Below are 229,567 nucleotides of genomic sequence, written 5' to 3'. Positions count from 1 at the left end.
TTTATACTAGATTATATTTGTGCATATCCACAAACATGTTGATACCAAATGTTTAAAGTGATGATGGAAAGTAGGTGTGTTTCTACCTCCAGTCACAAATGTGAGAATTTCTTTTGCGCATGTATCTCTACCACAGTCCTGCAAAATGTTGGCTGTTTGGTTGGTTTACAGCTCAGATCAGAAGAGGCTGTGTGTCACAAACTGTTGTAAAAACCCCAAGTGAGACACATATTCTGGATTTGCTGTCTACATGTCCAAAGAATGCTCCTAAAATCAGAGCAAAATCAGCACATCCCACATGTCTTAATCAGAAGATGCTCCATTCAGAATAAGCTGTTTACATGTAAAGTATCTCACTTTAACTTAGATGCAAATATTTTATACCATGTAGATACATCAGATCAGATAAATTTATATCAGATAGGACGCCCATCTGACGTCTTGTGATGCCAGATCGTCAGATAAGACACCTGTCTGGGTTCATCTCATCTTCATTGGAATCAGAGCAGATTGACCAGAGGTGACTTGTTTGTTTCAGTCAGTGCACGTACGGCCGTCAAGACAGCAGAAACTGTAAGATAGTAAAAACAGTGTAGATAACTGGACTCATCACACGCACATTCCACAGTAGAGAGAGTTACCGTGTGTCGATAAATATAAGTCAGTTACCACCTTTCACCTTGACTGAACCCTTCTGCAGTTTAAATATCAAAAATGACTTTTACATGTACGACTTGGCTGTTTACTGATACTAGGGAAAGTATTCAAATCCTCCACTATTTTTCACATCATCTGAAAACAGATTTTTTTTATAATGAATCGTCCACTAACTGACACTCAGCAAATTTCGGGCAGACTGAATCCCTTGCTACTGGCGGCTATGGGAATGTTTTTAGGTGTGATGACAGCAAGAACCATTCATGGAAGCGTTGATCTGATTGGTTGAAGTAAGCCCATGTTAGACGTGATAGACAGGTGGTTCATCCAATCACCAACAAAGTTTTCTTTGAAAGTGCCTGCCCTTTTCCAAATGGTCTCTAAGGATGACTTTCCAGGTGGTTCTGTGTAATAAACCATCTGGCATGGACAACATGTCCACAACATTGCAAGAGACTCTTGTCCCCCTCAAAGCCACCCCAGGTCACAACCAACATAAGTTCTCCAAGATGCTTGGAGAGGGAGAGTGAGACAAGGTGTTTGCAATCAGCAAGCTCTCGACTAGATTACACTAAATCTTACATAAAAACACTATTAATGTTAGTGTAGAATCAACTGCCTGCAGGTACCATGTGCAGACACTTGATGGCACTGTTGACATGTGGTTATAAAGCTGCTGATTGATTGCTATGGCCTCTCTGTGTGTGTGGCCTCTTCTCTGTGTCTTGGTCCAACAAACCATATCGCTGCTTTGCATTTTACAGTCTGCGCTCGCAGCTGCAGTGTCATGCCGGCGGAGCTTGCGTTTCTGAGGACTGTCAGCATAAATGGCTGTCAGACAAGCTGCTGTTACATAATAGAAGAAGCTTCACAACTTTGTAAGGGCCCATATTGAGTTTCTCCAGACTGTATTGTGTGCGGCCCTTTTGAGGGCCACATTTAATGCTTCTTCAACGTACGTGTGTTAATGAGGACAAAGGACGCGAGGCTGTACGGCTCAGCGACCCTGTCACTCGTCTGTGCTGCAGTTTGAGTCAAGCTGTGCTTTTCATTAAAGTGACTGACCTTGCTGTAATCAGTTTCATCTCTCTGCATGCTGGAAATTCACCCTTTGAGATTTTCTTAGAATGAAAATATCCTCACTGTCTCCGAGGAAATTTTGAGATCCTTCTTTCAGTATCTTAGAGTTATAAAGAAACCCATATCTTAGCATCCTGTAAAACTTCAATCTTAATAGTTATTATCCTAAAAGCAGTACGTGCTTCCATCTACACTTGGCTCTTTTGTGTGGGTTGGTCCTCTCTTACAGTTAGAGACCTACACCCCTCATAAAGCACTTCCAGGAGAAAAGCCTATAAATACTGCAGCTCTTACAGTAAACGTAACCTCTGTTTTATAAAAAAAAGGTCTTTAAATGCTTTGCTCACATGATTTCTTTGGCAGTCCATCACTGACTATAACTTTAATGCATCTACTTTGGATAGATCTGAGTGACTTGCAGATGTTTAAGGTTACTGGACCCCGTATTGTTGCATTTAAGATTTTAATTAAATTAATGTTGATTTTATGCAGTTTCTAAGCTTAAATTTAAATTTTTAATGTGCTGTCAAAGGGCGAGAAATGTAGCTTCATAAATTATTGTATGATGGTGGCATCTGCCTTTCCATCTAACTTTTAACAGCAGAGACTTCTGGAGTCAAAGCTAAGTAGTGATGATGAAACAAAAGTTCCATTGAATTTAACACTGAAAGCAATTTTGCATCTTAATTATATTCTGTCCAGCTGTTGCAAAAAAGATAGATTAAATTAAATTTTTGTGCTTTGATGATCTAATTTGAAATTAAACGTTGCAGCGAACACTGGGAACTGCAGTATAAGTTAAACATGTGTCTGCAAGGATTTATGCAGTTCACAGGCAGCTCAGCCCTTCTGTTTTTCTGACTGGTGAGCGTCTCATTTCAGAGGAAATGCATTACTGAGTCACTCTGGAAAAAAGTCAAACCAGGAGTCATTAAGCACCTGGTGTATTAATATTGCATCTAAACAAAGACAAGACCAGTTCAGAGACAAATTCAAATGGTTTGCAAATGCTCCCACAGTTCCATAAAAGGCTCTGTTGCTTGCAGTGTGTTGCTTCAATAAATGTCTGTGTTTCATCTGCTGGTCAAAGTGACTTTATGGTATTCTTATGAACAGTCATAATGTGTCTGATGAATGACAGTCAATGTCTCAGAGCCTCTGAATGCACTGCAAGCATTTTCATTTCATCATAGAAACAGAAGGGGGCGAGCGGCTGGATGAGCAGCGCACTGTTGGACTGACAGGAAGGAACGACGTCAGCAGCAGCAGGCCGACATGAGTTACCTCCATCAGACACTGTGTGCTGCTTAAACTTGGCTTCGTGTAGTAGATCTATCTTGTTCATGTGAAGTTCTTCATGTTACTCAGGGGTCTCAAACTGGCAGCTCTGGGTTTTTTCCTGACCCCCTCTCTGCCTGCCTCTGTTCCACGACATGTCTAAAATATAATATAATCCAACCCACTAAATAATTTTATTTAATGATTGTTTTGTAGTTGTTTCATACATCGTCTGTTTCAGCTGTTTCAGGACCATAATTCCATCCTCTCCTTTCATAGTGGTTGTATTTGCAGTCTTGGTTTCTCTCTGCTGCCCTCTGGTGGTGGCAGGTGGACTTGTCAGTGCAGCAGACTAACCTGTGTTATCACCTGGCTGCAGTACCGTGACACCAGAGCTCGAGTTCCTCAGGATTCTCTGCATAAACGGCTGTCAGACAAGCTGCTGTCTCATAATTAATGAGGCTTCACGACTTTGTAAAGACACGTATTGAGTTTCTCCAGACTGCACCGAGTGTGGCCCCATTAAGGACTGTGTTTAACCTTAAATGTTCCTTTGCCCTGCCTGTGGTAACAGAGACAGAGGATGGAGGATGTCAGGTCGCCTCTGTCACAGTCAGACTAATCTTTAGTAAGCTGTCAACAATTTCTGAAATACATTATTAGTTGGTCTAACATTTACTGACAGTTTAAATTAGGAACGTGCAAAAATATCAAAACATGGGACTTTGTGTTGTAGTGTTTTATTTTCTCTGCAACAAACATGTTTCTCCCATACTGTAAAAACTTAAAAAAAAAAAAAAAAAAAATCTAAATTTCAAGGCAACTTACTTCAACAGATTTTTGAGCCAAACTCAGACTCTTTAAGTTTTGAAAAATTTTACCAAGAGCTGATTGTATGAGTTTTTCTAGTATTATTGTTAGGATAGGATTATTATAATTTGCAGACTGCTGAATGTTTTATTTTTATGACTGGTAAGCATTTCATTTCAGAGGAAATGCTTTAATTGAATCACTCCAAATCAAACCAGGAGTCATAGAAATGCATCTCTATCTGTGCAAAGACCAATTCAGACACAAATTCAAATGGTTTGCAAATGCTCTCATAATTACATAAAAGCTTCTGTTGCCTGCAGTCTGTCGCTGCAATAAATGTCTGTTTTTATCTGCTAGTCAGAGTGACTTCACAGTATTCTTCCTGTGAACTGAGTCATAATATGTCTGATGAATGAAAATCAGAGCCTCCAGGACTGACGTTGTTTCACGTGCGCGGCCAGTAGTTTTCCTTTCAGAACAAAACGCTGGATGAGCAGTGAACTGTTGGACAGGGAGGAAGAGATGACGTCAGGACCAGCAGGCTCACATCAGTTACCTCCGTCAGACACTGGGTGGTGCCCAATTGCCAGTAACATGTGGACAGGTCTTACCAAAGTCACATGATAACACGAAAAAAATAACAGATCAAGGGAACAGTAGATCAGCAGCTTCTGTGTTCTGAGAGCTAAAATGAATCATTGACAGTTATAATCAATGACTGATAATTGTGGTGTGGGGGAGCATGAACTGTTTTCAGCTTCTGAAACAGGACATAAAAGTTTGGTAACCACTGCATTAGGAGTCTCAACACTGTCATTACACCAGTGAGACAAATTGCATAACAGAGTTGGATGATCAGGCAGTCTTTCCTATTTAGAAACCCTTCTAACCAGCTACTGTTATTCAACATTATGCAACTTAACGATATAACTGAACATTAGAGAGGAAAAAAAAACACAAGAATGTCTCAGTCATCAGCTGACCAGCCCTTTTCCACTTTCCTGCAGCCAACAATAAAGGTTTCATAATGCATCATAATACTAATGCATGAATCAAAAATGTGTCTGGATCAATCTGGCCACAGGGGACAAGTGACAGTAATGTGCCTGTAAAATGCTTTAAGACATCTTGGTTCTTAAAATAAGAGACATGTGAAAACAGGATATCATCTTTATTAAGGCTTTTCAAGGACAAAAAGAAAAATAAAACAGAGTTGGATCACAGTGATTTATCTTTTGTAACATTACAAGATGCTGTGATTAAGAAATAATTTAAACCTTTATATCACTAACATGACAAACTGTTTTTGTAATTCTATGAGGACAGGGTTTGATTTAATGTGAAATGTTAGACCTTCAGTCTTTTTGAGGACCAGGGTCACTCCTTTCAGTCTGCCTCTTGTTCTAAGTCGTTGCAGGCGGCAGTCAGAGCAGCAATCATGAAGACAAACTCCTGGAAGTCCACTTCACCATCTTGGTTTTCATCCTGGTCAATCATAATCTCGTCGACCACTTTAGATTCTTCGTTTCCCTGAAACAGAAGCGTTAAGACGAAAATCAAAGCAAATAGTACATTTGTCTCACAAGATGGCAACACATGGGGTGTTAAAGAACAGCATCCTTCATTCTGTCCTGTCTACAGAACAAGACAAAGACAGTGATCGCCTGGAAGAAAATGTTACAGATGAGTGACATCTTCTTCCAGGCGATCAGTGTCTTTACAATCAGGTAAACCTGTTTCATCCCTGTCAGCCTCCCTGTTGCCTTCAAACTTTTCCTGACCAGCTATGCGGATAAAAGATTTTTGAAATATAATTTATGGACTGGTGTGTGGAAAATGTCTGTTTTCTTTTGGAAAACAGTCAAGGCACTCGCCTCCAAGAGCTGGGGAAGTTCTCCCTTTATCAGGTTCTTCAGCTCAGCTTTGCTCAGCTTCCTCTTGTCACCTGCTTTTCCAGAATAGGAGTGGAAAACTCTGATGAGGTCATCCATAGCTTTTTGCAGGGTGGTTGTCATTTTTCAGTCCTGCGATTAATGCCTGGAATGAAAAATTGAGAGACATTACATAAAAAAAAAATTAAAACACCATTTTATTAATGACTAGTTGAAGCTAGGTCTTAGCTTAGCCTTTAATATGGAAAACAGAAAAGCAGTCGTAAACGCAAATTCTGATGTTGATGTGTCTGATGGTCAGTTTCATTTCAGAGCTATAATTTTCATTAAACTATATACTATTAATACTCAGTTCCATACTGTATTGTATACTCTCTTATAGAGTAGTGTCACCTTGTAGTAGCAACATGTAGGAACAGAAGAGTGAGATGATCATAGAGACACACTGTCTGTTTTATTCCTATAATATTCTTATAAAATGATTGAGTAAATTAACCTGCATTGACTGCACCACACTGCTGCTATAGCTACATAAATTGTGATAAAAATTTATATATAAAAAAAAACAATAAGCAAATCACCAGCTGCATGGAGGGATGCAGCATCGCCCTGGTAGTTCAGCCTTAAAAGTGATCCTGACTGTGAAAGATCTACATAAATGTTTGGTTTATTCAGTGCAGGACATCACATGATCAGTAATGTGGACCTGGTATCTTCAAATGTCATTTTAAAATTTTAAACAAACAGTGAAGAAATAATTTAATTATGTTGTTGAAGGCAGAATAAGACAGAATAAAATGGAAGATGCTGCTGTGATCGATACATCATAGAGTTGAATACCAAAGGTGTGTTTGAGGTCATTCTAAAACAGTGTTGCCAACCAGAGAGCACTAACTAAACTGAAATAGAAAGAAATAGAAATAGAAAGGAAGTCTAATTGTGTTCATTGATGATGTAGCCTATAAAACAAATAGGCCTGTTGGTCAAAAAATCATTATCTCATTTTTAAAGCTCTCAAATATTGTTGGTGACCTCAAAAATCAATCAGAAATGTAGTTTGTCAGCTGATATAAATGTTTCCAGGGCTTCAGCCTGACTTCCTGGAATTATTCACAAATATGTGATAAATCATGCTATCTCATATCTACATATACTTCATACTGAAATTAGAAAAAAGAGTCTCAAATGTTCCTTGTTGAAAACGCAGTTCCAAATTGTACCTCAGGATCATATACTCACCTTGACAAAGCTGTTCGGGAAAGATCAAAAGATTTCAAGAGAGAGAGATGACTTTTCACCTTCATCTCTTTACTTTTATAGTGCCACCTGTCATGACGAAATCCGTCCTTTCCCTCTGATGATGCCATCAGTGGGCGTGGCTCCATCTGCAAACAGGACAGTTACTTAATGAGTGCATCATTTAAAGGTTTGAGACTGTCAACTCAATTCCTCCCATATTATTTCTAAATATTCACATCATAACATGATCATCTCATTTGCATTTGCTTAAATGTTTAATTCAAACTGAACCCAAGATCTAGATTATTTATTAATTACATGAAGTGATGTTGTACGTGGTACTTATCAGCAGGACAGGGTCAGCAATAAAGTGTATTTTAGCCACTTAAAAAAAAGAGAAAAATCTATTTCAGTTGAAGTGCATGCAATATTAAGATTTTTTTTTAATGCTTTACTTGCTGTCAGGCAGCCTTTTCTGACAGAAAACTATAAGCCAAATATTGCTTTCTCCAAACCAACCAAACGTTACAAGTAAAATCAATAATTTTCCCAGTTGCAGAAGACAGGAGTTGCTGATCTACAACTTCACTGTCCTGTTAGTTTGTTCGCTTTATTGTATGACTTCCATGTTGTGAAAGGATAGTTCGGATTCACCAAAGTCACATGATAACACAAAAAAATAACAGATCAAGGGAACAGTAGATCAGCAGCTTCTGTGTTCTGAGAGCTAAAATGAATCATTGACAGTTATATTCAATGACTGATAATTGTGGTGTGGGGGAGCATGAACTGTTTTCAGCTTCTGAAGCAGGACATAAAAGTTTGGTAACCACTGCATTAGGAGTCTCAACACTGTCATTACACCAGTGAGACAAATTGCATAACAGAGTTGGATGATCAGGCAGTCTTTCCTATTTAGAAACCCTTCTAACCAGCTACTGTTATTCAACATTATGCAACTTAACGATATAACTGAACATTAGAGAGGAAAAAAAAACACAAGAATGTCTCAGTCATCAGCTGACCAGCCCTTTTTCACTTTCCTGCAGCCAACAGTAAAGGTTTCATAATGCATCATAATACTAATGCATGAATCAAAAATGTGTCTGGATCAATCTGGCCACAGGGGACAAGTGACAGTAATGTGCCTGTAAAATGCTTTAAGACATCTTGGTTCTTAAAATAAGAGACATGTGAAAACAGGATATCATCTTTATTAAGGCTTTTCAAGGACAAAAATAAAAATAAAACAGAGCTGGATCACAGTGATTTATCTTTTGTAACATTACAAGATGCTGTGATTAAGAAACGAAACCTTTATATCCCTAACATGACAAACTCTGTTTTTGTGACTGTGTGAGAAAACGATTTAATTGATTGATTGATTTAATGTGAATCTTTCTCAGAACCAGGGTCACTCCATGGAGTCCACGAATTTGAAGAATTCGTGGTAGACGACAGTCAGAGTAACAACCAGTGTGACGAACTCCTCGAAGTCCACTTCACCATCTTGGTTTTCATCCAGGTCATTCAAAATCTTGGTGACCGCTTCATTTTCGTCCTTTCCCTAAAACAGAAGCATTATGATAAAAATCGAAACAAATAGAAGTTTGTCTCACATGATGTCAACACGTCCAAATCTGGGGTGTTAAGGAACAGTATCCTTCATTCTGTCCTGTCTAAAAACCCTACAGAACATAACAGACCTGAAACATGATCATCTGAACTGAACAATGGCCTCGTGCAAGAACCTTAAGTGGCATGTACAAGTGATTTAAAAGGGACAGTTCAAATGAAAAATACACATTTTCCCTCATATCTGTAGTGCTATTTATCCATCTAAATTTTCTTTTGGTGTGAGTTGCAGAGTTGAGAGCTCCAGACCAAGTCATTTTCAGGTATTCTGCCTCCCTTCACAGGGGAGCAAAAACTTCTGAATGAATTTGGAGTTTAAAGGAGAAATATGCAAATCCAGTCCACATAGTGAACTGCAGCAATAAACTGTATATTAAATAGGTTGAATCCCTTTTTAATACATAATAACGGCTGAAGTGAGTTATTTTCCTGACTGGCTTTGTGTGGCTATGTGGATAAGAGGTTTGTAATATATATATACTATATATATATATATATATATATATATATATATATATATATATATATATATATAATTTACAGACAAGTGTGTAGAAAATGTTTTAGTTTGGAAAGCAGTCAAGATACTCACTTCCAGGAGTTCAGGAAATTCTTCCTTCAACAGGCTCTTCAGTTCAGCTTTGTTCAGCTTGTACTTGTCACCTTCTTTTTCAGAATAGGACTGGAACACTGTGATGAGGCCCTTAAGAGATTTTTGCAGAACGCTTGCCATTTTTCAATGTTAAGATTAATGTCTGGAATGACAAATCAACAGAAATTCTATAAAAAAACAAACAAACAAAAAAACCCACCATTTTATTACTGGAATCTTTTTTTTAAATTGTGTTTTTGTTTATTTGTCTTTATTAAATTTTTTTTTTGTTCTATTGTTTTTTTTGGGCTTTTCTTGCATTTATTGATAGGACAGCTGAAGAGTAGACAGGAAAGGGGAGTGAAGGGAGAGGGGATGGCATGCAGCAAACGGCCATTTTAAATGTCACTTTAAAGTTTTAAACAAATAATGAAGAAATAATTTAATTATGTTGCTGAAACTGCAGACATTGTTCCTGAGAGGAAATGTTGTGCTGTTTTGCACAGGCTCAAATATTTTACAAGAAAGATCTGAAGATCCTGACATGAAAAATGAATATATTATTTTAATCTTGGATATGCCATCAGCCAGTTTTACAAGTTGGAGACATGGAAATACAATCAAACTGGTTTCCATGACAATATTGTTCAGTAGAGTACAATCAAAATGTCCTTGTGATTGAATCATGACAATATTAAAATGGTGGAAGATGCTGCTGCATGAAAAATTCCCTCGTGTCTCCAGGTGCTCTGATTAATTCATCACAGAGTTAATAACAGACCAGTAAGAAGATGTAGTAAAAATATACCAAAGGTGTGTTTGAGGCCATTCTGAAAGTTTTCTCATTACACACTTTGTTAACTAGAGAGCACTAAAACAAATTTAAATAGAAAGAAATTCTAATTTGCTGATGGTCGATAAATCATTATCTGATTTTTAAACTCTGAAATAATGTTGGTGACCTCAAACATCAATCAAAAATATATTTTACTGTAAGTATAATGATTTTGTTGGATACCAGGTGCAGATTTGTTTTGCATTTGCATCCTGCTGTGTTGTGTCAGCTGCTATAAATGTTTCCAGGGCTTCAGCCTGATTTGCTGGAATTATTTGCAAATATGTAATAAATTATGCTGTCTCATATCTACATATTTACCTCAGAATCATATACTCACCTCGACGAAGCTGTTCAGGAAGATCAGAAGATCTCAAGAGGGAGAAGTGACTTTTCACCATCATCTCTTTACTTTTATAGTGCTGCCTGTCATGACGAAATCCGTCCTTTCCCTCTGATGATGCCATGAGTGGGCGTGGCTGCATCATTTAAAAGTTTGACATTGTCATCTCAGTTCTTCTGTGTCTCTGTTTATGTCCCATGTTATTTCTCAATATTCGCAGTATAACATGATCATTTCATTTGCATTCCCTGAAATCTTTAGATCAAACTGAACCAGATTATTTATTAATTCTCGGAAGTGGGGTTGTGTGAGGTTCTTATCAATAGCCAGTGTATTAACTACACTAAGTCCCCAGTTAGAGGAAGCAGAGAGATCCAGAACTCTATTTCAGTTTAAGTGCATGCAATATTTAGATTTTTTTTAATGCTTTACTTGCTGACAGACAGCCTTTTCTGACAGACAGAACACTGTTATATAAGCCAAATATCACTTTTTCCAAACCAACCAAACATTATAGTTAAAAACAGTAATTTTACCAATTGCTTGTTCTGTTCTGTTCTGTTCTTGTTCTGTCAGTTTGTTTGCATTATTGTGTAACTCCCATGCTGTGAGTGGTAGTTGATGATAAGGCCTTGATAAGAGAAGGACTGATTAGAAGATAAAAGACAAGACAAGATAAAAACACAATCGCTCATGCTAGAATGTCTGCATGGCATGTAGATATGGATCTTGTTCATGTTGCATCATAGCCACTGTCTGCTGCAGTTAACACTGGAGTAAGCAACAACAAACCAACAAACAGTGTATATAGTAGAAACGTCCACCTTGTTTCATTGCTGAACATGGGACTATTTTGCGGGGTCACTGTATTTGCATTGTTTCTTTTACTCTGATAAGGACTGTAGAGCATGCAGCAGGTTACCATGAATTTCTCTACAAAATCTCATGGCAATCTCATCCAGTAGTTAATGAAATACTTCAGTCTGGATCAAAGTAGACCAACTGATGGATTTCACCATCTGAAGAGGTGCTGCTTCTTCTTCTTTTGGCTGCTGGCACTGGCATTTGACAGAGCTATTTTTAAAACTTTCTTGTAATGCCAGATGTCCTTCCTTACACATCCCCCCATGTATCTGAGCTTGGGACCAGCAGTTTGTGAATGCACTGGTTTGTCCATCCCCCGGTGGCTGGGGAACTGGGTTACGGTGGTCAGGGGTAGGTGAGGATTGAATCCCCACCCCTACGATCTGAAGGCATGCTCTACCACCTGAGCAACAGCTGCCCGCATAAACATGCTGCTTCTAGTAGTTCATATTACAAAGAGTAATAATGTCTTTTGTGTGACGGTGGTCTGTTTAAAGGTAATTTTTACGTCAAAGAGAAGTCACCTCCTCAACTAACTGTCTCTCTGTTGTGACCTCAGTGCAAAATGACTCCTAAAATGGCTTGACACTACGCTACTTGTCATTCAAAAATCTCTTCTCACTACAAGCAAAAGTTCCAAACTTTCCTGTCAAGCTGACCGACTTTCCGAGACCTAGCTTAACTGTCCATCGACACGAGCGAGAGTTCCAGCCAATCCTGGCTGGCAGAGAGCAATAGGAGCTTCTGATGAGGTCACGCTGAGGGCGTTCCCTGATGTGAGATGACCACTCATGTTACTCAGAGAACTGGGGTTACGCAAGTAACCTAATGTTACCATGTGTTGATAAATACATGTCATTCTCATTTGACAGTTTTCACCTTTCAGCTTGGCTGAACTCTTAACTCTAACTCTTGAACGCTAAATACTGTGCACAAGGAGAGAAAAATAGAAGTAGGTGAAAAGGAGTGTCAATACAGGCCCACACAGGATTCCTATCTGAATTTTTGTGAAGCCAGAGCATCAGATAAGACACCTGTCTGGGCTCATTTTGTCTTCATTGGAATCAGAGCAGATTGACCAGAGGTGACTTGTCACTTTCAGTCAGTGCACACACGACCTTCCAGACATCAGAAGCTGCAAGTCAGTGAAAACAGTGTATATAACTCAACTAACTGTCTCTCTGTTGTGACCTCAGTGCAAAATGAATCCTAAACTGTGATTATGCAAACAGTCTGGAGTCACAAGAGTTCTTGACTCAGTGAACTTGCAGATCATCATTATCCAGCAAAAGCCATGAACCTCAGAATTTGTTTCGTTTCTTCAGCTAAATTAAAACCCAGTGGATTGCTTGTAACAAAGCTGAAAACAGGGACATTTTTCTTTGCTCCTGTAAAGATGATATTATAGAAGTACATGGTTGACACAGGACAGCTGTGACTGCCCTCTCAGCCGGTGGTGGGTGGAGTTTATTGGTGCAACTGGGTGAACCTGTCCAGTCCACCCAGAGTGCACTTAAGATCAGCGGTCCATTCCTGCTCCCTCCCTCCCTCTGATTCATCGCCAGTTCTCCCCTTGCACCATGTTTTGTTTGGTTTAGTTGAACTTAGCTTAATTCAAAACGCCACAACATCATTTCACACATCCACTCACAGACTCAATGGATTTAATGATTGATCACTCCACACACTTAGTTATCAACTTTTATCTTTTTATTTACAGATAAGATGTCTATCTGAAGTCTTGTGATGCCAGACTGTCAGATAAGACACCTGCCTGTGTTCATTTCATCTTCATTGGAATCAGAGCAGATTGACCAGAGGTGCCTTGTCAATTTCAGTCAGTGACCAGGGGAGAAAATGAATTCAAGATGTTATCATGCTGAACTTTATTTACTTTATTTTTTATTTTTGCAAGCTTTCATTCCCCAAAACAGCTGTTTCAGGACCATAATTCCATCCTCTCCTTTCATAGTGGTTGTATTTGCAGTCTTGGTTTCTCTCTGCTGCCCTCTGGTGGTGGCAGGTGGACTTATCAGTGCAGCAGACTAACCTGTGATATCACCTGGCTGCAGTACCGTGACACCAGAGCTCGAGTTCCTCAGGATTCTCTTCATAAACGGCTGTCAGACAAGCTGCTGTCTCATAATTAATGAGGCTTCACGACTTTGTAAGGACACGTATTGAGTTTCTCCAGACTGCACCGAGTGTGGCCCCATTAAGGACTGTGTTTAACCTTAAATGTTCCTTTGCCCTGCCTGTGGTAACAGAGACAGAGGATGGAGGATGTCAGGTCGCCTCTGTCACAGTCAGACTAATCATTTCATCAAGCTAAATGGCTGCAGTGTAATATGGTTTTTTTTTTAGATGTCTTTATATATCTTAAGTGTTACTTTTTGATTGTTCACCTTCAGTCTTCAGTAAAGCTCTCAAATGTACACATTTCTCTTTAAATATCCTAGTTACAGCATCACAAAACCCACTTTTTCAAGAATATATAAACAGTTTATTGTTTTGAAGGGATTTACCTGAAAACTTTTTTTTTTGTTCTACTTATTAATACTGGTCAGACTAAATGAACAACCTGTGCTGGACATTTGTCATCATTTCTGAGTTGTAATAAAAATGTATGTAATGTATACAATACTGTGCAATATTTTCACTCAGGTGCAATATTATTTCATATGAAACTGTGCAATATCTGATATGATGTCAACTACTGACTGTTTATATTGTTCTTATTGTCTTAAACTCTACTTAAACACTATATCTTGCTGTTTACTGTTTATTTATTATCTTTTTAATTGATGCCTGTTTTTATGCCAGTCCTTTTATACTGCTGTAACAATGCAAATGATTATTGTGTGATTAATAAAAGATCATCTTATAATATTGAATATATTTTAGTGCTGCACTGATCCATTCCTTAAGTTTATTGCGCACAGAAATTTCAAGGCAGCTGCCTTCACTAGATTTTTGAGTTTTGAATCAATGAACTCAAACTATGAAGTTTTGAGATAAACTAAAATTTTTTGTTGAGATAACCCACTTTTCTTCTTTAAAAAAATAAATTACTAAGAAATCAACATTTGTTGGTAAATACCTTTTTAAAACTTCTTAGTCTGAGTTGAGCTCAAAACTCAAAAATTTATTGAGGTTAACTGCCTTGACATTGGGAGTTTTTACAGTACGGGACAAACATATTTGTTTGTACAGAATATAAAATACTACGCTGCAATGTCCCACGCGTTGATATTTTTGTGCATTCCTCATTTAAACTGTCAGTAAACATTGGAAAAAGAGCTAAGTGTTTGTTTCTCTAGTACTAATTTTGATTATTATAATTTGCAGACTGCTGAATGTTTTATTTTTATGACTGGTAAGCATTTCATTTCAGAGAAAATGCATTAATTGAATCAAACCAGGAGTCATAGTAATGCATCTCTATCTGTGCAAAGACCAATTCAGACACAAATTCAAATGGTTTGCAAATGCTCTCATAACTACATAAAAGCTTCTGTTGCCTGCAGTCTGTCGCTGCAATAAATGTCTGTTTTTATTCTGCTAGTCAGAGTGACTTCACAGTATTCTTCCTCTGAACTGAGTCATAATATGTCTGATGAATGAAATTCAGAGCCTCCAGGACTGACGTCGTTTCATGTGCGCAGCCAGCAGTTTTCTTTTCAGAACAAAACGCTGGATGAGCAGTGAACTGTTGGACAGGGAGGAAGAGAAGACGTCAGGACCAGCAGGCTCACATCAGTTACCTCCGTCAGACACTGGGTGGTGCCCAAATGCCAGTAACATGTGGACAGGTCTTACATTACGCAGGTTTCATAATGCATCATAATACTAATGCATGAATCAAAAATGTGTCTGGATCAATCTGGCCACAGGGGACAAGTGACAGTAATGTGCCTGTAAAATGCTTTAAGACATCTTGGTTCTTAAAATAAGAGACATGTGAAAACAGGATATCATCTTTATTAAGGCTTTTCAAGGACAAAAATAAAAATAAAACAGAGTTGGATCACAGTGATTTATCTTTTGCAACATTACAAGATGCTGTGATTCAGAAACAAATGAAACCTTTATATCACTTATATGACAAACTCTGTTTTAGTGACTGTATGAGGAAAGGTTTTGATTTAATGTGACATGTTAGACCTTCAGTCTTTTAAAGAACCAGGGTCACTTCTTGCAGACTGCCTCTTTGAAGAATTCATTGCAGGCGACAGTCAGTGCAGCAACCAGAAGGACAAACTCCTGGAAGTCCACTTCACCATCTTTGTTTTCATCCAGGTCAGTCATAATCCTGTCGACCACTGCAGAGTCTTTGTTTCCCTAAAACAGAAGCATTAGGAAGAAAATCAGAACAAACAGAAATCTGTCTTACAAGATGGCAACACATGTCCAAATGTGGGGTGTTAAAGAACAGTATCCTTTATTCTATCCTGTCTAAAAAACCTACAGAACATAACAGACCTGAAACATGATCATCTGAACTGAACTATGGCCTCATGCAAGAACCTTGATTGGCATGTACAAGTGATTTATAAGGCATAATTCAAATGAAAAATACATATTTTCTCTCCTACCTGTGGTGCCATTTATCCATCAAGATGTGAGTTGCAGAGTTTCTGAGATATTAGGCGTAGAGGTGCGTGTTTTCTCACATATGGGATTAAATGGTACTAAGCTATCTTCGGCAATATGTCTTTCCAGGAATTATTATAGAGAGAAGGCAGACTCCTCCAAACTCTACCCCTCACACCAAAACTATCTAAATGGATAAATAACAGTACAGGTAAGAGGAAATATAAGTGGTTTTGATTTTGGGGTGAACTGTCCCTTTAGGAGAATTTGTGCCATTGAGCAATTCTCACAGCGTCTTAAGAAAATTCTGAGAACTCCAGACCAAGTCATTTTCAGTATTCTGCCTCCCTTCACAAGGAAAAAAAAATAAATATGCATAGACACTGAAGATGAAGGCAAGAGGAGCGCAACATTATATTTTAACACTGAAAATGAGTCTGATCAGCTGTTTATTACTGTCAAGTGTCCACGCTCCCTGTTGCCTTCAAAGTTTTCCTGACTGACTGACTATGTGGATACAAGATCTTTTTAAAATATAATTTACAGACCAGTGTAGAAAATGTCTGTTTTGCTTTGGAAAACAGTCAAGGCACTCACTTCCAAGAGTTCAGGAAGTTCTCCCTTCAACAGGTTCTTCAGCTCAGGTTTGCTCAGCTTGAACTTGTCACCTTCTCTTCCAGAATAGGAGTGGAACACTGTGATGAGGCCCTCGATAGCTTTCTGCAGAGTGGTTTCCATTTTTCAGTCCTGAGATTAATGCCTGGAATGACAAATCAAGAGACGTACCTTTTTATTACTGACTTGTTGAACCCATATGGAAAATGTACAAAACAGAGGAAGAAACCATTCAAAAGATGAGGCGACTCAAACGACAACAAAAAAATAAACCCTAAACACTGCAGCTATAAAGTTGCTAAAGATGCTACTGAAGGCACTGAAGGGAAAACAGTGAGACGGTTCAGTGAAGTTTTTATGTACCGGCACACAACAGATGCAAACTTTTCCTGAAAGTAAAAAGAAAACTTGGAACGGGAATGAGGAAAAGGAAAATACAAAACATGATATTCTGCAGACTTAGACTTGCCCCGAGCAACCATCAGCTCAAAATGTTTTCATCCCTGATGCTCGACTGCAGGCTGCACCAGGGTTTCATCTTAATTATATTTCAGCTTTCCGGTTCTTTGTCTGTCAAATTATCAACTTTTATCAGTAGAGGACATCTACGCTGTTAAACTCAAGCAGTGCCGGAAAACAAATTGCTTCAAAATATCTCTGGCTCGTCTTAAGGGTCCCACTTCTTCTCTTTTTAAAACTTTACTCTGGTAAAATGAAAGCATGCTAAAGCAGGTATTAGAGTTGGATCATTTGATTTCTTATGCTAAGGTTTAAAGTTGATTACATCCTCCAAAAGCTCAAACCATCCCATGTTGCAACGGTATACTTTAGTTTTAAAAGGAATAGTTTTACATTTGGGAAATACACATTTGCTTTTTTGGAGAGAGTTAAATGAAAAGTTTAATACCATTTTTGTATGCCAATAATGAAATTACAACACACAGCTAGTTTGCTTAGCTCAGAATAATAACTGGAAACAGGGGAAACTTCTATCTTATCTCTGTAAAGAAAATAAATCATTCAATACTGGATTTTTGAGACCAATACAGATAAAAAGAGTGTTTGCACAGACATCAAAGGTTTAGTCAGTGACCTGGATGTGCACTTTAAGCTGACCTGAGGATGTCTAAGCCACGGGAAAGTTCTGGTTACAGAGACGGACCTGGTCAGCAGGGAAGGGTGCCACATTTTGAGAAACTAAGGTTAGCAGGTGGTGAATATCTGTACCAGCTGGCTCCATCTTAAAATGACCGCCCAACAACTAGCTTGTTGTTTTGTTTTTTCTTGCCAAGTCTGTACACAGATGAAGACCTTTTAAAATGGTACAGAGGTTTAGAGAACCAGAACCAGATGGTGTGTGTGGATGCTGACAGCAGCTGAGCATCAGCCCATCAATGATGCCAAGGTAGGTGATTGACTGATCTTAATATTTAGGACATTTAGCTAAGACTTTTAGGATTTTGAGTGTCATTGTGTACTTGCACAACGTTTTGGAACAAACACAAGCTCACAAGCTTATATTTGGTTGACCAAAATTGACCACCTTGAGTGAAAACTGCTACTTGATAGTCTAACAATGGTATAGCTGTTGAATCATGACCTTAAAATCAAGGGTCAAAACCAAATTGTGGATTTGGAGAATTGTGACAGTCCCAAAATCCAGGGACTGAGATGGCTGCTGAAGGATATTCTGGGAATGTTTCTGAACCAAAATTTGATCCCTGAGCCAAACTTGGCCCAGAAGTTGGGATTTCAATCTCACTGATTAATTTAAAGAAAGCAGAAGCAGCAAAGAAGCCAAAGAATATTAGTGAGCTGGAAGCTTTTGCACATGATGTGATTATGGTTGCCTGGTAACCTCACAGTAATGGCAAGAATCCAGGAAGTCACTACACCTGGCCAAGAAGAAGGTTAGAAATTATATCATAAAATAGCTGACGGGAGCCATTTTGGCTGCATAATGACTAATCTGTTGCTAATATTTTAACTAATATTTTTTTTTTTATAGGTCCAGAATTATTCTTGCTGTTCAGACTAATCAAAACACACCATGTTATAAGTTTAAGCCATTTAACTCTTAATCTCCTATAGTAAAAGCAAACATTTTGAGGCATTTCCCATTCTCATGCCTCTACGTGTGTTAACTGTGTTAACGTTTAGCGTGAGATTTTAAACAAACAGTATCAACCTCTATATTGGTATCATTATCCATCTATATATTCCAATGATCTTACAGCCCCAAGTCCAAAAAAAATTGGGACGCTGTGCAAAACAACTAAAACAGGATTGCAATCATTTGCAAATCCTTTTACCAATACTCAGGTGAAAACAGACCAAATACAAGACATTTAATATTCAAAAGGATAAACTGTTTTTGTAAATATGAACTCTGTATGGGGTTATATTTATGAAGAACCAACCAAAACAGATTTAATATTATTCCCACAGTTTCCATTACATTTTATAGTTACAAATAATCTATTAGAACAACTGAGTTGTACTGATCAGAGATCTGTTTTCATGACCTGTCATCACCTCTTAATGTGCATCACAGCTGGTCGCTGGGTAATACATAGTCTGACTGTGCTTTAGGGTCATAATTATTTCCACCTATTAGGAGGCTTTTAATCTTAACTTCAGTGGTACATAATGATTGAACAAGTGAAATCTCAATAAAAGCAGACACAATGGTTCATGTGCATCCAGCGTCAGCACTGAATCCACTTAAAAACCGTGTTTTGACTGATTGGTTTATCGTGTCTGCACTTATAAAAAAAGTTAATGTTAAGAGACAACATGCGGGGACCAACATTCTGTCTTTTTGTCTGTGGGAGGACATCAATCATCAATCTGCTGGCTGTGATGAGTAATCGCACCAATACAATAGAAACTGAACTGAAGAAAAATTATATTAAAAGTTGGAATATATACATTTCGCCTGTATTAACAAATTAAATCAGCACACAAGTTTGACCATCTTTTGCAGTGATAAACAATTAATCCAAATCACACAAGTCACAATATCATATTAAAGCAATAATGCGGCAAAATGTGTGTCATATTTCTATTTAAGATTAAAGATTGTCATGCTGCAGAGATGTCATTCTACGGATTAAACAAAACATCTTTCTTTGGTACAGAGTTCTGCAGCAAAATCCCACCATAATACACACACACACACACACACACACACACACACACACACACACACACACACACACACACACACACACACACACACACACACACACTGCTTGTATGTGTGTCAAACTCAGCTTGTGGTAAAGTTGAGGTTTAAGTTTGTCAAAAGTATTCATTCTTCAATACTTTGCAATACTACATTGTTAAAAACAACACTAACGTTTATGAGTACAGAAAACACTGAAGCTCTTACAAAAGTAAAGATCTAAATACTTAAAGACCTCAGTTCAGGTCAGTCTTTATTACATTGTCTGAAATTTGGCCTGCAGCAAAATTACAGTGTTTTCTGTGATTTTTTTTTTTTGTACCAACACTGTGTGGTTGTTAATTTTAAAAATAAGCAAGACAAACAAATAACCTAGTTTGTTTGTCTGACATTTTTTCTTCTTTTTGTTGTGGTATGGAATACATACATATACACAATCCCACACAACAGTTAATATCTAACCTTACACCTGCCCTTCACTATCAGATACCTGAGCTGCTGCTGCAGGGGGGGCTGAGTCATTTCACCTCCAACCTCCATGAACCAGTGGAGGACAAAGGACAGACCCCCCCCACACACTGCAGGGCAGGCTGGGCATAAAATAGATTTAGATCGTGGCTTGCATTACCTTACATTAACTAGCGGATGGATTAAACTGCAGGTTGGTCATGTTTCATCCGTTTAGACTGATTCTTATCTATTAGAGGAGAGGCGCGCTGTCGTCAGTGACGCAGCCTGGGCTGCTCTCTACCTGTCTGTATGACAGAGTGTGAGTGAAGATCTCCTCCTGCAGTTTGAGAGCGAGATGCTGCATCACTTTTCTGAATGACACTGCGCCACATCCCCTTAATTAGTGTCGATAATTGCCGTTAATCATTTACTCCCGCTGCGATCAGGGAGCTAATTAAAAAAGACTTTCAATGTCAAATGCAAAGCTGGTGTTAATTAACCGCTGCAGACACTGAAGCAGGAACATTTTTGGAAGCGTTGAAAACAGACTGCAGATGAACTCCGCAAGAATAAAGTAAATAAAAACCGAAGATCTGACCATCTCATGTTTTTTCCCTTTAAATTAGGAACAAAATCAGCAGGAACTCACCTGAACAGACGCTAACAGGTGCTGGTGGAAGTGACTCCGGCTCTCATCTCATCAGTTATATGTGCTCCTCTCACCTGTGTGCAAATAACTTCCTGATCAGATAGGCGCCTCCCTCCGGACAGCAGGAACGTCACCTGCTGCTCAGGTGAGCCGCCCGGCCATGTAAGGTAACCACGGGAGGTTTATGGCCACCGCACAGCACAGCAGACCATTTATTTTAAAGCCTGATAACTTAGCAGGAGACACACAGCTGCAACTAATAGTACAGACACCTGCAAGGTATGTAAAACAGCACGTTTGATAGACCTCTTCTATGGCAGCCATTTTGATGACGTAGTCAGTAAACACAGGTGCTACTAAAGAATTAAAGCTGTAACATTTACATGAAACTTATAAAAATGCCAGACCCACTGTAAGCTGGTATTTGTTGAGTTGCACACTTGCATTATCTCACATGTTTTCAATAATGTGCAAATGCAGAGAAATTATTTTTTCAAGGTAATGGTGCAGCTTCTGCTAGCCGTTGCTAGCTAGCAGTTAGCTGCAGTAGAGCTCAGCCAGGTCACCTTTTCAGCAGGTCTGCTTCTGAACCATTCACTCCACTGACATTTGAAATCCTTATTTAAGGGGTTTTAAACCAACCAACAATAAGATGTATTGTGTGCGTATAGAAATTGTATTTTTCATCATAATAACTATATTAGTATGATTCATGCTAGCTATCTAGCCAGCCAGCCTGCTAGCCGTTCAGAGGTTGTAAACATTTCCAACAAGCTCTGCCAATCAGAGACGTTACTTTAGGATTGTGGGTATTCTAGTGCTTCTCTGTGACATTGTGAATAAAACATATTTTTCTTAAAACAAGTTTGATAAGCTACGGACTTGTGGCATACAGGAGCACATCTCATCATTTCATGATGTCATACCTCGTAATGTGAGACCCCCCTTTCTGGCAGAATTTACACATTGTGTGTTTAAGGTCCCATTCCATTTAGCATAGCCTTTTTAGTGAGCCAGCATGCACAACAGCAGCACCCTGACTCTGGCTGATTTTAATTAGTGTCCTTAGTAACACCTGTCATGTCCCGATGGCTGCTGTGAATAACGTCTATAGAAAGGAAGAGCTGGGCCGTAGCCTTTACCACCATCGATATTGGCTGCATGTCACAAAAATATTCAGAAACTCTTAAGAAGTTAGAAGCCAATGAACCTAAGAAATTACAAACTTATTCCTTATTCAGTTAGTTTGAAATTAGTTCCTATACCCTCTAAATAAACGGCGTTATTGCAGAAGAGGATGCTACAGAGGCAAATATTTTACCAAACCTGAATGATTAAATCCATAAGAATCTGCAAACTATGCACTAACAACTGGCCTAAGTTATGGCTAACATGTTAGTAAAGAATTGCCTGTTTGAGCATCTTCCAGACATGTTTAGTGATCAGATGTGTCTCCTTACAGTTCTGTTTCTTGTAATGTCATTATGCATACTTGCACTGTCTGTGTAGTTTGTAATATTTGATTTGACTGTTTACAGTGAATTGTGCAGATCAGTAAATAAATCAACATACAATTTAGCTTCTTGACATTATCTATATCATTTTGCAAAATATGCTTTTTGCCCTCGGTCTTAGAAAGGAGACAACGTGTTCTCATACCTTAAGTACAGTTTAGGGGCATGTTCAATCTGAAAATGCCGTACTACATTGTTTTGCTACAGTTTCCGGATTAAACAGCCTGTTTCCTCAACAGTGTGTAGCCGTGTGCAACAGACTTTGAGGTGCATTTTCTCTTGTTTGGTAGGTATGTCAGAGGTTTTACCCAGTCAGCAGGAACGTGTATCCAAACAGTGCCCTTGTGTGTGCAACAGGTTGTTCAACCCACTGCCGTTTCTATTTAAATAAAATTTTTTTAAACATTTCGTCTGGGCCGAACGTGACTCAGGTTGATTGCTAATGAGTTCCAAAATGGCAACCGCTGGAGAGTGGCAGCGCTGGGCGTACTGCACCTTCACGTGGCGTTGGCCATGTGATGTAAAACACATGGTTAAAGTTGTAAAAAGGCAGCAGTTTTGTAAAGTTTAGACATGCTAAACTACTTGGTTAAGTTCAGGAAAAGATTGTGGTTTTGTTTAAAGTAAGTAGCCTATATGTATGTCACACGATGGAAGTCATGTACATAATGAAACTTAAGTAGCTTAAAACTATAAGTTAGTTTGGTTTCACATGTGACACAAACCCTGGTCTTCTAGGTGACAGTCCTGTGTTTGTCCCTACATGGACACCCTTCTCTTTATACAGTAAACATAAATACAGTGAGGAAGAGCTGAACAGGACATAACTGACACTGCAAGGTTTTGTTGTTTCTAGGTGACACATGATTGAAGTTGAAACACACTACAGAGAAGATAAAGAAAACGAACTGCTTATAGTTTAGTTTAGGAAACAACAACACACAGTACCTTTTGTCATTTTATAGGTCAAAATATGTGTCAGTCATTTCACGTCCTTCCTTCTGGAAATGTTTTCAACACAAAATTCATTATTGCCTGAGCTCTGAACAGTTACCCTTCTGTGTGTACACACAGTTTTATCTTCAGCAGCTTTGCAAACCCCTGTGTACATCCTCAATGCAGCACTCTCAAATTTCTAGATTAATATTTGCCTACAATGATGTTAACTGTCTACTGACAAACAGAAGAAAAAAGGGCTGACACAGTTGATTCATTTTTCCTGCCATAACATTTCCCTCTGTTCATTTTATTAGGCCTTGCTTATGCTTATTAGGTGAGACTAATGCTTTCCTGCCACATCATTTGCAATTAAGGGAATGATTATGCTTGAATGGCAGTGCAACTTTAGTAGCAATACAAATTAAGTGCAGCTCAGTCAACTGAAATCCTCTTTTCACTGGATGCAAACCATTGGGGCTGATTTACATCAATATCTCCCGCTGACCAGTGTAGAGGCTTTATGGGTATTTGCATGCATCTAGTTAAGTATTAAACTTGGGGCCTCATTTCCCAAAACCAGCGTGCATAAGAAAGAAATTGTCATAGCAGTTATGAGATCATTTGGTAAGGCTCCAGTTGTTTTTTAGCTTTCAATCAGGGACGCACACAAGCAAAAATGAACTGTATGTACACAGCACAATACTGTATGTATAATATGTGAGATAGTTGCAGTTTGAGTTTAAAAGTAGCTTTTGTGGACCAGCATCATCTTAAAAACGTTATGTTTCTAAATTCAGTATTTGGCTGTATTATTATAAAAAAAAAACAGACATTTTCACAGACCAGAGACAGATTTTCCCTCTATTTGACTTGAGACCGAGACCAACTGGATGTGTTACATAGAAAAAGAGCATCTCATCTGCTTTTTGTGTTGCAAACCAAAGTGACCATCTCTAATCACTGAAAAAAGTTGGTCTAAAATCGACTGCAGAGATCCACAAGTAGTGAATGGACAGACACCCAACACAATCACTCTGACAGTCATAACCAAAACAGTTTTTATTTGATTATACAATATATACATACAGTAAATACTGCATAGAAAGAATGACAAATGTCCAGCATTTTTATAATACAAATTAGGCACATATTGTACTTTAGATATAACTACAGCAGGAAATACAGAAAGCATAGACAAACCAGGAGTCTGCATCACGTCTGTTTTGCATAGATAATAACTTAAAGAACTGTCATTGTATGTGATCCATACCACCAGCATGTCTTATATTCATAAAATGCATTCATTACATCCTAGAACACTTCTCGTATACAGTGATGCAGCCCATCTTCATGTCAAAAATGCAAATACATACCAAATGACCATTGATTTGTCATGTGTTTCACTGATCAACTGCTGGTATAAAAATTCAAATTCAAAGAGGCTTTATTGGCATGATCATGATGAAATATAGCAAACATTGTGAGATCACTCTTTCTCCTTTTTACCCTGTGTCTGTGCTTCTCTCTCTCTTCCTCTCTCCGTGATGAAGGGTGTCATCTTCTGGCAATTTGCAAACTATGCAAATGGCCTAAGGTCAGGGTTCAGATAGAATAGACGTGACTGTTTTTAAATTGTTGCACAGCACTGAGTCAATACTAAATATGAAAAGAAAGATGTAATTTGCAAAGTAAAAAAGTCTCTTTTTTTCCCCACAAGTCACAAGTGTGAGCTCAACTCCACTCAAATCCATCAATAAATAACACAACCATGCTGCTGTCCAAAGCGTTGTACAATAAAAATGCTTAAAAACAAGCATTAACATTTGCCTGCTGTACTTGGTATGCCTCAATCATTAACATAAATTATATTGCAAAAGCAACATATTTTTTTGGCATTTGGAAGACCTCTATCATTTCTAAGCTAAGAGATGTTTGTCCACTAGTGAGTTAAGAGCACAAATTCACCTGTAATTGTGCCTCATTATTTTGGTTGCAGGTCTGCAGACATACCAAATGAAGTTTACATTCAGCACTTTTACGATCATGTTCCAACTCTGTTTTTACTTGATGTTTGGTGCATTAGTCAAGATTATTATATATATTTTAAGGAATATCGGACTTGCAGTATATTGGCTAGATGGGCATAAACACAACTCTAAATGAATGTTGTTCCAGGAAGCTGGAAGTGCAAACAGGCAATTATTTGCTTAAATGTGTTATCCAAAATTCCTTTATAAAAGGAGACTGAACATTGGACTTCAGTTAATCAGATGGGCAATGAAGGTATGTCTCCTGGAAATGCAAGTAATGAGTAGATGAGTTTTGTTTAGCACTAGTGTGTAGGATTTACTGCCATCTTGCAGTGAGGTTGTAGATTGCAAGCAACTGAACACCGCTGGCCTCACCCTCGCCATTCCAAGGGAGCTGGTGACTGTAGAACCGGTGGAAAATGGAAAAGGCTGTATTTAGAGCCAGTGTTTGTCAGGTTTGGCCCTTTTGGGCTCCTGTAGAACACTGATGGTGCAATATGGTGGTTTTTATCAAAGAGGACCTGCACAATATGAAGATGTGGAGATATATTTCAGCATTTAATTGATTATTTATACACAATTTTGATGCTTTGAAGGCCTGATTTAACATGACTTCTGGTGTAAATTCTGTCTGAATACAGATACAGAGATAATTCTGTTGGCTGAACAGATACACCTACAAATAATGATGTCTCTGTGCACCTCTAGCACTGACTAAAAGAGCTGATACAAATATAAAGGTGCCTACACTCAAGAGCTAGAATGCAGCGCTGAATCCAATGATCAACAAAGATTCATGAGCGATTTTTATTTTGTGTTCCCAGTAACTGGGCCAGTCTCCCTGAAGAACCTAGTATTTATTTGAAGTATTGGCGTTATATGGTGTGTGTGGCTTTTGACTAGGCCCTGGAACACCTGAGTTGGATCTCATACCTCAGAGGGCTAAGAATGTAACAGAGTACAGCCTTTTCACAATGTGGCTCCTGTCACCACATCCTCCTGGCACCTCGCTTGTTATCCAGAGTGCGACATGGGAGATCTTATTCGAGCCGTTGAGTTTGTGGTCTTTCAGCGCCTGTCAGCAGGGCTCCCGGCCTGACACGCTCAGAGGGAGAGTGGAGCAGAGGGCATCATCTCCGCCCTCGGGGATAACATGACAGAGTGCCATGAGCAGAGAGGGATCGTGTTATTGTCTGTCATCTAAGTGAGACACTGGCTTTTGCTCCCATCTTGACATAACCTGCACAGATGAAAGGTCACCTGAGTTCAGACCTTTACTGAGACAGGCAATTGTACAGTCTTTATTTTTAACCTTTTAGTCAAAATGCAACCATAGGGATTTGTCTTTGATTTGACAGCTCATCGTTATTCCTCTTAATCTCATTTTTGGGTTCTGCTTCTTTGTCTGCATTAGGTGTCACTACTTCTGGCCTCCTATCCTCCACGGGGGGCCCAACCACCGAAACACCTCCCACAGATGAAGTTCTGCTCTTAATACTGTGCCTCCCTTCCCGGGTCATTGTTGGCTTTCCCAGAACGCTCTTCAGCTGCGCCCAGAAAAACACCTGCTGGTTGACCTGCTGTGGCCACTCCAGGTATGTCTTGGTACTCAGCATCTTCTTAAGCTTGCAGTACTTGCTGGGCAGGGAGCTGGGATCAATGGGCTCCTTTACCACCAGTATGACATCACTGAAGGTCTTTCCCATTGCTCTCTGCTGAGCAAAATACAGCTCGTAGTTGCACCATTCGCTGTTAACGAAGTGCCGGGAGAGGACAAATATTACCTGAAAAAGGTAAAAAAAAGTATTAAAATTGCACTAAGATTTTCTTCCACATATGATGAGCTATGGCTTTTGCTAGTTGGGGTGATAGTCTATGTAAGAGCGTGCCTCAAATGAAAGCTGTTATGTTCTGCATCATAATCCTTTTTAAAAAAAATTGTTTCAGCCTACCGTTACTGCTGTGTGTAGCATTATTTCTGTATTCTGACATGTATAAGTTAAATGCAAAACTACATTTTGGTACCTTGCGACTGCTTTCAATGTTGTCAATGATGTTATCAATGATCCACCTTCCTGGCATGAAGTCCCTCTCGTGAATACACAGGCGATAGGGGTTCCTGTTGTTCTCCAGACAGGGCAAGAGCTCGTCCCTCACCCAGTCTGCGTCAGAGTGGCTGTAGGATATGAAGGCGTGATAAGTAAAAGTCCCAGATTCCCCTGCTGCTTTTTCCTTGTGAGCTCTGTATTTGGCCCTGATGATCTGATACGTGGCTTTTGTGTACCAGGGGAGGTCGAAAATATAGCAAATCAGCATCAATATTAAGAGCACCGCTGCAGTGGTTGCAACACAGATGATGATAACTAGCTTGATATCACATGCCACCTGACCTGGAAAGTATTTGGATATGACTGTGTTGAGCAAGGCCTCTGGGTGGTAACACCTGTAGTTCCAAGGCCAGTCTGTGAGGTTAACTTTCCCCTTTGACATTGTGTCCTGGACAAAAGCGTGGAGCTCACATGTGCAATGGTAGGGATTGTTCCCTGCCCTCAAGCGAGACAGTTGAGGCATGTCCTGGAAGGATGCCTTGCTAATGAGACCAAACGAATTCCCATCCAAGGCAAGAGACTGCAGTGATGGGCTTTCCCACTTAGATGGGATGAACTTGATTTTATTCCCACTCAGCAGAAGCTCTTTCAGGTTGGTGGCTTTCTCAAAATATGTCATGTCCAGCTGGTCCAGTTCACAGTAGGACAGGTCCAAGTAATTCACTGTGGTGGGCAAACAACGGAGGGCTCCACTCACGAATTTATTGTGATGACCGATAAGCCGAGTGATATTTTTTTGCCAAATGCAGTTCCGATTGGTTTTAGCAGATCCCAATTTATTGTTGCTAAAATCCAACACCTGCAGCTGCTGGAACTCCTTTGTTAGCAATGACAAGTCTTCTAAGCTGCTCAGTTCATTGTTGGCTACGTTGAAGGTGTGTAGATTTGGCATGGCGCCCTTGTAATCACACCGCTGGTTGAAGATGAACTCATTCTTTAGACGATTGTTGGAGACATCCAAAATCTCCACACCTTCCATCTCGACCCAGGCATCGCAAGGCACGGAGTTGAAGTACACATACCGAATAGACAGTTCCTTCATTTTGTTGAACCAGGTGAAGCGCCAGTCAAATCGCAGCACATCAGGATTGCTGATATACCTGCAAAAAATAGAGATTTGTAGTTTTCTGTATGTGCAAATGAAAAGCTAATACTCAGTTACCCAAGGATCTTTTTTTTAAAAATCTTTTTTGATTATTGAAAATCATTAAATATATTGCTGCCTTTGTGCACCAAAGGGCTGTATGAGGAGTCTAGTTCAAGAGAAATAGTCTTTGTTGAAATAGATTTGTTATGAAGTCTGCAGCATGACTTTTATTTGACACTGGATACTAAAATCTTTTTTAGTTTTGAACTGAAATGTTTTTATATAGCTTGCATTCTTAAAGTTTCACTATTTTCCAATGTGGAAAAACTGCAATTATATGAGAAAACTGTAAGATTATGTATATGTTATGGGTTTTGGGTGAATTTGCATCAATTCTTGTCATTGCAAGATTGTGAATTCCTAGTTTATACCATACCTTATACCTTAATATAAACCTAAGCTTACACTTTTCAAACAGTACTAGTATTGCCAGTTAAGCTGCTTTTATACTGAACTGTCAGACATCATGGGGCAGTATCAACCTGCCATCATTTAAGTCTAGAAATATGTGATATTATGACAAGCAAGTGCTAACTTTCACATTAAATGAATTTCATTTCACTCTGGAACATGATGCCCCAAAATGAGAGGATACTCACCAAAGATCCAGTTTATCCAGCGCCAGGCGTGTGATGCTGGAACCTGCTCCGCTATCAACAAATGTGGGTGAACGGGCGAAGTCGATGTACTGAAGTCTCAGCCTTTTGATAGGGGCGATTTGTAAGTTCATTAAGGCCATCCTCAGGAGATTCTCATTGAATTTACCTCTGTGAAAGATGAGCTGATGCGCTGTGATGTCTTTTAAACCCTGGAAAATGTCCTCCTCTCCCATGTAGTACATGAACTCAAAGAGGTTGCGGAACTGGAGGAGGGTGAAGGTCTTGTTGGCGAGGTCACGTAACATGTGAAGGAGAGCGTTTGGTCGTTGATCTATGGCCATATCAAAGCCCATCTGCGCTGTCTGGATGACTTCTAAACTTCCAGGCTCGTAGTAACTTAGATTAGAGGAACATTTGATGGCAAAACCTTGTAACCCGATGTTCTTCAGGGGCTGAAAATCATCTTTCTTTAGACCCATCACCAGAGGGCCACCCATAGACAGAACTTGGAGTCTGATAAACTTGGAGAAGCTTTCAGCCAAAGTTGCATGCTTGTAAAGGTTATTGGACATGTAGAGCCTTTTTAAATTCAAGAGAGGAGTCAGAGCTGTGGCAGGAATTTCTTGCAGGGAGTTATTGAAGATGTCAAGATGCTCCAGTAATGTGTTGTTTGTAAAGGCATCATTGTCTATGTGTGAAATGTTATTGTACTGCAGCTGAAGGGTGTGAAGCTTAGGGAGGCGGAGGAAGTCATCAGCATGGACAGCTTGAAGTTTATTGAAGGAGAGATCTATGTCTTCCAGTGTGGATGGAAATTGCCTCCATGGGATGCTCTCAAGCTGTCTTCCCCGACAGTCTGCGGAGCGGCCAGAGTTGTAGATGTGACACAGTCCTTCATCAGAGTTAGTGGTGGGGACTGAGGATGGAGTTGGGGATGAGAATGCTCCAAAAATGAGAACACTGAAGTGAACCAATTTCCAAATCATTTTGACAGACTGTGAAGAAACAAGAAAAGGAGATATTACAAGTTAGCATTGTATTTTTTATTCCAATGAAAAAGCAGGATGTTGATCCAAATGTCTCTATGTGTTATTTCTTTCTGTTTTTCTCCCCTTTTATGTATTTCTCCAATTCCCACATCCTTTTGTTCACTTTATGCTGTTTCTCCCCTCTTGGTTTTTAATTCTCTTTTCTTTCTCCTTCTTACCTTTAATTCAACTCTATTGAAAAGGTTAACAATGGAAATAAAAGGTTGTCATCTGACAGCGAAGCTAAGCAGGACTCTTCCTTGCCCCAGAACTACAGGCCTTTTTCAAAGCTTGTATATCCAAGGTCTTAGAAAAAGAATTTGACAGCTGAGTTTTCTGTCTAGTTTCTGTCAGTTGCACTCAACAGCTCTTCTCAGAGTCTCAAATGATCTGTTAATGCGGGATGATGCAAGAAAATTTTCTTTTTTTGGGGGGAGGGGAATCTCAGTTCTGCTTTTGATCCTGTGGAACACTGTATATTGGCTCAGGTAGTGGGTGATTCAGCTTTGGATTGGTTGTCATCATACTTGTCAGACAGTTCATAATTATGCCTCATATACAGAAGCTTTATTCTGTCCTTGGTCTGATGCTGTTCGCTTTGCTCCTGATTTCTCTTGGGCATGTACTAAAGGGGTAGATAACCCCAAAAAAGCATTGCAGGAAAACAGCATGGCATAATCTCCCAAACAGTGGAAGTGTATGGTGACCCGTTTTCAAACATAAAAAAAACCCCCAACAAAATAAAAACATAAAATGCCTCCATACTACACGTCTGGTGTAAACCAAGTCTCTTAAAACATGCCAAGTTCACTAAAAAAATGTTATTGACACAATGTTTTTAGCCTGAATCTTCATTGTAGATCTTTATCTTGGAGCCATGTTCACATGCACACTGTCTGCACACCGTCACAACACACACACCCAGATCAAATGTCATGACAGGACTTTAGGAGACTTGGACTATGCCAGACAAGCAGTATGGAGACATTTTATGTTTTTTTCAGTTGTTTTTTACATTTGAAAACTGGTCACCATTCATTTACATAATTTGGGAGATTCTGCAACATAGTTTTCCTGTGAAACTCTGGCAGTGTTTTGCAGACTATTAAAATAAACCCGACTCTCAATCAGCATTGAGGGTGAGTAGATAATGACAGAATTTTCATTTTTGGGTGAACCATACCTTTAAGTTATTTTTACAGTTATCTCCTGTCATTGTTATGCAGGAGATATTCGATTATAAATTTAATTTGAGCCTCACAATGTATCAAAACTGGCTGTTCTTCTGAAGGAGCTCAGTTAGTTTGCAAAATCAAGGAATATGTGTCTCTTTACTGTAAACTGCATGAGTAAAAATAAATTGTGACCACAACAGGATGCCACTTCCCTGAAATAAGCTGCCCAGTAATTCCTGTAAACTCCCCAAAGCTGCATAAAGCCCTGAGAGACAACCGAGAAATCCTGCTGATAGAGCCATGATGTGACAGAGAAAAGAAGCAAATCATGATGTCTGCCTCTACAAAAATCTTTGATCAATTTTCTGTCAGTTCCCATTAAATCAGAAATGTGCCTTTGTAGAATTAACTGACATTTAGTTTCCTCCGTAGGGTAAGTGAAGCTTGCAAGAAACACAACAAATAACAGGCCTGTATACATCACTCTACAGTCATTATGTGCTCTCAGGCAGCAAATTTGCAGTGAAAAAGACATCAGACTCATCCATATGAAATAGACATTTTCATTGGTCCCTCCACTATACAACAGCACTTTGAGCATTACACACTTCACTTACCCTCTTAAGACCAGTTTCCTTAAGGCTGTTCGAGCAGACTCCTTCAAATCCCTTCCCCTAAATCTTTATTTATATTGTTGGTCCAAGGTACACACTGTTTTGTCCCTCACGTGCGGGAGTCATCAATCTTTATAACCTCCGTTAAACAAACAGTGTTAGTTTTATCTGGCCCACAAGTGACTTGAGTAAACATTTATGTCTGCGAGGATATGGGAAATGTTTCTTTATTTATTTTAGGTAATCTGTGACAGCTTGGACAACCACAAGAACAAACTAGAGCGGGAGATCAATACATTTAATTTAATTTTGGCATTTAACTAAATTAAAATCAGTTTACAACAGCTACAAAAACGTAAATATTGATGGGATGATGATGACTATTGTTTGTAGCTTTTCCAGAGAAGAAGAATCACGTTATAATTAAGATAAGCTGATGTGTACAGTGTTTGGTTGCTCATAGTCATTACATTATCAAAACCAGATTACATTCACATACTGTATGCTTGTATTACATATTTTCTTCAGCCTTGTGAGCAATAAGTAAAATTGCCACGTCAAAGGTCACTGTACATATGCACATATTCTGCACTTTACTACTTTTTGCACTTCTGGTTAGATGCTAAACTGCATTTCACTGTCTCAGTTCTCAATGACAGTAATGTTGAATCTAATCTAAATTAGCTATCACTAGCTAATCCATACCTGTCAACCCTCCTGCTCTTCCCAGGATTCTCCTGTATTTTACCTTTCTCTCCTGCTGTCTCCTGCTGTGTTTTTTTTTTATCTTTCTAAAAGAAATTCAGTAAAAAGTAAAAGGTAGGTATACCCTGCCTCTCGTAAAGCAGGTGGCTGTATGTAGAACACTATTTACTGATGAGAAATCGTTCAATTAAATGGAACCTGCAAGAAGAAGGCGAGAGAGGAGAAGAAGGAGTCTCTCATGTAGTTAATAAAGAGCAATGTCAGTCAAAGTCGTGCTTTTTGTAAAATATGCTGCACAGATTTTCATGTATGACACAGAAGGAAGAGCGATGTGAGCCAGCATGACAAATCAGCCAGGCATAATCACACCCAAGTCACTTATTCAGTGCAGGAACAATTTAACCCAGTCATTGTTGCACTGACATTTTAAAGAAAGCAGTTGCCTAGTGGTGATTTTAGGATTCACTGTTTACCCTTGTCTAAATGTGAGGGGTAAGTGGACAGTGGTAGGGATGGTGGGATGACCTGGTGTGGAGTGCCAGAAAATATCCCTTTATTTTCAAACCTTATTAATGGCACCCTGTGTTTAGAGTGTAGTGATCAGCTTCCTTCCTTGACATATAAATATTGACTGAGCGAGACAAAAGCAGACGTAATGTGGCTTTATTGAAGACAATAGAAACACTGTTCGGCTGTCTAATCTGATCAGCAGTGGACAGCTGGTCCTGGAAATTGACAGTAGATTAGATAAACATCAATAATATTTGCTCAGTGAAACTCCTCGCATAAAAGGCCCTGTTGTAAAATGAGGTTGTAATATAACCTGGCAGCAACAAAGCTTTTGGAATCGATACAGTTTTCAGGTTATTTAAAATTCATTTATTTGAATTTGAGGCATTCAACTGGACTTCATGGGCTTTTGCACAAAATGTAAAGATTATTTTTGTGTTAATGACAGTTTTTAAGTTTAAGTCCAGGTCTAGCGGTAGAGACTTATTGGTACTGTATTATGGGTACATAATTCCTCAGAAACAAAGATGAAATAATCAAAGAACTGATCAGAACTTTGATGCAGCCTACGTCTTTCTGATCTGCTGTTTAAGATCAAATGTATGGAAGTCAGACTGAAAGGAATCCGGTCAATTTTCAAAATAAAACACCCTGTGCAGACTTCCGATCATAAAAGCAGAAAAGAAAAGAAACAATTTAACTATGTAGCCCACTTTTCCATCCTGAAATCTGAGCAAGTCAACATAATCAGGCGGACAAATTTCCCCGCTGCTGAAGCACTTCTGAAACACTGCTGGTGGAACATGCAGCCGTGTGGAGGGAGGATCAAAACTGCGGCGCACGTCTCACATCTACATCTCTGACTGACGGACATTTTGGCATTAGCACATCTCAAACTGGTGACTTTTTTATCACTGGCAAGTCTGTATAACCATAATCTTCAAGCATGAGTGCATCAAGCTCTGAAGCGATAAAACTTCCACAAACTCTATCTATTCTTTGTAGTTTTTTATGTGTTATCTATTTATTTATTTTATCTCACCTTTATTTAACCAGGCAGGTCATCAAGAACAAATTCTTATTAAGTGAAATGAAATAAAAGCTGCCTCAGAACCTGCGTGTTCCTGACCCACATACGTCTTGTTGGCATTTTGAGTTCATGACCTCCACCTGGTTTGACATTAACCTGCCTGCAGTAGGAGTTTTGGTATCAGGACCTGATGAAGGATTTGTGGTTAATATGTGCATTTATTTGTGCATGAGAACCTCCCTGGTCTGTGCTGCGTGCAGTTTTATCTGCAAAAGGAATGTGAACAAGTGTGTTGGGAATGTTGCAGCCCTGTTCTCTGTTTCATTCATGAGTATTATTTTCCACAGCTTCAGCGATGTGTCGCAATCACCAATCTTAATGTCAACACACCGTTTAAGTATACAGGTTTTAGGATTTCTACGTCATACAATCTCGAACGCCTACACATGCGGCTCATTGTGTAAACATACAAAATAAACGGCCCTTTTCCTGGTCAATATTTTTCTCGTGCAAGTTGGCCCCTTGCCAGGTTCATATAGTATGAGCTGGAAACCCCCAAAGAGCATGTGGCCAGGTGAAAAAAAATATATTGTCTGCACCTGAGAGAGAACTTTCACAACTTTCCTGTCATGATTAAAATCTAGGTTGACAATACCTGGCAACAATGACACAGTTCATCTTTGGACCCAGTCGAACAGGTGTCACAGCAAAAGGATTTAAGTTCAAATTTGGCAATTGTTGTGTGGGAAGAATGAGTTCAATACATAAGTGCAAGTTTCACTAAGACAGTAAGTCTCATTGTTTGTAAGGTGCACTCCCTGAAACTGCTGTGACAACTTAATGGCTAATAATTTTTTTTACGAACCAAAGATGTTAAAGAAACATCTTAAAGCTTTCAAGCAAATTCATTAGCGAGGCAGACCCTGCATGGAGCAAACAGAAAAGAGTGTTTGGTCTTTCTAAGCAAATGGTATCTCAGAAAGGAAAGCTGTTAGAAGTGGGGCTTCTTTTGCTTTTGCAAAATCAAGTTTAGCAATGACATGCTATCAAAAAGAAACTTCACAGTAACACATGCCCGCCGTAAAACCATACACATCACAAGCCTCCATGAATGCTGGGAATTTCTCTGACTTTCAAAGCCGCGGCGTCCGTAATGTAATGCGGGCAATTTAGGACATCACAGGCTCAGCTTGTCGGACTCAGCTCTACATTGTCAGGCTTCGCTTTCATCATTCTGCTGTATGATGCTTGGCAGAACATTCATCAGCTTCAGGTGATTGATGTTAAGCTTGTCGGTCGTCAGCTTCTGCGAGAGTTTGTGCACCAGAAGTGTGGTGCAGTTAATTATAATATGTTTGCCACGATCATTAAGGGGGAGCGTTTAATATGTACTCAAAAAAAAAAACACATGCAAATGATTAGCAAATCTTCATTAGACTGTGACTTGTAGCATGACGTAGTACTTTTGTAACACTTTAGTATATCAGAAAGATACATCAAATGCATTAAAATTGAAGTGCAGCTGAATTTAGCTTCTATATGTGAATTTCTATATGTGAATTCTTAATTCCATTGTGCAATACTTAGGTGTATTATCATTATTCTATGTGCAGTATGAATGTTCCCTCCATGCAATAGTGTAAATTCAAGTACTATATTCCTTAGTTTAAATTGTTCATATTGTTTTATATATTTCCTCTTGCTTATATTTTTATATTTTACATTTGATGCTGTTTTATAATTTTGCTGACATTGTCGACTAATGTGGGGCTCTATGGCATTATTTTTTATTTTTTTAAAAAGCAGGTTAACATCCTCTAATCAGAATTGGGTGGCCCACCTCACACAGCTCCCTCTTGTCAAATTCATTTTCATTCACAGGAGTTTATTTTTTGCTAGCCCTCTACTTAGTATTTTTACATTTTGGCGCTGTTGTCGACTGTATAAGCTCCTCCAGACTGCAACAGAAGGGCCACGACTCACCGACACTGCCCCGCTGAAACACACAACCTGGACAGCGCGGCCTCTGTGCAGCTTCTCTGCAGCCTCTCTGAGCTGCTAGCGTTAGCTTTGCTAGCTACAACATTTCAAAAAGTGTGCTTCTGGTGACTGTCAAAGCTCCAGCGGACTCTCTGGTTTGAAGTGTTTCTCGGTGGGCACAGAGAGTCTGACTCACAGCAGCTGCTCATGGGTGGTTAGCTCTGACTACTATCTGAGCAGTGATCACGCTCTCTGGTTGCTGTCGTAACCGTAGTGGTTGTCCTGTGCAGCCCCGGCCTGCCTCCCTCCTCCACATCTTGGCCTGTTTTAAATTTTTCAAGATTGTGTCGTGGGTAGCATTTTAAAAAAGAGTACTCCACTGATTTTAGCATTGAATTATAACCCTGTCAGACTCACGATGATAGACAGGCTTTAAAAAAAAAAGGATCAAAATCAAGACCTCAAAATGAACCAAAGCTTGGCACGCATTCTGATTCCTTGTCAAAACCTACTGCCTGTATTATCCACAATGCAACAGGATCACCAGCAGCTGGGTTGGAGGTGTGGGTATGTTACAAGAGTAGCAGCTAATGTAGCCTTGAGCCCCTAGCCTCAAGCAGAGATGAGGTGTGGTCAGATCATTTCTTTGTATCTCAACATGCTGAGATCAGATTTGTAGTTTCATCCCCAACCGCCATCGCCTCGAGTGACATCAGTCGAAGCTGTTTTCACTGCTCCCTCTGCAGCTACAAAAGGCTTTGTGGAAAAAAAACAACCTTTTTTTTCAAATGTGCAGTACCACTCCTTAAGACCTGTAAACAGACTTTGATATGAAAAATCAGTGGCGCTCCCTTTCAAGTACAACTTCAAGTGATTATACTGTGATGTGTGCACATATTATGCGTTGATGTTCAAGTGTTGGATTAGCGAGCCGCGCATGAGCTTGAATTGTCTCACGGTCTTGGATGCAAAACTCATCCAGAATGATGATCAGTTCACTTTTATCTGCACAGATCTTATTTTAATAGGGCTAAAATGTACACTAATCACAGAATTGACAATATTGCTTGTCCAGCTAAACTCATAGCAACTCAGTGTAATGTACACGCTGCACTCTAGGCTCCATACTGTGAGCTGGTAGTCTTGCAGTAAATTACCAACCAGACAATGAAAGAAACCAGAAATGGCTCCATCATTGATTAAACTATGATATCTCTCTGATATGCCACGACTGGCGTCATCCAGGCCATGTCTGATATTTACACAGCAGTCAATAGTTGGTGGCAAACAGCTCTTTCATTGACATGTGTTGGCGGCACTTTGCCGACTGCCTCTGTACGACATATTAATCTGACAGCAGACTTATTTCAGCAGAGTTCCTTCCTCTACTTTAATAGAGCTCACTTGAGCTGTGAACACTCTTTCCCAAATCATCATGTTCATCCTCAGACGCTCCACATGTTTATGTGCTCAAACAACATTTTCCCATTTACCCCTAGTAGTATTTATCCATACCATGCAGATACAGATCTGTTTTTCCAGGTTTTGATACGGCTGCTTCTGAGATTTCTGCTGCCACCCCCATAAATTAAATGAATTTAATTTCTCATGATCAAAACATTTGTTGTTTTTTTTTCTCAATAAAAAATAAAAAATCAGCATTTGCTTTTTCTCTCAGCGGCAACATTACTGTTGATGAACTGGAGCAGTACCTGCAGGTTTTTATGAGAACTACTAAGCTATCTGTTAGAAAGTAGATTCAATGAAAACTGTCCACAACAAGAGAGACAGGTATATAAAACTGGACGAATGAAACCAAAACTATATGCATGGCTAGATTCTACTTGGGATGGATGAAAAATGGGTGAAGTGACCATTTAAACGTGCACCATGCTGTGTTTTAATTTAACATATGTACTCTTATCGCATATTATAGTCAAAAACGTGAAAAGAAATCCATCTTAACTGTTTTTATCTGTTGGTAATGAGGGTGGAGAGGAATTCAGGAGGAGCAGAGCATCATCTTCCAGAAAGGAAAAGAGTGACAAGGCAAAATCCAAAGTGTACTATCAAAACATCAAGAAGAACTTTAAGTCTGAGCATCTGACTCAGCCCAGAAGATATTTTGATTTGTCATAACAGGAAAAGCATAAGTGGAACTAATAACATTTAGCTTATTAGTCATCCTCTTTCAAAATGTATCCGCTGACTCACGGGGATGACAAAGTGAAAATTTCTCTAATGCTTTATCAGTGTATGGCTTTAGGAAATACACATCTGACATGCTGAGCAGGTGAAACAAACTGTTCAGGTGTCTCAGCTCTTGTGTTGCACATGCTGGCTCATGATCACAGCTGAGTGCTACACCCTACTGGAACAGAGCCATTATCGATGATTCTAGTTTCATCTGAGCCTTTCCTGCTATGGCGAGATAATATCTCCCACGAGAGAGATCCATGGGATTCATGGGGAATCTTATACTTTCAACTTTTTTGTTTCAGTTGTTCATATTTGTAAAATAAATAAATGAATGAATAGACGATACTTACGAATGCAGTTTCAGGGATAACCTTGTTTCAGGGATATCCGGTCTTGTATTCACTCAGTAACAGTTGTTCCATGGCTTCAACATTAAAAGAGTTCTTTATATTAAAAGTTTTAGTTCCCCCAAAATCTAAATATTGTTGCCTCCAAAAAGGAACAATGTTCAGCACAGAACAATGTGTACTGTATTAGTGTGATTTGACTCCACCTATACAGGGTACTATTGTCTGTGCTCTGTGATGTGTGACTCTGTCTAGTGAATGAGTTATCAATGAATGAGTAATACTAGGACAAGCGGAAACACTTACATCCAGTCAAGTGATTTCAAACTAATGTCAGACTAACCAAGCCAATGCTTTGGTTCAGTGAGCAGACTCAAAAATTAGGTGGGTTTGGATGTTTTCACACTTTGGCAAATTAAAAAGGTTTTCTTTTTAGATACAAGGCAGGTTTTCTTAATGTTTTCTACATTCAATGAACTGACGCAGCTGCTTTCAGACTCAAGGTTTTCCCTGTTAAAAGAGTTTTATGGGGAGAGTTTTCCCTTATCCAATCAAGGGTCTAAAGGAGAGATTGTACAGTAAAGCCCCCTGAGGAAAATTGTGATTTCTGACCAGGCTTGGGGAGTAATGGATTACATGTAATGGGATAATGTAATTAGGGATGTTCCTGTCAACTAATTTCACTGTCAATTAGATGACAAATTAAAATCAGACTAGTCGGCTAGTCTGACAACAAGAAAACACTCACAAAGTGGTTCAAATTGAGCACAGTTTATTAATTGATAATAACTAGTGGTGGGTGACATGATAAACATCAATGTGACAAATAGTTTAACCAGCTAATATTTCTGGTGCCGACCAGCAAGGGTGGCAATGTTTAATCGTGTACTTGACTAATCGCACACATCCCTAAACATAATCAACATACTAAAAAACTGCATTCCATAACATTTACAGAAAAACAAAGATGTAGTCAGATTGGGCTGTATAAATTAAAATGTTTTCTAAAGGTGTTCAATGAGACAAGTTCGGAAAATGCACCCAAATAAGTCTTGCTAACCCTATCTAATAAAGTCATTTTTGTAAAAGAGGAGTCAGACTCATGGCTTCAAGTTCTAAATAATAATTCATTTGGTCAAAAACAAATAGATTTGCTCCATGCAGTTACCCTGTGCCAAAACATGCTGTTCACACAGTTACATGATAATAAACTTTATCGCCAAATAATTAAAAATCTGTTCGTAGAGAAAGATAAAAAGAGACTCCTGACACTGATCAAATGTAGTAAAATGAACACAGTGGGTTAAAATAAGCTGATAATCAAGGGGACTAGATGTGGTTCAGACACACAGAAAGGGGATGGGGTGATACAACCATCACCACCACCCGTGCCAATGACAGAAGACTGAATGAAAAATAAATTCAAATCATGTGAGTGAGAAGGTTCTGCAGTCTGAAGGATCTTTCCCACTGTCAGCTGCACACTTCTCTAGGGAACGAAAAATAAAAAGGTTTGCCTTTAAAGAGATGAATGCGGCTCTTCTAAAACAACTGAAGCTACAACACATGAGCAAACGACTGCAATAAATTACGCTTTTCTAAATAACCTAATCTGAAAGCGCAAAACAGCAGCAGGGATTCAATGAGTTCAGGATGTAAGCAAACCCCCAAGAAACCAAAGCGGCCTTGCCCTTAATTTGTGCTCGCTTTCAATAAAGTCTGCAGCTTGTAACCCTCTAAAAAATATCTTTAGCCTTGCAAGAACATGTGCAGTATCTGTACCTCGCAGTGTTGCAGAGGAAACTCCACAGGCATTAACAGCCAGGCAGTATTTACACTGACAGCTGCTCAAAAACTGCCTGAAATTAGTTTAGTCACCATTGGAGCTGCACAGGTGCCAGAAATTAAGCAGGCTGATTGCCTGAAGAGACGGCTTGTCTTAAAGGATAAAACTGGGGTTAGTTGAACTTTTGATTATTACCAACAAATCCCAAAATAAGACCAAAATCAACAATCGAACTGCCAGCAAGTATTGCCTGTGTAGCAAAAGCTTGAAATAGATTACGCCTCGCTTGTCATCTGAAAAATATCTGATTTAAATAAACTCTTGCACAACAATGGAGTTTTAGGACACACAGTCATGAGCTCTGACAGGTTTTGGCAACACAATAGTGGGATGTTCATTGTTGGTTTTGGCCTTTTGAGGAAATTGGTTGATAAAAACAAGACTCTGAATCACCAATTACTGAAATGTCTTCTGCAGAAAACATGAATTTCTGTACCAGATTTCCTGGAAATCCATCCAGTACTTGTCAAGACATTTCAGTCTTGAGTAAAGTTGTTAAATGACAACTCAGCAGGTGATACAGATTAAATAAATACAGATAAATAAAGATAACACATAAAATAAGCCCTATGGATGTAAACCTGCCACAACGCAAATCTTTACCAAAATGGCATGTTTCATAGATGCGATGTAGCTCGCTAGTTTGATCCCTGAACCAGCAAGATAAATTTATTTTTTAATTTAATTATTTAAGATCCCCACTGGTTTTTGCCGTACCATTCTCTCTGGGGTCCACACAAAAGACAAGACATTGAAACATCACATTATACAAATATCAACAAGTGGAATTAAATAAAATAAAATAGCAGTTCCCTCACATTTGATAGGGTGACCACAATAGTGAATGTTAAAAACAAATAATGATAGCAAGAAAATCAAATATAGGAAGAAAAAAAAAATAACACAATACTAGTAGTGTACATTTAGGCATTTATCAAAATTAATTGATCACAATTATTTTAGAAACAATAACAACATTGCTTTTGGAAATTTGGCACATTTCAGTTGGGTTGATTCTTTTCTCTTTTTTTCAGCTTGGTCAGTGTAAACTATAGTCAATATAGTCAATATAACATGCAATTATGATATAAATTGTTTTAATGAAAATCAATTATCAGAAAGTTCTAACTTGCTGATAATTGTGTCAGCAACAATGAAGTGAGAGCAGGTTGCATATGTAAAAGATGCATATAAAAATCTAAATTTCCACTCTAAATGTATCTTAAGCTGAAATTTCAGTCTTAAATTAGTTTGTTTGATAGTGTATTTGTGAATTTGCTAGGAATAATTTATATCATATAACATTTGATAGAATAATGTCATTTTCAACATGACTTTACTTAAAATAAGGCACAAAAGGTTGTTTCACTAAAGTAAAAATTCATATAGAAATATTTTTAATAATATAACTATTATTTTTAAAGTGGGTTTTTCAAAAGTAGTAAAGATTTCCATGTCAAAAAATGTGCTTCTCATGGATTTTGCACTTGCGGGCCGGCCGCTGCCTGCAGTGCACTGATCGTCCACCAGAGGATAGAAGACATGTCTCAGATTACACACAACTGGTTTTTCAGGAAAGCGTCGATCATATTTTGTTGCAGAGGTCCAAATAAACATATAAATATAAATAAACCAAATAGACCTTATTCATTTTGACATGCAACAGGTTCTGCTCCTTTCAGCTCAAACACAGTCAGGATGCTGCTTTGTGCACACCGGTGGTTCACTGGAAAAGGCTCTTTTACTCTAAATAAAACTGGACCTAACGCCTGTGTTTACCCTACTATTTCATATCAATATGACTGCTGTGCAAAAGGGCTATGTTTAGAATTATCCTTTGAACTGCGTTTCTGTACTTCCCGTCAGACAGGTGGACTGCTGAAAGACAGTTCTGTGAAGGTACCGAATGTCCTCAGGTTATTTTGGCTGGAATATCATATGTATGTATGTTCCAGTAAAGGAATGAGAACAGTGACACACTTGTTCAAATCACCGGGCTGACACGGGCTGAGTAATACTCCCAGTTTGTTGTTGATCCAAAAAAAAATTCTACACTTTAAAATGACAGAAAAATCTTTAACTCTGGTCGACTCTACTTAGAACTGTTATTGTGTTTTGGCCTGATGTCGGGGAAGATTGCTGAACAGCTCTTACTGTAACGCTGCATGTGACACATTCCTGGCCAGTGATAATACCTCTGTTCACACAATGCCTCTGCTTTACCAGCACCGTATCTAAAACCTTCAAACTATTCACTCCAGCCATGTCATCATACACAAAAGAACAATTACTGTGTGATGCTTGTGAAGGTTGACTAGATGAGGATGGATGAAAGTAAGGGAAACATCAGACTGTAACTCTGATAATTTGTCATTAATATTTAGAAGTTGAGCCACAGGATGACATAAATGCGCAGTGTGACAGGTGTGTTGTGTCATTTTAAATGTCTTTTCAGCAGCTAAGATTATTATGAAGCTTAAGGAGCTTACAAAGACATTTTTATTACAAATTCATCCTGCAGTGGCAGCTGCACTTTCCATCATCTGGTTTAAAACTGGCTGAATGACATCAACAATCCATTAGTTATGATAGCCTACTCAGTGCAATAAAAACACAAGAATAATACTCTTACTTATTTTACAAAAAAAAAAAACCCAGAACATTTTAATAACTAAAAGCTGGAATTATAGCTTAAATAAATGATTTGATCATAATAATTTCAAAGATTCATGTGGTATTCATAGTAAAACAGGTGTTTTTCAGCAAATTTAAACTGAACTAAATTCAACAAGATTCATCTTCTATATTAAAAAAAATTAAAAAAGTTTCAAAAACAAACGTGAGAGAGAAAAAGTCTGTCAACTCACCTTGAGATGGACGGTCTGTTCTTCTTCAGTTTGACTTTTCAAAACACATTTTTAACCTGCGCTGTGTGTAAAGACGCTCAGTGAGGAGTGACTCAACGCTGGATGAGTCGGCCTCTGGCAGCTGTGTATGTGTTGCTCAGGAATGTGGAAAGTGTCAGGGGAGGAATTTCTTCTGCCTCAGAAACTACACATAAAAAATAAAAAACAGAACAGACTTGTAAAAAAGGATGTAAAAGGAAAACTGTCACTACATTCAGAAATGTCTTTTTTTTTTTTACATTGTTGGGACCTTGCAGACAGATTTGGTTTTATTTGTCCAGATTTCGAGTGAAGGATTTCTGCCTTTAATTCAGTAAAGTGAAAATTATGGAATGTGAACAGAAACTAATCTGTATTAATATAATATAAACAATAGAAAAAATCAGCAGCAATGTTCCTGACCAGTGTTGGTAAAATCAATTATGGATGGTGGAAAAAAGTCGTGGGTGAAAAACAAAAGAAAGGAAAATAACAAGAATAATGCATCAGCATTAATGTGCTGTTTTGCTTCCACTGCTGCTGTTCATGATTGCAACATAATTTTATCGAGCTCTGAACGCGGGTTTGCAGATTTGCTGAAGGTGGAAAGGTCCACAGCGATTCTCCAGATGGTCTTGCTGTAGAAACCAGGAGTCTTTTGGAGCAGCTCATGAGTATGCAAGGGGGGGCATTTTAAATCCTGTGTTGCAAGGCTTAAAAAATGAATGAATGTATCCATGCTGTTCCAGGTGTGCATAAAAATATGCAGGATTTCGGAGTGCTCTGAGAGTGCACCGCTGCCAACAAGTTGTTCTGAGCTGGAAGAGTGAGCATAATCTGTTGAGAGTATGGAGGTTGCTTTTTGCCTCTGCAGCTGCACAGCAGTGTTGTTTTTGATTTGTTTATCGTGTTTCCCTGCTGTTGTTTGCCTCTTCACAACCTCGATGCTGCAAGCTTTTGCTTTTGCAGTCGCCAGCTCTGAGCCTGTTTGATAAGGCTGAAGCTACGGGTCAGGTCACTGCTCTTACCTAACGGGTCTGGTGCTTTTTATTTTGTTTGTGTCACCTCAATTTAACCTGAGCCCAAATATAAGCTACTCCTAACTCCCAGTGGTTTTCTGAGATGCTCAGATATCAAATATCAGTATCCAGCAGCTATCATCTAACAATGATTTAGCCTCTGGGGACAACAGTCAATGTTTCAGGGCTTCCAGTTTAGCCAGGAGATATGAGACGTCGTCTATAATCGGACTGATATCTGCTTCAGGCCATCATATGTTGTTTTTATCATCAGCTGTTTTGCTTGCAAGCAGTGGGCCACATGCATCAATGTTTTATTCTCTCTTGTATATGTTCTTTCACAGAGCAAAGAGGAGAAATAAAAGAATCGCACATGGGATTCATGAAACATGCTGACAGCCAAGATGGTTCTTACCCACCCAAGTACGTTGAGGAGTCACAATAATTGGATGTGCATGCAAGGAAATTAGCAATTAGCTTGTGGAATTGCTCCAGTAAATCCATATAAGAGCGGCGGACTTGGGTTCCATGTGCAAACCACAAACCAACAAGCCGCTGACGTTTGATGTTGCACTCAGGAAAAAGGAGAAAAGGAAGAAAAAGGAAAGGGAATGTCACCAAAGAGCAGCGAAAATAAAACAAAAAACGGAGATAGACATTGGGGCCAGCCTCTCTGTCGTGGTTGCAGTCTGGTGCAGCCAGACTTTGTAACGGCACACAGGTTTTGATTAATCTATCCTGGTGACCTTATCATCTTATCTCAAGTTAAGCCTGTTATCCTGAAGCCCACTGCTCTTAAAATACACACACTGGACTTTAAGTAAAGTGGCTGCTTGTCTCACTGCTCATTGCTTGTCTCACTGCTCATGATTTCTTTCGACTCAGACAGACATTTACTCATTCGGTGAACATTCAGCATCAATTTTAACTGTAATTAATGTGAAATGGGCAAACTAGAACAGTTATTCTGGCTCAGAATAGAAATTTCAAAGGGGGCACTGTAGCTAGATATGCAGACATATCACAGTCTTTTTATGATAAATTACAGTAAATATATTGCAGACTTCTCCTTTCAATTTTGATCTTGCATAATAACAAATAGGAAGTGTGAAAGTTTTGATGAATGCCACAAAAGTTCTTCAACTGCTCTAACACAAAATTTAACATAAAATATGTGCCCACGCACAATTCATACAAATGATTAAAGTGTAAATGAAGATGCCTCCTGAATGGTTTTTCAAGATAAAGGTTGATTTTAGTGCAAATAAATTAAAAAATGCTGATAAAAAGATAAAATAATCGTCAGATGATAGTTAGTGGGTTCCAAGACTATATTTCAGTGAATGCCTTCCGCATCTTTTAGTCTCCACTCAGGCTGTTTAACTGTGAGCGACCAAACGTGATTGGTCAACACTCCTCAGCCTACAAAGAGACACCAAAACGCTTCAGGTATCAAAATCTTTTCCCTGCTGACAGATTCTGCATTCATATGCAGATAACTCTTTGTAGAGATTAACCTCAACCCAACCTTACTATATCCTCAGTCAGAGTTTGAAGGCTTGGGTAAGTGTCTGAGGGGCAAACAAACTTTTACACAAGAGATAACTGCAGATTGGTTGTGGTTTGCGATCTGTGCAGCCTGTATCCTCAGTGTGATTTTCACTGCAGTTGGCAAAAGGAGTCTGCAATGAGGCAGTAAGAGAAGCAGCTGGATTTCAGTCATTTCAAGTTAAAGCTCCTCCATCAGGTAATGGAACTTTCTCACAGTCAGAGTCTTCTTTTTTTTGTCTTTGAATCCATTTCAACAAGGACATTTCTGGCACTTTTTTTTGTCTTCACACCATTTTTCAGACAGGCAGCGGTGATCAAAACTCCACATGATCCCATCACGGTCGAACGGGGCCGACACACCATAAGCATCAGCTCAATTCAAGGGCTGCTCTGAGTAATCCGCAGAACGTGCCATCAGCAGTTTTCATACGGTTGATGACTGGTGTGTTTCTTTGGTGGGGAATATTTCCAATAAAAATTGTCAAGGAGAAAGATATTTAAAAATCTGGCCAAGTAAAGCTCAAACTGTCTCCATCGGTAGATATGGCAGGAAAAGGTAAATGAGAAAATGTTGTAATTAGGGTGAAACTACCCTTTAACACAATACAAACAGTTTATAATTCTCGGATTATTTAACTGCCTTTACTCCTCCGCACTGTGTTGAGAGACATGACATCTGGAAACAATTGCAATGGAATATTGTTTGGTTCATTTTGAGGTCATGGATTTAAAATCTATTTGTGTTTCTGCAATGGCAAACACTGAGAAGATTGACATGCGAACTTCTCCACTGGATGTGTGTTTATGAGTGTATATAAGAGACAGCCCTGATTTTGCGTTTTGTGTGTGTGTCTCCCTGATAACTGCAGTTAATTTAAAAGAAAAGAGGATTTATAGTTAATGACTCCTTGTGCTAATGCGTGCCTAATTTCAGCCAGAAAATATGAATAGAGATTCGGATGTAAACAGTGAGGTTGCAGAGGAAGATAGAGAGTCGTATTCACGGGTTTCGACAAAAGCACCTCTTTGTTCTTGAGTAGAAACTTCAGGAATTGATTGACTTGTGCAACAGGCCACTTTAACCTCTGATGCCTCTCAAGACTGTCTACGAGTCAACAAGATAAAGTTCAGGCTTTTAAATGTTGAAGAATGTTTCGATGTCTTTTATAATTCTGCAATTTTTTTTCTTCATTTTCATGTTAGATTGCTTATTGTTCGTCTTACGTCTGCAACTGTGCCGCTGTCTTTCTTGCACAGCCCCACAGATTTTTAATCCCATTTCAATCTTGAATCTTTTACTCTTAAAGGAAAAATCTGTGATATATATAATGACTGTAATAAATCATAAAATGAACATGATGTGTCATCAGAGATAAAAGAAATATGCTAAGTTGAAAGACTTGCTTCACTTGACATGATCGCTACAGCTGCGGTGTCCTCCTTTAAAACTTACATTATGGACAGGAATAACTGTTTTGTTATGTCTGTTTCACATTAATCAGAGTTCAAATTAATGCAGAACTTTCACAGAATAAGTAAGTGTCTGTTTATGAGCCTTAAGAGATCATTAATATTCTCGTAGAAGGCGTAGATGTTTATTACTGTTAAACTGAGCAAAATGTAAATGGAGTTTGGCAGACAGTGAGGCAGGCAGCCACACAACTCATCATCCAGAGTGTGTTTTTTTCAGAACAGTGGGCTTTTGTTTTCAGGATTACAGGCTTAACTTTACATTACATTGACAGACGGTTGACAGTTATAAACAGCTGATCAGTTTACAGCGGAGGGTTTGTTGTCACTCGTCATTGTCAGTTTACAAGGTTGAGCACAACCTGTGTTCCTACAGAGCTCCTGCAGTGGTCCTGTGTCTGCCGTGTCAGGGGAGGAGGGACCCGAGGGGAAACAACTCGCTTCAACCATAAATTGCATATTAAGCAGGATTACAGCCAATTTAATATACAGTCTATGGCTGCAACTCGCTAATTGAATGGCTGTACTTGTTTTTGTATATGCAGTTGCTACATATTGCTCATTTCAGCTCCTGTATTGAGTAACCAGGTCACGATCTTTGGAAAAAGACAATGGTTTTGATTATTTTCAGGTGTATTTTTTGGTGCTTGGAGCAACACATTACTTGAGCCATTCAGCCTGTCTATATTAGAGAGAAGGCAGACATCTCTGCAGACGATATCTCCAAAACTCTGCAACTCACACAATAAAAATCTGGATAGATAATTAGCACTACAGGCCAGGAGAAAACATGTTTTTTTTTTATTCTGGGGTGAACTGTCCCTTTAAAACCACAAATGTCAGTGTATCACCAAAGTCATTAGGTTCCATCATCATTAAAGTCTGTATAAAATTTGGTGCCAATCCATCCAGTAGTCATCAAGCGACGTTGTAGTTTCTGATGGTTTAATGATGATGTCTAATATTTAACGCCGTGGAAAAGTAGTTGCAAAAGTTGTCAAATTAGGACGTCTGTTTTATCAAGCTTTCTGTAATGGTGTTGGGCATACAGTATATTATGCTTTCTTTCTTTTTGCACTGTCATTACTCTAGGCTGACTCATTTCTTTTTCCCATTGTCATAGTTTCAGTTTTAAGGCTGATGACTCATTTTACTGCACATATTTTGCTGGGATTACACTGCTGTTATTTTAACATTGGGGAGTTTTGGAGAGCTACCTCTTGATTCAGCTCTGTTTTTGAGCTTTTCAGGGATTACTGCCAGCTGCTCTCGTGTTTACCTGTATGTACCCACTGAGTCACAGGTTTTCCTGCTTTTTATTAGTCATGATTGTCTGGATGTCTGTCATGCTGTTGTTTTGGGCCAAATGGGTTAGGTTTGTCAGTGAGGTGTTTTTCCCCTCTGGGGATTATTTTGCAATGGATTTAACAACCCATTTAATCCATTTTTGTCAAACACAGCCCTCTCTTTTCACTGCATTCAATGTCTTTTAAAGAAACACTTGTCAAACATTTGTGTTCACTTTGTCTCAGAGAGGAAGATGAGAAGATTGAAACCACTACATATTTGTGAGAGTTATATCGATCTTGCTTGCCGAAAGAACGAAAGTAAGCATATTTCCCAAACAAAAGTTATTAATTCAACACTGGATTATTGCCAGAAAGCTTGCTGTGTGTTTGAGGTTGAAATCAACAGTTTTACAGCAGTCACAAGCCCTTCGTTGGAAAAAAAAAAAATTAAATATTCAACTGCTCTGGCTGCTCAGCATTATCATTCAGATCTCATCGTCCTGTGGAGAAGATGGTGAATCATATTCTTTTGAACTGAGGAGAATGCTGTGTCAGCTCATAGCGCAGTTGGTTTATCTGATCGTTTTGATTACTGATCTAATTTAAGATCACTGGCCGCAGCCCAGAGTCATGCATTTAACTGGTGAATCTAAATTGCCTGTAGGTGTGACAGTGGCTCAGTTTTATTGAGGGGCCAGGTGTTTTGTCAGAAGGGGCACATTTGACCCAGGAAGTATAAAAGGATACAAAGTAATAAAAATCAACATGACTGGTATTTGTTTCGGTGTCAGTATTTGGTGTCAGCACCGAGCCATTGCAAGGAAATGACAATTTTATTACAACTGCAGACAGGGGAGGTACAAACTCAACTCAGCTGGCCCCTGTTGCCCCCGTCGAATGCTTCCACTAGGCTTTCACATGCTTTGAATGTCATGGGAAATAATAAAACCGAGTGACATGGCAAATAAATATTGAATCAGGATTTGCAGAGGAGAATGACAACTCGCATGACAGGCAAGTTTTCTATCACTCAACGTCATTGTTGCCCCAGTTATGGGGACTCGGATAAAGTTAGCTACGACGTTTATTTTAAAATGGCTACAAAGACTCTTCATATTCATGTTGAGAGTATTAGTGGATTTTGAAATTGCATAAAAAGCACAAATTGATGCATTAAAGTGGAGGAGGACCCCTGTGGCCTTTTTTTTTTTTCTTTTTTAATAAGGTGACAACCCAACTGTTCACACAAGGCTCACCTGGATTTCAGACAAGAATGCTGGCAGGGTTAAGTCCAGGCCAAAAAATGCAGACATTTGTGTTCATACATAAAGCTTCTCCAGTTTCTAGATACCTTCACAGTTGCAGTACATGTGTAGAAGGTGTTTAAGTGTTAAGGTTGCTTATTTGCATGTGTCAGCCTTGTGATAAACTGGTGACATATCTCTATGTGTAACCTGCCTCTTGCCCAGGTTTGGCTGGAATTTGCTCCAGCTCCACGCGACCCTCCAAAGTTTGGGACAATATACCACAATTATCACCTTAAAAATTTTGGTCACACTGTTATTGATGGTTAAATTGATCAATTTTCCAAAGGATAAGAGGCTATAGATAATGGATGGATTGATGTGTTATCTGGTCTTTTATTTTTCATACATTGGCGATCAAAATACTGTTTAATAGGTTTATTGTTTTTATCTTTTTTATGATCTTCTTAAAAATATCCAGATTCAAAAGAGTGAGATTGATTTAAAATGATTTTTAGTCTGATTCTGTCACCTCACATCCAGAAGTAGTTGTTTTTCCTGCCACAAGAGGACACTGTGCCCTCTAATTATACAGTCAACAACAGACGACAGCAAATGGTTAAACTTCAGCGCTGTGGTAAAATCTGTTGTTTTAATTGTTATCATTATCATGTGTTTGGTCATGTGTCCATGTCTTGGATACTACTGGATCAGTGTGTGCACCTCTATGACCGTATGCTGAGAACCTCTTGTGGCTGCGATGAGTCGCAAGTTTTTGAAGAAGCTATTTTATTGACAGCTGTGTTTTATACCACCACTGCTGAATCCTCACTTCTCCTGACCGGCCTGTGTAAGAGCTGCAAGTGATTAACTGCTGCTTCAGTTTGGAGTCTTGTGTTGGCATCGCTGATGTTTTGGAATTGTTCCTATCTAGATTTGCCGGCATACTGTCTCCCCTTCTTTCCACTACTTACGCCTGATCTGCACTCCCAGTTCTCCACCCACACACCCCAGACACACCTGGTAGATATCTGCACTCTTCAAGTTATTCATAATTTCATTGCTTCTTTTTGAAAAACTCTTTTTTAGATATTATTTAAAACAAAAACTTTTTAAAAAGTACAATAATGAGCTCTAATTCCTTTTCACAGCAGCCACAGACATGTTAAATATAAGGGTGAACACAGGTGTCACCAGTGATACTAATTAAGGTCCTGTTTCATTCAGTGTATCAGAGCCTTTCCAGTGACCCAGCATGAATAATAGCAGCACCCTGACTCTGTTTGAAATGACTGGAACGTAACCTTCATTAAAGTGTAGCTTGCAGGTAAAATTTCTTAATGGAATTTATATGTAACCTTGTGTAAAACGACAACTTTAAAACTTAATAAAACTTAAGATTTTTTTGGACATAAGCACAAAAAAATCTGAGGAAACAGTGGTCTGCTCTTAGAATTGCTGTCGTTGAAGTCGTTCTGCTCTGACCAAGGGGCAGAAGTACGTGGTGATGACTCTGAGTGGTCATCTTACAGTGAGTTGGTGTTTTTTAGCTAGTTTTCATCATTATGTATGCTATGGGTGCACAAACTCCTGCCTGTCAGGACATCTAGTCCATGGTTTTCCTGACAGGAGAAGAGCGGCCGCTGGCTCTTGCGTTTTGTGCAGGTGAAGAGGCGGGACTTCACTGCTGCCTCTGTAACTAAAACAGCGGTCTGACTGCTGGCTGACACTGACCACACAAGCATCTAACACTCAAAAAGTTCGTCAGAGAACTATCCTTCATCTCTGCCTCCTCCCCCTTCTTTCTCTCCTCTCTCAGTCTCCTTTCCCTCTGTCACTGTCTCCGTCACCCTCTCTTCCTCACCTCTGTGGCACTGTGTGGATTTAAAGGAGCAAGGAAATGTGTGTGTGTTCACACCTCAACCCGATGTCTGTCCTGTGACCGTTATCTCACCTAACCCTGTTCTGTTCCTGTCTCTTTGACACCTAATGGGCTCATAATGATGAGCTCGTGGTCCATCATATTCATAAGAATGTACATTTTCAACCTTTTCAGAGTCAAAACTCGCATTGGGATCCACATTTATTAATTTTAATTCTGATCTGATTCGGCCCGTTTGCATCGATCTACGTCACTTACAGTTTGTTGTTTTTAGACGTGGAAGTAAAATTCTCTCACAAAAACGGCTCCAGGAGTGACTGTAGTGTGTATAAATGTTTTTTTTTCTTTCTTTTCTTTTTTTGAAAATCAAGTTTCTACATCATTTGACTGAACATTTATTCACTGGAGGCTCCAACCTGAAAGTTACGCTTTATCACTCTGGAGGGAGTGGTGTTGTACTGAATATCATCACATTTACAGATTCGGTCATAGATAACTACAACAGCACAACCTCAAGTGTAACATTGCTTTTATACAACAGTCCTACAAGGGCTGTTTATTAGTTAACAGTAATAATTGACAACCGATTATGATTTTTTTTTAATATTTACTCAAAACAAATAGTTCTGCCACTGGACTTGAGTGTTGCCAAGCAACACAAACACTAACATTAACTTTCTAGCTACTTTGTGTGGGTCTACACGTTGCCTCAGAAGAGCTCTGCAGCTTAGCTTAGCTTCCTGCTGGATTGATAAAACTGCCTCAAGGCTTTATTCAGCTCAACCTTCTGAATGTGTGAATGACTGAGTGTCCGTGTTGAATTTGGTACAGGCCAAACAACAGGGCCGAGACCGCATGGTTCTCGGTTCACCTCGACTTTGGCGCAGTTTGTTTGTTTCTGAAAGGTTTCTGAACCAACCACAGGGTTATACAATAGCAGATGTGGTTATTTTACCTAATTTAAGAAGTTAAACTACAAATAAACCTATCTGCTGATTGTTAAAACTGTTCAAGGAAGGATCTTATTCATGCGTTTAAGCCATTTATAGACTATATTTATGCAAATAAATTTCTAACACTGGTAACACATATGCATATGAGCATGGATATTGTCACCACATTGTTCCTACGTCATTCACACATTTAATGAGACACTGGTGAAAGCGTATAAAGCCAAATGTTTGTGTGTCATAGACTTTTTTTTTTTTAAAGTCTAGTCATTAGGGAAACCATTAAAAGGTGGTACTAAAGTATTCTAAGGAAAGTTGTACCAGTGTGAAAATTCATCATCCTTGACAAACCTAATTAGCATGCATGTCATCAGCTCCCTAATAGACTTCATTTGGTGCGTATACTTCAGGTAATCAGAAAATTAAGAGGGATAGCAGCAGCTGCACGAAATAGTCCTCAGATATAAATTGACATTTCGGCTGTAAAACATTCTTCAGTATGAGTGCGTTGGTTTTCATTTTCAAGCCCTATCATATAGCGTACTGGCATGTATTTAATCATCTGTGATTATTGGAGCGGGCAGGTTTGACACCTGTGTTACCTCAGCGCTGATTGGTGGAGTCAATTGCTGGCACTAGACTCATAAAATGTCATTGATTGAGGAGCAGACTGCAACAACATGGGAGCAGCCAAACACACTGGTATCAGGCTGAGTTAATGAATGACCGACGGAGAGCGGATTTATGACTCAGATGATGTCAGTGGGTTTTAAATACTGCATAGGCTGTATATCCTTTTAAACATTCTTGTCAATACACCAAATACTGGCCAGCAGATGGAGACGAAACATGCTTGTCTTGACAGGCACCTCCAACTGAGTGTCAACCATTTTGTGATCTGGTGTGTGCAGATTTCCTACATGCAGCACGCACATTATCATTAAAACAACTTTAAACACGCACGATGGTCTCCAGCTTTATCTCAGATCTCTTAAACATGGAAGAGGAAGGAAGAGATTAATTAAAACCAGCTTAATGAACATACAATCTGGCACTTTATCAATAAACAAGATCATTTTACATCTCTCTCTTCACTGTGAAACATCAAACCTTTAATACGCCCTTAATTAATCCCTGATTTAACCCTTAAAACGTGATAAGCACAATACTCTAAATCATGTTTGTGGTACAAGAAATCCCTTCATACATCCGTTAATTTCACAAGGTGATGAGTAAATCCATTAGAGGCTTTCAAAAGCCCTTATTCAACAACTGAATTTGATTGTGAGGGACACTTTTATATTTATTCACAAATTAATTTCAAATATTTGACAAGTTAATTCATTATTATTAATTATTATTAGGATTTAATTTTCAAAACCTTTTCAGGTACAAACTGAGTTAAGTATTCATGTTTTTAATTGGTTTACCCCAGGTATGGGATGAAGTAATGGATTCTTGTGTTCTGAGGATTTTCTACATGTATTAATTGTTTTTTAAAAGGGGGATACCGCATTAAAAGGACAAAATAACATTACAGGTGCCCCTTTTTTGTAAAAATAAAGAAATAAATAAAATAAAGCCTTCGTAAGGCACACATTAAAGGGGAAATTCACCACTCTTTATGTATCCGATCCATGTCGATGGTAAATGTAGTCAATTGAAGCAATAAATTCCTCAGTGCTGCTATATTTCCCGAGACAGCTGAGTTCTCCTGCTTGTGGAACCAAGCCAGCAGTGCCTACATATACCAGGATGCTTTTGCACGAGCTTCTGACACCCACGCTCACACTGCTATACATCACCACCCTATTGCTATTATTTTGTTGGCCAAAAGATAGCGTTAGGTGGCAAAAATACTCATCTAGCACACCTGCTACCCAGAAGAGGAGAAAAGAAATCCAAGATTAAATAACTTGTAGTTCTTCCTGCATCCAGTGACATCATTGATCATGCCCTGAGGGATTTATTGCTTCAACTGACTACATTTACCATCAACACTGACAGAACAAACACATGAAAATGGTGGGACAATGGTAAATTTTCTTTGCATTCTTCACACTGTAAAAAGGCCCTAATCTGTGTAAAAAATCCCATCAAAAATTGGATATATCATTACCGACAAATAAATTAATCCAATTTAAAGGTTCATTAAGAGATTCAGCTTCACCATGTTTTCAAATAAACACAATAAATCATTCCTTTATACTTATATTTTATTAATTTTCACCGCACATGTTTAGGGAAACACATGTCAATATGGATTTGTTACATGAATATCTATTGCACTATAGATATCTGTTTTTTTAAAAATACATGTTATGAGATGGCATTAGACTGGCATGGCACCAATATAAATCTCTTTTTTTAATAATAGTTTGGCATGTTACTTTTAAAATTATATATATCAAGACACATAATCGTGGGCACACATCATGTACAGTACTCAACACTCAAAAACCCCAGAGCAAACAAAACATCGACCCGCTTCACTCGACATCGATTCGTTAACAGCAGATAGCGTGATCCACTAAAATGGTTTTCCTGAAGGCAAATCAAGAGCTTGCTTTGAAGGAGATTAGCCTTTATCGGACGGGCTGACGATGACGGATGTCAGTGAGCGATAAGTGAACTTTGATAAAGCAGCCGTGTGGATATCCATATCAAAGCAAGGACTTGAACACGGAGGAGACTGCGTGTGTTGGTAAATGTTGTAAATCGTAATTCCACACATTAGCCGGATATTAAAGCAAAGCCTTGCCGAGCTGAGGGTGATAACTGGGTAGTGCTGAAGGATGAGGGCTTGATCCCACCTCTCTGAGGACCAGAAGGAAGGGAAAACAATCCGTGCTCCTGGTGAGAAAACAAACCCTGTGTCCCAAATCCACACTTTAACGCAGACCTGTTCTGTGTGCAATGACAAAAATACACTATAACTCAAAATGCCAGGATGCAGGCAAAAGCTGCTGGGTTTTTGAGTTGTAGCAAGTTTGTCAAAAAGCTTCTCCTTGATCTGCTGTGGCTTGGATTGTACAATACGTCACTTTGGACAAAAGGCTAATGAACACATCATTAAAAATGCTAGACAGAAGTACTGTGAGTTCATTTAATGACATAATGCAGTTATTTATATCTTTTCTTTCTGAAAGATTGAATTTCACTTTCACTGCACTTCACTCAAGGTTACAATTTTTCTAAACTTTGTACATTATGATGGATAAAACTCTGTTATTAAATGTCAGACTGAACTCCACTCCGACCAGCAATTAAAATACTGTGTGCTGCATCAAATATTTAACACTTTTTAATATATGAATATGTAACATATCTGGATGTTCTGGTTATGTAAGATTTGAATTACTTGATTTAGTATTACTTTTACTAAGCCAAGGATTTGAGTACTTCTTCCACCACTAGTGCTGGCCTATACTTATTGGTATAAATCATATTTTAACAACAGAACAATGTTCTTTAGTACCTTTCAAAAATGCACCAGTGGATTAGAAAAGAGAGGCTGTCACCTCTATCCTTAAGGTCTGGTTAAGTAAGTTAATATTTGATTAATACTTGGTTGAGGAAGATACCAGTCGTGATTTAAATAAGCCAACGTTGATGGTACAAGACGAGGCGCAAATCATCTCAAAAGCCTTGTTCTGACTGCCAGTCCAAATACGTTTTTTGCAAATCGGATCCAAGCCACATACGAAGGTGGTTTGAAATACAATTCCAAACCGATTTCTTCTAATCCATCTCAGTCTGGCCGCTCAAATCTGATGTAAGTGTTGTGTGTCACTAATAATGCGCCACACAGTGAGTAAGAAGAGAGGCTGATCAGAATCCACGCTGCTGCAAGAAAAGCGGCAGGACGCAGAGAACAACAGTCTGTGGACAGATGTTGAACATCACGGAGAGCCAGGTTACCAGCATACATATTTAGTCATGCTTATGTTGTTGCCACAGCAACCCATGGAAATAAGTCGGCGACATCTGGACGCAGAAATCCGATCTGATCACTTGCAAATGACAGTGTGGACAGTCTGTCTTAAAGATCTGATTCGAGAAACAAATCTGATTTGCCTGCCGTCCACCCACCGCCCACTGTGACCTGTTATCTAATAGATTTTACAGCGGTGCCATCGTCATGCTACTTCCACATGACTGTAACCTGTGTAAAGCTAAAAATGTAAAGCTGGATAGCTGGATTTTTCAGGGATACTGGGAGCCTTTCCTTCTCCAAATACCTGCAATTCTGTTATAACTACAGATGAACGACTAGTCTACAATGATGCACAGTGTCGACTAGTGTTGTTCATAGTCATCAGTAGTCTGTGAAACCCCATCTAGATTGTGTTGGTGTGAGTTGCCAAGTTCTGGAGATGTCTTCCCGAGAGATTTCTGCCCTCTCTTGAATGTAATGGAAGTAGATGGCACTCGGCTTGTGCTGCTCAAAATGCAAAACATACGTTTGAAAGACTCAGAGTCACAGTAGGCTGTTTTAAGCCTTTGAACAAATGACCAACGCTGTAATTTTCTTGTTAAATACGCACTCTACAAGCCTGTATAGTATGGACTTGGGACACAGTGAAGAGTCCTATGATACCAGGTTTGTTTGCCTAATTAGCACCAGCCTCTCCTCTCATCGTAGCTTGTGATAACAGGCTTCTGAGTCTAATCACCATGGCACACACACAGCGGTATATAAAGGAGGTTATACAGGAAAATGCCTTGAGCACGTCTGAGTATGTTGAGTTAGTTTCCTGCCAAAAGTCTCTGGCAGCACGGACTTTGTTAACAGCCTCTATGAAATGTTTACCAGCACTTGGCTGGCGGCTGGTGTTAATTTCCCACGCCGGTGGTGACACAGAGAGACAAAGGTTATTAATATGCATGTTAGACCTGTAGCAGGTTTTGTGTTTGTGAGTTAAGTTGTGGGGAAGGCTGATGTTGGACACGCGCTCAGAGTTTGTCTTGGACAAAACGTTATGCAAGGTAAGGAGCGAGGGATTTTGCAAACGAACCGAAGAAGAAGAAGCAATAAGCGTCAGGCGGATGAGGTGGCTCAACGTAGCTTTGTACCGTCTTTCTTTTTTTTTTTTTCTTTTGGCACAGTCAATAGCCCGCGTCAGTGAAATGCACAAAGCAAGCAGATCCCCGAGCAGCAACACACAACCGAGCTGAGAAACACGACACGACTCCTTCACAGCTGAGAACATGCTGCTCATATCCCTGACGGTGTAAAATGAATTCTTTAATATGGTGCACGATGAGCCGGTTCCATTGTCTAATTAGCTATTAATGACATCTCTGCCACAGCGGAAGGCTCGGCACGGTCAGATTTATGTAACATTACTGAATGATAATTCGCAAAGCTCTGGAGAACATGCTAATCCGCTGCATAATTCATCACCGCACAAGCCTACTTCTTCAGTCAGCTGATCAGTATTCATAAGGTTTAGTTTTTGGCATTTCAGTGCTGTTGAAGTGCAGCTACATTCCTGACTAATCTGCTTTCTTAGTCTTAATCATTTTTGTGTTATTACTAGAGGAGAGGTTAATGGATGTTGCTACAGACGTAGCGTGATGCTGCCGCTGGTTGTGTGGCTGCTGTTGTACATCGGTGAAGCATCTTGATGGAATCTGTCGGGCCTTTTGTTTCACACCACAGAGATACAAGTATAAAATAAATCATTTTCTTGTATATTGGCACTGATATCCCTGGGGAAAGAGGCAAAGCAGTTAATGGTTACGTATCATGTTTTAACTGTGGCATAAAAACCCAAACAATCAAGACAAAGTTCCACATACATAGGCAGCAATGGTAGAAATCAGCATCTGCAGCGCAATAAAATACAGAACATACTTCACGGATCTACGGTACAAGCCTTTTTTTCCTCCTAGCAAACTATAAAATGCGAGCCAATTATGCAGTTCCATTTAGCTTCATCTGCCCTTATGATGATGTATGTGTTTACTGAAATTGCTATAGCGTAACACCTTGTTCACATCTTTACACATTGTCGGGTTAAAGTTGATGGAATTTGCAGCACAGTTGCTCCTCTTTGCACTGTCCATTTTGCAAAATTTTTTGCACCAATGACGTTACACCGGAATAAGCAAAAAGGTCACTGCTATAGCTCGCAACCACCGTCTCTCCGCAACTAAAAGAAAGAACCCAGAAGTTAAACTTTATTGATGGAGATTAATTTAATTATTTAATGGTTTTAGGATCAAGACTTTATTGTTGAAAGTTTCTGAGGGCGTTTTGCTCCTTTACTGCTAACGTTAAGTAACCTTTTTCCACAGGAGCTGTAGGCGATGTTGTGTTTTTCACATCTTGTAAAGAGCGAGTGTTTTGTTTCTGATGCTCTGGGGAGGAGGAAAGACGATGGCATGTAAAAAAGAACAAACAACGGACAAAGCTGTGAACAAGGCGTAATAACGATGTCTGATACCATCTGATAAAAAGATGCAAGAAAACTGCCTCGTCTGAGGAGGAGGTGCTGAGACACAGTGATGTTCGAGAATGAGCTCTTGCCCATCCGCCTACTTCCTGTCAAAAAGCTGACACTTCCTCCCAGCGATGTTGGTAGACTCAGCTGCACTAATTATAGCGCCAAGTTCAACCGAGTCTGCAGTATTCTGCCTTGACTGCAAAATTGTGCTTAGGAGTTTATGTCCCAGAAGTGTTAAGGCTTTTTAAATCTCAATACCAGACATTTTTCTAAGTACTAATGAGCTATACCGATGAAGTTTAACAAGATGAGTTATTGGATGTAAGAGCGGTATTAAAGGTTTATATATTCACAAATAAGCACAATCAAGTCAATTTCAAAATAAGTAGAGAAATGGTAAAAAGAATTGGCCTGGTATTGGTGTTTTTTTGCCCCACTCATACGATATGTTTATCTTTATGTGTCAGAGAGGAAAGGTTCGCAAAGCACCTACTTATGGTTGAGAAGAGACTGAACTCATGTCAATTCATGGACAGTAACTCCTAGTCACTTTAGTCTGAAGGTTAATGAATGTATTTACCTGTTCTGGTCTTATTAAGACAGCTGCAGCTGCAGTTGTGGCGCTTTATCCAAAAAAAATACAGATTTGAATCCATTCTTCAACATTGTCTGGACTCTTTCTCTAAAAATCGATAAGGAAAAAGGTGAATCTTTCAACCCAACCATGTACTTCAATGCTCTGCAAACCTAACCTCCTAACAGCGGCTCCTCGTCTTTCCTGTCATTGGGAGCCAGTAAGGATGAGGGGTTAGCATTAGTGTTAGCTGCAGTTAATGGAGCCACAGGGTAGCCACGGCGAGCAGGAGCGACGGCCCCAAGGTGGAGGCCAGGGAGGCGGCCAGGAGCCTGCCGTTGTTCACCAGCCTGAAAGAGATAACCTCCACCTTGAACCCGTCCTCGGTGGCCATGCAGCGGAAGACACCTTCCTTCAGGGGCGTGTCAATGACCGGCCCGAGGACGCAGAAGTCCCCGGAGAAGATGCAGGGGTAGTTCTTGATGCAGTTGTCCTTCTCCCAGCGGTAGGTGGCGTGGAAGGAGCGCACGGGGCAGGGGAGAAAGATGGAGGTGTTGGACGGAACCACAACTTCTTTGGGGGAAGTTCGACGCAGCTTCAAAGCTGTAGAAACAAAGTTATGAAGAGTTTATACTAAAATGAATCCTTTCATATGGCAAATGTAAATTTTGATTGTAGGGCTGACACTTTTTTCATTTTAGATTAATCTGTCAATTATTTGCACCAAAATCCGAGATGACATCCTCAAATGTCCACAGATATTCAATTTATTGTTATAAAAAAGTAAATAAACGAGAAAAAATTCACATAAGAAGCTGGAATCAGAAAATGTTGACTAATTTTTCTTTAAAAATTAAACATCCCTAATTATAATAACTTAATTATTGATTCATAATTGATTGATCAATGAATTATTGCAGCTCTCATTGACTGCACTTCTCTCTGTGAATCCTGATATAACTCCACAGTGTTTCAGCCCATATCTAGCTCCTTTTTAAGTGTTTGTTGATCCAAACACCAATTGCTTTGTAGATTTTTGCCAAGGCTATATTACCAAGCTGACAAATCAGGGAACCGCCTCAGGCCCCAGACACCCCAGGGACCCGAAGTCCCCATATTCATTATGTGTTAGTTGGTTTGCGGTTATTTGATTAGCTGTAATTTCATTTGGGAATATGCACCACTAAAGCACATTATCAACAGAAATGATGGAAGCCCTACGGCACGAAGTATCGCCTTGTCTTGTAGGGCAGCCTGTGCCAAGTTGCCAGTCGGGGCCCACAGGTCAGTTTTAGCTCGGGGCCCCCTAGCAGGTTAATCCAACCATGATCTCTGTGAGGGGACACAAAGTCACACTGAAGTGATGCATTTTACGTTTAGTTGGAATAAACAGAAGCAAAACTGGGTAATTAGGTCACTGTGGATGAACAGAAATTAGGACCACTACATCTGAAACTTTAAAGCAACTACAAGGAACTTTAACTGGTTGTGAAACAGCCTGTTTATTACAGATGCCCCTAAATGATCTATGTAAGTTAACAAGACCATCCACGAGAAGACTGGCTATTTCTATATGACTTTTCTTGATATTTTCCCAGACAAAGTTACTGTGAGAAGCACATTAGTCAATTAAAAGGAAGTAAAATGAGACATTTATTTAGGTAATTTTATATTTGTTTATATTTGTGTTATATTTTGTGGTTATTATGGTTTTTGGGAAGGGGGTCTCCAAAATCAACAAAATATGAAAGTTCTTTATCATAGCTTTAAGCCTTACCATCAAAAATTCATGAAAATCATCAAAAGGTCATGAAAAAGCCTATTTAAAAATGTTTTTCTCCAGATGATGAGAGTGTTATTTTGTGGACTTTGACATAACATGTTTTTTTTCCCTTGTGATTAAAAATTCATTATCCCAAGAAAACAATTTTTTTCTCCAACCCTTTCAACAAATAAATGCTTATTGATGTCGACATAAAAACTTGTGAAGACTGTGTTCAGATGATTACTCAATAATTGATTTGTCGGCTATGAATGTGCTTGACATCACAACACAAAATAATAATTGTTCAAAACAAAGAGCTGAGGGAGAGAAGTTTTGTAGAAAGAGAGGGTTTTCAGCAGCGCATCACGAAGGCTATCAGAGGCGGCCTCAAATGAGGAAGATAATACCTGCACACCTACTCCATATCACAAAGGCTTTTTCATGAAGTAAGTGTGCAGGCAAAACAAAGAATGATTGAATGAAGAATCATTAGCTATCTGGCTTTACACTGTGAAAATTTCATGCAACTTTAGTTGGTAAAACGAGCACTTGTTACATGGTGTGAACGTGTTACACTAGTTTAAACTAGTTTAATGCAACAGCCAATCAAAGTGCTGATAGCGTATCAGGACGATGACATCAAACTATGATGTGGCATCCTTCAAACCGATTTTAACTGACAACGGCTTCTTTTCACCAAAATGAACAAAATAATAGAAGATCTTTTGGATGTTTTCATACGGAGATTATCATCATAAATTTCATGCAATGTTGGTAACGCTGTCCGAACTGTTGTCGACAAACAAACATGAGCGAGGTGAAGTTTTTTTTTACATGGCAGTTAGCAGGTGACCACCATTACTGCTAGCTTAGTTATAGCTATGCTTTAATATAAAGTTTTGGAGAATCAGAGCTTTTATCTGAAATACTAAAATATATCAAGCTACAATTTCATGCTGAGGTCAGAAGGTGGCAACAGGGTGAATGCACTCACCGGAGGCTCACTGGATCAAACTCGTTAAAACAGAATGTGAAATGATCCGTTGGTCTCTCTTTTGAGTAGCTGCTAGTTCGCTTTTTTTTTCCTCCAGCATATCAGTAAGCATTTTTGTGCCAGTGGCTCTCTTTCTATTCTCCAAGACTGCCGTTATGAAATGAAGCAGCCAGCCAGAGCCAGCAGAAAAAGCACACAATATGTCTAAATTGATATTATCCAACGAGAAAACAACACTCTGTTTCAGAGATGCAAATGTAGTTACAATGGTACTTCCCACTTGATATAAACTAGAGAGAAAACAACAAAACAGAACAGACACATTACCAATCTAAGCAATTTTTTGTGAAACAGACCATTCCATTGCATGAGCCTGATTATTTTTGAATTACTTTGTTTAACTGTCAAGTTAAGTTGAAATTATATTTTAGGCCAACTGCAACCTGCAACTAGTTGCATTAAGTTTCTCCACGATTTTCATGTATTTGTTCCATTATGTTAGGAAGGAACAGAATAATCTTACATTTTTCTTTATAAAACTGCAGTGCTGCTCCTTTATTTCCATGTCTTCTACATGGATCATTAACAGACGAGGATGCGACATCGTTCCACAGTGCTGAGTTAGAATAATTATGTACATAAAATGTAGTTAACAAATGTACCTGTTACAAGCTTGTGATCATTATATAAGTCAGCTAGAGGCATTAAAAAGTCAGCTAAAGGTGGTTTTGGGAGAAGTTAGTCTTTGGGATTTTTGTCTGAAAGGCTTTCTGGCAGTAAGGCTTTGTGTTCCACTGCCTGCTTGAGCAGCGTGTGTGCATCGTTGAACCTGTTGGTTTTTATTTCAGTGCTCATAAGTAACAGGTTAAAGCAGCTGCAGCGATGCTGGTTTTCGACATCATACCAGCGTGGACTGACCAGACATCCTGAAAAAATCAGGACAGTCCTAAATTTTGAGCAGCTGCCCTGAATCCTGAATGTTTGTCCCAAGGTTTAAGTGTTAGTCTATATATAATATGAACAAGCAAAAGCGAGAGCTGCCTGCATCTTGTCTCAAATTACTTCGTCCCTGTAGTTATTCAAAATTTCGCCTTCCTTTTTGTAAAATACAAGTATTACTAATGTGCCTTGACTTGTCTATCATAGTGATTAGACTATCATAAATAATGGATTGTTGATGTCATTCAGTTTGATTTAAACCAGATGACGGAGAGTGCAGCTGCCACTGCAGAGGAATTTGTGATAAAAATATCCCAAAAATGTGTTTGTAAGCTCCTACAGCTTAATGACAAGCTTATCTGCTGAAAAGAAATTTAAAATGATGGAAACACACCTGTCAGACGTGCGTAATAGCGAATGTGTCTTGCAAAGAGCCAGAACACTGTGCTTCATATCTTTGTAATATCAGTGACAGATTATTAATGTTTCAGTGTGATTTTTATCTAAAATGTATTATTCCATACACTTTAATCTTTCTGACATGACAGGCTCACCCGCAACTCTCCTGTACAGTTTCAGTGTCTAAATCTGTAAATATGTCACAGACATGAGTGATCAGGTGCAGGGCAGTATTTTTCCTTTTCTTTCTCTCTTCCCCCCCCCCCCCCCCCCCCCCCTTCTCTCTCTGAATGGGGGGGGGGGGGGGGGGGATCACTGATTGCCCTCTAGATACAGCTTTTTACTGCTCTTCAAAATTGTTCTGCAAGCTCACTGTAGACAGAGAGGGCTTTCAGCAGCAGCCCTGCAACAGAACCGCTGCCTGTGTGGGGACCAGGTAGAAAGTGTTAAAAAGTCAGGAGATGTGGTGGATGAATGGATCAGAGGTTCATGTTCCAAGTGTCACATGTCTGTTTTGACTTATTATTTTTAGGCTTGCTGTTTTCAAATGATCATTTTCAGTTTTAAGTTGCTGTTTGGTTAGGCTCAGTCAACAGAACTACTTGGTCTTGGATCCCTTAGCAACGCAAACCACCTGTTTAAAAACTTTTCTGGAATAAATCAGTGAAGGCTAACTTGTATGTGTGCTGGAGGAGGCGATTACAACCCAGCAATGGAGATGTTATTGAGCTGGCGAGCTTGCAACAAATGAAATTAGTGACAGTTGTCATTTTAGCGGGACAAATTGATAGAAGCCCCTTGCTTTTTTTCTCCCTCTGTGAGAAATCAGAAACCAATTGCATTAAAAATGCTCTGATTTGTAAACTGCATACATGCAGCGCTGCATTGTGCAACTTGGCGTGCATAGCAGCACAGCTTAGGAAAGCATCATCATTTGTGTTTTTCAGTGAAAACTAAACTCTTTTGTTTAAGAATCCATATGTATTGTTTCTTAAACTCTAAAACAGAATGATGTAGAATAAAGATGACAAAGCATTTTGAATGAAACTGCAGTGTTCAGTGTTCCTTTCCTGTAAGATACCATTTAAAGATTGTCATTAAGTATTATTTTCTAAGGAAATAAATGGAAACTTGTTCTTGTAACCACGGGCAGGACATGTAGCACCGCTGATGCTACTGGAAATAAATACGGCGTTAAAATCTGATCACTTGAGGAGATAGCCTTCCCTTCAGAGGGGAGTAATTGCCCTGATCATTTGGGGTTATAACTGGGTTCTGAGCCTTGAAACAGGGCAAGCCATGATGTAAAAAATAAATCTCTCCCCTGCAGGTTTTGGACTCCGTTCAATTATATGATAATCATCTTTTTACTGTAGCTGCTCAGAAAGGTTCCTATTTTGGTTTAATTAAGAAACAGAGTGAGTGGGAGAGAGCAGATAAGGGCTCACCAGCAGCTTCCCCACAAACCGACGAGTTCGAATGGTCCAGATTCTGAATGAGTGCCCTGTAGGAAAATAATAGAGACGACAAATTAGCACCATTAAGTAGTTTCACAAATGGCTCGTGAGCCTCCACATCAACCTACTGTTACTTGCAAATTAAAACATGCAGAGACAAATCATTCAACAATGTCAGGGGGAGAAAAGAGAAAGGAGTCGGAGGCTTGTTACAGCACATGATTGATTTTCACATTCTTCCTTAAAATTGGAAATGTACAAGATGCATTCAAGCCGAAGCAGTTCTCCAACCGAGTGAAATGCAGTGTCAGTTCGACATTTTTTGGTGATGTCATGCTTTGCTTTGAACCACAGTTTCTTCCTCCTTAAAGCAAGTTTCATCACCTCAGTGCCACTGATTGTCAGTCAGAACATTAGGCGTTATTTCTTTGATTGCCGGTTCGCGCTTTAGATCTGGCAGCACTGATGCGGTGGTTTTGAAATTACATTTGCGGGAGCCTCCCTCCTCTCATGTAAACACAGACGATAGCTCTGCAGCGGTGACGTCATATCTGATCATACCCGGTCGTGACGTTGTATCCAGGCGGGATGGCGATGCACTTCCTCCTGGCTCTGTCCCAGCCGCAGTATGGATCCCGGGAAAGGATGCACTCTCTGCAAGTGTCGCCATAGCGACCGCAGTCAGCCAGCGGCAGTCTCTGGACCTCCATCGCTGTTCCAACATACAGGTGTCCCTAAGGAAGGAAAGATGAAACAGACCATTGTTGTGTTTTTCCTTCAATTACTGGAGCAAATCAGCCAGTGTGCCAGTATTCAGATGGCACACTTGACTACTTTTATAAAATAAAATATTAAAATAATTGCAAGCAGTCACTGTCTTCCCAATTTTTTATTCTTTGTAGGGAAGCAGAGCCTCTGAAACAGCTTTCAAACCAACATGAGACATGAGAGCCCATAACTAAAATCCAAAATGAGGAATTTTTATATGGATTACATGACTAGAAGATATTTAATATCTTACAAAGGCTTGTATAATCCCAAATGGAAGATTAAACAGCTTCATCCATCCATATAATCATATTCATTTTAGGGCTTGTCAGTGTATTGATAATATATTGATGCTGTGAAATTGTCTGAACTCACCAGACTGTCCACATTACTGATGATTTATCATTATCATCATAATTATTTATCAGAAATCTTCTTGCCTCCCCTTAGTTTACGTGTTTAGTTTCACTCAGTTCCTGGATGTCTATTGCATTGTGATTATGTTCTTTAATCCCATTTACACACTCAACATTTTAGCCAAGATATCCTCATATTGCTGTTTTACATAGACATACATAGACCAGGGCTGCACAGTCGATCCCAATATTATCGACTCCAAATCACAGAACCAGAACCAGAACCAAACCACAATTTTTTTTTAAAAAAAGAAAAAAGAAAACAGCGTTATAATGAAGTACAGCAGAACTGCAGAGATGAACTGCCCTGAAAATCTTGTTCTCCAGATGAAAGAAAACTTGTTTGTTTAGTACAGATCACAACAAAGAGAGAGTTGGAAAAAGGGGAGAGAGAGAGAGAGAGTTGGGGATGACATGAAGCAGAGGGCTGCAGGTGGGAGTCGAACTCACAGCAGCTGCAGAGGACTAAAAGCCTCAACACATGGGGTGCAAGCTCTACCATCTGAGCATCTGAACTTTATAACAATGGATTCTGAACAAAGGCTAAAACACACACGTCCCTTTTCTTCCCTTTCCCTTTTTTGCCTCTCTGATTGAGACTTCGGTCAGCTTATGGCTAAGATATACATTAATCTTCCATACATGTCTGAAGTGGAGCCTGCAGCCTTTTTCAGCCCTGATGTATTATTTATAGTAAAAGCAGGAATGCAACTGAAATCACCCTCAGTGTTCCCCACTGTGTACCATTATTCCTCATACCTTTTGGGAGTCGATGGCCATATTTAGAACGGGGCCCTCATTGTGAAACATTGAGTACTGAGATATGATGAAGACACCCTCGCTGGTGTGAAGAACTTTGAGAACTTTGCCTTGTTCTGTAGAGAAAAAAAAGAAAGAAGACATTGTAAATGGATTGGAAGGTTGGCTCATGCGTCAGCAGTCTCCTGCAAAACTACTGTAAGTGCACACATGCAAAAAAAGACATGAAAATCCTCAGTGTCATATGTTAAAATTTGTGCATTCTGTTTTTCTGTTGTTGCTGGAGATGCGGCTCTTGTTCTGCTGTCCAAGATGTTTTATAAATACAGGGATTTGACTTGGAGAGCTTCCATTCTTAAGGGAGGCTGAAGGGCCAAAGGCAAAATGGCAGACCGGAGCTTTTTTTTTTTTTTGAACAGACATTTGTGAAGGCAGAGCAGCAATGAAAAGCGAAATAGTGCAACTGTACTTGTTTAACCTCAATGGATGGATCCAAAATCACAGTACTCACTCCAATAATATGATAAAGGAAGTATTTTACTCAGGCTGCTGATGCTAGGGTTCAGAAATTAACTGACTTTTGTTTCTGTCTAAAACGGTGAAGTCTTCTTTTGTTCTTGCCTACAGATGGGATATGTTCCATAGCAACAGCATTGGCATTTGAAATACCAAACATGATTTCTCATGAATCATTTGTAACCACTGGCCATACCGAAGCCTAATAGTAAGAACTCTGGACTAAAAACCGTGCAAAGCAGGCAGTTAACCTCAGGGGCCCCTTAATTTCCAAGCCTACTGCATATGAACTGGTTAATAGCCTGTGTTTGGGAGGATGCATCACTAGAGCACAATACCAGCTGACCTGATAAAGCCCTGAAGGTGGGTCCTGCGTTATTCAGGCCCTGTGTCAAAGTCTAGTCTTCATTAATGCAGTTTCCTGCTTTGTGTTTTTTTTAACCAGATTTCCACCTGGCAAACCTCAGGCTGTGTAGTATTCCTGCATAAACTGTGGATGGTTTCTACATCACTAATTGGTCATTGAGTGAAAAAAATCGTTGTGGGGGTGCATTTCGCAGATTTCTATTCAGGAATTTTAAAGGACAAAGGAGAACCCTACTTCAAAAAGATGTGTAATGACGAAAGGCAAAGTCTTCCCCGCTGATAGATGGAGGCTGAACGCTCAATAATTAAGAACAGGCGCACAGAACAGTACAGGATGAAAGCAGCCCACGAGCCGTGATACATGGCGACACCTTGTACACGTCCAAATCAATCTTGTTACAGATTGTAGAGTCAGACACTGATCCAACCTGTTCTCATCCCAGGTCGTCAAATACCAGCAAATGTCATGAAGAGATCACGGTGTGGGTTAAACTAGGTAGGGTATATTACTTTGTGCACGTCCAGACAACCACACCAGCTGAACCAAAATGTCACTGCAAGTGGTGGCGTCCCCCAGGTAGAGGGGGAAGCGAGCCAGGATAAGAGCTAAGCTAACACAGCTAGGACCTAAGGCTTTTCTACTACCCGGCCTACTCCTGCCTAATGTCAGGTCGCAGGAGAATAAAATGGAGGAAATGAGACTGGCATCAGAGACTGCAATGCCCTCATCTTTACTGAGATCTGGCTGCCCCACACATCCCAGACCAAGCTAGTGCTCTGCACTGACAGCACACAGGAAGGACTCTGTGTTTTCATCAGTGATATTAAGTCCACCTGTTTCAAGGTCTTTTAAGCCTTTACCACTAAAGGGCACCTTGTGTGTCAGTATGAGATGCCAAGGGGTATGATAAAACTATTGCAGCAAAAGAAATGCTGAATGTTACTTATCATTTCAAAACTCAAAATTGCAGCAAGTTAATCCCAGATTGGCAGTAGCCTTTTAAAAGTTTCACAAAACATTTAGATTATCATTTTATTTAACCTTTCGAGTCCAAATTGCAGTGCCCTTTTAGCCTAGCTAATTTGAATATTACTGCATTGACTACCAGCTAATGGCTAACAGATTAGTTAGCACCAGGCACGGTTGGCATCTCCCTGCCCTTCTGTTTCTGCACTTATTCGGTTTGCGAATTTAATCAAGTACATATCACCATGAGCTGAAACAATGGCATCCTTTCTGTTAGCACGGTTAGCTTTCTATTCTGCTTTTGGAAATTGTGTGTTTGTGTTTTTAACATGGAAACAATATTCAGTGCTGCATAAATGAACATGGCCTCGGCACCTTATATGTGTGAATATTTGCTCCAACTCCAATTTGGTCGAAATGAAGTCATCCTTGTGAATTGGCTTTCCTGATTTCAGACTCACAGACCTGCTGGAATTTGGGACACCTTTGTTCAGTTTTGAGCTGCTGGTCAGTGGTACCGTCTCAACTTGACTTCTTTGACAATGGAGGAGGCATTATTCTAGCTCTGAGCTATCACTCTGTTTTGTGCAATAAGCTATTACACTACCAGACAGCTAAGTGCAGCATCACTCACACAGACTGTTTGCAGTCTCATGCCCTGCTCAATATTTCTTTATTACCTTGTACCTTTTCTGGTGCTGAGTGTGGGGATATTTCACTGGACTGAAAGCCCATGAAAATCTTCTTCTTCTCATGCTATTTGCCTTCCCTAACTCGCTGCCTCCAGACGACTTCTCCTTCCCTTCCTTTCCAAGTAATAACTCGACAGACTCAGAGGCTCCCTGCAGAAAGACATTCTAGCTTGTTTCGTCTTTTGTCACTTCTGAGATTATTTTACCTTTCCCACTGTGAAAATGTGATTAGAGTGATACCTTTTTATCTTACATCTTCATTTCCTGAATGCTCCCTCCATGAGGCACTTTCTCATTTGTAATTAGGCAGGCAGCTTCTTCCTGTCACTTAGACTTCCTTTGTCCTGGAACCGTCTTCTCTCTTCTTCATAAACTTCAAATCTCTTTTTTTCCCCCTCTGCAGTCAAAGATAACATTCCCCATTTCATCCAGTTTATTCTCATATGATGCTTTAATCCTGTCTACAGCTATTTTCAGCTCTTTTATCAAAACAGTGTATCAGCACAAAAATAGCGGCAAGTCATTCTGAGGGGGAAAAGGGTGACAATGCTGAACTCATGCTGCAGCTGCTGAGAGAATCTGTTTTTTTTTTAGTTTTATTTATCCATGGAGAGTTTGCTGAGTGCACATATTCTTTTACAGCAAACACCTTCCCCACCATCTATACAGTTAAACACACATATTATATAAAAGCTCTGACTGCTGTACAGAAAGCCAACAGCTTATATACACATTTTTCCAGCTGGGCTAAAGAATCAAACTCACCCTCTTTTGCTAACAAGAGCTTTGTCTCTTTTCTCAAAGGTGCAACCTTTACACATTAACACAGAGTTACAGTCATTTACTTCCACGACTCATATTTTTCTCTGCCAGGGACCACGTTGGTCTGCCTGTCTAACCTTTCAGCCGCGGCCACCTCCAATGTCACACTGCGTGAAAAGAAAATAGTGTCTGATCTTAAACATGAAGTCAACCTGAAACAAGTGTAAGGCTCTGACATTTCTTCCATCCCTGAGGGGATCTTTCTGCTGTATCGCCTCCATGACTGAACTGGTCCAAGCAGCTTTACTTCTTCTGCTGGTCAATCTGTCAGCGAGTTACTGAGGGAAATGAAATCTTTCATTCTGGCTCGTTCTTTTGTTCCATTTCCAACAATCGCTGGCCCTCAGAGACTAGCTGCTCCAGTTTTCCTCTGGCTCTCAAAGGTCTGCAACCTTTCATACCTCTTTTGCTACATTTTTTCTAATTGACTCTTTAGGGCGTCGACACACAACACGCTCACAGACGGACGTCTTTGGGCTGTTGAACTTCGGTAGCTAACTGTAGATTTTGCAATGTGTCCGGCGCTGTTGATTCCAGCTGGCACTTGTCAGCGGAGCTAACCGACTTGCAGTTCAGCTTTTCGATTCAGTGGTTTCACTCATTTACTCTCTCCTGAGGCATCACCTCTGACTTTTCTTTTTCCTCAAGCCAAACAGCACAGACATGTTTGACATTCTTAAATTGTATTCTGTGCATTTTACCAGAAGTGTTTCAACAGATCAGTGGCATGAAGGTAGCTACAGTAGGCAATGATTCAGGGCTTTCAGTGTAACCAGTAGACGATTTGAGGAGAAATGCATCCCCCTTGTTAACCTGCCAACCACTTCTCCTGTCCATCACCTGGAGGGGTTGTTTCATTGAATATATTAGTCAAGTCTGCCTGACTCATCGATCTTTTGTGCAAATGGTTTGTGCAAATAAGAATCTCTGGCCTTCTGTCAGTTTTTACAGTTTCATCTTTGTTCTATTATATTCTTCTAACTATAGTAGTCACAAGTCAGTTCGCTAGTCATGGGTGAACACAACGAACTCCCCTCCCCTCTGATCTCCCCTATTAAAAATTAACAAATTGCCAACTGGGAATAATATCCAGGCCAAGACCTCCTCTTCCATGCACCATTGGTCATTGTTTCCAATATGATTGTCGAATGGGCAACAAATGATATTTTGCCAGTGCAGACCAAAATATATCTGCTTATGAATGCAGATAAATTCAAAAAGAAAATAAAAAGCCAGTGGATTTGCATTTCAGCCAACGCGTCCAGCCTCTTTTACGTTCCATGTGGACTGTTTACCTACAAGCAACTGAGCCCACTCCAACGTAATTAGTCATACTACTTGGACTACAAATGGACTACAAATAGAGACCAGAACCCTTCCATTAGCATGTGCCTACATTTTCTGCATTCATATGCAGATATCACTATCCTATCAATGAGTTTCATGTTGGACAAATCTGAGGAGCTGAGGAGGAGCTGTATTGGGCATTTGAAAAGAAAAAAGAAAATGTCATTGAACAATTAGCAGGATTTCACAGAAATATCCCAAAGCAACGGTCTTTCTGGTGAAAGGTTGTGATGCTGCTCCCACTGTCTTGGGGCCTGTCCTGACCAGCTTCAGTAGAATTGGCTGACATGGGAGTGCCGTCAGCTGATTGAGCTCTTGCTTGATCGCTCTCTAATGATGATACATGTTATTCTGTGTTCTGTCTTTTCCTTTTACGTGCCCAAGAACTTCAGATGGAAATTAACTACTAAGCTACATCTGGTACATTTTCGTTTTTTTGAGACTAAGGTATTTTGTACACTCTCCCTGATACAAATAAACTCAACTAAACATGATGACAACATTCACACCACACTGAAGCATCTGCCTATACTGGTTCCATATTATGTTGTTCTCAGTTTGCAGTTTTCCTTTGATATGTGTTAGTATTCCTGATCTCCATCAACATGACGCATATGATGTGGCATAAGCACAGCAGTGTGTGTGGTTGAGCAAAAGAGAGACAGTACCGATGTTTAAGTAAATCTCTTTTGTGGACTCCCTACTTGTCACATTCTCTGAGCAGAATGTGACACAAGGTTAATCAGTATCTCTTATAATAACCAAAAGCTCAGCAACTTTAAAAGGCATCATTTTGCCTCAGCTTTGGATTATACTCTAAACTGCCTTTGGACCAGGCCTTTCACCGCCACAGACACTACGCCAGTTTTAACTACAGTTCTGCCTCTTGACTTATTTTTCCAGCTGTATCAACAGCTGTAGAATCAGCTGGACTACATGAGACTTCTGACCAAAAGGGACTGAGGAGACCCATGTGAAAAGACTTAAAATACCAACCATTATCTGGGACATCAAACCCCAGCATGTTTAGAGGAGGACTTTTATCTGAGAAATGCAATATTCTGGAAAAAAAATCCTCTCGAGTGTTGTCTATAAAATCAGGTCACAATCAGAATTAAATAATGAAAGACTCTATTTCAATTTAAAATTAACTAAATGTGTGTTTTTTTTAGCACTCTAGCAGAACCGCTGCACTACCTCGAGCCCATTAGAGTGAAAGTTTTGCTCGCAGTTAATATCCTTGTCTGCCGTGTTTTCAAAATGACAGACATTGAAGTCGCTGGTTATTATATGCATAAATTCTTCTGAATTATTTGCTGGCTGATGATCAAAAGACATAGAAATTCACTTTGTCAAATCGTGCAGTGTTCTGTCAGCCCGGATCTTACAGGGGAGGTCCCACCGAGACTAGTTAAAACTCGGAGCGTACGGTAAGCTATTTATCTAATTAGGACTCAGTAAACTGCATGGCAGCACCCTGTCAGTTTCGTCTAGGTCAACATTATAAAGTGAATCCCTTTAGCCTCCAAATACATTTTTGTGCCAGGGCGGCTGTGACTAGAATAAACAAGATGTGCGCTTCAGTGGATGGGGACGTGATGAGAGGAAATCAGATGAGTAATGTTCTCCGCTTTCATAACAGCCACCATCAAGGTGCCCTTGTGCATGGCACCCGCCGTCTAGCCACTCTACTTGAGCTTAAGTGTTGAGTGGCCAATGACTGTTTGCTTCAATCAGCTGAGGCAGAGACAAACAAAAAGAGGACGCGCTCGTAAATAAACTGTTCCACGGCAGTACAAGAGGTCAGAGACTCCTCTTTAACTTTAAAAAATGATTTTCAGACTTCAGTCAATTTAATTTTGAAGTGGCTTCTGAATTTGACTTTATGGTATTTCAATTACTTAATTTACAAACAGAAAAAGTTGTCTTTTCTGTCTCTCATTTATCAAACATTTCGCCCAAGCATTCTGAACACGACTTGAAATGTTTTTAATTGGAATTAATGTCAGTTATGAAGTGTTTTTGTGTGTTAGTGTTGAGAATGTTGTTGTGTTTGTCCATGCTTCGACTGTGCATGTTTACTCACAGGTCTATCTTGAGAAAAATATTGGGCCCACTAAGACTGCGTGTGTAAATATGTGTCTTTATTCCATCTACAAGGTGTTTGTCTCTTGCTTTCACATTTCCATTTCATGATCTCTTTAATATTAAAGACATATAAGCAGTGTGCCACCTAGAAATTTAATTAGGTCAAAGCCACAGAGCGGCAACAGGAGCTTTGGCAAATGCAATCAAGAGGAAGAGGATGTGACGGGTGAACTGGCTGTCACTTCAGCACTTAAAATCAAGTCAAATATATTTCGTTTCGCTTTTGGATTTGTCACATATTGACCATCAGATAATTCTGCGGCTGGTCTGCTAGGTTGGCTCAGCAGCACAGTGTGCAGTATTAGTGCCATTCTTTTGTTTGTCTTTTCAAATTACTTCATTTTTTTATAAATATATTCATCATGCAGTAATTTGGTGCAGGAATGCTGACTTTATATTTGGATCAAACCTCACTGGGTACCTTTATGGTCTGTACAAGTTAGCTGCTCAGTGCTGGTCAGTTGCAGTGTTGCCAATTAATCCCTGTACTTTGGCCATTTCTTTTTCAGATGTAGCTGTATCTTTACCTATAGGACATGCTTATCAAGTAAACTTACATACAACAGCAACACAAGCACACACACACACACGTGATGAAGATCAAAAAGCAGAGTCAGACGGCTTCCGTGTAACAGGAAGGCTTGTAATGGAAACTTCAACAAAAGCAACATGTTGAAACATTCACAACATTTATCCAACCTACTGCTGTCATTATTCAGTTGGCTTCAAGTTAGACTTAATGCTCACATAGTTTCTATTGATTGTTCCTCAATACTACAACACTCGTACAACTTCATCCCAACCTTTGGGAGGGCCCACATTAGCCATGCAACATGCAAATGCAGAGTTCAACAGGTTAATCTATGAAATGAGCACATTAACCTATGAAATAAACACAAAATCAACATAAAATATAGAAAAAGTTATGGCTAAATTCCACCAGGTGTGGCTGTGCCACGACAGCTGGAGCTGATCACCGCCATGTTTGTGATTCCACCTGAAGCGCCTCTCCGCCCCGCTTCAAATACGCAACAAGTCTATTTTTGAAGGATGTTGCATCACTTAGCACAGAGCAGATCGAACGGGCAGGAAGAATCTCGTTAATTTTCAAAATAAAAGACCCCATACAGATTCACAATCATGAGGACAAAAAGAAAAGAAACTATTTAACCACATAGCCTGCTAAGCCATGGTAGAAGCACAAAGAGCAAGGAAAGAGGACTTAATCAACAAAAAATGTGCAAGTAAATATAATCAAGTGGGCAAAAAGCACCACTGCACTGCTGGTGGGGCTTACAGCTGTGCGGAGGACAGATTAGAACCATGGTGCAGATGTGCCATGCTTGGTGGAATCAACTGCTTGTGGTCTGAGCGAGCTAGTCTTTAAAGTATAAAGAGGTGCCTTTAAGAAAAAAGATGCACACAGCATTGTGGTTGCTTGCCAGTCCCTGCGGTTAGCTTGTCATTGGCACAGTATTTCAAAATTGCAGTTATTGCGGCAGTCCAACAAACACACTGCAGACCAAACAGCCACAATCAAGTCCACCTTAAAAGTTTGGCGAATGCGTGCTTCCAGACTAAATAAATCCGGCCAAAAGGAAAACTGCATCAGTGTTCGTTTAAAGTGCACTAAACAGATTAGGTGTGAATTCAGGCATTAACTGGTCTTCAGCAGAGGGAGCCATATTGAGGATGATCTCATTCCCGTTGAAGATATTTATTGTTTGAACGCTCAGCGTGATATTTGCTCTCCAGACTACCACACTAATATCACCTGTCGCTGCTTTTTGCACAAAGATTAACGTTGCGGTTTGTGTCTCTGAGCTCGTCTTTGTGAAGGATATTTATTGGAATAGCCATCACCGGGGAAGACTAATATCACAGAATGCATCTGCTTCGATTTCACTGTCACTGGTCCAGCAGTGGACCCTCTCTCGCCACTTGTACTCCTCTGATTGGTTTAAACTGCTATAATGCAACTATCAATCAGGACGAGCTGTCTGTCTGCCTGCCCCACTCACTAAAGATGAGATTATTTTAAGAAGAGAGCCTCTGTTCATCGTGTGTAGAGATACGTGAGCATGTTTGAAATTAATTATGCAGATTGATGAGCCCGACTTGTTACAAGCCTGTGAATATTTATTGCTGGTGCCCTCAAGTGAAGGTGATGCAATATTGAAGAGGAGGAAGCAGGAACGCGATCAAACGGGAATCAGAAGAGATCAGAGGAGTCCAAGCCTTGTTCTTTTCACAAATCACAAGAGCAGAAATATTCAGGAGTAAAAGCCAACACGTGTTCTCTCACATGGTATCGTCTGTTCTTGAAAATAGAAGCAAATAAAGAACAGGAAGCGTTCAGCCGGTGTGGAGCAGCAGATCTCCAGTACAACCTGTTCCTCTGGCCTCAGATACCAGCGCGACTCAAACTGCTCCAGTTTCTTTTTAGGCCACCACAGAGACCCATGGCTGTTCATAGCTCTCCATCCTTTTACTGACACACTTACTAAAGCCCACAGCGAGAGGCCATCATCCTGTCTTTTTTAACACTATAATGTTGTCTACATATGTGCTATTATTAGAATCAACCCAGAAATGGCTGATGAATGACAAGGACTCATCCATTGGCAGGAGCAAAGAGATTGCGCTGCAGTGCATATGATGACACCCTCTTATCTTTCGGTGAACTTCAGCGTGATGAGACGCTCATACACACATGAGCATATGACTTGTGATGGTTGCCATAGTAATCTCCCTGAGGCACAAGGCAATTTTTGGAGTAACTGCTATGGGCAACAGCAGCGCCTCAGCATTGCAGCTTTGATCAAATAGAAACCGTCGTGTGAATGCCAGGAATTATTTGAATGGATTTTTAAGAGAATAGATGTTGACTTTGAGTCACTTTTCCACAGTTTCCACATTTGCTTGAATTGGGAATCCTGCTTGTCCGTACTGCTGCACTGCTGAACGGGTAGAACCTTGGGTTCTATGACTCACTTTCCCTGATATATAAGTGCAGCGTATCTTTATTAGTTGCAGAGAATAGGATTTCCCTGTTTTCTCTTCACTCTTATTGCCAGAATGCCAACAGAGACAAAGCAAGTGTAGAGACATGAGCAGGATAATATGTACAAAAATAGGTCCTGCTTTAGATTCTTTTAAACAGCCTTAGTCTTATTTTTTCATTTTTTTTCCAATAAGTTAATTTTTTAGATATGGGGTCAAGACAGCGTTGCTACAATGGAGTCCATTAGCAAGAAACATGTTTGGTTAAGACCATCAGACAGGCTGTAAACAAGTGCTCTCATTTAAAGCTGCGTCGATCAATACTTTTTTATATTAACAATGAATCAGATGACTATAAGTATTGTGAAAATTGTTTTCATATAGACAAATCAATTTCTCCTGATCTATAGAGGTTTTTAGCCTCCTCTGAGCTGATAGTTTTTGTTTTACAGCAATTTTCCGTCATTATCTACTCCCCTCATGCCGATTGAAGGTTGGGTTTAGTGCGTTAGACCTCAAAACACTGCTGGAAACACGGGAAAACAGCATTGCAGAATCTCCCAAACATATATATATATATATATATATACATATATGTATATATATATATATATATATATATATATATATATATATATATATATATAAAAACAACTTAAAAAAACAACCATAAAATGCCTCCATACTCCTACTGCTGGTGTAATTCAAGTCTCCTAAAGCCACGGCATGCCAAGTTGATGTGAAATATGTCATTTACACCATGTTTTTATCTTAAAATATTCGCTGTAGATCCTTAGCTTGGAGCTACGTTCATGTGCGCATGCACACTGTCTGAACTGGGTGTGTGTGGTGTGTTGGGGGCTTTAGGATACTTGGATTATACCAGACGAGCAGTATGGAGGCATTTCATGTTTGAAAACTGGTCACCATTCACCTTAACTGTTTGAGATTCTGCAAGTTCCAGCAGTGTTTTGTGGACTAAATAACTACCTTCAATTGGCATGAGGGTAGGTAGGTATGAATTTTCATTTTTGGGCGAACTATCCCTTTAATTTCCAGCTCAGTCTCACTTCTCTCAACAACACAGAAGAAGAGAGCAGAAACAAGCAGCTGTTTTAAGCAAACAAAAAACTCCGATAAACCAATTATACTCTACCTGCCCGGTACCAAACAGCAGACAGACACACTTAGCAACTTCCTGAGGCTGAAAATAAAACCTCTCACAGCTAAAGAGACTGATTTTTTTTTTTCAACCCAGACCTTGGGGACCATTGTTCTCCTTCACTGGAAATAATTGACTTATATAAAGATGGTCAACATGGCAGCTCCCCAAAAATGAAGCCAAAACATCTTCATTCCCGTGGTGGCTTGCTGCAGTATAGGCCCTAAGTCCTACCACCTCCTAACCGCTTCGGCTGCTTTTGTTTTTTTCTAATGCCAGTAGAGATTGTTGAGAGTGAAGGCATCACATAATACACATCTAGCAAAGAATTTAAAGTAGACACTGCAAAGCTTCTGCTCACCACAATCACCTCTCTCTATCACAGAAAATAAAATAATATGTAGATATGGCGAGTGCATGGAATGGTCTCATATTTAATAATGAAACATGGCAGACCTTGACACTGTTGCTTTATATCACAAAATGAATGAAGTGGGGAAATAATTTCAGCACAATATGGTCTGAACACGTACGACGCTTTAATCTAGTTACTGTGGCGCTGCAAACAGGTGAAATCTGATGCTGAGCCATAAATCAAATCCTCTGCTCTCGGTATCTCCATTACAGCGATCTAAAATTTGAACACACACACGTATACACATGCACACACACCTGTTCCGAGGTACAGGACGCTGTAGTGCTCGTCGTTGACCGCCAGGACAATGTCCGCCACTGTGTGCGTGATTTGGTCGTCTATGGGCAGGTCGAGCGGAGCCACGCCGACAGGCCGGATCACGTCCTCGATTTCCGGGTGGTATCTGATCACTCCGAGGTTCTTGATGTCGTTGGGACCCCCCGCTGTCGAGTTTTTGCGGACACACTGAGAGGAGAAGTGATGTGATCGATTCAGGCCAGGCTGGGCTCTTGAATAAACAAAATGCCCTCGGACAAAGGGCTCGAAATTGCCTCTCTTTTATTAACTCAAGGCTTTCAAAAATAGCACTTCAATCTTTAGATCTCTGAAATAATGGCTGACTCATACGATTGCACATGTTTTTCTCAGTGCTGTTTTTCAAGATTGGTGTGACAAAAGAAAAAAAAAGAACAGAAAAACGTGTTTTTTTTCTTACCATCCCAGGGCGGCTGCCGATGAATGGACTGCTGTAGCCCTTCAGTTTAGACGTGGAGAAAGCCTGGTCAATATCTTCGATGGAATAAGCACAGATCACTGTTCTGCCCCTGAACAAAGGCAGACAGAGGAGTAATTACATTTACAGTAAAAGCAGGGCAAGTGGTTATGAGGGACATGCAGCAGCACAGATATAAATTCTCAAGTGGCTCAAGGCCCTAAAACAGCAAATATCTGTAATATCTTGCTTGTTCCTGGGCAGAGGATCCCTTAGAGCAGAACAATGTGTGCTTACTATCCCTTATCACCGGTTGAATATGTCTAACATCTGTGACCAGAAATTAAAATAACTTGTTTCGCTGTGATTTAGAACAATGGTTCTCAACCTAGGGGTCGGGACCCCTCAGGGGGTTGCAAGATCATACCTGGGGGTCAGAATAGCTTGTGCGTCAAAACTGTTTTTATTCAAAAAGTGAAAAGTAAATGAAAGCAAAGACTGATAATAATAATAATAAAAGCAGAGTTAATTGAAGAATACCTGAAATACGCAGTGATGAAATTAATTTATTGTAAATGTATCGAAAGTAAAAATTCAGCTATTATCGAATCAATTAGATTACCCAGTACTGTTTTCACAGTTTCAAAAGTAGTGACAGTAAAAATGTCATCAGAAGTGTTTTTGTCTCATTGCTGTGCACCTATACACAAAGTGATGGCAGAGATCTTTGAATTTATCTAAATTTAATTTGTTTTTAAATTGTTTGTTGTTTTCTCAGTGTGGGTTAATCATTTTATACATCTTTTAATTATGACAGGAACTTGGACCACAAATGAAATTAGTTTTAAGCTGACTCTGGTGCAGTACATCAAACTGTAACTTTTCTGTGAAGTATTATAAGCAGCCACTTTGAAACAGATCAAATAAAGAACGTGTTTATCAGGGCAGAGGATAATTAATAGAAGTTCCTCCTGCATTTCAATATTTTTTTGTTTTAAACCACACAACTATATGAGTATAACTCACTTATATGGCTGAAAAACTAATTGTATATGAATATTACAATTTGAAAACATATGACTTGATTTGAAAATGTCCAAAATGTAATCAGTAATTCTTTTTGTTAACAATTACAAGCATTTTTGGGCAATTTCGTCCAGAAAATTACACCACAATCTGTTCTGCGCTTGTGTTATCAGACGTTTGACAGCTGATATCGCTGGAACATGACTTGAACTTGAAAAAAACTCTAACAATTATTTTGGCAGATATTTATACTAGTGGAAAACTGCTGTTACAGTTAAATGAAATGAAACACAACACTGACAAAATCTGATATGGTAAAGTTTTGTGTGTGGGTGTGTGTATTATGTGTGTGCGTGTGTCAGGAGGTGCTGCTGGTATGCGGTGTGTACTGCCGGGTGGGTGGATGAGTGTCAGTTACTGCGTTATTCTTTAGTTTTGAATTATTTATTGTCTTACCAGTTTGCTGCGCTGTTATTTGCATGCTCTGTTTTCACTTGAGCCTGACAAGCCGAACACATTTTCTGAATATGAGTCAATATTAATATTACCGTAAGTCATTATTAAACACTGGATTATGTTTTCTCCCCTCCATGGTTATACTTTACAGTACACCACAACTTTGAATTTGTTCATGAGATAAAATTACAACAAAATCGGTGTAAAGAGAATTTCTATTGTTTAACATGTGTCTATTATAATAATATATAACAAAATATAATACAAAAAGTAACATGCCAGCAAAGAATGACACTCAATTGATTTTTTTTTTTTTTGGCAAAAAGGCCCAATTGTTCATGTTATACATAAGCTAAAAAACATAAAATGCCAAAGTCCAAGGAATATCAGCTTTTTATAGATTTTTTGAAGTAGGGAGTGTGTTTTGTCATGTGGAGCTAGTCAGTGTCACGTATTTGCTTAAGTATAGCCTTGGTGATTCTTCCTCAGGCTGAGATTTGGGAGGTTTATTCATGATGACACTGTTGCTGTGGGAGCTGAGCAACACCCAGCCTTCTGCACATGCACAAGACAAAGGTCAAGTGTGTGGAGGTGGCTGTCTGACGAATGCACTGCCTGGGCAGGCCTTCACAGCAGTCAGGATGGAAGGGGAGCAGAGCTGGTCAAAAGGGGTTAAATTACAGCACAGAAGCAGTGGTGAAATAAAAATTGCGTCATTGTTCTCTCTTTGTTTTATATCCTCAAATTCCTTAAATAGCATAAACATGATTTCTCTTAAGACAACTGACCCTCCACGAAGCACCGCCCTCCTTAGTTACTGTTGGTGATCAGTGGCAGATTTAAAATCGAAACATGAGGTCTGCGATTGCTTAGAGACGTAAACAAAAGCAGCTTCTCATTTCTAGTTGACGGCGGTGGGTTTTGTTGGTTAAAATAATGACTCAAAGGCAGATTTCATAAGTGTAGCTAGCTGATGTAAGCAACTGCTAACTCCTTGACTCAGCTGAGAAGTATCCAGCCGAAGTTTCGATGTTTCCATCTGACATGTTTAAAAAACAGGAATCTTAAAGTTACCAAGCAGCTGCATACTTGATATAATGTTAATGCTAAAAGACTGAAGCTAAAGCTAGCTTACATCTCAGCAAACACTGGTCGGATGATGAAAGATGGCAGGTATATCTACATGATAGATGACAGAAACACACTCGTTAATGTGGGAAAATGAACTTCAGGAATTCGATTAGTGCAGTGGACTTTGAGACGGGTCACCCAGCCAGATCGGCCAGACCGCGATCGCAAAAGAGAGCTGGGATGAGAGCTAAGCTAACCTGATTTAGCCCCGAGACAGTGAGCCAGAGAGAGATGCATCATTGTTGACCCACTTTGATTCTGCATCAGCCCACATCCTCCTCCTCAAACCCCCACAGGACAAAGGCAGATGCCGTGGTATCTAACAAGTTTGACTAGAGGTTATGCTACTGAAGCTAGTAAGCTAGCGTTAGTTAGCCAGACATGCTTATGTTTGCAGCTTATGTTAGAGTAGATGAAGACAGTTTAATCCATTCCCCACACATGTGCTCCGTCGAGACTTGCTTCTCCCAGAGCCTCCTGCACACCTTCAGCACATAGAGAAATGGAAAGCATGCTAACTAGCTAACTAGCTAATGGCAGTTAGCATCTGTGACTGGTGGCTTTTGTGTTACAAGAGAAATGGCAAGGCACAGCTCCTCACTGTAGTTTGACCTTATTTTTTCTTACAGATGAATAAAAACGTGGTTGACTAAGAATCTTTTTTTTACCAGCTAACGGTTTAGTCGACTATTAGAGGCAGGGCCGCTGTGGAGGTTGTCAAAGTGATGTGTTCCAGCTCACCATGCGTTGGAAAAGAGGCCGTACATGACCCCGGCCCTCTTGTCCTGCGCCGTCAGCACCACTGCCTGCTTCATGTTGTTGTACTGCTGCTGAGTGTTTCCTGCACCACACATCACTCGCGCCTTCATGAAAGTGGTCCATGAGTCTGCCAGCAAAGCTTTGATGCCCCCTTCATCCACCTGGAGATAACATAAAAGGACTGTGACAACAGAGTCATAATAGAGCAGCCAGACTGCCCTGATTGATTTTGGGTTTTACTTTGTGTTCTCCGCCAAGATGTGCCACTGACCCCTAGAACAGAGACAAGGACTCCCTTCCCCTCCCTTATGTAGGAAAACTCCTCGACACTTGGAGGAAAAAAAGGATTTAGCTTGTTCTATCACTGAGCATTCAGTTCACAGATTGGTTCAGGATGTGTTGCTCAGCTTAGCACAAAGACTGTCGGCGGGTGGAAACAGCTATCTTTGTCAAGAAACCCTCCAGTAATTCAAAAGCTGTCCTATTTGCATATTGTGTATTTAGAAAAATTGTAAACAAGCCAGAGTGGTTTAGCATACACAATAATGTAGCCATTTAGAAAGCAATGACTGCTGGACCCAGAAAAAATTGGTCAAAGACGTCTTTAATGGCAAAAACTGGTAGCTGATAGAGGAAGCTAACCCAACCCGTCCAAGAACTCCAAGCTGTGTGTGGTTTTCTGTTTTTTAATAAGTGGAAATAGGAAATGAATGTTGTGGATTAACAAGCAGCTAGCATAGGCTTTGGGGCCAGTAACAAACTGATCAACATTAGCTGGGTCCAGGGTGTGTTAGCCTCAAGTCCTCATTATGATGTGACGGCACACTTTTCACATTCATGTCTGAACAAAGTCCAAATGAATCTTTGATGTTTACATGACTAACGTGCACCAGCCACACAAAGCCAGGAATATTTCTGCACTTTTTAACAATTTTAGACGTTAGAATATATGTCACTTACCATGGCTCTAAAATATGTCCAAGGTCAAGGTCAGAAATTAATGCTACGCAAACACAAACGTGGTTTAAAAGCAAGTATGTCTCCAGCCAGACTGTGCTGTGTACTGATAAATCCATGGTCCTGAGAAGCATTACTGAAAAATATAAAACCAAAAGAGTCATTCAAAGTCGATTCGCTAGTCACAGGTGAATGAAATGAACAAAGTCTCCTGTTAAAACAAAGAAATCACCTGCTGAACTCATTAAATAACTTGATGTGACGTGTATGTTAATTAGTGTGTAACAAAATACTCTTATCATTTCTCTTATGATTTGTGAGTCTTTATCAGAGATCAGTGATTCATTTTCAAGATTAATTCAGAGGGTTAAGCCTTGAATCACACAGGGCGGCAGGTGTTCTGATTTGATGGCTGATTGGGAAAACAGCCGGTTTGACATGAGGGCTGATTGGGAAACAGCTGCTTTGTCATCACTGATTGGAAAATGTGTTAAGAAAAGCAACACGCCGAGTAGTTTCAACCCAGAGTGGTGCAGCAGCAGCTCAGAATCAGAGCAGAACTTTACAATTCTGTATGTCCAGCAAATAAAACTGGAGACGCGTGTAGAAAATGACACTAACAGTAAATAAACAGTAGTAAACACCATGTGCTGCATCTTCACTCAGCACATTTGGGGTTTGTTCAGACTTTGACGCGTTAAATTCTTTTGTTCATTTAATCACTTATTCACCTTTTTTTCTTCCACAAAGGTCAAACTACTCTTTGATTGCCTGCTTACAACCAGGGTTGAGCAAGTTCTCTGCTGAAACAAGTATCTGATGGACCTAATGTACTTTTCACACATACGATTATCATCAGAGTAAAATGTGTCATTATCTGTACTCATAAGGGGCGTGGCTTAAGTCAAAAATGGGTGGGGCTAACAGGAAGTTTAAGAAAAAAAATCTGAAATTGGTATGGGGTGATCAGAAGTTGCTATATTCGTTATTTATTACAAAATTCAAGTCAACATTTTTGGTCACGGGAGTAAGATAACTATTTCCAGAACACTTTATTATAAAATTGAATTAATAAACTTCAGTGAGTGAACACAACACATGCAGGATTAGTGACCCAATGAGTATTTTCCTTCATCATGAATACACATATTGACACATTTCACTCAGATGCTATCTGTACCAGATACTTGTTTGAGTACAAGTTCAACTCTATCACTTACGCTCGTGCAAAAACATTGCTCTGAAGCTCAAATCTGAGTCTCTAGTATTCTGATAAACAATAAATGCAGCAACATTTATAAAAAGAAAAGGAAGAAAACTTAACTCTAGTACCCTTATGATGAAAAACATTGTTCTGAAATAAAACAGTTTTCTAATTATAATAAATACTGCAACTTTTTATCAGCCTAATTCAATTTCATGCTTAAATGAATACCCTTCTGCTAGTCCCGCCCACTTCTGATTCAAGCCCCACCCATTCCACGTATGGTTACAGATCATTTAGCTGGTTGAGCAGATACAGACACCGGTGTACTCGCTCATCCCTATTCACAACTCGGATGCAGATACATTACATAATGTAATGTGATGAGAGGCTGCAAGAGCAGAAAAAAGGTTGGAACCACCAGGAATTGGATTTATACACGTTTCCTCAAACACAGACAGGCGTATAAGTGGGATTTTTACCGTGCAGATTCGTCCAATGCGGGCCCTGTAAGGCTCCTCGTCCACCCTGGCCGTCTTGTTGATCTCACTGAAGAAGAAGTAGATCTCCTCCTTGTACTTTAGTGAAGACGGGATTATGGCTGCACCAGCAAACTGCGGATCTGGTGGTGACATTTAAATGTGCTCAGTGAGATATCATCACCTTACTTCCAGCTTTAAAGTTGCCATGAAGTCAAAATTGATGCTTAAGAGTTTTTATCACACATATTGCACAGTATGTCACCTATATGCCAGTATCTGACCCAAGAATGATGAAAAAAAAAGTCTTTTAGTAGTTTTATAGATAGTTTTGTAGATATTCTCAAGTAATTGCAGGTCTTACTGTACTAAAGCACAACTGTCTGACTTTATTCACTGATTTGGGTGAAACTGGATCATATTTTATGGAGAAAATATTTTCTGGTTTTCATTCTGGTGTCCTTCGGCTGCTCGGCTTCAGCTCTCGGTTATTTAATTAGACAGCTTTCCTGATGAACAGATGGCTTTAGCTTACTTCTTACTAAAGTAGCTCAGTGTAACAGTTAGCGGGCAACAGAATCAGGCTCAGCAGCCTCCCAGTGAACACAGCTGGTCACCGGAACGAACACAGCCTCTGAGACCGATAGGAAATACAGTACGGAGGTCATTTATGGACTTTCCTGATGGAAAGATAGTTTTGGGGCAGCGGTTTGATCCAGCGCCTCCGGTCCACACATCGATACTGATACAAGATACTGAACCCTAAATTGCCCCACGAATGCTTGTGCTTGTGTGAGTGAATGGCTGAATGTGACATGTAGTTGTAAAAGTGCTTTGAGTAGTCAATAGACTAGAAAAATGCTATATAAGTGCAAGTGTATTTACTTATTGATTAAGTAATTTAGCTAACCACTAGCTCAGTTAGCCGTGACTCATCCCTGAAGTACCGGTGGCCAAACCTGGAAAGAAAACTACCTCTTCATTGTAGCCTTTTGGTCTTGGACTCTGTTTTGGTCCCTGTCTGGCTGTGTTCACTGGGAAGCATCAGCAGCTAATAGGACCCCTCTCCATCCTAGTGAGGAATTCACAGTGCTTTTGTCTACTGTAAATACAAACCAAGAAGTGCCTCTCTAGCTGGAAACACATCAACAATAGAGACCCAAAGTTGTGCTCCTTCTGTTGGCCCACCGTGGCACCTTACTTCAGAAAAAATATGAACGTTAGGCTACAGTGAGAGACAAATATTTTTTTTTTTATCCCATCTGAATTGTGCCATGAATCACACATATGCTGTTTGTCAATTTAAAAGATATTATTACTTATCAAGATAGTTGTAAAACTGTTTAAGTGTAGGACTGTGAAGATTTGTAAACAGAAAGATGACAGACCTGATGGTCATGTAAGCTAACTTTAGCGGCTGAAGCTATAATGCCTGTTTGTAGTCACACAACAACGGGTCCTACTATTTTTTTTCTCTCACCAGCTGATAAAAGGACCAGGAAGCACTGGATAAAACACTTTAGGTAAGATAGCATTACGATGGACAGCAGTGTTGGTTTTGATGACTTATAGAGGCAAAACAAGAAAAGTAGTTCGCTGAGCAGTTCCACCCAAAATTTAACTAAACTACGACAAGCCTACGACAAGCTGGGATGTTCTTGACTTCTAAAATATCAACATAATGTGTAATTCAAGGCACAATTCAGACGGGAACAAGGTCCCATGGGGCACACTGGAAGGGGCGTTACTTTGCCTCCATAGAAGCACTCTGCTAGCTGTTTCATGGGAACTTTAAGGTGTGTTGTAAGTCAAGCAATATCTTCTGGTGTAGTCTTAGTTCATATTTTCACCTTTTTAAGGACATACTGATAAAATAACAATAATATTAAGATAAAATTAAAAAATGGACACAGAGTTAACAGGAATGAAAATGACTGCTCTCAGTGGATGTGTTTCCGATTTGCATCTTACTGCTGTGAATAACGTGACCCAAACCATAAACATAATGGCAGTGAACACACCTACATGTTATTGTTCCTGTGGGAATGATAGTGGGTGATTTAGTGAGAGTACCACCCACCATCTCCATATTCATTAGTCTAAACCTTTACGGTTTCTGCATGACTCCCCTCCTCCTACTCACTCAGCAGCCAAATGTTCTCCGTCTTCAGGAGTTTCTGGGAGCCAAACGTACGCCGGATCGAGCCGGCGTGACCCACCACCGACGACATAGCGGAATACAGACTCCCATCTGAAACAGCAAGGAGAGAAGAGACAGAGAGAAGAGAAGAGGGTGAACAGTGGGTAAAAAAAAAAGAGAAGGTACAAGGTTCAGAGAGGGAGAGGAAGGGAGATCGGAGCGACACAGAAGGGGATTGACTGAAGCTGAAGGAGAGGGAGATACAGAGAGAGAACATTAAACACAGGCAGCGTGAAGATGGAAAAAAGGAGGCCCAGGAGGCTAGAGAGTAAAAAAACAGGAGAGGAGAAAAGGGAGAGCAAGAGCAAATAAGACATCAAGGCAGAATAGCTGACTGCGCTGATGAGCAGCCACCAATCACCATATTCTTCATATAACCCCACTTAGAGCTCTGTCTCCATAGCAATGCAGAGGGGAAGTATCTGAAATCGTGCTGGTAACATCTTAATTAGGACAGATCGTTACTAGAATGCCGCTCGACTCAAGAAAGGGGCCGGCTCGTTGCTTCGACAATCGATCCCCATCTGGAGGAGCATCCTGCTGCGCCAACTAACCTCTCGCTAATTTCTGAGTGTCTCTGCAAACAATCCATCTGCTTTAGATGGGTTAACAAACAGACAATTTGTCGGTCCCCTCATCATGCGCCACAAGGTCGGTTTAATTCAAAGCATCTCTGTTTAGTTAATGCGACCCCGCGCTTCTCAATAATCACGCAATTAGGGGTTCCATTCCCCGTGGAGAGTTGCAAGGCAGGTGACCTTGTGAGACTGATGAATTACACCCCTAACAATTGCCTTTTGTTCAGTCCAACGGAGCTGGATTTGCAAAATGTACCATTTTATTAGCAGGCTTGTCTTTTCACAGAGGTGCGGAAGGTATGCGTAGCTCGTTTATGTGATATAACCTTTCTCGCAGTCGTCGCCGAGTGGCAGAATGAAGCAACTGTGGCTGCTTTGAATAAGGAGAGCTGTGATGCTGGGAGGAAAACAATGAAACCCTTCATAAGATTGCCACTGGCAACGGCAGTTATTGGTACAATGCACCAGACAGTCAGTGGTCTGTGGAAACTCAATATCTGGCCACACTTCAACATCCAGAGATATCTATGTATGTATCTCGAGTCTCGACACTGGAGAACTAATGGAAGTAAACAAAACCCGCAGGGCGTATACATACATGGTCCCATTTTAAAGAATCTATACCTCAAATGATATTCTGGTTTTCTGTGGACAAGTATGAAAAAGTGTTTAGATTTGATTACATTTCATTCTGAAAACAATTTTCCTGGTTAGCTCAGCCCTGCCATCCCTTCCCATTCTCTCTTTTTATTGTCCAAGAGTCTGTAAAATCTTCTGCCTGAATTCTTTCTGAATCTGTTTGTGCAGTCAGTTGTACAACAGCTCAGTTTAGAAATGTTTTCCATGATTCTTTTTCCATGTGAATGCAGCATGGCAGATGGCTGGCTCTTGTGTGTTTGGCACTCGGGGGGGTGATCCCCCGGTGATGTTACAAATTACACACAGAATCTGTTAAAGCACAGGGATCTCTGATCATCCTTTTATCCTTATTTATCTACAAAAAGGTTATGAAGGAAAATGACCCAGCTATTAACACCTATTTGCCACTGGCTATATTATTTCATTTCCAGAAAATAAACATCTAAATATCGTAATATTGCTTCTATGTTATGATATAAATAACTTGAGAGTGACTTGAGTGGTTGTCTTTGGTCTGATCTCGAGCGCACAGCTGATAGGTGGAAAATTAACTTTTTAAAATGTGAACATCTACCAGCCGCAGAGCGAAAAATGCTCAAATTCATCATCGTCATCATTATTTTATGTCTGAAACCTAGTGTGTTATGCGATGTGAGGCGATAGTTGAACACTCGCATTCAGTTATGACACATACGTTTTTTTTGTTGTTGTTGTTGTTTGTTTTCTTCCTGTTAGAGGTACTTTTTGTTGGAGATGGGAGTTGAGGGTTACAAGATATGAGGTCGTTCTCTTTATGTTCCCTTGCAGCTAAATAATGTAAGTAGAGCAAGGCTCTGACACTGATAGATAAAGATTCTGATTCAACTGTGTAGTAAATTGCTTCACTCACTCAATAGCCTTTTCTTAAAAGAGGCTCTTTTTTAATGAAAAAAAAAAAGATGATTAAAACGTTTCTCAAGCTTTTCAATTGTGTTTAATTCAGAAATTATTTTCCCAAGGTTAGTTTTTTGAAAAACGTGATATAGAAAATTAAAACCAAAATTTCTTAAGTTTCCCATCGCAGATAATGACTAATTAGGATTGAGCATTATTGTCAGTAATAGTAGAAAAACAGATCTTGTTTCAGGTAGACTGCAAATGTTTCAGAGCAGCGCTGTGCAGCACGATGATTTAAGCCGAACTTTTGTTTAACACCATGATTTTATTTATTCCCTTCATTGAAAACGGTTAAATCATGAAGGTGAAATGAGCTGGCTGGAGGGAGATCGCCAAGTTACCGGCTAACAAGGTAACTGACCATTGCTAACAACCAACTCTGTTATATATTATATGCACTATACTCTTTACTTCTGTCTGTGGGGCAAGGGGTGTTGCACACTGTGTGGATTGTGAAGCCCCCAGAGGTGAATTGTGAGTTGTGATACTGGGCCATATAACTATAAATTGACTTGACTTGCCACAGTAAAGTTTCTTGTTTTCTTGCTGTTAGCGTTTTTTTTGGGAGTTGAGGGTTATCGTTGGAAGAGCAGGGCCCTATCACTGACAGATAAGGATTTTGATTCAACTGTGTAATGAATTGCCTCACTCACTCAAAAGCTTTCACTTAAGAGAGGCTCTTTTTTTTTTTATTGTAAATTTGATTCAAAAGCTACTCAAGCTTTTCAATTGGGTTAAACTCAGAAATGATTTTCCTGAGGTTAGTTCTTTGAAGAATTGTGTATTGTGGAAAATTAAAGCACAAATTGATGCTTGCCTATCGTTTTAGTCTAAACACAGCAGAAAGAACCCAGCTGAATGGTGTTTCACTTTGCAGATAATACCAATTAGCATGGGGCATTAATTTCACGGGTAGGAAACATGTCAGATCTTGTTTAAGGTAGAGTGCATGTTTAAGCGCAGTACTACATGATCTATTAACACATCTATCTTGTAGAGGACGGGCACTTTGAAATATTGTAAGGTACTTTAGGTAAAAGCATCTACTGTGCTCATTTGCATGTTATGAATAGAGGGTGATAATAAGAGACAGATTGCTCCTGGGAGCCCAAGGATTCACAAGTGTCGCTCTGCTGCTCCTGACTCAAATGAGCAAAGTTAATATAAAGAGTTGAAGGTGGCTTTGTTCCAAAATAAGATACTTGAAAAAGTAACAGCTATGAAAAAAGGTGAGACTTTTGAAATGGTGACACTTAATCTTATGGGATAGAACTCAGTGGGACGTCAATCAGGAAAAAAAATACTTTCTTCTCTAACCCATCCAAATTACTTCAGTCATTACTTTCTGAAGTATTACCACGAGTCCTGCTCTTTCAGGCTTTCATGACTGCTTTCTGTGATGGCAGATGGCTCTTGCACCAAATTTGGTAATTGTAATTTGAGGGATATGATTGCAATCAGAGGCTTTCCTCGTCATCTTAAAAGGATAGTTGGAAATTGAAAAATGAAAATTCAGCCATTATCTACTCACCCTCCTGCAGATTGAAGGTTGGGTTTATTGCTTTAGTCCCCAAAACAACTGCTGGAGTTTCACAGGAAAACAGTGTTGCAGAATTTCCCAAACAATGGAAGTGAATGGTGACTAGTTTGATTAGGTTGGATCACAAAAATGACTTAGTTGAGCAGAGATTATGGTTGGGGTTAAAATTACAACTGTCAAGCTTATAGAAGTATTTCTATAGGGTTAATATAACTATTTTGTTATGTCGAGAGAATCTTAAGGCTCTGTTACAACATTTATTTTGGTTTTGATCGTCAGGATCAAAACCAAAATAAAAGTTGTTGTTACCCTAACCCCTACGCCTAGTCTTAAACATTAACTTTTTTATACAATTTACACATTTCATTGATGCTGTCACTTTTCTAGGGAGGACTTGAGTGGTACACACTGTGTGCTCGTCATTGTGCTTTCTCTTTAGTTGGTGAGGTAGCAAACCTCCTTGCTAGCTAGCTGTTGTAGTTAGCCTCTAGCAATGTGGTGCTAGAACTACTGCAACATGTAAGGTCTTGGCACATTCACTTCCTGGTGTATCAAGAATCCTAATAGTTCTAAATTCAAGTGAGAGCACTGCCCATCTGGTCAACATCTTCTCTTGCCCTCTAGTGCTACAGCAGAGCTCCACAATCAGGTTAGCAATCATAACTTTACAGTGTCCAGGTAGATTTTCAAATAAAGGCACAAAAATTAGTTGGTTAAGTTTAGACAACAAAATTACTTGGTTAAGTTTGAGAAAAGGTCAGGGTTGAGGTTAAAATAAGTACAAAAGAAGCTAATGTTGACTGTAGCATCAGCCCAGTATGGCAGAGATTTGCATCTCCAGTGTCTTTAACTTGTACATGCTTGTCTTGTGTTAAGTAGCTGGAAAGTGGTGGATAAATACATTTAATCCCCTATAAATTCTTCGCAATAAAAGACCCCAATTTTTTGTTATCTAAAAGCTTCTGTTCTTAAGCAGCAAAATACTGAAATGTTATGTCTTCTTCTGCAGTAACTTAACATGATTTTTATACAGCTGAAAGTGAACATGAACCAGTAAAATAAAGCAGATAGCTGAAAGTACAAACAGCGACGGAGCTGAGAAGCTTATTTCAATACACTTCTCTTTGCTCTCCTGCACAGACAGCCAGAGTTCAGCCTTGCTGCACACACTTATTTGAGGGTTAGAAAGGAAGGTCATCACAGGTTGGCAGCTGTGGACAAGACCTCACTGCAACCCGCTTGGAGGCAGGTCGTGCTTTGGCCCTACTCCAGAGATGGTCCATCTCGGGCATGACTCGGCACAGCTCGGCAGGTTATGAGAGCTAATGGAAGCGCAAATCAGTGTGGTTTGACTCTGTATGGTCGCCCACCTCACCTCCTCCACCTGGGGACTTTCTTGCTCTTTATCCCACATACCGACTTTGATGTTATTGATCATCCAATAAAATAAGCTTTAAATTACCAATCTTTCACTTCTGCCCACACAGGACCCAATTACCTTGACTAAGTGCACCTGTTATCTGCCTCCAGCTGCAGATTATTAAGGTTTATTGGGTTCACTAGCAACAACAAGAAAACTCCTCTTTGCCAAGAATATTTCAGTGTCTTTTTGTAAGGTTTTATTCTCTTTCCTCCCACTGCATCATGAACTCTTGTATGTAGACCTGTAATTTCCTACTGCGTTTGTTACCTGCAGGCAAACTGATGGACCTCTGGGAAGGATAAGGTGGTGAGATGTCAGAGGCCGACGCTATCTGCCCATTGCCCTGGACATCAGTCAGCACAGTCTCATTTACCTGCCGGGAGAGCGAGGAGATGTTTCAGCCTGGAGGAAGTCTAGCATTTTAAACCCTCTTCATTCCAGGTGCATGCATCATCACACATTATAGCCTTAATCTTACAGTTTTCTATCCCAAGACCCAATGCTCAGTTTATCTTTAGGCTTAGGAAATTTCAACTTATCCATGGAGGCAGATTTTCATGAGTGAGTGAAAATGTCCTCCATGGCAATAAATAACTCCTGGCGTTCATCTAACCAATAGAAGAAATTACACAGCAAATAAATAAATGCTAATTACAATTGATCCTGAGACTTCATTCTTGAGGAGCAGCTGCATAAGGATTTATAAGCATTTCAAGGAATGTCTGAAGAAACTCTTACCAGCATCCAGCACCTGGGGCTTCCAGCATTTGTCCCACATACTATGATTGTGTCATTTACTTTCTGAATGACGGTGATGAAATTATCACACTCCAGCTGTGAGAGAAAGAGAGAGTAAAAGATACAGACAAAAGCAGAAAATGAGGCAGAAGCGCGAAAGAGAGAGAGGTAGAAAAACACACAGATTGGGAGAAGGATTAAAGTTGCAGAGAGACAGAGGGGGGGAAAACCATGGAGAGTGTGAAAAAGTGATTAGAGAGGAAGAGACAACACAAAGGGAGATAGAAAACAAGAGGCAGACCACAGGATTGAGAAAAACAAACAGGGGGAAAAGAGGAAGGTGGAATGGAGGGGTAGAGAAACAAAGCAAGAGTACAACACAAAACAGATTACCGGAGAAAAAGCGGATTGCTCAGAGTGAGCGATTTAAGAAAAATTGGAGGCGATCCATGCGCCGAACATTTTTGGCAGACAGCACACAGGAGGCTTAGCCCTGCAGTACAGCACCGCAATACTCCATATGCATCACTTATTCATTAAGTACAGAAAATGGTCTGCTATCTCTAAGACATTACTGGATGGAGGATGGAAATGAATACAGTACTCTCCCTTAAGGAGAAAATTCTGCTCATGTTGACTCAAGTGTCTTTTTAAACGGTCAAATCACAAAATAAAACTCAATAAAAACCCAGCAGCAGAGCTACTAACATCCTCACTACTGTCACCAGATTCAGGTTGGGTCCAGTTAAAAAAAATGCAGATTGACTTGAAGTGTCTTTTTAAACAGTCAAACCATAAATTCTGATGCAGACGAGGTTTGTGAAAGCTGGAGATGGAGGAAGTACATCACATCAAGTCAAAAAAACAGGGCCAGAGCTTGTGTAAGTGTGTGTAGGTGGATGTGTAGGTGGATGGGTAGGCGGGTGGGTGGGCTGGGTAATTTGTGTGTGAGTGTATGCAAGTTTGTATGGTTTTGCTTTGAGAAGTTTATGTTCTTGAGAGAAATAGTTGAGCTGAACTACATTGTTCACACAAAAATCTAGGACAGAGGTTGTAACATTAGAGTTGGGTTTAAATGAGGTGAGGTTTAGGTTTAGGAGACTGTCTGACATGTGTTCTCTGGCAGAGTAACAGAGGAGTTTGTGTTGTTGTGGTTTTGTCTTTCTGGGGCCAATAGCTGATTTCAACCTCAAACCAGTGTCTTCTACAGTAGCTTCATTTTTGATCGGGCTAAAGCTGGTCACAGATTCTTGTGATGCATTGTGTTATGTTGTTTTTCTGCACTGCTTGGCAAGAAACTCACCACTGCTAAGAAACAATGCTCACTGGAATACCAACCCAGTATCTCTGGGAATCATATTCATAGTTGATGATTCCACACCTCATGATGTCCAAAGCCAATATTCAGTGCCAGTGCAGGAACAAGTGTGCTGATATGGATTTTCTTCTTACTGCTATGAAAAAGTAATCTATTTCAAATAATTCTGTTTTATTGGACTTTATTAAAAGATTGTTATGAGCGTAACGTGGAAACTTAAATGTAGCTGTAAGTCGTCAGTCTGGCAGTAAATGTACAGTTCAGGTTACACTGTGTCAGTTAATAAATGCTGAAGCTTCTGAAGACCAAGAAATGTCTCTGTTGTTCCCCAAGGGCTGAAAAAAGCAGTTAGCTCGAGTAAGAACGTCTAACATTAAGCTAATGCTAACGCTACCATTGTATCTTTACAATGTGGGCTCAGGTGTGATCATATCCCTTTCAGAAGCTCTGTAATCTGGCCTTGAACTGATGGGTTGTTGTTAGCATGTTGTTAGCCATCCACTGGCAATCTCAAAGTGCCTTGGATTGAGTGTTGACCAGTCAGTGTGAAGCACAATAAAGACGACCCTTCAAAATAAAATAGCAGCAATGGCGCAAATGAGCTCAACCCTGTGATAGGCACCACATGACCACGGTATTGTACATAGTATTGTGGTAATGCGGTTATCATCACAGCTGTAACCTCAAACCAATGTCTTCTGCTGTAGCTTCATCTTTGATTGGGCTAAAGCTGGTCTCAAATCCTTGTGATGCATGATGTTATGATCTTTTACTGTACTACTTGTCAAGAAACTCTAAACACTGCTGAGAAACAACGCTCACTGGAATACTAGCGCAGTATCCCAAGGAACTGTATCCATGGTCAGTGACTCCAAACCCCATGATTTATGTCCAAAACCAAGGCAGACAGTAGTGTGCCCTTTATGTAGTAAGGTGGGAATTGTATGTAGGTTTGGATCATGTGCAGGCGTGCAGCGTGTCAGACTTTCATGGCGGAGATTGAAATTCATGTCTTATCACAGAGCTGTAATTAAGATCCGCCTTGTCATAACCATAACTGCAGTGTTTCCCTAACCTTAACCAACTGCAAGGTTGATTGCTTTGGGGGGGGTCTTATCTTTGCCTTAGGACAGGCTGTTTTCAGTACTTTTCTGTTTCTATGTGAATGAGAGTGCAAGTGAAAAGAATGGCATTTTGGCATTGGGAACACGGTTCATGAAAACTGTGACAAAGTCCAGCAGCAGAGCTTCTCACGTCCTCGCGACTGTCACCAAATTCAGGTCGGGTCCAGTTAGGAAAATTTCAGATGTTGGGGTTCGACGTCTGTCTATCTTTGGTTTAGATGGATTACATTGATAAATAACCCTTATTGCATGTTTTAGTTTCCTAACCACAACCATACCCTAGTTACCATGTGCCAATATTGTTCAAAACAAGATTTTTAAGAATGTTTGCATGGCCATAAAAATACTTCAACACTGAACATAATTGAACAGGTTTTGCAGAATCCTCTAGTTTTAATATTCTTGTCTGAAGACAGGGTTAAGAAACCCTGTGTTAACAGCATAGTCCTGCAGTTTGATTTAATAAAGTACTTCTATGAAGTCAGGAGGCTTGCAAGACACAAATTCTAAAAAGAGGTCCAGTGTTTGTGGAGTCAAGTGAGCCCAGTGAATTAATTTGAGCATTTTTCACAGACAGAGCTCCTCTAGAGCCACTGAGGATATTATACAGCTGTTTTCACAAGCTGATTAGTGCTCCTGGGGACTAGTACTTCTCCCTAACTGATCTCAACCTGAAAGCACCCTGATGAGCGCTAATGATTAGGTCATTTAGAGTGATGACTTGTAGGATTAAAGTAAGATTTAATATTAGCTTTAATTAAGGTTAATACTTTGCTCTTGTTATGCTAAAACTGGACCATAAAGTATGTGCTGAATACTGAATTCTTGGACAGGCAGTCCAGAAACGTGTGCATGAAGATAGATGGAAATACAGTCTGTCTATCAAATCTATCAAATTGCTCCCTACTTTTAACCTCCATCTTACTCCAAGGGTAAAGTTTTCCACAAACCATCTGGCTGTCTATCACTGAAAGATGTTGCCTCCTGTGCCACTTCCCAGCACCATTGGTTTATTGGGGAAGATTTACTGAGTCACTCGGGATGTTCTCATTTTCCACCATCTGGCACTTCCACAAACTCTCTGGAAGCTTTCACTCTATTTGTGCGGGAATGACAGTGCCCTCTTTGTTTTGTACCATAACTCCACATTTTTTAAATGCAACTGTGTGGCAATAGTGAAGGCAGCTGAACTGCTTTTGACCTGATGACAACATGCTCGTGGTTGCCACAGTAGACTCCAGTTGATGTGCTACCTTTACAGGGAACACATTATGTGTATACTTTCTTTATGTTTATACTTTCTTAAACCTTGGTGCAGTTTTTAGGTCTGGCAGAGACTGCTGGACTAGAGACTGAAGGGCTTTGAGCAGCTGTATCTTTTCTATTGTCAGCACGCGAACTTATGCAACAATCTGCTGGAATTTCAACTGAAGTCCAGCGAAGTTTGGAACATGGGTTCATTAACTTGTTACTGTATTCTTGAGAAAGGTTGAAACTTGCAACTACTTGCAGAGTGCTGGTCTGCAACATCCTGAAACCCGCCAGTTTCCACCAAAGTGACTAGACGAGACAGTATATCATCTCTATAGCAAAAGCTCTCTCTAATTACATTCTAACTGCCTGCATTTCGGGCTTTTTTTCACAGCTGGATGTAATTTTAGTGAATTAAAATTTGAATGAGCATAGTGATAATGAGTTACTTGCTACATTTGCATTTCTAGCATTGATGAAACGGTGAAAACATAAGACGAGGTGTGTGGTTTAACGGAGTGAAAGAGATTGTCAGTTTAGCAGTAAATTTAAATTTTAAGGCATGGCTGCTATTCAAACAAACTGATGAGTTGATAGTTTGTAACTGACCAGCTGACTTCAGGACAGTCTGATTGGCTGTTGAAAACAAATAATGTGCCTGACATCCTAAAACTGGCCACAGGCAACATTACAAGAGACTAAATGTTTCATGTTTTCATCTCGTTGTGAGTCTGAACAGGCCTTGTGGTGCCGTTACCTTGCAAGGCAGCTGGTTTCGTAAAATCAAGGCTTCACACGAGAATACATCTTGCCAGATGTCAATTTATCCGTTTGTGTCCGCACCAAAAGTGGTGCAGCCATGCAGTGCCCTCGGAGGGACTACTGGCAGCTTCAGGCGTGGTTTTCGGTGATTGGTTGAAGTTAGACGCGATAGACAGATGGTTCATTCAATCACCTGCCAAGTGTTTTTTTGCCTTTTCTAAACACTTTCTAAGGACGACTTCCCAGATGGTTCTGTGTAACAAACCATCTGGCTTGTCAGGTTAATTGTGCCTCATTCACACCAATAAAAGTTGCTCACTTGGCACGCAATTCTGAAATTTTGGAGGCTTGCTCAGACTTGCGTGTCTTTGGGCTTGTAGAACATCAGCAAAGCACCATCCTAGCTTTTTTAGAAATGTTAATTTACCTAATTGACCCTTCTTAAGTCCCGCCCCTTTCCGCTCTGTGCCCCAATGACAAGCAAGCTTAGTACCTTGGTTAACTTTCTCCTTATCTATTTCCCGTATTTATGTATGTATGTGTAAAAGAAAAACAAATGTTGAAGATGGTTAAAAGGGGACTTATAGCGACATATATTTACATCTTAAACTAGCTAATGTTAGCAAAACACTACATAACTTGCTGAGTAATCTATATCAACTGGTTAGATAGCAGTTTGCTAACATTAGCTAATCTAAAAAGCGTGCTTCTTCTACAGGAAAAAGAGAAAGTTTGCTTAACTGTTATTGGAGCGCAGACCTCAAATGGGCGGGACTTAGGAAGGATCAGTCGCTTAAATTCTGATCATGCAAGACTTGAATGTATTCATCATTTCACATCAATTCTTTATGTGCTGAGAAAAGTCTGTTTGGGCCAGTGGGCGTCATGTGATCAGCATTATCGACTGTGGCCAAACCACTTCACAGCTGCAACCCACTGCTGCTGCTGTGCGTTTGCCCCCGATAGACTCCACTTTTGTTTCTGTATTCAGAAACGATCCCTTGCGGACACGAGCGCTGACCAAACTGAGGTCATGTGGCCCCTTGTGACTTTACAGAGGCCGAATATTTTGCCCTTAAACTTTAACCTTGCCTCATTTTCATATTTTAAGTATATCAAGAATTCAATTTGGCTAAGTAGAGAGGTGAAAATTAATTCCCTTTTTTGCTTCTGAGCCATTGCATAATTTGACCCTGGGTATAAAAGCAAAATTAGCTTCAACGATCTTGTTAATTTCCTGTAATTATAAAACTGTGTCAAAATGGATGTGGGAATTATTCATTGATGTAAAATAGTAAAAACTGTCTTGGTATTTAAAGTACAACCGTTAAATACGAAGACATCTGATTCCCTTCCCGGACTCTTTTTGTCATCAGGATTTCTTTATTTTCTATGACGAGCAGCAAATTAACCAGCGATGTATCCTGTGCTTCTTAATTATTCATTAGCCTTGAAGCGTTTAATAATAAGTTGACGGTTTCCCACGATCTTTGACTAATTTCAGGTTGAATATTGTATTAAACTCCTGATACTCTCTCAGTCTCTCTGTGAAATCTCTTGAAATTATTCATTGCAATTATCAGCAGCTCACTCATGTGTGCATTGTTTGGTTTATCTGAAGCTGTCTCCTGTGTAATTTCATCTCATCTGTATAAATTAGCATTTTTATGTACTTATTTGTCTTTATTGAATATTTTACTGTGTTGTTTTATATTTGGTCTCTTAAGTCCTAAGTAAACATTATCATTAACTTTATCTAAATAAGAGAATTAGCATTAAAACTGCAGCACTAACCTCAGTATCATGCAAGTGCAGATGATGATGATGATGATGATGATGATGATGATGATGATGACAATAATTAGGAGAAACAGGGTGATACAGCTGATTATACACTGATGGAGGAAGGGAGGAGGTGCTGACAGTGAGGACGAGCTTCTACCTCGAGTGGTGCAGCCTTGGCCTTGCAGGTATCAATTGCAGTCTGATCGGATGCCGCTGGGATCTGTGGGAGGAAGGACTGTTTAGTTTGTGCCAAGTTCTCTGAAACTCCCCTGTTTCAGCATGAAAACAGTGACCCAGCTGCAGCTGCTAGAGCCCAATCCTCACAGCGAACATCCACCTTGTTAGCTAACACCCCATATGATGTTCACTGCATTCAAGGACTTCATTTTGTTATTAAATGTGTCATTTTTCACACATGAACTCAGAACTATGTCCTGATAATCAGGTCATTGTCCAGATTTACCCTTTCAAACACAGAACAGGATTGTCGGTGTCAGACGTGCTCTCATATCTTGAAAATTCTCCCTTTGGTTTAAATGAAGGGTGGCTCCTGTAGACTCATCTGTAATTGTGACTGTTGTGTTGATATCAAACAAACTGACTCTTAAAATGACCACAAACCACAAAACTAAGTGTGACGAAAGCAGAGAAGGGTGACAGGAACGAAGGGCAGTGTGACTCCATCTGCCTGCCTGGCAGCAGAGACACTTTGTGCTGCGCTGCGATTTAATAACTGAACTATGAATAGGATGTACATGTTTACTTTGTGTGGAAATCTGATGTTTTCACATCACAGATGACAGAGAAATTAATCCGAATTTGCCCCTTGAATCCAAACACATATTGCACACAACTGCCAGACGTGATATCACATGTTTGGTTTGGGTGATCGGCGGCTGCAGAGCGTGCAGGAGGAGGAGGAGGAGGAGGAAGATTCATTTATATTATGACTGTTCTTGCTTTGATATCAATACAAACTGGGTCTAAAAATGACTCCAAGATTATGACAAAATTAAGTGTGACGGAAGCAGAGAAGGGGATAGAAATGGAGGACAGCGTGAGTCCAGTCTGCCTGCCTGGCAGGAGAGATGCTTCATGGTGTTCTGGGATTTTAATAACTGAACTATGAACAGGATTTCATAACTTTATACCAGATTTATACTAGATTATATTTATTTTTATAAAAGACTTTATAACTGAACTAGCAACACACTTTTCCTTTGTGTGGAAATCTGATATTACAGATGATGAAAAAATGCATTAAAGCATCAACAGAAGCAGGGATCTCATAATATATTGAACATTGCAATAAAAATGGACTGTAATGATATTGATTACTCCTTTGGCCAATAAAATGTCAGGACATGGTGGAAAATGTTGATCGCTGTTGAGTCCAAGGTGGCATCTTCAAATGTCTTTTCTTGTCCACAACCCAAAGATATTTAATTTACTGTCGTAGAGGTCTAAAGAAACACATCTGAGAAGCTGAAATCAGAGAACTTGGACATTTGATTATTACAAAATGGCATAAAATGATTAACGCATTATCCAGTTAATTGTTGATTAATTTAACAGTTGATTAATAATTGATTAAGCTCTAGTTCAATGCGGAAGATTTATGGGGATATACTGGGAGAAATGGAATATAATAATTCATAAGTATGTGTTCATTCGTGTATAATCACCTGAAAAGTTTTTCGTTATCTTAGAATGAGCTGTTTATATCTACAGAGAGTGCAGATTCTCTTCCATACATGCCGTCTTGTTGCACACTACTGTAACCTAAAATGGACAAACCAATCACTGGCTCTAGATAAGGCCTTTTGTGTTTCTCAGAGTTTTGCAGCCCTTGGAAGGGGAGAGCGAGGCGAGGTGGAGCTCACCACTAGATGCCACTAAATTCTACACACCAGCCCTTTAATATTGCAGTAAATGTCGTGCTGTGGCACTTCCATTGTCATATTAGTATACATAGAACAGGTAAGCTGAAAAGAGATGAACCAGCTATACACTGTGCAACATCATCGACACGCCTACTCAGTTGCTACAATGACCTGCTCTATTCGAACGTGGGCTCACACCTGACTCTGGACTCGGAAGCTGGCAGCGTTAAACACGTTTACTGTTCGGTGCAACTCAAGGTGCTAGCTTAGAGCTGGAATTGCTGCCCACCGCTCTTGATACCAGGATGGGTTACATGCAGGGACATGCAGGGTTACATGCAGGGTATAATTGTACCTGCATCACAGCAAAGTTGATCTTTAAAATGCAAATTTGGACAGTCTGGGCGCACACATGCAGCTCCTCCTGGTAATGTCTACAGAAGTCCGTGTGTGAAAGGGGATTTACATTTTTTTCCTGCCTTTGTGTTTGTGCAACCTGTCTCCTGTACTTCGCATTTCCCAGAATTCCTTTCAACAACACCCAGCCATGAACAGCCTTGAACCTGTTGCACTCAGCACAGGCAGGTGGAGAGAGTAATAGAAGCAGAACGAATTTATCCTTTGGAGAAAACTGCTGAGCGTTGTGCCCTTCAGTCAAACAACTATTGTCTCTCCATTGCAAAGCAGGTAACAGAGTTTACTGACCCTTTAATAATAAATGTCTCCCACTACAATTGTTGAATCTCAGAAAAGAAGCCCTCACTCTTTCATTGTGTGTGGCTGACACCGTGAGATGATGTTTGCTGTGGCTGTTTGCGAGGAGCGAAAATTGTTATTTTTCCACTTTTATGCTCCGCTAAACTAACCTGCATTGGAAATGAATCAACCTGACAAGATGTCACTTAACCGTGTGAGTAAGAAAAACATACCATCAAAGCAGTCCCTCAATGCCAAACGCATCTCCAATCGCTGTTTTTCTACCTGTCTTTTTGTTTCCGCGGAGGTAAATCCAACACTAAGCCTGCAATCATTCCGAAAAATAGGCCATAGTCATATTGGGATGAAACACGGAGCTTACAGTCTCTTCAATTTGTCAGGCTAGTCAGTGCTGACACTGCAGCCCACACACTGTGTAATCTTGAGCCTATGTTGACATTATTAGCTCAGTCAATTATGTTTTCTGTCCTCACAGGGAGAGATAGGTGTAGCTTCATTAATGTATGCATGACCTGACTTCCTCGGCCCTCGGCTGCTGAACTGGGTCAGCGGCGGGCCAGCCGTCTCACCTCTCCCTCTGCCTTCTCCGGCTCACTGCGTCGCCCTCACAGCGAGAGGGCAACTATATTTGTTGTCATCCAGGAGAATCTGGCAGACAGTCTTGGGCGAGTGTATATTTTAAAGTAATCAGTTCGGTTTTACTTACTGCTTTGTTGCCGTGCTGCAAAAAGAACATTTAACTTGAAAAAGTAAGTGTCAAGGAAGTTGAATTTTAAGATAAGCTGAGGTAATTTTGCAAAGATTCAAAACAAACTTTTTATTAATTCAGCATGTTCAGTAAGCTTAAGAGAATGGTTTCTTTTATATAAATACGTTTTCTTTTCAGCTGCATTGTAAAAAGAGGCTCATTCAGGCAACTTTTTTTTTATCAGTATTGGACTATGGTGACATTTTATTCATGCATGCCTCAGCTGCAACTCTGAAGCCTTTGGACTCTGTCTATCACTCTGCTTTAAGATTTATCACTGGAGATAATTGTAATACCCATCATTGTTCCCTGTATGCAAAGGTTGGGCTGCCCTTTCTCTCTCTGTAAGGCATGAAAGTCACTGGGTTTTATTTATTTTCAAGGACTTCATAGGTCTTTTACCTCCTTACGTCACTTCAGCTCTTTCTTTTCATGTGGGCTCCTATCAAACTCGGTCAAGTGATTGGATGACGCTGCAGGTGCCGGCTGTTTTTACTGACTTTGGAAGATTCAGTTTTTCATATTGTGCACCTGCAACACGGAACGACATGCAGAAGAATTTAAAGCCTCATTTTTATCCATAGGGCAGATTAAATTGTATCACATTTTACTCCCACATGTTCCTGTTTTAGCTGATTCATAGCTGATTCAGTTTATTAAGGTTTTTATTAATTCTCAAAGTTCTATTGTGGCTTTTATCAGCAGTTTTAATTCTTCTTTTTGGCGTTTATTTGATTCTAGGAGCATTTATTTTATTTGTCAGTGTGGTAAATGAGGTCTCTACCTCAGTGTGTTTCCGAGGTAAAAAAGAAAAAGGTTGAAAGAAGTTAAAGCAATAAACTCAGTCAATATTAAAACAAACAAGCTTGATTCCCTTTGCTCTGTGCCAGAAAATAACCTTGTCCTGACGAAAATGTGTTTAAAGATGATTTTTTTTCTTAAATATTAAAATGTTGGCCCTTTAAAAATGTTTTCAGATTTCTGTCAAATGTCAGATTTTTACAAAAACATGACGTAATCAGGCATAACAGGGGGTTAGCTATACCCTAAAGACCACTTCCTGGTTTAAAAACGGCAGAAAGGTACTGGTAAGCTTTCTACTTTTCAACAAATTCATTAAAACCATCTGACGTCTACATTTAAAAAATATTACGTTAGCCTGTTGCAAGGTTTAATAGCTGAGAGTTTGATCTTAAAATAAATTTCCCTGCATGATTGAAGAGTAAAAATCTCTTTAAAAACCCCCCTCAAATGTTTTTGATGTATAATTCATATATCCATGTCAAACCACAAACTGCTATGTTTTCTGATTAAACAAATGTGACAGAATGTGTTACATTATTGAACTTTAGAGGCAGCCATGTGTGTGCTAAGCTAAGTTATTTGCCTGCTGACTCCAGCTCCAAGCCTGATGCACACGGAGGAGTGACACCATCTTCACACTATGGTCTAAGGTCTAATTACAGAGTAGTTTTCCTGGATCTGCATGACACCGTCCCACTTGGAACCACAACCAGCGCCTGTCTGAGAACCAAATCAACACCTTCTGAGTCAAGTTTGCAATTTTGGTGTTTCTAAATGAAATTTACTTGACTTAAAGGCCCCACACACCCACGCAAGTGATTTGAGTTACTCTGCCTGATTAGATCTCTGCTCTCTGAAGGCGGGCTGAGGCGGGCAGGGAATTGCATGATATCACCTAACTCAATGTACCAATAAAGCTGATAAAGGTGTAAGTTGTACTACTGCCACAGCAGACTAAGGAAGATGTCAGTCTTGCACAGACAGTGCACGACCAAACGGGCCTGAGAGGAGGTTTAATCAAGTAAAAAACGTGTAGGTGTATCTAGGCTGTGCAGGGCTCCGTTAACTCTGCTTACAGGTGTTCCTCAACCTTTAGGTCCCAGCTTTCATGATTGAAGTCTCATGTATGAACACCACTTCCAAACATCGGTTGCCAAAGTGGCTTTTGAAATGGACTGACTTAAAGGCTTGGCAGTGTCTCGTATTTCAACCGGTGGCTGGCGACTGATCTTTTATAACGACTCTCCACACGGCAGCAGAGTGGTTCGTCATTACAAAAGACCGTCTGGAGCCGAGAGATTAAATCCCCTCAAACCATCTACCTTTCAGAGTGTCTCAGCACATGTCAGCAAAATCATCTGAAAGTGGAGCGTACCTGCAGGTCGCGGACCCCTCTGTTGGTGAATGTCAACACGTAGATCATTGCCTGGCCGCCCACATACAGCGTGTCGCTCCCTTCCTGGTGGTACATACTGATGTAGTTCTCAGGTTTGTTGAAGTGGAACCTGGAGGGCTCTGTGGATCAGAACAGAGTACGTTATGGAGACGAGCTGGCAGAAAAGAGCTTCTCTAGAGCAAACTGTTGTTTTTAAACTGCTAAACTGGTGTGTTTTTGTTTGTGCAAGGAAAATATGCCCTGCGGTAATAAAGTTTAATTAATGTAAATGAACTGAAGTCAGTTAAATTTATTCTAAAATTAGACAAAAAAAAAAAAAAAAAACTCACAACAGCATCCATTTCACATTTTCGAAGCATAACATTACTGTGTCTAATTATCACTCAAGGTGAATACTTAAAGGAGCAATATGTGACAATGACATGTCCAAAAATGAGTACTGCTGGTGTATTAAATAGGTTGAAATCCTGTTTATTTATTTCCTTATGACTTTCACTCCACTTCCTTTCAAAGATAAATATTGTACTTTTGACTCCACCACATTTCTAGGAAGGCTGTTACTTGTTACTTTTAGGCGAAGCAGAGCTTTGAAGGCAGCTGTTGCTGTTTTTTCTTTTCTAAAATGCAATTGGTCACATGCTGTGTTCCTCACAGAAGGAAACCAATCACAGAACCCGCTCTCAACTGGGACTGATGTAAACGCAGAAATACATCATCCAGGCGCTCTGTAACAAGAACAAGCAAGTTCTCCCTCTTTCATTCAAACAAAACTTGATAATGGTGATGACAGAAGACAGACGAAGTTAAATCTCAAGATGTTATTATGATTAGAAAGAGAGAAATAATTCCAGGTAGGCTTTTAATGTTGGATTGTTTTTATCGGGGTGAAAAATACCACATAATTAAAGTATATGTTGCCCCTGAAGACAGAAAGAAATCTCAGTTATTTAGCAGACTTGGAGAACTTCTTACAGTCGCTTCAATCTAACTTTATGCAGTGATTTTAATACATCAGAAAATCATTTACATCAGAAAATGACAATAAATGTCCTTTTGTTTTTGATTGCATTTCTATGCTGAAGTTTTTATAGGTGTTTCTATAGATTTTGTGTAGCAGAGTGGATCTACAGCAGGTCAGTGCATCATTAGGTGGTTTCAGAGAGTTACGAGGTTCTGTAAATGCATCATGAAAACAATACAGCAATGTACTGATATTAGAAAATGTACTTTGTAATTTGTACTTTTGAATACTTTAACTGGAGTGAAACTTTGACTGAGCAACCTTCAATAGTAGTTGAGTCAAAGTATAAATACTCCTGGTCAAATATTACTCAAGTACTGGGCTTGGCTGTCATCCTAAAGTTAAGGCGTTATCCTGAAAACAAAAGCCTGTTACTCTGAAAATACACATGGAGTTCAATGACTGCCTGTTTCACTGCCTGCTAGGCTTCATTAACATATTGATCAATTTAACCATTATGAACATCTACTCCTTCTAAATGATTTCTCACAACTCATAAACAGACACTTACTCATTCAGTAAATATTCAGCATTAATTTGAATTATAATTAACATGAAATGGGTGAATGATAACACAAGTTACGGGCCTAAACAGAAATTTCAACGAGAAGAAGAGAGAGGCAGAGAAACGAGTATTTGAGCTTAGTGTCTTTCCTTCACCTCTGATGAAATATCATGGTCATTTTATTATTTATTACAATCAATATTTTCTGAATTTCTCCTTTAAGAATGAGAAAGAGGAGAAGGAAGAAAAATATAATATTTTTCAATCAAAGTTCAAAAGCAGTTTCTGAATGATATGGAATCAATCAACAACTAAAATGAAAAAAAAAACAAGGTACTATAATAATAATAAAAAAAAGATTCATAAAGTAGAGGTCAAACACAATAACAAAAGGTTGATGCGTGAAAGCAAAATTGAGTTTCAGGAAGTTATTTAAAAAGATGATCCAGATTTAGCCGGCCTAAGCTCCTCAGGCGGGCAGGTCGAATCAAAGTCTAGAAGCCCCGATGGCAACGAGCCAAACCTCTGGATTTTAATCTACGTTTAATCTGCCGTCAATACGGGCGCCAGCTCCAGGACTCCCGGCTATGAACTGGTTTTGATTTACCAAAACATTCGATCTGACGTTGATGCCCTTTGTGGTTTCAGATCAAACAGCGAGCCTTAACAGAAACCTGGGCTCGGGTGTTAGAGGAAAAGGGCATCCGGTGGGAGCATAAATATCACTGAAATAATCATGTGGGCAAATACCATCACAGATGCTCGGTTGAATTACACTCAGGACACCTCCAGAAGGCTCAAAAGTTCATTTTGTCATGTCTGAATCACCCATCCAATGAGACTCACACTTAACTACACTGCAACTGTGCCTGCATTTAAAAATAGATTAAAATAACTGCAACTATTTAAGACATGACATTTAGAACATGTACTTAAAGTCCTCTTAAACATATAATTGAGTTTTACAAAAAAAAATGCAATGTCTAATAATGAATGCTGTATAATTAAAAAGGGCTTATGAAACATCACAGTTTCAAGCTAGTTAATGGGCCTGACAGCCTTTTTTCTGTCATTCGGTCTCTGCTCCAAAAGCATGTTACTCAATTTATTATGTTGAGAGACATTTCATAAAATTCAAGTCTGAAGAGTTTAAAAGATTTGTAGCAAACCAGCCGGTTAATAACGGCCATAACCAGGGGATTTAAAAAGGAAGTAATGAAACAAATACTGAGCTGCTTTTCCTGCACAGCTTTCATTTTCCCCTTTAATTTAAACAAAGACAAGTCATGAGTAGGAAATAAAATCTAAACTGCTGAAGCATTCTGCTCTCGATGTTTCAATATAAACAGATACAGTAATGATGCAAAGAGGTGATTATACAGTCATGGTTACATGGTATTTGTAATGATTTTCCTCTCTTCCCTGAAATGAAAAAAGACATCCAGTCTGACAGCAAAGCCAGGATGAAGTGCTGGTGATCAGTGATACAGGTTGCTAGCCAACCAACTAAGTTTCTATGGAAACAGTGGCCTCTCTGATTGGCGGGAATCTAATTGATGAAGCTTGTACTTCACAGGCGAGCGAGGAATGCACAAAAGGCCAATGTGGTTGACGGTTTCGGCAGGATCATGTATATTAATTTCACTGTCTGACGATTTTCGGAGTAACACCCTGTAGCAGATTAACATAAATATTTCCTTTACAAGTTAACAAGCAGAACTTCAGTCTCCCAGGTTTGCCTCAGTTAATTCAGTCTGGCTTCAACAACAGAGAAAAGGTTAATCTTCTGTTAGTCAGACGAGCTGAAAAAAGTCCAAATCAAAAGCTGAATGGAATTAAAGTGGCTGGTGTTAACCCCCACACTGCCCTACAAGCAGCTACGTATGCTAAAGAGCTTATGCTAAAGTTTCTTTAGGATGAGTTTTGCGAAACTTAGCAACTTAAATCCATGTGATAGAATTTATTTGGTTTGAGTAACCTGACTGCTGCAAAGGCTTCATGGACTAAAATTATCTAAAGTAAATAATCTTTTCTTTTTATGACAAGCTGTGAATCTGACATGAGAGCCAATCAAACATTAAGGATTTCTTGTTATCCCACTTTAAAATTAATTTCATATATTTGACTACAGACTACAACTATGAGTTGAATGACTCACTTCTTATATACATGTTTTTTATTGAGCAATTAAATTTCACACCGCCTGGACAAAAAAAAAAAAAAAAATCACAGACTCTAATATTTCATTGGACCGCCTTTAACTTTTATTACAGCATATATTTGTCATGGCCTTGTTTAGATAAGCTTATGCAATGTCACAACATTTATTTCTGTCCAGAGTTGCATTAATTTTTCACCAAGATCTTTTGTTGATGATGGGAGAGTTGGACCGCTGCGTAAAAAGTCCCACAGATTCTCCGTGGGGTTAAGGTCTGGCGAATCCATGTGTGAAAATGATGTCTCATGCTCGCTGAACCACTCTTGGACAATCTGAGTCTGATGAATCCTGGCATTATCACCTTGGAATCTGCCCATCAGGGAAGAATAAAATCCACTGATGTAAAAACCTGCTCATTCAGTAAATTCAGGTAGTGAGCTGAACTCATTTTCTGGGCTCATAACGTTACTGAACCTCGACCTGAGCGACTGAAGCAACCCCAGATCATAACACTGCCCCCACAGGCTTGTACTGTAGGCAGTAGGCATCCACCTTTCTTCTTACCCTGATGCCCCCATCTCTCTAGAACAGGGTACATCTGGACTCATCAGACCACATGACCTTTTTCCATTACTCTAGAGTCCGATCTTTATGCTCCGTAGCAAACTGAAGCCTTTTTTTTCCTGATCAGCCTCACTGAGAAGTGGTTTTCTTAAGGCAACACAGCTGTTTAGTCCCAATCCCTTCAGGTCTCTTCACACTGTGTTTATGGAAATGCTCTTATTTTCACTATTAAACACATAGGTGAGTTCTACTGTTGAATTTTTATGATTTGATTTCACCAAACGTTTAAGTGATCTCAAATCACAGTCATTCAAGATTTTTTTTTTTCCGACTGCATTTCTTCCTCAAAGACGATGCTTCACCTCTATCCTTCCAGGTTTTAATAATGCATTGGACAGTTCTTAACCCAGTTTTAGTAGTTTCATCCCCTTAGTTGTTTTCTTTGCTTGATGCAGGCCAATAATTTGACCCTTCTGAAACAGAGTCACATCTTTCCCACAACCACAGGATGTCCATGTCTTCTGACATGGTTGTTTAAGAAATGAGAAGCTCCTCACTGCATCAGTTAGGGTTCAATAACTTGTTGACAGCTGAAACATATTAATCACTGCAGTAATCATCCAATGGAAGGATCTTAACTATTTGCTTAGTTAAATCCAGGTGGTGACAGTGTGTATTCCACTCTTACATTCAAGGCTCATTTGTGTGTAACATTGGAGTCATGAGGAAACCAAATAATGCAACAGGCACAAGGGTAATATTTAAATAGGGTCAGAAAGAAGCAAAGTATAAGAACATCTAATACTGAAAAGTGAACAAATGAGATGAATAATAATGCACTGGATTTGTAGTTGTAAGATATAATATGCAGAGTTTCCAGGTTTTACTGTGCAGTTGAAGCTTGTCTTTCAGAGCATATCTTATCCTCTCCAAACGCAGTGTGTTACGAGAATTCATTTCTTTTGTTATCAGGCAATAAGAAAGAAAGCGATGCTGTGTCACGTTTAGTTTTCTAAAGGTCTCAGATATGTCATGAATGATGAGCAGAGGCTCTGGCTCGATCAGAATATTCATGACCTCCGACATTAAGTTACAGATATCAGTTCAGAAAGACTGAACCTTTGGACATAAAGCAAAACTATGAAAATTGTCATTTATCACACATAGGCGACACCTCTGGGTGTGTATTATATAGTTTCTCCTTTAAGTAATGGAGCCTGTGTATGATTTTAAATTGGATGAAACAATGTTTTGCAATATTTGAACAGGTACATATGTTCTCAAGTCTCTTTTCCCATCAGTCATCTGGAATTTGTTTGCCAAATTCTTCTTCCCACTTGTGCTGTATAATTTTCAGAGGTGGGAGCTTAATGATAAGAGAGTATTATAGGTGTGGGATATGACTCACTTTTTACACCTTACCAGAAACTATGCTCTCCCCCGATTCCCCTCAGGAGCAAGGAGATGATATCGCCTCTCCAATATGAAGGAGCGCCCTAAAGACCTTTGATTGGTTCTGCAGTGGAGTTTTTCTTTTTTCTTTTTAACTCTCTAATTGTTTCCACCCAGTTTTAGAAATAAAAGTTGGTTTATTGCCCTCAGTGTCTATTTAGCGAAGCGTTTAGAGGCCGACTTGTGAGTCTGCCACTCTAGCGTCCTTTCTGGAGGCACAGCTCTGGTGCTGTGTTTTGATGTGCCATTGAAGTCAAGTTGTGAAGTATCAATAATGTGGAGGACTCTGGGTGGATGGATGGTTCAGACAAACACCAGACTTGTAACCAAAAGTCAACACTGCCTTTATATTTAACCTGCGTACTTTGCATAAATTATGTGTGTTATGTTACATACATACACAAATATTGTAACCCAAACCATGATCTTTTCCTAAACCTACCCAAGTAAATTTTGTGCCTTTATTATTAAAGTGCATATTTATTTCTGCTAACTTGATCGAGGAGCCCTGATGCTAGAGGGGTTCCTACAGCGCCACAGTTTGAAGTGTAGGTTCACTGACCAAGCGGCAGTAATGTGCCACCAAAAGGCAGGGAAGGAGACTGCACCGCCGTGGTGCTCGATGCAGGTTCGGAGTATGAAAAGACCTTGGCAGAGGAGATAACAAAGCTTCAGAGACTCTGTGGTGGCGGAGACCTCACATCTTCCCCAGTGTTTTAAATTCACAGAGTTTGACAAAGTTTGTCAAAGTTTCCCAGAAGTGAACATCAGCACTTTTCAACTGAACTTTCCGACAGTCTCTTTTTTCCATCGACAATCAATCTAGTGAACGTGGATGTAAACAAAGCACGTTTCAGAAATAACAGAAAAATCACCATCGCAAATTATGAGGAAGGAAGTGCGTTCATTTAGTTTGTTAGGCTTCAAGCCGCAAACACAATGTGTTGTCAGTGTAACACACAAACGTTGTTAGCAAGGCTCTGCACGTACTTTTGATTGCACAAAACTTTGACTGTCAGGGATGCTGTCCCACCACTTAAACCACTGATTCTCAACCTGGGAATTGGGACCCCCAAGGAGGTCCTAAGATCATTTCTGAGGGTGCCAATAAAATATTATGGCAAGCAGCACTGAATTAGAGAAGGGAGCCCCTCAAAGACAAAATCAGCTCCTTGAAGACATTCAACATAAAGAGACAAACCCTCAAAAACATGCAGAATGTAGCTGTTAACAGTCACTTCAGTGATGATTAAAATAAAGTACCAACATAAAGCACCACGTTCTGAACAGACACAAACACTTAAACAACAATAACATTTGCATTTTGCAACTTAAATAGTGAACTTACTCACTCCAGCACTAGGCTTGATGGGAAATGAGGCTGTATTTTAGACTGGGGAATGGTTTTACATTACCTATACTAGGGATTTAATTTACCTTTTAATAGATTTTTAGAGTGTGTTTGTGAGTTTCTCAGGCAAAGGTGGTGTTTGCAATTACCAGTCTGACTATCCTGGGTGGGTAATGACTCAAAAAGGCTGAGAACCACTGTATTAAACAATCAAAAGCACACAGGAGGAACCACAGCAATTTTAACAGCTTCTTCCATGTCTTTCTGATCACAATTTCAAGGGTCACACATACACAGCTGAAATGTCACATTCTGGATGTCATTTAAAATCCAAACGTCTCTCTTGTGCTCCCTGTGTGTGAGCATGTTCCCTTTGCTTTTTCGCTCAGACATTTAATCGTTGCTGTTGTTTTAAGACCTTGAATTTTCAAAAGGTCAGCTTTTCAGAAACCAAGAAAAACACCCTTGTTTTTTTTTGGTTGTTTTCCAAAAAAGCCTCATTAAACTCAAGGGCTGTAGAGTTCCATAACCCTCAGAGGAGCTGGTAATCCTTGACTGAACTTAAAACATTCTCAAATTAGTGAGTCACTTTTGAAGAAACAAATTCCTAATTGCAACGAGAAATGCGCTAATTAAAGAAGACTAAAGCACAGAGGTTATTTACGAGAACAATTTTCACTTGTACATGAATAAAGTATCATGGGTATGGAAATAAACAGCAGAGACAAAGTCAAACAGACTGTGATTGAGAAGCTTCTGAAGATTTCCTGTTTGGCGCCAGCGTATCCTAATGGCCGCTGTGTCATTCACACAGAATCTTTCCACACAATTTTGTTTTTCTTTTTTGGATGGAACACAAGGTCCGCCTTTATGGACTTGAAGATATATCGGGCTCATGGTTCTTCAAGGGTTTTTTGTATTGTATTGTATTCAGACTTTCAATTGAGAGAAAAGGTCAGCACAAAGGATGGCTGAACTTTGGCAAAATGTTCTGATATTTAGGATTCAGCGACGGATGTCAAATTAGCCCTGAGATGAGCTGTTGTCTCTCTTTCGGTCTTTTACCCACACTCTCTGTGTTTTCTTTACATTTCTCCTCTTTCTCCCCGTTACGTCTCCGCTTTAGATTCTCTCTCTTTGTGTTTGTCCTGCTTTTCCTCTCGCTGCCTTTTGATATTCTTGTCCCCCTCAAGCAGATACTCAAAAGGAGGTGTGTACACATAATGTACAGTAAAGTAGGGCAGACTTTCATTTTCTCTCACCCTTCTCGCTACCTAATCCAAATCCTAATCCTCATGCAGTCCTGAAGTGAGGAGAAACATTCCCACTTTGACCATATACATACTTATTTTATTTTTATGAAAGCTGCACTAATTGTTTTCTGTTATGATTGGCTCAGATGTTTATGTGTTATGTGAAAGAGGATGCTTGAACCAACAGTTCCCTTCAGTTTTACTGGGTTTTTCAACATCTTTTTCTTTGTTTTTTGTTTTTTCTGGCCTACAACTTCACTGTTTTGCTTCTGTCTCACCGTCCCTTTGTCTCTATCAGAAGCAGGCAGCAGTTTTGAGAGAAAAAGCTCTAATCAACCAACTTAAAGGTGCAGTGAGCCATTCTGAACAAAGATTGTTGCTTGTTGAGTCTCATTCTCAGGTCGTCGAATGCTTATGTTCTGGGAATTTGACTGAATAATCAACTATCTTGAAACCACCAACCCAAAGCATCAGTTGATAGATTTTCTAAAGCCTGAACAGAGAGGCTGCTTTAACATAACTTTCTTGTATTAATATTAAATATGACAGTTTTACTCATATATATATATATAGTGTAGGTATGTATCACTCGTTCTTGAGAAATGGGACAAAACCATACTTTGAGGGGGTTTTTATTTTTAATCTTAAATTATACTGAGAAAAAATATTTTGTAAGATCAGAGTCTTGGCAAGAACCAACCTCCCGGTGATTATTTTTTTAATTAAATGTAGATGTCATGGAGTTGACGTCTTGGAGTTGACAAATTAATTTCACACGTTTTTCATTTCACAGCACAGTCCTAGTCAGTAACCATTTTATTTTTTGAAGTTGTCCTCTCAATGCTAATCAAAATACACATTTTTACACCATAATTATTTGATTTAGAAGGGCTACAGAGCTCACATGTTATGGTTGAGACACATCTGATAGCAATATTATTTAATGAATTTGTCAAAAATTAGAAAGCTTACCAGTGCATGAGCAATGTTCCCGTCTTTTTTAAACCAGGAATTGAGACAGGGGACCTTAGGGTGTAGCTGAACCTTTTTATGCCTGATTAAATCATGAGGGAGTTGATGGAAATACATATAAATTGAAAAAAAAAAAAAAAAAAAAAAAAAAGAATTAGAGTGTTGATTTTGGTAGGACGGGATTTGTCCCAGTTCAATACATTCAGTTACCAGACTAAGCACACCATGTTTCATAACACTGCAGCTATTGTCTGATGACAGTTTAGCTTCTGGAGGTGAAGGCCAATGCCAGTATTTTGGGTCTTCCAGTGTAGCCAGCAGATAACAGATACCCACACCAGGACTTCCTGTTCTGTGCACCGCTCATTCTTTACAGTCCAGTTACAAATGCGAGCCTCTATAAACAGATATCTTACAAACCTGATGAAAAGCTAATAAAAAGCCAGACTATCGTTCCTTTTCTTTTGCCGTCCACACTGTTACGAACAAAGCCCGCTCAATCGTGATTGGTCAACACTACTTAGACTACAAACAGAAACCAAAACAATTCTGAAACCAAAATCTTGTCCCTCGCCAACAGATTCTGCAATCACACGCAAAGATCTGTTTATGGAGATAAATGCACACCTGGCTAAATCTACTGCAGTCTGATATAACAGGCCAGAAATAAATCCTATATTCATTAAAGTTATGATGATCAATATACTGTATGTGGAAAATGTTTCAGAGAAGTGCTGAACTGCATTGAGTTTCACTGAGAGGTGTAATATTTTGTCTGTCCCATTTGCATCAATAAGGGTAGACTGAAATGTCAGAAACGGTTTCAACAAAAACTAAAAATTATAATCATGAGGGTAGAATTTATTGAGCCTGTGTGCTCTCGCTTGTTTGTTTGGGAGGGATGGACTTAGACTCTTTGATGTCTTCCTACTCAGGTTTAATGCACTGAAGTGTCTGCGAAAATGGATGCAATGTAATGCATTCCCTAACCCCTTCAGTAACTCCGAGCATGATGGCACGTCTCACCTTACCCCTTAAACCCTTAAAGGGACAGTTCACCCCAAAATCACAAATCCATATTTTCCCTCTTATCCGTAGGACTATTTATCCAAGCTTTGGTAATACTGTCTATAGAGATAATAATGGATAATAATCATGGAACTACATTTTAAAAGCTCAACAGTAACGTCTCTTTCCAGCAGTGTCCTCTTTCATGACCTGAGTTCTCAGTATAAACCACAGACCTTGGTTGTGAACGGTCTCGTGGACGAGAGGCTGATGACGTGATGTCGGTGATGTGGTTGGTGGGTGTAGTTTGGCAGAAAGAAAATAACTCCTATTGAAACAGCAGGTTGAAATGTCCTTCAGAGAGCTACTTTTTACTGTTACACTCTGAGTGCTTTTCAGCGCCTGTACTGTTTCATTTTTACTTGAGTACAAAAGTTGAATCAGTACTTGTACTTTACCAGAGTTTTTTTTTTTAAACACAAGTATCTGTACCTCTTCTTGACTAAAGAATATGTGTACTTCTGCCACCTTTGGGAAAGGGACATTGCTGTTGAATTTTTCAAATGCATTTTTTGTTGCCATGAGCACCACAAGCCGAGTACCATCCAGTTCTATTATATTCAAGAGAAGGCAGGAATCTCTGCAGCTGATATCTCCAAAACTCAAAACTCACACTAAAACAATCTAGATGGATAAATAGCACTGCAGGTAGGAGGAAAAATACGTATTTTTGTTTTGGGGGGTGAGTTGTCTCTTTAATTACCTCAGGCCAGGCCTTCGACTACGTCCACTGGATTGTCAATGAAGATGGAAATGGAGTGTAATGAGCTGACAAATCAGTCTGATATAATTTTTTTTATTTTATCACAAATATATGTTTTCCCTCTGGCCTGTAGTGCCAATGTGAGTTACTGATTTGTTGAGATATTGGCCATAAAGATGTCTGCCTTTCTGAGATTGTAATGGAACTAGATGGCACTCAGCTTTTGGTGACAAAACGCCAAACAACACATTTGAAAAACTTGACCTGCATTAGAATCTACACAAAAATACTCACAACGTCTTTGAATTATGTTTAGTAACTGGGTTATGATTTCTGGAAAAGATACTGTTGCTTTTTTTTTTTTTTGGTGCTTTGAGCACCACAAGCCGAGCGCCATCTAGCTCCATTATACTGGAAGGCAGACATCTCAAAAACTCTGCAGCTCGCATCAAATCTATGGAGATGAATGACGCTAGAGGACAAAGAATATAGATTTTCGATTTTAGGGTGAAGTGTCCCTTTAGGGTTAGACATACTGTCAAGGCTGGGAACGAGATGACATCCAAGATTGTAAGTGCATCCCTTGGTTTTGGGGTGAACTGTCCCTTTAAACTAAACCCAATTTGATCCTATAACCAGGCTGTAGTCATCAGACGGTTCCTTGAAGGCGCGTGAACCTGCCAAATGACCTCGGCGCTGTCCGTGGTGCTGAAACTGAGCCAGCTCCTTGTGAAGGTTCTGCTCAAACTGCGCCTTTGATAGATTTACGCTGGCAGTTTTTCTACCTATACGCTGGGTGTGTGTGTGTGTGTGTGTGTGTGTGTGTGTGTGTGTGTGTGTGTGTGTGTGTGTGTGTGTCTGTGCCCCAACGTCAGGCATTTATAGCTCACCCTGCAATTGCATAACAACGAATTTGATTGATATGACATGCACGTCCGGGGCCGTCATCTTGTGCGTTTTGTACTGTGCTCATCCGCGCAGGGAGGGGGAGGGATACAGATACAGATAACTTGACATACAGCCCCCATCTCTACTGATTGCTGAATACATTAGAGGACTGTGTGAGGTGTAAAAAGGCGTGAGTGGAATAGATAACTAGGACTCGGCTTGGAATTTTCCATTCATTGCTGTCCCCTCCCTTTCTCCCCTCTCATGTCTCTATATTTTGTACATGTAGCCTATATATTTATGGCGGCTGCTGCCCTGAAAGCAATCCAGGGAGCCGGACTCCTCTGCTGCAGTGGAGCAGCCGCCGTGTCCCGCATTGCAGCTCCGCAAGGACGCGGGAGCTGCTACAGTGACTGTGTCAACCTCCAAAGACTCATATTTCACAGTAATGCGTTTCGGCGGTGGTAGGCGGGCGTTTAAAGGGTCCACCGTGACGGGGTGTGCAGGGCGAACTGGCGCCATGTTCCTCCAGAAGGCAGAGGAGAGGTTGTTTTTGAGCGCTTCTGGTTTTAGAGGTGAGGATGTGGACGCACGCTCGCCAATTAGCGCCCGTAGGTGCCCCTAACTGACAAACAAGCAATGATTGTGCACATTATGGACGAGAAAAAAAGTGAACTTGAGATAAAATGAACGCACAAGTTGTCAAAAAAGGACAGAAAAGCCACAAGTTGCACAAATCGGATCCAAATTAGTGAGATGTGCCTTTGCGCAAGAGTGTGCACGTGTAACCTGGAGAATTTAATGGAAACAACTGACCAAACTGGCTAAAAAAACACACACATTCTGCACATAATCTCTTGTTAACATCGAGATATACAATAGAATTAGTTTTCCTCCAGATGTTCACCCTGTCACAGTCTGAGAACATGTGTGCGGGGCCCGAATGATGGAGCGCGTAATTTACTACTCGGTCGGCGGGGGGGAGGGCGGTGTTTTAAGAGATTAATCCAGAGGTAGCCGCGTCAATATGGCTTTATTGGGACTGTTTGTGCCGCTTTCGCCCAAGGACAAGAAGACAACACGGGTTAATGAGAAGAACTGGAAAATAACTGGCTACATCACCTCGTGACTGAACTCTCACTCCATTCACTCGTTCACTCATCCCTCCATCCATTCACTCATTCATTAATCCTACCATACGCATAACTAGATTAATAAAGCATGCTTGGAGACATAAATAATTGGCCGAATGACTTGAAACCAGACAGAAAATGCAGCTCTGCCTACCGTGCACAACAAATTTAAGCCGAGGTGACTTTCCGGCGATAACCGTGGCAAAAAGCGACAGCAGGATGAAAGACTTCATCTTTCTTGAAGCTCTGGTCGGTTTGTAAAGATGATTAAACCGCACGAAGCGCTCCACAAAAATCCCCTCTTCTTCCTTGCAGCCGCCTTTAAGGTCCCTCCCCGAGCTACTGCGTCCCAGATCTGTGCCACCGACTGCTGGTCCCGGTCCTATCTTGTCCGTCTGCTCCGCCGGCAGTTCAGTTTGGAGAAGTCGGGGTATCAGGCTCCACCTCGGAAACAAAAGGCAAAGGGGGGAGTGTAGTCGTTCAACAGTGGGATTGCAAAAAAAAAAAAAAAATGCCTACAAACACATGACTTTTGGTGGATAATTACGGGCACGTCATACCTGTTGCTATAGTAAAATGATTTTCACTGAGATTTTTTTTTTTTTACACCTGACTGTACCTTTAAAACGATCTTGTTTTTTATTCGTCTTGTTTTAATTTGACATAATGTTCTCATCCAGGTTCCACTTTGTGAAAATATTTTTACATCTTGTATTGCTATTGAAATAAGTCCAACAATATAACAATGCAAACAATAAGACAAACGTGCCCTTGTGTAGGGGAGACCAGGGATGATGGCAACACTTTTTGTTGGAGCATCACTAACTCAGTGACTGTTTGTGCTAGATCTCTCAAACTTTGATGCACAGTATCCATATTTGTCTACTACAAATAAAACTTTGACATCTACTCAACAATAAGAACTGTCCGCTTGTCCGGGGTGAGTAAAAATAATTAATTAATCATTAAATTAACTTTAATGCAAAATGGCAGAAAATTATGTTTTCAAATTATATTGTTAATTGGGATTTCCTGCTTTTCTCCATTTATTATCTTACTGGACTGAATTTTTAGGTTTCGGTCTTACAAAGGGAGACGTCTCCTCGGACTCTGAAAAACTGGGAACAACATTTTTCTCTATTTTTTGGACATTTTATAGACGTTGTAGCCCCAGATTAAACATGGCAAGCAACTTTAGCCTCTGTTGTAATTTGGTAGCCGATAATAAATAAAAGAAAAAATGCACTGGTTTAAGTGAAAATTAACATCCAGCAAGTAAGTTTATGACCCAAGTGTTCGATCAGGAAAGTGAAATGTTGATCATGGCTACACAGACAAATAGTTCTGTTGTTACAACCTACCCCACCGCTGGGGTGAGTAGAGTTGTGTGTGTGTGCTGTATTCCTGAATGTACATGTGCCACACAGGACTTCAGTCACTGTCACAGTTGGTCTTATGGGCCCAGAACTTCCACCATACACACACTTCTTTTGTCTTGAGTTGCAAAGTGTTCTGTGAACACAATCAAGAGATACTCATCATTTGTTACAACTGTCCCCACCTCACACAACCATTACATAGCTAACTGTTTTAGCATGCAGGCTTGAGGGCAGCATGAATGTATAGCATCAAATTAAACTATAGAAACAGCTACTTCATGTTATGTAGGTAAAACACTTATTTTTTTATAATAGAATGAAGGCTAGACATAATAATCTTAATAAAAAAAAAAAATCCTACCTGAAAATCATTTTTTGGGTTGTAAAATCCACAGTGTTGCTCACTTCAAAAAGGAAATGGGAGTGTATCGTATCGATGAGATCACCGCAGCACTCTGATTGGTCCAACTTAAAGAACAACAACTAACCAAGGTTTCAACGCTCCCCGGTCTCCCCTATATGCACCTGACTGTATTTCATAACTTCACAGTTATCTGATATGATATATGAGCCTATAGGCCAGGGCCACTTTGTGTTTGCACACAAGCCTCTCACACCAACTGCCAATAATGATATGCCTCAGCAACTGCTTCTACTGTAATGCCTAATCAATATGTGTCAATAGTGCCTGAGTGCCTGAATGGGAATGAATCAGCAGTTTGGCTCTGCTGCGCTTGCATTTGTGAAGTTAATTGAGTCAAATTTGAAAAATTGAACCACTCTAAATGGTGAATGGCCGTTAGTGGAAGCGACCAAACAGATGCTTCCATTTTCGTGAGATTGCTCTCTGTGTTAGGCGCCGTTTAAAGCGTCATTTGGATTTCTTTTGAGGAATTTGGGAGCAGCGAGCTTCTCGCAGGGAAAAGTCAGCATGAGGCTGTTCTGAAAAACTATGAAGAGACTTTCTTGTATTTGCTCAATTCAGAGAGCATTATATACCACACACAGGTGGGTCCTCGGTAGAAACAAACCTGTAAAAAAACATCCACTGGGAGGGCAATTTCCCTTTTTTCATCATCTTTCAGATGCCTTAATCGTCTCTCAATGTTGCCCCTTAAATCAAGAACTTTGAGTTCAGTCACGGATGTTTACTTACAAATGTAAGAGCAAACTCTACAGGGATTCAAATTCATTTGTTTTACTCACGGCAACACACACATTCAAAAAGCTTTAGTTCCCTTGTTAATTGGTTGCATTTAGCAGATGTCAGGGGTTTAAATAAATAGTTAGCAACCAGTTAAGTGGTTTAAAGGACAAATAAACATGTATATATGGCTGGTTTCAATGTGGATGGTCAGACTGCAGCTAATAAGCATTAGTTGTATATTTTGAGTCACAGCGTCTTCCTCTCTGTCCATGCGTCTGGCTTACTGTCCTAAATAGTGATGAAACCTCTGCATGAACTCAAACTGTAAAGTCTGATGCTGGATGACCTCACTCAGCAGTGATGTCATCCTGTATTATGCAGTCAGATCAATGCCGGGGAAGGGAGGGTGGGTGAAAGTTCGGCCACTAGATGGCAGCAACAGCAGGATTTTCATCACTCTGAGCTGATGGTTCAGCCTCCTAAATCATCAGCAGAGGTCTCCTGTCTCCTCCAGCTACTCACTGCACTGATCAGCTGTAGTTCGTGGAAGGTGTTTTGGTGAAATCACCTGGTGTGCATTTCCTCATGAAGATTACAATTTCAAGATTTAACTAGTGTGCATCCAGTGCAGAACTCATCACCATTCAGTCTTGTATTTTTTTGTTTGTCATCCAGAGCTGACATGAAAACTAGTCTGAAAAGCAGATTGCATTGGTTACACATTAGCTTGATGAAACTGAATGGATTTACCGTTTTTAAATGTATTTGGCAAAAGTCTATTTTTCAAATTTAAACAACTGCCCCACCACCAACATAAACCCTCATCCCACCATCAAGGACTAAAAACAACTGCAAGAAAAAAAAAACATCAGAACAAAATGTTAACTTATTTCTTTATTACAACTTTTCGACTTGGGGTCTCCCAGGACTTTAACTTTTAGAGACCGCTTCTTCTTTTTTGGAACAGATTGTTTGACAAAGCACTGAAAAACAGGAATGACAGAATAAAGGACATGTGAGATATGACAGAGTGTACCTCTGGAGTTGGTGGGTACCCCAGTATGTAGGATTTACATGTCTTATAACACAGGGAGTAACCCAGTGACGTTAGGGATAAAATGGTAATAAGTGATTTTGGTCAATAAACATGGAATAAGGAAGTTTGTGCAGCTGAGATCAAATAAACTGAGCACCTTTACACATCTTATATCAAAACTGAAGAGCAGAATAAGTTAATTATAACTGCAAACGGCAAAGACATGATTGAGACGTTGGACATTCAAACAACTAGCCAGTGGGTAGTATGGGGCCTGTGTGTGTGTGTGTGTGTGTGTGTGTGTGTGTGTGTGTGTGTGTGTGTGTGTGTGTGTGTGTGCATAGCTGAAGACTGTCTTCTTCTTAATAATGAACTTAAGAGTTTCCTCTTTTATCCAAACCCAATCGAGCTAAAAGGCGTCTCAAGGCGACTTTGATTTACCTAAAAACACTTGAGGAGGATAACTGATGCAAATTGGTATGTGTTTGTGAAATGTAATTAATCCCTTTAATTTGTGGTTGTAGCACCCCATGCTGGTGAAAATCAATATAAATTAGTGGACTGCAGGATAAATACACAAGGATTTGAACACAAATGCAAGATTATGAAATCAAGATACGCAGACACAAGTAGATGATAGTATGACTGAATTCCTGGCTTTAAAAACATCTCACCTTTAAAAACAAAAGTTTTAACCCAAACCTGTTTCAGACAGAGCAGCAGTCAGTGTCAATGTCAGTCAATCCTACACTTTAGAGGTGAAACATCTTGAAAAGCCATTGGATGGATTGCCATGAAATTTGGTAGACACCGCGACACTTCAAAAAGGATTAAACCAAATTGTTTTGGGGTCTTTCTCTCACTTTTTTTCCAAGTGTCTATAAGAGGTCAACTTGTTTTGCAGCCAGCCCAGGAAAACCAGGATGTGGCACAAAAAGAATCGCATTTACCAAGTCAGACAGAACAGTCGACAAGCACAGACAGGAACAGGGACCAGACAATCAGCTGTTCTGTTTCCTGCTGTCCACATGTTTAAATGTCCAATGTGGCAAGACGCTGAACCCCACATTGCTCCGGGTGATCAGGCCAGTGCTTTGATTGGTAGCTTGCTGCGACTGGTGTGTAATGAAGGGGTAAATGAGAGGCAAATTAAAAAGCGCTATTTGAATGCAGTCATTTACTCACCAGAAATAATCTAATGCTTTCCTCAAATGGAACTCTGTCTGGAGCACACCTAGGTTAACAATTTAGGAAGCCAGCTAGTCGGTAATGTGATGCAGAAAATGCAAATGGAAAAAGAAAAGATGAGGCTGTTAGGAACAGCAGCATGTTCCCCAGACAGAAAACGAAACTCTATACGACTAAAATGACATCATATTAACTTATCCACGGAAAAGTGAACCTCCATGGTTTCTGCCATGTCTGAATACCTCAGCAAAAATGTCACAACTTGTGAACTCAGATCAAAAAAACAACAACTTATCTTTCAAAGTTGCATCTAAATGCACAAAAGCTACCTAACTACATAGCCAATGTCCTGACTCAAGTACAAGAAACAAAAACCTCTATCCACCTCCGACTGTAGAGGCGTGTCCAAGTACTTACAGTTCTACAACTTAACTGACTAGAGGCCAAGACACAACCAGCATCAAAATCAGCATCTGCATAACTACAGCTGAGTTCAGCTTAGACTGAAAGATGAACCAGGCCTGACGACGCAGGGGTTGGTCTCGAGTCTTCTCAATAAAGCTCCACTTTAACTCTCAAGTCCTAAACGTTTTGAGTCCTGAACATTTCATGATGCACTCATCACCAAATGTAATTTTAGCAACAGAACCTCGACTTACTGTTCTTTGTGCAACTTCAAATGTTGATGAAATGAAGTTGGAAGTTGTTGCGTCTTCATCTGTAATTGTCGCACGTGTTGCATGCTGCAACTCGTTTTCTTTTGTTGACCACTGTGTTGTTTTTGTACATGAACAAAATTGTCTTGGGTATCATTTTTTTTCCAGCTCAAGCTCAGTAACGTAACGTTTTCATGGTTCTCTCCTGCAGCTTGATTGGATGCCGTTGGATTGGTTCAAACAAAGTGAATCTGGGTAAATCAGCATCGACTTGCTGGGAATTGACACTGTTAACATTAGTTGATCCAGGAAATGCTGGGAAATGAACTTTTTACTTTTTAATATGTTGACTTTGGGCTAAGGTATCAAGCATTTTCAAGTCAAGAGGCTCAAGTCCAAGTGAAGTTACGAGCCATGGTGTTGAAGTCCAGACTTTTTTTGATTTTACTGATTCTAAAGTCATCAAAGTTGTGAATCGAGTCAGACTGGAGTCAAAGACATGTGACTCGACTCCACACTTCTGTGACAGTATAGATATGAACCAGTAAAATTGTCCACCGCAGAGTGGACAAAACCTTTTGAGAAAAGTACTCTTATCTCTTGCACCACTGGTGGTAGGAATCTAAGAAAAGCAATCTTGTCTTTTTATAATTAATCCAATCACCTTTTTTTTTCTTCATTTTCTGGCGTGTTTAAACATTTCTGCCCCAAAGTGCTGCTTAGTATGACTGATCACATGTGAAATTAATACAGTATTTCTTGGGCAAACAAGAATCTCTGTCTGTCTCAAGCCCCCTGAGAGGCCCCTATCGGGATTACTTTCTCTCAGAACATGAGTTAATATGTAGAGTCATGCCCACTTTGGTCACGGTAATTCAGCTAGAAAGGTTTTTTCTCTCCTCTCTCATCTTTTGAAGGACCTCTCATCATCGCTCATCTCCTCACTGAAGAGCTGTAGAGACCACCTTCCTGCTGTACGGGTCAATTCCAGCTTAGTCAGAAAAAGGTAAAATGGTGGTTGAGACGGTGAAGGCTCCAGGCAGAGTGAATGAAGACATTTTCAAGACAAAAATAGCAGAACATCTTTCCCAATGAAAAAAATATGATAAAGGTCTTAGACCTGTGCGCAAGATTAAGAGGGATCTAATGTAAGAATAGAGCTTTTTAGTGCTGATGTCATGATTACATCACATAGTTAGCTGGAGGCAAACACGACAGTAGTAGACCACGTAACCAAGTGAAAATGTCATCTTCCAGTGTTGCTGGGTGCCAGAATTAGTAATGGCTCTGGATTGAACTTTTATTGCATACCAGCTGCCACTGCCAGTCAAAAAACAGAACCAAAAACAAACACAACAATAATTAAACACGATAAGACGAAAGCTGGGAGATGTGTGCGAGCCACAACAAAACAAAATGTCAAGAAAGGAAAAGAAAAGGAATATCTCACTCTTATTTTCCTTATTAAATAGAAAAATACAACTGATTACCTTCTGAATTCAAGTTTCTCTCTTTTACTGAAGTGAGACTTCAATTATGTTATTAACAATGTAAAGCACATTTAATTTAAACTCAACAGATGTAAACAAAATAAAACTCACCAAAACCATCTGCAATGCAGTGAGTCAGACTATATATATACATATATACTGTGCAACTATCCATAACAAGTCGGCTACATATTTTTAAAATATATTGGCACATTAATTGTATTGTTATCCCAAGTATACAGACACTCCTGTGAGCCACACTGGGTTGTTTTGTTACTTCACAAGCAGGAGACTAAGACTGTTTTTCTTGTTTTCCTATTTTTATCTCTTTTACTGTTCTGTCTTATCTTACTGTTTTTACAAAGATTCTTTAACTATTGTGTTTTGCTTCTATTTCAGTTGAATTTTCTCTTTTTTCTCATTGTACTGGGTGTCTGTTGATATATTGCCTTTGAGGTAGCCTGCTTTTTTTTGCTTCGTCTATTAGAGCACTTTGTAAACTTTTAAAGGTGCTATATGAATAAATGTATTATTAATGTACCCTTCATCTTAGAAACCACTGTGAAAATGCAGAGGGTGGGACTAGCACACCTAGCATTAGCCATGCTACAACTGCTTTGCAGCTACGGGTAAATGCAAACAATCAAAGATCCGAAGATTTTCACTGCATTAGGGGGTCCCTGTTCCGTCTTTCTGTCAGGTATGGGGTCCATAACATGAAAAACATTGAAGGCCCTTATCCTAAATACTTGGACGAGGAGGTGAGGGGTATTCAGCTGGTTGCGATCTGCAGCCTCACTGCTAGATGCCACTAAATCCTACATATGGTCCTTTAAGGATGAATATGAGTAGGTTTTGCACTGATTTGTCACCTATTTAAATGAATCAGCGTTTGAAAAACACAACTCTTATGTAATATTTGTCTTTAAGATATATATTTTTTAACATGTTTATGTATTCATAAGGAAAAATTGGGTCAATAACAAAAACAAGTGTGTTTGAAAGCAATCAACAGTCCTGCTTCTTGTTATTTCATTTCCTGCACAGACACATGAATGTTCAGCTTTGCCACCCTTGCTGTTAGCTGCTTGTAATTTAGGTGATCTAATCATTTAAGCCTATTCCCCCGTCACTCTGGATAACAGTGTCAGCCAAATGCCTACAACGTAAATGAAGCTAAAATGTGTCTCTTGTCGTAAAAGAAATGCTCCCGTCTTTACCATCAAACCAGAGGAGGAGCCTGACACGAACCTCACAGCAGATGCGCGGAGACCATAATGTTCTCGTGTTGTGTGCATGCCAGTCATTGGGGGTGGGGGAGTGGCTTATAAACACCACTTTAATCTGCCCCTTTGGCTTTCTGTCCAATGGGAGCAAATAGTTGTATTAAAATAGATAATATGACAGGCCAAGCTGGGCCGGAGGATAGCAGCAGCCAGACAGACCTATATAACAGATTGAGACATGCAGAGGTAATCCAAAAGGGTTTAAATCTCTGCTCATACACGTGATTATCAGTTTTTTTTTCTTTATTTTTTGGGTTATTCTGGGCAACTGCATTAGACGGAAAAAATAATTTTCTTTCAGAGAATCTCCTCTGAGAAAGTCTCTAAACTCTGCTAAGGTGAAGTGAGGGTAATTCACTGGTTAATGTTTGGCTTATCACTCTCAAGTGCAATATTCTGTTTTTTTAATGGGGAGTCAGCAGTGAAGGATGTGCAGCAGGGGAAACAAGAAATGTCTCTAAGTGTCTCGGGAGATTCATTCTTATTTCAGCAGGGGGGACACGTGGCTGGGAGAGAAAACCGAAAACCACAGTGGCGTTCCTCTGTACGCATAATCCTTCCGTCTTCACTGGGGGAGACAAATGTACATTTGTGTGGCAAACTGCCAGCTGTAGCTTTGTTATCTTACAAAGGGGCAACAAGGCCACTTTTTGTCTCAAATTGGATGCAAAGTCCCCACAGTGGACTCACAGCACAGAGATTAAGTGCTTTGGTTATGCAAGAAAATGTGTCCCTGCCAATTTCCCAACAATGGACTCATTTCAGATGAAGATCCGCTGAGAGGTTGGTTTTAAGATGATTGGATCTTTTTTTTTTTGATAATATTCCAACATATTTTACATGAAACAATTCAAGGCAATCCATACGCACAGGGTAGGTTCAAATACAGGCATTTATTAAAGTGAAATGAAAAAAAAAATCTGTAATTTATGAACAAGATCGTAAATAAATAATGTCAATGCTGCATGTGTGTATCATTTACATCCTCTTTTTCTGGCAGATTAAAGCATTGCTTTGTGCGTAGTGCATCTTCACAGTTACGTTTATACACTACAAGAGTGACATATTTGAGTGACACTAATCCCCAGAACTAGATAAAATGAAAGAATAAACCAAGCACACACAAATGCCCTTGACCTAAATATTTACAAGATAACAATGATCAGGTGAGCATTCTCTCTGTCGATGGTGAGAATGTTACTGAGGCACATAGTTTTCAGTGTTTTGTGTGGGTAGAAAATAAAAAAAAATGGCTTCTCAAATATAAAAAGGACAAATCATATCATCTTCTGATGGAACAAAGGGTCATCTAATAGAGTTACAATATAAGTACATGAATAAAATAAGTAACAAAACAAAGATTGATCCAATTTGGACCTGGAAATTTGTTTTAAGTATGAAATGGGAAAGAATACATTCCTATGTACATTATGGTATGCGATCAGTCTCTTTACACTGCGACATGATAATTTAAATAAGCCGTGCCCGTAACAGAAAGCACGTCTCCAATGCATCATACCTGTAACATACTGTAAAGCTCCAAAATGTCCAAAATTTAACCATAAAGTTGTGAATCTAAATTATTTGGCTAGTCTATTCCATATATTTATTGCAAGTATCAAAAGCTTTGTAGTCACATATTCACATTTTGAAATCTTACAGCCAGTGCTGAATTGGCAGTCTTTGACATGATCCTCTGTGGGTAAGCAGAAATAGCAACTGGAGGGTCAACAGGGCAAATGTTTGCTTGGCTTGTATTGGCAAGTGAAGACATAAAGCTGAGCACACTTTTACAATGTGGACTATTAAACAAGCACCTGATATGTTTTGACAATGCAGAAACTTTTGATAAAAGTGTCAAAGTCAAACTGTCTCTATGTGTTTGTCTGTGAAAATTAACACAATTTTGCAATTACATGCTACATAAAAAAAAAAAAACAAATAGACCTGTGCTAGGTAAGTGGTCATATGCTCATACAAAGTAAAAGTTCTTGAAAAGAAATGCACATCAACCAAGAGACAGCTCTCCCGACAATCTGTTAACAACTTTCTGTTCCAGGGTCATGATATATTCATTAGTTAGATAACACAGCAAAGTGGGAGCTGAGATGTAACTTTCCACTCTAAAATTAGAAGAGGGCTAGCACAAGCCCAACAAATGGGCTCTGATTTGCCTTCCAAAGGGGTCTGTGAATTCTGTCCTTCAGTGTCCCAATGTGTCCTTAGTGCAAAAGAACTCACAGTCAGCACAAAGACCCCTTTTCCTCTGCTGTTTAGATAAGTTTCATGGTGAACCTTCCACCGTCCCCTCCGTCCCCTCCTCCGCCACCCATGGAAGACCGTGGAACAAAGTCAATAGTGGCCGTGTGCTTGATCTGACCTTTGCTCTGGCTCCAGAAGAACATGAAGACAAAACAGATGGCCACCGAGCTGAGGAAAGACAGAAAGCCCATGGTGGTGGCGATGATCAAGGTCTTTGCGTCAAATGGGTATGGTTTGGCCATTTGAGCGGAGGAGTTGGCAGCTTGGGGATTTGAAGGCTCTGACCAGCTCTCCTCTGAGAGGAAGGGGATGGTTCGGTTACGAGGGAGCCCCTTCACATACAGACCGACAGTCAGGCTGTCATTGCCGGCTGCATTGCCCGCCAGGCACTGATAAGTGCCACTGTCCTGAACTTGGGCAAAACGCACTTCTAGAGTACCATTGTGCAAAACTCTGATTCGTCCTGTTGGTGAAACCACATTCTTATGGGATGAGATCCAGGTGATAGATGGGAATGGATCCCCATCAGCTTTACAGGAGAAGAGAACTGTAGTGCCCTCCTCTACCCTCGCTTCCTGCGGCCTGCGGTCCAGAATGCGGGCAGGGCGGCAGGTAAACAACCTTGGGAGTTCCTTCTCTGAGAAGTCTCTGAACTCACGATGTCTCACTGCATCAGGAGACGAACAAGCGGGCTGATGTCCATCAAAGTTCAAGCGCAATCGGCGGCGGACCACCCAGATGAGCCGGCAGTCACATGCTAGGGGATTCCCATCCAACCGCAACACCTGAAGGTTCCCCACAGAGTGGAAGACGCTCTCCTCCAAAGTAGTGAGCTGATTTGATGTCACATTAAGCATGCGAAAGTAGGCCAGTCCCCTAAAGGCCCCCGGCTCTATTCGTAGCAGGCTCCCCCCTGCAAGGTGTAACTCCTGGAGTCTCAGGAGATCCCCTAGCATATTGCCTTGGATAACAGTGATGGGGTTGTAGGACAGGTCCAGGAAGCGCAGATACACCAGGTGACGAAGTGCTGAGTAAGGAATAGCACTTAGGTTGCAGCCGCTAATGACAAGCGAGGTCAAATTTAGACCGATCAGGCTGTTGCTTGCCATAGTGTCCAGTGCTGGCCAGTTTGCAATTAGGAGGCTACGGAGACGGTGGAGTCTACGGAAAGCATTGTTTGGCAGTGTAGAAATGGTGAGACGTAGCATACGAAGACGTGTTAAGCTCTGGAGCTGGGACAATGCCTCAGTGGGAACGGAGGTCAGGTTGCTGCGGTCTATGTTGAGCTCCTGGAGATTCTGCAGACCAAAGAAAGCCCGCTGGGAGATGAAGACCAAGTCATTCTCCTCGGCTTCCAGCGTTTGCAGGTTCACCATTTCTTTGAAGGTATAGTCCAGGAAGACCAGAATCTCATTCTGGCTCAAATCCAGAAAGCGCAGACTGGACAGACCAGAAAACACCCCGACTGGGATGATCTTGAGACGGTTATTCTTAATCCGAAGCGTCCTGAGACTCTGTAGGCCCTGGAAAGCTTCCACCTCAATCATGGAGATTATATTATCACTGAGATCCAACTCTTGAAGTTGCAGGAGGCCAGAGAACTGGCGGCGCCCCACAGTCTTAATCTTATTGTGGGATAAATCCAAGCGCCTGGCATCACTGGAAAAGCCCTCTGGCACTGAGTTCAAATGTTTTCCGGAGCAGATCACTTCTTTAGCCTCAGGTCGACACACACAGCGTGGAGGACAGCTTCCTGCAGATATACACAGTCCAAACTGGAGCACGATGCTCCATCGGACGACTGACTCCACAAACATCTTACCCCCAGCCTGAGAGGAGACACAGACATAAAGACATTAGCTCTGATGTTTTTGAGAATAGATCTTTTTCACAGCAGCCATTTTGACATGAAATGGTAGGGTAGACACAGGTGTTACCAGTGATACTAACAAAGGTTCTGTTTCATTCAGGTCAAACAGAGTCGGGGTGCTGCTTTTGCACATGATGGCTCACTGGAAAGGCACAGTAATTAGTGTGACTGTTCTCTGTTTACCCTTCTATTTCATATCAATATGGCTGCCGTGAAACAGGTCTATTAATGCATAAATATTCATGTTAACGATGTTAAATCCCAAGAAAGATTTGTGTTGGATTGACTTTCCTTATTTAGTTAAAACTTGTAAAGACATACCGTTTCAGTCTCAGAGTGCAGATTTTCATAACCAGTGGCAGTCAAGTTGGAATCAGACTTGAGTTAAGTCCTGTGTGGAAATGTGGTCCCGTCAATAACATGCCCTTTGGAGTAGCCTGGACGGAACGAAGCAGAAAGACAGAAAACCAAGTTTTAACAAAATGAAGGTGTTTTTTAGCCAAAGGTTAACTTGCCTAAACAAGTCTATACACAAAACATCATCCAAAAGTAACTTGTGTATGTTCACGTCCGTGGACCACAATGAGACCTTACTTTGGAAAAAATATGAACAGTAGTCAATGGTGAGAGACACACACTCACATGATTACTGCTCACACTAATATTAGCCGCTGAAGCTGCATTGCCTGTGTGTTTTCATACCAGGATGTAGTCGCACAAACAACAGTTCTCGCTCCACAAATTGCACCATTCTTCACTTGCAAAAATGTTTAAAATTGACAAACATCATATGTGTAATTCAAGATACAATTCAACAGGAACAAAAAGTTATTTGTTTCTCCCCACTGACTACCATCCCATGAAGATGTGACTTCACCTCTCTATCCTCGCTAAAACTGCATTTTCTTTTCATACATACTGGGCATGGAATGAGTTACAAACTACAAATTACTTTAGAGGCACTCCTGTCTTTGAATGACTTTAACAGTCTTTCACAAACTATCTTACAGCAAACATTTGGATGCTTTTCGCAGTCCTTGTCGTGAGGTGAAATGTGATATGGATATCGCTCGTTCGGACTTTATATTTTACTCTTTCCTAACCCGTGAAATTATTTTTATGCCAAACTGCGTGTGCTGCTGTCTTGACCAGGACAGAAGAGATCTAGTGTCTCAGTGGGACATTCCTGGCTAAATAACAGATAAATAAAATAAATAACCATCTACAAATACAACCTTCTGAGCAAGCGGTCCAGCTCTTATAAATGATTCATTGTGGACCAGCTGGTCTTCTGGAGAACAGTGACAAGGGTACCAATGTGAATCTTAAATGAAGGGAAGACAAACAGATTTAATTATTTCTTGCATTTTGAGCTTGCTATTTTACTTAAGTTTGTTTTTTTAGCAATGAATGCCATGTCAAACTGTGTATGATGAAGGCCAGAACAAGGTGACACTGTTTCTGCTGCTGACAATGTCCCATAACTAACTCCTGGTGCTCTGCTGGTACGTGTTTGTATACTTGTCATTTGATATGCTGGCAAGCACAACAAAAAGTACACATTTTGGGTAACAGAGTGTGCTCAGTGTGAAGCAGATGTCGCGGCTGCTAAGACCGTCCTACATCTCTGTACTGCGGACAACAAAATCCCTACTTAACTGATTATCAAAGAATACATCTCACTTTTTACTTAGGACATTTTATCCTCCCAAAGACTGTAAAAGTACCATTAATGGTACTCCTGTACTTAACACCCGTGGAAGTGTACACATATGATCTGCCCTATTTTTTTTTTTTCCCCCAAAGTATTAGCGCGCTCAGCCTCATGCGCTGCGTCTCTCGCAGAGCAGATGAGGCCTCAGTGGGATGAGAGCTTTGCCCCCTGGGCCAGGCATCTGGATTTAGGCACGCCAACTGTAGCCAGAGCCAGCAACAGGGCGAGGGCGGCAGAGTTTTGCCTGAATAAAAGACTTTATATGCCGAATAATCAAAGCAGACCACTGAAAACATGAAGACGAATCAGGATAAAGATGGTGGGTGAGTCTGTCCACCTTTAAATAAACAGACATAATGTATGTATGTTTATCCTGGAAAAGAAATCCCAACTCTCTTCTCTCTCTTCCTGAGGTTTCCTGCTGTTTAAAGATATTTTTGTGGGTTTGTTTTTTCTCACCTGAATTAGAGTATGCTGCAAAGCTTGTAAAGCCCTTTCAGGAAAAATATGATCTGGGGCTGATGTGACTTTGCTTTTAACGTGATCATTTTTTGTTCTTTAATTATTTTATTATTATTGTTTGTATTTTGGTACTGTACACATTTTAGAATTACAACTTTGTATACAGAAGAAACTCCTTAAGTTCAACCAAACCTATTTAAGATATTGTTTTTGGATGATTGTCTCCAGAAATTCCAAGAACCCATATATTTTATTTAAAGGGATCAACCTACAATCATTTATTTATTTATTTATTTAGCTGTGAGTTGCAGCATTTTGAAGATATCGGCTCTAGACATTCTGCCTTCTCTTTAATATAATGTAACTAAATCGCACCTGCCCTTTGGTGCTCAAAGCACCATAGAATATATAATATAATATAATATAATATAATATAATATAATATAATATAATATAATAGTCTATTTTTGATTTGGGGATGAACTTTCCTTTTAGGATTTTAGATTAATTGTTTCAGTTAAGAACTTTGTTTCAAAGTGACACTAATGTCAGACATTTCACAAAATGATGGCTCATCTGCTCTAATTATTGACATGAATGGAAAGCATATTGTCCATTGTAAGTACAGTTAATTACAGATATTAGGGCCAGGCACCTTTTAAAATACTAAATTAATTTCATCTATTGATTTTTCCAGATAAAAGCTTAGAGTAGAATGCTTGAATGAAAATGGCTTTGAGTGATGGAAATAAAAGAAAATCACAGCTGGAAAACAAGAGTTGCCAAAGTGAGTCGATTTCAAAAAAATGTTCTCCACGAATGTCAAGAAACAGATCAAAAGAAACGCTTTAAAATAAACACTGTTATTGATAATACTATAGTATAGAGTAAATGCAGCCTGCACACTTTTGAGGAAATGGGTCCAAAAAAAAGGCCCTCTGATATGAAATGCTGCACGATGAAATATTACACAATTACATTATTCTGCCAGTGTCTGGCCTTGCCAGTTGAATAAAACAGTGCTGGGAAAGTCTGAGATGTAAATTATGTATTTCCCTTTCCAACAATCACTGCTGAGACCAGCTAAAGTACGTGCAACAGAGGTATAACCAACCTTGAAAATCTATCCTATTCTACAATGCCCCACAACTGCACAGAAAACTCAAAGCCCAAAATATTAACAAACTGCACTCAAATAGGATAAAGTTACTTTTCATATCAAACAAATATATTATACTTGACATCGAGTAGAGATATTATAGATTAATCTTCAAAAATACAGCTAAAACAATTGAATTCTCAGACTGAGTCTAACCTGCAGCAGCAGCAGCAGCAGCAGCTTCTTGCTCTCCACCATCAGACAGTTTCCAGAGTGTGGACTCGCCCTCACTGCAGCCTCTCCTCTGAGTGGCACAGTTGTCGACAGTCCCAGAGCTGCACAGTCTGTCTCATCCCTGCTCTTCATGCAAACAGCTCTTATACTGGCTGGCTGGGAGCACTGACTCCCAACCCAACACTTGTGCTCTTAGACTCCCAGGACTCCAGTTAGACCGATATATCAGAATGCAGACGCACCAGACATCGATACTGGCAGTTTATGTTGGACTTAAGCCTGTTACCATCGATCAGGCAGAGTTTTCTTGATTACAGCTGTATAAGAAAACAATCTGTGAAAACTTTTTATTAAATTCTAACTTTTATTTATTAATTTTTGTTGTATTTCTGAGGTAATTCTTAATTTAAAGTTTTTTTTGCTTTTAATAACTATATGATTCATTTAAAAAATATATATTAATCTGGCATCATGAGAGAGTTTTATTGTGTTATGATCATCTTAAGGCTCATTCAGACTTCTCTCTGCCTTGGTTGCAAAAATCCAAATTGATTATCAGCAATAAATATTGGCTTTGAGACTTCATGAACTCACATCAGTCTCCTTAGCCTCCTATCAGTGAGTAATACATGGGAGGGTCTCACAATTTAAATGTGTTTATCCCCCTCTGAGCCACCTTGTGAGAGACATAGGCTGGCAGGTGTGTGATATCTCGGGGGGGTGGGCTGTCAGTTGCTGAGCCCTTCCAGCCAATCAGTAGTCAGGATCTCTCCTCCCCCTGCGTGTCTGCACGCATCATAAAGCTACAGTCCAGCCAAAGGTCGGGACCCCGGAGTCACAGCCCGGACTGACCCCCGTCCGTCAAATTAGAAAGTGAGGAAATAAACGTGTTTGTAATTTCGACATCTATTTCTCGCCCAGCTTGGAGCGTGGTCACATGAGTGTCACGTTACAGGGTCGATTACGCTAACTATTTTCTATTACGCACGGCCACTCGTTGATTCTATTATCCATGCAGTTTCAAATTAGAGCAGTCACTTAAAAGTTGTTGCTGCAGTGGTGGAGAGACGCAGATAACTCAGAACTCCTTAAAGCTGCGATACCTTCAGAAATATAATACAGAAGTGCTTCATGTCAAATGAACCTGAATCTATTTTTATAATTTTAAGGTTTATAGGACCTAAACAGTCGACCCCTCCCGCCAGGAAAGTCCCTCTAGTTTCCAACTTTGAGCCATGCTCACAAATTTTTGATTGCCTTGTAAATTACAACATGGACATTAGTCCAAAAGTAGACATCAATAAGCCGACAGTGTCTCAGAAATCACAAGTAAAACAAAAAAAAAGAGAATGAAAGAAAGAAGCCAATTGTCTTTAAGCACAAAACATGCGATTTCTGCAGCTCAGGGTCTGAAAACAAAAACAAAAGAAGCAACTAGTAGCTGGTAGGAAACGCACCACAACGCTTAATAAACTTCATATTATTCTGGTTTGACCATTGTTGGAAACATTTGGTATAATGTAAGTAGCCTACACAACTTGACAAAATATATGTCTAGAATTTTTTTAACTCCAATTTTTTAACTACTATTGCTGATATATTTACTGAATAATTTCATAACAACTTGCTGATCATTGCAAAACTGTATTGCTAGAATTGGAGTGTTAGATGTTTGCTTTTCTTCAAAAAGACGTTGAATTGTCATGATTGTCTTTGTGGAATTTCAAATAACTGTTTATAATTTGCATGACAGCTGTGTTAATTTGCACAGCCTGTAAAAAAAAGTGACTATTGTGACACTGGAATAGTTTTTTCCAACAGGTTTTACAAAAATATACAATTATTGTAACATATCAGCTCTAGATGTTACGATACATTTTTTTCCTTCTTGATACTGATTCTGATACCTGAACTTTGCATATGACCAATACGTTATCATCCAATTCAAGTGTGTAAAAAGATAAATCTTTCTCTGTATGGATGTGATATTTTGATTTAACCTTTGTTAAGTCATTAGAAGAAGTGCCTCAGAGCGCCATCTAGTTGGCAATGGAGGCAGTGGTACTGCCACATGGTTAGATTAAAATAATGTTTTAGGGGGTGTAAGTTACAAAGCTAGTTCTTTTCATGTCTAAATGGACTAAAAAACCACAGAAGTAAAAGGATCGTTTAGGTTTGAATAATCACACAAATCATGGCACATGATCATCGGAGACAAATGTGTTTTTCCACTTTTAGGTTGCTAACGTTCCCCCCGGATGCCGTAACACAAAATGGATTGTTTTTTTGAAAGAAAAACGTGATGTGGGAGACGACCCTGCACCAGTAAAAGCTCCAAAGCATGTGTTGAGGAAATGTGACCATGAATACATTAAACTTGGATTCATAACGGCAGCAGGCGGTGATGCTGAGCTGAAAGCACAGTGTGTTGAATGTGGTGAAATCCTGTCACAGCCTGTTTTATATAAACTCTCACAGCCCAGTTTATTTTATTATTTATTTATTTATTTTTTTGGCAAGTTGTGTTTTTTTCCTAATTTGTTTGGGAGGATGGTCTTCAGATTAAGAATCAGAAGTGTTTGTTAAGTTACACGAGGTTAAGAACCCCCAAATTACATGATATTGGATCTGTGCATATTTGCATATTCACCAACACACAGTCAAGCATTTTAAGTTGTATTGGAGTCATTTCTGACAGCAGTATCAGTATCTGGGCAACTCTAATCTTAGCATTGGTAATCAAACTCGAATTCTTTGCAGTAATTCCTAAGAAGTCCGTTGATCATTTCCATTTAATTCAGTTTTGTAATATTGTTTGGTTACGGAGGGAAGTTTGTCCATCTGTCTGTTTCTTGGATTTGTTTTCATAGTCTGGCCGGATAAAAACCTGATTGACCAACATGAAGCTGCTATTTGATGTTCCTGGAAAAAAAACAAACCTTTTTGCATAACTCAACAACATCCACTCTCCTAAAGCCAAGCTGGAGCCAACTCTTACCTAATAAACAAGATGCCAAAATGCAAACAATACCACAGCCAATCAGACCTCTCTTCAGACAATCCTTTGGCAGAGTCCAGCCGTCTTTTGGGCGAATCGCTTAATTCTCGACTTCCTTGACTGTGGTCGCCCTCTCTCCTCTGTCATCAGACAAAACTCGTCAAGTCTCTCAGCTCAGACCCTTATCGCCTTACATCAATCTGTGGACAGTTGCCACCCCATGTTAAAATTAGGACTTTCTTCACCGACACACAGCTGCGGATTTAGTCATTACTTAGCTCTCCACTGCCGCTTTATGTTTCACTGATGGTTATTATGGAAGGATTATAATAAACAAATTACAAGTGAAATTAAAAAACAATCAAACAAATGATTTTATTGTGGTGGAGGATGGTCACCAAAGTGTTTTTATCGATATGTTTGGTGATTTTGATGCTCACCAAACAAACTTAATTCAGGAACATTGTAAGCGTTCATCTAATTCACCAAACTGTCAACTAGGGTTGGATACATTCATATTTGAACTGATACAGAACCAGGAATTCGGTACCAGTATGCAACAGTACATTTTTTTTTTTTTTTTTTGGTAATTTAACACAAATGATCATTTCTGTTGTAAACAGTAAGTACATTGTTCACAAATGAAAACACATAAAAATGCTAACATCAACCAAGACAGTGAAAAAACCCAGTTGTTATCTTCAACAAGAACTTAACTTAACAATGACTAAGTGTCTATTTATGAGTCTTAAAAAATCATTAATAATCTTTCAGGAGGAGTAGATGTTATAATTAAAGCAATACTTTAATGGAGTCTGGTAGGCAGAAGGCAGGCAGCAACTGAACTCAGACTCCGGAATGTGTATTTGTGGATCAGTGTTTTCAGGCTAACAGGTTTAGCTTTAGATTGACAGACAACTGACAGTTATAAACAGCTGATCAACAGTGTAGCTTGTCGTAACAATGTTTTGTTCGTCTTGCACTCCTGCAGCATTCTTGCAGCCTGCCTGAGCTGCAGGGAAACAGCTCGCTTCAACCACAGAGTGTATATTAAATAGGATGTCACCCTGCTGTGTGTAATAGATCATCTATGGCTTCAACTTGCTATTTTGGAAGAGCAATTACTACATATTGCTCCTTTAACGAGACTTGTGACCGCTCTTGGCTTTCCATTGCCCTGACTCACCGTTGCTCAAACAAGCTGCAGCAGTGACATCACTCTCTCTTTCTCTCTATACTCTAAAAGTTAATTTACTCTCTCACCTTGATGTGCTCTCATGTACCTAAATTTTGCCATTGATTGATTTATCATGGATCAGTACTCAGTCGTAGCAACGCAGTACGGTTGGTAGCCTTGAAAGGCAGAGTTCGTTGCACAGCCCTACTGTTAAACACGAGCATTTCTGCTCAGGATCATATTCAACAAAGTGCTCCAGTGAACAGTGACGCACAAGTATTACTATCGTGCTGTAACAAGGCCAGAAGCGAAGAGGAGGCAATAATTCTCAATTGACTTGAACTCTTCTTCTTGCCTGCATAATGGCTTCATTAGCTTTGAAAAGGAACTGTCTCTTTGAGCTCGGCTCTTTTAAGTATCACCTTATCTGCCGTTCCTCAACACTGCCTCGGAGACCTGCAGCAAGATGTGGAAAAACTGTGACAGACAATTATGGAGCTGAAGATTTTATGTGAAAACTTCTTTCTTTCAACAGGTACATGAAAATGGAACAGGACCTAACATGAGCCTCAGGTCGACAGCCTTTGTTTCATTCTGAGTTTGGCCATGAGCGTGAATCCCTGTGCCGACCAGCCCATCTGACAGAGAATGCACAGTCTGATCCCGGCTGGGTTTTCTGACACTTGTCAAAGAGCTATTTTTAACTCGTCACAGTGAGAAAGACAAGAGCCTGGCTCAAATCCCCAATTAAAGCGGCTGGAACAGAACAACAGCGCGGGGATCACAGACCGTGAGCTTGTGTCTTTTCACTTTTGTGTGTTTTTTGTGTGACTGTGTGAACTCCAATTGTTAAAAGTGTGTTTGGATGTGTAGCCGTGGTGGAGTTGGTGTGTGTGTGTGTGTGTGTGTGTTTCTTTTTTTTTATGAGCTTCTGGCACCTGCTGCAGTGTGACGGCCCCTGAGACCTGCTGCATGCAAGCAGCAAATATTAAAAGGTTTGCTGGCAGAGCAGCTGTCGGTTGCATAGCTGGAAAACAAAAGTCCCCTGGTCTTTCCTCTTTGGGTTTATCAGGAAAAGGCCTTGTAAACAAGATCATGTCAGCGCCAATCTATGTTCAACAAAATGTTTAAAATGCAAGGGAGAGCATAACTTTTCCCACAATAAGATGAGTCTGTTGCAGATACAACAGCAAAAAAAAGTGAGAAGTTTAATTGTGGATCATCTACACAAGAGAGACAGCTAACGCTAGCAAGACCCCCTCAGGATGAACATAGCACTGTGTTCAGAGGTACCAGGTTATAGGGTATTATGGCAGTAATTTTGTAAAATGGCTCAACTCAACTGCTGATAGTTCTACCTAAACATAAGCGGAGCTGATCATCATTGTGACGCAAAACAACACACTCTGGAGCTTCGCTTTGGTGATGAGAAGATGCAGATTTTATTCACTGACAAACTCAAACTTTAACTGTATGTTTACTGCCAGTCCGACAACTTCACTGAAATTTCGCTCAGTGCATGTTCACCGTCACTCTGCCACCACAGACAGTATAATCAGTCTGCCACTCATTCTCTCTCACACTTGCTCAACATGCTGCGCTTCTCTGACAAATCAGTAGTTTGCACTCTTACTTTTATCACTGGACCTAAATTGCAAAATGCTCCCAACTTTTTGCTAGTTAGTCCTGTAACTTTGTTCCCAAGACGCCATGTATAGGATATGGACTGACGGCTGGGAGGCTGGGAGGAGGAAGAGTCAGCATGGGGCTTCCATCTCCGGCACCTGAGCTGATTACAGGCCCAAGGATGGTTTCTAGAATGAGACATGGACGAGGTATATACTGGATTAAATAGAAAGGGATGAGAGAAGGAGGGAAGAGGATGAAGGGATGTTGTTAGGGATGAGCAAAAAGAGGAGAGGGGCAGGAAGGTGAATGAATAAAGGGAAGGGGAAGGGAGGGTGTGTTGCAAAACCTGACACAAACAGAGTAGGATGGTTTGACCAGAAATAAGTAAGATGGACAGGTGAGTAGAGGTGTGGTTGAGGTGTGTCCTGCTCCTGAACCCAGGTTAATTTATTAACTTTTTATTTTATTTGGTTTAATTTATATCATTAATTTATTAATTATGTTCAGGTTATTATTAGGCTGGTAACAGAGTTTTCGACAAAATCTACTTTTCGTTGGTGCAGCTTATTGAAGTTGAAATGAATAATGTTTAACTTTTAAATCATTTAATTTTTAAACACTGACAAATCAGGTTCACAGTTCAATAATTTTTTGAAATGCAATATTTTTGGGTGGGTTGACAAAACTTGTTTCATTTATTTCTGAACTAATTTTATTTCAAAACTTGATTCAAAACTCAAAAGTCTAGTGAAGGCCATTGCCTTGAAGGTTTTCTCAGCTTTTTTTTTTTTTTTTTTTTTTTTTACTATGTGTTGTTTTGTTTCCTCTTTTTTAAATTTTTTTTGTGGGAGCTTTTTGCAAACAAAATCTCTCATTTTGGTAATACTGTAAATGCACTGTACTGCAACTGTAAAAGCTGCAGGGGGGAAGAAAAACAAAGTTTTGTCTCAGAAACAGATGGTGGAATAAAATGATGATTATTGGGTTACATTTTCAAATTGCCCCATTTATTAACTTAATTATTAGGTAACTTGGTAAATGACACAATGAGGGACAGGTGACGATTGAGCATCTGTTGTTATCACATAATCCAGTTTTGGTGGAGGAATGCTCACATAATTCATGTACATTACATAATATTTGTGCTCATTGCAGAACATTTCACACACTGTGTCGAGGTCAAGCAGGCACTTTAAATTTGCTAATATTTTCAAAAAGCTGTGAGGAAAATACAGACCCATGAATACTAATATCACCGAGGAAGGGTGTGTTTGCCTGTTTGCACAGTTGAAATTGGCGTGTGGGGGGCAGAGATAAAGAAAAGTGTGTGTGTGTGAGTGTGGCAGCGAGCTTGTGTCTGTGACAAACAGGATTATATTAATTGTTTGCCTCAGTGCCTACACATTGAAACAGATTCATTTCCTCTGAATGTTGAGGATTGTTGTGGCTCTATTTTGAAATGGTTAAGTTTCTTCTGAAGGATAAACTGCCTGATGACACGAGGTCTGTCACGACAGAGTCCACATTCAGAAGTGACCTGAAAATATTTCTATTTTCTCTGGCTTATGATTAGCTACAGCGCGTGCTATCTGTGTTTGTGGACTGTGTGTGGGAGGCACTGTATATGCAAGGTTTGTCCATTACTTTGGAGTGTGGGTGTTTTTTTTTCTTTTCTTTTGTTGCTGTTACCTGTTGCTGTATGCATTTTGATGTCACTTGCATTGATTTTACCTGCTATTAATCATTGTTTCTCTTTCTGCTCTCTTTCTATTGCTTTTCTTGTCATTTAATTTGATAACTCACATATATTTCCATTAAAATGAAACTAGAGGGCAAAAGTGAAACATGTCTGTAAGAGAACGATAGACAGAGAAAGAAAGAGGGACAGATGCATTAAGTATTGGTCTGTTTGAGTATTTACACCCATGTAAATGTGTGTTGGAAGTGGGTCACAGTGACAGATCCACTCACATGGGTCTTGTTCCAGACTGCGTGTTGGGTAAAGCACTCTGCTGTAATTCCTCATTCTGACGAGGAGAGAGTTAAGACTCTGCGCGACGTCACGCAAAGTGCGCCGTCTGCAATATTAATAATAGCACAAATAAATGAGGGAAGGGAATTAGTCTCAGTGCAGCGCCTATGCGATGTGACAAATTAGGTCGTCTCAGCTAACCGCGGTGATGCGTCGGATCCATCGGCGTACATCAGAGGGATGAGGGGAGGTCACGCATTAAAGAGGAGCTGAGTGATGGGAGACAGAGGGCTCTTAACCTGGAACGGGTCAAACGCCGATCAAATAACATCAGAGCAACTTACATACTGACTGATTTCAACTGCAATCAACTGATCATAGAATGTGGGACAGGACACTGTTCGTATTTCACTGGATGTTGAGTGACATCAAACTGAGTGATATCATGTGGTCGTTTCTTTTATAGAAGAAGTCTTTGACAAAAGCTGAAAAGTTGGAAAGAAGTGCTCAAATCCTAGTATAAAAGTAGCAGGCGTGCCCCAGTAGAAAAAGGCAAATCTTTACTTAAGCAAAAGGAAACAAGTAATATTGTTAAAATAATCATCAGTAAAGATACATGAAGCAGAAGGGTGGAGCTCATTTCTAATTATCAATTTATATATTCAATTGAAAATAACAAAGGAGAATGAAATCAGGCGAAAATGGAGTGCAAGGGGGAGAATAATAATAATGACAAATGAGGGGAAAGCAATCAGGACAAAAGGGAGAAAATTACATTTCTAACAAATTTGCAACAGCAAAAACGTTTTGAGGAAAACTTATTTCAAATGATGCTTAACGTAATGAGGAAATGTCATCAATTAACGTACCTGCAAGTTACAAAAATGTTGATTTGTTTTCTGCCAGATTAGGCGATCTTGTAATACACTATGTAGTCGTAGTGACTACAGCATTATTTAACAGTCAGAAGTGACTTCAGACATTAGATGTTCTATTAATATTTAACCAAAATTACCTTCCCCGAACAGTGGCGGACTGAGGCTGTCAGAGAGGCAGGGGCGAAAAAAAATAAAAAGGGCACCTCCTGTATGTGGTGGGGCACCAGCGCGCTGAAAGATGTGGTGCATTTATGGTAAAACAGTTCCAATCCCTGGTTTAGATTAAAATTGTCTTATTATGTGATTTATGTAATAAAAACACACCGAACTAAACTATTTAACCTTTTGAAGCCCTCTTTTGTCCATTGAAACAGCAGCATAGAGAGCATTTTATGTTCCCTAGCCTTAACCAAAGTCCTTTTGTTGCCTAAACCAAAATCATATATTCCTCATCCCAAACAGTTGCTACTTTCAAGTCTTCAATACAGCATGATGTTCTCTTTGTAATTCTGGTACTATTTACATTAAAATAGATGATAAAAAATGGTTGTGTTTTAGGGCGGGGTTATCATTAGACTGACAGGTCGATCTCAGTGAGTTCATCCAGTGCAACACACAGGGCTCACCAAACTCAAATCAAACTGTCCAACTAGACAGTATTGATCAAATATGGATCTGTTTCTTCATTGCCAATTTGTCACTTAAAATATTCTCAGAAACATATTTAAGTGACCACCAAAGCGGCAGTATGTCACCCACTGTATTTTGGGCGCAAAATCACAAACATGACAACCCCCATACTGCAGAACTCGAGGCGTCAGAACAGTGGTCCGCTGCTGTCCACTAATATACTGTCTATGGACTGGATGTGACCCAGGACTTTTGTGCAAGTACTGTACTTTGTGCACCCGCCACTCACCCCAATCACCTCCCTGTGAATCAAGTGCATTACATAAATGTAATTGTTTTAATGACACATTGTCTGTAAACATAATCCAGGCAGAAATGATGATGTCACCACCACCACAATGTAATCATGAAACAATTTAGTAATAAACAAGCATAATTTCTTGGAGACAGGGTTGGTAGAAGAGTAAGGAGGGAAAAGCAAGAAGGTGAAAAAGGCCAAAACCAAAATGGAGAAAAAGGAGGGAAAGACAGAAATAAAGAGAAAAAGAAGAATAATGGCAAGAAGGTGGAAAAGGGAGGGAAACAAAGAGAAAAAAATCGAGAGAGTAGGCAGTAATGAGAGAAGCAATCGGGGAAATGTGGGAAAAGACGGAGAAAAGGAGGAGAAAAGGGAGCCAAGGGAAGCAATATGTAGATGAAAGACAGAAAAAGAACATTAAGGAGAAACAAGTAGGAAAACAAGAATGTAGGAAAAGTACAAAGTTTAAAAAAAGAAAAGTAAAATTGCACTCTGCTTTAATGTCCTTTGCTATTGTGCTTTGGACCTTTGACCGAGTCTGTGTCACAAAAACATCTGTAAACTGAGTTTTTCTACTAAAAATGTATCAAAGAAAGTTGTCCAGGGGGTTATTTGTGGCTCTACAAATTTTCAGTTCTGCAGGTTAAGAGGACATGACGTAAGCTCTTGAACAAAAGAGGAAAGAAATCACTATTGTAATATTTCACAGAAAAGCGATCAACTCCATAATCTCCCCTCACTAGTGTGCAGGTGGAGCTTTTCCTCTTTGGCACACTTACCGGCCCGCATGCTAATCTGACGGGGCCGATCAGCAATCCCACCTGGTTTCCCACTGAGCTTGAGCCAGCCAGAGTTGCGCAAAGGCGAAAAAGGGAGCCAGTTCTGTACATGTGTGGGAGGGGATTGGAGGCTTCCTGTTACTGGCAGGTTATAGACTCGATTCCCCACAGCCACGTGTCCACTGTTGTTCATGTGTCTTTGAACAACCACTAGTTTGTTGCTGAAGGATGTACAGATAGTGGAAATACAGATGCATTTATTTCTTTTAATTTTTGGACATTTGGACTTGAGCCGTCTGGCTTGAAAATACGTCACACCTTTCCCCACACCCAAAGATTAAAAAGTAAAAAAAAGTTAAATGTTAAAGGGTGCCACCAATCAATTAATTTCCCTTCATTTCCTGAATAAACTAACATTAATGCCACTCATTCCCAGCAAGCCGGCACTTAATTTTCCAGATCCACTCTGTTGGAACCAATCCAACAGAATCCAATCAAGTTGCAGGACAGGACAATGAAGAACTAACTTTACTATACTGAGCTTCAGTTGGAAAAAATTATACCAAAGATAATTTTGTCTGTGTCCAACAAAATATTAACATCAGAATGCAAAACACACAGGTTTAAATTACAGGCAGAGACACAAAAACTTCCAACTTCTTCAACATTTGAGGACAATAAGGCCAGACTCTGTTGTTAAAATGGCTCAAATCATAGTTTAGGACTTGGGACTTAACTTGGAACTTGTCAGTCTTGACTTGGGGCTTGAGTCTGGACTTTCCTGTCTTGACTTAGGATTTAACTTGGGACTTGAGACTTACTTGTGACTTGTGAATCAGTGACTTGGTCCCACCTCTTGTATTAAATATGTCATTTGTCAGTGCCTTCCAAACCAACCCACATGTGGTCCAAAAAGTTTGGGCAACTGAAATTGATTGATTTATGTTGAGAAACAATCACCTTTATGGTTAAAAGGAAAGAACATTAACTTTTGAATTTATAACCAAACTATCAGCAGTTGAGCTGCATTGTTGGTAATGTTAGTGTGGACAAGGAAGAATAGTGCCTGCAATAAAAAAGACGATATCCAGGGTTCTGCTGCTTCCAATTTTTTTTAAAGTGTCCATTACAACTGATTGAAGTGCTGTGGAATCTACCTTTAAAGGACTATCCCATCTGTACAGCACACAACATCATCTACCCTATGTGGGGAAAAAAGACTTGAGGTATAGTGGTGGTATAACAATGTCACACTACTCCTGCCTTTGAGAGAGGACAATGTCACAACAGCAAGAGGTCACTTGTCAAGAATGCTCGGACACCGGATCGTTCCAAGCTTTTGAACAAATTACCACCGCTGTCAGTGTTTCTGGTGATAACAGTCTTGGAGCTTTGTCCTTTCACAGAGAGTTCGATGCATCTGGAGGGAAATGTTACCGTGCTTGCACTTCGACCATCCAACAGGAGCCGTCGGCGTTGGACAGAAGATGCTTTGACCTGATCATTTGACTGCTTCTCCTCATCCTTTCTATGCCACCTGGTTGCATAACTGTAACATCATCCTATCAATTAATTTTCTTTATTCTTTTGATAATTTATCATTGGAGCCCAGTGAAGGACCGACCACCTCTCCAGGGACCCTGCTTCTTTCTCAATGCATGTGAAATAGGCTCCGGCCCCTACGACCTTGGCTAAATGGAAATAGAAAATGGACACACAGAAATTGACTTATTATTGAACATGCAGCCAGTTAATGGTGGCTTTCACATTTGATGCTCTCCTCTGCTGGAGGGGAAGTGATGTTTCCAGTGGCGGCAAGAGCAGTTTATTTGGAATGAATAGAAGAGGAAATGGGTAGGTTGTTAAGGAGTTCAGTGTGCTTGAGAAGGACTATATATTTTGTGTTGTCCAACCATTTCCAAAGGCTTGAGCGTTAATACCTTCTACATCTACTGGTCGAGCAAAAAGCCTGTTATTTCTCCTGGCTGCGTCACACCACCTCCCTTTCTCACTTCAATGATGCTCTGCAATTTGCATGGCTTTGTAATCCAGATGAAATTGTACAAATTAGGCTAAGGACGCACTTTTCTGCAGTCTGTCCTTGAAGCTTCCGTGGTGTTGCATTCAGTTGCTCATACAGAAAGAAGTTCAAACCCAGCTTTGCTTTCAAACCCCCCACATACCTGGCCAGTCACCGTGTGTAGAGGGTGTTATTGTCATGTTAATTTTTGGAGTAACCAGTTCTGACACTGGAAAGGTGTGGAGGGAGGCGTCTTCAAATGCTGTTCGATGACTCGACAAAGCACTCTGTCTGAAGCATACTGACTCATTTTTGCTGTGTTATTAAATGCATTTCTTTGCCATATGTGACGCACTAAATGAAGCAATTACCTCTGTGTTAGCAAGGTATAAATAACCTCGCCTTGTGCTGAGCCCTGATGACTCAACAGACAATGAGTTGACAGATGTGCAACAACAAGAGCGCCACCTAATGGAAATCAATCCTCATCACTTTTAAAGGCAAGGATATAGGAAAATAACACATACACACATACAGGTAATCTATGGGAAAAGCAGGCAAAGCTTCCCTAAGGTTTTCTAAAAAAGGCATACAGGACTGCCCCAAATGGGGCTAATGTTCCCTTAGCCCTTCCATCTTTCCGGACCTTGTCAATCCAAACCTGTCCACCTTGGCAATCAACCTGTCTAATTCTAACCCACCATACCTATTCATTGTTCCCTCATTTAGTGCAAGTATACATACCAGCCACTTTCCCCGTCAAATTTTCAATGTTGCTCCCTTGCCATAGTTTTCCGGCCATTACATGCCTGTCAGTATTGGGCCCATTTTCTGTACATTTGTCTGTAAATTGCTCTGTTTTTTTTTTTAATGTGACCTTGCTGTGACACACCTGCTGCCAAACATGTCTTCAAGCCTAAACGACAGAATAGGCAGATAATCTGTGAGTCCCAAAACAACATGATCACTGGAGAGACTGTTATGTACATGACGTAAGTGGTTAACGCAGCTGTTTGGTTTAGATTTAGGCACACTAAACTATTTGGTTGGCTTTAAGCACCATAATTCCTTGGTTAGGTTTAGTTTGGGCTAAAATAAGCAAGTTAAGTATGACATATAACAAAATTTAATAATTCAACCATGACTTTTGGTTTCACATGGGACACAAACCCCAGTTTCCTGGGTGAAACTCCAGTGTACACATGATATGAATATTAAAAGCAGATCTAATAGATTTCAACTTACACTGATGATCATATCTGTTGCAAGCAATGGAACTCCTCAAGCAGACTCATATTATTCTTTGCTATATAACTCTTCAAGCGAATAGTTCAGCAGATACAAACATCTTCCATAGTTGAAGCTGTTGAATCGATTCTTTTACAACTGATTGTGAAGATATTGTAAAAGAAAAAACAACTATGTGGGACAGGAAGCCCATACAATGGATACAAATGAATAAAAGCTGAAAGGGAAAAGGAAACAAGGCATGAAAGAAAACATGCAGCAAGAAAGAAAGCCTCTAATATAAAGATGCTTTTTTCAAGGCCAAATAACACAAGGCTGCTGCTGACAGAAGCCCCGGGCCAGTGGCTTCAACTCCTCATTCATGCCCTCGCTACATCTCTCCACTTTCAGTGGACATCTGATCTTTCTATTCATCTACAAAAAGACTTCGAATGACTGTGGCGGTGGCATGAATAGTGCTTGGGTGCACGGGTTCAAACATGCTGCGCACCGCAGATTCTGCCCCGGATAGATGTTTTCATGTGCAAACCCTCCAAAAGCAGGTCTGGTTGAGACTCAAATGAAAAGAAAACCAACATGACTCATGGACGACTCGATGTGAAAACTAAGACATTTATCCTTTGCAAAAACAAGAGAAGTCCTGAACAAAACTGTAATCTCGTGTCTGTTAAGGCTGAAAACGTGGTGGGTAGATGTGCGGTGCATTGTTCCAGGCTCAGATACATCTTCTCCCAGACAGCTCGCCAACATCTTTGGCTAAGCCTGGAATTAAGGTGCTGCAGTTGGAAAGAAATCAAAGCTGCAGTGACATAGTGTGAAAGCAGCATATGGCTTTTTGAAGAGATATTTTTAAAACATTATTTTCAAGCTACAGTCATCAGTGGGCAAATGCTGAATTGAATTATTCAAGAAATATGAAGTATGTTCACTCTTGAAAGCAGGGCTATCCATCACACTTTATAAATGGTGTTTGGATATTTAATCAGAGGCTGATTCACTTGAAAATTTTAGTGCTTTGTATGAAAATTCGTTACTTGTTGGCTTGCAAGGCTGTTTCCATCTGAAACCTTGATTATTTTCTTATTCATTTTAAAAATGGGTGATGCAGTTAAATTTACAATACCGGGGTCCTTCTTTTCAGTTCAAAGAAGTAAGATATTAGTAGTGGTATTTTGAGGGCTCATTTTTGTCCTTGAAAATAACAAAAGTGATGAGAATTTCTTGTCAAAACGAATAAATTAATTCATTTTGCAACCGATATATGTGAATCTGAAATACTGATAAATTTTTTGCATGATATTTACAAAGCCTAATGGATCTTCTGGACTCAACAAGAAGAGGCCTTTCACTAAATTAAAGAAAACAGATGATCAAAGCTTTTCCTATTAAACCAAAAATGATTTGACTGTACTTAAACCACAAACTTGGCCAAACATTTTGAGTTAGACATCTTGAGTTTGTGCCCAAATGAACCCCTAAATCCCCAAATATCTTCTGAGCTACTGCTAATGGTTAGATACTTGCAGGGCTGGGAGTAAAGTCTGAGATTTGGGAGATCTATTGAATGCAAAAACTCATCTAAAAACCCTGGTGTAATGGTGATATAATTATTTAAAGTGGGGACAACATTTCAGCTCTCCTCCAAGTGTTTCCAAGTGGTATTATTGTTTGTGCTGCTGTCACAAAGACAACACCGGTGGAGAAATGATCAACCCCACTTTGAGAATAAGAGAGAAGAAAGAAGCGTGTTCACTGAAGAGGTAAATTGAAAGCTTTTGTAGTGATGTGCATTGCATAGTAATAACAGTTTGAGTAACGTTAGCCTATTGCTTCACACAGACAGGTAATTAGCAGGGGTTGTCACCAGGGTGGAGTGAAGTCAGATGGGAGAAAAGGTGTAAATTTTCCCATTAATTTAGTCTACAGTGGAATCACAATTTTCTCGCGAAAATTCGAGCTCAGTGGCATGTAGATTTGCATAGTGGAAACAAGGCTTGTAGGGAACCAATCAAACATGGTGTCATTCAATAGCCAATTACACTGTGCAATCAACATTTACTTTATAATGATAAATTGAAGGCATAATATGCAACATTCCCTCTAAATCCTCAGTTTTGGCCCGTGTGTGGTGGTGTCTTTATCTGCAGAGAACCTGCCCTCTACCTGTTTTTTTCTTTTGCTTTACTCTGAATACTTCTGGGCTTCAGACTGTTTGGCAGGGTTAGGGTTAGGGTTGTGTGTAACCCCCAGCCAATACAGCATCCAGGATTTAAGATTGGAAGTCTAGAAAAACGTAGCAAGTAACCGTTGCATTGCATTCTCAGTCTCTTTCCTCTTCTCTTTGTCTGTGAGAGCTGCAGGAGTTTAACACACCTACACAAACTAATACACACGCACACACACACTGGCAGAGCAGACTGAGGATCAGCTTCAGCTGTATTCAGACACAGTACAGTGTTGTGTAGAGGTGTGGTTGTGTTTATTTGTGCTTCAGAACATCACCGCTGTTCTCATTGATGGCGCTAACTCACTCTGTTCAGTCTGTAGTTTTCTCAGACTCTCTGTTGTTTGTTGAGCCGAGGGAGGAGGGGACAACTTCTAATGGTGCATTTACAAACAATCCTGCATATTTTACTGTCAAAGTAACGGTTTGCCCCAAAATCAAAATCATCTTGTTTTAGTTTTTGAGATATCAGCTGTAGAGACGTCTGCCTTCTCTCCTGTATAATGGCACAAAATGGCACTTGACTTGTGGTGCTCATTTGAAAAAATTCAAAATGAGTTTCTCTATCCAGAAGTCATGAACTGGTTACTCAAGATAAACTACAGATCTTGCTGTGAGAAGTTTCATGTAGGAACTACTTTCTTTCTAGTAGAAAAAAGTAGTTCCAGTAGATTCTGCGGTAGAGCTATCTAGATGGATAGATACAACTACACTTTAGAGAACAAAAAAAGTTGCTTAATTCCAATTATTGTTTGAAAATAATAGAAAATATTTTTCTTTTCAAAAAGAAAGTGTTGCTGCTTTTCATTGCAGTACGTCCCCATGTTGCAAACACAACTGATGGCTAAATTCCACCAGGCGCGGCTGCATCACGTTACGGCTGCGCCACGTCAGTTGGAGCTAATCGCAGCCATTCTACTCAATGCTTGTGATACCATCAGCAGGGCCGAGCCTATTTTTGATGGAAGCTGCATCAAAATTTTCAAAATAAAAGACCTTCTGCAGACTCATGATCAGACAGAAAAGAAACAGTTTAACCACGTAGCCTGCTTATCCATGGTAGAAGCACAAAGAGCAAGGAAAGAAGACCTAATCAACAAAATCTGAGCAAGCGAACACACTCAGGCAGGCAAAAAAATCCTCTGCTGAAATGCTGCTGGTGGGGCTTGCAGCCATGTAAAGGACAAATCAGAACTGTGGTGCAGATGTGCTGCGCTTAGTGGGATCAACCGGTAAGTTATGGACATGTGGTGCCAACCCTTTTACACCCAGCAATGATATTATCATCCATCGCTATCTTTCATGGACACTGTAATATGACAGTTTGGTAAACAATACCCAACTCCACTGCGTAGACACAAAGAACTTCCATGGCTGCATATATCCACTGAGGCCATGAATGCAAAGCGAAGAAACTATTTAAAGACTTGTCATATACTTTCATGCCTGAGGCAATCAATTGAGGTCTGGAGCAGCTGCCCAATATAACAGTCCAGATAAATCATTCCCTAACAAGGAGACTGACATACTTCCTGTGCATAAAATGCCCTCTGATTAAATTGCCCATTTGGCAGAATCCCAAGCGTCAAATCCTTGGTTCTCCCTTGATGGTGATCTACTCCTCCTCCTGAGCCACATTGCAACCGATGTGATGTGTGTCCTCATTATGACAGGAGGAGAGGACACAGAGTTTGCTGCTGGTCTCAGTTCACCTCTGTGCCCTCGCTGAAAATGCTGATCCTGGCTCATATGATACTGCAGGTGAGATGATGATCAAATCCAACACGGGGAGAAGTTTTGGCAAACATGGGTTCGATCGGAGCGGATGTGAGAGTGTGAAGCATCTTGATTTAATAAAAAAAAACACACACACACAGCCTCACACTGTCCCAGGGGGGAAATGAGGCTGCAGTTACTGCTGTCTGTAATCCTGCTGAAACGCAGTTAAAACACAGTCTGCTGCGGCCCTTTTTAGGTTTATGGAACAAACTCTTCTGAGGATTACTGTTCACATGGACAGAGTGTAACTCAACAAACAACAACAACAAAAAGATAGATTCATACAAACAGCAAAGCAACTAGGCTGAATAGTAAAGTAGTGACGGCACATTTCTAGGTTTCTAGAAAAGACTCTATCAACAGATTTAATAAATAAACGCATCGTGGAAAAATATTAATATAGGTCAGTCTTTCAACCCACCAGACACAATACAAAGTTTCTAATACGTACTATATAGGAAAGGGCATTTTATAATGGGATTTTTTCATTGTACAGATTTAGTTTCCACTGTAGAACGTACCTAAACATCAAAATATCCTTACTGTCGACCTCATATGAGATCAGATGAACAGAGTATAACTTCATTTTGGTTTCTAGAGGATTTTTTTTTTTTTACAATGGATTTAACAAAAATATCGGGAATAAAAAGTAGTTGTATAGGCTAGCATTTAAACACCACAATAGAAAATACCTGAACAAATACCTAAAGTTGAAATGTTTTGTAAATCCTTATTGTCAGCCTCACATGAGCTCAGACACACGGACAAAGCGTAGCTCCACAAAAACACAAACAAAAAGACAGAATCACATGAGCAGCAAAGCATCTAGGCTGAACTACAAAGTAGCCAAGAACCATTTTGGTTTCTACAGCACTGATTCAACGGATTTGAGTTAAACATCGGGAATAAAAATACTAATATAGGTCAGTGTTTAAACTTACCATTGCACCAGACACAACACAAGTTATAACTAATACCTACTATGAAGGAATGGACATTTTTATGATGGGATTTATCATCGCAGAGACTTGGGCAACATTAGAAAATACCTAAGCAAGTAACTAAATGTCAAAATAGGTCATAATAGTGTAACTGCACAAACAACAACAACAAAAAGACAGATTTATGCAAACAGCAAAGCAACTAGGCTCAATAATAAAAGGAGCAAAAGCACATTTATCTCAGTTTCTAGAAAAGGTTTGTTTCAACAGATTTAATAAAAACATCTGCAATAAAGATATTAATATGTCAGCATTTTAAACCTATCATTGCACCAAACAAGATACAAGTTACTATACTTTATAAAGGGATTTATCATGGCAGAGACTTGATTTGCAACATTTAATACCTTAACAAGTACCTAAACGTAAAAATGTCATAATCCTTATTGTTAACCTTATCCAGACGACTAAAATGGTAAAATAACAAATAAACAGGAAACTTTGCTTCAGATATGAGACCAGATACTGGAAATCACAATTACCAGCAACTTGAGGCTTCCCTTCCACTCATTTTCAAGATTTCTTTTGTCAGTTCCACCTTAAATCTGATTTCAGTGAACTTTAAAGAATATAATTAAATCTTGCGTTCTCCTATGATCCGTTTTTGGATGATAGAGTACAAAGAAATTAAAGCTTAAGTAGAAAACACTGCGCAAACGCGACCACAGAACGCACTGGCACACTTAAACCAAGAGGGACATTTGAGGATTATTATAATGTTTCAGTGATAACAAATAAGATCCAATATGAAGAGCATAATGTCAGTATTAAGTCGTTATTACGTGCCATAGGCGCACTTCAGACCTTTATAGGAATAGTATAGAAATGAGGATGGCGCATACAGGAGATAAGCTGGGAATTTAGACCAAACTCAGTTCATGCTATAAATAACAAGGTTTAAAAACGATGCAAAAACGTTATAGGTTAGTTGTTTCCCATTCAACAAGTAAAACGGGTCAAAACATGAAAAGTAGTTCGAGTTTTTTGTTTTATTTTGAAACTAAAAGTATCAGAATCGTGATTTTAAACTCACCAGCTGAAGCTTTCAGTGAAGGAAACATCGCAACAAAGCTTCCACCTCTTTAACGTCCGTCTCCAGCAGAAAAACGTGCTCATCTCCGTCCAGGACACTTTCCCTCTTCCTCCTCTCCCTCCTCTTCCTCCTCTTCCTCTTCTGTCTACATTCACACAGACTTTTCCAACATCTGTCACAGCGGAGTCGCGCAGTTCGCCTCGCCCTCCTTCTTCATTAATTTCCCTTTCCGACCGTCGATCACCTCGGGGAGTTTTTGGATAATTGCGCTACTATAATAATTTAGGTCGACTCAGTCTGTGTGTGTCTTGTTGTGTGGTGGTGGAGAAGCTGCTGCTGCTGCTGCTGCGCTCTGACCGGCCGCGGATGTGCTGATGCTGCGCCCTCCGCATCTCCATCCCTCCGCTCAGCTGGAACAAGTCACATAGATTTTAAACCGGATCTGTACCATGTGTCAGGACCGTAATGCCTCAAATCCCCGTGTAACGAGGCGTGTGGCGCGAAATACATTGTTACTTTTCTTAACAAAACACACTGCTTGTTTTTATCATCTACAAATTATTTTTGTGTATTAATAAATAGGTGATGATAACAGGACAGTATGTGCTTTTCTTAATATGAGGCTGGTTTTGAAAGTAAAATGGATGTGACAACTTTCAGTAATAATAATATAATTGTGGAAGAAGTACTAAATGTTTTAGGCAAGTAAACTTAGTTAATACTGTGGTGTAGAAATACTCTATTACAAGTGAAAATCCTGCATACAAAATCTCACGTAGTAAAAGTACAAAAGTATTAGCATCATGATATATTTAAAGTACAAAGAGTAAAAGAACTCATTATGCAATACTGGATTATAACTATTGATAAATGTGGAGCTTATTTACTTAATTTCACCATGTGATGATATAGTTTTAGCTTTATCCATAATAATACTTTATAATTTAAAAATTTGATTCTTGACCATCATGACCGGAATAAAATGATATATTAAAATCAAAACACTACAGTTTGTATGATTTCTTAATTTTCAAACGGGTAAACTCTGCGTTTCTCTTATAACTTCAGTCACTTTGAATATAAAATATGGCTATTCATAGTTTTCATGTAATGTAACGTCTGTGTGCGAATGACCCCTTGGAGGGCAAAACAGTGCTGTTTCTGCTGCCCGCTGGCTTACGAACTGAACAGTCTCTGTTATTTCGGATAGCTGTTATGTGACCGGATGCACTAACTGACGAGGAGACAAGCCTGGGACGTGTTTCTACAGAATCCCTTCTGACGAAGAAAACCCAGAGAGGAGGACATTCTGGATTTGTGCCACATATTTACAGTGAACACTTTACCAAAGTTTTGATTTGATTTATGTCATGAGATATTATGTTATCCTAACAAAATAGCTGCCCAGCAAACCTGACCACAATGACCCTGAAGCTAACTAAAACCCATGGGTTAATGTTAGACAGCTAAAGTTAGATAATTATGACTAAACTTTGCTTTGACAATGAGGAATTTCTTATCCTTCACCTTACAAACAGCAGCGTTATTGATCCATCTAGAACAAAAATACATATAACTGTACTTTTGTGCGTTTTCATCCAGATCAGCAGTGTAAGGTGAGGGATTCTCCACAACACAGATGTAAACATCATCAAAATGGAGACGTGGCAGGGGCTTTATTGACTCAAATACAGCGGTGGGTGCTGTATATGGATCGCAAGTTGCAGTTTGTTTTCATATCTTTGTTTTTCTTTAGTTGAGAGGTGATCCAAATATCCATGGCTTGAAACAGAGGGAAGTTTTAGCAGCTTGTGCTGTCAAACAGTACAGAGATGACAGTTCAATCTGCAGATGACAGTTATTTACAGGGTTGGGGGGGGCGTACCATTAGGCAAAGGTTGGCAAGTGCCTTTGGCCCCAAGCCACCAAGGGCCCAATAAAATGCCTCATAAAACTACGGATAAAAATTAATTATGTCCTTTAAAAAATCCATGGCATCAGAATGCTTAATTCATGAGTGTCTCAGGGCACCCCACTAACTTCAACTATTCCATGATTCAGGAAGACAGCAGCCAACTCATGTACACAAATGGCTCGGTGAGGTATACAGACTGTTGAAAAATTAAGCAAGGCTTCCCCAGCGGTGCTGAAAAATGAAAGAAACAGGAAGATAATAAGAGTGCCACAGCCACAGCCTGTTCACCCCGCTGCCGTCTGACAAGAGATACAGACGTATCCGCCGCTGCACTCGCAGACTAACAGAGCAGCTTCTTCCCTCAGGCTGTAGGACTGCTTCATTCATCCTCAGCACTCTTTAGTGACTTACTCTTTTAGTGAATGAATGAAAACATGGGAGAACAAGGGATGTGGAGGGTCCGATGCCTGTGTTTGCCTCAGGCCTCAACATGGCTAAATCCGCCTCTGTCTTTGCAATAAAGAAATGAAACTAAAGCTTTTTGCGTGATTTTCTTTGGTCTGTCTGTTGATTCCTTGGTCCAGACTGAAATATCTCAACAGTTATCTCTGACTTTTCCTCTAGCACTTCCAGCAGGTTGATGAAAATCTGTCAACAACTGTTGGATGGATTACCATTCAATAACGTTAAGTTTGTCACGTGTGGTTCCCAATCATGGGGTTAGGGTTAGTTTGGGAACCAGTGAGCTAGAAAAGAAAAGCACAACAGTTGTTTCCAGGTGATTATACAGTTCAATTTCTGCCATTTTCTGTCAATAAATTCCTCTAAGTGTTACACATCTTTAACCACATTTCATAGTTTGTATTAATAGGAAACTCTCTTTTCATAGTACAAATGTGGTTTAATTTCTGTAGTTTTGGCCTCTGTTCCTAAAGACACTGAACTCACCAATTTAATTGCTAAAATCTCAGAGTGTTTACCATCTGTTTGATCATGTGACAGCTCAGGCTTCTTGGCCTGTGATACTTCTTTTTAGCGTTGTTTCCATGTTTCCAGATTTTCAGGAATTGCTTTGCTGAGCACAGCATTATCATGGCCAAAGCTATGAAAATAAGACAAGTTGTAATAAACCAGAACTTCCATTTATACTGTGTTAGTTTAAAACATGCATGTCAGATAGGCTGTAAGACAGGAGTTCTTTTTAACCACTGGTAGTAAGCACAGAAAAATAGTGATTATTACTGCAATCCCAACAGGCTGAGGCACATAAAAGCAGCTTTTTGTCAACAAAGTAACTGTTAGAACACATCCAGGGTGCCGGAGACGTGCAAATAATAATAATATGGGTGGCAAAATCCCCAAGCTGTCAGCTCTGAGGGGATTTGTGATTTTTTTTCCTGTTTTTTTTTTTATCCACTACACTGAGTGAGTGCTGGCATGCGTCCAGGACAGTACATTACTATCACAGCTTGGAGGGAGAGATGGGCAGATATGCGTGGGTCAGCCAAATCTGCAGATTGAACAACAGCTGGATACGATAAAGATGAGTAGGCTCCCACTCTGTAGTAGAGGCGAGGAATACCCTCCCCTCCTCCTCTCACACATATACATGCAGATACACGTATAAACAATAGTGTACAAACGCACTCATACACACACAGCCTGTGTTTATTAATGAGGCTTTCAAATGCAATCTGGGGGAAAAAAATCTTGGTTTTAAAACCTTAATGGCCCTGGTGACAATCCATCATACTCCTCGGTTCAGTTCAACTCAGTTCAGGTCAGTCATCTTGTGAGGGAATTATCCTTTTAAACCAGGATCATCATGGTCATACAGACAGATATCACCCGCTCAGACTGAAGAGTGAATGGACTGACACTGTACAGCTGTTGTTTGTCAAAGCAGGTCTGAATACGGGAATCAGAGTCAGAACAAAGTGACTCCCTCTCATCTGCGTCTGGTTTAGTTTTCCCCCGTGACTTCTTCCCTCTGGTCAGAACAACAGAGATGCTCCCTACTGCAGGCTGAAAACTCACCTGCTTACGATGGACCTCACGTTGCACACACACACGCACACACACACACACACACACATTTGTACTTACTGTACTTGTGAGGACTAGCTTGTACACAGTGATTTCTGACCAAAAGTGTTCTGAATGGCTACACTGGAAACCTGACAGCAAGTGGATAATAAGTGCCTCTAAAACAGGCAGCTAGAGAGGGACTTGTTGCAGACACTCATCTTTATAGTAGCCGATAGCCACTGGTTTGCTTGCCTAGTTTGGCTCACAGTAACTCAGGGCTGAGTCATGGCTAACCAAGCTAACAGAACTTACTTTAGCAAGAAGTAAAGCTATCTGTCCATCAGGAAACTCCATATACAGCCTAGGAACTGTGATCCTTGTTAGTCTTGGAGACTGTGTTTGTTCCAGTTACTAGCAGCCAGTAAGCTGCTAAAGCTATCTGTCCATCAGGAAACTCTGTAATTACATCACCAAGAGCTGATGCAGAGGATCCATAGCACATTAGAGGGGAAACAAGAAAATATTTTCTCCATAAAATTTTCTGTTTCGTCCAAATCAGTGAATAAAGTTGTGCTTTTATACAGCGAGGCAAAATCTGGCAGTGTCCTAAGCAAACTGGACCCAAATTTAGTGAAGGCTCCAGTGCACACAGGACGAGTCATAAACATTTTTTTTATTGTTTTCCAGGAAAAGAAAAACTCTCTCTCTCTACAAAATTATTTTTTGTGTAATTGTATGGACAGACACTGGCATACAGGTGAGGTATGGCACAATATGTATGTGACACAAACATTTTGACTTAATTTGAACTTTAAAATGTGTCTTTGGCGATTGGATCACAAGTGGACACTTAAATATAAGCGCAGATTACCACTGAGATGCACTGATCCTTGCCGTGGTGGTCAGGGACTGCATATCTTTTGTATTAAATGTAATGCATCCTGATTCCCAACAAGGAAATAACAGGAAAATAAGTCACTAATGCAGGACACAGTAGTTGTTTTGGTGACAGCGCACCCAAAAACAGAGGTGCACCGATGTATGTGGTTAGCCTGTACATGTGTATTTTTATCTCTTAGGTAGCCCGTGTGAAACAAATATGGCACTTGTGTCTCAGCTGTGTGCTTCAGTTCGGATCATCGAAACATTTTTTTTAAAAGTGTAACCTTAAAGCTATTAATTGTGTTGCACTCGACTCTAAACATGAGAAGTGACAGAAGTAGTTGTTTGAAGCAGGTCTAGCTCATAAATGTTGATGATTCAGATCAACAGTTATGAGGCCCCCGGAGTCGATGTGTGTTTTGTAAGTTGAATCGCTGCCCTTTTTTTAACCTACGACATCGTAACCAGAGTGAGGCGAGCACTTTTACAAATGACCCAAAATTCCAAACCTAACTGTGATGGAAATGGAGAGCAGCAAGCCTCCTTTTCTGTTCACTGCTCCAGTGCTGAATGTTAATAAAGTCAACTAAACTACTTTTGAACCAGACACTGTAACAACCTCCTCCTCTGTTCAGTGTGATTAACTCTTCCACTGACAGGCTGTCAGCAGCCGAGCAGGAGAGATGCCCCCATGGTGCATGAGGATTTTGTTACTTAACTTTGAGCAGGACACATACTTTTTATTTCTTTGACTGTGTGGAAAACCAAAAAGTTTTCAAACAGATGATTAACAAAGGTATCGATGCTTGACGTGCCTGCAGTATTAGGTGAAATACCTAGTTAGGAACCTTGTTGTACTGTGTTACACGGGGGAACATAATAAAGTAAGGAGGTACGTTCCTGTGTCGAGTCTAAAGATAATACTCCAGTGTACCTATAAATAACAGAACAGTGCAGAAAGAGCTCAAGAGAAAAGCACAAATCCTGCATACTGTCTCACCTCCACACACCCAGCTGATGGCTGAGTGAAGCTGGAATGATTGTGGAATTTCTGGAAGGTCACAAAAGCAGCATCCCCAGATTTAACATCCCAAAGGTATGGGGAATTGTCCTCATTGTCCAAATGTCACTACTCTCGATATATAAGACTCACACTGGTCCTAAGGGCAAGAGTAAAAGCACTATCTGAAATTCTGTCTGCAGACTTCACTTCCCGTTATAAAATCTTAGCTGCACTTATTGTAAGAATTGTAAGAACCACAGGTTTCTAACCCAGGTAAAACCAGGGGATTTTTCAGAATTAACTGGTTGAACTTGCTGTTGCAATGCATCAGTGCTAATCTTTATTAAATAGCTGATTGGATGCACTGATGTGTGTTCTCAAAATAAATCTAAGGTAACATGTTTAAGTAAAAAAAAAAACATTTAAAATGCTCCATGTGCATTAAAGGTCCTTTGATACACCGCAGTCTTTTTAGACATCACTGCTCCATTGGGTTTTTGTCACAGCTGCACTGGTTTTTAGCCCCAGCACAGCTACCAAATGGGAGCAAATATACCTCCAAGGCCGCTGCCGAACTACGCCGAGCTATCCAAGCATTCAGCTGTTGCAAACGGATGCAGAAACATTTTCACAGTGAGTGCATCCCAGCCTAAAATGCAAAGTCAACCATCCAAAGAGACCTTCCCTCTAGATTTAAGCATGTGTGCCTGTCAGAGCTCCATTCATGAGCAGCAGGAACAGACGAGTACACCTAAAAAAAAGGCAAACAGAGACCGAGATGAGGGCAGACATCCAAAACCGAGGCTGTCTGTGGAGTTGGACAGAATTTAAACTAAATTTACTGCATAAAAGACAAGTTAGGTTCAAAACTCTTGATGCTCCTGAAAGTTGTTTTGATCAGGAGAGGATGGATCTTTAGAGACTGTCCTTACCTGAAAATGTCAGTAACAGTCAGTTGTTCAAACACTGAAAATAACCTACAGAATGTTTTTACTTCCTGACAGTCAACTTCTTGTGGACCAAAATCAACATATCATCATACCTAAATGATCAAATAGATTGTTTGCCAGTGACTCTCAAAACGCCATATGTGAGCAGTGGAGCTACAGGCGCACCAGAACTTCATTAAGTTACATAAGTCATGTGATGTCACATGGTTAACGCTGTGAAATGTCAGTTTGGTCAGGTTCAGGTGCCAAAACTACCTGGTTAGGTTTAAGTAAGTGTCTTGTATGAAACTTAACTTTAGTAGCTTAAAACTTTAAATAAGGTAGCACTGACTTTTGGTTTCACACAGGACACAAACCCCAGTCTCCTGGGTGAAAGTCTTGTTTGACCCACCTATCCACCCCAACTAATCCTCACCATGTTGTTATAATGCATCCATGCATCTTGGAAATAACAATACTGAGGCTATCTTGTGTACCTGTATATGAAAAACCATAGTTCTGTGGTCACAGTGACTGGCTTCTTGTTGATGATTGGTCTCTTGCCCCAATCACTTCCTCTTCAGGCTCCTTCAAAGACACACTGCGAACAAAATAACCAAGGGAAGCAAATTGGGACAAAACACCAACACATCCAATTGGAGCCGCTGTTAAAGTTTAAACAAAGAGGTGCCACATGTGGCTTTTCCTGCTTTCATCAACCTCAAAATCAGCTTTCCTGGGTGCTTTATGTAGATTTGTCAACAGTGCATGACCAATCTTTAGCTCTCTTGTCAAATAAAGGCACAAAATAAATAAATAAAGATTCGTCCACAGTGCCGACTACTGCAGCTCCAACATGGAGAAGAGCACCAAGTGTGTGCATGACAATTGCCTTTAAAGGGTCACGTAAAAAAAGAACATGGTTATTATAGTATGTAAGTCACGTTTGTTTATTTTATCACATACACAGAAATATGCATTCTGTGCATGTGACCCACCATAAGTATTAGGAGCAGTATGCTGTGCCTGGGGACCAACTCCAGCTCCAAGCCCATGCATTAGTCAAGGGCACTGACAGGAGAAATTAACCTAACATATATGTTTTTGATGGTGGGGGAAACTGGAGCACCCGGAGGAAAAACCTGCCCCAGCCAGGATTCAAACCACTGAGTGACCCTGGTGGTTCCTGCCGACACAGAAATAACCCCACATAAACAGATGGTCAACTGGTCTATCCATCTTTCCATCATTGTGTCTCAAAGCAATATATTTTAACAGTTATTGGCTATATTTATGGGAATTTGCATTGGATATTCAGATCCCCATGCAGATGATGTTCATAATGTTTCTGGCGTGACTTTGTGTTGTGTTTGCTTGTTTGCTTCTTTGGCTGCAAAACTACATCAACATTTTCCAGATTCGCACAAGAAATATCCAAATCTAGCAGGCAGTCTGACAAGAAAGTCATTGCTCTCAAGGGGATGAACCTCATCTAGTGTATTTTTGGCACTCTATGACCTGCTCTGTAACTCTGGACAACCTTTAGTTTTATCAACATATTACTGGTTACTAAGTTTCTTTCAACACTTTCATATTATGGGCTTAAATAAGCAATTTAATTGGGTCCACAAGGTGGGATTTGGGCTTTATTCATATTGACTAATCTGTATTTAAGTCTTAAACATTTGGAATTGAATCAAACACCTGCTGGAATGAAAACCAGGGTTTTTATTTTACTTCTGCAATAGATTTGTACCTAAACAACAACTGCAGCAGACTTTGATAAAGCATGCACTCAGTAGCTGTTGAAAAGGTATATGCAATTAGGGATTTTCCTCGCAACGGTGAGATTGTTTTCTCAGACGATAAGCAGATTTTCAGGATGCTTTGAATTTTGTATTTCAGCTCCCAGTAGGCGATGCGGGATTGGGGTTCAACCTCACGTTCAGTTTTAATTAATCCTCATCCATTTGCCTGTGGTTCTCTGATTAGAGCAGGGCAGCCTTGCGCTTCCTCTTTTCCCCGAAGCAGAACGCGGAGCATCTGCCAGGCAGGAAGCACGCTCTTGACGGGCAAGAGGACGGGAGGCCACAGTTGATACACAGGAAGGTGCAAAAGGTTATTAAGTTTTACATGAGTGAGCACACAGTTAAAGTTGTTAAATTAGGTCTTGTTGGAATATAGTTGAGGGCCTACAAGAAAATGGCTCTCACTTCCTGTATGGCACTCTCGAAACCTACCAGGAGTACGACAGAACGCCACCGTATTATGTTTTCAACAGCATGAGTGATATTTTTCAGTATCATGTGCAATATTCCTTTCCTGTTACTTGTAAATGTCATCTCAACAAAAGTCTTAATGTTTTAATATCATGTGCATTATTATTATTATTATTATTATTGTCATGTAAAATATTACCTTTAATATCATGCTATTTTTACATCCCTTATCTGGTGCAATATAACTTTTAATTACTTCTCAATATTGCTGCTAATATTCCATTTTAAATGTAACTGCCAATACTACTATTTCTATTTTTTATTACTTTTGAACTGAACTTATCTAACTTCTGTTGTTATTTTAGTTGGTGTCTTTCATTTCATTTACACTTTATGGACTGTATATTTTATGCTTCACTTTATATACTTTATAATGCTCTATTGTTGTTATTCTTATGTTATTAAGTAATCAGGCACATCTTATCTTTTCTTTTCTTTTCTTTTCTTTTCTTAAAGATCTAAAGCAGAAGAAACATGCACCCTGCATTTTAAGTTGTTCACATGCAGTAAGACTTCAGGGTGCAGACAGCTGATCAATATCTGTATATGTAGAGGACCATTTAGCCTAAAGGTAAACTGGCAATCTACATATGAAGCTCCATCAGTCAGTGTTTTGGGAGGACACTGGTACTCTCGGCAAATTCCAGTGGGGTTTAATTAGATTCAGTCCCTCAGGAAGGGTCAGTACTGCCTGAAATAAACAATGGCAAACTGGAGCCAATTAGGACAGAGGAATCATGAAGCCTGACCTTTGGCCCCCAGGAGGAGCTCCTCTTCCTAAAACTAAGAGCAGTCCTGTCAAAGAAAGAGACGTGAATAGAGATCAATAGATCTGTCAATACAGAGGGAAACTATCAGTTATAAAATTGTGTATCAGTTCAATGGCGCTGAAATGTACCTGCGAACCTAATTTGCTTCCATCCTCAATCCTTTAAATTTGTGTAATTTGTAGAGAGCAGTTTCTGCATGATTAGACAGAAACGTGACCAGATTCTCAACAGCATGTGGCCGCTTTGCTCGACAAAAATAAACAGCTGACATCCATCGCGTCCATATGCATGTGAGGAGAATAATTTGCGGGCTGGTTACCTCCGAATGCCCTCTTCTGTTTTCCATTCTGTTTGTGAGTTTGTGTGTGTGTGTGTGTGTGTGTGTGTGTGTGTGGGAGAACAGATGACTTTCAATTTCATTTCTGCTTTATTTGATGTTATGAACTAGACAACGATGGGAATTTGAAAAGAGTTTTTCAGGGGAATAGAGTTCAAACCCAAACAATGTAAAAACTTTCTTTTTTTTTAGTTTGCAGACAATACAGTCTTTAATTGTATTTGGTTTAGGTATTTAAATCTGCATTGGTCAATAATTTGAGTTGATTTTTAGCCTCCTTTAGCTAATTATTTTGGGGTTTTACAGCATAATCAGTGTAAATAGTCATGGTTATACTGTGCTGTTTTTTGAGCTCTAAAATCAAAAGTACAAAATACCACATAAGGAGGTTAGGGTGGTGGAGGCAGGTTTTCATAAACATTTATACGCATTTTGAAGTATTGCATTAGACAAGGCTGATCAAAAGGGCAAAATCTGAACAAAGATTGATTGCGGTGGTTATTGCCTTGTTAGAAAAACAGTCAATGTGCTTAATGGGAGATAGAAATACTTCTTCCCAGTACATTCTGACGTATCGATCAGCTGTTTCCTCCCCAACAGTCTCCTCGTGGCTCCGTAATACATCCACTCGACACACACCTGATGGAACCTTCCTCACATGCCACAAAAATAAAAATGTCATATTTCAATCGTGTTTTCTCCAAGTATGACTGTCGCTCCTTAAATTACTAGCGATCTTTCTGATATTAGCACATTGTTCTGTTATTTTAATTTAGTTACCTATTTTTTTAACAGCTGCATACTTCTAACCCTTATATGATGCGATATGATTGCTATTGTTGTTGTGTGGCCTGGCTCAGGTTAAAACTCTTGTAAAACATGCTGGGAAGCTGGGAAGTAGCAGGGTCCCGTTTCAGGATTAATAAATTATGTGGTACCAGATCGGTGCACTGCCAGTATCGATGCCAGCATTTTAGGTGGGATCATGGTCTCGATATGGAACAATCCTAGTAATTATGTCATCTTGTTGCATCCTTCTGCAATGGTATAATGATTTTTCTTATCTCTGCTTATCTCGATGAAACAAGCATTCATTAAAGTCTTCTTTTGCCAATTTACTCAAAATTCGGTTAAAATTAGCCATAAATAAAATGGGTGGAAACTCATCCAGTGTCTGCAGTTTGTGAACAAGCCAATGACTGTGAATCACACTGAAAACAGCCGATGCTAAATATAAGTGCAACTTCAGCGTTCTACCAGAACTCTTCATTTTCCAGCTTTAATATCTTTAAGAACCCAATCAGGAGTGTTATTAACTGTGTAAATCCATAGGTATATTCACATAAATTATTAATCCAATCAATTTTAGAGAGACAACAGAATCCTGTCTTGTGTCTTGAGGCAATCCTTTTTTGTTTGGACGTATATTACGGATTGTGGCTTTAAAGTGATCAGTATGAGTATGAGAATATCATAGGAAACCGAAACTTCCCTCTGAAACCAAACAACATTAAACTTCTTTAAGGCAGGTCGACGCACTGTGTCTAATTAAGTGTAGCGCAACTCTCAGCCACAATGCTGAAATGCTGACTGGCTGATATGATATTTAATTTAATGTCTGAATCAGCAAAGCAACACTGGCTTCTGCCCAGCATTGCACCTCAGCACAGCGAGCCAACAGGAAGGGCTTCGGGGGGGTGGGAGGAAAAAAAGGGGGCTTCTCAAGTGCTCATCCTTTTTGTAATGGTTGCCAGTGACATCTGGTCATCCTGCTGCCATCCACAGGCTGGGCCCGTTCTTATATCCATGAATATTATGCGGGGATTATTTTTCCTCAGCGGATCCGGTTCATCCTATAATGTTTTTTTTTGTAATGAGAGAGAGGAAAACAAACAATGCCAGCCCCTTCTCTCAAACCAAGATGATGAAAAGAAAGAAATGTAAGATGCGCTGATTGCATAATGGGGCACCTCGTTATTTTGGGAAATTAAAACGAGGAAAACACTGAATTCTACTCTTTCCGGCGTGGTCTCACGAAATGTCACATGAAGAACACGCAAATGTCTTATATCATTACACATGTTTTCATATTTATTTTGCTTTTAGAGTTTCATGTCATTCCATTTAGACTGTACAGACTTATGCAAATCATTTTATTTGTGCATGCCACAGAGAAAAACATGTCAGGTGGAATTATAGAGTGAGAAAGTCTATATAGAGAGGAGGTTTGGGTGAATGGATGAACAAACCCAGAACTGTCCAGTGCAAAACTAAAAGTCAGCATTGACTTATCTCAACTTTAGTACACAAGTACTAAGTAAAATCAGTTTATCCGACTCAAACAAATGAGGCTGAGAGTTTTAAGATCAAATGTGTCAGTCAGTGAGGGGAGAGATTCATATATCTTCAGCACGGCCTGGTTTCAGTTTCATCTGAATTTTGCGAACAGTGTGTATTCAGATGTCATTTTTACTTTATTGCTTTACTGCTTTGTTCTGAAATCCAGGCGGTTAATTTCAACCTTTAGTGACAGTAAATGTCACATACAGCACCTCTAACCCAAACCACAATCTTTTCTTAAACCTTAATGATAAAGATCACCATAGCAACAAAGGTCACCTGACTATTTTTGCCTGAGGAAGATCTTGTACTAAAACATTGCAAATAAATGTAATATTGCAAGTTACACAGTGTGCAGGAGTTCTTTTGTACCTGACTATTTTTTACCAGAATGCACTGGACTAAGTAGGCTTAAGTGACACACAAAGACCTTAAAAATTCATAAACAACTACACGTGAAATGTCCTTAAAAGTGTTGTGTTATTTGTACCATCCCATGAGATCACGTCGGACCTCACCTTATATCCTCATAAATAATCAAAACCTGCAACAACTAACAGATTGTGACCAAGAACACGCTGTTCTTGCTGAGGCTGCGTTGTAAAGGTCAACAGTCATTTTTTAATCCACCTTTTATTGTTTTTCTATTAAACATTTTCCAGCACGGCTCATCTCTGAATCCTTGAAGCTTCTGACAATTAAACCTCCATAAACCCACTGATGTAAATCTCTGTCTTTATGAATGGAAGCTGTGATGGACTATCAACTGGTTTCAAAGGTCGCTCTAATGCTATTCCGCAGACCAAAGCATACAAGCACAAATAGACCTTTTAGATTTTAAATCCGTGTTGAGGTCTCAGCTGTTGCCTCCTCTAATGAGAGTCCAGCTGATGCTGAGCGCTCAAGTATTTAGTTTAAGTACTTTAGGGTTAAAATATTGGCACCGCTATAAAGAGCGTCACTTAAGCTACGAGCCTTGAGCTCATTTAATTTTCGAGTGTCAGCAATTTCTGCGCAACCCTCATCTAAAAATATGAATTAAAGGACAGGAGTAAGGCACCGCGGCACAAATCTCATGTCGACCGCTAATCCCTCAAGAGCGAACTTGGAGACGGATCAGCACGTGACAGATCAACCATTGGAAAAATTATGAATGTGTGCCGCCAGCTTGTGTTTGTGAATTGGGCTTTCATTTCAGTGTGCGTGATATGGGGGTTTTCTCTCTCTGCTTAGAATAAATACTAATCCCCTAAACATCACAGCACATGTGTGCATCAACGGGAGGCACAGATGCACAGCAGCAAGCCATAGAAAGAGATTAGATGCCAGGAACCATGAATGACTTTGTTTTGCGGCCAGTTTCTGAACAGGTTCGTTGATAATTTTATTCTCATCGGCACGTGACAAAGATGCAATGCAGGGAAGGTCCAGAATGAGCTGATGGTCCAATGCTGAAACACACACACACACACACACACACACACACACACACACACACACACACACACACACACACACACACACACACAGACATACTGTACAGATGTCAGTGTTGGATTCAGTCCTCCCAGTCACGCATCATTTCCGAGCCACCATGATTATCTTTGTTTGTAGGCCAATCTGGAAGTTAGCACCCTTTGTTCCCTTCACAAAAAGCCAAAGGGATTTTTCCATTGGATTTTAGATTATTGCAGAAAATTAAGCGCTGTGGTGAACAAAAGTTTATGATTCTTACAGGTTTTTGTTCGGCAAGAAAATCCTCCCAAATTAATATCACTTCTATGATTTCTGAAGCATAACTGCAATCAGCAGAAGTAAAAAAGCTACAAACACCTACAGTATATCGACCTGGCTATCTGTCATTGTTTGGGGGTTTTTTTTGTTAGTGAGATCCTGTTTTATTTTGTAGTCCTGGTCCTCTCTCATGTGTCTTGTCTTTACTTCCTGCATTGATCCTTCTCCCTACTTTTTGATTAGCATTTGTTGCACCTGTTCCTGATTAGTTCCACCTGTGTCTGATTAGTTCTTTGTGTTTCTCTGTTTCTGTGTCAGTTTGTCGTCCCTCTTGTGTGTCAGCCTCTATACTCCTGATCATGCTTTTATGTGTTTGATTTGGTATTCTTTTTCTTGGAGTTTTGTTTTTTGCATTTTGTAGATTCTTTTTGTTTTTTGGATTCTGGTTATGACCTGACTGCCTTTATGTAAGCTTTTGATAATTCGTTTTCTTTATTAGTTACATTTGAACCATTTTCCACTTCACTGTCTGCATTTTTGGGTCCACCATCTTGTTTTATTTTGAGACACTGCGACAGAGTGAAATGCATGGATGTCTTCACATCTCTTAATGAAGTTGTCTGAATAAATCATGAGTCTAGAATTATTCTGAGTTAAAGTCTACCTCCAGCCATGTTTTAAACAATATAAAATGCTCTGCAAGAAGAAATAAATTGTGTCTATGTTTTCTTGCAAAATAAGTTCAAATACCTTGTAAAAAATAGCTTAGCTCTTGCCATCATTTAGTATTGAAGGTATCAAAAATGTGCAAACAGTCCCCAGCCTCTCCCCCAGCTCCTACCTCTATCCCCCTAAATGGTTGCACCTGGCTTCTCCTCTGTTTTTCTAGCTAATCACGGTACCTTTTTTAAGACATGGGAAAGTTTCAAATGTATTTTATGACATAGAGCAAAAACTGACATCTCTTAAGCTTGTGTTAACCACAGACCCACTGAGTTCAAGACAAGGGAACAGGAGGTGAAAAAATGCTAACTAACTCCCAGTTCTGGGTCCAAGTCAGTCCAGGTTTTTGGGTTGGTGACTCTTATTTGGGCACCACTATCACAGGGTTCCCTTTAACAATAAAATTATGTTAGAGAAACCTGCACCTGTGTTTGTGCGGGTTTCCTCTGGGTGCTCCAGTTCCCCCACCATCAAAAACATGGATGTTAGGTTAATTTCTCCTGTCGGTGCCCTCGACCAAGGCGCTGGCTTAAAGCTGGAGTTGGTCCCTGGGTGTATGTGATAAATAAAGTTTATTTACCTTTACCTTTAGGCCACAAGTATGCAGGGCAAGATACAGGATGTGCTGACATTGAGTTAAAGTAAAACCATTTCTGCTTCCTATGCAAGAACTAGAATAGTGCCTATGGGACATTAGGTATTCTAAATAGGGACAAAGTTGAGGAAAATCCTCCTGTAGGAATTTATTTTAAAAAATATTTCTTTATTTTATTTACATGTCTATTCACACAGTCACTTATAAACAGATGGACAGTTAAAGCATTATAAAAATGCATAATCATACATTTCCATTTGTTTTGCCTGGACATGTTGTCTGGACTGAATTGATTTTCTAAGAGGTATGAACTTCTCACCTTCTCTAATCTCAAAGTTAAGCATCCTGCATTCAAACAAATATGGAGCCAATTCTGAAAAGATGTTATTTAAATAATGTTATTTGTGGATAATACAATTAGATGAAAGAGGTCTGGACACACACAGAGCTCAGATACAATCTGATTTCCCCGTGCACTTAGCTTTCCTACCTGCCTTTTATAGAAAAGTATAATGGCAGTGCTGCGAGGAGTTATAATAAATAAAAACTGTTGTACACTAGATTAAAGAATATTAGTGCACTAACAAATGCAGCACTGTGCAATTGAAATTTATATATATATATTTATTTATTTATTTTACCCAAAACAGGACCCTCACTTCAGCTAAAACCCATCTACACTTGCCAAAGTCCAGAGGCATTACTCGAAAAAGAATTGGCACCTTTTAGGCACAGATCCACCAGCAGGATCTATATTAAAACAACACCCACGCTCACAGATTTGGTGTTAAAAAAAAAAAAAATGTTGAAGACAGATGTATTAAAAATTCCACTGTGAATAAAAAAAAGAAATGATTCCACTCATTTATCTTGAAACTATAAACTAAATGTCAATATCCCATATGCATGAAACACTTTTTCACGCTCTGTCCGGCCGTGTTATTGACTCGAAGAGAACTATGAATTATAACTCTGTCTTAAAAGTGATCAGGTGCCTGCGTAGTTTATTTTACGTGTGTGAAAGTTGTAAATAACGCCACGACCGGCGGACTGAAAGTCACCATCTGTTTTAAGAAGATGAATCGCTTGTGAATGTTTCTCATTTTGGCACGAGGCGAACGCAGAAAGGAAGGAGACGCTGATTAATGGTGTAGATCAAGGGAAAAGTATTGGATGTACAGCTTGGATACATTGACCCCCCGAGGCGTGAATGTTAAAGAGGGCTACAGTATTCTAATCAATGCACACCCTAAACACCACCCACATGTTGTTCATCATATCCCCATGTCTCATGTTTAGTTTGTACTTTCTTTGTACTTTTTTGTCCTTTTCTAGCCACACTGCACCGTGGTTTCACTGCAATGCATGTTAGTTGGTCGGTCAATCAGTCAGACTCAGATCTAGATTTTTTTTTTGTTGGTGTGGGTTGCACAGTTTTAGAATTAAGAGAAATGTCTGCCAATATATTTCTGCAGTAGAATCTACCACAACTACTTAACTACTTTCTACTAGAAAATAAGTAGTTCCTGCATTTTTTGGGAGACACTGGGATTTAATTTTTTTTTTCCTGACCACAACAAGCCGAGTGGCATTTAGTCCCATGGAGAGAAGGCAGGCATCTTTACGGCTGACATCTGCAAAACTCTGCAATACACAGCATAAAAATCTATATAGACTTCATCATAGTTTAGTTAATAATGTTACCATGCAAATGTCATATGTGCGATTTGTGCCCGTAGATTGAAGTGAATCAGAAAAGAGTCTCACTGATGGTCAAGTCAGGTTTTTACTGTGAAACAATATGCTTTCAGAATGGAGTTTTTTTTTTTAACAGTCTGTCCACTTGTAAGACTGCCTGGAGCAGAGACTATTTACACGTTAATAATTCACATCAGTTGTGCTGACCTCCTAATAATGAACCTTGTAAACAGCGTGAACTAACAAAGGAAGTGGAGTTACAAAGCCCCTGTTTTCTACTTCTCTCAGCGTGTAGTAAAAGGTCACATAATAAACACGAACTGCACTCCGTGACCCCACCTCCAAGCAGATAAGTCCAGGGCTGAATTTCACCGCCGTCCTCCCCTAAATTATAATGAGATCTGCACCTTTGCTTCAGTACTCTGCTTATCCTGTTCCTGGCTGTGGGGAAATAGACATTTCTAGCAGAGTAAACATCCTGACAGCACTGAGCTCTGCATACACTGCTGCCTTCTTTCAGAAGTTTAACTCCCTCCACCTCCTCCTGTTCTAGCATTTAGTCACATGTGGATTTTGAATGTTAACATATGTTCATGTTCATGTTCGAGACATGACTCCTGGTCTCCTGGGTGAAAGTCCAGTGTTTGTTTAAGCCATCAATCCTTGAATGATTAAAAAAAAATCACTACGAATATAAAATTAGTCCTTAAAATCAAGGAAATAAAGAGCAGTTTTCTCTGCTCTGACGCAGGGGTCGTGTCTGCTCCACTGTCTCAGCGTCGAACACCACAATGACCTGAAAACAAAACTTTTTTGGACCAGACATGTTTGAGTCACCAGAGCCGGAGGACAGTGAGAAGATGTTTTTTTTTTCTTCTGTGACAGGTTGTTGGAACTGAAGTGAGCTGAAATGAACTGCTGGGCTGATTTGGACCGAGAGAGTTGCTGAGGTATGTTCATAACTGACAGTTGCGATTTCCAGGGCTTATATTCTTTTGGGGGATCATGGATCCTGAACACAGCAAACATGAACAACTCCCCAATTCAGTCCTACATGTTTTCAGCAACTATTTTCTCACATGTATAATGGGTTTAGAAGAAAAACTCTGAATTCCCTTTACAGACTTTAACTTCTGGTTACATCTCCACCAAACTCCTCCAACTTTGTCTGTAATTTGGTGCTGCAAAAGGAGTGCACAGTGGGCTCATCAGAGCCTTGAACTGAAAACAGACACTGGAAATGACAACCATAAAGTAGATGTGCCAAACAAGGAGACAAAAGAGGCTAAAAATCTCTGTAGAGCTGCAGAGCTGGGCGGTAATTCACCATGATTTTGGCGCTATGAGTGACCCATTTTAAAATTAGAGTAATTTGATTTGGTGTTGTTGTGACTTTCCAGACGGTTAATTTAAATAAATTTAATAAATTCATGTAACCTCCTAACCTTAATCCAAATAAGCATCTAAAAACCAAACCCCCATGGAGGTATCTGTGATTCAGAGACATGTGAGCTGTGTTTACCAGCATTATGTCTGTTTTATGTCCTTGTTCTTGTTGCTGTCTGTGTTGTTTGTTCTATTTTTTGTCCCATAGAGAGTTTGTGGCCAGGAGGACTTCTATATCTCCTCTAGGCTGATTCGTCTGCCTCTAATTAATCTGCTAAACGCAGTCTGGTTCAGACTCATTTCATATTCTGGTGAAGTTCTTAACCTGCTCAAAGCAGATGATATAAATAATTTTACTGCGAACAACAGCGATGCCTCTTTTTAAACTTTGTCTGGGTTGCGCCTCGACCTGGTGGCGGCTCAGTCTGTCTGAATATTTTTACAGAGCTACAAAAATCAGGCCACAGTTTTCCAAATATATCCCTCTTTCCGCCTTGTATTTACTATCAGGGACAAAGTACTACAGTATTAAAAAGTAACTTGTTTTCTAGCAGGATAGATGATCTTTTGGGTACACTTGTCTCTGCTTGGAATCAAAAGGTTTAAATTTGATCTAATCTGTTTGGATGAACACAATAATTTAAAAGGCTTTCTGGTGCTCTCGTATGAACTGGTCACAGGACAGAACAAACAGTTCCGTTCAGAAATAATCAGATTTATGTATTGAAGACATAGTTGAAGTGGTTAGATGCTGCTGTAGACGAGTGTCTGAGGTCAAACAGATTTTTTTTCATTTTTTGTTAATCCAAGCCTCTGCCATCCGGCCATCGACGTCTCCTCTGGAGCTGCCGAGTCTCCCAGTTCCAAGCAGTCCTCCATCCTCCATCTGCCGCCTCCTCACAAACCATCCATCACTGGGAGCATCATCCCAGTGGATGGAAGGGGAAAGAGCTGTTTTTAAAGCCGAGGTCCAGGACTTCTGGACGAATCAAATACAATATATTCGTAATGATCATTTTGTATTCACAGCTCAGAGTGACATAGAGTGTTGTTTGTTTGATTTTGTTTGGCTTTTCGTATTATGTTCTGAAATGTAGTCAGTCTGAGCCCCTCTGAACGGACAAAAGGAACAATAGCAAAGAACACAGAGGAAAGTGGAAAAAGTTGTTTCTTTTTTTCAAGGAAAAAAAAGCACATGTGAAGATATTCTGCAGAGTCTGACTCCAGTAATCTATCACTGTGAGTGAAGCATCCATTCAGCATCATTGTACTACTAATCATCCTCATCCTGACTCAGAAGAGCCAGACTCGTCCCTGCTTCTGATGACATTAGAGGCCTCATTTTCATAAAAACAGTGGGGCGCCTAATGACCAAAGCTTATAACTGTGACGTCCATGTTATAATTCTACCAAGGGGACGTTAGTTACATGTTGGACCCCTCTCTTTTCTGTTTCCTGTCTCTCTCTACATTGTGAACAACACAAATCACACATCAAGTACCAATGAGAGGGTCCATTTGTTTCATCTCTGGCATGTAATTTTTGAAGCCTGGCTTGATTCTATCTGATGCGGCTGCGTCGCATTGCGGCTGCACCAGAGTTGTTCGTGGACATTCTGCACAACGCTCATGTTTCCACCAGCAGAGCCTCAGCACGTCCCTGAAGAGGCTCTCCACTCCACTCCACTTCAAATATCTGTTGAGTCAATCAAATATGCGTCAATCTGCATATAGCAGACTGAGCAGGCATGAAGTCAGTCACAGAAAAACCATGGACAGTCTGGTCAATTTTCAAAATAAAAGACTAGCAATTATAAAAACAGACAGAAAAAAGAAACTGTTTAACTACTTATCTGTCACAAAAGCACAAAAAACAAGGAAAGAGGACCAAATAAACAAAATCTGAGTAAGTCAGCATAATCAAGTGGGCACAGCGATCTACAGCTGAAACACTTCTGAAAGCCTGCAGGTGCATCATGGAGCAGAGTGGAGGACGGATCAAAACTGTGGTGCAGACATGCAGTGAAATGTCCAGGCAAAGTAATAAGCAACAGTTCAAAATTTTGGGGAAAAAATGATCATTAATTTCATATCTGTCTGTTAAATATAAAGCTATGGGTGAGGAATCTACCAATCAGTACCTCTGAAGTCACTTATTCTAACCAATGTATAAATGTTGATTGCTTAAAGGACGTAGTTCACCAAGTAGTTGCATTTTATCTTTATTTTAACCCAAACCGCAGTCTTTTCCTAAACATAACCATATACATTTTGCATATTTATTATTACTAACTTGACCAAAGAATGACAATAAATGTGGATAAACAGGAGTCTTTTCCTTGAAACTCACCATGACTTTCAAACTTTAAGTAATTCTCAGTAAGAAGACATCTTTCCTAAATGTTGAACTTGTCCTTTAAGATGACTATATTTCAGTCTATAGTAAAATTGTTGAACTAAACTTAGACATCAACCTGCTTTTATCTGGGATTTTATATTGGAAGCACAGAGATCAGCTTGATGACTGATCAGCACATTTACAGCAGCAGTTTGTTTCCTCCAGGAGTGGGCAGTATTGAGTCATTAAATTATAAACACAAAAGACAAATTACAATTCATCTGCAAAAATATCAATTTACCAAAAAAAAAAAAAAAAAACACCCCATAATTTATTAACATTATTTTTTGATTTTGTTTTAATTATTTTTTACTGGGTTTTTATCTCAACTGCAAACTCATCTGTCTTTATTTCCAGAAAATCTAACAAAAATATGCAGAAATTATTGATGTCAACTTCAGTGCATGATATGGACTTTTTCTGTTTGCTCTTTAACGTCCACAAAGAGGAGAGAAGCGTGGATCAAACGCCAACAACACCGTACATTTCCCCACTGTCCCTCGAGAAAACAATCTGAGCTCGGAGTGAAAAAAAAAAAGACAACACAGTCTAATCTGTTGGAATCAAAACAAGCCTTTAAAACCTCTTTGGTGTCTGCTGCGCTAATCTCTGAACTGGTCAGTGAAAAGTGCACACAGTTCAGATCAGGATTTAAACCTCTCTCGGGCTCTCGGTAGATTGGCAGGGGAGAAGAATCTGAACGATGTTCTCTGGCTCTTGAACACAATTCATTTCAACAGGGAACGGCATTAGGGTTACGTAATCTGTCCCAGAGGGAGTCATATGGATCGGGGATGCATATAGAAAATGGGATGTCATTGGGTTTTCTCTGCAATGACCCGTCGGTGTGATGTAAGATCGCTGCTTGCTATTACGGAGCCGGATCGGTTCTGTAATGGCAAGAAGCAAACATCCCGTGATGGTCTGAGTCAGCGTGTTGATCATATGACAGCAGCAGAGGCTGCTGGGAGGTGAGCAGTTTCCAGTTTGTGGTGGCTTTTGACAGTACGCACCAAAATGGGAAACAGATGTGCCCTCACAGAGGGAAGAAGAAGAAAAGAAAACAGGAATTTACTGTCAAACTGCACAGCAAGATAAGTTCACTTAAAATGAACACAGTCAGAATCTGTTTCAGCACTTTCAAAGTATCTATATTGGTCTATACTACAGAGTCAAGGCTTAATTCAACCCTTGTTGGAGAGCTGGTACCTGAACACTAATTTTGTGTAATTCTTTACTCGTTTAACTATACAAGTGTTACCCCAGTATTAACAATGTAATGTGTAACTATAGCTCCTCTGAATTACTGAATATCAGTCCCTCCTGGAAGTTGCGGCCACAATTAATGCAAATTCAACCACTTCTTGTAAATTCTGCACACCTTTCCCAATCACCGCAACTTCTCCACAACTTTGATTAATCATCGTAGCTTCCCACGAGTTCCACCAGTCATAGCACTCATCCGTGCAAAAATCATACATGTACGTCTCATTGAACTGACTCAATGTTTTATTTTTTACTTTTTCTTTGTCACAGCTACTGAAAAAATATGGGGCTTGCCATTATTATTCACATTTATCAAGGCTTTCTGCACTTCTATTTTTATAATTTTGTGCTCCAAAAAGATTTTGCTTCTCTGCGTAGAACCCCAGAAGTGCACTTCTTTATTTACAATAAAGCACATTTTGATAGAATTTTTGTAATCCTGTCTTTTGGTAAAGCAGGCATCAGCAAACTCTTGTTTGTTTATTTCCACTAAATAAATCATATTATTTCATTTTGTTTTACTCAGTATTTCTCCCTTTGGGAACCACTGTGGTGAGGTATGGAACAGAATGCATGCATTTTAGAAAACCTGCTGTGAAATCAGGCATTTTAGGCCACAGCAATTCCAAAAAAAAAAAAAAAACCTGTGAAATCCTGGAGGGAGTGAAAAAATCACTTGGAAAATAAAGTTTGCTAAAATAAAGAGGTCATGTTTGGTTGAAACACATTTATTTTAAAACTCGAGCACCACATAATATTTACATAAACACTTTTTGGAACATAACAGCAGTATGGAACAACGTGTGCTCTCTCACTCTCATTAGAGTACTGCATATCAAAGGGTTTAAAATAAGTGAGTTGGTCGATACAAAACGCAGCATGTTCATTATTTTGCCTTTCTATACAGTCGGCAGCCCACAACCGAAAACACTGGTTAAAGGAGCGATATGAAGCTACTGCACTTCCTGCAATTAGTACTGCAGTCCAAATAGTGAGTTGGAGCCGGAAATTGTATATTAAATAGGTTGAAATCCTATTTAAGCCAGATGTTTCCCCCCACCCCCTTCTCTCCGGATGCAAAGAAGCTCAGGCAGTGGAGCAGAAGCAAGTATTTCAACTCAGCATGTTTCCTTAGACTCCCATTTTATGATTTATTACAGTTAATATATTACAGATTTTTCCTTTAAATATAAGGGAATTGCCTCTATCTAGAGTCTAATTAACTCTAACTTGCTCAAATATCACCAAAAACCTAAAAAAAAAAATCACCAAAAACGTAATTATTCTCAGTTTGCTGCGTGGGCCTCTGATTACTCTCCAGTTTACACAATGAAGAGTCAGAGCAGAAGAGAAAATCAATCACAACATTAAGTTAATGGCTGCTGCTGCTCACATCAGAGCATTGGGATTATAGAAATACATTCTCAACGTCAGCTTATATAGAGATATTAATAGATTTTCTAACACTGCAGATAAAAATAGTGCCATCGACCGCCTGGTAACCACCTTAGTAAGGACTATTGGATTATAAATCTATCACCGCCTGTAGCCATTCCCCCTTTCATCAACCCCCCCCCCAACCACACACACACACACACATTTACACACAGGTCATGACCTCCTGCCTGTTCGTTGGTGCCGAGATGGGGGTTGGGTGCTGGATGGTGGATCAATCGAGACACTATCGTCCACGAGTCTCATTATCTAAAGTGGCCATGGAGGAACCTGGAGGAAGAGTCTTAAAGGAGCTTAAATGCTCTCTGCTGCCTGGTGAAATCCAACAGACTCTCCAGGAATAAAAAAAAAAAAAAAAAAGAAAAACGGCCATCGATCAGACAGATAGTGAGCTGTCAGCGATGAGAGGCCGGGGCCTGCAGACGCACTTAACACACCAGAGATCTTAAGGCAAGAGGAGATCTTTGCACAGCTCCTGAGATTGCGCTTGACCTTGAGGGGCGCTGAAGCTGCTGACTTCAGAGACAGATGGCTGCATTTGTATGAAATTCTCATCAAGTCACGTCGGGCATGTAGGGACGCTGACAACATTTCACTGTCAGTACAGGTTTTTGCAGCTGTACCATCAGACCTACACCCATAACAAATATTCTATTACACATCTGGGAGTAATAAGATTGAAAGATTACACTAAAAGGTTATGTTCATTACACCCATACAGTGGATGATTATACCCTCAGTCCCTAAATTATAAATCTGTTGGAGCATAAATCATGGTGAAAATAGTGAAAGATAATAAGTTTCTGTAACAGTGGCACTACAGGAAAGACTATTGGCTGACTGAACTAGTTTTGTGTCAGTTTTGCACATGCAGGACTCAGCGGTAAAATAAATCTGCAACGTCTGGATAGACTTTCAAAATAAACTACTTGGTTAGGTTGGGAAAGAGTCATGGTTTGGGTTAAATTAAGTACATAAGTTGCGTATGTAACTTAACTTACTTAAAGGCAAACTATTCTGGATTTTCTCCCCAAAACAATGCTTAGGCTCATACAGTTATCCAGGATGCACACTGTGTGTATATGTCCTGCCACTGCTCACTTGCTCCAAGCAGCATTGTGGCGTTCGCTATCTACATTTTCAAAATCCAAACTGCAACCCAGCAAACTGCACCCAGGATGCTAATGGTATGAATGTAACACAGCTAACAGCTGTTACCTTTTCTTTTGCAGTGATGTAGTCATTTTAATGCCGGAGCTCATGCAGTTAGTCTTCTGTGATACAAACCAAACTTTTTCACCAATGACTGTATATTTCATTAGTTTGAAGACACTTTGAAAAATAAATTACACTTCATAATTCTGTCGACATTATCCTGTTTGACTCCCTTTCAAATTATAATATAATTCTAAATTTAAAATATAAAGCCTGTCATCAATCATTCAGTGATCTATTATTACCTGCAGGAGCAGGTTTATGAAGCGAACATCCTCACTTATTCTGTCTTCCGTCTCTGTGATGAAAACTTCCCCTTAGCCCCGTCTTCCTGCTGCAGTTATCGATCGGCCCTTCCTGTGGCTGTGGCGTTTTTTTTCTCTGGAGTCATTTTCATATCGAGACACTTCTTCTTTATTTCAGTGACAGTCTGACCCTGTCGGACGGCATTATAGCATCCGCTTTTCCTGTTTCATTGCTTTTAATTTCACTGCTGATGCTGTTAAAATGACAGATTCTCCTTTATCGATCTCTGAAGGACGTCAAACTTCAAACTCGTAAAGTTCTTCTTTTTTTTCTCTCAGATGCTATTTTCATGAATGAACACTCCAGACATGCAGCAGGAAGCGCAGGCATGTACGGTATTACCGGGGCATTAATTATGCTAATTTCCAAGTCTCATGCATGTGCACTCAAATATGCACCAGTCGATAATTTCCACAATTATCTGAAGTTACTCGCATTTGTTGAATCTCTTGTGGCGTGTTCGTATGAGCCCTTTGCATGAAGAAAAGTAAAGAGAAATGAAACGAAAATGTTCTTGCATGGGGCCCAAAGGCAGTGAGAACAATTGGAAAGAACATGTCTCTTGACATTTTTCATGTCAGACTTAAAACAATACCCAAATGCCCAAAAGAGTTACAGGGCTGCTGTAATCATTCCTCATGTCCATACTGGTGCTGAAATCCCTGCCTAATGCAATTCCAGCATAAATGATGGTGAGCAAAATCCACAGTCCTTCCAAATAAGACTCATAACTTTGACTGAAAGTTCAGTTCATTTTCAGACAGAGGAAGGACTCAGATCCTACTATAAAATGCAGCAAACATGAATCTGTACAATAATAAAGTAGAATAAGTGTAATTTTGTGTTTTGCAGGAAACTGTTGTTTAAAAGACAGATGACTTGATGAAAAACGGTGGAAATAAAACATTTTAATTATATAAAAACACACTTTGTTCTTAACACACTAAAAACTTTGGTCTTATCAGCACTTCACATAAAAGCATCAACCGAAGTGCTCTGTTATTGAATTATGAGCAGTGTTGTAGTTGCAGCAACAGCTCTGGTAAAAGCATAATCAGCACTTAAACTAGCTGTAGCGCCGCTGAAACCCGTTCTTCATTCAGGCCTCATTACATGTCTGAATAACCTGCTGCAACACAGCCATGTATCACTGGACATATGAGGTACACGGGACGTTCTTATATTTAGACGAGTGACTGCATATGCTAGACTGCTGTATGACTATAGGAGTCACACGATATGTTCATATATACACACAGACATGACACATTAGACTGTTGACTAACTGCATGAGGAAGTCCACAGCCAGATGACATGAGAGAGAAAATAAACATGGTAAAGATCTATTTTGGTTCTGGCGTGGGAATTTTTTTTTTTTTTTGAAGGAGTTAATTCTCATGATCAGGTCTGATACATCCTGTTCATGTGCTATTATTTAAAAAAAAAAAACACAACATGTTTGAGAGCCAACGTTCGATTATTTTTTCAGAAGTGTTCATGGTAAAACCTATGCTTGTATAAATATTCGGGAAAAATACTTAAATAAAGGCTTTGTGATCTCGCTTATTCTCAAAAATCAACTGAATTCTTGTTTGCTGCTTGTCCTGTAAGAAGATCACAGTTCAAGTACCTTTGTTTTTTTTTTACCAACAGTGTCTGTAATGGAAAGACACTGGTGTCTTCCTTTTTTTGATGCACATCAGCCTTTCCACTCCAACTGTCACAGACGACAATGTATTAAAATGTCCATGTGCCAGTTTGTTTTCAGATGTTCTCTACACCAGCACATCCCACCTGATTTTTCTTGACTTGGTTTTCAGTTCATGCAAATAATGTTTTACGTAAGCTTAAAAATCTTATGCTTGTTTCTTAGATGTGGAAATGTGTTTTGTCACATCCTTAATGTTTCTCATTTAAAGGTAGAATAGAAGCGAGCGAGTGTCATTAGCGAGAACAAAGCAGTGAATCAGAGAAATAAAACTTTATTTAGTTGTTTCTGAGTTACTTTCTAAAGCACAAATAAAGACAGCGCTGGATTTTGTGTGAATGCAGCGTGATGACTGTAGTCATAGTATGCCTTTAATCATGGCCAGTTACTTTTGACAGTTGCCATACAGTATTACAACATTTTGCCAGGAAATAATCTATATGTCTTCTCCCAGTTAATGTTTTCTGTCAACATAATGATGAAAATGATAAAGAGTAGAATCTGCTTGTAGTAATTCAAGTGAGTCAAAAGTTTTTTATGTTTAGGATTTCACAGGATGTGGACTTTTTAGGATATTAAATTATGAGGTAAATGTATGTAAAAGTGATCCCTGTGAGGAAAAGGCTCAGCTGACATCAGCTTGTTGCAGATTTCTTCATCGCTCATCTGCTCCAGGCGCAGTCCACCCAGTTACTTCATGGTCAGATAGCTTTACTTGCTGCAAAAGTGATCGCTAACTGTAACTTTGCTTCTATTAGCTGGTTAGCTCAGTTAGCCATGCAGTTAGCAGTCCAATTAGCTGACTCTCCCCCCTGCTAGGATAGTTCCTTAAAAGGCAACTCCATCTGTGTTCTTTTCAAATGGAAATTCTCACTCAGACATTAGCGAAAACTGGTGATGTAGGTTACAACGCCGATGCCCTCCCCTGACATGCCCCCCCTTCAGTAGCTGAAAAAGTGGGAAGCTGCAGAATGAGAATGAGAAAAAACCCTGAAAAGTAGATTAAAAAATAATGGCGTACTTTTAGACAGGGCATGTTTACTTTAACATTTATTTGAAACCACAATCTTGCCCTAAATTTAACCAAAAGTGATTTTGTTGCCAATTCCCAAGCACAGACAGGACTTATAATGCAAACCCCGGTCTCCAGAGCTGCATATGGTAGAACAAAGTAGCACTTTCTTCAATAGAAAAAAAATGTTGCCAATTCATCTTCATTAAAAGCAGAGTTATTCTTCAAAAAGAGACTTGAAAGCAGACTCTAGTGTACTTCAAAGTTTAAAGCCCAGGCCTTTTCCTCTTTCATATCATATTGATTCTTGTACATTATATCCAAGAACTAAGCACATGTTCATATTTTACAACGGTCTAATAAATAATCCAAGGCCAAGATGCCATTTTTATTAAAAATCCAAGAGCCTTCTCCATTTTTCAAGCAGTGTCCCAGAATGCAGCAGAGTGCTGAGTGAGTTCACTGCCAGCCTCTGTGAAGCTTTCGGAGGTGCCGTTGTAATCCGACACCTGACATCATCTGGTTCTGGGATCTTTGCTATTTGAGTGAAACCAGATGTAATTCCCCTGCCTGGAAAAAATAAACGAAACTCCTCCCCAGAACCGGAGCTCCCATTGTACTTCCTCAAAATCTAACCGATATAAACTCACACACTCTGACCTACTTTGACAGTAGAGGAGGACGCAGTCAGACCCAGAAAACTTCACCAAAACTCTGTGACTTTTGGACCTCAGGTAAAGTTTATTGTTTACGGGTTTGCTGGTGCAGAGTTTTACTTTCAGTTTTGTGAATTCCTGCTCTTGAACGGGAGTTTTATGGTAACTAAAATTTGTCTGAAGGGATTTAAATGAACTGATACTAATGTTTTGCACTAAAGGTAAACCAGCTTGTGTGTAACTGAGCTGCAATGCACCAAAATGCTGCAGAATTCTCATCATTACAGGCACTGATTTCCCAGCAAGGATTTTGACTCTTACGATTTCTCTTTGAATTTTGGGTCACATAAATTCATATGTATTTTTTGCCAGCTAAGAAAGTAATTAGTCTTTAATAGGATTAGGATTAGAGAATGATTTGACCTATTTGCACCTTAATAGAAAGAGTTTTAGAAGTCAGAGCTGCAGCCTTAACTAGGAGCTGGGTTAATTCATTGTACTCATGGAAAAATAAAACAGAAAATATTTAATTCAACATACTGATGCTTTATGTACAACATTAATTTAATTAATTTTGATCCACAAGGACAGTTGTTATGACTCATATACAGCAGGACAGCACAGTGGACATATTTTTCAGATTAACAGTAAATGTTTTGCATAGATCATGAAACCCTGCTATTTAAATCAGGACATTTACATCAAATCACCCAAGGGTGAAGTCATGTAGCATCGATCTGTGTAGGAAGCTGGCAGTGTTAAGCAGCTCAGGTCACACAGCCTCAAAGCTAAAGCGAACACTTTGTTTTCTGCTTTTAGTTTACTTCAACTTAATAGATCACCGGCCTTTACTGGAAACAATGAGCACAAAGACAGTAGAAACAGGATGTAGTAAAATGAGATAAACTGGCAGAAGCTGATGAGTAACAGATGGCAGGAAAGCAGAGAGAGGCAAAGGCTGAGGTGAATATTTTACACCTGGACTTGTAAACACTCTGACAAAGTATCTGAATCCCCGATGAGAGCGCAAAGAAACTTTTCCAACACAATGACAAAAAGTTGACCTAGTTCTGCTGAGTTTGGCTCTTTGTCTGGTGGCGTACGTTTCGTGTCAAGCTGACAGACAATATTTATTGACTTGAAAGTTGATCATGTTTGAGGCAAAAAAGCCAGAATGAGGTCAGTATTTTCCTCAGACTTAAATTCCTTTGGAAAGAGGCAGCGCTCAGAGCAGCAGTTATCTGTTTATGCCACTGACCGCTGGACAGCAAGTTTCCTCTCCAAAGTCAGCTGGTGGAAGGTTTCCTTGGAAATTTGACCTGGCATGCTCCTTGTCCTCCACTGCACAAGGCGCTGATGACAAGCAGACCTTTGAGCCTCACATACGCTAATGCCTTTAAACACCGGTCAACAACACTGGCCAAAGTATATTTCTTGTGGCCCCAAATATAAAGATATGTTAAAACAATACAGAAAAGGCAAGTTTGACGCAGCTTAACACACCCTTCCTTTACTGTGACACTTGTGTTGCTTCTGATTTATCATGATGTGGTGTTTCCTGAAGATATTGTTTCAGATGAAAAAAACGAGCTTGACTTATTGAGGACACTGGCAGCATGCAGTCCTTTCTGTGACATATTCTCAAGGGTGGAAGTAACTCATTTTATTTCAGTATATTTGTAACATCAGAACTTTTTCTTGTAACTGAGTATGATTTTAACAGTACTTGTACTTGAGCACAGATTTTCAGTACTCTTTCCACCACTGCATATTCAAGCCATTCACTTGCTTCCATTCACTCCTAACATTTTGCTGCTGTTTGTGGATTTGTAAAAGTTTGAGTTGGAGACATTAATGTCAAACTGTGTGGATTCTGTGTTCTGTGTGTGGAAAAGCCCCACAGTGAACATGTTTTTATCATAAGTTTTACTCTGGCTTTATTGAATCAGTCCTCACATTCTCCTTCATCAGCTGGTAAAACTTACTCACCCTCCAAAGTAGAAACATATTGCAGGGTAGCATCAGAGTGTGCAGCAAAGTCACAGGCACAACCTTGAATGATCCGTACAATGTTTAGACTTTGAGGAAGGCCCAGAGAGTCCTGGCTGATCCTCGTCACCCCGTCTCCAACGAGTTCAAGTTGCTTCCATCTGGCTGCAGATACAATCTGCCAAGATGCAGGACCAACAGACTTTAGTGCTCATTCGTCCCTGGTGCAATTAGCCTTTAAATAACTCAATGTTATCTTTATGTTGTATTTATTGTTTATTGTTTTTCTGGTTGTTATGTGGTTACTGTTGCCCTTTGGGGACAATAAAGATGTCCTTGATCCTTGAGCCATGATTGAAATCTTTATATTTGCCGTCAACCAGTCTACACAGACTTCTACAAAGTGATGTTTCATTATATTTCTTTTCATTTTTTTGCAGCAGGTTTGACTTTCATATCACTGAAAATGAATTTCAACCATACTGAACACGAAGTAGAAAGACAATACAGGTCATATGTGTGTTTCAGGCCTGATTTGATGCATATAAAACATGACTTTTTGTATGTTGTTGTGTTTTCAGGATGTTGCAGTGTGTCTGCGTGTTGCTGCTGGCAGCCTCGGCTCTGGCGCACCTGGATGAAGCATTTCTGGACGCCCAGTGGGAACAGTGGAAGACCACACATGGGAGAGAATACAATGGCCTGGTAAGTGTCACAGCGTTTTTTAGAACAAGGTCCTCTGCAGAGTAAAATTAGAGCACGGCAAGATTAAAGAACAAAAGTGATTATGAAGAGAAACAGGGGCGAAAAATAAAGATATAACACTCTAAAAAGGGTCTTTGTAAAGTGTTACGTAGTGGATTTAAAGACATTATTTATGTTCAAAACTAGATTTTGCAGGGGTGACATCAGAACTTCTGCAGCCTCGAGTCTGCACAACAAAGGCCCATGAGAGATGAACTTATTGCTCCCTACCCACTGCTAATGAACTAATCATTAATTTTTCAAATAAGTCAATAATTTTGTTTTGGTTTAGACCTCATCCTAAAAAAAAAGAAAATATATGTTTGTTGCACATCACAACCATCTAACTTAAACTTTTCTGTCATGACGATGCTGCTGGTTTCCTGAGGACAGTCTCTTTTGACTTACTTTGATGGTAAAAAGTAAAGGTCAGAGACAAAAAAAACGCTTTAACTAATTTATAAGCTGCATACTTAAATAAATCAGTGTACTTTTGTGGTCAAGCCTCATATCTTATTGACAGACCACAGACACAGACAGAGTTGCAAATTCATTAAGAATTGCACTAAACTTTTTTTTTTTGCAGAGGTTCAATTAAAAGTGAAAGAAGTGGGAGGCGGAGTGACAAGTGCAAAGATCAGAGTGGCATTAACGGGAATGGATGTCAATTTTTCATTAAAGTTGGAGTCTCGTTTGTTCAAGAGAAAAAAAATGTACCACAGTTGAGAGGAACAGTTTCCTTTTTAGAACATTTTCCTTGAGAGCATCAGTGACTTCAACCTCTGATGCTCTCAAGGAGTCTGTGTCTGTATGTATGAATGAATGTACAGATGTGCATGGTCGAGCTCTTCTTCCTCTCATCTTCAGGCTTTCTGTATTACCTCCTGTCTCTGTGTCTGTCTTTGCGCTTCGGTAGCTTGCTCAACATGCGGACGTCTTTGTGTTTGACTCACTGTCTGTCTACAGCTGAGTCAAATTAACAGCCAGTCGGCTCTGTGTCTCCTCCCTCTCAGCTGGTCTGTCTCTGCTGTCGCCGCCAGTCTGGTGGTTGTTTATTCAGAGGATGCAGCTCTGTTGAATCAACATTAAACAGAGCAGATGTTTCTCGTAAGAGTTTTAAGTAACTTGATGCCAATACCAAATCACCATTTGGCCAGCTTTTATTCTTCCGTTGTTTTGCCATCAGTCAGTGTTGTACGTTAGTTGTGTGTGGGGGGTTTTATTTTGGCATTAAAGATATTAAACTAATGCATTATTATTTTTTATTTCAGAGATGAAAATGCAGGCAGATGGTTTGTTGTTGACTGTAGAATGAACAAGATAATGTACAGTACAGATACGTAGATACAGATAAGTACAGATACTTTAATTCATGGTTTTTAAGTGGATAATATCATATCATCAGCATATAGACAGATTTTTATGATAATTGGTACCAACTGGGACATCTGAAATGTTTGTGTTTTTATGCATTGCAGAGGAAAGTTGGATCAATTAGTAAAATGTGCCGTGGGCATCTTTGTCTAACTCATTTTATTGTTCGGTTAGAGAGGAATGTCTTCAGTGAAAGGGACAGGCTTTTTTTCTTTCTTTTTTTGCTTTTCTTTTAATCAAGTAAGTGAATTAGAATTGATGGATTCAGTCTCCTCCAAACAAACTCCTCCACAAAATCCATTTATATGCTCTAGGCCTATCACTAATTTGTTTTCTTGATTGGTTTTTGCAAAGAAACATAATTGCTGTCAGGATTATTTCCCCTGGTCGGAAGCATCTGAGGGAGGTAATGGAGATGATGGGAGGTAAACAACTGCAACACTCTGTGTGATTTAGACTTTGTGTGATTTAGACAACAAACACATTTTGTTTAAGGTTGAGGAAAGACTGTAGTTTTAGTTAAGTGTTAATAAAATACACATTATGTGTCTCTAAGTAATCTTTGCCTGAGTCAGCAGTGACTGTGTGAATATGGCATATGTCTACATTTAATTGACCCTTTGCTAAGCCCTGCATCCTGACAGCATCTGTCCAATCATAATGTAGATTTGCAACTGTAAGTAGGGCGCTGCAGGTCTGTCAAGCTTTGAGTTTTTCTCCACATGTTGAAACAGTGTGCATGGGGCTCTCAGAAGAGCGATAGAAGACGTCTTTTTTTGTAGCCTCTCAAAAACTTGAAACACAAGAATGCACATGTAGGGAATGAAATAAACTTTGTCTTCATCTGCTACAACAGCTGTGAATGTTAGCATGTCCAGCTAACTAATGCTAGCTTGCTAGCAGCAGTAACATTCCCTGTAGCCAAACTTGTTAGATACCACTGCATCTGGTATTTGGAGGTTTGAGGAGGAGGACGAGGATGTGGGCTGATGCAGGATCAAAGTGGGCCGACGATGATGCATCTCACTCTGGCTCACTGTCTCAGGTTGAAGTTGGGTTAGCTTAGCTCCTGGATATCTTCCTGCCGTGATCCTGGCCCGGCTGGTGTGACCATCTCAAGGTCCACTGCACTTAATCTAGTCCCTGCGCTTCCTTTTCCCACCTTAAAGTGTAAAAATGCCTGCTGTATTTCACCATCCAACTCAATGTTTGCTGAGATCTAAGCTTGCAGCATTAAAGAAACATTAAGGCTGTATAGGCTGACTTAAGGACTTAGCACTAGCTTACATAAGCCAGCTACACTCATGTAGTGTGAGTCATCGTTTTAGCCGACAAAACTCCACCACTGTCAGTTATAAATGAGAAGCTGCTTTTGTTATATACACAGCACACACAGGCTATGAACCAGCAAATATGCTCACCCAGAGTGTCGTACGACAATATGATTAGAGTACGAAAATGATTGAAGAGTAAGAACAAATTAATTTTAAAAAGAAGAGGGTAGTAGTGTCATGTCAACATATACATACATGTCAATTGTCAGACATCTTGCACCTCTCATATCTTTTATAGGAAAGTAGCTCTTTATGTCTTAAAGATTATTCTTTCTGATTTGAGTTTGTGAGGAAGAGGAGATCAAAGATCCACCTGCCACATCACTAACACCTGACAATGTGAGAGTAATATCCTCTCTGTCAAAACACGACTCGGTGCTGACAGGCGTGGACAAATATTATCACGGGTTTTTACCAGACGCACAATAGGCTCTGTATGGTAAAAAGTACGGGGAACAATCATGAGTGGTAAAACAAGAAATGTGAGGCCGGCACTGGTTGCTCTACTTCCTTGTTTTTGGCCTGGAGAAACAAGACAGATGGAGTTAGAGAACAGAGAATCAAAAGTAAAGCAGGGCATGCACAATGAGAATTTACAGTGACTTAATCTTTCTCATCCTCAGCCAGTAATTCAGGAAAGTTAATTTCCAAAAGGCCGTAGACCCACTTTTGCTAAACGGGCTTTTTCTGTTTGTTTACCTTGATTCGGGAGGCTCTATTAGGACTTAAGTGGAGATGTGAGAGGCACTTACCCATAGTTAATGTATTACCTACAGTAGATGGTGGCTGACACGACCACAGTTTGGAGAAGTGCCAGCACAGAAGCTCAGCAATGTACTGCTGTGGACAGGGTCAGCAGCAAAATGTTTAGGTCTACCTTAAAAAGAATGAATATCACTTCAAGTTTACACTATATTTAGAATATTTTCACACCTTTACCTTGCCGTCAGATGGCTTTTTTCTCTAAACCAAAGAGCAGTAATTTAAGATCTCAGAACACAGGAGTTGCTGGTTTACTGCTGCCTTGTTAGTTACTGTGTGACTCTGGTGTTTTCTCAGATTATTTTGGAAGAAGTCGTAGAAGCAAACTAACTGGTTGGGGCAGCAGTAGGGTTGCAGCAACAAGGGACGCACCTGGTTTGTAATAAGTTATTCAGGAAAACGGAAAAAATGGGATGGAAACCCAAAGATTTTCTACCCAAAGTCGCTTGTTATTATTTGGGAAAAACCAAAATATAAGCCAGGTTAAAGATACTACTTTTAATAATAATATTAATAATAAAACAGAATCCTCTTTCTTTTGAGGTGGTGGTGGGTTCACTTTATAAAACTTTGTTTAAAATGCAATTTAAAAAGAGAGATGAAAAGTACAACTGGAGTATGATGTGGAAATATATGATACACAAACAATTGCCAGTGAATATTAGGTCTGAAAATAAAACACTTACCTGATTTAGCCTAACTTCCGGTTTCTATCTGAATACAGATACGGATATAAATAATAATTTTTCTGTGCATTTCAACCAGCAACTTTTGAGTAGAAAAGATAATAATAAAAAAATAAAATTACAGCTTTTGGGAGTCTGGTTTGCTTTGAAGGGAGCGATGTTTGGCTTATATTAGAGCAGTTTTCCATCAGAAAATGCCGTCTGATGGTAGTGTACAATTTAAATGATTTTTTTAAAGTGGCAAACACAACAGCACACTGCCTAAGATCTGTCCAGGTTCTCCTCTCTGCTTCTCCTAACTGAGGGCGGGTCATCCACCATCAACTGTAGGTGATACACTTCAAATAATCCAGACTATCCCTTTAAACAGCATGTCTCATACCTGCTTGCTGCTTTAGTTTTTAATAGAGGTTAACTTGAGTCTGTAGTTTTGAACTGTATTGCATTCAGCAGTCAGCAGATGTCAAACAGTGGAAACTCCCCTCACCTTTGACTCTATATTTTACCCTCGTTTTTTTCAGTTTCCCCATCGCTAAAATTTCCAGTCGTCTGTTTTTTTTGTTCTAGTTTCAGGCTGCAAAGAAAGAAATAAAGAGATGTAGTTTTAGTTGGTGTTAAACCAGAGCTGACCGTGAATTCACTTCCTAAGCGCTCGCTGAGCATCTGTTCTCCCTCCGCTCTTCACCCCCGGCTAGAGGTCACCACTCCGCAGCTGTGAAGTGTGTTTGTTTGCGTCTCTGGAAGCATGTGTGCAGTTTATCTGCAGCGCTGCGTGTGCCTGAGTTCATGAACGCTTTGAGAACACGTGTGTTTTATGTTGTTTTTGTCTCTATCTGTACGTTCCTGCATGTATTTATATGAATGTGTATGGTGTGTGTGTTTGCATTATTTACATTTCTGCGCAGTCAGCAGAAAAGCGTGCGGCTCTGTTGCTCCCTCATAGTGATTTTAATCAGTATTCCTCCAACAGTTCCTCTAATTCAACCCTCCTTGAACTGACATCAATGTAATAGAATCAAAGTCTCCTTGCATCATTTGCATTTTCCATTACTGGAATGGATATCAAGACAGAAATAATGATTATAGTTATGCTAATGCTTGTTAAGACCACGAATACTAAGTAGAGCATTGATGTTTTTTAGGTAACCAACCAACCACTTGGCTTCATCTTATTCCCATATTGTGAAGGACTAAAAAAGTTTGCATATAAATGAAAGTCGGTTTCTTTCCAGGCTCATAGATGCAAATTGCAGTGATGAGATGTGAATAATCTAAAAGAAAAAAAGATAAAGCAATATTTTAACCTAAATTACAATTGCATTGGACAGTTATGTTGCTATATTATCTGCACCAGGGAGCATTGTTATGTGATCATGTACTGGTTTAATTGGCCTAATTAATGAAATAGGGCTGTAATACAGACAAGCTTCCTTTCCTTGCTAATTAAAACGTAAATTTGCCCTATTTGCCCAGATTGATTTCTTTTAGCTGTCAGGTGTTAAGGCAGGAAGGAAGGAATAGAAGCAAAAGTTAAAACAGAAATGGAGGCAATGACAGAATCCACGTGTGTTATGACCTCCTTATGAAGCCCAGCAGTGTGTGTGGTGAAAAGAAGTGGTGAGTGACTGGTGGTGTTTTGACTCAAAGTGACACATGCACTTGTTTGTCTCAGGATGAAGAGGGGATTCGCAGGGCCATCTGGGAGAAGAACACGCTCATGATTGAAGCCCATAACCAGGAGGCGGCGCTGGGTATGCACTCGTATGAGATGGGGATGAACCACCTGGGTGACATGGTGAGTCTGAGGTTTTCCTGCACGCTAGTACTGACATCAAATCCTGCACCATGATTCAGAGAATATCCCATTCAAGCTGACATCTTTTTAAATTTGTTTTATCCCATGTCAGCTGTCTGAGGTTCACACTGCAGGGAAATCAGATCTTTAAGACTGTTCACACAGATATTCATAAGTGATCAGATCGGACTTTGTGTGTCCAGACATTACCAGCCTTTCTGGATGGGTTGCAGGCGTCAGTAACTATTTACGCCGGTGACGCAGCTTTCCAGTGAGGACGTGTAAGAAATGGAGAGAGCCTGTTCATAGACCTCCACACAAAGTGCCAGCAGACGATGATTTCAGCATCTGTCCATGGACAGCTGTTCTCTGGTTCTCTGCTGTTCTCTTGTTGTGAGTGACACAGAAGACACTTGTATTAGATCAGAGCTGCATCTGTAGAAATTCAGGTGGAATCAATTTCCGTCCACACTCAAATCTGGTTTGCAAAAATCACATTTCCTTTGTTTGTTTGTTGGGTTTTTTTTGCTGTCCATGCTTTCTGAATTCAGTCTGGAGATGGATTTGTGCTGAAAGACTGAACAAGGCCTTGAGTAAAAGATAACCATTTCAGGACAGAAAGACCAGCATTCTTTTCTTTTCACTTGTCTACTTACTAACATCATTTACAACGTGCTCTGTGATGTTTCAGATACCCTTTCTGCTGTCTTCTCCTACCTGATCACCTTTGCACGATATGCCAGTTGGGAAACGCTAAAAGCCACGTATGGTTGATTTTATGATGTATATAGTCTGAGATGTTTCTCACCGAATCATGGCATCGAACTAAATCACCAAATACCATGAAAACAAGTCACTAATTTATCATTTTTTTCCTCTATGATATCATTGTCTCAGCCCAGCTGCTGTTGTGCCAACAACAGACATTTGTTTCAGCTTAATGAAGTAAAAATTCACCAACTGTTATGGTACCATTTAGCTCAGGATCTGATCTTACGTCATGCAGTCAAGCTGAAATTAATAATTCTTTTCTTTATCGATGAAGCTGTTGATTATTTTCTCAATTACTAGTCAGGAAAAAGTGAAAAACTTCTATTATAATTTCCCTCAGCCTGAGGTGACATCTTCCAGTGTCTTGTTTTGGCTGATCAACAGTCCAGTACCCAGAGAGATGATGCTCGCTATAATGTCTGAATCACACCATGGCTTTTCAAGGGAGCTGTTTTCAGTGGGAGGGTACAGTACACATGTGTTCACATGCATAAATCTGCCCGCTTACATGCAAGAATATACTATTCCTACCTTTCAATTCATACAGACAATATTTAGCCAGGGAAAACAAAGAAACTGACAAAAATATTCACACTTGCAACATTTGTTGAGAATAAAAATGAAATGAAATGACAACAGACAGTGGAAAACTGACCAGACCTTGTCTGCATCCCATGATGCTATTCTGTGCAAATAAACACACATTGACAAGTGCTTTACTATTAGACCATTATTTATTTCTGTACAGGAAAATATACATTTATTCAAAAAAAAAAAACAGTGGAACCAAAAACTACTCATAACTAATCAGATTTGGATGGTCAGAATCTTCAGCTCCTGGTCCTTTTTTTCTCACACAGACAACAAAGGAACACTTTTATTAACTTTGGCGGGATGTTAAGATTGACAGCAATGTTCATGTAATATAGTACACAGGCCAAGTTAGCCCACTGTGCTAACAACAGATTGGAAATGTGCATGTGAAATGTTTTTGCTGACACTAGATATCAAACAAAAGACAAACTACACCACATAAAGTTGCACAACTTCTAAACAGAAAGCAAAAGATAGCGCTGTCTTGGAGTCTAACCAGGGCAGGCTTCTGTTCCTCCAAGCAGCTGCGGTGCCTCCGTCTCACGACTACCATAATATGTGTCTGTAGTAGAGAGAGTTAATCTAGGCTTCGCTCAACCTTACTTGATGCAGTGGAATGATTTTTATCCTGGTGAGCCGAGCTCCCCGCAGCTCCACATATTCTGAACGCCGTGCATGACAAAGAAAAGGAACAAGTCCTCACTGTTGAGCAGCTGGAACAAACAAATATTTTGCATTTCTGCTCTAAGAATGTGTAAATGGGTATTTGATTAAGAAAACAGTTGCTGCTTAAGTTTCTGTCAATCGATTAATTGTTGCAGCTAGAAATCAATCAACACTGAGCCACTTTCAGCTACAGTCTGATCAGTCTCGCTGTGCATCCGAAGCACAAGCTGAGATACAACTGCCATTAGCAGCCGTGGCACATGATAATTGATCTGTCTGCTAAGTGCATTCATTAGTGGAAATCCTGTCTCATTTTCCCCCCACAATCTCACGTTATAAACAAGAAATGAAACAGGGAAGTGAGAATAATGTGTAGTATATTTTACTCAGTCTGTCTCAGTCTGGCTTTCCGCTCCTGTCAGTTACACGTCTGTCAACGCGGGTCATGACTGATGGTTGGTTTTGTATCAACACGCCGGCTGTAACAGGCTGTACATCAAAAAATGGGTGGAAATGAAACGCACAGTGGCAGCGCTCAGGCTCATTTATTAGCGACAGGAGCATGTATACACATCCCAATTCTGGGTAAATGGCCAATTTCATGTTTATGTGGGAACAGGTGGCCGGGCAATGAAGGATGTGTTTCCATTTTCATTTTGACTGGGAGCACTTAAGTGAAATGAAAGAAATTAGCAGATGGTCTGCATTTCTTCCGTTAATGATGCTTCCTGCTTGCAAAACGAGCTGTAGTGAAAGCACAGGGGAATTCTAATAATAATAAAGGCAGGATATTTTAAAAATAATTGCTAAATATTTTGCAAGACCCGGGTTTCATTATGACAGCCAGCACACGAGTCACTTACTTGAATTCCTCTTTTGTTCTTCGTACTCTTCTCGTCTGCTTCTTTAATGTCATTGTTTTGTAAATCTTGTTTTATGTGCATGTTTTTTTACATTTGCACGGTGCAGAAAAATGACATTTCACTTTGGAATAAACTGTGATAAACCCATCTCTTCATGAAATACTTTTCATCCTCCGTCACCCTGCTGAATCAAATCCTCCCTCTCCCATATCTTTCACTTGTTCTTAAGTCTAAAAATAAATCCTCTCTGTCTCTCCTCTCTTGTCCCTGTCCCAAAACATTTCTATCTCTCCAGATTATTCCAGGAACCACAGAAAATTTCATAACGTCTATCGTCTGGATGGCGCCACCTGTAACCCCTTAACATCTGCACTCTTTGTCTCTTGTAATGTTTTTGATCGAGAAACTCGCCCTGCTGTTGCACTCGTCAGAATCATGTGTACACGTGTAAAAACTGTCACTCTGTTCATGCAGACGTCAGAGGAAGTGTCCGAGAAGATGACCGGCCTGCTGGTCCCGTTGAACCATGAGCGCAGCTTCACCATGGCTCTGGATGACAACATCAACAGGCTTCCCAAATCCCTCGACTACCGCAAGAAGGGCATGGTGACTTCAGTGAAGAACCAGGTCAGACATCATCCAGAATACATCTCAACCCTCATATATCCATTAAAAAACACACACTTTATTGTTAAAGCACAAAAATGATTCATCTAATTGTTTATTCAGTTCATCAGACCTTTAATATTCTGTTTTCTAGTTTAGACATGCATCATTTGTGAAACCGACCAGTTTGTCCTCATCCCTGAAGCCTCTCATGTAAAACCAAAATATACTAAATGAAATCAATTCAGATGAGATTTAAATCCCATCTTTCCCACATTGGTTTGGGGAAAATAATAAAGTGGAATATCTTTTAGGTTCTTCAATTTCTACATTTCTTCACACTTTTTTCATATTCCCAGTGACTTAAAAAAAACAACATTATCATATTGTGAGGAATAAATTATGAACATACCATCAAACTAAAAAGCATTAAAAAAAACTAAAAAGCATTAAGAAAAATAGCTGTTTACATGGCTGATAGAAATGAATACTCCACTTAAATTGTTATTTACGTGCAGCGGTGTATAGTCGGTGCTGTTTGAGCCATTTTGCTTCTTTGGAGTAAAAAAATATTTTTCAGAGTTTTCCTCAGTGTGAGCACAGCCTCCTGTCATCCATTCAAACAGAATATTGTCATATTCTGAATAATAGTGGAAAATTAGTATCAATTTTCTTAAGTCTGTTTGGCTCATACAGTATAGGAACATGTCCATTCTTACCATTTATTTATTTCATTTACCATCCATTTATGTATCCATTTTAAAAGACATCAGTTAATCAAACGTTTTCTCCTCTGTCTCTCCCTTCAAACACATTATAATGAACCCGAAACAGTCCGCCCATCCTGTCTTTTTTCTCTCTTCTCCTCATTTGAAACGACCAAACACACGCTTCTGTCCTCATTTGGAAAGATAAATTCCTGGCAAATGTTTCCCTGTTGACTTCATCCAGTCTTTTCTTTTTTTTTTATTGTGACAGACTGCTAAACTATTCAGCTTTGTTCACTTTGAAGGACGACTTTGAAAACTCGGTGTGGCGCACGTGCCAGTGGCGGCCCTCAGAAACATTTAGTGCAGCCCCAAGAATTTGACATGAAATGCATCCATTATATTTTAAATATTCTCTTTCAGTATTTTTCAATACTCTACATTTAAGACTCTGCGTGCATCAAACTGTACCCCACCCTAACAAGCATCTGTCAGGTTAGGTGTGATATCTTGTAGAAAGTTCATGGCTGCATGGCACCTTTCGAGTGTCACAGGAATTACAATCTGTCATCAGTACTAGTGCTGTATTTCAGAGGGAAACTTTGCAGTTTAATGTGGAAGTGAGATGGAAAAGCCACCACGGAAAAAAGCTGTACGTTTGAAGAGAAAAGGAGGTTTCGGGAAAATGGATCAAACCTTTTTTCGACAGACTTCGGGGGAAAGATAAAGTGATCTGTCTTATCTGCCTCGATCATACGCTGGCTCCACTAAAAAAATCAAAACTTTGATAACTCCTGATCTACTTGTACTGTTTCCACCTCGTCTATGACTCAGAGGAGAGATTACTTTCCTATGTTCATGCACATAGCGAATGCGTACATCATCCGTGATTACTTACGAGGTAAACCATGATGGCAAGATAGTGAGTAAAGATTAAAAAAAAAAGACTGAAAGTCAGTGTGCATGCATGTGTGAGCATTTAAGTGCCAGTTCTAGTGCCACACCTTTGTGCACTGTGTCTGAAAAGTTTGCGAAAAGTTCGAGAAACACTGGACAAGTTAATCAGATCCAAGGTTAGAATGTCAGACACTAGAAAGCTACAACAAAAAACAAAAAATAGAGGACAAAATATGATTTGTCCTTAGTGGATGTTACACTCATGCAGTGAGCAGTGACTGTGTGGCAGTGTGACGGCACGAACAATCACCGAACCCTGAAACTGAAGCAGCTATCAGGAATTCAGTCATGACTCATTTTCTTGTTTACGCCAGTGGTTTTCTTACTGTGCATGCCGAAATGTCTTTCATAAGAAAAGCTCGTCCAAGCTTGTTTTTGAGAGAAGAATGGGCGTGTTCAGGCCTCGCAGGCCAGATATGAACCCATTCCTTCTTGGTGTACCTGAATGAGGAGAAGAAAATGCTCAAAACCATACTTGAACAAAGTGGGAAAGCGAATAGCGAGATTCATGCATAAGTGTTTTACAAGAGAAAAGACTTAAGGGGTGAAAACAAACTCGCTGGTTTGGTGAATGCAGTACAAAGCTTCTTTAAAACTGCTGCTTTTCAGTGTTACTCTCTCAATAAACATGGATACGCATGAGTCAAAGAAACTGAGATCCACAAACATAAACGTATTCGTGAATGGATGCAGCCTGATAAATGTTGATAATAATGGTGGAAAATCACACAGGTCGACTTCTGTTGCATCTCGCACCAGCCGAGTTGATTTATGGACGACAACCTGTTCATATATTTGTCATAACAGTTCATAATGGGAAAAGGAAGCACTGCATGGCTTTAATGGCTGATCTACAGGAGCCCTTTAGTGAGGCATGTAAAAGTGCAAAAAGACAACAAGATCCAGGAAGCCTTGCTTAATATTCAGTCATCCAAACAACCACGGACGAAACTAAGATTCTCCACAGGCAAACACAAAGAATACATTTATTTCAGCAGGAGACAGACTGTCTTAGTTTTTTCCATGGTTGTCTGGACGTCTTACTAATACTAAGCAAGACTTCCTGGATCTTGTTATCTTGTAATATTTGTGTCTTACTCCTGTCAGTAGTTTGTTTTTTTGTTAGGTTTGGGAAAATCTCAGAAAAAGTTCCCAAGGCTGTTTTCAGGCAAAATGTGGAAAAGGAAACACAAAGCGTCACTGATTTCTGCAGGGAAATGTGGCTGTTGGAGGCAGAAGCAAAAATAATGACTTCAGCTGGGAACATATGAAGAAAGTGTTTAAAAATATCAATATATAATATAGAAAGTAAACTGTGGAGATGTTAAATAAGAAATATGGAAATTTGTATGTATTTTAAGCAATTATTGATTTGCTGAACATGATAGAGATATAATTATCATCAGATCAGTTTGGGAAAATATGAAAATAAGTATTTACAATCATGGAAATATTAATATGTTGATATTTGCCCATAAAAATCATATATTGTAACTCCATATTTTACAGCCACAGTCCTCAGGTTTTTCATTCTTTTGTTGTTTTCTGTGAAACCCTTACAGAGGTACCAGGTTTTAACATCTTCCAACATGTATAAGTGGTGCGGCACCTCAAAAAGGCTGTTCATTTTGTACTAAATCTTTTCTCTTGTTGCCATGAAAAAAACAAAAAGGTACAGGCTTCAGAAAAATACCAGCAAACATCCTTCATTTCACCCCAATTTCCTTCATGCTCCAGAAAAGTAGAGTACAGTCACATGAGCTGCCGGAGGAGACGGTCTGTTCTCGCTGCTAATGGACTTTGAAAACAAAAGAATAGTTTGGATTGTTAAATGTAATAAGTCATTATGAGTTAACAGGACAGCCGGGTCTTATTTATGTAAACAAAGGTCGAGCAGAACAGGAAGTACATAGAAATATGGCGTATACATCTGTGCTCTCTGCCAACAGGCAGATCAGCAGCTGAATGATTTGATGTGACCTAATGAACAGCAGAGCTTGAGGCTCAGCAGGGCTAATATTCAGTTTTCACTGTTTTTTTTTAATTATTATTATTATTTATTGTTTAGCTTTACTAAAAACATAATGTTTTGTTTACAAGGAGTTGCAGTTTTAGTCTTTTGGGTTGCATTGTTTTCCTAGTGATGTAAATACATACATTCTTTACTGTATTTATATCAGTCCAGAAATTCAACATTTGTTTTGTTTTGTTCTTTGTTTTTTTTTGTTTACCCTGATTTTAAAACGTGATTTTTAAAAAAAAAGAAAAGAAAAGATTTTATCTGGTTTTAGGCACAAAAAAAGGATAGTCAGACCAAATAAAAGTGTGATTTTCATTTATTTAGCAGTGTTTTTAGATTCAATTTTTTACTTTGAACATTTAAAAAAAAAAAAATAAATAAAATTCTGTATTTTTTCAATTACATTATGCTTTAAATGCTTTGTTGTAGTGATATAAATAGATTTCAATCATATATATTATTTTTTGTTCATAATACTAGTGATAAATAGTTTATGAAGAACGGGTGACTTTGACTTGTAGTTTTAATGGGTTTTTTGTTAAATAGAAACAAATATTTTGTATGTTTTTGTGGCACTAAAACATTAATTTATTCAATAATCAGTCAGATCTGCCTAAAATTAATTCTCTTTTTCCTGCACGCATGAAAACATCAAGCCTTTGAAAAAAAAATTAATTCAGTTAATCGTTTTAAAAGTAAACATGAGAAATTTAAACATAATTTCTATCTTGATTTCCATTAATAATTATAATAAATCATTCCTGTGAGTGTGATGTCAGTTTATGTGGAGGACGATGTCGCCTTCTGGTGGATGAAGGTCAAACTGCAGCTATAAACAGGATTTATTGAGCTGCTCCTCTGCCTCCCTGTTGTTCATGAATTATGCAGCAGAGCGACTGCACTCTCTGCATACTAACAACTCTGCTGCTTCCTCCCCAGCTCCTTTTATGATGACTGAATAGTGTTTTGATGTTTTGTTTGTTCGAGGCAAATTTCAGTCATACCAGAGCTCAAAGCGCCACATTCACATCATCCCCCAGTGAACCGATGTGATTACACATTTACAAAGTTTTTAATTGGAGCGGCTCGGAGCAGCAGATCGTCAGACTGTTTTCCTCGCGGAGGAGCAGCAGAGGTGTTCAAAGCCATGCAAGAGTTTATAGTCTGTCAGTGACTCGAATGGAGTTTCACGACTTCATGACTGAGAGATCACGAACACAGCAGCTCTGTGCTCCTTTAAATGAACCTCAAATAGCTGCTCTTAGTGTAGACTGGACTGAAATATTTGTTTGGCCCAGGTTATGTTGGCCTTTAGTTATCACTTAATACACTAATATTTTTTTTGCATTTATGACTGTATGACCTTTCGTGGTTGCAGTGATTCACATTTTTGAAAAACCCTTGAAAATTTAGGCTGCAAGTTATCAACAACTGCTAGGCTAAAAACAAGGCTTACTCAGCCCACTGCAGGCTCAAAAACAGACACCATAGAAAAGTTTAATTTCACCATAGAGCAGGTTTTCCTCTCTCACTTAGCCTTTCTATTTGCTATAACATGTTTAAAAAATACAGTTGGACCGGTCTCAAATGTTTGCATAAAATAACCTAAGTCAAAATTATCATTTCTTCTCATTTTTATCAGTAGAATCAGGACCGATTCCGAGCAACCCATGCTGGCTGATCAGGTCTGACTTGCAGTCCATGTCCCTGTTCATCCCAAACGTGTTAGACAGGTCTGAGATCAGGCCTCTGCGTGGGCCAGTCAAGTTCTTCCACACAAAACTCACATTTTTAAATAGAAATAAGGCATGTTTACCCAGAACTGCAGAGTGCAAATTGTTCAGTCAACCTTTTTATCTGTTGTTGACTATGCCGATGTAATTTATATGCAGTCTCCTGCCTCTGCTGTTAAACCCCTTGATGCAGTCTATCATCCCAGCCTTAGGTTCATAACTGCAGATGGCTTCAGAGCACGCTGCCGTTTACTATATGAGAAAGTTGGGTGGCAGACATGTAATGAGGAGAGAACAGCACTGCATTCTGTTTATTTACAAAGCACTTCTTGGCAGACTTCCCGGGTATCTTATGTGTCTTTTTAACTATAGATCAGTTTCACACTGAACCAGGTCCCAAGACTATTTGGTCCTCGAAAATCTACATAAATAACATAAAAAATTATGTTAATACTGCGACTGGGAAACTGGCTTTTAAATACTCTGCTCAGCTCCGCACAAGTGAAACAATCTGCTGAAACTTGTGAAAATAGAAAAACTAATCCCTTTTAATCAATTTCAATCAGTTTGGACTGACTGATGTGTTTTCTCTGAGTCAGTGTTGTCCATTGTGTTGGTGTCCTTGGCCCGTTTGTTGCACAATTTGTCGTGTGGTTTTATTGTTTTGGACATATGTTTGTATATGTACTGTAACCAGGGCGTCCTTGTAAAAGAGAGCTTGTTCTCAATGAGCCATAAAGGTTAGAAAAACATTTATTCATGCAGCAAAAGAAACTACTGGCCCATTACACAGGTAAACAGCTGTCCAGTTTTTATGTGTGGATGGATCAGGGAATAAGGAATAGTTCAGTCAAAATCTAATTATGTAGTTGTCTCAGTCTGTAGTCTGTGGGCCAGTATTGATTACAAGATCTGCACCTGTTCTGTTGCTAATATTAATGTCATAATGATCCATACTCCCTGAATTCAAGCAGCAGAAGTTCAGTTAAAACATACAGATACAACGGGAACATTTTTCAGGTGAATTAAATGCAAGAGTAGTCTTATGTCACTGGCTGTAACACATTTATTTATCATTTACTAGTTGGGCTGCTTAAAAAAGGGAGAGAAAGGTATTTTCAAGTGTATATTTATATTAAAATATTATTTTATAAAAACACAATGGCATAAAGAGCTGCTAATTCTGTGTTGTTAGTGTGGGTTTCAGTGGAGAGCTGCACTACGATTCTTTAAATGCTGTTAAGGTGCAATTCAAGCTTAAATTTAAAGACAACATCAGACTCTGTAATACATGCATGTCTAATCTGTTCCCAACCACTGCAAAATGCAAACACAGTTTCAGTGTCACTGACATGTTGATGTTAATATGTGGGGTGTTTCCACCCAGCCTGAGAAAACAGCACATTTCTCACTGTGTGACATGCAAACAGTCCTCCTCCTCCCAGCATGCACCAGTCAAATTGCCTATTCAATGTTTGATCTGACAGATGGAAATATCTTTCAAATTAAAGTTGGCAAAGTCTGCCTCCCAGTGGACAGACAGGACAAGACACAAACTAAACTGCATTTAATTTTTCATGCCTTATTTATTTGATTTTCTTTCAGGTTTTAAAGTGGTGTTAAGATGTTTTCATCAGTGATTAATCTGCCAATTATTGTCTGTCTCTTTATCTTTATCAATCAATCGTTTGTTCTTTAAATTGTCAACAAATACAGAAATATGTCATCCTCAAATTGCTTTATTATCAATTATAAGTCAAAATATATTTTATCTGAGAAGCTGCAATAATGTTTGGGGGTTTTTTGCAAGAAAAAAACACGCCAAATATTCTGTTGATTCATAAATTGATTAACTGATTGATCATTTCAGCTTTAATCCAAACCAGCCGACCTGAACACAATCTCTATTCACAGAGCCTTCATTCTCCGCTAAACATCCACGTCCTTCACGAGAAAAGTTAAAACCAAAGAGCTCACAGAAAAATGGGCAAGCGTCAGGAAAAGGAACCACTAGATTTGTCAAAAAGGAAGACAATTAAATAGACTATGTATTATTAAAACAAAGAAATTACAGACAGACAGAGAATATTAAAGATTCTTTTTAAAAAAAAATCAGGCTCTGATGTAGTATTCACAGGAAATAAGCTGCTTAAAATTCATCCAAATCACTTGTTTTACACACATTTTCTTGCGGTTATTGTGTTCACTGTTTGGGTTAATTGTAAAGTTTATCAGCTGTTCTGTTTTATATTGTTATGCCTTGAATACGATATGAAATGTCCATAAAATATGTCACATAGGAAAGAGTGGTCAGGAAAAAGATTGTACATATTTATTCTTTTACCATCCATGTGCACCTTCTGGTCAAACTGTGAATGATGTTCTGTAATGTTTTTTTTTAATACATTCCTGTTTATTATTCCACGTTTACAGTCTGCTCAGCTTCCTCTTCCTGTTATAAGTGAGACTTTTTATAGGAACTATGTGCATTTTGTATCATCAAACTAAATCGTTCACTCTCCTTCGCTTCTGACAGGGTTCCTGTGGCTCCTGCTGGGCCTTCAGCTCTGCCGGGGCCCTCGAGGGCCAGTTGGCCAAGAAGACAGGTCAGCTGGTGGACCTCAGTCCCCAGAACCTGGTGGACTGCGTCACGGAGAACGACGGCTGCGGGGGAGGATACATGACCAAGGCTTTCCAGTACGTGGCGGACAACGGAGGCATCGACTCTGAGGAGGCCTACCCGTACATCGGAGAGGTGAGAATGTGAAATTAACCAACAACAAAAATAATATTACTGTAATTGTAGACGTTCCCTTCAGTGACTCTCGCTTTTAATCATCTTGAACTATCATGTGTTCTGCAGGGTTAGGCTTAGGGGAACTGAGGTTACCACATTTTTATGCCTTTTTCTTTCCTGTCATGTGTTAACACTTGTTCCCTTCCTGCTGCTGGTGTGGCATCCTGTTCTGTGGCCACAGACACCAGCGACTCCTGCTTTAAATGTGTAATGATACTTTCAGAACAAGGCAGAGAAAACCATATTTTAAGAGGTCTTATGAACGTGTTACAAGGGACCGTCCAGTGTTTTAGTATTGTACTCTCTGAATTTGGGGGCTTGTGAGAAATAGATTTTTTAAAAAACAGAACAGGTCAAAATCTAAGCAGAAGCAGAAGCAGAAGCCACAACAGTCACACAAGCGACATTTCAACCTTTCATGCTTACTAATTAACAAAATTAAATTATCCTCATTGTTGAGCGATAATAAAACACTGAAAATGTTTATATATGAAAGCTTAACCTTTGTAGTCATAGCTCACTGTGGCTTTGTTAAAAAATATTCTTAATATTACAAAAACTGATGTGAAAAACATGATATGAAAACTGATAAGAGTCAGAGGCAGTTAATAATCCTTACAAAAAAGGGATTTAGGTCATAAGATAAGGATAAGGATTGCTAATTACTGAGCACAAAGGACTTCCCAAAAGAAACAAAATAAAATACACACACACAGAATACTATAAAAGTAGAAATATAATAACAATATTAACACTTCTATTAACACTGTTAGTAATAGATTGTGTTTGCATTATTCTAATAATCAATTTGTCATAACTTTTAAGCATGAAAGAGATGATTACACAGATAAGGTAAAGCCACTGACTGTTAGATCAACTATTATGAAGATGTCCTGGAAAAGTCATCAGTGATCGATTCAGGATTCTTACAAAATATCTAAACGAGGACAACTTCCACAAATCGTCTGTTTACCGCCGCAGAGCAGCAGACGCAGACTGAAACCAAAGTGGTCAGTGGTTCCTCACTTGGTGTCACACTTGGTTCAGTCACATGTCACACAAAGAAAAAAAAACATATCACACCCGTTTTTCCATTTTGACATTAAAAGCAGAAGCAAACGTGTAATTGAATGGAGGAGAATTAGCAGAAATGATGAGGCAGAAACTCTCCCGTTGTCAAAACAAACCCAGTTCCTTCTTTAGTCATGTATTAATAAAATGAGGAAGTAGAACTGCTTGTTAATGATTAAAGGCTGCAGTCTAATTGTTTTTTGTATACTAGGAATGCACAGTAATAAGGACACATCATGTGAACTTTGGCTTTGACTGTAAAATCATGAGGTTAGTGCGCACAGGGCTGAAAATAACAATTATGAATCATTTCTACAAACTACAAATGATTATTCCTTTTATTATAAAACATCAGAAGATTCACATCACAGCTGTAGGCTTTTCTTTGTCACCTTTTGTTGCCAATAAAGTATCTTAAAATATTTAGTGACCGTGACCGTGTTGTGTGTGTTCAGCTGATTTAACCTTGCAGAGCTTGAATTTACTTTATGTTTCACCATTTGTTCCGAAGAGAATACAGAATTCTGAAACAAACATTTTCAGCATTCTTGTCTTCCTGTGTGTCGTGTGTAGGACGAGTCGTGTCGCTACAATGCAACAGGGATGGCGGCCCAGTGCAAAGGCTACAAGGAGGTTCCAGAGGGCGACGAGCGCGCGCTGGCTGTCGCGCTCTACAAAGCGGGCCCAGTGTCCGTGGGCATCGACGCCACACTGAGCAGCTTCCAGTTCTACAGCAAAGGTCAGTGAACTGCTCAGATCCAATGCTAAATTGACTTAGCAGTTAAGAGCAGAGACTGTGGTGAACTCTCCCTGTTCGTGGTGTGTTCATGGAGACTCTGACATGGTGGTCTGCTGAACTGCAGCCTCGTTAATTTAGCACCTAAATTCATACTGTTCTTAACTTAAAGGTGCTATATTAATGTTTAGACTCTCATGTATAGAACCTGGAGGGACATTTTCTTACCCATAGTTTGTTTCCTGGATTTGATTTTCAGACAGAATAGTTTTAAGTTTCACTGTTTTGTCATCAACTCTCAAGGGATCCGAGGATTTTAGTAAAAGAAACAAAAGGCCATTTTACACACACAAACTTTCACACTTTTCAGTGGTTGATTTGGTGACACAAGTGTGCAGCCTGTCGCCTGCAGGTCATCACCTAACAGATTAGTGCTGTTGCTCTGTCTTTTTCCACTACTCCTCGCTGACATGTTTCTGACTGATCTGCTGACAAAAAATTGAACTGCCTGTTGTCTTGTTTTGTAGATGCATTTTTGATGAACGATCATGGCCCTGTGACAAATACTTTCAAACCGGAAAAAGTAGCATAGGATGTTCGGTTTGCATTAGCAGTAACTTCATACTCTGCTCTGACACAGTGAAGAGTGAGGCTGTTAAAATTGTGCTTGTTTACATTCACAAATCATTCTCCTGTGAATCCTTCATGCTCATCTCTCAGGTAGATATTCTGAACACTGAGCGGGAACGGCAGACTCTGCCACGACATTACCAATAAAAACTACTGTGTAGATCATACAGGTACATTGAATGTCTATGGCAGATCATATACACATACAGACCATAAATAGAATAAAAAATGTACCTGATTTCTTAAAAATCTTATACTTGCCTCCATCGGTTTTGGAGGCAGTGTCTTAGATCGTACTGATTTGGTCCAAATCTGTGAGATAATCACTCCCCATTTATTTGAATATAACAGATAGAAATAAAAATAAATAAATGTGGCTTTAGGAAATAAAACCTTTTTCATTAAAACCTATTTATTTATTTATTTATTTATTGAACTATACTGACTGATTTCTGTATTTGTATTTGTTCATATATCTATTGTCTAATTTATTTATTTCAGGATTTATTTCATAGGCATATTTATTTATCAAATACTGAAATAACTGTCCTTCCATATCTAGGCCAGTGGGGATTTCTCCCCTTGAAATCTCTTCTTAGCGGTGTGAGGAAGGCTTTAAAACAGAATTTAGACTTTCATTTTTGGAAATAAAGGGGCAGCTGTGGCTCAGGTGGTGGAGTGGGTCATGTGCAGATTACAGGGTTGGTGGTTCGGTCTCCACCTCCTTGTCCTTGGGAAAGACATTGTTGATGCACAAGCCAGCACATTCCCAAAGCATGGATAAATGGGGGAGGGTTGCATCAGAATGGGCATCCAGCATAAAAAAAAGCCTCTGCCAAATATTACAAATATATATATCAGAATATACAGATCAATACCCAGTTGGGAGAGGCCACCTTGCAAGGTAGCTGGATTCAAAAGATCACAAGATCACACAAGAATCCAACCAGCCTTCAAGATATCCAATTGTGTCTGCCAATCAGCATCCTAGGAGGGACTACTGGCAGCTACAGGTGTCATTTTACGTGTGACAACAGCGAGCTGTCAGCTGTGACTGGCAGCGTCCATGGAAATGACTCGTCTTGACCAAACAATGCCAACTCCTGAAGAGGTTAGCATAGATTCTGCAGTAACATTACTTATGTAAAAACTATGTATGTCTTCATTGAAAGAAGAGCAAAGAACGACACTGAAGGCTTTTCTCGATGGAAGCTGACTGGCTTCTGCATAAGTTTGATCTGATTGGTTGAAGCTAGATGAAAAGTGTGTGCCCTTTTCCAAATAGTTTCTAAGGACGACCTCTCAGATGGTTCTGTTTCAGGTTAGCCTGGTGTGCCAGCGAGCAGATCATCCACTGATACAACCTTTAATGGTAGCAGCCAAAAGACAAAGAAAACTGGGGAAATAGAACTATGAAATATCCAGGCCAACCCTGAACGCACCACCACAGTAAATTTTAACCTGACAGTGAAATGCTCGCTGTAAGCTGCACTCTGTATGTAATTTTGGTTCACTGATGAAATTCCAGCTCAGAGTCTCTCCTCTTCCTCTCTGTCGTGTGCTCAGGTGTTTACTACGACCCCAGCTGTAACAAAGATGACATCAATCACGCCGTGCTGGCAGTGGGCTACGGAGTGACCGGCAAGGGGAAGAAGTACTGGATCGTCAAGAACAGGTGGGTCACATCACCTGTCTGGACGGCATCAGGTGGCTCATAACGGCCACCTAAATGAAATGACGAGCTTGTTTGTCGGCGTGGCGTTGATCTGATGCTTTTCTGTCCGACGTGTTTTTGTGACAAAACGATGAGCTGAGATGCTGTTTGACTCCTGGCGATGCTCAACAACTCTCATGTCTCTGTCTTTCCACTTCTTTTGTCTTTTCCCTGACAGCTGGGGCGAGAGCTGGGGCAAGGAAGGCTACATCCTGATGGCCCGTAACCGCGGCAACCTCTGCGGCATCGCCAACCTCGCCAGCTACCCCGTCATGTGAGGAGATGAGCGCGGAGCTCAGAGGAAGACCAGGGAAGACGAAGGGGCTTTGCTTGGACTACTACACACAAAAATGTTAATTCCATCACGTCAGCAGCCACTGCAAACAAATAACAGAAGATTCAACTTGCACAGATTTTTCAAACAGCGAGCATACAGTGTATTTGCATCACTGTATGACAAAAGGAAATTCAAACTGGACTTTTGGAGTGTGACAAAAAGGGCTAAATGTAGTGGAGTCTGATAGATCTCCTTTGTTTGGTTATCTTGATTTACTTGAAGCACTTTAAAGCCCCTAAAGTCTCAGTTTTATCTCCAGACCAGCAGACCTCCACTGTGGTTTACCCCATAAAGAAACACATACAGCTTTAGTACCTCCAGGGCACGATGCAAGTAACGCCAACCAAGAATACAGGCTGGTTTGGTGCCAAACCCACCAGGCACAATCTACATTTAACAGCATTTTGCCAGTAGTCGGTGATAGTTTTAGTCCCTAGTTTTAATTTTTTTTTTTTTACAGTTTGTGTGAAAACTAACAGAGTTTGAATTCAGTGTGACAGGGAACATTGCTGGGCAATGGTTTCCTTTCCTGTCTGTTTCCTCGTCTGTTCCTTTAAAAACTGCAATCAGTGTTTCTTTTGATTGTGTCAACTTTTGTTGTTGTTGTTGTTGTTCTGTTTAGCACTTTTCTGATGATCAACCGATGTTTTCTATGAAATTGAATAAAGATTTAATTTTGAAGTTCAACGCATCATTTGGATTCTTCTTACGTATCCAGCAGTTTGTAACGAAGCCATTTTTCTGTGATCCTTCCATATGGAAAAGATGGTGATAAATTTGACTAAATGTTAATATGTCTACCTGAAACTTTTAACAAGTAAATACACAAACATAATATAAAATAAACAATTATATGAGAAAAATGCAGAAGAGGCCACTTGGAATGAATCAATCATAGTATGAGACAATTATGATTTAAAATACATTAAACACAAACACTGGAAGCGATGGAATTCCCAGTTCCATAGATTTACGATGCTAATACTGTGGCGAGTTTGATAAACTGACACTTTAATGCTTTGGTGTTAAGAATCCATTTGATAACACTGTGACAAACCTTTTCACACCACCAGCCAACAAGAAGTGCTTGTCAACTGAAACAGAGCAAGGATTAAGCAACATATCCTGTGCATTTCTAAAAGAGCTGGATTTAGTTCAGTAAATACGTGACGCCTGACAACAAAGTATTATCTTTAAACACAGCTGTTACATGTGCAGGGGTGTGTTTTATAAGAAACTCGTCACAGGATCCGGTCTGCTGTCAAAAAAGGACGTATTTGATGTGGAAGTACCAGCTGCTTTCTAAGGATATATGCCATATTGTAGTGACATGCAAATAAATTCCCCCGGCCCTCTGAGGAAAGCTGCCTTTCATAGCTTACAATAAAATGTCTGCATGACTTTAAACAAATCTACTGTAGATAAGAAAGTAAAGAAATTCATGTCAACATCTAATTCAGCCCCCAAGAGAAGAGTCACACTGTTTGAACTCTGCACAGTGATGAACTGAATAAACCACAGTAAATAATGCTGGTTATTAATATAATTAAACCTGACCATAACAGATTTCTGTCAACAACAGTGTTTTTATTCACCCGTAAGTCAGGCTTTAAAAGTTTCATCTCTGATCTTGTAAGTCAACACAACACGTTCACGTCTTTTTTTTTTTTTTTTTTAATGAAGATAGCATAACCTGTTAGTCCTCACTTAGTGCCAGATACAACACTAAAACAGTTTCACGTTACTCTTAAATTCATAACATGAAAATAAGGCAACATGTTTCCAGTGCGTCTGTAAAATATCGACCCCCAGCACTCTGTGGTTGAACCTTGCTGCTGATGTCTGCTGTACTGTTTTGCCAGACCTCTGACTAAGCATTAGTCATGTGAAAAATATATGTTTTCTTTAGCTCATCAACCACAGCTACGTAAAATAGTTAGTGAAATATTTGCACTCATAAAAGTAGAAATATATTCAAAATACAGAGCTTCTCATTGGCTGGTTTTCCCCCAACTTAAAGAGCTACTGAGACTAAAATATTTCCATTTATGTGAGTTTAAGTGAAAAGCTTCAGTTTTATGTTATGTTTAAGAGCATAAGTTTTTACAGGAACATTATGAACAAAATATCAGTATCAGATCCTAAAAAACAAAAAATAACACGTCAATTCACAGGATTCAAAATAATCAAAATTAATAGATGTTGCAACAGGTACAGTTTATAAATTTGAGTACGATTGCAAATGATTAAAGACCCTAAACTGATGTAAAGGTTGATGTTTTCTACAGTCTGAATGTTGGTACCAGTGTGTAGTGTAAGTATGTGCTATAACTTATTTAGCATGAATATAATCTTGCACAGAATTTGTATGTCAGGGGCCATGACCTGATAACACGGCAATTTATTTACAAATCTAACCGTTTATAAGATTCTTATTAATTTAAGCTCCTCTAGCCGGGGAATTAATTTGTCCGTCCAGCCGATCAACAGTTTGATCCGAAGACCTCGACAGCATCTGGCGGACTGCCATAAAACACGGCGACCTCCTGACCTTTCATCCAGACTCATGACAGGTCAGACTACCTCTTGACCTGCACTTTGGTCCAGAGCCACGTCCTGTATATCCCTGCAACTACTGACTGGAATTCCAAAACACTTGCTATCATACTCCCCAGACACTGAATCCTAATATTTTCTGGTGAACGTCCTGACCTTTGCTATTATGGCACCATCGTACCAAATATATTACTGCTATATGAGAAACATCAGAATTTATTAAGCAGATTGCCATGAAACTTACTGAATTTATTTATTCTCCCCACTGGAGGAATGTTTTGCATTTGAATTTTTTCACACTCAAGAGAAATTGTCAGCGTTGCACACAGGATTGTCTGATTGGCGTGACCTTTACAGAGTATTAAGACACCTAGAACGATAAGATGTCATGCTGTTAAACTATTCAAATCTTTTATTCCAGTAAAACTTCTAACACCACAAAAGTACACCGCTATAAAAGACTTCGAAAATGTTACTTAAAGCAGCTTCAAGGAAGTTTCACATTGTGCTGGTTTTGCCCCCTTTGGACAGAAAAAGTATCTTCTCCTTCTGTAACGTTGCCTGGGAAAACGTAAACACTCCGGTCTGTATTTTAACTGATTTCAGGGAGAATCTGATCCAGGATGGTCTATGAATAAGAATAAGATAAGAATAACTGTATAGAAATAGCCAGATGCTCAAATAGAGGCATCCAGACTGTTTCATAACCATCTAAAAACTCCCTCATACATTCATGTAAAAGCAGGATTTTACTGTTCTAGCTGGTTGAGGTGCAGCTTATTTTGAACTGTTTTGTATTTGACAAAATATGTAAGTAATGATTATTTTCCTCATGGATCAATCTGTTGAATGCTTTCTCCATTAATCGACTTATTGTTTGATTTGTACAAATTCTTTAAAAGAAGTGAGAAATGCTGTCACAATGAGCCAAAAATTCACAACTCCGACTAACAGTCCAAACCTCAACATTACTACAAATACATTCATATCATTATAATATATATATTTCTTTTAAAAAAGGAAAGCAGCATTCTGGGCTTATCTAAACAAACAAACAAACAAAAAGTTTTCCTATGTAGTGGAGTAAAAAGTACAGTATTTCCTTGTGAGATGCAGTAGAGCAGAAAGTAGAAAGTGGCATTAAAATAAAAGACTCAAGTACCTCAGGTTTGTACTTGAGTAAATGTACTTTGTTACATTTCACAGCTCTGAAGTCCTCAGTTTGTTCGCTTCATGAAGTGCAATTCACACCACAGCCTCTGGGGGCCGCTAGTGGGACTTTACACTTAGTTATTTATTTAATTTCGTGGATATCAATTTTACTGTTTCGCTTTTTCCCACTCAACCTGAGGCAACAAACCTTCTCTCCTCTTCTCAGAAAATTAGTTTTGTTATGATTCTCTGGTTCAGTTTTGAGGCTTTACTGTAAAGAAATAAAAAAACAAAAGAAAACCTTTCTGACTTCCTCATACGTTCAGTTTGCTGCTTCAGGTGATGATCACCACACGGGGGGAAAGGACAGATGTGTGTTTCTAAAGAGGAAGAAGTGGAACAGATCATGTGACACTTCACTTCTTAAATATCAACCAGGAAAAAGCAGTCAGTCAGTCAGTCAGTCAATCAGGGGAGGTCCAACACAGAAGCAGCCATGAGTCCGACGGAAAAAGGTAAGTTAAACACTTTTCATCAACATATTTACATCTTTTATCATAATCTGCTGATATTTACTTTAACATCAGGGCTTTAATGACAGGAGAGCGTGAGAATTCAAAGCTTTAACGCGTGTTTGCTTTTAGTTTCGTTTTGATGTTTTTCAGGGAGTTTCTTTTGTGTCCTGACTACAGGTACAGTTGTTATCCATGTGAGGGAAAATAATGTTGTTTTTTATTTAAACTCGGGTATCGTGTGACTGTGGTGCTTAATAATGACGTCAGGACCACAAAATTATCTAAATATATTTTAATATTTAACCTGGTTGTTCTCTGGGATATGTAAAAATGTGCCAAACATTTTTGCCTCAGGATATCTTTTAAACAATTTATTATGGACTTGATTTATTTCTTTTTATTATTAGTGAACCTATATCCGAAAGAAATGAGTATCAAGATTAATAAAATTCACAGATTAAGGCTATTTTCTTTGGATAAAGTATATTGTTGGCTTGATACTCAACTTTACAGAGTTTCAGACTGATAAAAAAGTCATGTATAAATATTTAACGTATAGATTTAGGTTACATGTAACAATGATGTTTATAGGAGCCTATCTGGTGGTAGGGGAGACTGGGGACGGTTGCAACCAGGGCAGGAATTTTCTGGAAGGCCATGAAGGCCTATGTAGGAGCTAACTTATTTCATAGTCACTGAGTGAGTTTAGTTTGATTATCATACGCTGTGTTGCTTCTTCATTGAATCCACAGGCTGGTCTCTGTCGTTATTTTTCCCATGCAAAAATTCAGTGTCAATTTTTGTTCCAAACACTCAGCTGACTGCGTGACAAACATTTTAGCGCCCCAGCGCTCAAAAAACGCCTAACGACAACAGTAACCCTCCTACCTTTACACCTGAGCACCACAATGTTACAGCGACACCCAGTGTTCAAACAGTGAACTACAATTTAACCTCTGGATTATTTCAACAACATATTTGGCTCCTACAGGCTCCCTTAGTTTGACCTCACACCCCTCAAAAAATGATCTGCACTGAGGCCACAGTGGCCTTGATGCCCCGCCCACACTGCACCTGCTAATTTCACCTTTTTTCTCGCCAGAGGTTAAGATTTTGAATTCTTAATTGAGCAACATCAAGTAAAACACCAATCAAATAATAAGTAGTGAGTGTTATTTCTTTATGAACCGCTGGAAAACTGAGTTATTTATGACTAAAATTTGAAAAATTAGCAAACAAAAGACACATTGCTCATGTATCACTGGACTGACTTAACTAATACAGTGTCCCTAAGAAATGTTAGGAGTATTACAGTCTGATATTTGTGACAATAATATTAAAAAATATAATGTTAGTCCCCCTGACTCCCCATCCTCGTCTTCAAACAAGTACAGTGAGTCTAATTAGTCCAATGATAAGTGTGTATCAACTTATAACAACTTATAAATCCACTTCAAATAAAATGATCCTTAACCATCAAGTTAAATTCATTATCTCTGTGTTCATTTGATGACTTTACTCCCCTGACATTTGGCAAACATGCAACACCAAAGGACAAGTTGCCTTGCCCCTAAAATCATGAAAGTCCAGGCCTGGTTGCTATAATTTTTGCTTTTCTCTTTGTTACTCAGAGACTATTTGATCAAGACCAATCAAACCGTTAAGTAACAAACTTACATCTGTCTTCTAATTACCCATACCATTTAAAGATGATTACATTTGTCATATTGATCATAATATTTATTTGAATGGAAGACGTCAGGTGTTGCAACTGACCCCAACCCTGGAGACAGTAGCAACACTACTGAATAAACACATTTAACCTCACTGATTAACTTTTGCTTTGCTGAATTTGGGTGAATTGTCCTTTTATGTACCTCAGAAGGACTAGTTTAAATAAAAAAAAAAACACTGATGTGTGGTCTGTTCTGATGTGGCTGCTGAGTTTGGGGATGGCTGCAGGAACTTGTTATGACAGAACATCATGTGTCAACTAGACACACTGACTTAGACACATGCTAACCATGTCAATTACAAGTCAACAAAACAATGATTCAAACTAAGCAAGGTCTGATTAATTTGTAAATACTTATTATAACCTGAGCATGTGCGTATGAGTAAGACTTTAGCATGTTGCTGATTGGAGGAATATGACCTGTTGCGACAGTCCCCTCTTGCAGCTGTCCCCAGTCTACCCTGTTGTCATTTTATTGTCAGCTTGTTTATAAAGTTGTTCGTCTGGTCAAACTGGCAGATCTGCGTACTGAACACTCTCATATGACAGAGAACAGAACAGCTCAGACTTCCTTTATTCAGTCCAGTCAACTAATGCTGTTGTGACGACGTCCTTTATGATCATTTGATTGAACAATAATTCATGCTGAGGCTTTGTGACGGCGCTGATGCTTTTGGACAAATTTCTTGCTTGTTCATTGGTTTCGGTTCTGGTCTTGTGACAGTTGCCTCATTCAGGGATTTATTATGTACAGTTCAATAGTTTTAAATTTGCAGAAGTGACACTTCGGACTGCTGCTGAGCATCAGACGTCAGATGTTGAACACCCACTCGCACAATCCAACACGAGCGCTGACCAGAGCCATATATATATATATATATATAACCATAGAGTTGACTTAACACTTCAGAGACACTGTCAGCAAGAACTGCATGTCATAAGCTTTACAAAGACAGCTGATGATGCTGCTGTTTACCTGTCGTCCAGCTGATGTGGCTGAAAATATTAAGACAATGTTATAATGTAAATGTTTTTTAATTATTACACAATTTTGATTAGTAATTATTTATACAAAATGGCAGAAAATGCTGTCTTCAGCCTCTCAAATAAGGAGATTTCCTGATTTTCTTTGTTTATTATCATATTAAACTGAATATTATTGGGTTTTAGACCGACAAAATAGGTCACTTTGGACTTTGAGAAACTGGAATCGACATTTTCCACTATTTTTCATTTTCTAATGGTTGCAGCCAGAGATTAAACATGACGATTAACTTTAGTGTTTGTTATAATTTGATAACCACTAATAAAGCATTTGCAGTAGGTTTCTGACCCACTTACCTACTCAACCAAGTGAAAAAATATATTGACATTTTTGTGGTCCAATTAGAGCCATGTAACCAAAACTATGATGCTTTTGAATTTGTCAGATAAACGTAAGAATGATCTTTTTTATGCTGTGTCATGCAGACACAGGTTCTGTTCAGGTAACTGTGTTACAGCTTCCTGTTGTATTAATGTGCAGACATCAGATACAACCATTCAAACTCCATTAAACTAATTTTATTATTTATTATTATTATTTTTTTTATTACAGCTTACCCAGAATATTAATCTGGTCAACTGTATGATGAAATGTAATAAGTGAGGTACAAAATATTCTCCCTGCTGACCATCTGAAAACAAAGTCCTGTGATTCTTAGGTGTAATGCACTAAAAGTACAAAGTCTGACCATGAAAGTGAAATTCAAATGCAAACATACGTAAAAGACAAAACTTTTTGAGTAATTACAGGTGATACTTTTTTATTTTTTAATTTAATACTGAACTTTTCCATTTTTTGGCTTGGCCCCCTTGACACACAAGTTGCGCATGCACACACACACACACACACACACACACACACACACACACACACACACACACACACACACACACACACACAAGACATCACAAAGGTTAACCCTGTGGGTGTGAAAGTTAAAGTTCATCATGAATCTATGTTGATACACTGCTGTTGATTTCCTACCTCGGTGACTGGCGGAGGCAACACATACCTGCCACTCGCTTAAGAAAACCACTTCCTGCTCAGACAGAAACACTCGGTGTTTATACAGTTTTGCTTGTCATGCAAGTCAACTGTTTCAGAACTGTATGACTGCAGCAGTATTTCAAGGTTTGTTGTCTACAAGCATTTCCTGGATGCAAACATTAATCCTGGTGGCTGGGTTTAATCCAAGTGGAGCCAATTTTTTAATTATTCTGAAAAAGAATATCGAAGCTCAGGTTTAGAAAATCAGAAAATAATATCCTGCAAATGATGTCAGACAACAGTGGTTATAAGTGGTGATAATACTTGATATACTTGAGAAAGAGTTTTGTATTTTCTTCCATTTATTATTCCAGTTTTGCAGTAAATGTTCTTAAATAACTCTCTACTATGTGAAATATGTTCTAGTAATGTAGCCAAGAGTACAGTAATAGCTGCCATGCAGTTGTCATACCAGTGTTTTACCCCTGCAGAAGTATTTCGATTGAAAAAACAAACATTATCATCCATGCATGAAATTATACCAGAGTATAGATTTTAGGCCATGCCACCAAGCCTTTTTAGTTTGTTCTCACTGATAATATACCTTGGAAATCAAAAATGAACTGATAATTTTTCACTAATACACATTTGTGCATTGGTGATGCCATTCTTGCTGCCACTAACACAGAAACATACAAATGAAGTTACCTGGTTTAGCTAATTATCCCAGCAGTCAACTGTTACTGTCACTACTTGGCGCAGCTGTTCTTGCAGCTTTAAGCCACATTAACATGAGTTAAAAAAGAAATATTGCTGATTTTTACAACAGCAGAATATTTACATGGTAGACTCAAGATAGCAAAAAAGTGCAATTTCGTAAAATGTAATATTTATTGGTTTACTCAACATTAGCCGACCAGCTAATATCTGTAGTCCCTTGAAATTTAGTCACCTTCAAAGAATATGAAATTAAAAAAACATTACAAAGTAAATTTGTTATTTAAAGCTGTAATTTTAACAGTGTTAGATAGGGCTGCATGACGTGGTAAAATAAAATAATATTGCCATGATTTTGACTGATATTGTAACTGTGTTACATGGAAATTTTTTGCGTCACCAGTTTCATTTTCACTGAAAACAAAACTGTTAAAAACAAGAATATGACACATTTGTTGGCTTCTGTACTAAACAAACAAGCTTCCGTACATCTGGAGGACAAGAGTGCAGCTCCTGTAGTTTGGCCAGTAATTGTTCAGCCCTGGCTTCGCAGTTGTAGTGTGTCAATTTTTCCATTCAAGTCAGACCTCATCAAGAAATGTTGTGTTTCTGTTTTGCACACTGCTGAAGTCTACAGTGAGTTTTACTAATAAAGAAAGACAGGTGTGTGTCTGTTCAAAATATCTTAACATCAGTGTTTTAAACAAACAAGACTGAGGTTGTGGTGGTCCTCCAGCCTCTGAGACGTGTGTTATTTATGAAGTGAAACCTGTTCGTATGTTTCCGACTCGAGGCTTGATCTCTCGTCAGGTGGTTTGTTTTCTCGCTGCATTACCTTGCAGACTCCCTCATCAAAAGGTCGGGCGACATCCTGGCTTCTCATGTGGTCCGTGTTCTGCGTTTGTGTTTACAGGCCTGATGTTGGGGAGCCTGCTGCTCTGCTCCCTGTGTGTCAGCGCAGCGGCCATGTTTGACAGCCAGCTGGACGCCCACTGGGATCTGTGGAAGAAGACACATGAGAAGAAGTACCGAAATGAGGTAGGTGATGAGAAAAAGTGTGGATGTAGATGGGATTTTTCTTTTCTTTCCTGTATATAATACTTATTATTAACTCATACAGTATTTGACCTTCTGCCCTCTTTCTGTATGTGTTGAGGTGGAAGAATTTAGCCGCAGGAGATTGTGGGAGAAAAACCTGATGCTTATTACGATGCACAACCTGGAGGCCTCGATGGGACTGCACACCTACGAACTGGGCATGAACCACATGGGAGACATGGTGAGACACTCGCCTACTGTGCTGTTTTATACAGGAGGGAAAAGAAGATCTGTATTGATTTATGATTATCTCTTTTATTCATTAATGACCATGGGTACTAATAATGGTGGAAGGTCAGAGGGATCCAGACTAAACACGGTATGACTAGTATGAACTTTGAAGCTCAACAGCTAATCATTATAATGAAGTATAGTATATGCAGAAATGTATCTTCCGACAAGGTTGAAGGCAACTGGACCCTGAAAGGCCCCAGAGGCTTTGTGCTTTCTGTCAGTAAGTTTGCAGTAACTGAAATAGATGCTTTTTTTTTTTTTTGGAGTGATGTACTGTATTAATGTAAAGGATATGGACTGAGGCTGGCAACAAATACTCACTAGTTTATCAAGTCTGCTTTAATGTGCATCTTGAAACAGTCCAGTGGTTCTCAAACTTTTTCTAGCATGCAAAAAAAGTTGTTAAAAAAAAGTTTTTAAAAAGTTATCAGTCATTAAAATTGATGGAAGAAGCAACTGATAAAAAGGATCCAAGTTGAATTTTAGTGAAATAAAGTTCAATACAACAGCATCCCTTACTTGTGTTTTCCCCCACATAAATCATATTCATGCGACTTTCACTCCATATTATTTATATATATATATTATATTTTTTCCCTGGTTGTCCACGCCCCCTCCTGCAGTAGTTCTGCCCCCCCCCCCAGGGACCCCCTAGTCTATTAAAGATAACAAATCCCAACAAATGATAATTAAAAAACATAAAAACACAACTCTTTTAGCTCTGTTTTTGGTCTCCACCACCTGGAAAATGCTCCACTATGTTCACCAGCTATATGCGGCTAACTGAGTCTGTCTGCCATTTAGTGATGAGCAGATAGTGTTCAGTGTGTTTTGGTGCCTTTTCGCTGGAAAAAAACGATACTGAAAGTGGTGACAGTGACCCAAAACTGTCGAGTTTTGCACCGAACATCCAAACAAAGAGCTGAAACTTGCAATAAAGTTCTGCAAAGCTGAGATGAGATGCAGATTCAAGTATGATTCAATAATAATCAGGGAGTAAATTAGAATACATTTTCTTTGACCTCATGCAGAAATTATCAGTATATTTTGCTGCTGAGCACCAACATGTATCCTTTCAGCCTTTGTCTCTTCCACTGGTCGAACTTGACCATGCATGAGAAACTATAGTTTCGTGGTTCAGGCATTTGAGCTCCAGGATGCGTTTACCACAGTGAACAACCTACAGTGTACTCCTGGTCTACTTTAGTGACTGACAGACTGCATACTGGAAAATCGACTGAATGAGGGTTGGTTTGCGTCCGTCACCTCGCCTCAGTCTGTGTTTGCGATTCTTTGGAAGTATTCAAACCAAAGTTGAGACCAGTTCAGTGATGTTAAATTACTCGACAGCAAACACGGCCGATTCCTTAGAAGTTCAGTAGAAGTGAACTCACTCATAAAACCTCTCAGAGGGCACAGAGATCATACTCTATAAATCACAGGATGAAACATGTTTATCTGCTTCACTCTGTACGGGAATGTTATCTAATGTAATCAGGTGTGTGCTCGTAAAAGTTTGATATTTTTCCTGTTGTTCCTGTTTCATTACAAGGTTGTTTTTGCCTAGAAGGGATTATAATACATGAACTCATAATTATTAGAGTACTTTTCTCCTAGGTGAGAGAACAAGTACATTAAAATTTAATTTAAAGCTTCGTTAATTGATTTTTGGCCACTTGGGCAACATAACAAGCTTTAAAGGAGAATTTGTAATATAATTACTGTGATAAATTATAAAATGACCATGAAGGAAACATGCTAAGTTGAAACACTTACTACTTTGACAACAAAACTACAACCACGGTGTCCTCTGAAATTTCTATTCCTGTCAGGAATGGTTGTTTTTGTTTGCCTTTTCACATTTATTAGAGTTCAAATTAATGTTGAATATTAGGTGAATGAGTAAGTGTCTGTTCAGTGATTGATAATCTTTAAGGAGGAGTTAATGACGATTAAATTGAGCAATATGTTAAAGTCCACAGAGGGTGTATTTTCAGGACAACGGGCTTCACTTTACAGTGACAGTTACAAACAGCTGATCAACTTACATTTGTCCGTTGTTAATTGTGAAATGATAACGTAGTGCTCGTATTGCACTTCCTGCAGCCTGTCTGAGTTTCCTTGACTTTGGCTCTCACAAAAAGTGCACAGTGGAACAGTAGGAACCCTTTTTGTGATTTTGTTCTCCACCCTTCCTGGTTTTTTTTTAATTATCACTAGATATTTTCTGATACAATTTCTTCCTTCCTGATACAGATTCATTTCCCTAAACTTTGTGTAGTTTTCGATGCAGAGTACCAACCTGATACTAGTGTGTTAAAAAATACATCAATTATTGTCATTATTATTATTTTTAACAGCTGTTTACTACACACCATGCATGGTTGTGATAAGATTGCTATCATTGTTGTACGGTCTGTCTCAGGGAAAAATTATTTTGTGCACAAGATGCTGCAAAGAAGTGGCAGGGTCCCATTTTGGGGAATAAATTATGTGACAACGGACGGCTGCATAAACTGACTGGTGATCAAACACTGAACGCCAGACATTTCTGATACTGGTATCATATCGGAGCAACCCTAATTATGACGCCTTTATTTATTTGTTTATTTATTTTACAAAGAAATAAAGTAAGAAGCTGAGATGACTGTGAATACTAAAATTAAAATGATCACTTTTACAGTACTGTACACTGGAGAACCTAATAGATTTTACTTCTGATTTCACACCAGAGCTGAGACTGTGTGAATGTGTTGATTGACAGAAAATGAGTCTGCAGATATTTTGATTATGAATAAATCATGTCAGTCACTTTCACATCTCTTCAAAATTGATAATTTGCTGATTGTTTTATTGATTCTTTTGGTTTTGGACTGTTGATTGAATTAAAAAAAAACTTTGTAAACATATGTAGATGCAGCCATAATTGCAATCAAAGAGACTGTTTATACTTTGACAAGATCTCTGTCCTATAAAAAGCATATTTATAACCCTGCTAAATGAATAAAGGTCATTTGAAACTGAACTCAGTGCTGCTCATTTCATCAGTTGTTATCTACTTCCTGTTAGACACCAGAGGAGATCCAGCAGTCTTTTGCCACACTCACTCCTCCCACTGACATCCAGAGGGCACCATCTCCCTTCGCTGGATCATCAGGCGCTGATATACCCGACACCATGGACTGGAGAGAGAAGGGCTGCGTCACCAGCGTCAAGATGCAGGTAAAAGAAAAGAAAAGATACTCAGAGGGGTTCTGTTTCCATCTGTGACTCATTTAACAAGAACCTCAGTCAGCAGCTGTTGGCGAAAGCAGAAGCGTGTGGTGTGTCACAGTGATGCAACCACCTCCCCACCACATTCCTCCTCTTCCTCCTTCATCAGATTGGTTCATGTTCACACGGGAAGTCGTCGCCACAATTGCCAGGTTTTGCAAGTTTTTTTCGCCACTTCCACGTTCTGGTTTTTGGTGATAAAACGGTGAAGGATCGCTGCCTGACACGAGTTAAGATCATCAAGCTCAAAATCTGACAGCGTTTGATTTTAGGTTTTATCTTTTAGACATCACTTTTTCTACACCTGCTTTTTTAAAAATATGAATAACTTTCACCTGATTTTAAAAATCACGCATGGAAACAAAAGTTAGAAATGTGTGCACAGCCTTTATTAGGCAGCTTGTTGGCCACTTAGACTCCAAATATCCACTGGGATTAAAATTCACATTAGGGTTGCAAAATATTGGATTTTTGCCAATATCCAATATGCCAATACCGATATATGCACATATTTTGTCCACTTATTAAGAGATTACATCAAGTCTCTCTGTAGTGGAATTAACTTTACATCTACTCTTATCATGACAGAAAAATAGTGCTGACAGTGTTTTTTTTCCCTCTGGTGCCTGTTTTTCTTTGTTTTTCACAAATTTGTCTTAATGACTGGAGTGATGGAACTTAAGATGACTGATTAAATTTATTTTATTTGTTTTTTATTTTATATATTTTAAAGCGTTGAGTGTGATTTGGCTCCTTCTTGATTAACTGATGCTGAGAAATCATTGCAAATAGCAACTTTGCTGTCTGTTTTGGCAGTTTAAAAAAAAACACCCACACGGCTCACATATTTGCATTGTGTGCGTATAATTAAAGCTTCATCTTATTGGCCTGTCATATTGGCTGAAATGTTTATTTCAGGTTGATACTAGTATTTCATTTTAAAGCCTTTATCAGCTGATACTGATGACAGGCTGTTCATCCCTAATTCATATCATTTTTATACTCAATAATTACTTTTTATTACATCTTGTGAAGCTGTTGAGAGTGATTTCTGACACAAGGATTTAAGACTTCAATTAAGACTAATTAAGACGAATGGCCAACTTACACACAACACACAACTCAGTTATTAGAATACCCATAATCCTCTTGTGCATACGTGTTTGTATGCACATTATCTTTTTATTTATTTTTTTGTTTTGTCAGCTTTCACAGCCTGGTCCTGAAGAGAGGAAACCTAATTCTATCTGTATTTTATGGTCAAAATTGCAATATTTGGAGAACTATTTCTGGAGCAGCATCATACAGTATAATTACAATATTTAAATGACATTTATATGACATGGCCCATTCGTTAAATTGTTTTTGTCACAGAGATTATTTGTTGATCAACAGAAAAATAAAGTGGCATCATCCGTCCCTTCCCAGCATGTAGGAGAAACTATGATTGTCACTAAACTTGCAAAAACATAAATGGTCCTGTCTCTAGCCTCATTCTTCACAACTGTAGACACATGTTCAACTGCTCTCTGTACATAAACAGCTCAATTTGAGGTAACAAAAACTCCTATTTTGACACTAATGAAAAACATACTTATGAATATTCTATTCAATTTCTGCCACATTCTGTAGACAGATTCCTTAAATTGTTGTGAAAGTCAATAATAAAAAGAGAGGTGTAGTATTTTAAAAATACTTTTGTTTAAAACTCTTCAAAGAAGCTGAAGTACAATGTGAAGAAATGAAAACAATCTCATGGCAGATTGCTTCCAGAGTTTTGAGGGGAAGAAAAAAAAAAGAGATTTTCAATTTATTACAAACTCGTGTTGTGCTGATGAGTATCATTCAACCAGAGATACACAAGTATTGATTTTGGAGTTCCTTCTGTTCTGTGCAACATGTTAAATATAATTGACAAACAAGAACAAAATTCCCAAAGAGTCAGTAGAGTTCTCTAACCTCTTAAACTCTTGCTTCATCTTTACAAACTCGTGTTCTGCTGCCAAACATGGAAATGTGAAAAGTGATTCATCCAACTTTGATGCATTTTTGCATTGTGTGTGTGACATTACAGTAACAGCGCTTGTTTAAATCCAGGGTGCTTGTGGCTCCTGCTGGGCCTTCAGCGCCGCGGGGGCCCTGGAGGGCCAGCTGGGCAAGACGACGGGGAAGCTGGTGGACCTCAGCCCCCAAAACCTGGTGGACTGCTCAACCAAATACGGCAACCACGGCTGCAACGGCGGCTTCATGCACCAAGCCTTCCAGTATGTCATCGACAACCAGGGCATCGACTCTGACGCTTCATACCCCTACACAGGACGGGTGAGTAACTGGTTTAATCCTGTCGGTCAGAGATGCATCAAAGGGAGGGAAAAGGAAAATCCATTAAAGTTGGACTCCGGAGAGTCTGTTTAGGACGTGTGGGAAACGAATTTGATCACGTTGAGCTGGTAGCTGGCAAAAAATGTGGAAAGCCATAAAAACACAACAACAAAAGGTCAGCCAATATCCACATTTTTATGCATCTGTAACTTACAAACCCATGTAATTAATGTGCTACATGACTTTTCCAAAGATTATCTCCCAGCTCTGATGTTTATGACCTCTTTGGAAGTTGGCTGTTAAATCGCACAACAAGCATGATATGATCGCACAAATCTAAAGTAAGATGGCAGCGCTTCAGAAGTACAAAAAAATCTTTTTTTTTTTTTTTTTTTTTTCGGCTTCAGTTTCACATTTTATTTCTTTGGCAAGTGCATCGAAGAAAACAAGCCACCATCAGAGCGGCACAGAGAGAAATCAGCCTCCTTTGATTAAGCAATCATCATCAGGCGAGCAGAGGAGGCACTGATTAACAACAACCACCAGGTGTTCACAGGTGTTTGAGTATGAAAAGACCTTCAGAGGTGTAATAATTCAGTCCAGATTTTTAGGTATCGTCTTTTAAAACCAAGAGCCAAAACTGACTGACCAGTTGATGTCAGATAAAAGCTTTTTATTTAAGCTTTTAAGCGACTTGAGCACATGTGTTTTTTTATTTTAGTGCATTCACACAGTCTTTAACAGCATGTAATACCAATGAAAATTCAGCTCAGTATCACAGCAGTTTGGGGACAAAATTTAACAGAATCTCATGTACAGTATAGAGGGTTAAATGTATAGATTTGTGTACATGGGAAGGTATTTTCCTCTGTCTGCGTAAGACTTGCACGACTTTCAAAGTAATAAGGACGTATGTGGTATAAAAATCCACATAAGTATGAGATCAGGGTGGACGGATGGGTCAAACACAGGATTTCACACAGGAGACCGGGGTTCATTTCCTGCATGAGACCAGCATTCATCATCCATTGTTCTTTCAGGATTTTCAAACCACAGTGTTTTTCTTAATCTGACTAAACTGCGAACATCACGTAAAATGTTTCTCAACAAACTTTATTTTGAAAGTCTGACCGCATTTTGATTATTGCTGACTTGACTGTTGAATGAGAACGACGGTCTGTAATACATTAGTTTGAAAGTTGTGCTTCGTGTCACGAGAGAAAACGGAAAACTCGTGTCTATGTATGTAAATCTGTTGACCAGATTTTCTGACTGTTTCGCAAACTGGTGTGAGACTGTGATGGAAAAGTACATCTGCTTGTAACAACTTCATTTTAAATTTGTGAAGTACCAGAGGCAGAGCGGTCTAGAAAAAGGGAAAGTTTTGAAAATCACCTAAATATAATTCTACCAAAGAAATCTTTGGGGGAATGTGTTGCTCCTTTACATTAGAATTTTTCACAACCAAACAAACACCAGTGTGTTCAGCTTTGAACACTTGATTTGTGTTATTTTGTTGAGTTTACATTATCCCAAGTGTTTCCAACAATGTTCAAACACAGAGAAAGCTGTACTTTATTCAAGGTAACAGTGCCTTTTACGTTGCTAGGTAGGTGCTAGTCCCCTTCAAGACGTCATTAAAATGTCTTTTGTTACTGTGTTAATGTGAGAGAGACCCCTAGTGACAGAACTTACATATGGTCGGGAAAGTAGAACCGTCACAAACTTCAACCTCCTTTCACTTCTGCTTCTACGACAGTAAACCACATATTTTTTTGGTTTTGGACTCGGGATATTAATGATTAAAGACTGACTGATTATTCCCCAGAAGAGAAGAATTTAACCAATTAAAAATGTATTAATTGATAATTAATCGATAATGCAGAAATGGCAGTAATTGCACCTCATTGACATTGCTTTGCTGGGTGAAGCCATTTGTTGAATGAACTTAAAATAAGAAAAAAAAAAAAAAAAAAAAAGAAAATGTGTGGTTTATATCTCATTAATTATTAATGATTGATCAGTTGTTATCGTTTTCAGTTATCAGTTAAGGAAAATGCACAAAATTGGCAATCCTATTTTGGTCTGTTGGTTGGACAAAAAAAAACCGTTACCTTGGACTAGAGAACTTGTTGTGGACATTTGCTGACATTTAAAGAACAAACAATTAACAGTTAATCAAGAAAACTTTTTTTTAGATTGATTGATAATGAAAGTACCTGTCAGTTACAGACCCAGAAACTGCAACATGAGATGAGGTGATGACAAATGGTCTTTGTAAATCAGTACTTTCCCTTTGCACTTTTCTTCATAAAAGAAAGACGATCATTGTTCTCTTATAAAGGCGTTGGGCCAAAAATAAAACAGGATGTTGAGGAGAGGTGTTATTCCAGTTAGCCAGAAATTAAAACACTTTGATTTTTAAGTGGGAACATATATGAAATTCAGTGCAAACTCAGATTTACAGTTAAGAAATTCCTGTATGAGACAACAATGTGGGTGTACAAGAAGTTAAGTCCGACCCTTCAGGCTGTAGACAGCAACACTCTTCTCACTTGTCTGTGGTCTGCTGTTAATGTCTCTTTGGAGCAACAATAAATTAATCGGAGCGGACAACGTGTTTGTCCTCCAGGCTTCATCTGGTTCGCTGTTGTTCGTGTTTGTGTGGAGGAGGAGGGCAGTTCTGAGCGGATCCGACAGACTGCTGCAGCCTCGCGGAGGTGTTGTGGCTCTAATTCACCCGAAAAAAATAAATAAAAACTCTATCTGTGATGTGAAATATTCTCTTAATAAGCACAGTGACTAGCCTGTGTCTGAAATTTACTTTCTGGCTCACATGCCAAGAGCTGGAGAATGTGAAAATTAACTGCCGAGAAAATAATAAGTTATCATTTTTCAAACATGGACGTTGGTTAATCCAGTTGTGCCTCCAGCTAACTTTGTGTCATATCAGCACACAAGAAAAAATTAAGAAATTATGTTTTTTTGGCATCGTTATTATGTCCTTTCTTTAATCCCGTGAAGTGTATTTCACACAGATCCTGTTCATTCATCAGTTTTTTTTTGTCTTCTTCCTTCAGTCAGATCAGTGCCACTACAATCCCTCATACCGAGCCGCCAACTGCTCCAGCTACAGCTTCCTGCCCGAGGGCGACGAGGGGGCTCTGAAGCAGGCGCTCGCCACCATCGGACCCATTTCAGTGGCAATTGACGCCACTCGGCCAAGATTTAGCTTCTACAGAAGTGGTATGAACTGTACATGTTCTCATCTTTGCTTACATGACCTTCCTTGACAAGGGTGGGGGGGGTGGATGTGAAGCGGTGGCTGCGAAAAGGTCACAGGAGGAGTTTTAATTTTTTAAAATTGACAAAAAATTATTTATACAAAAAGCTTGAGATCTCTTTGCTGACTTGCAGTAGTTGAACTTTTTATCTTTCCACGGTGATGCACAAGTGTACTCCAGGAATGAGTGACATCACTGTTCAGTGTGGTTAAAGGTGAAAAGAGAAAACTTTTTTTGAAACTTTGAAGCAGACTACAGACATTAAACATCATCACATTGATCACTAATCACTTAGGTTTCGTTCAGTCTGCAGACAAAAATGGCCCAAATCTGATTTATTTCTATTTTTTAGCTTGTATGTGACTCTGATCTGTGCAAACATGAATATAATGAGATGGGTTTGTTTTTTGTTTTGATCTCTGTCATTTCAGGAGTGTACAATGACCCGAGCTGCTCAAAGAGCGTGAACCATGGTGTGTTGGCCGTGGGCTACGGCACGCTGAACGGACAAGACTACTGGCTGGTGAAGAACAGGTGAGACATTTCCTCTGCCCTGATCTCCCCCTGAATCCCCCTTCTAGTCCTAGTGTTGCTCCGGTATGTTCCTCTCCCATCTGAATCCTCCGTGTGGTGCTTAACTGGCTGCACCGGAGGACACAGGGGAAGTGAAACAGGGAAGTCAGAGCTCTGCAGTGAGGCACACTGTGTCAACAAGCAGAGACCGACTGTTTTGCTCAGGGTTTGGGCTTTTTGCTGACATGAGTGTGGTGGTATAAGGGACCAGATTTCAAATTCCACAAACATCTGCCTCTCAGGGTTGGTTGAAGTCAGGTGGTGTCACAAAGTCATTCGTGTATAACAGAGAAGTTTCATTTCTCATCATTTAAGGCATGTTAACCATCACAACTTCCCAATCTTGTACTGCTGACCTCATTAGACCCGTTTTAACTTTTAGCTTTAGCTTATGACCTGAAACAGCTGTGTGTTAGCTATTTTTTAAAAGGACTAGATTGTTTTTTAACACCTTTACTGTCTTATCTCCTGCCAAATGATACTTAGCAGTATTTCCCTTTAAAATAATCTCTACATTACTTGCAGCTGTGAAATGGTGGGTGGTGTCAACCATATGGATACAGACTGGCCAAGTTAGGACATTATAGTCCAGGGGAGAAATTTTTAGGGCTTAATATATCTGTTAAGGCCGATTGTTACGTGCCACAGTGTCTGTGCTCTCCTGTGCCCAGGTTCTGCCCCTCCCCCCTTGCAGATTGCAGTGATTGGCATCAGGTGCAGCTGCTCTGCAATCAGGACCTGGTGCTTAAAAGCCTGCAGAGTGCAGCCGGTCAGGGCCAGTGGGCCATTCGGCAGACTTCAGTCTGCAAGTCTGTAGGCTAATCCTGCAGCAGCAGTTTAATTTGTTAACTTAATTTGACACACATTTGTTAATAAATGAACTTTTGTTTACATCTTTGTCTCAGTTCTCCTTCCTTCCTTTTTCTCCCGGGTGAATTTATTTAATGTTGCACCCCTCATCCCCGAGCCCAACTTGGAGTCGTAACACTGATAAGGCCAAGACCAATTGTTTTTATTAAAAAAAAAATATATATATAAATATATATATATATATATATATATATATATATATATATATATATATATATATATATATATATATATATATATATATATATATATATATATATATATATAGAGTCCTGGGTGCTGGATAGAAAAACTGATATAAAAGCGTAAAAGTCAAGTCCACACACCAGAAGTTTCTCCTTATAGTGTATTTAATCGTGTCACCACGTGTGACGTTTCCTCCAGCCCTTCATCAGACGTGATACAAACACTTTATTTCACCATTAAGCATAAAACTTTACTTTGTGTCATTTAAAGCCTCTGGAAATTTGGCTAGTATGGGTTCATATCAAAGTGTGTCATTAAGCATCCAAAAAATCTGAGTTAAAATAAACATCCATAACTATTACTATTACTATTACCCACCTTAAGGTACAGATAAAGTGCAGATCGGATATCAGCACCTCGTGTACTCTGCGAGGTAAAATGACTGTTTTTGTAAAAGGAGTCTTCAGTTCGCTGTTGTTGAGCTCAGACTCAGAGGAAGATTAAGTGGAGCAGAGATGTTTGGTCTCTATCTATATCTGAAATGATAATATTTTGAATTTGGATTAAAGCTAATTTCTAAGATTATTTAAATACTTACGATTAGGTTTATAAGATCCCATATTGCATAGTTAGAGGGATATTGTGGATTTGGGTTTTCAGTGACTCCAAGCCTTTGGTCAGATTCAGCTCCATAATTTTCTCACTTTCAAGCTAATGCTAATTATTTAACACTTAAAGTAGTGAATGCTAAACTATTAGCATGAGATGCTGTGATTTATCAACTTTCATTCATGTTTTTGCTACTTAAAAGGGATGTTTTCTGATGAATTACTACCCTAAAAACTTTTGTGCACCTCTTTAATTGTAATGTTTTGTTTTTCTGCTCTTTTAATCCAGCTGGGGAACTAAATTTGGAGACCAGGGTTACATCCGGATGGCACGCAACCAGCACGACCAGTGCGGCATCGCTCTGTACGGCTGCTACCCCATCATGTAACTGCAGAGGAACCGAAGTGAACCTGCTGTGAAATCAATATCACATTTCTCTTTTTAATGTACAGTATAATTTCACATTGATCATAACATTTTTCTATCTGTTTTGTTCTTGAAAGTCTTTTTAATGAAGCTTTTCACAAAAGCCAAAACCGTAAAGTCTTTAAATACTACAGTTTAACATCACTGAACGTGTCTTGTAAGGCTGTGTGCTTGTTTATGTCTGAATGTGTGTGTGTTTGAATATATAATAAAGACACAGATGTACTCCGTCACAGTGAGACATGCCAGGTCTGGATCAATATATCAGTTTATCGATCAGTCCGATGTCAGCCTCTCAGTAAATATCAGATCTGTGTTCTGCGCCGTAGGTGCGGCGAAGGCAAAGATCTGATTTTTACTCCACCAGTTTCAGGTTTGTCAGTCTGTTAAATCTGCCATGAAGACTGCCTGAAAGGATCCCATTGACTCTTTGGGAAATAGGCTTGTTGGTCAATTTAGCTTTTACATGTTACGACAGAAGGAACGCCAAAATCAATACTAGTGTCTGTGGTAAATATCTCTGTCCCGTGCACATGCTGATGTGGTAGCATGTCCTATACCGGCTGCCTGCAGGCAACTTACTTTGTCTTGAGCGAGA

The 229,567-nt window shown here is 39.5% G+C and overlaps 6 protein-coding genes and 1 long non-coding RNA gene across 8 annotated transcripts; 3 read left to right on the top strand and 4 right to left on the bottom strand.

Moving 5' to 3' along the window:
• Positions 1 to 15,312: 15,312 nt before the first annotated feature.
• Positions 15,313 to 20,882, bottom strand: LOC146322169 (protein S100-A1-like). Its single transcript, XM_084727583.1, has 3 exons — positions 20,723 to 20,882; positions 16,419 to 16,581; positions 15,313 to 15,569 (listed from the first exon to the last, which is right to left on the bottom strand). Exons 2-3 carry the CDS (start codon positions 16,557 to 16,559, stop codon positions 15,417 to 15,419), a joined length of 294 nt encoding a protein of 97 aa, XP_084583709.1. The 5' UTR covers positions 16,560 to 16,581; positions 20,723 to 20,882; the 3' UTR covers positions 15,313 to 15,416.
• Positions 20,883 to 25,512: 4,630 nt separating this feature from the next.
• tlr18 (toll-like receptor 18) lies at positions 25,513 to 30,045 on the bottom strand. The gene is made up of 3 exons (XM_084727580.1): positions 29,060 to 30,045; positions 27,231 to 28,413; positions 25,513 to 26,989 (listed from the first exon to the last, which is right to left on the bottom strand). The coding sequence occupies exons 1-3, from the start codon at positions 30,043 to 30,045 to the stop codon at positions 26,525 to 26,527; spliced, it is 2,634 nt and encodes an 877-aa protein (XP_084583706.1). The 3' UTR covers positions 25,513 to 26,524.
• LOC146322167 (uncharacterized) lies at positions 26,665 to 105,583 on the top strand. Its single transcript, XR_014771429.1, has 3 exons — positions 26,665 to 26,800; positions 93,058 to 93,225; positions 105,244 to 105,583. It is a non-coding gene; the product is annotated as an uncharacterized LOC146322167 (long non-coding RNA).
• LOC146322166 (semaphorin-7A) lies at positions 56,399 to 118,908 on the bottom strand. Its single transcript, XM_084727581.1, has 14 exons — positions 118,533 to 118,908; positions 105,290 to 105,429; positions 99,920 to 99,982; positions 93,523 to 93,618; positions 93,052 to 93,157; positions 87,612 to 87,719; positions 85,472 to 85,611; positions 82,811 to 82,989; positions 79,460 to 79,568; positions 79,002 to 79,209; positions 67,307 to 67,422; positions 65,925 to 66,097; positions 65,355 to 65,410; positions 56,399 to 60,412 (listed from the first exon to the last, which is right to left on the bottom strand). Exons 1-14 carry the CDS (start codon positions 118,609 to 118,611, stop codon positions 60,066 to 60,068), a joined length of 1,920 nt encoding a protein of 639 aa, XP_084583707.1. The 5' UTR covers positions 118,612 to 118,908; the 3' UTR covers positions 56,399 to 60,065.
• An 8,526-nt stretch (positions 118,909 to 127,434) lies between these two features.
• Positions 127,435 to 154,286, bottom strand: lingo4b (leucine rich repeat and Ig domain containing 4b). Of its 2 annotated transcripts, none has more exons than XM_084727578.1 (3): positions 153,868 to 154,286; positions 131,014 to 131,129; positions 127,435 to 130,651 (listed from the first exon to the last, which is right to left on the bottom strand). In XM_084727578.1, the coding sequence occupies exon 3, from the start codon at positions 130,637 to 130,639 to the stop codon at positions 128,834 to 128,836; it is 1,806 nt and encodes a 601-aa protein (XP_084583704.1). In that variant the 5' UTR covers positions 130,640 to 130,651; positions 131,014 to 131,129; positions 153,868 to 154,286; the 3' UTR covers positions 127,435 to 128,833. The 2 variants fall into 2 exon arrangements, with proteins under 2 accessions (XP_084583704.1, XP_084583705.1); XM_084727579.1 differs by lacking the exon at positions 153,868 to 154,286 and adding an exon at positions 134,184 to 134,321.
• Positions 154,287 to 182,459: 28,173 nt separating this feature from the next.
• ctsk (cathepsin K) lies at positions 182,460 to 208,074 on the top strand. The gene is made up of 8 exons (XM_084727577.1): positions 182,460 to 182,579; positions 185,072 to 185,195; positions 191,063 to 191,185; positions 194,554 to 194,706; positions 202,639 to 202,857; positions 204,544 to 204,709; positions 206,903 to 207,011; positions 207,229 to 208,074. Exons 2-8 carry the CDS (start codon positions 185,073 to 185,075, stop codon positions 207,326 to 207,328), a joined length of 993 nt encoding a protein of 330 aa, XP_084583703.1. The 5' UTR covers positions 182,460 to 182,579; position 185,072; the 3' UTR covers positions 207,329 to 208,074.
• Positions 208,075 to 211,456: 3,382 nt separating this feature from the next.
• ctss2.1 (cathepsin S, ortholog2, tandem duplicate 1) lies at positions 211,457 to 229,208 on the top strand. The gene is made up of 8 exons (XM_084727576.1): positions 211,457 to 211,610; positions 217,008 to 217,132; positions 217,251 to 217,373; positions 220,496 to 220,648; positions 222,797 to 223,021; positions 226,102 to 226,267; positions 226,737 to 226,839; positions 228,832 to 229,208. The coding sequence occupies exons 1-8, from the start codon at positions 211,592 to 211,594 to the stop codon at positions 228,929 to 228,931; spliced, it is 1,014 nt and encodes a 337-aa protein (XP_084583702.1). The 5' UTR covers positions 211,457 to 211,591; the 3' UTR covers positions 228,932 to 229,208.
• Positions 229,209 to 229,567: the final 359 nt, after the last annotated feature.

The sequence above is a fragment of the Lutjanus erythropterus genome, chromosome 9, assembly GCF_056507025.1.
Source record: "Lutjanus erythropterus isolate fLutEry1 chromosome 9, fLutEry1.hap2, whole genome shotgun sequence".
Taxonomy (NCBI): domain Eukaryota; kingdom Metazoa; phylum Chordata; class Actinopteri; order Lutjaniformes; family Lutjanidae; genus Lutjanus; species Lutjanus erythropterus.
This window is presented reverse-complemented; position numbering and strand designations above follow the sequence as displayed.

Excerpts from the sequence above, each read along its gene's own strand:
- LOC146322166 (XM_084727581.1), bottom strand. The coding sequence starts at position 118,611 with ATGAAGTCTTTCATCCTGCTGTCGCTTTTTGCCACGGTTATCGCCGGA. Across the intron at positions 93,158-93,522 it reads GCCCCAGGTGCTGGATGCTG|GTAAATGAGACTGTGCTGAC; the intron begins GTAAGAGTTTCT and ends CTCTCCCGGCAG. Across the intron at positions 79,569-82,810 it reads GGCCTCTTTTCCAACGCATG|GGGCAGAACAGTGATCTGTG; the intron begins GTGAGCTGGAAC and ends GCCTTTGTTCAG.
- ctsk (XM_084727577.1), top strand. The coding sequence starts at position 185,073 with ATGTTGCAGTGTGTCTGCGTGTTGCTGCTGGCAGCCTCGGCTCTGGCG. Across the intron at positions 185,196-191,062 it reads GGAGAGAATACAATGGCCTG|GATGAAGAGGGGATTCGCAG; the intron begins GTAAGTGTCACA and ends TGTTTGTCTCAG. Across the intron at positions 191,186-194,553 it reads TGAACCACCTGGGTGACATG|ACGTCAGAGGAAGTGTCCGA; the intron begins GTGAGTCTGAGG and ends CTGTTCATGCAG.
- ctss2.1 (XM_084727576.1), top strand. Across the intron at positions 220,649-222,796 it reads TCACCAGCGTCAAGATGCAG|GGTGCTTGTGGCTCCTGCTG; the intron begins GTAAAAGAAAAG and ends GTTTAAATCCAG. Across the intron at positions 226,268-226,736 it reads ATTTAGCTTCTACAGAAGTG|GAGTGTACAATGACCCGAGC; the intron begins GTATGAACTGTA and ends CTGTCATTTCAG.
- tlr18 (XM_084727580.1), bottom strand. The coding sequence starts at position 30,045 with ATGATTTGGAAATTGGTTCACTTCAGTGTTCTCATTTTTGGAGCATTC. Across the intron at positions 28,414-29,059 it reads CTGGATAAACTGGATCTTTG|GTATATCAGCAATCCTGATG; the intron begins GTGAGTATCCTC and ends TATTTTTTGCAG. Across the intron at positions 26,990-27,230 it reads ACATTGAAAGCAGTCGCAAG|GTAATATTTGTCCTCTCCCG; the intron begins GTACCAAAATGT and ends TACCTTTTTCAG.
- lingo4b (XM_084727578.1), bottom strand. The coding sequence starts at position 130,639 with ATGTTTGTGGAGTCAGTCGTCCGATGGAGCATCGTGCTCCAGTTTGGA.
- LOC146322169 (XM_084727583.1), bottom strand. The coding sequence starts at position 16,559 with ATGGAAACCACTCTGCAGAAAGCTATCGAGGGCCTCATCACAGTGTTC. Across the intron at positions 15,570-16,418 it reads AACTTCCTGAACTCTTGGAA|GGAAACAAAGACTCTGCAGT; the intron begins GTGAGTGCCTTG and ends CTTCTGTTTTAG.